Raw genomic sequence first — 288,358 nt, 5'->3', positions numbered from 1 at the left:
CAGACCAAGTAATAAAGGACAGACCCAAGTAATAAAGGACAGACCAAGTAATAAAGGACAGACTAAGTAATAAAGGACAGACTAGTAATAAAGGACAGACCAAGTAATAAAGGACAGACAACCAAGTAATAAAGGACAGACTAAGTAATAAAGGACAGACTACCAAGTAATAAAGGACAGACCAAGTAATAAAGGACAGACCAAGTAATAAAGGACAGACCAAGTAATAAAGGACAGAACTAAGTAATAAAGGACAGACTAAGTAATAAAGGACAGACAGACAAGTAATAAAGGACCGACCAAGTAATAAAGGACAGACTAAGTAATAAAGGACAGACCAAGTAATAAAGGACAGACTAAGTAATAAAGGACAGACCAAGTAATAAAGGACAGACAATAATAAAGGACAAGTAATAAAGGACAGACCAAGTAATAAAGGACAGACCAAGTAATAAAGGACATACCAAGTAATAAAGGACAGACCAAGTAATAAAGGACCGACCAAGTAATAAAGGACAGACTAAGTAATAAAGGACAGACCAAGTAATAAAGGACAGACCAAGTAATAAAGGACAGACTAAGTAATAAAGGACAGACTAAGTAATAAAGGACAGACTAAGTAATAAAGGACAGACCAAGTAATAAAGGACAGACTAAGTAATAAAGGACAGACCAAGTAATAAAGGACCTACCAAGTAAAGGACAGACCAAGTAATAAAGGACAGACTAAGTAATAAAGGACAGACCAAGTAATAAAGGACAGACCAAGTAATAAAGGACAGACCAAGTAATAAAGGACAGACCAAGTAATAAAGGACCGACCAAGTAATAAAGGACAGACCAAGTAATAAAGGACAGACCAAGTAATAAAGGACAGACTAAGTAATAAAGGACAGACTAAGTAATAAAGGACAGACCAAGTAATAAAGGACAGACCAAGTAATAAAGGACAGACCAAGTAATAAAGGACAGACTAAGTAATAAAGGACAGACTAAGTAATAAAGGACAGACCAAGTAATAAAGGACAGACCAAGTAATAAAGGACAGACCAAGTAATAAAGGACAGACCAAGTAATAAAGGACAGACCAAGTAATAAAGGACAGACTAAGTAATAAAGGACAGACCAAGTAATAAAGGACAGACTAAGTAATAAAGGACAGACCAAGTAATAAAGGACAGACCAAGTAATAAAGGACAGACTAAGTAATAAAGGACAGACCAAGTAATAAAGGACAGACCAAGTAATAAAGGACAGACCAAGTAATAAAGGACAGACCAAGTAATAAAGGACAGACCAAGTAATAAAGGACAGACCAAGTAATAAAGGACAGACCAAGTAATAAAGGACCGACCAAGTAATAAAGGACAGACCAAGTAATAAAGGACAGACCAAGTAATAAAGGACCTAGACCAAGTAATAAAGGACAGACTAAGTATTAAAGGACAGACCAAGTAATAAAGGACAGACAAGTACAAAGTAATAAAGGACAGACCAAGTAATAAAGGACAGACCAAGTAATAAAGGACAGACCAAGTAATAAAGGACAGACCAAGTAATAAAGGACAGACCAAGTAATAAAGGACACTAGACCAAGTAATAAAGGACCGACCAAGTAATAAAGGACATACCAAGTAATAAAGGACAGACCAAGTAATAAAGGACAGACCAAGTAATAAAGGACAGACTAAGTAATAAAAGGACAGACCAAGTAATAAAGGACAGACCAAGTAATAAAGGACAGACCAAGTAATAAAGGACAGACCAAGTAATAAAGGACAGACCAAGTAATAAAGGACAGACCAAGTAATAAAGGACAGAATAAGTAATAAAGGACAGACCAAGTAATAAAGGACAGACCAAGTAATAAAGGACAGACCAAGTAATAAAGGACAGACCAAGTAATAAAGGACAGACCAAGTAATAAAGGACAGACCAAGTAATAAAGGACAGACCAAGTAATAAAGGACAGACAAGTAATAAAGGACAGACCAAGTAATAAAGGACAGACCAAGTAATAAAGGACAGACCAAGTAATAAAGGACAGACCAAGTAATAAAGGACAGACCAAGTAATAAAGGACAGACCAAGTAATAAAGGACAGACCAAGTAATAAAGGACAGACCAAGTAATAAAGGACAGACCAAGTAATAAAGGACAGACCAAGTAATAAAGGACAGACTAAGTAATAAAGGACAGACCAAGTAATAAAGGACAGACTAATAAAGTAATAAAGGACAGACCAAGTAATAAAGGACAGACTAAGTAATAAAGGACAGACCAAGTAATAAAACAGACCAAGTAATAAAGGACAGACCAAGTAATAAAGGACAGACTAAGTAATAAAGGACAGACCAAGTAATAAAGGACAGACCAAGTAATAAAGGACAGACCAAGTAATAAAGGACAGACCAAGTAATAAAGGACATACCAAGTAATAAAGGACAGACCAAGTAATAAAGGACAGACCAAGTAATAAAGGACAGACCAAGTAATAAAGGACAGACAAGTAATAAAGGACAGACCAAGTAATAAAGGACAGACCAAGTAATAAAGGACAGACTAAGTAATAAAGGACAGACCAAGTAATAAAGGACAGACTAAGTAATAAAGGACACAGTACTAAGTAATAAAATAGGACAGACCAAGTAATAAAGGACAGACTAAGTAATAAAGGACAGACTAAGTAATAAAGGACAGACCAAGTAATAAAGGACAGACCAAGTAATAAAGGACAGACTAAGTAATAAAGGACAGACCAAGTAATAAAGGACAGACCAAGTAATAAAGGACAGACCAAGTAATAAAGGACAGACCAAGTAATAAAGGACAGACAAGTAATAAAGGACAGACTAAGTAATAAAGGACAGACCAAGTAATAAAGGACAGACTAAGTAATAAAGGACACAAGTAATAAAGGACAGACAAGTAATAAAGGACAGACCAAGTAATAAAGGACAGACCAAGTAATAAAGGACAGACCAAGTAATAAAGGACAGACCAAGTAATAAAGGACAGACTAAGTAATAAAGGACAGACCAAGTAATAAAGGACAGACCAAGTAATAAAGGACAGACCAAGTAATAAAGGACAGACTAATAAAGGACGACAAGTAATAAAGGACAGACCAAGTAATAAAGGACAGACTAAGTAATAAAGGACAGACCAAGTAATAAAGGACAGACTAAGTAATAAAGGACAGACCAAGTAATAAAGGACAGACTAAGTAATAAAGGACAGACCAAGTAATAAAGGACAGACTAAGTAATAAAGGACAGACCAAGTAATAAAGGACAGACCAAGTAATAAAGGACAGACCAAGTAATAAAGGACAGACCAAGTAATAAAGGACAGACCAAGTAATAAAGGACAGACCAAGTAATAAAGGACAGACCAAGTAATAAAGGACAGACCAAGTAATAAAGGACAGACTAAGTAATAAAGGACAGACTAAGTAATAAAGGACAGACAGACTAAGTAATAAAGGACAGACCAAGTAATAAAGGACAGACTAAGTAATAAAGGACATACCAAGTAATAAAGGACAGACCAAGTAATAAAGGACAGACCAAGTAATAAAGGACAGACTAAGTAATAAAGGACAGACTAAGTAATAAAGGACAGACTAAGTAATAAAGGACAGACCAAGTAATAAAGGACAGACCAAGTAATAAAGGACAGACTAAGTAATAAAGGACAGACCAAGTAATAAAGGACAGACTAAGTAATAAAGGACAGACCAAGTAATAAAGGACAGACCAAGTAATAAAGGACAGACCAAGTAATAAAGGACAGACCAAGTAATAAAGGACAGACTAAGTAATAAAGGACAAGTAATAAAGGACCAACCAAGTAATAAAGGACAGACCAAGTAATAAAGGACAGACCAAGTAATAAAGGACAGACTAAGTAATAAAGGACAGACCAAGTAATAAAGGACAGACTAAGTAATAAAGGACAGACAAGTAATAAAGGACAGACTAAGTAATAAAGGACAGACCAAGTAATAAAGGACAGACCAAGTAATAAAGGACAGACCAAGTAATAAAGGACAGACAAGTAATAAAGGACAGACCAAGTAATAAAGGACAGACAAGTAATAAAGGACAGACTAAGTAATAAAGGACAGACCAAGTAATAAAGGACCGACCAAGTAATAAAGGACAGACCAAGTAATAAAGGACAGACCAAGTAATAAAGGACAGACCAAGTAATAAAGGACAGACTAAGTAATAAAGGACAGACAAGTAATAAAGGACAGACAAATAAAGGACAGACAATAATAAAGGACAGACTAAGTAATAAAGGACAGACCAAGTAATAAAGGACAGACCAAGTAATAAAGGACAGACCAAGTAATAAAGGACAGACTAAGTAGTAAAGGACAGACCAAGTAATAAAGGACAGACCAAGTAATAAAGGACAGACCAAGTAATAAAGGACCGACCAAGTAATAAAGGACGACCAAGTAATAAGGACAGACCAAGTAATAAAGGACAGACCAAGTAATAAAGGACAGACTAAGTAATAAAGGACAGACTAAGTAATAAAGGACAGACTAAGTAATAAAGGACAGACCAAGTAATAAAGGACAGACCAAGTAATAAAGGACAGCGACCAAGTAATAAAGGACAGACTAAGTAATAAAGGACAGACCAAGTAATAAAGGACAGACTAAGTAATAAAGGACCGACCAAGTAATAAAGGACAGACCAAGTAATAAAGGACAGACCAAGTAATAAAGGACAGACCAAGTAATAAAGGACAGACCAAGTAATAAAGGACAGACCAAGTAATAAAGGACAGACCAAGTAATAAAGGACAGACCAAGTAATAAAGGACCGACCAAGTAATAAAGGACAGACCAAGTAATAAAGGACAGACCAAGTAATAAAGGACAGACTAAGTAATAAAGGACAGACCAAGTAATAAAGGACAGACCAAGTAATAAAGGACAGACCAAGTAATAAAGGACAGACCAAGTAATAAAGGACAGACTAAGTAATAAAGGACAGACCAAGTAATAAAGGACAGACAGTAAAAAGGACAGACCAAGTAATAAAGGACAGACCACAAGTAATAAAGGACAGACCAAGTAATAAAGGACAACAAGTAATAAAGGACAGACCAAGTAATAAAGGACAGACCAAGTAATAAAGGACAGACCAAGTAATAAAGGACAGACCAAGTAATAAAGGACAGACCAAGTAATAAAGGACATACCAAGTAATAAAGGACAGACCAAGTAATAAAGGACAGACCAAGTAATAAAGGACAGACCAAGTAATAAAGGACAGACCAAGTAATAAAGGACAGACCAAGTAATAAAGGACAGACCAAGTAATAAAGGACAGACCAAGTAATAAAGGACAGACCAAGTAATAAAGGACAGACCAAGTAATAAAGGACAGACCAAGTAATAAAGGACAGACCAAGTAATAAAGGACAGACCAAGTAATAAAGGACAGACTAAGTAATAAAGGACAGACCAAGTAATAAAGGACAGACTAAGTAATACAGGACAGACCAAGTAATAAAGGACAGACTAAGTAATACAGGACAGACCAAGTAATAAAGGACAGACTAAGTAATAAAGGACAGACCAAGTAATAAAGGACAGACAAGTAATAAAGGACAGACAAGTAATAAAGGACAACCAAGTAATAAAGGACAGACCAAGTAATAAAGGACAGACCAAGTAATAAAGGACAGACCAAGTAATAAAGGACAGACCAAGTAATAAAGGACAGACCAAGTAATAAAGGACACACCAAGTAATAAAGGACAGACAAGGACAACTAAGTAATAAAGGACAGACTAAGTAATAAAGGACAGACTAAGTAATAAAGGACAGACTAAGTAATAAAGGACAACCAAGTAATAAAGGACAGACTAAGTAATAAAGGACAGACTAAGTAATAAAGGACAGACTAAGTAATAAAGGACAGACTAAGTAATAAAGGACAGACAAGTAATAAAGGACAGACTAAGTAATAAAGGACAGACTAAGTAATAAAGGACAGACTAAGTAATAAAGGACAGACTAAGTAATAAAGGACATACCAAGTAATAAAGGACAGACTAAGTAATAAAGGACAGACCAACTAAGTAATAAAGGACATACCAAGTAATAAAGGACAGACCAAGTAATAAAGGACAGACTAAGTAATAAAGGACAGACCAAGTAATAAAGGACAGACTAAGTAATAAAGGACAGACCAAGTAATAAAGGACAGACCAAGTAATAAAGGACAGACCAAGTAATAAAGGACAGACCAAGTAATAAAGGACAGACCAAGTAATAAAGGACAGACCAAGTAATAAAGGACAGACTAAGTAATAAAGGACAGACCAAGTAATAAAGGACAGACCAAGTAATAAAGGACAGACTAAGTAATAAAGGACAGACCAAGTAATAAAGGACAGACCAAGTAATAAAGGACAGACCAAGTAATAAAGGACAGACTAAGTAATAAAGGACAGACCAAGTAATAAAGGACAGACTAAGTAATAAAGGACAGACCAAGTAATAAAGGACAGACTAAGTAATAAAGGACAGACCAAGTAATAAAGGACAGACTAAGTAATACAGGACAGACCAAGTAATAAAGGACAGACTAAGTAATACAGGACAGACCAAGTAATAAAGGACGGACTAAGTAATAAAGGACAGACCAAGTAATAAAGGACATACTAAGTAATAAAGGACAGACCAAGTAATAAAGGACAGACCAAGTAATAAAGGACAGACCAAGTAATAAAGGACAGACCAAGTAATAAAGGACAGACCAAGTAATAAAGGACAGACTAAGTAATAAAGGACAGACTAAGTAATAAAGGACAGACCAAGTAATAAAGGACAGACTAAGTAATAAAGGACAGACTAAGTAATAAAGGACAGACTAAGTAATAAAGGACAGACTAAGTAATAAAGGACAGACCAAGTAATAAAGGACAGACTAAGTAATAAAGGACAGACCAAGTAATAAAGGACAGACCAAGTAATAAAGGACAGACCAAGTAATAAAGGACAGACCAAGTAATAAAGGACATACTAAGTAATAAAGGACAGTTTAAGCGTAGAAGAATGTTTTATGAGTCGGCAGTATCATTTTAAATCGCTCTTACTGTTTTACTTTATGCATGTTGTTTTCACTGCGTGCCAAATGCGTGAACATAAACTTAGAAGTTCCTCGCTTTAATTTGAAAAAAATACAAACAGTAACAATGAATGATTTTGCAACAAACAAAATATGATTATCTACTGCTTTGTAGGTCATGAAAGAAAGTTATCCGAATTATTCTTAGTATTGTATGTCCACATATTCATTGTTTAGTTTAGATGATTATTGCCTGTTTCGTCATCATCGTCATTTGGTGTAATTCTGTGTGAGAGATTGACAGTTCGGAAATAGATAGCTAGTTTAGTGTTTCACGAAATTCCATTGCAATGCCGGAAATGTATGATTAACTATTGTCAGTGTGTGAATTATCCTACCTATTGTCCTCTGAAGTGAGTGCTTTGTGATCAATTGTTTTGCATCCCAAATTCGTTTTAGTAGTTCAGTTAAATTACTTCCTCGATTTCAGGGAAAGTCCAAACATTCACTAACCACCCAAGTGATTGAAAATTAGATTGAAATTCTGATACAGATTTTCCTATCGTTGTTTTTTGTGTAAGGCTTAGTATTGAAACTGTTTCACTATATTTCCCATTTTTATCAAAAATAATCGGACAACAAATGTATTCAAGTACATGTATACGAAAAGACATTGTATAATTTGTTTGCTCTCAACACTACGTATAACACGTTTCAATGTGAAAGTGAAATCTTAATTACATTAACTACAGCGGATTGTGATAGGCAGGAGAAGGTTTTTAAAATGCCATTAAGATCACGAAAAAATGGTTTGCCACAACCTAAGAAAATACCTTTGGTTGTTCGTGTGTTTCTAGGGTTTAAATCAGTACGGTAATTTGACATAAAATTGATATTAATTTGACATGACATTTACATGAACTCCACATGAAACTTTTCTTCCTGTGAGGTTCAGGTGACATGCATTAACGTGAAATATTTGACCTCAATTCATATCTTTCTTCATGTGAAAGTCACTTATTATGGTAGAATCCATTTTTGTTATTTGACTCTCTATATAAATGTATATAAAGTGTTTTTTACTGTTTCACAACAAATTGCTTGAAAATCGTTACAAACATACAAATCCTCAGAAACCATAGACCGGTCAATATAGCTAGACTGTTTACTAGCGACTACACCGGCTCGCTGTCGAAGCCAATTATTCTTCCAACGAACGTCTTTCTCATCAACAGAATCTGTAACGAGTTTAAGATTTGGGTACAATAGGATTTAATGAAATCTTGGACCGAGAGCTGTTTGATGTTGAAATGTCTATATAAACATGGAAGTGGCACGAATTCTCAAGGCACTTTAAAATGCAAATATATTGGGAAAGGTATGCAGGATCGATTTCTCAATCTGTACGATTGTATTTTCACATCAGTGTTTTGTTGACGTCAAGGCATATATTTATACAACGACGTCATGAATGATAACATCAAAACGTACAAAAACATTTTACTGCTTTAGTGTTCATTCACTATATTTCTTGAATATAATATCCAAGTGACGAAACAGTTGTTTTGTGTCACATCAGTCATCAGTCAAAATTATTTCCCGTCGGTGCTAGGGACGACTCTATAGACTGTTTCCCGGGTAGGTCCCACAACAACTTGTGGAAAGAGTTTTGGACGTTGCATGAAATAACTATAATATATGGACATTGGGAGAGTCTGTCGTTTACAAACATCAGACCTGACTATGATCGAATCGGCTGATCTTGCTCCACTACTCCTCAATCTTTTCATTTCCCATAGACATTGCACTGCTTGAGACTGTTTCATCTTAGAAAGTTGTTTTATAAAATGAACCTCCGGAAATTGACAACATTAAATGTTTCGTTAACCACTTGTCTGAATATCAAATCTAAGGAGAACGATACTGGTTCGTAATCTCAGTTATGTCAAATCAACAGATAATCAATATAGGATCGGTCTGGGGATAGATACGGCGGCCTCTAGCCAGATTCAAGGAAAGCCAGATCTTTTTAACTTAAATAATTGAAACATTACCTCGTAGATACCCGATTTTTGTTGTCGATTTTTTTCTCTCTCTCGAAAAAAGCTATTGTTATCGGACTTCAACTCGTGCGCGTATAGCCTCTTGGTAATTATTATGCAATACGACTAGACAGCTGGTTTGCAGGGTACTTCTAGTGCATAGCTAGTACACATGTACGGGGGTAGTCATCCTCGATACTCCAGGGGTTCCAATCACTTACGATGTGTAGAGATCGTAAGTGATCGGAACCCCTGGAATATCGAGGATGGGGGGTAGTAGTCATTTACAGTTCGGTCCCAATATATAATGTTGTAATTTTAAATAAAATGTGAAAGCGAAATAAAGTGAAATGGGTTAAATTATATTGATCAAAATCTTCGACATATTTTGTTTTAAAACATCAACCCGACAGAATTTACCGATAACTGCGGAGGTTTGGGCGTGTTGCCAGTAATCTATGTTATATACAGAGAATAGTTAAAACATTACACCTTGCGCTAAATACAGATCTTTTCAAACTTACATAGCGTGGGCAATTCGCCGAAAACGTCCTAAAATAACTTGACCGGTATTTCATAAATACATGTATAGGCATATAAAGGGAACAGAAATGCAATGTAATGTATGGTCAAAGATTTGGATTATCTTATTCCATGACTCGTTAACTGAAAATGTTCGTATACATCTTAACGCTAATGATTATTATATATTCTCTATTCACATAAACCATGCTCAGTTTTCATTTTAGATAGGTTAAATATAGCAACAGGACATACATAAATTCCCCGAATAAGGTATATCCTGATATCAGTTATTGTTGTAGTGTCTTTCCGGGAACTCGCATGCGACAATATAGAAGTCATTCGCGTCGCCATATAAACTCATTCCGTGGCTGTTCGGGGACCAAACAGTCCAGTGGACAGATCGAGAGTATTGTTCGTTCTTTTGGGGTCTCAAGACGGCATATCATTACAGCGTAATATGGAATGCCCCTTGAAACTCTATATCTAACGAACGAAGTAGCAACACGTAGTTATTAGACACGGACTGAAGCAATGGAACTATCTACTATGCGTATTATTAATATTTAGCATGGCATGTTTTGATTAATGCATGGATTAATTTAATTTTGGTGATGATGTTGGCTTTAGATTGACTGGGTAATGTTTTGAATTTTTACTTGTTCAGTGTGTTTCATAGGGGTTTAGTAATCAGACAATGGGTGTGCTAAGGTGACATGTCCAGATAGGTTTTTGGTGTGTTACTTAAGACTATGTAACAGGTTTGTATGTTACAACTTTGTTGTGTTTAGACATGCACCCGACAGTTCAATGTCGTCTGTCATTTTATACAGGTGGTGTGCTGGGAATAACACTTCCTCGTTTACCTACAAGATCTCACTTGTAGAGACAAATGGAGTAATTTGTGCTTTTGTTGAATTTGGATTTTATAAAAATTTGGGAACGATTTTTCTATTCCAAAACCGAAAGTGCAGGCATATTAATGACGAGAGGCTAACTTTTGCGCAAAAAGTTCCGATAAATATGACAATGATGTCAATATTTACATAAGTTTCATTTTTACATTATTGATGGAATATTCCCTTGGTATATAATTAACACCCATAGGTAACATGGATTGCCAAATGCAATGCATCAGTTTACAATATGCTGAAATTTCAAGCGATAGAATTTTTATTTTTATTTTTTTTTCGTGAAAAAGCTTCCTAACAAGTAACATAAAACTTCACTACTTCCATATTTTCAATGTCTGTTCTTACAAAAACGTGATAATGGATAACTTAAAGTTCATTGGATTCCAAAAATACGTAACCTACTTAGATGCTCAGTAACACTGGCAGCTTCGCCATTTCTATCTAAAAGAAACAATCATCTTAAAGTAATTTTTAGACCATTACGCGTTAGCAAATTGAATAATTTTAAAGTACTGTATTTATTATTATCAATTTTCCCCGTTTAAATTGAAATACGTCAATGATGAGAGAAGCATATGCTTGGACACCCATTTCTGAAAACACAGGGCTTTATGATACAGTATATACATAGAATTTATTAGCTTGGATTAGATATTATCTGTACCAAATATGCACTGTCACAACTTGTCGGCGCTTTATTTTTCCTCGTTTTCACTACGGAAAGAGGCAGTTGTGTCTTAAGTAGGGCTTATCCTGACGTCAACTCATTGTGTCATTTGTGTTTCCGTGCTGTGGTAGATTTATGGGCAAAGAACAAAACATTTCCGCCGAACAAATATTTCCTTCTTCACTTCCATGCTAAATTTGTAATATAGAAAGTAACTTCGTTACAAATGCTTAAATATATTTTAAAACGTTTTGTTATCATTGCAATGACTCTTGTTTTCTCGAATTCTAGGAACCGGTTTTTTTGTTGTTTTTTTAACTTTTGAATGACTATTTTTCTCATCTATATTTCTTTTTGTTGTCCACTTCATCTCTTGGCCAATTACAATATAGAAGGTATAGATATTTGCATTTTTAATATCGTCAGTTTCCTTTAAATCTGAACAATCGTTGGACTAGATTTTGACTACTGAACTTTGGTTATATAGAGATAAGTTCGACCTTCACAATGGTTTTAAATTGCTGTTTTTCAACACTTTGCCCGTGTTTTCTAGTGATTTTCAATCGGGCTAGCACTAACTTTTGATACTATAGAGCCTTTGGCGCATCCTCATACCCACCAGTGGACGATCTCATAGTAAAACTAAAGGCAACAGAAGTCACAGGTAATTTTATCCTTTGATGAACATCATTGACTGTGTTGCTTTGAAGTTGGGCGTCGCTTTCTCTGTAATCTACAAAGGAAGTCTCTGCAGGCATGTGATTGCTCAGTTTTACTATTAGATAGTCTTAGGGTGGAGTAACTGGTGATAGTAGAACCCTTTAGTATCAAAGATGCTTTTGGTGTTGACATGAATTGTTGGTTAATACAATTGGATTTACTTTCCAAGCTTGGGAAGCAGGTATCATTGTTTGTGTCGTAGGATAAAACAGAAATGATTACAATCATCTCGAAAATCTGCATAATATTCTACTAAATAATCTAAAATAACTTGTCATCTAAATAATTATTTTAATGTCTTCAATATTCAAACAGTAAAATAACATTTAAGTCATCATGGAAAATTTAATTTTTGGACACAATATTAAAATACGAAGAAATCGAGATTGAGTATACACAATAAGATAAAATATATGTACATATTATTTACAAACAATGCCCAACCACTCTATCTAAATGAAGGTTTATTCCTCTTCAGTTAGGTGTATATTTATTTTCTTATATACAGATATATCTATATAAATATCTTACTCTCAATCAGTTTTCACATCAGCTCTCCTCACAATTACACAGTGATTATTATAAACTGTCATACCAGCACTGCCAAACATAAGCATGCCATGCTGTCAATTATAAAGTTTGATAAGCGATCAATCTAATGTACAAATGGAACTCATACAAAGTAATCTGAACAACCTATTGGTCTAAACAAATGATCTGATGTTGACTGGCTGGATCAGCTGTGGATTGTCCTTACAGTCCAACGCTTATTTAGGTCATGGACCATTTACTCATTTGGAATACGTTCCAGGACACTGATGTTATATACGATGAATCTGTTGGTCACTGGTATATTTGTCTGTCTCACTCTTGCTACATCGGACATAATAATTCATTCTTTACTACTACCACAGAAACCTGAAGTGGAATTTTCCTGAGGTTTAGTTAAGTTGGTCAAGTACAAAACTTTAGGCATTTTACTATGTTTGATGCAAAATTATCTCCCTTACTCACTCACATTTGATAAATACCTTGTGTATAACAGTGATGAAAGGTTGGAAAACTAATAAATTAATTGTGGCTATGTGTTTTTTTTAAAAATATACCAGAAAGAGTACATCAGATGAAAGACTGTACTTTCCTTATGCATTACTTTGTCAAGAATATTCACTTCCAATTGCCAAATATATTTCTCCACATTATCCTTGTCAATGACATCAGAAACAATACATTTTTAAATTGTCTTGTCATTGTTTATATAAACAGTTCGAATATTTCTTTTTTTGTTTCACCACAACAGAAATCTTTCAATTTTTCCCTTGAAGAGTAAATACATCGATGCATGAAGTTTAATCCTTTTTTGAAGTGAGGTGGATAGTGTTTGGTTCACTAAAAGGTCCCACTCGAGTGTGTACATCTACTGCCCTGACAGCGAAGTGATAGCGGTTTCCTTCCTGGAACTGTGTCAGGGTACAGGCCATTGGAAGTGGCAGGGCTTTCACATCACCAACCTATTAAAACACCAACAATGACAAAAATTAATTTCAATGTGCATACACAACATATGAAAAATTATGTGGTGAGTAATGACTCATTCCCCATTGCATTTTCTGACTTTTAACATATATATAGAAATCTAGATTTTTTTCTTTTCTTTTTTTTAATCACATTAAAACTCTTTACTGTTAATTTCCTTAAATGTAGGTGGTCTATAATGCTGCCCTATGTGTTACCAAGCATTGAACCATGTGGTTGCCTTGGTAACATCCTAAAAGCTTTTTACTCGCCTTTTTCCATAGTGCTGTGGTAGGATGTGTGCTGCTTTCCTGATAAGCAAACAGTTGGTAGGAAGCCACATCAGCGTGAGGTGTCTGGTTCAAGGTCATGTTCCACGATAACACAATACCTTAAAGATACAGGATAGTATATAGATAGGGGGACTTACACAATACCTTAAAGATACAGGATAGTACAGATAGGGGGACTTACACAATACCTTAAATACAAAAGGATAGTACAGATAGGGGGAATTACACAATACCTTAAAGATACAGGATAGTATAGATAGGGGGACTTACACAATACCTTAAAGATACAGGATAGTATAGATAGGGGGACTTACACAATACCTTAAAGACAAAGGATAGTATAGATAGGGGGACTTACACAATACCTTAAAGATACAGGATAGTATAGATAGGGGGACTTACACAATACCTTAAAGATACAGGATAGTATAGATAGGGGGACTTACACAATACCTTAAAGATACAGGATAGTATAGATAGGGGGACTTACACAATACCTTAAAGACAAAGGATAGTATAGATAGGGGGACTTACACAATACCTTAAAGATACAGGATAGTATAGATAGGGGGACTTACACAATACCTTAAAGATACAGGATAGTACAGATAGGGGGACTTACACAATACCTTAAAGATACAGGATAGTATAGATAGGGGGACTTACACAATACCTTAAAGATACAGGATAGTACAGATAGGGGGACTTACACAATACCTTAAAGATACAGGATAGTATATATAGATAGGGGGACTTACACAATACCTTAAAGATACAGGATAGTATAGATAGGGGGACTTACACAATACCTTAAAGATACAGGATAGTATAGATAGGGGGACTTACACAATACCTTGAATACAAAGGATAGTATAGATAGAGGGACTTACACAATACCTTAAAGATACAGGATAGTACAGATAGGGGGACTTACACAATACCTTAAAGATACAGGATAGTACAGATAGGGGGACTTACACAATACCTTAAATACAAAGGATAGTATAGATAGAGGGACTTACACAATACCTTAAAGATACAGGATAGTACAGATAGGGGGACTTACACAATACCTTAAAGATACAGGATAGTACAGATAGGGGGACTTACACAATACCTTAAATACAAAGGATAGTATAGATAGAGGGACTTACACAATACCTTAAAGATACAGGATAGTACAGATAGGGGGACTTACACAATACCTTAAAGATACAGGATAGTATAGATAGGGGGACTTACACAATACCTTAAAGATACAGGATAGTACAGATAGGGGGACTTACACAATACCTTAAAGATACAGGATAGTATAGATAGGGGGACTTACACAATACCTTAAATACAAAGGATAGTACAGATAGGGGGACTTACACAATACCTTAAAGATACAGGATAGTATAGATAGGGGGACTTACACAATACCTTAAAGATACAGGATAGTATAGATAGGGGGACTTACACAATACCTTAAAGATACAGATAGTATAGATAGAAGGGGGGACTTACACAATACCTTAAAGATACAGGATAGTATAGATAGGGGGGACTTACACAATACCTTAAAGATACAGGATAGTATAGATAGGGGGGACTTACACAATACCTTAAAGATACAGGATAGTACAGATAGGGGGACTTACACAAATACCTTAAAGATACAGGATAGTACAGATAGGGGGGACTTACACAATACCTTAAAGACAAAGGATAGTATAGATAGGGGGACTTACACAATACCTTAAAGATACAGGATAGTACAGATAGGGGGGGGGGGGACTTACACAATACCTTAAATACAAAGGATAGTACAGATAGGGGGGACTTACACAATACCTTGAATACAAAGGATAGTATAGATAGGGGGACTTACACAATACCTTAAAGATACAGGATAGTACACATGGGGGGGGGGACTTACACAATACCTTAAATACAAAGGATAGTACAGATAGGGGGGACTTACACAATACCTTGAATACAAAGGATAGTATAGATAGGGGGACTTACACAATACCTTAAAGATACAGGATAGTATAGATAGGGGGACTTACACAATACCTTAAATACAAAGGATAGTACAGATAGGGGGACTTACACAATACCTTAAATACAAAGGATAGTACAGATAGGGGGACTTACACAATACCTTAAATACAAAGGATAGTACAGATAGGGGGACTTACACAATACCTTAAATACAAAGGATAGTACAGATAGGGGGACTTACACAATACCTTAAAGATACAGGATAGTACAGATAGGGGGGACTTACACAATACCTTAAAGATACAGGATAGTACAGATAGGGGGACTTACACAATACCTTAAAGACAAAGGATAGTATAGATAGGGGGACTTACACAATACCTTAAAGATACAGGATAGTACAGATAGGGGGACTTACACAATACCTTAAAGACAAAGGATAGTACAGATAGGGGGACTTACACAATACCTTAAAGATACAGGATAGTACAGATAGGGGGACTTACACAATACCTTAAATACAAAGGATAGTACAGATAGGGGGACTTACACAATACCTTAAAGATACAGGATAGTACAGATAGGGGGACTTACACAATACCTTAAATACAAAGGATAGTACAGATAGGGGGGACTTACACAATACCTTGAATACAAAGGATAGTATAGATAGGGGGACTTACACAATACCTTAAAGATACAGGATAGTACAGATAGGGGGACTTACACAATACCTTAAAGATACAGGATAGTACAGATAGGGGGACTTACACAATACCTTAAAGATACAGGATAGTATAGATAGTGGGACTTACACAATACCTTAAATACAAAGGATAGTACAGATAGGGGGACTTACACAATACCTTAAATACAAAGGATAGTACAGATAGGGGGACTTACACAATACCTTAAATACAAAGGATAGTACAGATAGGGGGACTTACACAATACCTTAAAGATACAGGATAGTACAGATAGGGGGGACTTACACAATACCTTAAAGATACAGGATAGTACAGATAGGGGGGACTTACACAATACCTTAAAGATACAGGATAGTACAGATAGGGGGGACTTACACAATACCTTAAAGATACAGGATAGTACAGATAGGGGGGACTTACACAATACCTTAAAGATACAGGATAGTATAGATAGGGGGACTTACACAATACCTTAAAGATACAGGATAGTATAGATAGGGGGACTTACACAATACCTTAAATACAAAGGATAGTATAGATAGGGGGACTTACACAATACCTTAAAGATACAGGATAGTACAGATAGGGGGGACTTACACAATACCTTAAAGATACAGGATAGTACAGATAGGGGGGACTTACACAATACCTTAAAGATACAGGATAGTACAGATAGGGGGGACTTACACAATACCTTAAAGACAAAGGATAGTACAGATAGGGGGGACTTACACAATACCTTAAAGATACAGGATAGTACAGATAGGGGGGACTTACACAATACCTTAAAGATACAGGATAGTACAGATAGGGGGGACTTACACAATACCTTAAAGATACAGGATAGTACAGATAGGGGGACTTACACAATACCTTAAATACAAAGGATAGTATAGATAGGGGGACTTACACAATACCTTAAAGATACAGGATAGTACAGATAGGGGGACTTACACAATACCTTAAAGATACAGGATAGTACAGATAGGGGGACTTACACAATACCTTAAAGATACAGGATAGTATAGATAGTGGGACTTACACAATACCTTAAATACAAAGGATAGTACAGATAGGGGGACTTACACAATACCTTAAATACAAAGGATAGTACAGATAGGGGGACTTACACAATACCGTAAAGATACAGGATAGTACAGATAGGGGGGACTTACACAATACCTTAAAGGTACAGGATAGTACAGATAGGGGGGACTTACACAATACCTTAAAGATACAGGATAGTACAGATAGGGGGGACTTACACAATAACTTAAAGATACAGGATGGTACAGATAGGGGGACTTACACAATACCTTAAAGATACAGGATAGTATAGATAGGGGGACTTACACAATACCTTAAAGATACAGGATAGTATAGATAGGGGGACTTACACAATACCTTAAAGATACAGGATAGTATAGATAGTGGGACTTACACAATACCTTAAAGATACAGGATAGTATAGATAGGGGGAATTACACAATACCTTAAATACAAAGGATAGTATAGATGGGGGACTTGCACAATACCTTAAATACAAAGGATAGTATAGATAGGGGGAATTACACAATACCTTAAATACAAAGGATAGTATAGATAGGGGGAATTACACAATACCTTAAAGATACAGGATAGTATAGATAAGGGGACTTTCACAATACCTTAAAGATACAGGATAGTATAGATAGGGGGAATTACACAATACCTTAAATACAAAGGATAGTATAGATAGGGGGACTTACACAATACCTTAAATACAAAGGATAGTATAGATAGGGGACTTACACAATACCTTAAATACAAAGGATAGTATAGATAGAGGGACTTACACAATACCTTAAAGATACAGGATAGTACAGATAGGGGGAATTACACAATACCTTAAAGATACAGGATAGTATAGATAGGGGGAATTACACAATACCTTAAATACAAAGGATAGTATAGATAGGGGGACTTACACAATACCTTAAAGATACAGGGTAGTATAGATAGGGGGACTTACACAATACCTTAAAGATACAGGATAGTACAGATAGGGGGACTTACACAATACCTTAAATACAAAGGATAGTATAGATAGGGGGACTTACACAATACCTTAAAGATACAGGATAGTACAGATAGGGGGAATTACACAATACCTTAAATACAAAGGATAGTATAGATAGGGGGAATTACACAATACCTTAAATACAAAGGATAGTATAGATAGGGGGAATTACACAATACCTTAAATACAAAGGATAGTATAGATAGAGGGACTTACACAATACCTTAAATACAAAGGATAGTACAGATAGGGGGAATTACACAATACCTTAAATACAAAGGATAGTATAGATAGGGGGAATTACACAATAACTTAAAGATACAGGATATTATAGATAGGGGGACTAATAGAATCTTCCATGTGTCTATCAAGTGGACCCGGAGATCTCTTAACCCGAGTGAAAGATATCTTTCAAAAGGGTTGTGATATCCCTGTCCACTTGATAGACTCACACTTGTTTCTTTTTCTCCCATACTTTCACGAAACATTATGAAAATGCAGTTTTAGAAACATTTCCAAGGCGCCACCATCATAGGAACGTCACAGTGCGTCAAAATTAATGACGTCGCTGACAATAGATTTTATTCTGACGCCGCATGTATTGATGACGCATGACGTAACGTCATTGTCTAGCACATGTGAGCTGTCTATTCCCTACCCTGGTAAAATACAGAGTTATCTTTTCCCTATCAAACACGGGATAACCCTGTCAAGTATGGGAGAATTACTGACTCTCCTATACTAGATATAAGACACTTGATTTTAGATTTTTATTTTAGATTTGCTCAATGGTTTGATAATGGATCAAAGCAAAAGTTCAATAATTCTATAAAGCTTACTTCAGGTTTAAAATATTTGTTGATTTCTTGATAAATAATGGTGAAAAATATAATTGCTTTAGTCAGAAGTGCTTGGGTCAATAACCCTTACAGGTTGAAGGAATTTTTTCACAAATGCACATTTCTATCAATAATGGAAGTCAAAATTATATAATTATAGGCACATCAGTTGTGAAACCTTACAAATGACTTTCAGGTTAAAGTATTTCAACTGAATTAAGTGGTATCGTATCTTGATACAATCTAGATTACCTACCTTGACTAACTCTTGATATCTTGAGTGTGGGTTTAGGGGGCAGTGGCTTTTGTCCGGGTTTGACTTGATCAGCAGGTGCAACAGGTAGCGGGGCAGGGTGGTGATGTTCAGGTGCTTTCTATAAAGTAGACAAATGCATATATACAACAATTTTTATCTTTTCTCACCCTTCCCCCTCCTACGATATCTGTAAAATGGGCAATGGCTATAACACAAACTGAAGATCTTCAAATAATTAAAACTGCATAACAAACATGTGAATAACAACAGGCCCATGGGCCTCAATGGTCACCTGATATTTGATACAAATTAGTTATGTAATTTGCTAGCCAACTGATGTCTTTTGTTCATGAAATAGTAATTATAACATTCATGTACATCTGATAGGTCTACATACAAGGTTTCATTAAGCTTGGTGCATAATTACTCACATTACTGTGTTCACAAGGTTCAATAATTGTAAATAAGTTACAGTCGAATCAAGCTTATTTTCAAACTTGTTAAAGATATTTCCAATGCTAGTCTATATGTTTCAATAAGTTCGGATCATATTTACTCAAGGTATCCTGTTCACAAGATTCAATAATTATAATTGCAAAGGGTAATAACTCCGTAAATGATCTAATCAGGTCGATTTTTTAAATTGTCAGAGATTTTTACAATTTTAGTCTAAATACTAAGTTTGATGAAGCTGATTGCATATTTATTGAAGTTGTCATGTTCACAAGATTCAATAATTATAATTGCAAAGGCAATAACTTCTTAAGTTACGATCTAAGCAGGTTTCTTATCGAACTTATCCCAAGATCTTTCCAATTTTAGTCTAAATACAAGGTTTCATCAAGCGGAGTGCATATTTATTCAAATTATTGTATTCACAAGGTCCAATAATAATTATTAGTACAAAGGGCAATAACTCCCTAAATTATAGTCGAATCAAGCTGATTTTCGAACTCATCCAAGTTATTTCTATTGTTAGCCTACATACAAAATTTCATTAAACTTGGTTTATATTTCTTCAAGTATCGTTATCGATGGACAAAGACGGACAAAAGGTCACCATGACCTAAAAAACACACTAATATTCAAATTTTTGTAGAGATTATGTTGAAGTTCTGATGCACCCAGAATGTCAGACTGTGGCTGCAGACTTACCGGTGGGGGTGCTGGTTTTACTGGTGGCACGACTTGTAGTGATGAAGGGGCAACTTGAAGAGGTGGTGGAGGACGAGTCATCATCTTGACATTTGAGGGTGTCACATTCTTGGGCGTTATATTGGTCCGCTGTATCGGTGGTTGTATTGTGGCAGCAGCACGGAGTTGAGGAGGCTGACCGGACGTTGTGGTCATCATTGGCCGAATTATCTGGTTATTTCCATTAGGGCCCTGCATCACTGTCAGCAGACTTCCAGGGCGAATTGCAGGTGATGTGGAGTTGAACACTAATTGAAACGTTTGCTGAGGGTTACGCATTATCTGTGTGCCTGCTGGAGTGCTGAGAAGGATACCTGAGTTATTAGCGACTCCTTGAGGCTGATTGGGGACAGTCGGCCGGAGAACCTGTTGTGGGACAAGTCCTCCGGTCTGGACGGTGGTTACTGGGTTACCCTGAGGAACACCCCCGGTTACTAGGCTGGTGGAGGCAGCAGGAGTTGAATATCGCTTCATACCTGTATCTTCCTCACCTGTTAGGTCGACCACGTCACCGGCCTTACTCTGACCGGGTGTAGATATGGCCAACGTATTGCTGGGCTTATTAAGTATGGGTGTGCGGGTCAGCATGTTAGCCTGCTGGCTGGTTGCCACTAAGACAGGTATCAAGCCAGACACTGGTGGACTGGCTCCCATCAGTTTCGTCGCTGGCATTACCATACGCTTGTTGTCCAAAAGAGTTTTAACAGTACGGTCATTAGGCAACGGCAGCACATTCTTTGTTAGAGTATTACTAGTAGCAGTTGTAGCAAGGCTTTGGACGAGGCAGGCAGAACCAGAAGTTACTGAACTCTGAGAAATCTGTTAACAGCAACATCAAAATATTGGTATAGAAAAGTTTATTTGTCTCAAGTCAGAATCACAGAACAACTACAGTAAAACAAACCCGAGGGCACCAATCAAACTGCTAGGTTAGAAACATTGTTTGTTATACACATATTACATCTTATAGGAACATCAATGGGGAATGAAAAGTGTAATGCTATATTTAAGCATGAATTCATTGTGCTATACCTAAATCATGAATTAATTTTATGAATGTTTTACTGTATTGCTTACAATGTATGACAGAAAATAGAGAGAATGACTTTTTACTCACTTTAGTGACAGTCATAGGTGTGAGTTTTGGAGGCACTGTGTTGTTGGAGAGCACGACACTGGTGTGGGGTGGGGCCAGATTGGGTGCGATTCCTCCCGAGTTTGGGCTCTTTACATGCATTGCCTGGAATCCGGTTGTCATCTTGGTAGGAGTTTTAGATGGTGTCTGGTTACCAGGCTTGGTGGGTGTGGTCTGTTGTCCCAATTGGTTCATGTGATTTGTCTAAAAAACAACAACAAATGTTTAAAACAAACAAGTCTTCTGCTGCCTTGAATGGCTTTGTATTAAGGATTTCTCTTTTTGTTTTCAACTTTGACCATAAAATTCTGCAATAATGACCAACATTATATTTGTTTCTGTTTTCCACCAGTCTAGATGAACCTTGAAATATACAGCTTGCTAAAGTAAAATAACATGTGCACTGTTTGTGTATGGTAATGTTATCAGTGAGATATTACACCTGTTGGTACTGTGGATATCTAGCTATAGATGTTAGACTGAACGCACGTGCCAATTCACATACTTTATATGGAAGTCGGTGAACATGTTGGAGTTAAGGTAGATAGAGAACTAAATGTCTGCATTTATGAAAATTGATGCTTCATTTTTTTCTTCTTATTTTCAATTCCATTTTTTTAAACTTGCATTGACAGCTTTAAATCTATAGAAACAAATGTTATGCATGTTTATCATATACGTTATGTTCCTTCGACTTGTAGTATTTGGCTCCGTACCACAGGTTGTCATACTCGAATGTAAAATGTGATGAATGAAATTAATTAAATAAAAGACTTTAAATCTTGATTTTATGACATGTAGAATACCTCTGAATTGTTTAGAGACCTAACATAATCAAAAGTTTATTGTGTAAACAGGCTTTTATTCAACCATTTAGAACTAGTTTGAACAATACTTTAAGCAAACATTACATTACAAAATTTCAAAACACAAGATAAAGCTATAGCTTGTGATATTTCTGTTTTTCTATTTCAAACATGCTGCTTTACCTTGTTTTCATCAACTTGTACAGCCACATTTTTAGTACTCAATTCCTGAAAAAAAAAGACAGAAAACACTTAGAAATTTATATGCAAAAAGGGAGATAATCGAATATTTCAAAGTGTGTTATCTCCCTTCATGAAAAGAAAATCTGTTGATGTGAAGTTATATACTATATATTGCTTGAAGTTTGCTGATAATATTCTATATTTTCTTTACTAACCCTAAGAGCTGCAGTCTTTGCTTTTCTCTTTTCGTGTTTCTGCTGTAAAATCGTGACATTCAGTACTTGACGTTCTAGTTCCCGATAGTTTGATTTCCAGAAATCCACATTCTGTGTCAGCTCATCAACTTTTTCCTGCAATTCTTTGTATCTTTCATCCCTTTCAACTTTCATGTACATCTTAACTTTGGTGCGTACAATCTGCTCCAACTCCTGAAATATAAATAAAACAAATTGTGTCATCTCAAAGGTTTTGAAGACAAATGAGAAATCTTGGATGGAAGACAAACAAGAAGAAAATACACTGAACTAAGAGCAAATGTGACTGTGTTCATTTTCCTTCTATCTAGGATTTGTTACTTACTGATTCTGTAAGGCGTATCCGGTGACGTTTAACTTTGGTCTTTTTTGTTGGGGAGTCTTGACTGTCGTCTTCATCTTCTGAGACTGAAGAACTGGTGTCCTCAGATTTAACAGATCCAGTTACTTCGCTCTCGTGGGACTCCTCAACATCCGACATTTCCTCATCAGGAACATCTTCCAGACTATCAGGCTGGATACCAATGGCAGAACCTAGTTTACCTATAACCATGTCAAGTCGAGAGCGCTTTGGCTGACCAGATACGGTCAAGCTGTCAGCTGGCCGTTTACGATCAGAAGACTCAGAAGGTGAAGCACACCTCTGTTCCGATTTGATTTCCGTTTCCATCTCTTTTTTGACTTTGACATCCCCTTGACTGCTCTTTGATGAAGTATTGGAATCACTACTTGAGGAACTAGACTGACTGTCCTCATCGACCTCCATCTTCACCTCCTTCTTCACTAAATCTTTGTCATCCTTCTCCAGTTTCACTGTTACATCACCTTCTTGCTTTACATCAGTATTTGATTCCTCTCCTTTAGCTATTTTTACAGATTCATCAATTTTCACTTGTAATGTCACATTTTTCTCCTCAGAGTCTACCCTATTGCCATTGTCCTCTATTTTTACCTCACAAGTATCATTGTTCATTTCTATCACAACAGAATCATCCTCTTTAGCCTTTCTATCAGTCTCCATCTTTTCTTCACTTTTTGTTGACTGCTGATCTTTATCCTCCCGGATGACTTCCTTAGTTTTGTCATCATCAGAGTCGGAAGCCAGAAGCCGCTCCTCCTCTTCGTTGGTACCCATTTCTTCCTCATCTTTCTTTACGTCTGACGAGGAATCCAGGTCTATCTTGAGTAGTTCTTCCTCTGCCCTTAATTCTTCCTCTGCCCTTAATGTGCTGCTGCTTTCAGACCCTTTCAGCGTGCTGCTGCTTTCAGACACCTCAGGTGCATCGCTCTTTAATGAATTGTCAATATCAATACAAATAGGAGACCTAGAAGATTCCGGAACACTTGATTGCACATTATTAGAATTATCACAGTCTTGTATAGTATTAGTTGCCTCAGTAAGGTCTGATTTTATCACTTCCTTTTCAGATGTTGTCATGGAAGATTCTACAGTTTTAGCTTGCAAGTCTACCTCTACATCGTCCAATAAAATCACTTCATGTTCCTTGGAATTATCATTACTAGATGTTGGTGGTTTTATACTTATTGCAGAGGAACCTTGTTCAACTGAAACAAAATGGGAAAATCATTGCTAGAATAGGCCTACCAATGACCACAATGAAGCTGTTCAATATGGCAATTTCGAGATCCCAATATTATGTGGGTAAAGTTACTATTTACCGTCAATTAGTCCCACCTTCTGGGGATTATGACGTGACAAAAACCATGTCAAATGATGTCATTTTGGGATCTCCAAACTGCCATATTGCAACTGATTTGTATTATTTTTACATTGAAATAAGTATAACCGCGAATGTGCTAGGGGAAAATTACATATTTCCTCTCTCTAGCTTTTTCAGCATATATATAATTATCATTATACAAAATAGGTAAAAATAGTTACAGTACTAGTTTTTTGCATGTATTAATATAAAGTTAGAGCACCCAGTTATAGATATGATATCTATCAGTTTTAGAGCAGTTTAGAGTACCTAGGTATAGATGATACCCACCAGGTTTAGATACAGGTTTCTCCTCATCACAGCTAGTATCACAGTTTAACACTTTCAAGTTCTCAAACACATTATCTCCACTGCCTTTACCCAGTGTAGCCTTTTCACCATTGTTTTTACCCATTGTTGTTATATCTCCATTCCCTTTACCCAAGGCCTTGGCAGCCTGTTGTTCACGCTCCAACCGTTCCCTTTCCTCTTTTCGTTCGCGAGTATCTAAGTCTTTAGTTTTAGCTAGAAGATTTTGAAGACTTGGAGTATTTTCTTGAATTTTTGACATAATATCTTTGAATGAACTTCGTACTCTGTCATTAATTTCAAATTTATTGGTTTTAGGTGGTTCATATACAGTGCTGGTTGGTTGTCGAATACTTTCTGCTAAGGAGATTGGTGGTTTGGGCAGCAGTGATGCTGGGAAGAGACTGGGCGTTGATGTAGTAGTTGGTTTAGGAGTTGTGTCAGATGACGGAGTGTGATCCAGAATCACTATATCTTCCTCTCTGTTTATGACTTTCTTTTCGTCGTTACCAAACTGTCCATTATTAAGAGCTTTAAGGTTGACCAGTGTCTGGGTGAAGTGGAGACCAATGTCCTTACTGACCCCATTTGTCCCCCCATTACAGTCTGTAGTGCTGGACGGCTTGGCACATTCCATGTCCTCAGACACTGGCATTGTGCTAGTCACACAGTTTCCTGAAACAAAGAAAACATAAATAAATTATCAATTTCTTTTGGTTTTTTTATTGGATTTTACAGCCCTTCATGCATTACATCCAGTTTGGAAACACATTATCCTGTATTTAGCTGAGACAAAATAAGTACCATAAGAACTAGAGGTGTCAAAACACCTTTACAGAGTACATGGAAATATAGGTCACAGGGACTTTTTGGGTATTTGACAACTGTTCGGTATACCTGACCTGTGTTGATATTACTTCCTTGACCCATATATATATTACTACAATGTCACTTTTTTATAGAGTTCTCCTGAAATTCTACTTAATATTTATGATCAAATATATCAAAACTAAACATCCAAATATTTTCAAATTACATGGGGAAATTACGTATACTACCAGAGTAATTAAGGCAAATTATCATTTTGTACTGTAGATATAGGTCGATCACGTCTTTGTCCTGTATCGATCTATACCTTCAGAATCACCTACATTTGTTTACTGTCTTCACAAAATATTTACCAAATTTTAAAAACAAACGTTGTTAATAAGGAACTAAACCAAAAAGTATTAGACATGCAAGTCAGATAAGACAACAAATATCACAATCCGTGTCGTTCTTTTATCATGCCCGAAATGGACCGTATGGAATGGTTGGACCTTATGGAATGGTATTCAAACGTCTGGGCATTTGCTCTTGAAAATGGGCTCGTGAAAAGATTCTTTTACACGATACTAAACAGTACTAAACATACTATTCACAGCGAGAGGCGGCGCGAGAATCGCGTGTGCGTACAGTGTACATTCCTTGCACATGCGTGCGTCAGTCAACAGACAAATCGATCGCCGCTAGTCTACCTATGCGTATTAATCAAGATATCGACTGCTGTCACAAACGCCCGAGCCCTTTGTCTGAATGAACGTCACCGAACGAAGCCAACGCCTTAGCTAACGTTCATAAATGTATATGGTCACGTGAACAGAACAAGTGGGAAGCGTCTATTGTTATTTGTACAGTTAGTGGTCAGTTGTAGTAAAATTTCGTCACGGTCCGATACATAGATGCAATTACATCTCAAACTGACCTTGACTCAAAAATTATGCCTATAAACAAGTGAACGGTGGTACACATGCATACCACATCTCGGCAGATAGCGGTCACGGCGAACACATTTACGCTAGGCCTACTACACGTGTGTATAGTTTACCTAGGACTCGACACCCTTTCTTTGTGTGTATTACGTAAATAATACCAAACGAATGAATGCAAACCTATATCTAAGGCTGTGACGAGATAGAGTAGAGCCGAGAACAAGGTACCTACATATTTGTGTAGGCTTATCATGTATCGACGTGTGTAAAGAGTTATGTATCGCACGTCTGCGCCAACACATACGACCTACCAGTTTCGTATGTAGGTAGTTCTACACTTCATCTGTACCACAAAAGCACGCTTACAAAATGGACGATACTCACCACCACTAGAACACCTCCACGCGATGCGACGCGATATTAAGTACACACCGGTCGTCGGTGCTGTGGGGTACACCCGCCACTCTGACGTCACATCTGACGTATACAAAGCATCGACGTCCCATCAAGCTCCGTCGTATATTGGGCGCACCGTCACACGAAGACGATCGCGAACATGCCGCACATGACAGGAGGACGCGGAGTGCTACGCGAATCGAGTTTGCAGCAATTGTATACGGGTTACGGTACACCCGGCACATTAGTATAATGCGGTCCACACAGTCTGTTGAAATTCATAATAAACATACACAAAAATTTACGTACCGACGTTAGAAGGATACGATATAGTCGGGCCACAAACTGCCTTTTCTGTAGCAGACATACCTCCAACCTCACCACGACCTACAAAGACAGAATCATAAAGAATTCACCAAAAGCTCGCGTCATGCGGGATAACAAAACTAATATCGCTCTGGTTTATCGCCGTCCAAACTAAGGGTTACTGTTGGTTATAGGTCGCCGTGCGTAAATTTTAAAGTATAGTCTTATAGGTAACATATCGAAAGTATTTCTATAAATCCTCATATCATATTCAGTACATGTACGTGCGTGGTGGTGTTGCAAAGCTCCATAATTATATAATGCAGACATTTCATACAGCGATAGAAAAAAAACATGAAACATTGCGGTAGTTTTGTGTCCAGTGTAGTACGACATGGGCGAGATGTCACCTTACACGCGGTATTCACGAGGTATTGTAATTAAAATACGGTTGTGTTTTTAAAATATCTTCGAATTGTTTATCCCTAACATGATAAAATGTTAATGGTATAGTACATACGATGTGGCTTACTTTAAGGACAATTTCTATCAAATAGCCATTGGTATTTACACGTACGTCTGTGTTGATCAGGTTTCAGAGATGGAAAAGTATGACAGTGGATAGCATTCCGTGGACACACACGAAACCTCTAGTTATTATATTACTGGGATATACCCCTAACTGAATTCTATTAAGAGATGTTCTAATCCTCTACGAATTCATATTGAAACTTAATTTAGTTAGTAAAGTCGGCCGTTGAAGTTTTCATAAAACGGTTTACTGCGTACAGGCGATGTAACAAAGAAATCGAAATTCATCGATCAAATACGAAACTATGGACAAATACAATGGGACAAGCACGTGGTAATGTGATGAGTCATATATTGACTCGCTAGCGGATTCGTTCGCTAGTAAACTAGGCCAACCGACTGAACTATAAATGCACGCAGCGGTACACTGTACACGTATACATGCTAAGCAAGTGTACCTGACGCCTTTATTTCCTTCAGCTAATATAATAATGTATCGAAGTTCATGGTTTCTACCGCACATAAACTTGCAAGTGAGATAGAGATCTAAATAGTAAAATAATTTTAGGTCACCGAATAGATTATATTGGGTCAACTGAATCAATTTTGCACCGGGCCGTCTTTAGGCCGTTTAATCGATAACATTAGGATTTACTTATTTCGTAGTCGAAAATTACAATTTGCTTTGATAACATAATTGGATAGTGTTACGCATGCGCTAAGTCATTTACAGAACTGCACGAATAACGCATGCGCAAGCTGAAACCAGTTCGCGCCCAGAATGTGCAGTCGGCTCAAACCGGTTTCGGCTGGTTATATCGCATACAGAGGGGTCATCTCAAAAGTGAAATTATCAAAGAAATATAATTATTTTCTGACATACTGGTTAAAAAACTGTTTCTTAGATATCCAGATTCATTTCGAATTACACGAGTTGTAACTGATAAGCAAAATGCTGTTTCTTATTTTCATATTTTAAGTGATTGCTTGATTCTCAAATGCAAGGCACTAAGGCCCACTTGTGAGTTTGTTTCAACACCAAATCACAACATCCTGTTCATGGATGTTTACCCATTACATTTGGCCTTTATTGGTAAATGAATGTATTGTTTCTGGAATCATTACACTGCATCATCTGCATAGAAGCAATATTGTTCAACTTTTCATTATATTCTTTTCTTATGAATGATGCTGATATATACATGACAAACTGAAGGAAACCATCTCTCTGTACTCTTGTAGACTCTGTGATATCATTCAACTCTCCCAGACTTGATGTTATGTTCAGTCTAAGCTTTAAAGTGATCTCATACAACTCTCCCAGACTTGATGTTTTGTTCAGTCTAAGCTTTATAGTGATATTATGTACAACTATCCCAGACTTGATAGACTTGATGTTTTGTTCAGTCTAAGCTTTATAGTGATATTATGTACAACTATCCCAGACTTGATGTTATGTTCAGTCGTAGCTTTATAGTGATATTATGTACAACTCTCCCAGACTTGATGTTATGTTCAGTCTAAGCTTTATAGTGATCTCATACAACTCTCCCAGACTTGATGTTATGTTCAGTCTAAGCTTTATAGTGATATTATGTACAACTCTCCCAGACTTGATGTTATGTTCAGTCAAAGCTTTATAGTGATATTATGTACAACTCTCCCAGACTTGATGTTTTGTTCAGTCTAAGCTTTATAGTGATATTATGTACAACTCTCCCAGACTTGATGTTATGTTCAGTCGTAGCTTTATAGTGATCTCATACAACTCTCCCAGACTTGATGTTATGTTCAGTCTAAGCTTTATAGTGATATCATACAACTCTCCCAGACTTGATGTTATGTTCAGTCTAAGCTTTATAGTGATATCATACAACTCTCCCAGACTTGATGTTATGTTCAGTCGTAGCTTTATAGTGATCTCGTTCAGTCTAAGCTTTATAGTGATATTATGTACAACTCTCCCAGACTTGATGTTATGTTCAGTCGTAGCTTTATAGTGATATCATACAACTCTCCCAGACTTGATGTTATGTTCAGTCGTAGCTTTATAGTGATCTCATACAACTCTCCCAGACTTGATGTTTTGTTCAGTCTAAGCTTTATAGTGATATTATGTACAACTCTCCCAGACTTGATGTTATGTTCAGTCAAAGCTTTATAGTGATATTATGTACAACTCTCCCAGACTTGATGTTTTGTTCAGTCTAAGCTTTATAGTGATATTATGTACAACTCTCCCAGACTCGATGTTATGTTCAGTCTACAGGGCTCGAATTTCAAGCTGTTTTACTTGCTTTTTGCAAGTAGATATACCAGAATAGCAAGTGAAAAAAATATGCACTGGCTTATTTTAGCAAGTGGTTTTTATCAGGGACAACTGAAAAAATGGCATAATGATTGTGAAAAATTGTTGTAATGGAAAATATGGGGACCCAGTTCTTACAATAATGTTGTTGATATACATTATGTACTTATACAACTCAAATCATCATGCAAAAATAAAGGATTTTATATATAACATAACTGTAATTTGAATACGGATATTAATTATAAGCAAAAAATATGTATATTTAGTTTCAGAATCTTGAAGCTCCTGGTTCTAGACAGCTTCCCTCTTTATAAAATAAACAGGTAATGCATTGCCCTGTTGATAAAAAATGACTGTACACATTGAATGATGCCACACCAAAAGTTTCCATCCAAACCCCTAATAGCACACTGACCAATTCATTAATAATGCTTACATACGAAATGGATTGATTGTTAAAAATAAAAACATGTGAAATTATTGGTTAGTTCATGTCAATGTGGTCTGATATTACCCATCCAAGTCATCCCCAATACTCCTGGGGTTGATTGTTCTACTGTCGTGTGAGGAAGCTCATGACTCCTGGGGTTGATTACTATTGTTCTACTGTCGTGTGAGGAAGCTCATGACTCCTGGGGTTGATTACTATTGTTCTACTGTCGTGCGAGGAAGCTCATGACTCCTGGGGTTGATTACTATTGTTCTACTGTCGTGTGAGGAAGCTCATGACTCCTGGGGTTGATTACTATTGTTCTACTGTCGTGTGAGGAAGCTCATGACTCCTGGGGTTGATTACTATTGTTCTACTGTCGTGTGAGGAAGCTCATGACTCCTGGGGTTGATTACTATTGTTCTACTGTCGTGTGAGGAAGCTCATGACTCCTGGGTTGATTACTATTGTTCTACGTCTGAGAACTCATGACTCCTGGGTGATTACTATTGTTCTACTGTCGTGTGAGGAAGCTCATGACTCCTGGGGTTGATTACTATTGTTCTACTGTCGTGTGAGGAAGCTCATGACTCCTGGGGTTGATTACTATTGTTCTACTGTCGTGTGAGGAAGCTCATGACTCCTGGGGTTGATTACTATTGTTCTACTGTCGTGCGAGGAAGCTCATGACTCCTGGGGTTGATTACTATTGTTCTACTGTCGTGTGGAGGAAGCTCATGACTCCTGGGGTTGATTACTATTGTTCTACTGTCGTGTGAGGAAGCTCATGACTCCTGGGGTTGATTACTATTGTTCTACTGTCGTGGAGGAAGCTCATGACTCCTGGGGTTGATTACTATTGTTCTACTGTCGTGTGAGGAAGCTCATGACTCCTGGGGTTGATTACTATTGTTCTACTGTCGTGTGAGGAAGCTCATGACTCCTGGGGTTGATTACTATTGTTCTACTGTCGTGTGAGGAAGCTCATGACTCCTGGGGTTGATTACTATTGTTCTCTGTCTGGAGGAAGCTCATGACTCCTGGGGTTGATTACTATTGTTCTACTGTCGTGTGAGGAAGCTCATGACTCCTGGGTTGATTACTATTGTTCTACTGTCGTGTGAGGAAGCTCATGACTCCTGGGGTTGATTACTATTGTTCTACTGTCGTGTGAGGAAGCTCATGACTCCTGGGGTTGATTACTATTGTTCTACTGTCGTGTGAGGAAGCTCATGACTCCTGGGGTTGATTACTATTGTTCTACTGTCGTGTGAGGAAGCTCATGACTCCTGGGGTTGATTACTATTGTTCTACTGTCGTGTGAGGAAGCTCATGACTCCTGGGGTTGATTACTATTGTTCTACTGTCGTGTGAGGAAGCTCATGACTCCTGGGGTTGATTACTATTGTTCTACTGTCGTGTGAGGAAGCTCATGACTCCTGGGGTTGATTACTATTGTTCTACTGTCGTGTGAGGAAGCTCATGACTCCTGGGGTTGATTACTATTGTTCTACTGTCGTGTGAGGAAGCTCATGACTCCTGGGGTTGATTACTATTGTTCTACTGTCGTGCGAGGAAGCTCATGACTCCTGGGGTTGATTACTATTGTTCTACTGTCGTGTGAGGAAGCTCATGACTCCTGGGGTTGATTACTATTGTTCTACTGTCGTGTGAGGAAGCTCATGACTCCTGGGGTTGATTACTATTGTTCTACTGTCGTGCGAGGAAGCTCATGACTCCTGGGGTTGATTACTATTGTTCTACTGTCGTGTGAGGAAGCTCATGACTCCTGGGGTTGATTACTATTGTTCTACTGTCGTGGAGGAAGCTCATGACTCCTGGGGTTGATTACTATTGTTCTACTGTCGTGTGAGGAAGCTCATGACTCCTGGGGTTGATTACTATTGTTCTACTGTCGTGTGAGGAAGCTCATGACTCCTGGGGTTGATTACTATTGTTCTACTGTCGTGTGAGGAAGCTCATGACTCCTGGGGTTGATTACTATTGTTCTACTGTCGTGTGAGGAAGCTCATGACTCCTGGGGTTGATTACTATTGTTCTACTGTCGTGTGAGGAAGCTCATGACTCCTGGGTTGATTACTATTGTTCTACTGTCGTGTGAGAAGCTCAGACTCCTGGGGTTGATTACTATTGTTCTACTGTCGTGTGAGGAAGCTCATGACTCCTGGGGTTGATTACTATTGTTCTACTGTCGTGTGAGGAAGCTCATGACTCCTGGGGTTGATTACTATTGTTCTACTGTCTGGAGGAAGCTCATGACTCCTGGGGTCGTTCTACTGTCGTGGAGGAAGCTCATGACTCCTGGGGTTGATTACTATTGTTCTACTGTCGTGTGAGGAAGCTCATGACTCCTGGGGTTGATTACTATTGTTCTACTGTCGTGTGAGGAAGCTCATGACTCCTGGGGTTGATTACTATTGTTCTACTGTCGTGCGAGGAAGCTCATGACTCCTGGGGTTGATTACTATTGTTCTACTGTCATGTGAGGAAGCTCATGACTGTACTTTATTGCATTAATCAAACAAATAAATCTCAATGTTTCCATACAATACCTTTATGCACAGATCTCTGTTACTTTATAATTATAATCACTTCACATTACAGATGGGACAGACTAATCGACAGTAAATAGTACTGAACCCAAAATGTTTCGTTATCTCGAAACTAAAGTATAAAATAGGGTGTTTAAAGTTAATAAAATCAATACTGTATATTGTTTTACATGTAATGACATAGGACATATGTAACAGAGTCTATAGCCTCTTAATCAGAATACATTTTTTGTTTTCTTAATTTTCTATAAAATGTGTAAAGCTTCTAAAGTATCTTATACTATTTAATGTATTTATAACATGAACCACACGGATACACCTTGAATGAATTCCCGTCTCCAAGAATGTGGGTTTTTTGACATTCACATGATAAAATCACCAATTACATCTTGTGTAATATTTGCCTGACAATATTACTCAAATTATATATACCAGTGATACCTTGTAGGAAAAAGGAAATAAAAGCAAAGTTCTCACCTGAAGGTGCTAAACATTGATTTGTTAAAAACTTGTTATAATTTAAATGTCTAACTACGTGAAATGTTCATAAAGTATGTAATTATCTATATTTGTTTTTATTTTATTTAAACATTTTTTTGTTGTTGTGTCAATTGATCTCAAAGCCAATTTTTATCCACATAACTTTAGTTCAAAGTGAGCGTCAACATAAAGAAGTAATAAATCTAGCAAACTCTTTCTGAAAATATTGAAATTGTTTTTTTTTTTTTAATTTGAGCTGTGAACAAATTTGGCACATACTTTGTCTCAGCAAAATTGTAACACAAAATGAAATTTAACACTACTAAAAGTTTAATTTCTCTTTCAGTTAGTTATGGGAAATACCAATCTGCAACTATTTGATTGTGCAGGATAGGAATATAGTTATTAACAGTAACAATCAAGTTACATATAATGGTCTATTCTGTCTCTATCTATAAATATTAATTTTATCAAATTTGTTTTATTTTCTAATCTAATTACATCTTGGTGATTTTCAACTAAAAACGTGAGTGGGGTGAATTTTACATTAAAACATTCACCAGTTTGACAATAAAACACAATTTTTAAATTAGAAAAAAAAAATTAATTTGAAAATAGAATAGATGATCCAGAAAAGGCATCACTGCCTCACGATCCACTAACTATATAAAACTTTCTTAAAAACAAAAATAAAATTAGAAAATTTATATTGATGGCCGAAGATGAGGTAACAATATCAAACAAATTATTTATTTTAATTAAATTGTTCAGACGGTGATGATAAGTGTAGTGTAATTAATGGTCAGCTATCAATTTCTTTGTACATTCCAATTTTATAAATCAAAGCTGTGTTTCTATTTAGATATGTACATTCAATAATCTGTGTATTAAACTTCAAATTAATGATTTTCAAGAAAGCAAAATAAATATGATACAAGAAAAAAATTGCATTATCAGAAATTTTATCTATGAGGTAAAATTAAGATCATTTGCAACCAAGGATCTCATATTACGTCCTTGTTTGCAACATATTTAATGATAATCATTTTTATTTCTAATAAATTCCATCGCTCTTGTAGAGCACAAGTTGCAACCAAGTGTTTCCAAAATATAACTTATACTTCCTTCACACGTTAATTTCATAGACTTATGATAAATGTTTATATTAATACCTGCTGTCTTGGTTAGTACGTTTTCATTATCAAGACCCAAGGGGAGATAATCCGGTGTTAAGAAATAATTTTGCTATGCATCGTACTTGGACAGTAAATTTGATATAAAACAGATTGATGATTACACTATCCCTGTGTTGCGGGTCGATTCGCTGGACGTATGACAGAAATTAACACGATATTTTAATCAACAAGACAAATGTCGACCGACGTGGTCCGACAGGGAAAATTTATCACCATCTACTAAATGATCCATATTTCTATAAATTATTTATTTCTTTAACTGTTCTCTCTCTTTTGAAATTTGTTAATTTAATTTTTCCGAAATACAGCACTCCAAATTATTGTTAATATGCGTTATATGATATAATCTTTGTTCATGTCAAAAACAAACACTAAATTACCCCTTGATAACCCCAGCCACAGCGAATAAAGTCACGTGGTATTGTACAAGGGGTTGGTTCAAAGGGTATTTTCTGCTAACAACAAACAAAGATGGAGGTAGAAGACGCTATCGATGCATCCCTTTGAACAAAGGACGAACGGTGAACATATCAGGATAATGTAGTTTATAGCATGCAGAGTTATTGCTAAAATACATGTGGTTCATATACAAGATGCTACACAGTCGAAATCACGTTCTCACTCTGAATACCGAGCACCGTCGACACCGATTGATCATAACAATGTTTTACGACTTCGTGTACGGAGTGTTGTGAATATTGATAGTTATTCGCATTCTTTTTAACTGTGAAGAGGACTATTTGTTGACAATTTATACTTACGATGAATCAAGGATTAGTCTTGTTACAGCATTTGTTGTGTCTGGTCTAGAGGATATTTTCATTTACGAAAATTCAAGATGGCTTCCCGCGCCATGTGTCAATGCGCATGTTTCTATTATAGCAGAAAATTAACATAGCTATCTGAACAACCAATCATATGGAGGTATGTAAGCGCCACCTATTGGCTTTTCAATTCGGAACCTTTTCTATCCGGACGACACGGGAAGATAATTTTGATATTTCAAAGCTTTAAAAAAATGTTCAAGCTTTATTTTTTTTAACTGGGTACCCCCTCCCCCCCCCGCCCCCCCGGGGGTGTGGTGTAGTGGAGGGTGACAGGTTATCCCCCGGGGTAGGGGATTGATGTAACTCTTAAGGGAAAAAAGAAATAAAATTAAATGGATTATCCTATCGTTTGACAATATTCTGCAAAAAAACAAGTTGTTTAACCTACTATATTGAAACGATCCAATATTCTTCAAAACAAGGACTTGGCTTCAATAACATGTCAGAAAAGGAAGACCAAGTTAAAGTCCTTAATTAGAAATATATTATAGTTTTGAATAAAGACGAAGAAACATCTTTGAATGGTTCTAAAATGTAACATGTTGACTTGTTTAGTTCAACAGTGTGTAATTTTTTTTTGTGGACTGGAATGTCGTTCTGCATTTCGAATAAAACATATCTAGAGGCTATATGGCTTGTTCTTCATTGAACTTTATGTGGTTTCGAAGTTTACGCTAGAGTCTGTGTTTCTTACAAAGCTTAGTACAGGTTGATAAGACGGTTAGACCATACTTCTATATTTGACATGTATTATCTACTCGCACATATGTGTGTGATGATGACGTCACGAATCATGTAGTTACACACATGCACAATAAAACGACCGTGTGTGTAACCACCACGGATGTAAATACTATTGAACAGTTCCTTCAGACAATCGCTGATATTCACATCGAGAAAATAAATACTATATACATAATTATAGTGAATGGTTTTTTTGGTAGTGTAAGAGTCCTGAGCAGGGAAGTAGTGTAACGTACTGTTCGATTGATAGCCAGAATTTATACACACATATTTGTAAATTGAGTATTAATTCATTTATCTATGTTTCTATTCATCCTATTATCTTTAGCTTTTGCAGTTACTGAGTATGTACACTGATAGATTTAGGCTGTTCAGTTATTCGCGTTTGGTCACGTGGGTGTCTAATATATCTTTCATTTGATTGGCTGATGATTTCTGAGTAACTGCTAGTCTGCTACCTGGTTTGACACGAAGTCCATACTTGCCTATATGTATAAGCGTGATATACTACATGTGCATGTATTAACTAATTTATGTAACTTTAAAAGACATATGTGACTCTGCAAAATATTTTTCCAGTTCAAAACAGTCCTGATTAAGCTGGCCACAATATCACGACAAAGATGAAACACGAGAATCTCCTGTTAGGAATACAGAGCTACATCTTGGTTATCGCCAAAACATCTTGCTTAGGTGGTTCAGCTGTACATATATATAAGTCCTTGATGTATGTTATGTTGTATTTTACAGCAATAAGTCACCAATCGTAAGCACACATGCAGATAATACATGTATAGACTTGACTAAATGTTGGCCGGATGCTGTCCGCCATATTGATATTTTGAGGGGTACAAATTGTCGCCTACAATATTTCAGTCTGGTTTGCAGAAAGTTTCGATTGAAAGAACAGATTTTGATTCAGTATTAACCATTAGTGTATTCCGACAATCCAATGCAAAACCAACAGCGATTAATTAAAAGGTTTGAAATGTTAAAGTTGGACTTCGTTATAAAGTGGCAATACTGCGAGATGCTTATTTATAAATGATAGGTCCTAGAGACTATTTGGAAAGTTTACAAATATAATTATATTTTCTATTTTCTCAAAAATCTGAGAATTACTACGAAAGCCCTGTGGACGATCTAAAGGGGTTCTACGACAGCCTAACACTATCACTTCATATTATTGTTGAAGAGAAAATTAGTAGTATTGAATTTGATATAGTTTCATTTCCATATTTCTAAAAAATAGTTGATATTAATTTCACGTTAATCTACAATCGACGCATTTTCATGAAATAGTTTGTAAAATTTCAACGAAGATATCTGGCAACTTCCAACCCAACACATTTAACAAAAACGGTTTTGAGAAGACCCCTGACGAGAAGCCTATCGATCCAAGTTGTGAGGGAGATGGGGCCACCGACAGGTATCGTAGCAATTTGGTATATATAGCGAAGTAAATGTAAAACTAGTACTGAAACAAAAAGTACTGGGTATACTGATTTAAATTAAGGGAATAAGCTGGGTATGCTGATTTAAATTAAGGGAAGAAGTTCAAAGCTGTATAGCTGTCGCTGTCTGTTTTTGCTGACGCTGTGAAGGTTATGACCTTGACCAACTTGAACACATGACAACCACTAGTACTGTGCATCCGCACACGTCGTTTCCATAGCTACGAGATTTAATTGGGGCCTACTTGGGATAAGACTAATAACGATTTAATATTCATTTTAGAACTAATAAATACGACATGCACAACATTGTAGTTTAAGCATCATATGTAATTTTTAATTCATAAAATTAAGTTAAAAAATGAATACGCTATAATAAAGTCATTTAATAGCATAGTATAGTCGAGTGGTCTAAGTATCTGTTAATGACGCCATGTATTTAGAAATTATGTAATAGGCCAATAATTTTTATTATCATATTTTTTTTGTTGTTAAAAAGGGTATCTGTCTATATACTTAAAGGGACAATTCAGTCTAAGAGAACATTAAAATTTGTACGTATATCGGAAAAAACCAGTTCTATTGGAAATAGATCAGTCGATTTTACTGTGATATGCATGAAAAGCCCACGGTGGCGACATGTGTGTGAAATGTTCAAACTCGCTCGCTGTCTGCCAATACACACTGTGGTCAAACTTCTTGTATGCCGAACCCTGTCCCTTGCTCGTAGAGTAATGCAACTTTTGTCTAGAACCGCTCAAATCGCTCTGACAGTGGTGTGTTTACCTAATTAGGTGCATTGTCTTACCTAAAATCATTCTATCATTTGTTTAATGTGCGTGACTTTGGCTCGGGTATGGGTAAAGCTTCCATTTTGTACCTGCTTAATCGTATAGATCAACGATTTGGTATTTCAAGAAATGTAGTACAATACATTTTTGCTATATTTTGCTTCTTGGTTATGTAAAATAAATCGCCTGAGTGAATTGTCTCTTTAAATTTTCGTTGACTTGTTTGGTAATTGTAAGTAGATATAAACACAGGATGAATAAAGTATGTTCTCGATTAAATTTGTAATGGTATAGAACTAAACCGATCTAATTTTCAATATAAGTAGTTTTGCTTTGAACAACGATGTATCATAATTAATTGAAAATAATCCAGTAGATTTGGACGAGTCCCTGATTGAGGTGACCTGCTTACCATGGTAGCACTAATACCTTCTTTATGTGGTCATCCCCAACTTTACTGCCAAGTTACACTGATATCTGCCGATATTTTTATTCAACAATAACAGCTATTTAAGAATAGTAAAGCTCGCCTCTGAGTGTTTGTCGATTTAATTCCGGTTTCTTGTAATTTTCCATTATTATAAAATATAAAACGATGTCACAATTACATAACGGAACTTTTCGGCCCATCGAAATGCCCAAAATTCAGCATTTTCCCCTTTTCAGTACTGCAAAATTGTTCATATCCATCAATCACTATCGTTTCATCATCATTTTGAATGAGTTTTCTTATGTATATTGAAATTCTCATTATCCAACATTTTCCTTCTTTAAATGTATGCCAAAATGATCGTAGAAATCCATATCAGTTCTGACAGAAAACAGTATTACAACACTCTCTCCGGCAGGCGATCTAGAAACCGGTGTTTAGTGACCTGGTTATCATACCAACCAAAATTTCTTCAAATGGAAAAATGCATGCACTCGTATACATGACCCAAAGCATTACTTATATAAGTTTTATAAAATTTCCAGTAGCCGGATTAACTTCGACATACGGCCGAGCTGATTCCAGTAACTCCCACACCAAATTTCGTTTAACTATAACGTGTCATATTTTTGTTGCAAAAACACGTACAGTTGGAATCTATCGAGGAGTCCTGAAAAGAATATAAGACATTTCAGTTATGAGCGGATCCATGTGTCAAACTTGCATGCATCTTGATATCTCTTACCATTTTCTATTACGTGTTTTAAAACGAAAATGAAAAAAATATTAAAGAAAAATTAAGAATTAAAAATGATAATCTCTTTAAGAGGATTCGACACGAGAGTCCATGGAAATCTTGGGGCCTCTCGTTTGTTTCAGTAAATTATGTATTTTATGTACATTAAGTCAACAGTAATACTTAAGTATATATTGCACTTATGGTCCAAAGTCAATAAAATGGAAATTGATTGTGAAGTTCGTATACAGCTGCCTGGCTACAAAATGATGATGTAGAACTACTTAGATCTCCCCTGTAATGTACAAATATATCATATTTTCTCTTCTTCCAAACCACGACTTTCTTCTTCATAAAGTTTCTTGACATCACCTGACTTTTGGTCTCGAGTTGAGCGCTCGCCCCTGTGAGATCATCGTCGATACTCCAAGGGTTCCGATCACTTACGACCTCTACACCCCTGGACAATATCATAGTAAAATTTGAGGCAACAGAACAGAACAGGTAATTTAGTCATTTGATGTACATCAAAAGAGCCGTATAACGGTACACTGTGGCTGTGCGGCTGTAATGTTGGACATCGCTCTCTCTCTATAGTCTCCAAAGGGAATATTTGCAGGCCTGTGATTGGTACAGCTGTTTTCCGCTGAGCTGTCTCCAGTTTTACATGTACTATGAGATAGTTCAGGGGTGTAGAGATCGTAAGTGATCTGAACCTCTGAAGTATCGAGGATTCTGTGAGATAGGCTCTAATATACTAGTCTTTAAAGGCCCACTACCTTTCCGGAGCAAAATTTAAAGGTTTCTTAAAAGCATTAATAACAAAAGAAAATATATATCGATGGCTTAAGATGAGGTTACAACACCAAACATATGCAAGATTTCCTGTCTAATGTACGATAACAGTGGAGATTCATTTCGCTGTTTTGCTGTCTGGCGCAGTGATAGTCAACTACCGCGCGGCATTTAGGACGACGGCGGGAAACATAAAACGACCCGCGTTATGAAAATTAACATTTTATTTATTCTAATTAAACAGTTCTGAAGGTGATGATAAGTGTGCTAGTAAACGTATAGTTAATAACTTCTGCGACTCTACAAAATTATTGATCTCGTTTTACATTCCTATTTTAAAAATTAAAAGCCGTTTCGGAAAGGTAGTGGCCCTTTAAAAGTGATAGTGTTTGTTCTCGCTTAGCGCTCAGTACTGTGAATGCAGTGGGACGACTGGTTTGTGCGTTCTCAGTATAATGTGATCGGATGGGATGTGCTGTTCAGTGTCTTCGGCGACATGCTTCAAAGACATAGCGCTATGTCTTTGGACACGAGTTTCACTATTAAGGGGAGACACAACACGGAAATTCTTTATACACGCAATTGCTTTTCAAACCGGAGACACAGTACTTAAATGACCTTAGCTGCTAACAGGACAAGCCTAATCAACTACGTATACTTGTGTTATTTTTACCACTCAAAGCATCTACCCCAAAACTGTAAAGTGAGTTTTCGTGAAGATTCGGTCCAAGCCATAGTCAAAGTTTTTAACAAATCCCAAAATATTTCCGCATTACTACCACACCAAGTTGGAGCGCCTTACCAATAGCTCATGATTTTACAGCCAATACAAAAATTGTTATTTAGCATCATAAAAAACTTTTTCCTTTATCTGCTGGTTTTATGACCACCTTAAGATTAGGAGATTTTTGTTAGCCTCTATTTAACAAGACGTATCTTTTAACTTGTGGTCGGTTGAGACTGTAATCCGACCAAAACAATTGATGGTATTTTGGCTTTCCTATAGCAGCGAGATAGCTGGAGCCAGCATGAGCACACACTATTGAAGGTATTCGATCAGTATACGAGAACAACAAGAGGCCCAAAGAGGGCCTGTATCGCTCACCTTGGTTTTTTTAGCTCACCTGGCCCGAAGGGCCGGTGAGCTTATGTCATGGCGCGGCGTCCGTCGTCCGTCCGTCCGTCAACATTTCCTTTAAATCGCTACTAGTCATAGAGTTCTGAATGAAATGTAACCAAATTTGGCCACAAACATCCTTGGGGGAGGGGGAACAGACCTTGTATAAATTTTGGCTCTGACCCCCCAGGGGCAGGAGGGGCGGGGCCCAATAGGGGAAATAGAGGTAAATCCTTTAAATCGCTACTAGTCATAGAGTTCTGAATGGAATGTAACCAAATTTGGCCACAAACATCCTTGGGGGAAGGGGAACAGAACTTGTATAAATTTTGGCTCTGGTCCCCCGGGGGCAGGAGGGGCGGGGCCCAATAGGGGTAATAGAGGTAAATCCTTTAAATCGGTACTAGTCATAGAGTTCTGAATGGAATGTAACCAAATTTGGCCACAAACATCCTTGGGGGAAGGGGAACAGAACTTGTATAAATTTTGGCTCTGATCCCCCCGGGGCAGGAGGGGCGGGGCCCAATAGGGGAAATAGAGGTAAATCCTTTAAATCGCTACTTGTCCTAGAGTTCTGAATGGAATGTAACCAAATTTGGCCACAAACATCCTTGGGGGAAGGGGAACAGAACTTGTATAAATTTTGGCTCTGGTCCCCCGGGGGCAGGAGGGGCGGGGCCCAATAGGGGAAATAGAGGTAAATCCTTTAAATCGCTACTAGTCATAGAGTTCTGCATGGATTGTAACCAAATTTGGCCACAAACATCCTTGGGGGAAGGGGAACAGAACTTGTTTAAATTTTGGCTCTGGTCCCCCGGGGACAGGAGGGGCGGGGCCCAATAGGGGTAGTAGAGGTAAATCCTTTAAATCGCTACTTGTCGTAGAGTTCTGAATGGAATGTAACTAAATTTGGCCACAAACATCCTTGGGGGAAGGGGAACAGAACTTGTATAAATTTTGGCTCTGATCCCCCGGGTCAGGAGGGGCGGGGCCCAATAGGGGAAATAGAGGTAAATCCTTTAAATCGCTACTTGTCGTAGAGTTCTGAATGGAATGTAACTAAATTTGGCCACAAACATCCTTGGGGGAAGGGGAACAGAACTTGTATAAATTTTGGCTCTGATCCCCCGGGGGCAGGAGGGGCGGGGCCCAATAGGGGAAATAGAGGTAAATCCTTTAAATCGCTACTTGTCGTAGAGTTCTGAATGGAATGTAACCAAATTTGGCCACAAACATCCTTGGGGGAAGGGGAACAGAACTTGTTTAAATTTTGGCTCTGGTCCCCCGGGGGCAGGAGGGGCGGGGCCCAATAGGGGTAATAGAGGTAAATCCTTTAAATCGCTACAAGTCATAGAGTTCTGAATGGAATGTAACCAAATTTGGCCACAAACATCCTTGGGGGAAGGGGAACAGAACTTGTTTAAATTTTGGCTCTGGTCCCCCGGGGGCAGGAGGGGCGGGGCCCAATAGGGGAAATAGAGGTAAATCCTTTAAATCGCTACTTGTCATAAGAGTTCTGAATGGAATGTAACCAAATTTGGCCACAAACATCCTTGGGGGAAGGGGAACAGAACTTGTATAAATTTTGGCTCTGATCCCCCGGGTCAGGAGGGGCGGGGCCCAATAGGGGAAATAGAGGTAAATCCTTTAAATCGCTACTTGTCGTAGAGTTCTGCATGGATTGTAACCAAAATTAGCAACAAACATCCTTGGGGGAAGGGGAACAGAACTTGTTTAAATTTTGGCTCTGGTCCCCCGGGGGCAGGAGGGGCGGGGCCCAATAGGGGTAATAGAGGTAAATCCTTTAAATCGCTACAAGTCATAGAGAGTTCTGAATGGAATGTAACCAAATTTGGCCACAAACATCCTTGGGGGAAGGGGAACAGAACTTGTATAAATTTTGGCTCTGATCCCCCGGGTCAGGAGGGGCGGGGCCCAATAGGGGAAATAGAGGTAAATCCTTTAAATCGCTACTTGTCGTAGAGTTCTGAATGGAATGTAACCAAATTTGGCCACAAACATCCTTGGGGGAAGGGGAACAGAACTTGTATAAATTTTGGCTCTGGTCCCCCGGGGGCAGGAGGGGCGGGGCCCAATAGGGGTAATAGAGGTAAATCCTTTAAATCGCTACTTGTCATAGAGTTCTGCATGGATTGTAACCAAATTTGGCCACAAACATCCTTTGGGGAAGGGGAACAGAACTTGTATAAATTTTGGCTCTGGTCCCCCGGGGGCAGGAGGGGCGGGGCCCAATAGGGGAAATAGAGGTAAATCCTTTAAATCGCTACTTGTCATAGAGTTCTGAATGAAATGTAACCAAATTTGGCCACAAACATCCTTGGGGGAAGGGGAACAGAACTTGTATAAATTTTGGCTCTGATCCCCCGGGGCAGGAGGGGCGGGGCCCAATAGGGGAAATAGAGGTAAATCCTTTAAATCGCTACTTGTCATAGAGTTCTGAATGGAATGTAACCAAATTTGGCCACAAACATCCTTGGGGGAAGGGGAACAGAACTTGTATAAATTTTGGCTCTGGTCCCCCAGGTGCAGGAGGGGCGGGGCCCAATAGGGGAAATAGAGGTAAATCCTTTAAATCGCTACTAGTCATAGAGTTCTGAATGGAATGTAACCAAATTTGGCCACAAACATCCTTGGGGGAAGGGGAACAGAACTTGTATAAATTTTGGCTCTGATCCCCCGGGGTTAGGAGGGGCGGGGCCCAATAGGGGAAATAGAGGTAAATCCTTTAAATCGCTACTTGTCGTAGAGTTCTGCATGGAATGTAACCAAATTTGGCCACAAACATCCTTGGGGGAAGGGGAACAGAACTTGTATAAATTTTGGCTCTGGTCCCCCGGGGGCAGGAGGGGCGGGGCCCAATAGGGGTAATAGAGGTAAATCCTTTAAATCGCTACAAGTCATAGAGTTCTGAATGGAATGTAACCAAATTTGGCCACAAACATCCTTTGGGGAAGGGGAACAGAACTTGTATAAATATTTTGGCTCTGGTCCCCCCGGGGCAGGAGGGGCGGGGCCCAATAGGGGAAATAGAGGTAAATCCTTTAAATCGCTACTTGTCATAGAGTTCTGAATGGAATGTAACCAAATTTGGCCACAAACATCCTTGGGGGAAGGGGAACAGAACTTGTATAAATTTTGGCTCTGGTCCCCCGGGGGCAGGAGGGGCGGGGCCCAATAGGGGAATAAAGGTAAATCCTTTAAATCGCTTCTCGTCATAGAGCTTCTGAATGGAATGTAACCAAATTTGGCCACAAACATACTTTGGGGAAGGGGAACAGAACTTGTTTAAATTTTGGCTCTGGTCCCCCGGGGCAGGATGGGCGGGGCCCAATAGGGGTAATAGAGGTAAATCCTTTATATCGCTACTTGTAATAGAGTTCTACATGAATTGTAACTCAAATTCGGCCACAAACATCCTTGGGGGAAGGGGAACAGAACTTGTATAAATTTTGACTCTGATCCCCCGGGGCAGGAGGGGCGGGCCCAATAGGGGAAATAGAGGTAAATCCTTTAAATCGCTACTAGTCATAGAGTTCTGAATGGAATGTAACCAAATTTGGCCACAAACATCCTTGGGGGAAGGGGAACAGAACTTGTATAAATTTTGGCTCTGACCCCCCGGGGCAGGAGGGGCGGGGCCCAATAGGGGAAATAGAGGTAAATCCTTTATATCGCTACTTGTAATAGAGTTCTACATGAATTGTAACCAAATTCGGCCACAAACATCCTTTGGGGAAGGGGAACAGAACTTGTATAAATTTTGACTCTGATCCCCCGGGGGCAGGAGGGGCGGGCCCAATAGGGGAAATAGAGGTAAATCCTTTAAATCGCTACTAGTCATAGAGTTCTGAATGGAATGTAACCAAATTTGGCCACAAACATCCTTGGGGGAAGGGGAACAGAACTTGTATAAATTTTGGCTCTGACCCCCCGGGGGCAGGAGGGGCGGGGCCCAATAGGGGAAATAGAGGTAAATCCTTTAAATCGCTACTAGTCATAGAGTTCTGAATGGAATGTAACCAAATTTGGCCACAAACATCCTTGGGGGAAGGGGAACAGAACTTGTATAAATTTTGGCTCTGACCCCCCGGGGGCAGGAGGGGCGGGGCCCAATAGGGGAAATAGAGGTATATCCTTTAAATCGCTACTAGTCATAGAGTTCTGCATGGATTGTAACCAAATTTGGCCACACACATCCTTGGGGGAAGGGGAACAGAACTTGAATAAATTTTGGCTCTGATCCCCCGGGGGGCAGGAGGGGCGGGGCCCAATAGGGGAAATATAGGTTAATCCTATAAATCACTTCTTGCCCTAGAGTTTTGCTTGGATTGTGACCAAATTTGGCCATAAACATCCTTGGGGGAAGGGGAACAGAAATTGTATAAATTTTGGCTCTGACCCCCTGGGGGCGGGAGGGGTGGGGCCCAATAGGGGATTTAGAGGTTAATATTAAAATTCCTTCAGAAAAGAAACAATGAACCTGTCTTCAGAACATTACTTGGCATTACAAACCAGGTGAGCGATACAGGCCCTCTGGGCCTCTTGTTTTAGTAATTATCGCACAATTATAAAAAAATAGCAAAATTGACTTTGATTTGTTTAATTTTGAATCCCAACCATATAATGATGCTATAGATACCATACGAATATGTTATTCAATACATACATGCAGTTTCAGAGATTAAGTAATTTATATGAAAATAGTAGCCTAATTGACTCTTTTGGCCCCGCGCCAAAGGTCCCGGGGGTCAGCTCCATCATTTGTACAATTTTGAATCCCCATTCTATAAGGATGCTACCATTGCATTATGGGTGCTATCTCATGCTTAGTTTCAGAGAAGAAGTCGTTTACAATGTATATGGAAATAGTAGCCTAATTGACTCTTTTGGCCCCGCGCCTAAGGCCCCCGGGGGTTAGCCCCATCATTTGTACAATTTTGAACTCCCACCCTATAATGACGCTACCATTGTATTATGGGTGCTATCCCATGCTTAGTTTCAGAGAAGAAGTCGTTTATATGCAAATTGTCCCCGCCCTCGGGCCCCTGGGGGGTCCGCTCCATCATTTGTACAATTTTCAGTCAGTAACCCATAAGGATGCTACCAGTCAAATTTTGTCGAATTCCGACCTGCGGTTATGGAGAAGAAGTCCATTGTTGACGGACGCCTGACGCCGGACGCCACGGTATCGCATAAGCTCACCTTGGTCCTTCGGAGCTAATAAAAGTGTTGAACATTTCCCAATATTGAAACAAACCGCATAATGATTTGATTTGATTTGATTGATTTAACATATTTTATTGCAAATATATACAAAAGGATTGGGTACAAGTTTTATGCAACTTATATTGCCACCCTTTCCAAAACACAGAACGAATACAAATAATTAATAAATAATAATTTGCGGCAACAGTTGGACTAATTATCTCGTTCTTTGCCTTCCCTCTGAAAGAATGTCCATCACACTCCTAAAATCTTTCTCCTAGCTGTTCAGGTCTTCCATCAAATCCATAAGCAATCGTCGCCTTAGTTCCAACTAGCCATAATATCTAAAATAACGCGATTTAAGTCGATTTCTAGATAACACAAAAATACACAAAAGAGATATCGAAAAGAACTGATAGGTGTATAACAATAAAGGTATTCGTCTAATATTAAAATCTTTTGCTAAATTTAATAAAGTTTTGAACATATAAAAATATTCCTGTGTTCGTTTCCAGAGACAGATCCTCATTTCCAAACAAGATTAAATTTAAATCAATAGGAACATTTAAATTCATATTATTTAGGCTTTCCAATAGCAAATTCCTTTCAACATTATAATTTTTACATTCGAAAAAAAAGTGATGTACACTCTCACAAATATGTCCACAGTTACAGCATGGAGTTTCCACAAGGTTTATCCTGAACAAATCGTAATTAAGGGAACTACATTGATGTCTAAGTTTTGTATGCAATATATTTAACTTCCGGTCACCAATGCCAAAGTAAGAAGGAGAAGATTCAAAAACCGGTTTTAGTGAATTTCTAAAAAGGCTCAATGATATTGCTGACTTAACAGAGTTTTCTAAGTTATTCCAAGAGCGAAGAGTAATGGGTAGAAAAGAAGTGTTTGTAGATGAAAGTCTGGAATACGGAATTCTATAGTCATCTCTATTTCTTAATGGATAGGCAGCTTGATCTTGAACGTAGAAGGAAGTAGAGAAGTAAGAAAATCAGGAGTTTGATTTGTGCGCATTTTGTAGAGAAGATGAAGTTTTTCTTTTCCTTCTAGAAGATAGAAATTCTAAACCAGTTTCAAAATATAGAGAATCGATACTTGCATAAGAGGGAAGACCGGTTATTATTCTAGCAGCTTCCTTTTGAACTTTTTCTAATTTTTCCGAGTCTGAGTTTGAAAAACCATCCCATAATTCACATGCGTATTCTAATACAGGTAAAATAAAAGCGCGATAAATTCTGAGCAAAGCGTCACGTTTTATTAAAAATTTCAATTTTCTCAGCACATTTAACTTTTTCATTACTGAAGAATATATTGCTTCCATGTGATCTCCCCATTTGGCACTAGAATTGAATACCACACCCAAATGCCTATGACGGTCGGTAAAGTCTAAAATATTACCATTAAATTCTAATTCTAATAATTCATTTATTTCATTACTGTTAGAAATAAAAAGAACATCGGTTTTATCTGGATTAAAAGACACTAGCCATGTTTTGCCCAGGTGTTTAATGATTCAAGGTCTTTGTTTGAAGTTGTTTGAATTTCGAGACAAGAAGAGGAAGAACATTGAAGATAGGTATCATCTGCTAAAAGACGCGACGCGGAGTCAAAAACACCTGCAATATCAAAAATAATAGAGGGCCTAGGATGGAACCTTGTGGAACCCCAGCATCAATATTTCCCAACCTTGAAAAGGTATCATTAACACATACCTTTTGCTTTCTTTGACTTAGGTAGTCCTTTAACCAAACTAGTAATTCGCCTCCAATTCCATAGGACTTTAACTTTACATATAACCCAGGATGCCACACCCTGTCAAAAGCCTTTGAAATGTCACAAAAAATAATACATGTATGTTTTCTTTCTTCGAGGGATAAACAAATGTTATGGTACATTTCAATTAATTGATAAACAGTGGGATGTCCTGGGAGGAAACCAGATTGGTATTTATAAAATATATGTTTAAAAATAACACGTTCAAAACTTTACCAACAGTGGACAAAAGAGATATTGGACGATGATTTGTTACGGAATGTCTATCACATTTTTCTAAATAAAGTTCCATTAGAGTTTAGTAAACGTTTGATTAACTTCCAATAAGCTTTTGGGTCAGAAGTAAAATATTTATCAATTATACCATGCACATTTTCATAAAAGTTTAAACGACAATACTTTTTCATATTGTTTACTTTGTTTCGTTGTCTTTTAAAATTGAGAATATCCTGAAAACGCTTAAGATTTTCTAGCTATTTTATGTAACCTGTCCCGGGTTCTTAGATTTGTTCTGAGCTCAGAAGTCATCCAGGGTTTATCGGACGGCCTAATTGTAACTTCTTTAGAGGGTATACACTCTTTAATGAAATTTAAAAATACATTAGTAAAAGTTTCACTCGCATTTTCTACAGACCCACTACCCAGCAAAGATTCACGCCAGTCGTATTGTGATTTAAGATTATTTAACTTGACATAATCGGCTCTTTTATAAAACCATTTTTTTTCTTTTATAAGCAGATTTAAAAGCGCATGGCAAAGTTACACTGACAATACAACCTTCATGATCGCTTATCGATCTATCAATATTTATTACAGAAGAATCAATACAAGATATAGACTGACTTAAAAGAATTGGATCAAGCAAACTTGATATAGTCTGACCTATCCGTGTAGGTTCATTGATTACATTTGTTAAACTGAAAGTACTCATAATATCCAAAAGAATATGGTTTGGTGCAACATTAAGCAAATCAACATTAACATCACCAGTAATAATAATGTTAGGTGAAATATCTAGAGCATTTTCTATAGAGGTTCATAAATTTCCCCAAAAAGCCGCAAATGAAAATTCAGATCTATAAATAGTACATAAAATAAATTTGGTATGTTGCAAGATAACTCGTATCCAAATAACTTCATCACCCGGGTGTTCAAGATGATCTAGACGGTCAACTTTCAATAGACTATTAACGTAAACAATAACTCCACCCCCGCCCTGTTTCTATCCAGTCTAAATGGTGCATGGAAACCCGATAAAAGAATATCATCGGTACAGACGTTTTCATCAAGATGGCTTTCAGTAAAGCACAAGATATCATATTCCCCAGCTACATCTTCAATATAATCTAATTTGTTTAGAATACTTTCGAATAACCGCATAACAGGTGTGCTGAACCTCCTAAAAGGTATATCAACAGCAAAGACACTCTAAAGGTATAAGGATCTGCTCTGGTGAGATTTCGGTCAATTTTCAACTTTAGTGAAAAAGATTTTGTGCTTTAAAAATTAAAATAACGGGTATCATTTAAATGTTTAAAGGGACAATTCATTCTAAGAGAACATTAAAATTTGTACATATATCGAAAAAAACCAAGTTCTAATGGAAATTAGATCAGTCGGTTTTACTGTGATATGCATGAAAAGCCCATAGTGGTGACATATGTGTGAAATGTTCAAACTCGCTCGCTGTCCGCCATTACACACTGTGGTCAAACTTCTTGTATGCCGAACCTTGTCCCTTGCTCGTAGAGTAATGCAACTTTTGTCTAAAACTGCTCAAATCGCTCTGACAATAGTGTGTTTACCTTATTAGGTGAATTATCTTGCCTAAAATCATTTTCAGTGGTTATGTAGTTCATTTGTTTAACGTGCGTTACTTTGGCTCGGGTATGGGTACAGCGTCCATATTGTACCTGGTTAATCGTATTGATCAACGATTTGAAATTTCAACGATATTAATTAAAATACTTAACAATGTCGAGGAATTTGTCAATGTTTTACGTTTTATGTTTTTATAAGAAATGTAGAACAATACATTTATGCTATATTTGGCTTCTTGGTTATGTAAAAGAATTAGCCTGCTTTAATGCTTTAATGTATAGAATTATCTGAGAGATAAGTCACCTGACGATGTTGGTCAAGCGTTATCTGGCGCGCCACGTGCAGACTCTCCATTTGCGCCCTGTTGGGAAACGACATAATATGCCAAACACTTTCTTTCGTATTGATATATTTGGTTCCTTATATAAATGGAAAGTTAGGTAGAGATAGAAGATAGATAGTGCGATCAAATATCCAACGATGGTCTTTATAAGGCTTACTTACGCATCAATGATGATTTATTGTGATTATAAAGATGCTTTGCAGACAGTAGTAAAATGTGTTTAGGTTAAATACGTTTTCTCCGAATCTTTCGGTAATCAAATTAGTTTTGGCTGGTTGTGAACAGGATTTCGATGTACATATGTATAAATATAAGCTAGTACTAGTTGCATTTAGAGACAAAATTCTGCATCGACCGTAACACTGCCACGATTTCTTGTGCATGCTGTCAATATTGACGCCAGCAGTGCCAGTAACTGTACAGGAGAAAGTGATTTAAATTTAACATTTGCCGACGGAACAACAACATGTGATATAATATGGAAAAGTTTAATTTAAATATATTATTTGTAAACTGTACATGTCTTTAACCCATGTCTGTATATGTAGCCTTGGGGACCTGTCGTCGTGTCACGTAACATTTTGTCCAGACATCAATGGAAGCTATTTAACCCAACAGTTACACATGACTGTGATTTATCATGTCTGCTAATGGTCAGCATTTTGATGTAACTTAGAATTTCTCTATGAATAACATTGATTTATAGATATTACTCAACACAAACATGTAGGGCTATTTAAAGGCCATCAAACCATGCATAGGGTGTCACTTCCCCCAGTATTCGGCTATGAGTACTGGGTCATACTTTGTCATGCGGAATAAAGTACTGAAACCACAACTCCGTGTTTGACTCTACATCAACCCAACTTACTCAATAGTACACGACACCAACTTTAAAGAACACACAGACTTAGAATTACTTCATTGGTGCCGTGACCAGGATCTTGAATCCCAAGTGGCACCGTACTCCCGAGGGAGCGGTGCAGACCTGAGACTCTCTAAGACTCTCTAAGACTCTTTCTGCCTATCTCTGTCAGGCCTTTTTATACCCTATATGAATATGTGCCTATGTGTAAATGTTTGTCAGAATAGATACGACACGGAGCATACTTGTCAATACAACATATTAAGGTTATAACATATTACATGTATATGTCACAACTGACCAGACACGAACATGTAATCGGACATGTAAAACTGACAAATCTGTCATGTTACGGCCTGGGGAAATATACACGACGTATCATATATATTTCTGAAATATGTGCCTGAAGAATATTCACACTGGTCAATCATATTATTAAGTTATATATATAGCTTACTTCAACTTAAATCTTTAGATTAAATTTCCATATCAAGGTATCGTTATACTACAAACATCGCAGAAAGGCATAACTTCACTACCATGAGTAACGTTATTGGGATGCTCTATATTTTCTCCTTTGGTTAGATGTGGCCTGCAACAGGTATAACCTATCCAACCTGCTGTCATAAAGACATACATTCATCATCTATCTAACGCATGTCTGTCATTTAGACATACATTCATCATCTATCTAACGCTTGTCTGTCATTTAGACATACATTCATCATCTATCTAACGCTTGTCTGTCATACAGACATACATTCATCATCTATCTAACGCTTGTCTGTCATATAGACATACATTCATCATCTATCTAACGCTTGTCTGTCATTTAGACATACATTCATCATCTATCTAACGCTTGTCTGTCATTTAGACATACATTCATCATCTATCTAACGCTTGTCTGTCATTTAGACATACATTCATCATCTATCTAACGCTTGTCTGTCATTTAGACATACATTCATCATCTATCTAACGCTTGTCTGTCATTTAGACATACATTCATCATCTATCTAACGCTTGTCTGTCATATACGCATACATTCATCATCTATCAAACTCTAGTCAGTCATTTAGACATACATCCATCATCTACCTAACGCTAGTCTGTTTCACTTTGTCGATGTGTTTTAAAATAGAACTGTATGGTATCGTGAATATGTATGAAGTCCTCAGAATTATGCTATACTCGTTCGATCATTCAGGCCTCCCCCCCCCCCCCCCCCACAAACTGATTTTGAATCTCACTAAAAATGTAATTTTTGTTGTGGTAAGTCCCGTCTTCTTCATTTTGGTCACAATGTCAGTCCAAGTTGACGGTTGTTGAAACTAATGGATGTGACTTACCTTCACTGTGGACACCATTGGCCAGGTCAGACAAGTCCTTCCTTATAACCACTACACCATCCTCACGTACAAATGTTTTGTCACATTGGTCCTTACCCAGATTGCCGTTTAAGGTTTTTTCATTTTCTGTTGTCTTATCCGTAATTTTCTACAACACAAATAATACTGCCAGTTGCTTTTCAAAAACGAGATTGTAGAACTGAAAATAGTTTGTATATTGAACGACATGTATATTAGGAAATTCTAAATTAATAATAAAATTCAATTTACCACTGATAAAGGTTGCACGCGGGCATTTTTCATCCATGGTGGCATTATTTTTTTCTTTGGCCTGCCTACTCCACGCTTTGGCTTCTCAGGCCTTTTCTTTGGCTGACCAGTAGACTGTTGTTCATTAGGCTGCGGGCAATTTGACAGCTGACCAGTAGACTGTTGTTTATTAGGCTGCGGACAATTGGACAGCTGACCAGTAGACTGGTGTTTATTAGGCTGCGGACAATTGGACAGCTGACCAGTAGACTGGTGTTTATTAGGCTGCGGACAATTGGACAGCTGACCAGTAGACTGTTGTTTATTAGGCTGCGGACAATTGGACAGCTGACCAGTAAATTGTTGTTTATTAGGCTGTTGAATAGGCTGTCGTTCATTAGGCTGTGGACAATTGAGCTGCTGACCAATAGGCTTCTGACCAATAGACTGTTGAGCTACATGTATAAACTGTCGACCTATAGACTGCTGATCATTTGGCTGTTGACCATTAGGCTGTTGACCAATACACTGTCGACCATTAGTCTGCTGATCTGTGGACTGCTGACCGATAGACTGCTGATCATATGGATGTTGACCTAATGGCTGCTGATGTTGACCACCAATAGCCCGTTCCGTCATCTTTACTCCAAATGCTGAAATGGTTAAAATATAACATGAATGTTTAGCTTTTAAAAAATGAGACGCAGTGGCTCTCACCAGCTAGATAATTTTGTAATGTGATTATTGTTCAAAACGTAATAAGCTTACCGTTAATTCTACACTTATCGTCATTTTCTGAACAATATATAAACAAATTAAAATAAATGCTAATTCAAATAACGCGGGTCATCTTTTTTCCAGGTGTCGGTCAAAACGCCGCGCAGTAAAACTGTAAATTGAATCTTCATTGTAAAGATGAGTCAACAGAAACATATTGACAATGCCATCATTTATATGATAAATAATATAATATATACTTTCGTTTTTTGATTGATTTAATGTTTTCAAAAATAATATCTCCTTGTGATAGTATGCTCCCCTGTAGGTATATCTGGGATTACGTGTGACGAGTCCGTGTATTTAGGATGCCTGATTACATCGTGTAATGTCTCCTTGTGATAGTATGCTCCCCTGTAGGTAAATGTGGGATTACGTGTGACGAGTCCTTGTATTTAGGATGCCTGATTACATCGTGTAATGTCTCCTTGTGATAGTATGCTCCCCTGTAGGTAAATCTGGGATTACGTGTGACGAGTCCGTGTATTTAGGATGCCTGATTACATCGTGTTATGTCTCCTTGTGATAGTATGCTCCCCTGTAGGTAAATGTGGGATTACGTGTGATGACGAGTCCGTGTATTAGGATGCCTGATTACATCGTGTTATGTCTCCTTGTGATAGTATGCTCCCCTGTAGGTAAATGTGGGATTACGTGTTGACGAGTCCGTGTATTTAGGATGTCCTGATTACATCGTGTTCGATGTCTCATCGTGTTGTTCCTTGTGATAGTATGCTCCCCTGTAGGTAAATGTGGGATTACGTGTGACGAGTCCGTGTATTTAGGATGCCTGATTACATCGTGTAATGTCTCCTTGTGATAGTATGCTCCCCTGTAGGTAAATGTGGGATTACGTGTGACGAGTCCGTGTATTTAGGATGTCTGATTACATCGTGAATGTCTCCTTGTGATAGTATGCTCCCCTGTAGGTAAATGTGGGATTACGTGTGACGAGTCCGGATTTAGGATGCCTGATTACATCGGTAATGTCTCCTTGTGATAGTATGCTCCCCTGTAGGTAAATGTGGGATTACGTGTGACGAGTCCGTGTATTTAGGATGCCTGATTACATCGGGTTATGTCTCCTTGTGATAGTATGCTCCCCTGTAGGTAAATGTGGGATTACGTGTGACGAGTCCGTGTATTTAGGATGCCTGATTACACCGTGTAATGTCTCCTTGTGATAGTATGCTCCCCTGTAGGTAAATGTGGGATTGCGTGTGACGAGTCCGTGTATTTAGGATGCCTGGTTACATCGTGTAATGTCTCCTTGTGATAGTATGCTCCCCTGTAGGTAAATGTGGGATTACGTGTGACGAGTCCGTGTATTTAGGATGCCTGGTTACATCGTGTAATGTCTCCTTGTGATAGTATGCTCCCCTGTAGGTAAATGTGGAATTACGTGTGACGAGTCCGTGTATTTAGGATGTCTGTTTACATCGGGTTAAGTCTCCTTGTGATAGTATGCTCCCCTGTAGGTAAATGTGGGATTACGTGTGACGAGTCCGTGTATTTAGGATGCCTGGTTACATCGGGGTATGTCTCCTTGTGATAGTATGCTCCCCTGTAGGTAAATGTGGGATTACGTTTGACGAGTCCGTGTATTTAGGATGCCTGATTACATCGGGTTATGTCTCCTTGTGATAGTATGCTCCCCTGTAGGTAAATGTGGGATTACGTGTGACGAGTCCGTGTATTTAGGATGCCTGATTACATCGTGTTATGTCTCCTTGTGATAGTATGCTCCCCTGTAGGTAAATGTGGGATTACGTGTGACGAGTCCGTGTATTTAGGATGCCTGATTACATCGTGTTATGTCTCCTTGTGATAGTATGCTCCCCTGTAGGTAAATGTGGGATTACGTGTGACGAGTCCGTGTATTTAGGATGCCTGGTTACATCGGGTAATGTCTCCTTGTGATAGTATGCTCCCCTGTAGGTAAATGTGGGATTACGTGTGACGAGTCCGTGTATTTAGGATGCCTGATTACATCGTGTTATGTCTCCTTGTGATAGTATGCTCCCCTGTAGGTAAATGTGGGATTACGTGTGACGAGTCCGTGTATTTAGGATGCCTGATTACATCGGGTTATGTCTCCTTGTGATAGTATGCTCCCCTGTAAGGTAAATGTGGGATTACGTGTGACGAGTCCGTGTATTTAGGATGCCTGATTACATCGTATTATGTCTCCTTGTGATAGTATGCTCCCCTGTAGGTAAATGTGGGATTACGTGTGACGAGTCCGTGTATTTAGGATGCCTGATTACATCGTGTTATGTCTCCTTGTGATAGTATGCTCCCCTGTAGGTAAATGTGGGATTACGTGTGACGAGTCCGTGTATTTAGGATGCCTGATTACATCGTGTTATGTCTCCTTGTGATAGTATGCTCCCCTGTAGGTAAATGTGGGATTACGTGTGACGAGTCCGTGTATTTAGGAGAGACAATTGGTCGGTTGGTCAAATTCCTATTAACTAAGGAAGGCGTTCGTGTATGCGATGTGTTGCGTGTGTGAAGTGCGTGCTTCAGAAAACTTAAATGATACATTGCGTCTCTTTGTAATATTGCCCTTTTGATAGTGCTATCTCACTTAGGCATGCCGCTAGAGACACAGTCTGACAATGGGGAAACCAGTCGTCCCATTCCATTTACACTGAGCGCTGTAGCGAAAAGGATCACTTTTAAGAATTCATGTATATAGCTTATCTCAGCCAGGGACAGAACCCGGAGACTTTCTCATAGGGGCCAGGACTCAACTCTTGGCCAAAAGTGAGGCGCTGTCTATGAAGACGTTAGGAAGTAAGGAAAAGATAAGATTACAAATTTAGTCACCTTTAACGATATCGCGTAATGGAGGTAGCATCCCCTAAATTGTCTCGATTTTTTGTGGGTTTTTTTTCATATGAACTTTGACCTCTTTTAATATATTCATTAATATCCAAAATACACGGCGGCACTACGGCGGCACAGAGGAGACATGAACAAAAATATATTAATGTAGGACTAAAAATATTTATTTTATGTAGTTTGATAATTTTTTTTCCTTTACTTGCTCACGTAAAACGTTTACTTGCTCGCGTAAAATTTATAACGTGAGCACGTAAGTTTTAAGTGCTCGCGTAAAATTTATAACGTGAGCACGTAAGTTTTAAGTGAGCACGTGATAAGTTTTAAGTTAGCATGCAACAGTTTTAAGATTTTTCACCCTTTATACATACAAAGAGTATTTCTAGTCTTACATAAAAAAAAATCACCCTACATAAAACTATTAAAACAATAGGTCCATGGGCCTTAATGGTCACCTGAGTTCAGATATAAAATTAAACAAAGACATATAAACACTATATATATACTGGCTCTTGACGTCGATCAGTGATTTTACTTTGAATTTTTAAAGTATGAAGAGTACATGTATTTGCTTCCATCAAACCTGTAAACTCAGATTTTTTTGAAATTTTAGTCATTTTGACCCTGTTTGGTCCCGCCCCTCTGGTCCCCCGTGGCGGTCAGCGAGGACTGATGTGGATGTTAAATTGCTATATCTCAGGCTAATAACTCTAATCAAGTTTAACTCATTTCTTATGAAATTGAGCAAATAATGTTCATAAATGCGTTTTTCCTATATAAACTAAAGAAAGCTTAACCCCCTCCCCAGGAGGTACGCGAGACTCTAGGGTTATATTATTCACAATCTTATAAAACAACTTAGACTTTTCTATCTATAAAAGTATTTGATCCTACCATTTCCAGAATTTCAGAAGATTTTTGAAGTTTAAGCCTATTTGACCCCTTTTGACCCCACCTCTACGGCTCTGGGGGTCAGTCACGGAAAATTTATTAAGAGGATTAAATGGCCATCTCATACTGATAATTCAGACATTTGACTAATTTCCTATTACAAATGACCAATTAAGGCTCAAAAATATGTTTTCCTATAAAAATTATAGTAAACTTAACCCCCTCCCCAGTCCCCAGGGGGAAACACGACACCGCAGGATCATATAATTCACAATTTTTGTAAAGGACCTTAACACCTTTCTATCTATGAAGAGTATTTGATTCTTCAACATCTGTGAGTAGAGAAGAAGATTTTTGAAATTTTAGTCAATTTTATCCCTTTTGGCCCCTCCCACAGCTCCCTGGGGGGTGGGGACCATATAACTCACAATTTTGATTGGCCTTATGCCTCAGAAGCTTTGCGCAAAATTTCATTGAAATTGTTTCAGCAGTTTGGGAGAAGAAGTCGAAAATGTAAATTGTTTATCGTCTCACGACGGACGGACGATGGACAACGGGCGAGGACGGACAAAAGGCGATTAGAATAGGTCACCATGAGACTTCGTCTCAGGTGCCCTAAAAATCTTTTCTTTCACAAATCGTTTTACGTTTAAAGTTTTACGTGAGCTCGTGATAAGTTTTACATGAATACGTAAACGCTTTACGTGAGCTCGTCTTAAGTTTTACATGAATACGAAAACGTTTTATGTGAGCTCGTGATAAGTTTTACATATATGAACTCGTGATAAGTTTTACGTGAGCACGTGTTAAGTTTTACGTGAGCTCGTGATACGTTTTACATGAACTCGTTATAAGTTATAAGTTTTTCGTGAACTCTCGTTTTACGTGAGCTCGAGATAACTTTTACATGAATACGAAAACGTTTTATGTGAGCTCGTGATAAGTTTTACATGAACTCGTGATAAGTTTTACGTGAGCACGTGTTAAGTTTTACGTGAGCTCGTGATACGTTTTACATGAACTCGTTATAAGTTATAGGCCTAAGTTTTACGTGAACTCTCGTTTTACGTGAGCTCGAGATAAGTTTTACATGAATACGTAAACGTTTTACGTGAGCTCGTGGTAAGTTTTACATGAGCACGTAATACGTGTCACGTGGGCACGTGATAAGTTTTGTGAGCACGAAATAAGTTTTACGTGAGCACGTAAAAGAAATAATATCACATTACGTAAAATAAATTATTTATCCTACATTGAAAATACTTTTTCCATGTCGCACCTCTGTGTCGCCGTAATAATATAATCAAATACTTTCAGTTTTATAAACATGATGCCATGGTACAATGTACCTAGGCAACATATCGAGTAACGATTTGTTCCAAACACAATTTTGCAAGATTTTATGTAGTGACTAAAATCTATTGTTTGCATCCTAAATAAATCATCTTATATATTTCCCGTGCTATATTTATCAAAATAATCGATCTCAATATTGTAGACATGAAATTTTATGGCACCATTTTACTTTAGAAGGCAAATAAGGAAATGGCGACGTCATCTAATCACGGTGGGGAATCACGTGGTCTGTAGTTGGTGTGTTACACGAATCAAAATGGCGGCCGCCAGCAGTTTTGGCAGTAAATGAGGTAATTCACTGAAAATACTCTTTGTATCGGCATTTCATAGTGACGAGCATATGCCATACAAAATTCTAGACAAACCGATACCTTACTTGTGTTGCAACGCTCTTTACTTTTCTGTAACATTCGGATCAAAGTTTTGAATCGGAGAGAAAAAATTGTACTCGCATCCAAAACAATTGCGTTCTCACGCATTTTGTTTTCATTTCTTTCCTCGGCAACCATTTTTATAGACTATGGTGTGTCTAGGCCAGAGGACAGAACCTAGACCCTAAGTAACATGTCAGGGGCGAGATTCTGATCCTGCTTAGCGGTTCGCCCGTTGTCCGGGTCTTCGGCAGCATTCTACACAAGAACACAAACATACCGCAGTCTCCCAAAACACGCGCGCACCACACACATCACATACACGAGAGGCCGTCATTTCATGACCCTGATCACTATCCTATAGGACCCTATAATTAAACAAACAATTCCCACAACTGAAATATATTAATACATGTAGCTTACTGTACCGGTATGTTATCGTGTGTGTTGAAAATCCGAAGGATTACGATGTTGAATCGACCGTTTAAAAACACTGGACCGATTATCATAAAAGTCCGGTTCAACATATATTGAATCGGCCTTACTGCAGTAGTTCTAGGCCAATATGAAAACATCGGATCGAATAGGCCTATCATAGGCTTTTTAGAAGGCCGGTTCAACCACAGGGCCATGTATGTATTTCTGGCTATTTTTTCATATGGAGACTATACATGGCCCTGTGGTTCAACATCAGAAACCTTCGAATTAGTCGACTTTAACATCTTCACATCAGAGCAAAACAAATATTTCTGATGACGTTTCGTTCATGAATTTGATAATGATCATTCAAACATCATGAAACATCAAGGTGATTATTGTTATCGATGCTACAAACAAACCTACATAACAGCCCATAGCTCAGCAGCAGCCGTTAAAGAACTCGTTGATGAAGATCAACTTCTCGTCAAAGTTATCACGGCGCTTGGGAAATCGTAAAGACAAGAATATACCAAAACTGACATGAACGAAATGCAGGAACTTTGGCTGAAATTTGCATCAAAAGGAAGCCTGTATTGGCTTCTATAGATGTCTCTTGATTGTCATGGCTCGTTTTAGATGCGGTTGTCCCTTAGTGGATAACTTCTCAAATACTTCTTCCGGTGTAACGTATATACATTAGATTACACAATATCGAAAGTTCTTCTCTTTAAAGGCCCACTACCTTTCCGGAGCAAAATTTAAAGATTTCTTAAAAGCATTAATAACAAAAGAAAATATATATCGATGGCTTAAGATGAGGTTACAACACCAAACATATGCAAGATTTCCTGTCTAATGTACGATAACAGTGGAGATTCATTTCGCTGTTTTGCTGTCTGGCGCAGTGATAGTCAACTACCGCGCGGCATTTAGGACGACGGCGGGAAACATAAAACGACCCGCGTTATGAAAATTAACATTTTATTTATTCTAATTAAACAGTTCTGAAGGTGATGATAAGTATGCTAGTAAACGTATAGTTAATAACTTCTGCGACTCTACAAAATTATTGATCTCGTTTTACATTCCTATTTTAAAAATTAAAAGCCGTTTCGGAAAGGTAGTGCCCCTTTAAAAAAAAAACCCAAAAACAACAAAAACCAGGATAAAATATATAGACACAATGCCTCACTTATAGTTAAAATATATTGATACTTACTTATAGAAACACTTGCTCGAACCAGTCCTTCCATAATATTAAATAACTATTTATTGGCCTCGTTTCTAGTTGAAAAGTTACACATCTAAACTGGTCCGTTTTCGTTTATTCGGAACAACCGGTTCGACCATTGGTTAAAGTCATTATTTCAAGTATAAATCCGGACGGATCTGCAGTTTTTGATACAGGCTTGTGAGGGCTTTGTCAAGGCTCGTCTGAAAACAATATAAAATCACCAGGTTCGTATTTAATTAATAAACGAACAACTAGGTCAACCAGTCAAACCGTATAATCGAAAACGGCCCTGATCAAGCAGAGAAGGGTATGAAATTTGCCGGACCCTTTTTCTAATCGCCTTTTGTCCGTCGTCGTGCGTCGTGCGTCCTACGCGTCCGTCGTCCGTCGCATGTCCGTAAACAATTTACATTTTCGACTTCCTCTCAAAAACCGCTGAAGCAAATTCAATGAAATTTTGCACAAATCTTCTAAAGCATAAGGCCAATCAAAATTGTGAATGATATGGTCCCCAACCCCCTGGGGGCTGTTGGAGGGGCCAAAAGGGGTAAAATTGTCTTTAATTTCAAAAATCTTCTTCTCCACTCACAGATGTGATCGAATCAAATACTCTTTATAGATATGTAGGTTTTATGTCTGAAAAAGTAATAATGGAAAGAGGAATCTTACAGGGTGGTTCTTTATCTGCAAAAATGTACCTCGTTATCATCAATGACTTGCTTAATGAAGTAGAATTCAGCGGGAAAGGTTCGGTAATTAATTCATCGCGGGTAAATATACCAACCCGAGCCGACGACATATGTGTTATTAGCAATGATGTAGCTAACCTTCAATACTTACTTTCTATCTGTGAGAACTACAGTAGAAAATGGAGGTTTACATTTTCCGCTTCTAAATCGAAGATTGTCATATTTACTTCCAAAAATAAGCCAAATGTTTCTTGTAATGTTACAGTTTATGAAAATAAACTACCAATTGTTGATAGTATTGTTCATGTTGGTATAACATTGAATGGTAAAAATAACAATGTTCAACGTACAGAACGTGCTTGTTCTAAATTAAAGTGTGGTGTAATGTCTCTTATTCGTTCTGGTGCTCACCAGTGTGCCCTGAATCCGTTGACCACTGCTAAGATTATTAAATGTAAAGTTTATCCATCTGCACTCTACGGATGTGAGTTGTGGCAATTAAAGAAAAATGAAGTATACATGCTAGAAAAAGCACAAAATTTCATTGTCAAATCTATACAAGGTTTTAATATAAGAACGAGGACAGATATGCCCACATCATTGATTGTTTGGTTTTCTATTGAAGTGTATATTAGTATTAAAAAATTGTTGTTCCTTGGTAGAATATGTTCCATGGATATAGGAGTTTTAACTCGCGAAATTTTCATAAAACGTCTTTGGAAACTTGCTTTACGTTTTCCACAGTATAGTTCATGCATTAAACGAATTGTTAAAATATGCGTAGAAATGCGCGATAATGAAAATTTATATTTGTGTCATTTTTGTGGTCTAAAGTATAATGATCTCATATTGCACAGTGTACTTGAATGTAGCCACACTGAGAACTTGCGAGACCAACTGTGGTGTATTCTCAGTACTGTTAAAGATGTAGATTTTGTTTTTTATCTCAATTCAATGTCAAAATATCATCTACTGCATGTTCTTCTTGGTGGACTATTTAACTACCATTTATCTCAAAATAAACTGGAAGACTTTAGACTAAATTCAATTATTATTGTTAACAAAATGTTCGTACAAAGTGGTATTCATAACTGACCTTTTTGTTAAGCAAATATTTGATCGTATTAACTTCAACTGAAGTTTTATGTATACTTAATCTTGTGATCTCCAGAGTCTTTGTATTATGTATGTTTTTGTGCTAGCCTCATATATAGACTTTTGATACGTATATATCTGTTATTACAAACTGCATGTATCATTTGTGATCATATGTTTGTAGCTAATTATTATAAGCATTCTCCGCTATTAGATAATGGCGAAATGTAGTCGAATATCTAATTGTATTTTCTTGTATTGATAGATATGTATATATGTGTGTAACGTGTGTATGTTAGAATGTTTCTTTCTTTATTTATATATTGTTTTCTGTAAACTCTTCAATATTGGAGGAAATAAAGGAAATGATAATGGCCCTGGGGTCTCACGTTTCCCCCTGCGGAGGGGGTCAAGTTTACTAAAGTTTTTATAGGAAAAACACATTTATGAATGTTATTTGCTTATTTTTCATCGGAAATTAGTCAAACTGGGTTAGAATTATTAGTCTGAGATAGCACTTTATCGTCATATCCATATTGGTCCTGGCCAACTCCCAGGGGCCTTAGGGGCGGGGCCAAAAAGGGTCAAATAGGCTAAAACTTCAAAAATCTTCTCCTGAATTCACAGGTTTGATGGAACCAAATAATCTCCATAGATTAAAAAGTGAAATTTATAAAATCACTGACACTGACTGACTTATATTTGGTTTTGTTGTTTAACGTTAGCAAAGCGAATTGGAATTTTAAGCATAAGGTTTGGTAACATAATACACTAACTATCAAAATGGAAAACAAAAAATAAAAATTCTAATACGAAAGTTCAACTTTAAAGTTTATTTCAATTCGTAAATTCGTCACTCAGGTGACCGTCAAGGCCTCTTGGGCCTCTTGTTTTTTAAAAACTGTGATTTTATTTTATTATTTACGGACTCTATACACCATTGACGCATAACTTACCTTAAGAGAAATACTTTATATTTCCAATGAGTGCTTGATGAACAAAATTAGCAAAGTATTGACCAAGTTATGGCTTGACGAATCGGTGAATTTACGAAAAATATGCTAGTTAGACATTTCCCTATCCGTTCGAAAATGTCGTCTCGCCTCTTATGGGTACCTCAAAAACCAAGCCAAATCACAAATCTACGCTTGTGGTGGTAAACGATATCCATAATAGGTCCATTTTTCTCGACCGCCTAGTTCATACCCTTGATACTAAGGCTATAATATATATTTATATGTATACTGTTGGTTTAAAATTGTGCCGGTCCCTGTGCTTCAACTTGTGTCCAATTCTTTTGTATCAATGAAATATGTCTTCACTAAACTGAACTGAAGCAAAAAGTTTATGCTTTAATAAAGTTAACGCTGTGTAAGGCACGAATGTGTTCCGCTGTACAACGGGGCCAATATGGTAGACGAAACGGATATTTCATGTGTATTACGAGCCAAGAAGGACAACTCTTGCAAATATTTTGAGTATACCTCCCACCGAGGAGAGACTGACCGTATATCGGTTTATGAAATCACCACTGTACTATCTTGAAATTTAAAAAACAGATAGCCTTCTGACTCCTATTTAATCAAATCGATCTCATCGTACGGTTCAACATAACCTTTAACAAGAATTAGCTTCCCAAAAAGCTAAGTGGTTAACCCTTTGGTTGGAAAGAATATGTATATGACGATATTGCTTAGCAATTTTAATTATTTTGTTGGAAGCCATTTAGAATTTGTGAGCTTGTGTTAGTGCAAGGTAGCTAGGTCTAGTACAGATGAACATTTTTAATTATACTTTTGTTACCAACAAAATAAAAATGGTTTCCTGTAGTATCTCGTTGGGGGCCGCATAGTACATATGTATCTCGTTACAGCTTGACACTTTTTTAGATTATTCAGACCCTTTCTGGTACAGGTAACATGCTCTAGACTATGCATATTATAACAGAAAAAATATTACATTTGCGCCAATTACATGTGCAATGTATCTTGTATACATCACAAATATATCTAAACATAAATGACTGTTTATAAAGATGTATATCAGTTGTTTGACATAAATGACTGTTTGTTACAGATGTATATCAGTTGTTTGACATAAATGACTGTTTGTTACAGATGTATATCAGTTGTTTGACATAAATATAGATCCCTATAATTCCACTAATATTGAAGAAGATTAGAAAATATTATTCAGAAATCTTCAAAACATAATCATAAATTTATCATACATAACATGCGCACAGTGTTATTCAGGTATTAATTTACAAACATAAGAGGAAAGCACTCTGACCTGGATAATTCATAAACTAGGGACAAATCTTAGCGGTCGCCTTCGTTCTGACCGTCGTGGTACATGTAAGTAGCATGTCCCATATAGACTATATATGTAATGGAGCTAGGCCGCGTGTGAATTACCAACACTGGGGTTTATCAAATAATCGATATCATACTCACTGACGATCTCATGAACTTTGATAATCTGAGATTTATTAAATTTTAAACTGTAACAATTTTGAGTATAGCTAAAACATACCTATTATTGAACACACATGGGACAATAAATATAGCTTTACACGAATTGTATGCCTGGTACTTCTATCCATGGCAACGGGAATTGATCCTTTTATTAATGGCAGCAGGAATTAGTTCTTCTACCCATGACAACAGGGACTGATCCTTCTATCCATGACAACAGGAACTGAAACTTCTATCTACGGTAACATCAACTAGTACAACGTCTCTATGGGAACAGAAACTGAAACTTCTGTCCATGGCAACGGAAATTGATCCTTTTATCATGGCAGCAGGAATTAGTTCTTCTACCCATGGCAACAGGAACTGATCCTTTTATCCATGGCAACAGGAACTGGTCCTTCTATCCATGGCAACAAGAACTACTACTTCTATGCATGGCTACTGGAATCGGTCCTTCTATTCATGACAACACAAACTGGTACTTCTATTCATGACAACAGGAACAGGAACTTCTATCCATGACAACAACTACTACTTCTATCCACGGTAATAGGAACTGGTATTGCTATCCATGGCAACAGGAACAGATATCTTTATCCATAGCAACAACTACTACTTCTATCCATGACAACATGAACTGCTACTTCTAGCCATGGCAACAGGAGCTGGTACCTCTATCTATGACAACTGGAACTGTTACTTCTATCCATAGCAACAGGAACTGGTATTTCTATCTATGACAACATAACATTGTTCTTCTATCTATGACAGCTGGAACTGGTACTTCTATTTATGACAACAGGAACCGGTGCTTCTAGCCATGGCAACTGGAACTGGTACTTCTATCTATGACAACAGGAACCGGTGCTTCTAGCCATGGCAACTGGAACTGGTACTTCTATCTATGACAACAGGAACCGGTGCTTCTAGCCATGGCAACTGGAACTGGTATTTCTATCTATGACAACATAACATTGTTCTTCTATCTATGGCAAAAGGAATGGATCCTTCTATCCATGGTAATTAGGCATATTTCTTGTATCTATGGCAACTGGAACTAGTCCGTTTATTTAGGCAACAGGAACTGGTACTTCTATCTATGGCAAAATGAGTTGGTACCTTTATCCATTTCAACGAGTTGGCCCTTCTATCCATGACAATAGGAATTGGTCCTTTTATCGATTGCAACATGAGTTAGTACTTTTATCCATGGAAACAGAAATTGTTCCTTCAATCTATGGCAACAGGAACTGGTGTTGCTATCAATGGCCACAGGAATGGGCATTTTATCTATGACATAAAGAACTGGTACTTCTTTCCATGGCAACAGGAACTGGTACTGCTATCCATGAAAACATGACCTGGTACTGCTATATACGGCAACAGGAATTTGCCTTTCTACCCATGACAACAACTGTTACTTCTATCATTGACAACAGGACCTAGTACTTCTACCCACGGCAGCACGAACTGGTTCTTCTATCTGTGGCACAGGAACTGGCATTTCTATCAATGGCAACAGGATTTGGCCTTTATGGAAATAACGGGTACCTCTATCTATGATAACAGGAACTAGTACTTCTCACCACGGAAATAGGAATTTGCCCTTCTATCCATAGCAACAGGAATTGTGCCCTCTATCTATGGCAACATGAACAGGTACTGCTATTCATGGCAACGAGAACTGATACTTTTATCTTTTACAATATGAGTTGGTATCTTTATCCATTGCAAAAACAGTCTGCCCTTCTATCCATGACAACCGGAATTGGTCCTTTTATCATTTGCAACATGATTTGGTACTTTTATCATTGGAAACAGAAATTGGTCCTTCCATCCATGGCAACAGGAACTGGTATTTCTAGCTATGACAACAGGAACTATTATTTCTATTCATGGCAACAGGAACTGGTACTCTTATCTATGACAACATGATCTGGTTCTTCTATCTATAGCAAAAGGAAAAGGATCCCTTCTATCCAGAGTTATCAACCTGGTTCTTGTATCTATGACAATAGAAACTAGATCTACCACGGCAAAAGGAACTGGTTCCTTCTATCTGTGGCAACAGGAACTGGTACTTCTATCTATGTCAACATGAGTTGGTACCTTCGATCATTGGACAACAGAAATTGTCTATTCATCCATTGCAACAGGAACTGGTACTTCTTCTATCCATTGCAACAGGAATTGGCACTGTTATCCATGGCAAAACAGACTGGTACTTCTATATATGGCAACAGGAATTTGCTACTTCTATCCATGTCAATAACTGGTACTTCTATCCATTGACAACAGGACCTGGTACTTCTACCATAGGCAATAAACTGGTACTTCTATCTGTGGCACATGATAAACTGGTACTTCTATCTATAGCAATGAACTGGTACTTCTATGTTGGCACAGGAGGAACAATGGACTTCGATCTATGACAACAGAAACTAGTACTTCTTATTCATTGAAATAGGACTTTGCCCTTCTATCCATATCAACTGGAATTGGCTCTTCTATCCATGGCAATAACTACTACTTCTATCTATGGCAATGAGAACTGGTACTTCTATCTATGGCAATGAGAACTGGTACTTCTATCCATGACAACATGAGTTGTCATCTTTATCCATTGCAAAAAGAGTCTGCCCTTCTATCCACGACAACAGGAATTGGACCTTTTATCAATTGCAACACGAGTTGGTACTTTTATCCATGGAAACAGAAATTGGTCTTTTTTTCCATGGCAACGAGAACCGGTACTTCTATCTATGACAACAGGAACTATTATTTCTATCCATGGCAACAGGAACTAGTGCTTCTATCTATGTCAACATGAGTTGGTACCATTATCCATTGTAACAAGTTGGTCCTTCTATCCATGACAATAGGAATTGGTCCTTTTATCAATTGAAACCAGAGTTGGTACTTTTATTCATGGAAACAGAAATTGGTCCTATTATCCATGGCAACAGGACCTGATGTTTCTCTCCGTGGCCACAGGAACTGGTGTTTCTATCCATGGCCACAGGAATGGGCCTTTTTATCCATTACAACGGGAACTGGTACTGCAATCCATGACAACATGACCTGGCACTTCTCTCCATGGCAACAGGAACTGGTACTGCTATCCATTGCAACAGGACCTGGTACTGCTATCCATTGCAACAGAACCTGGGTCTTCTATCAATGGCGACAGTAATTTTCTTTTCTATCCATGGCAATAACTGGTACTTCTATCTATGACAACAGGAACTACTTCTTCTATCCATGGAATTAGAAATTTGCCCTTCTATCCATAGCAACATGAATTGGCCTTTCTATCCATGGCAACAGGAACTGGTACTTCTATCAATGGCAATGGGAACTGGTACTTCTATCCATGGCAATGGGAACTGGTACTTCTATCTAAGACAACAGAAACTGGTACTTCTATCTAAGACAACATGAGTTGGTATCTTTATCCATTGCCCTTCTATTCGTGGCAACAGGAATTGGCCATTCTGTCTGTGAGAAAGGAGTAGGTATTTTTATCCATTTCATAAGGAATTGGTCTTTCTATTCATAGTAACAGGAATTCAGTACTTTTGCCAATGGCAATACGAGTTGATAATTCTATTCTAGGCAAAAGGATCTGGTTCAGCATAGATTGGTTCTTCTATCAATAGCAACATAAATGGGTTCTTCTATAAATTGCAACAAATTAAATTTGTACCCATATTTTTATGAATATTCTCCAACCAGTGACAGGCTGTGTATTTTCTAACTATTGATAACCAAACCATCCTATCACCTTCTACACAACCAAAACATCCAAGTTCACAGGGTAATCTTTGTCATCATCAAGCACCCAAACTAATTTTCTAGTCAAAACATATCTTTAATAGGAATAGTGTTGTTATTACAGGTTGATCACTAACACCATCATTTAACATTGTCTCTACTGATGCTGTTTAAGTCTATCCAAGGACATACAAGATGACCTTTCAGAAGACTGTTGACAAAAGATCCTAAACTTTCACTCCTGTCAGTCTTCTTATGGCAAAGCTGTCGACTCAGTTGAAGTAGCTTGAAGAAAGATGGTAGAGTAACCTGAAAGTTAAAATCAAGAAGTGAGATTTGTCTATATAGCAAGCATGTTTAATTTTTTAGAAAGCAAAATCTTCTGTAAATTTCACATTGACAATTCTACATAATTAAACTTGATTTGAAATAATATTGACACAAATTTTCCCAAGAGAATTACAGACTTACCTGCATGGAAAACACACAATCCCCATTTTCTTTGTCTGATGGCATGGCATTGAACACAATGTTATCTGAAACCATCAAGGCAGAAATAGAATAAAAACTAGAGACATGTCTGTTAGACATTAAGTGCTTGCTAAATACTTCCTAACCTTTATTTCCAGTATGAAATCATCCTCTGTAACAGGTGTACATAGCACTTTGGCTCATTTTCCTTGGGACTATTGCAAAGGAGACGGTTTACGCCCTTGGTTTATTGTAATAAATAATTTCCTTTACTTCATCAGAACTCTAAATGTGAAATTTCTTTGAACTTTGTTAAGTGATAGAAGTGTTTTTATTATCATATTGATATTGATATGATAAGACTTGTTTCGCTGTTCAAAATAGTCGTCCGCTAGAACACTGTCCAGTCTCTGTGCACTGGGTGACATACCTGTGCCATGCTTAAAATCCTTTCTGGAGTACATTAGATCTAGGAGCTAAGACACTCTGACTGATATTTTGTAATATTTTTTTCCGTTCTGTTTCTCTAAGGCAAGGTTGTGTAATTCATAAATATTTATTAGAACTGCAGCAAATGTGGTCTGTGTAATAGTTTAATATGTGACCAATACTAAAAGCTATCCATTTTGTCACTTTCTTTTATTGACTATATAAAACTGATTTGCATTTATTGTTCCAAAAGTTTCCAAAGTGGATCAAATGCTTAGAATATCATACGATACAAGAGTTTGTATGATACACCACTTGAAGTTTACACAAAACAAATGCGTGAAGCACTGTGTAATATCACTGTTGTTAATTTATAATAGATTATCGCTGATTAGCATATCTTAGTATGTTTTTGAAAGGTTGGTGTCACTAAATCATGGCGAAATCTATTAAACGGTTTAATACACTGACTTCCGGTATCTCGTGCGCAGTTGGAATCTACTCATAGCGGATGTACACAGACTCTACACCCAACAAGGAAAATAATAAAGCGAGTACGCTCGCACTAACAAGAGCTGTTAGCTCGCCTCTGGAATTTTGTGGATTTAATTCAGGTATCTTGTAATTTATCAGTAATATAATACTCGACCAAAACCTTAACCTGGGTATTTCGGTCCATTGGGCCTCTAGAAATTCTCCAAATCCAGCATTTCCCCCCTTTAAGTGATTGCCCACACCCATAGCAACAATTTAATCCAAAATGATTAAAGAAATCAATGTAAGTTACAACAGACAACAGTTTTACACTAAAACCTTAACCAGGGGTTCCAATGCCGACGCCTAAGTGATTTCATACGCCCCCCTCTCTTCGAAAGGCGAGCTAAAAAGTGATATGGAATGTTTCAACAAATACTTAAAACAAGAATAATTTCCCTTTAACGTTATCTGGCTTAAGTGATACTAAGTAAACTGAAGTATATGTACGGAATTAATAATTTTAGAATTAAACCAGACAATTACATCAAATGAAGGAAGGAAAATATGGCATGTACTGTAAGCTATTTGTTGTAAATACTTACCTGTCACACTCTTAGGACTTATGAGCCATAGACAGACGGTGTGGACTGGGAAATGATTGAGAAAATGGACAATATTGGTCAATAGGCCATGAACCAGGAGTGTCAGCAACCGCAGCTGAAAATATAACAAGAAAAACTTCACCAATCTGAACAAATTCAGGTTTTAAAACAACCCAAAAATGTAACTATTGAAAGATTAAGATTTATACTGCTAAAGAAGAGTCCAATATTTTAATAATCCGTAATAATTACAAGCAGAGAAAACATTTACTTCCTTAAATGTGTGATCTTCGAGGATTAACATCAATAAGTGACATACGTGACTCAGTATCCAACTTACCAGGGTGAACACAGTGTAATATAACAAGGTGGTAGGCAGCATAAACAGAAGGATGGTAAAAAGTAACGTTCCAACAAACAGCTGGTCTACATCAAAGGAGCTGGAGTCCGTCCTCTGTCGCAGGGTGTTCCACTTCTTACCACGGAACAACCGCCATAGGGCAGATAATGTGTACACCTGTAGTCTGTAAAGTCTGAAAACAAATATTGTATACACCTGTAGTTGGTTAAGTCTGAAAACAGATAATGTATACACCTGTAGTCTGTAAAGTCTGAAAACAGATATTGCATACACCTGTTGTTGGTAAAGTCTGAAAACAGATATTGTATACACCTGTAGTCTGTAAAGTCTGAAAACAGATAATGTATACACCTGTAGTCTGTAAAGTCTGAAAACAGATAATGTATACACCTGTAGTTGGTTAAGTCTGAAAACAGATAATGTATACACCTGTAGTCTGTAAAGTCTGAAAACAGATATTGCATACACCTTTAGTTGGTAAAGTCTGAAAACAGATAATGTATACACCTGTAGTCTGTAAAGTCTGAAAACAGATAATGTATACACCTGTAGTCTGTAAAGTCTGAAAACAGATAATGTATACACCTGTAGTCTGTAAAGTCTGAAAACAGATATTGTATACACCTGTAGTCTGTAGAGTCTGAAAACAGATAATGTATACACATGTAGTCTGTAAAGTCTGAAAACAGATAATGTAAACACCTGTAGTCTGTAAAGTCTAAAAACAGAAAATTTATACAGACTTTCTAAAGCCTTTCTCTTTTGTTGAGTAAATACACAGTATAAATTTTATTATTTATTGATTTTTATTGATTTAAGGATTTTATAATAGACTTGTTTGTAAATATGATTGTTTGAATTTCTAACATCTTCCACTTCACTTATCATCCTAACCTTGCTGCATAGACATAGAAGCAGTAGACATGGAGTGTCATCATTGATACGATATCCTGGAGCATACACAACTGGGCCGTCACACCAAATACACCCACACACAACATGTACCACAGCACCCCACCGAGGACAGGCTTCAACAGGTACAGGTAACCTTCAACATAAAACATAAATATCTACAGAGAGAGGATCATGTCACCCCACCGAGGACAGGCTTCAACAGGTACAGGTAACCTTCAACATAAAACATAAATATCTACATAGAGAGGATCATGTCACCCCACCGAGGACAGGCTTCAACAGGTACAGGTAACCTTCAACATAAAACATAAATATCTACAGAGAGAGGATCATGTCACCCCACCGAGGACAGGCTTCAACAGGTACAGGTAACCTTCAACATAAAACATAAATATCTACATAGAGAGGATCATGTCACCCCACCAAGGACAGGCTTCAACAGGTACAGGTAACCTTCAACATAAAACATAAATATCTACAGAGAGAGGATCATGTCACCCCACCGAGGACAGGCTTCAACAGGTACAGGTAACCTTCAACATAAAACATAAATATCTACAGAGAGAGGATCATGTCACCCCAACAAGGACAGACTTCAACAGGTACAGGTAACCCTCAACATAAAACATAAATATCTACAGAGAGAGGATCATGTCACCCCACCGAGGACAGGCTTCAACAGGTACAGGTAACCTTCAACATAAAACATAAATATCTGCAGAGAGAGGATCATGTCAGCCCACCGAGGACAGGCTTCAACAGGTACAGGTAACCTTCAACATAAAACATAAATATCTACAGAGAGAGGATCATGTCACCCCACCGAGGACAGGCTTCAGCAGGTACAGGTAACCCTCAACATAAGACATAAATATCTACAGAGAGAGGATCATGTCACTCCACCAAGGACAGGCTTCAACAGGTACAGGTAACCTTCAACATAAAACATAAATATCTACAGAGAGAGGATCATGTCAGCCCACCGAGGACAGGCTTCAACAGGTACAGGTAACCTTCAACATAAAACATAAATATCTACAGAGAGAGGATCATGTCACCCCACCAAGGACAGGCTTCAACAGATACAGGTAACCTTCAACATAAAACATAAATATCTACAGAGAGAGGATCATGTCATCCCACCGAGGACAGGCTTCAACAGGTACAGGTAACCTTCAACATAAAACATAAATATCTACAGAGAGAGGATCATGTCACCCAAACAAGGACAGGCTTCAACAGGTACAGGTAACCTTCAACATAAAACATAAATATCTACAGAGAGAGGATCATGTCATCCCACCGAGGACAGGCTTCAACAGGTACAGGTAACCTTCAACATAAAACATAAATATCTACAGAGAGAGGATCATGTCATCCCACCAAGGTTACCTCGATCATTGGATATGAATATACCACCAGTAGACATTAAGTAGATAAACAGGGTATTAAATTTACAATTAAGAGACTCACCTTTCCACAAGAAGATGTGATAGAGGAAGAAATGGCCTAGGTATTGTGTGAGTTGACTGTTTAACTTGAGCCCAGCAGGTACACCCATCAACCACTCCAGCAGTAAAGACAGATTGTCAGCGGTATGCTGTCAATGAAAATTGGAAACTTATCCTAGTTTCTGAACAAGAAGAATGAAATTTCATCTTCATGACAAATATGCACATTCGCAATAATATATAGCTATACTAATTACTTTTATGTAAAAGATATTATATTTTAGTGGTTTTTTTTCTTCTATACACTTCATTACACAGTCTGGTAAGTCCTTTAGTGACCACTGTATTGTTATCAGGACAAGGCCAGTCCTTTAGTGACCACTGTATTGTTATCAGGACAAGGCCAGTCCTTTAGTGACCACTGTATTGTTATTAGAACACGGCCAGTCCTTTAGTGACCACTGTATTGTTATCAGGACAAGGCCAGTCCTTTAGTGACCACAGTATTGTTATCAGGACAAGGCCAGTCCTTTAGTGACCACTGTATTGTTATCATGACATGGTGAGTCCTTTAGTGACCACTGTATTGTTATCAGGACAAGGCCAGTCCTTTAGTGACCACTGTATTGTTATCAGGACAAGGCCAGTCCTTTAGTGACCACTGTATTGTTATTAGAACACGGCCAGTCCTTTAGTGACCACTGTATTGTTATCAGGACAAGGCCAGTCCTTTAGTGACCATTGTATTGTTATCAGGACAAGGCCAGTCCTTTAGTGACCACTGTATTGTTATCATGACATGGTGAGTCCTTTAGTGACCACTGTATTGTTATCAGGACAAGGCCAGTCCTTTAGTGACCACAGTATTGTTATCATGACAAGGCCAGTCCTTTAGTGACCACAGTATTGTTATCAGGACAAGGCCAGTCCTTTAGTGACCACTGTATTGTTATCAAGACAAGGCCGGTCCTTTAGTGACCACAGTATTGTTATCAGAACACAGCCAGTCACTTAGTGACCACAGTATTGTTATCAGGACAAGGCCAGTCCTTTAGTGACCACAGTATTGTTATCAGGACAAGGCCAGTCATTTAGTGACCACTGTATTGTTATTAGAACACGGCCAGTCCTTTAGTGACCACTGTATTGTTATCAGGACAAGGCCAGTCCTTTAGTGACCACTGTATTGTTATCATGACAAGGCCAGTCCTTTAGTGACCACAGTATTGTTATCATGACAAGGCCAGTCCTTTAGTGACCACAGTATTGTTATCAGGACAAGGCCAGTCCTTTAGTGACCACTGTATTGTTATCAAGACAAGGCCGGTCCTTTAGTGACCACAGTATTGTTATTAGAACACAGCCAGTCACTTAGTGACCACAGTATTGTTATCAGGACAAGGCCAGTCCTTTAGTGACCACAGTATTGTTATCATGACAAGGCCAGTCCTTTAGTGACCACAGTATTGTTATCAGGACAAGGCCAGTCCTTTAGTGATCACAGTATTGTTATCAGGACAAGGCCAGTCCTTTAGTGACCACAGTATTGTTATCAGGACAAGGCCAGTCCTTTAGTGACCACAGTATTGTTATCATGACAAGGTCAGTCCTTTAGTGACCACAGTATTGTTATTAGAACACAGCCAGTCACTTAGTGACCACAGTATTGTTATCAGGACAAGGCCAGTCCTTTAGTGACCACAGTATTGTTATCATGACAAGGCCAGTCCTTTAGTGACCACAGTATTGTTATCAGGACAAGGCCAGTCCTTTAGTGACCACAGTATTGTTATCAGGACAAGGCCAGTCCTTTAGTGACCACAGTATTGTTATCAGGACATGGTGAGTCCTTTAGTGACCACTGTATGTTTATCAGGTGTTTATTGGGTCAAATATAGTACCAACAATATCAATACATACATCAGCCCATGCGGATACAGATGCTGCGACAGTGTCACTGAAGTTGTTCTTCATCAGGAAATACATAACAGCAACACCAAGCACAGTGTCGATGACCTGGCGAGTGAGGGCATCCATACATCTGTAGATAAATAGGAAATATAACAACACCCAGCACAGTGTCGATGACCTGGCCACTGAGGGCATCCATACATCTGTAAGATAAACAGGAAATATAACAACACCCAGTCGAGTGTCGATGACCTGGCCACTGAGGGCATCTATATATCTGTAAGATAATCAGAAAATATAACAACACCCAGCACAGTGTCGATGACCTGGCCACTGAGGGCATCCATACATCTGTAAGATAATCAGAAAATATAACAATACCCAGTCGAGTGTCGATGACCTGGCCACTGAGGGCATCTATATATCTGTAAGATAAACAGGAAATATAACAACACCCAGTCGAGTGTCAATGACCTGGCCACTGAGGGCATCTATATATCTGTAAGATAAACAGGAAATATAACAACACCCAGTCGAGTGTCAATGACCTGACCACTGATGGCATCCATAAATCTTTAAGATAAACAGGAAATATAGCAACACCCAGTCGAGTGTCGATGACCTGGCCACTGGTGGCATCCATACATCTGTAAGATAATCATGAAATATAACAACACCCAGTCGAGTGTTTATGACCTGGCCACTGGTGGCATCTATATATCTGTAAGATAATCATGAAATATAACAACACCCAGTCGAGTGTCGATGACCTGGCGAGTGAGGGCATTCATACATCTGTAAGATAAACAGGATATATAACAACACCCAGTCTAGTGTCGATGACCTGGCCACTGGTGGCATCTATATATCTGTAAGATAATCATGAAATATAACAACACCCAGTCGAGTGTCGATGACCTGGCCACTGAGGGCATCTATACATCTGTAAGATAATCATGAAATATAACAACACCCAGTCGAGTGTCGATGACCTGGCCACTGAGGGCATCTATACATCTGTAAGATAATCATGAAATATAACAACACCCAGTCGAGTGTCGATGACCTGGCGAGTGAGGGCATTCATACATCTGTAAGATAAACAGGATATATAACAACACCCAGTCTAGTGTCGATGACCTGGCGAGTGAGGGCATCCAAACATCTGTAAGATAAACAGGAAATATAACAACACCCAGTCGAGTGTCAATGACCTGGCCACTGAGGGCATCGATATATCTGTAAGATAAACAGGAAATATAACAACACCCAGTCAAGTGTCAATGACCTGGCGAATGAGGGCATCCATACATCTGTAAGATAAACAGGAAATATAACAACACCCAGTTGAGTGTCAATGACCTGGCCATTGAGGGCATCCATACATCTGTAAGATAAATAGGAAATATAACAACACCCAGTCGAGTGTCGATGACCTGGCCACTGAGGGCATCCATACATCTGTAAGATAAACAGGAAATATAACAACACCCAGTCGAGTGTCGATGACCTGGCCACTGAAGGCATCAATACATCTGTAAGATAAACAGGAAATATAACAACACCCAGTCAAGTGTCAATGACCTGGCCACTGAGGGCATCCATACTTCTGTAAGATAATCAGTATATATAACAACACCCAGTTGAGTGTCGATGAACTGGCGAGTGAGGGCATCCATACTTCTGTAAGATAATCAGTAAATATAACAACACCCAGTCGAGTGTCGATGACCTGGCGAGTGTGGGCATTCATACATCTGTACGACAAACAGGAAATATAACATCCAGTCCAGTGAGGTAAATAAACTATGTGTATCATTTCTAAACTCTACCATAAATATTGTTACACATGAATCATGATTTTAATTGTTAACGAACTAGATACCATATATATAGATATTATGTGTTGAGCTCATGTATATACATTAATTTACCTGAAGTGCTGCAATAGTGTTGGTTTGTCTTTTTTCATCTGCTCGTTCTGTTTACAGCGATTGGACAGCTGGTGGACAAAGGCTGGGGTATCCAAAATCTGTTGAAGGATGCCATAACGCTGGGTTATCCTCAAAGACAGAAAAGTACACAACATTTCAGCATTTTAAAAACTTCATAATCTCAAAAAGATAAATATTCAACAATTTGATTGAGTAAATAAAGATGATCACATACCTGTTAACAAAAGTTAACTTCACAAAGCGAAAAAGACCAAACATCCAAATCAGGCTTCGGACCAAAACACTAGTTTTAAAAATGGATGCTTCCCTTTGTTGAAATTCCTGTTCATACGTAATAAGTGTCTGTATGACGCCTGTGTTTGATGTCCTTCCCTCCGTGATCACATCTCTACAGGTTATAAAGTAGGATTTAACAAGATCATCCGCATTGTAGATTATACAGCTACTAACTGCTGAACATTTCCCGATCATGACTTCACATTCCAGCTGTCCAGTCCTTGACATGTTTAGATATACAGTACACATGCTGTTCTTGTCACGGTCATTCCGGAAGGTTTCTGCTGGTTCCCACAGACCAATTATATCAGTATTTTTAGATTTGAATCTATCCTGAATCCCCGATACATAAACAAGCTTTAATTGTTTATTCAGTTTTCCACACAGGCAGCCTTTGGGTGCTGTTAGGAGAGTGTAAGGAACAAAAACTTTCCAGAGATCTTTGGTGTCTGCCATCTTAAATTTTCCTTCAAAAAGAAATAGATATATTTCTGCATTCAAACGTATAGTGCATGTATATCTATTATCTAAATGATTGAGAGATGGATACTTGCCTGTATCTTTTACTGTATATCCAAAGAATTAATGGTGAACTGTTGTAGCATAAAAGATATTACCTTCTGACTGACTTTTAAGAAAATGATATCTTTTCCACTACAACAGTAGCCATTTACAAACATGTGTAACAGGAGAGGAAAAAATGCAGTGGCCAGAATAGGATTCAAACCCAGGACCTCCAACACTATAGCCGAATGCTCTAACCAACTGATTTACCTGCATGATCATCGATAATTGACCCATGCAGTCCAATCCACTGTACTCCAACAATGTTTGAGGTTAACACAACGAGATACTTTTTAACATTGCAATGTAATCTGGGTGGAATAAGACCTCATACATGTGTAGAAGTAAATCTACTCCAGCCACACTCCTCCCTCCCTACATATACTTCTGGCTCATTACTTGAGAGGCAATGTTACACTTATACACATCTAACTCTGCAGCTGTAGTTATGTACTAGTGTAGCGGGATAGGACTGGGATGATCATCGGTGACTAGATAGCTCAATCAGTAGAGCACTCGGCTGGTGTTGGGAGGGTCCGGGGTTCGAATCCAGGTCTGGTCGCTACATTTTCTCCTCTCCTGTTACCTGTCGTCGAGGTCTATTATCATATGCGGTCGATGCCTCGATCTCTGACCCATCACAGTATTTCTTACTTCTATACACTATAGTATTCAAACACAGGCCTGGGTCTAAGACGAATAATCATACCCTGCACAAACTCCGTTCTCTGACGACATTAACCATCTGTCAGAAACCATCCTTCCGTTGTTCATAGCTACTTCATGTCAGCTGGCCTGCGTTTTTGGAAAAGATACCAACCCCTGCTTCAGGTTTTGAAGATATAAACGCCAACCCCTGTGATTCAAATAAGTCAATGCATATTTTTCACGATGACCATCATCATATGCATTGACAATAAAAGTATAGGCCTAGATCAAAGATCTATGGGCAAATGAAGCGACAGGGTCAAAGATTCGGATTATCGCGCCTTCGGACTAAAGATAACCGGATTGCCGAATGACATCCCTATAGATCTAGAGGCATTTACACAGCACATAAAATATCAGAAGACTATCCTTAGTTTAGGCCTTGAAATGATTTTAAAAGTACAACAGTTTTTACTTACGCGCAGTTAGCCTAGTTAGGCTGTATAATGGCTTTCGAGAAAGCTAACGTCAGAGGTATTCCGAAAGCGAACACATTCGTGGTTCTAACAATGTTTTAATCCTAACATCGTATGCTCAAAGCGTTTTCAAGATCGGTAAATGTCTAATTACACTTCCACGTTTCCAGGTGAAAATAAGAAAGCATCGTAAAACAAGGATTACAGGTACGCTAGTGATTTTTTTTAAACAATATATTTTATTTTCAAAAACGAATTACAGTTATTTTTCTACTACTTTTGCTAGTGATTAACGTATACTTGTATTCTTTCCATAAAATATTATCATAGCTGCTTGGCTATATGTGACGAGATCCACACGGACACCCTAAAGAATTACGGTCAAGAATTACTAAGTAGAACGTAATGTTGCCCAGATTGGCATACATTTCTTAAAAAAATTTAACGTTACCTTTTTACGGCATATACGTATACTACTACAGAAGAGCCCAGACACATGTTGACAGCCAGACACACATGTTTATTTGTTGTTTTTGTCATTATTACCTAATAGTTACATGATAAAAAGGAGACCATTTACAACAGAGATTTAAGGTCGGCGCCCCAAACCTGAACAGGGCCGTCACCTATCCAAGAGTGGGCCACGCTTAGGCCAAAAAAATTTTGTATGTTTCAGGTACCTCTACCTACCCTAGTTTTTACCTCCGACCCTACCTATTTTATCACTCGTTTTCAAAACAAAAATGCAGTGTGCTAAGTTTTTAATTTGGATTTTCACGCTCGCTTTAAGTTTATCCAGTTAAAGTTCAATTATGGTAATGAGAAATAAAAGACCTCCAGCCAGCCTAAAGCCTGAAAGACAAATTAGTTTGTAATGTAGTAATAAAGCAACTCAACCCCTCCCCCACCTCTCCTAAAAAAATAGAATAAAAAAATAAAATAAATTCCCGACCGACCTACCCTATTTTTTTCATTCACGTAACCTGAAACATGCATATAATTTATTTTGGCCTTACCGTTGCTTACCTACAATACACAGTATTGACACTCCTTCGCACAGCCACAGAAGACTAATGGACTATGTGAATGAAATGCCCTTATCCATGTATCGTCAAATTACCCTCTCTCTCCCCCCCCTTTGTCAATAAGATTTGTCCTGAAACTTTCCTGGGTTCCATCTGGAACGAATACATGTACCCGGCCTACTAGACCTTTCAGCTGGCAATATCAGTCGAAATGTCTTTAGAGCTACAATATTGCAGCTAGGTTCCACCTGGCATCCTCAGCACACATTACTGAACCTGCTGTTGTTATAGTGGTGCCACCTCATGACTAGAACCCACTAGTCACCAACCAGTACTAGGACCGTTGTGCTTCCCTTTCTGTCCAAGAGCCCACTAAAAGATACCAGACCCATTCACTGCCACCAAATGTAATGTGCCAAAGCTCCAGGGGCTCGAACCAGCAGAGCATGCAGTCACCCATCCAAGAGTGGGCCACGCTCACCGTTGCTTAACTAAGATACACAGTACTGACACTCATCCACACAGCCACAAAAGCTACATATAGCTAATAGACTATGCTGCTGAAATGCCTCCATGTACATGTATTGTCACAATATACAATTGTATAATAACTTAGCAGTTAAAGAAGCTCCACCGCCAACAGAGCATAAATGATATTCATCATTTGAACAATATTTGGTGTTTAATCGTGTATATATATGTCTAATTAACACAAAAAATAATACCAAAAAATTTATTATGTATTTGGTGCATGCACAATTAGTACTTCATTCCATGGAGTAATAGTGCCAAATTTTTTGGTCCATCGTCCGTCATGCTTCGTCTGTCCGTAAACAATGCTTGTTATCACTATTTCTTAAAAACTATTGCAGGGATTTTGTTCAAACTTCACATGAAGCGTCCTCATGGTCCATAGTTGTGCCATACAGATTTTGTGGCTGATCGGAAAAACAAGATGGCCACCAGGCAGCCATAATTGGATTTTGGCAGATGAACTTGGTTATCGCTATTTCTTAAGAACTCCTAATGGGATTTTGTTCAAACTTCACATTGAGGGTACCCTTGGTCCCCTGTTGTGCCATACGGATTTTGAGGCTGATCAGAAAAACAAGATGGCCGCCATGCAGCCATCTTGGATTTTGGCAGTTGAAGTCTGTTATCACTATTTCTTAAGAACTACTGCAGGGATTTTGTTCAAACTTCACATGAAATGTCCTCTTGGTCCATATTTGTGCCATACAGATTTTGAGGCTGATCGGAAAAACAATATGGCTGCCAGGCAGCCATCTTGGATTTTGGCAGTTGAAAAATTTTATTTTGCACTTTCTTGACAAATGCTTCAAATATATTCCACACACATCAAATGAACAGTTATGACTTTGTCCATATTTTTATCTGTTTGAATGATAATGCAACTAGAATGAGGAAAGAAAGAAGAGAAAAAAAACCAAAAAAATCTATCATTCATTTGACTAAACATAGAACATACAATGGTGGGCGCCAAGATCCCTTTGGGATCTTTTGTTTCTGGATGCAATTAATTATTTTTCATAGTTTTAACTTAGAAACTCAAACTTTTCAACGGTGGTAATGGTACAAAGTAAATAACTTTTAAAACTGAAGAAAAATACTAAATAGTCTGCTCCTGTTTTTGATAGTGAAATAATACCATTGGTCAGTGGTGGAGCATCTTTAAGTATAAAGAGTCTAGCTCAGTCTGTCGGTGCTAGATGTTACATCTTCATGGCCATGTCACTAGACATTTTGACAGATAAAAAATTTACCATATTTAAGTCTGGTGTGAGGATCTAAGTACATTTGTAATTTTAGCAACCAGTTAGGTAGCTGACTATAGAAGGACAGCCTGGCCAGGTCCATATTCGCTGTTCTGGTTTGTTTTTTGTTCGGATACTAAAGTTACGGTTACGTATTACTGAAATTTTACAAGAGGTTTCTTTTTGATAAAATCTCTGCCTGATGCATTCTGACCCAAGGTTACCAGTTACAGCATTAACTGTACCATATTGATACAAATTTAATACAATTTTAATACAAATACACCTCATCCATTTATTCACTTTTCATGGAGTTTTCAGTAAAAATAAGTAGTACATATAGGTTATATAAAACCAAACTTCAAGGTTAGTTTGTATTAGATATCAAAAATTATTCAATATAATTTGTGTGACCTATTTCTGTATAAGACATGTAATTGGTAGAGACATGTCCTTGGGTGAGACAAACTAACCAATCCATCTTGTGTAAAAAGGAAAAGCCTGAGGGTCAATCTGTCCTAGTATTACTGAAGTAGGAAAAGCCTGAGGGTCAAACTATCCTAGTATTAGTTTCACTTGGACTGGCTGATGATAGCAGAATCAAACATGTTTATGAAGAAGAAGAATGATAGCAATACCGTTAACATCACTACCAGTGATAGGTATTATGATTAATTAGCTAAATATAATTAGCAGGTACAATACAGGTACATCACAACCTGTAATAGATATTCTGATTGAATTAGGTAAATAATTAGCAGGTACAATACAGGTACATCACAACCTGTAATAGATATTCTGATTAATTAGCTAAATAATTAGCAGGTACAATACAGGTACATCACTACCTGTAAAAGATATTCTGATTAATTAGCTAAATAATTAGCAGGTACAATACTGTGTAGGTACATGACTACCTGTAATAGATATTCTGATTGAAATAGCTAAATAATTAGCAGGTACAATACAAGTACATCACTACCTGTAATAGATATTCTGATTAATTACATAAATAATTAGCAGGTACAATACGGTGTAGGTACATAACTACCTGTAATAGATATTCTGATTGAAATAGCTAAATAATTAGCAGGTACAATACAGGTACATCACTACCTGTAATAGATATTCTGATTTATTAGGTAAATAATTAGTAGGTACAATATATATATAGATTCATTACAATATAGGTAATAACAAAATGTAATCTAGATCAACTATGGAGATGTCTGGGATGTATGGCATGTACATGTATAGAAGGATGTACATATGTTAATACATAACTTGTGATGTCATATACATGGCTTTTCCAAATCTGTGGTATCATGTCATTATTTATAAAACAGAATCAATTCATATATTGCAGAACAACAGTGCAAGTAGGGTTTGAATATTCAAATGTAGAATTTTTAAATATGTTTCGTTTTTGACATCTTTTTCATTTAGAAACATGTTGTCATTAGATATTTTGAAAAATATTCATCATGGATATGAAACATGTTGTTTACAGGTAAACTGCACAAAGTAAGTCCAATATAGCATAATTATGGCTGTATTATCTTAAGACTGTTGTACTGTACATCGAAATTAATATTTTGTTTTGTATTGCAGACACAAGGGAGCCACCATGATGTTGTGTCCTGGACTTCTGTCAGGCTACCAGTATCAATATTTTACCTCATCCTTTAAGGGTACAGCTGCTGCCTTCTTCTATGGCTCCTGTTCTGTTTCTATGGCCTTCATAAACAAGACATTGATGACAACATTTGAATTTGATTTCCCTGTCTTCATCATGATCATGCAGATGCTCTTCACAATCTTTGTCCTGGAGCTGCTTTGCTGTTTAAATCTAATACATTTGCCGAGATACACTTTACAACGAGGAAAGATGTTTTTCCTTCCTGCTTTGTTTTATGGCATAAATTCCATTTTGGGACTGAGTGCGCTAGGTCATATGAATGTGGCCATGTACGGAGTGTTGAAGCGTTGTGTACCTCTGGCAACTATGTTCCTGTCTGTGCTGATTCTAAAGAAAGGCTACCCCTCCAAGCTTACCATGACATCGGTAATTCTCATCACATGTGGATGTGTTATAGCAAGTAAGTTCATATTATACATGTCACTCTTATAATGGCTTCTCTTAACACTGAAGGATAAGTGATAGCTAGTACATATACATGTAACTCAAAATACTGGTTTCTCAAGCTAAAATTAGTATTGTTTCTAAATTCATCAAAGATGACTACATCACTGTGTCTGTCTTTAGGTCATCTGACTTGAAGGGTCAGGATGACGTATAGTCATCATATTTTGTCTGATTTGTACGATTTGGCTGAAACTTGCATGAAATGATCCTAACATGGTCCTCACAAAGCATTGTTATTTGGGGTCGGTCCGAAATCCAATATGGCCCCACAGCTGCCATCTTGAAAACACATTTTGAACTTCTCATATTCTACCAGTTCGATTTGGCTGAAACTTGCCTGAAATGATCTTGACATAGTCCTGTGCAAGTGTTGTTATTTTTTGGGTCGATCCAAAATTAAAGATGGCCGCCACAGCCATCATCTTGAAAACACATTTTGAACTTCTTCTCAAGTTCTACTGGTGCGATTTGGCCGAAACTTGCCAGAAATGATAGTGATATGGTCCCGACAGAGTGTTGTTACATCACTGGTTGATGCAAGTTGGCCACCATGAAACCATATCTAATTAATTTCCCATGCAACAATTGATATATATATATATATATAGGGTATTCAGATGACTGTTAAGGCCCTTGGGCCTCTTGTTTTGTTTCCACAGCTTTTCTTAAAAAAAAACCCCAATGGCCCATTGTTTTGACATATCACATGGTATTAAAAGACATACTAGACATATAATTATGTGTGCAAATGGGGTTTATATTTCTGAGAAATTCAAGATGGCCACCACAATTCCTAAAGGGTTCGAAATTTTAAACAAAAGTATAAACAATGTGAAATTGGTATACAATGTTTTTTGAGACACTTAATATTATGGTTATAGTCTTGAAGAGGTCAAGAAAGTGCCAATATGCTGCATGTAATGTAATTTATTGCAGCAGCTAATGGTCAATTTTACAAGAGACAGCCCTTTCTGAAGGACCTCAGTTTTCTAGTTACACCTCTTCTCTATAGTTTTTCTTTGAATGTGACATATCTGTCTGCCTACAGAATATGACTAATCACACTTTCATTCTGCAATTCAACAATATTACAGTAACTCTATAAATTGCAGTACAGCAACATCACCATGGCAACCCAATCACTTCACAGCAATAATACAATTACAGTAAAACCCCTCTAACTCGAACCTGGATTCCTCGAATACCCCATATTCATCAAACTGGTCGTACAGTCCCAACCGTGTCCCTATGTAATCTATGTAACAAAACCCTGGATAGCTCAAACAGCTATTCGTCGAATACCCCTAATTCTTCGAACAAAAATTTATCCCCATTTCATCAGATACATAGTATTAATCCATGTATTCGTCGAACAGGTGTTCGGCCATAAGAATTTTTTAACCTGTATTTGAACATTGCGGAAAATGCATTAAATAATTTTCTCTCGTAATAATCTTCGCTGTAAATACAAAAATACGGAAGTTGTTGATAATAGAAAATACGGAATGTGAAATGACAAAAGAGGTGGAAGAAATAGGCTTGTGTTCAATATTTTTTTAACTTTCTATTTTGTTTTCTTTCAACAGCCTAACACAATTTTATTTATTGGAAGATGTAAACGATACAAAATGGAAGTCAATGTATGTATATATATATACAATAATGATTATTAAAATCGTAACTTATGTAATACATTACACAAACAGATAGTGGGAGCCGCCAATATTAAAGATCAAAAGGATTATGTTAATCCGTTAATTATAGGGGTGCCGCGGTGCACCAATCTTATTAATTAGCGGCATAGTCCTTTGTATTGTAAAAACAGTGAAGGTTACTTAGCGTACCTTTGTTTAATTAGCATTAATTTGAGTACCTCAGTGTCAAAAAATTAAGGAGGTATATTCGGTATTTAATCTAGTACGGTGTTACAGCAAATCATTCACTCTCACAATGTCCTCTAACTTACATGGCAGTGCTGAGCAATCCAGTGATGAAGGGCCCAGTAATACTGGGAGGGCAGCTGGATCAGCATCTCCAAAGTTAGGTGTGAAGAGAAAGTTAACAGTAAAGACCATGTCCGAAAAAAACCAAGCGATATTATTAGGTGAGAAAGGCGAAAAGACCAAGGCACAGATAGCATTAGACTTCAACGTTCCACGCAACACTCTATCAACTTGGTTGAAATCCAGCGAGAAGATAAAAGAACCTCAATACCAGTAGGATGAGTCGAATACCCTGTATTCCTCCAACTATTGATCTGGTCCCCTGCAGTTCGAGTTATAGGCGTTTTACTGTACATCTAATCACAATACATTGATGTCACCATGACAACACAATGATATCCCAGAAATAATACAACCATGTCTTCTTGTGAAATTAAACTATTTACTATCTCACTGAAGCATGCTGCTGAAGAAACCATGAAACACATTCCACCTGGTCACATCATACTGACAATGGACAAATCACCCGTCCCACTGCCTTTCTTCTGAGCTCTAAGCAGGATCAGAAACCACCACTTTTTAGACTATACTGTACGTGTCTCAGCCAGGGGACAGAACCCAGAGCCTACCTCATTGAAGACACAACACAAATGCACCACAGCCTTCCAAAGCACGCATTACACACTTCCTACACACAACACAACACATACACCGTCCTTAAAATGCATTCATATCAAATCACAATTCTACTCCTATACATTTTACTGGTACAGAGTGCTCTCCCCTGATCACTTCTATTTTCATTTTTTGTAGGTTACGGTGACCTGAAGTTCAGTCTGTATGCCTATACATGTGGCGCCCTAAGTAACCTTACTCACTCCCTATACCTTCTGCTGGTACAGAAGGTCACAGAAAAAGATCTGACCACCGTGGAAACACTACAGCTGAACAGCTTCAACACTCTTCCCTTTCTCACCGCCTACTGCTTCCTCAGTGGGGAATTTGATAAAGTGGTGCAATACAAGCAAGCCACTAACACCTCATTCATTGTCCTGTTTTTGGTGACTATAAGTATAGGATGCTTGTTAAACTACTCGTTGTTTTTATGTACGAGTTTGACGTCAGCACTCACCACCAGTGTAGTGGGAGGTGTGAAGGCACTGATGCAGACTGTGTTTGGAATGTTTACATTTGGCGGTATTAGTCACAATATGGCAACCTACACAGGCATCTCCGTAAACATGTCGGGCAGCATCATGTATATATATGGAAAGTACAAGGAGGGCAAACAGCGAGCAAGTATGGGAGGGGTATTACATAAAGTCATTAGTTTGTCCACCGCTGATGATTTCAAAAATCTTGTCAACGGGAATGTTCATGGAAATGGAACAGTTAAATATTCAAAGGAACCTGAAATTCTGGAACGTCTACACCCTATCAAGGAAGTACACCCTGAACTGGAATCATCCACAGAATCTCCTACTTGTAAAATTTCCATTGAATCTAGTAGTTGATGTCTATCGAAATCGACACATCTAATGTCAGGGTGCTTACCTCAAGTTAATTTATTTCACAGCTGTGTTTTATATTGCAATACATTCCAGAATTTTATTTTCAAAATATGTTGATGAAAAATGTTTTTAGAGGTATATTATTGTTGATTTTTTGTCATTGTTAATGGTACATAACTGTGGGAGTTGTTAATATATAATTCATATATAGTCAAATTGGGATCATACTAAACTGTTAGCAAGGCCATTTCTAATTACTAATTAGTGTTGGCAATCATGAAGATTTCATCATCGATGATCGGATAAAATAGGTTGATGTCAACCGATCGATTTTAGATTATTAATCGGTTACTCATTTATTACGTAATTTCTTAGAAATGCTTGTTATCTTTAAAGATGGTATGAATTTTATTGATATCACTTATCTAAATTTCATCTTTTGACATATCCTCTTTTTCATCTAGTTTTTTAAAAACCTTTTCATGTTTTCAGTTGCTGGTGATGTTACCCAAAGAAAGAACTATTAACAAAATTCATGACAAAAAGCAAAAATACAATAATCTTCAAATTCAATTTGCAAACTTTGATCATGTTGACTTTTAAAATTCAATATGAGTAAATATAAATGTAGGCCTATACATGATATAAAAAGCTTTACGATATAGCTGGCCGCTATTAAAGCATTTTGTTTTCTCACTAGCTCTATTCTGCATAGTTTTGTATACTAATTTATTATCAAACTGACTCAAGTCTATGTAACAGTCTTTATTGATGAACCAGTTAGACCTATGTATGTATGTTTATTTTGTTATAATATTGTTTTAACAACAAGTTTGGTAAGATGTCATTGCTAAAGAGAAAAATGGCATAAACTCTGTTCTCTTTAAGAGAAAATGAAAGAAGAATTCCCACTTCCTGTTTTGATACCGATCATCGATGTTGATATATCGTAATCGATTAATCAAAATCGGTTGTCTTTTCGATTAGACATCGATTATAATGGATCATTGGGACAACACTATTAGTAATGATAACAATTTATTGATGTGCATCGTGTGATTTTTCACGAAATCATGTTAATAGAGATTTTCTGTCCTAACAGTAAAACATTGAATAGCTAGATTATAGAAAGCTTTCAGTGTGATTTATATATTCCAGATTTATCGTTTACATTCTCTAAAAATGTGTATAAATTTTATAATTCTATGGGGAAGATATCCTCACACATTACCACAAGCCCTCTACCTCTGGGTCATGGTAGCCAAATGGTTAAGATATCCTCACATATTTCCACAAGCCCTCCACCTCTAGCCCATGGTGGCCGAGTGGTTAAGATATCCTCATATATTACCACCAGCCCTTCACCTCTGGGCCATAGTGGCCGCATGGTTAAGATATCCTCACATATCACCACAAGCCCTCCATCTCTGGGTCACAGTGGTTGAGTGGTTAAGATATCCTCGCATATTACCACAAGCCCTCCACCTCTGGGTCATGGTGGCCAAGTGGTTAAGATATCCTCACATATTACCACAAGCCCTCCATCTCTGGCCCATGGTGGCCGAGTGGTTAAGATATCCTCGCATATTACCACAAGCCCTCCACCTCTGGGCCATGGTGGCTGAGTGGTAAAGATATCCTCACATATAACCACAAACCCTCCACCTCTGTGCAATGGTGGCCGAGTGGTTAAGATATCCTCACATATTACCACAAGCCCTCCACCTCTGGGCCAGTGGCCAGTGGTTAAGATATCCTCAATATACCACAAGGCCTCCACCTCTGGGCCATGGGGCCAAGTGTTAAGATATCCTCAATATAACCACAAGCCCTCCACCTCTGGGCCATGGTGGCCAAGTGGTTAAGATATCCTTGCATATCACCACAACCCTTCACCTCTAGGCCATGGTGGCTGAGTGGTTAAGATATCCTCACATATTACCACAAGCCCTCCACCTCTGGGCCCATTGGCCGAGTGGTTAAGATATCCTCACATATTACCAAAAGCCCTCCACCTCTGGTGGCCAAGTGGTTAAGATATTCTCAAATATCACCACAAGCCCTCCACCTCTGGGTCATAGTGGCTGAGTGGTTAAGATATCCTGGCAATCACCACAAGCCCTCCACCTCTGGGCCATGGTGGCCAAGTGGTTAAGATATCCTGCATATCACCACAACCCTTCACCTCTAGGCCATGGTGGCTGAGTGGTTAAGATATCCTCACATATTACCACAAGCCCTCCACCTCTGGGCCCATGTGGCCGAGTGGTTAAGATGTCCTCACATATAACCACAAGCCCTCCACCTCTGGGCCATGGTGGCCAAGTGGTTAAGATATCCTCACATATCACCACAAGCCCTCCACCTCTGGGCCCATTGGCCGAGTGGTTAAGATATCCTCACATATTACCAAAAGCCCTCCACCTCTGGGCCCAGTGGCCGAGTGGTTAAGATATCCTCACATATTACCACAAGCCCTCCACCTCTGGGCCATGGTGGCTGAGTGGTTAAGATATCCTCACATATTACCAAAGCAAGCTCACAAGCCCTCCTCCTCTGGACCATGGTGGCTGAGTGGTTAAGATATCCTCACATATTACCACAAGCCCTCCACCTCTGGCCCATGGTGGCCGAGTGGTTAAGATATCCTCACATATCACCACAAGCCCTCCACCTCTGGGCCATGGTGGCCGAGTGGTTAAGATATCCTCACATATTACCAGAAGCTCTCCACCTCTGGGCCCAGTGGCCGAGTGGTTAAGATATCCTCGCATATTACCACAAGCACTCCACCTCTGGGCCATGGTGGCTGAGTGGTTAAGATATCCCACATATTACCAAAAGCCCTCCACCTCTGGACCATGGTGGCTGAGTGGTTGAAATATCCTCGCATATTACCACAAGCCCTCCACCTCTGGGCCCAGTGGCCGAGTGGTTAAGATATCCTCACATATTACCACAAGCCCTCCACCTCTGGGCCATGGTGGCCGAGTGGTTAAGATATCCTCACATATTACCACAAGCCCTCCACCTCTGGGCCATGGTGGCTGAGTGGTTAAGATATCCTCACATATTACCACAAGCCCTCCACCTCTGGGCCATGGTGGCCGAGTGGTTAAGATATCCTCACATATTACCACAAGCCCTCCACCTCTGGGCCATGGTCTAACCCCCTCCACCTCTGGCCCATGTGGCCGAGCGGTTAAGATATCCTCACATATCACCAAAAGCCCTCCACCTCTGGGCCATGGTTGCCGAGTGGTTAAGATATCCTCACATATTACCAGAAGCTCTCCACCTCTGGGCCCAGTGGCCGAGTGGTTAAGATATCCTCGCATATTACCACAAGCACTCCACCTCTGGGCCATGGTGGCGAGTGGTTAAGATATCCCACATATTACCAAAAGCCCTCCACCTCTGGACCATGGTGGCTGAGTGGTTGAAATATCCTCGCATATTACCACAAGCCCTCCACCTCAGGGACATGGTGGCTGAGTGGTTAAGATATCCTCACATATTACCACAAGCCCTCGACCTCTGGGTCATGGTGGCAGAGTGGTTAAGATATCCTCACAAATTACCACAAGCCCTCCACCTCTGGGTCATGGTGACAGAGTGGTTAAGATATCCTCACGAATTACCACAAGCCCTCCACCTCTGGGTCATGGTGACAGAGTGGTTAAGATGTCCTCACATATTACCACAAGCCCTCCACCTCTGGGTCATGGTGACAGAGTGGTTAAGATATTCTCACAAATTACCACAAGCCCCCACCTCTGGGTCATGGTGACAGAGTGGTTAAGATATCCTCACATATTACCACAAGCCCTCCACCTCTAGGCCATGATGGCCGAGTGGTTAAGATATCCTCACATATTACCACAAGCCCTCCACCTCTGGCCCATGGTGGCCAAGTGGTTAAGATATTCTCACATATTACCACAAGCCCTCCACCTCTGGTTTGAAATCCATGTTTGGCAATTGTAAGGTACTGACCATAGGTTGATGGTTTTTCTCCAGGATCTTCAGTTTCCTCCACCTGCTAAACTTGGCACATCCTTCAATGACGCTGGCTGGTATCGGGATGTTAAATCATTCAACACAGAATCAAATTGTTAATTTACTAAAGACCTATAGTATATATTGTAACAATGGACACTTTGGATTCTGTAAAAAAATCAAATCACTGTTTCTTTTTGTTATTGGGGCTATAACTCCAAAAACGTTCAAAGCAGGTCCATAAAACTTTCTGTATATATCAGACAAGTGCCCTAGTTGTGCCTTTAGTTGCGGACCCTGAAATTTTTTCTGTTTCTGTTTTTCAGTTTTACAATACTCTCATACAGTTAGATTTATACTTGAATAATTATTGCTTTGACCTTGATGTATGTGGGTTTTGATACCAACTGCAGACGCGGGGGATATTGCCACGCTTTGTGACGCCTTGTTACAATTTTTTATTACCACAAATATTACTTATAAAACCTGATCACGTAAATCCTTTTGATAAGAATCCTCATAATTGATTTTTGACTGATTAGTTGAATGTTAAATCAAAGTTAAAGTTTTTAATTAAAGCTTTGGGCTTTCTTGACTGTTCAATAATTAAATTTTCAATGTTTTCATACTAAATCCTTCTTTCTGAATGGCCAATTTTTTTCATACCTCTATGAAGAAAAAAAATCTGATAATGTCACAAAAACCTAACGTCATTATGACGTCACATTAGACATTGTTGTTACATATTGATTTCGAAAAAGAATCCCTTGAAAAATCAATGGTTTTGTACATAAAAACATATGTTATTTTATCTACTTGTCTAGAAAATTAATTATAAGCATGAAAATAGTCACATCAATGCTTAAATAAAAGTATTGTTTGATACATGTACTATTTATGGACGGCTTTGGTGATGAAAATTCCTTAAATTCTCCTTGGTTAGATTGTTAATGTGTAATTTGTATTTAATGAATCTCAGACTAATAATTGTTGTGTTACTATTACTTGGTGTAAAATGAGTATTTGTTATTGTGTAAAATCAGGAACATATCTATCAAATGAGTGATTCCCGATCTTTGTATAGAGTGTTGAGGTATCTTTCAACTTTATATTGTTTTATACTATATGCAACTTATTTGTTTTGGGCCAAAATGAAAAATATATATGTATTTATACAGAGATTTCCATCGGTTTTCATGTGTTAAAATTTGTAGAAGATATTTTTGTATTTCTGTTAGTCCTATAAAATTGAGTAGTTCTTTAGACTTGTATTCCTATGACATATAAATATAATATGTATCCGTTATTTTTGAGATATTTATATAGTTGACTTAATTTGTTTACTCTGTCCTAGTAAGTTTGTATAGTCCCGTTCGGTGTTCCTAACCCTGCAGCCAGAGATACTCTAGATGAACTAGCTGGCTTGATACCAAACGGTGTTGGCAAGTTCCACCTTTTCATGTACTAGTGTGTACTGGCCCTACACCAGACATCCGTCTGTCATAATATCTTAGTCTTGTACCAGGGCCAGTGTATCTCGGGCTACTAACCCTACTATACATTACTGTTTTGTTTGTGTGTAATAGTGTACTACCAGATATTTACATGTATGTACATGCATTAAATCTATAGTACATTTGTACTACCAAGTGAATAATTTATGTAGCAGAAGCTGTGGGTTGCCTTACTGTGATAATCATATACATTAAATTCATAATATCCAATTCCATTGCATATACTCTTTTTTTATAAGATTCTGAAATAATGTTAGCAAACTCCATAGATTATTACAAGTAGCTGGTTAAGGGGAATAACTCTAATAACTTGGCCGTTTATTACAAAACGACAGTTTAGAATTATATATTGAAATACAAACATTTCAATAACATAAAATTGTATCCAGCATTCTTAGGTCCTAGGTGGGGATAAACCACTTGGCCGTTTATTACAAAACGACAGTTTAGAATTATATATTGAAATACAAACCTTTCAATAACATAAAATTGTATCCAGCATTCTTAGGTCCTAGGTGGGGATAAACCGCCCACCTAAAAAATGAATTTGAACAAACACAACAGGAGGAAGCAGGGGAGGGAGGCGGGTTCAAATAAAATCATGCAACAAACTGACCTTGACCAGTGTCCATATTGGTTACTGCAGAGGCTGGAATGACTCTGCGTACAGTGTAATTAGGTTATATAGGCAAATTAGTGCGTGTGACCTATCACCTCCTTCACCCTGCGCCCTCCTTTTGTTTACAAACAGTACAATATAAAGTACATAGCCTAGGGACTATATACTAACAAATGTAATCCCTTCAGCATGTATAAAATATATTAAAATTACATTTTAATTGTTAATTATACATGACCTCAGTGAACTTCAGACAGGGCAAGCTTGTTGGACCAAAGATCGGGAAAAACAACCCAACAAATAAAGTTTGAATTGAAATTGGCCGTTTATTACAAAACGACAGTTTAGAATTATATATTGAAATACAAACATTTCAATAACATAAAATTGTATCCAGCATTCTTAGGTCCTTCAATGGATCCACACATTGACTTTACGACATCATTAACACTATCTACGCTATGATTGTAATCCTGCACAGTAATATGTCGAGTTTTCCCGCGATAGAAAAGTTGCATAATCCCAACCTGTTGCACAGAGAATCCTTCGCGTAGCCACTGGGCTATGGAAATCAAGTCTCTCGCTAAGCGATCTCGAACATTTTCAAAGTCTCTCGAGTCAATATCGTTGCCTCCAATCTGGAGTAAGACTATCTTAGGCTTAATTGTCGATATGGCATCAGACATACATGAATAGATATCTCTCAATCGACCTCCACCTTTACCATAACAATGAACACTTATCGAGTCGTTGTCAAACCCCAAATTTGACCATTCACCCGTTAAATCATCACGTAACCGACGTATAAAACTGTGATCGATTATCATAACGTTCATTACATCACGGTCATCCATAATCACAAACGGGAAAGTCAAATAAAATCATGCAACAAACTGACCTTGACCAGTGTCCATATTGGTTACTGCAGAGGCTGGAATGACTCTGCGTACAGTGTAATTAGGTTATATAGGCAAATTAGTGCGCGTGACCTATCACCTCCTTCACCCTGCGCCCTCCTTTTGTTTACAAACAGTACAATATAAAGTACATAGCCTAGGGACTATATACTAACAAATGTAATCCCTTCAGCATGTATAAAATATATTAAAATTACATTTTAATTGTTAATTATTTATAAGTACTGTAATGTTTTTTTCCAGTTTCTTTCTTTAATATAGATTTATATTTTTTATAGTTTGTTTTGTTACACATGTACATGTATTAAAATTGCATTTAGTGATATCAGTCATATATGCATGGTCAATCATTCCAGTTTACAAACTGTATCCTATATGTATGTATAACAAATTGATTGTGTGGTTTTAATAAGATTATATGGATACTGATTTTTTTTATAATAGCAATATGCATAAAGTCAGAGATTTAAATATAATTGGGATAAGTAACTAGGGCTGTTCTTGCGATATCACGTACCCACCTATTGTTATCGTAAACGGATGAACGGTTACCGCAGACCAAGCCGTGCGTTTGCGCACTAATAGCTGGAGGCGAGTTATCATAGTGTTAGCCCATGGACTGTGTACAGCATATTTGACTATATACAAACCAATAAACATCGAAAAGTATCTCATAGCTTTTTTACTGTTGCATTAGAGACGCTCATCTCATGCATGTATATATATTTTTGTGTTGTTTTTATGAAAAATTGTAAAATTAAAACCTATGCATTGAAAATTCTGTTAGTAATTATCAACATCTTGGTAAATTTTGGTGATTAATGACATATTATAAAAGCTTTTCTTGATACGTTTGAATGAAAAATATGACACATATAAATTTAATGAGTTAAACCCTGGAAATTCAATTCGGCTTTAGTCAAAAAAATTGCTTGGTAAAGCAAGATATTTACCGTAAATAAATTATATTCAAATCGCTGGTAAAGCGGAATATTTACATTTCACTTAGAATTGACTTTTATTTCAATATGGTTCTATGCATTATAAATAAAGCTGTATGGGAAAATTAAGATTAGAAAAATATCTAATTTACAAACTTACTGTATAGCCTTCGAAACTTCGAGACACAGGTAAATGGACCCCCGTTGAGTTAAGTGAGGCGATGACCTGGGGCGGTGGCCAGGTGTTCTGGCCGACGGTTCACCTGATGACAGTATGACACCTGTGATTATAGCAGTTGCAAATCACTTTCCATTAATAAGATGTCTATCACAGCTCGATCGGCACTGTATCTCTTCGCCATGATGTATTGGGTACCTTCGATAATTTGTTAACACTTGTACTTGAGCTTTAAAAGTTTCCATATGTACAAACTCAATCAATAGAAAATTAATATTTGAAAGCTAAATGGAAATCAGTCAATTATTGAAATCAGAGTAAGTGGTTTTAATTGTGCTATCTTTCACGACCCTATCTGAACAGTATCGTCGCCATTATAAATTTAGGGTAACTTCTATGATTTGTGCACAAGGGGCCATCTCAATGAAAATGGATGTTGTCATACATTTTTTGTATTTGGTAATTTATGCAACAAACTGACCTTGGGGGAAGTGTCCATATTGTAGAACCTCTTGCGTACAGTGTAATTAGGTTATATAGGCAAATTAGTTGCGGTGACCCTATCACCTCCTTCACCCTGCGCCCTCCTTTTGTTTACAAACAGTAAATATAAAGTACATAGCCTAGGGCACTGGATACTAACAAATGTAATCCCTCTCAGCATGTAAAAATATATTAAAATTACATTTTAATTGTTAAATTATACATGACCCCCTCAGTGAAATTTTCCCGCGATAGAAAAGTTGCATAATCCCAACCTGTTGCACAGAGAATCCTTCGCGTAGCCACTGGGCTATGGAAATCAAGTCTCTCGCTAAGCGATCTCGAACATTTTCAAAGTCTCTCGAGTCAATATCGTTGCCTCCAATCTGGAGTAAGACTATCTTAGGCTTAATTGTCGATATGGCATCAGACATACATGAATAGATATCTCTCAATCGACCTCCACCTTTACCATAACAATGAACACTTATCGAGTCGTTGTCAAACCCCAAATTTGACCATTCACCCGTTAAATCATCACGTAACCGACGTATAAAACTGTGATCGATTATCATAACGTTCATTACATCACGGTCATCCATAATCACAAACGGGAAAGTCAAATAAAATCATGCAACAAACTGACCTTGACCAGTGTCCATATTGGTTACTGCAGAGGCTGGAATGACTCTGCGTACAGTGTAATTAGGTTATATAGGCAAATTAGTGCGCGTGACCTATCACCTCCTTCACCCTGCGCCCTCCTTTTGTTTTACAAACATGTACAATATAAAAATGGCATTAGCCCTAGGGACTATATATGCATATTGTAATCCATATTCACATGTATAAAATATATTTTATGATTACATTTTATTTGTAATTAATTTTTATGGCTACTGTAATTTTTTTTCCAGTTTCATCATATGCATATAGAGGTTTAATTTTTTTAAATATTTGTTGTTAGTTTTGTTAACTGCATGTAAATTTGTATTAAAATTGAAAGGATTGATATCAGTCATATTTTGTGCATGCATGGGTTTATAAATTATCCAAGATGTATCCCATGCATATGTATAAAATTTATTGTCCAAAATGAATGGTTTTTAAATTCGCTTTTTCAATATGGATACTGATGGATTTATTTAATTTAAATATGTTGTAAAGTCAGAGTATTTGTATAAATTGGGATAAGTAACTAATTGCTGTTCTCGCGATATCACGTACCCACCTATTGTTATCGTAAAACGGATGAACGGTTACCGCAGACCAAGCCGTGCGTTTGCGCACTAATAGCTGGAGGCGAGTTATCATAGTGTTAGCCCATGGACTGTGTACAGCATATTTGACTATATACAAACCAATAAACATCGAAAAGTGTCTCATAGCTTTTTTACTGTTGCATTAGAGAGACGCTCATCTCATGCATGTATATATATTTTTGTGTTGTTTTTATGAAAAATTGTAAAATTAAAACCTATGCATTGAAAATTCTGTTAGTAATTATCAACATCTTGGTAAATTTTGGTGATTAATGACATATTATAAAAGCTTTTCTTGGTACGTTTGAATGAAAAATATGACACATATAAATTTAATGAGTTAAACCCTGGAAATTCAATTCGGCTTTAGTCAAAAAAATTGCTTGGTAAAGCAAGATATTTACCGTAAATAAATTATATTCAAATCGCTGGTAAAGCGGAATATTTACATTTCACTTAGAATTGACTTTTATTTCAATATGGTTCTATGCATTATAAATAAAGCTGTATGGGAAAATTAAGATTAGAAAAATATCTAATTTACAAACTTACTGTATAGCCTTCGAAACTTCGAGACACAGGTAAATGGACCCCCGTTGAGTTAAGTGAGGCGATGACCTGGGGCGGTGGCCAGGTGTTCTGGCCGACGGTTCACCTGATGACAGTATGACACCTGTGATTATAGCAGTTGCAAATCACTTTCCATTAATAAGATGTCTATCACAGCTCGATCGGCACTGTATCTCTTCGCCATGATGTTTGGGTACCTTCGATAATTTGTTAACACTTGTACTTGAGCTTTAAAAGTTTCCATATGTACAAACTCAATCAATAGAAAATTAATATTTGAAAGCTAAATGGAAATCAGTCAATTATTGAAATCAGAGTAAGTGGTTTTAATTGTGCTATCTTTCACGACCCTATCTGAACAGTATCGTCGCCATTATAAATTTAGGGTAACTTCTATGATTTGTGCACAAGGGGCCATCTCAATGAAAATGGATGTTGTCATACATTTTTTGTATTTGGTGGATGGACTGATGAGTATATATGACCGTCATGTGATTTTTTTTTCGAAAAATACGAGATTTGAAAAATTATCTAAAAATCGGGATACATGTATTTACTTTAAATAAAATATCCAAATTTTTAAATAATTTTTCAAATCTCGTATTTTTCGAAAAAAAATCACATGACGGTCATATATACTTATCAGTCCATCCGCCAAATACAAAAAATGTATGACAACATCCATTTTCATTGAGTTGGGCCCCCTGTGGATTTGTGTACAGTTTTACCACAAAAAATTCAAAAGGTTCAATATGTTCAAATTCAATCAATTTAATAGTTCATCATGTAAAATTTACCAAGCAACAAATATTTGAAAACTTAATGGAAATCAGTCAATTATTGAATTCAGAGTATGTGGGTTTAATTGTGCTATCTTTCACAACCCTATCGGAACAGTATCGTCGCCATTATAGAGTTAGGGTAGCTTTGATGATTTGTGTACAGTTTTACCTCCGAAAATTCAAAAGGTTCAATTTGTTCAAATTAGATCAATTTAATATTTTATCATTTAAAATTTACCAAGCAACAAATATTTGAAAACTAAATGGAAATCGGTCAATTATTGAAATCAGAGTACGTGGGTTTTATTATATTAATATTTCACGGAGCGATCGATTGTATGATGGAGGAAGTAACTGTGCTGGGATTAGGAAATTCACAGTTAACATTTATATAACGTTTATTTATATGATTAGTTTAACACCTCTACAATAATGAAAATGTGATGGATTATTCTTTCAATAAAGAGCAAACTTTAAGATATTTTTTTTTCTGTTCATCTCCTGAATTATAGCCTAGATCGCTTCATCGGATGAAGCGTAGTTTCAATATGGCGTCGTCAGACTGTACTCAACTGTAATTTAGACACGCGATGCACTCTGGGATAGCTTCTGCTGCGGGCGTCGTTAAGTAAGGCTATGAGGTACCTTCTTATCCCTACTATTTAAATCTCTGATAAAGTGGAGTTCAAATTTACATTAAATACTCTGGTGGGCATTGTGCTTAATGATTGATTGTTAAATGTATTTTCTTTACACAATTATAATCTGTGATCTTATGACAATTTGATTTGTAATGGATAATATCCATGTGGCTTATTAAAGTTGGGTGAAATCATATGGCATTTATGTTGGTTTTTTTGTTTTAATTTTGATTGTCTGTATCCAAAATTCATCTTTCCTTTAAACACAGAAACCTGCATGAAAGGATTCTGACACGGTCCTGACCAAGTGTTTTGTTATTCATCGGGTTGATCCCAAATCCAAGATGTCTGCCACGGCCAAAACTGTTGCTCTGTTTGTCCAAAATTCAAGAATAGAAGATGGATGCGAAATTCACCATTTTGAAAAACGTATTTACAACCACTAAATTCAGTTTCCTATTTAACTGGTGCCAATGTTGTCAGATGACTGTTAAGGCCCTTGAGCCTCTTGTTTTTGTATAGTACCGGTTTGGATTATCACTTTGCTGTTCAAAGATTAACGTATATTCCGGAGTATTAGTCGCAACTTTTCCTTCCCTGAAAATTGGGAGTGCGACCTATATACATCAGTGAGACTATACGAGGATGAAAACCAAAACCAGACAATGATTTGAATGGAAAATAATGTGGGAAAAAAACGAGCATTAAAAACGAAACAAACCGACGATGAAATGACTGACGATATTTAAACCCATCCAATTCTCTTTCCGTACTCGTGAAGCATTAATCCGTCACACGAGACATGTCCCTGTATCCTTCATTACGCATTATTCCATCACTGGAACATGTTCTCGTATCTGTCATGATGCATAACGTCGTGAAAATCGTAAGTTTTACTAGCCGGTCCAGCAAAGTTATAAATGAGAATAATCTCGGTAAGGTGTTTAAAAGAAATAATATGTAATGGAAATATTATAAAGGTGAAAATAATTTTGACGAGGAAAGTATTCGCAGCTTACTACTCGGGTTACAATCTTTGCTGTTCAAAAATTACAGTTAAAATATTATTTATATTTAGCTGTAAATTGTTTCTTTGTGACCAGAAATTCGGAAGAAGCGATATTTTTTGTATTCATCACGACAGATAGTAACCCTTGGAATATCGATGGTGGTGATACAGACTTACCGTCTCCGGATCCCTTGACACTGCTTTACTTTTAGTCTTGAGTTGAGCACTCACCTCTGCGAGGTAGGCTCTGGAAATGTCTTTGTCCGAAATGAGTACTACAGTCTATAAAATTCTGTTTAACATTCAGTTAAAGGAGTGAGATGACTGGCTTGCATGTTGTCATTAAAATGTGACCAAACATACCGCGGTCCACAGTCCATACCGAGGTCCCGAACAACATATTTCATAGGGAAGAACACCCTTAAATGACCTTAGCTGTTACATGAAGCATTGCTCCAAATTCCATCCAGTTATGTCAATTTCACGATTAAGACACTACAAGACACTCCCTGTATACGTGTTAGCATTCTAGATAGAAATTGAACTCTTCGATTCATCATTTGTGCGAGATCATGTTCAAACGACTCGCTTTTCCACGTGTTTCGATGCAAAAAACGGCTACATTTCCAGCCAGAACAAATTGGAATTGTTGTCCTGAAGATATAGACATTAATCTAAGTCTCATACTTCACAAACTTACTTCAAGTAGAGGAATCTCCATATCTCAAGATGTAGGACAAACCATTATCACTGGGTCCACATTGACACAATAAGACAAAATCCCTTGCCTTGCGCAGTCTACTCTGAAGTTCCGTTGTTAGGACTATTGTCTCCAATACAAGACAGACCACTTCATCATTCAACATATTTTCTCAGAGTTGAAAGCAGAAACGACTGTCACTGGTTGGTGCGAGTCATGCACTCAAATGTTTATCTAACCGATATTTGATCCCAGTTCAAAGAAAGAACATTAGAGCAAGTTATACAATACATAAACTGTAACCACTGACAACAGCGAACACTAGGACAACGAGTAAATACCATTATCATTTCATACACCAATTTCTTTCTCGCAATATGATCTGTGAGGTTTCTGCAATTGGGTGCAGCCAGACTCAAAATACATATTTAGGCCTATAATTTCCTTTTGAGTTCTCTTCATTTGAACATCTAGGAAATATTTTCCTTAGATGTCAAGTGTTAATTCATCATAATATTGATTGGTATCGGGATAGCAGATCTTTTGAAAAAAAACAACATTGGAATTAATGGATCTCCACACTACAAAACGGATACAAAGTTACTGTCAGAAAGATTTTTTTATAAAAAAAACAGAAGAGAAATATTCACTGTACACTGGGAACTAACTTACATGAACTTACTAATCGACCAAGTCATCGTCATCATGGTATATTGGTTGTTTCGCTTTTGTCTTCAGTAAGTATTGTGTTATTGGTCGATTGTTAGGACGTCTTCCTCTAGTGGACTCTTTGTTCTTGTTCAAGATCTTACTATCCTTCACTCTAGTATCATGAAGCACGCTGCCAGTGACATCTAATGCGTCAGAAACTACATCTATCACCGTGGTCTTGTTGTCGTGTCCGTCAGGAATTTATAAGGCTTTGATTTAGACGATATTTTCTCAGAGAAATCAAAGTAAAAGATGTCTTATGTATAGGTTACACCGTTGACAGATTCTATTACTTTCTCACAGACAGTTTCAAGTATCTATTCATAAGGTAATGGGTTTTGATGAATATTTTCTTGTGATAGATTTTGGTATTTTAAGTTTAAGAGGAAAGCATGTTTTGTCTTTTCTCTATTTCTTCCGTCATACTCAATAATACTCTCTGGTCGAATTTCTTTCTCATTTTTGCGTGTTGTAGTGGTTTTTTGTGTATAAATGATACCCAATAATATTAACTATGAACATTTGGTGCGTGAGATGAGTATTGTTTGTGTCGAGGTTGACATTCCTTGGTTGTCGGGTACCGGACTGAAGTGGGTAGTCGCCACCCCCCACAATCGTGTAAACACAACCAATATTACCAATATAACTGATATTATAAGCTGCAACCGGATCAAAAATTAAGTTTTCCACTTCGCGCTGACATCAAGGGTAAGTAAGATATTTTACATTCAATATGAAAAAGGCGAAATCTTAATGATAAAGACTGGAATGTGTATTTCTCTTTGATGGTAATAACTAGCATTATTGTCATTTTTTATCTGAGCATGTGGTGCAGAAGCACATCTCGGTTCACAGTTTAGTTTTAATTGAAATGATGAGTTGGTTAGAAGGTGACTTAGGAAAGAAGAAGATCCCATTCAATATTGAAGTTTTAGTATCCGAAATAGCTATAAAATACAAATTCAAAGTCCATAGAAAGATATCAAGTCGTCATTTAATTACTGAACCGCCTTTCGTCAGTTTGTTTACTTGCATTCTTTATAATCATTTATTGGAACGTTGGACTAAAACATTACAGCATATAGTAAAGTAGAAAAACGTCAAGACATTTGGTGAAACTTGTGTGTCCGCATCGGCCAAGGTCAATAAATATGCTGTCTAAGAGAATGCAGACGTAGACGTGTGTGGTTCGATCATGTGTAAATATAGACTTAATCTGTAAACAGCTTTTGTCAAATAAACTCTCATCAAACCAAGCCTACAGGTGATCAAAGCAAATCCAGTCTGTGATGTTAAGAAGCATTGATGTCACTATTTTTTTTTTAAATTTCATTGGGGATATATAAAACAATGTTTGCAAACTGTGTGAATCCGTCGGATTCTCACAAAAGTTTTCAAACATTATTTTTCAATAAACTGATGAAATTAAAACATGAATGATCTTGTCTGAAAAAGGCGACTGGATACATGTCCATCGTACAAGCCATCGAAACGTCACCCATGAAATGTTTTCTTAGTATCATTAATTGATACATTAATTTCCAGTTGATAATGTGGGTTGTCTTAGACTAAAATGCGACAGACAACGACAGTTTGTTTCTCCGTAGGATTAGCATGGCAAGATATTTACCATAATCCTCGTGCTCGAAACTGTCTGTTCTGTGTTGAAATGCCGTCTGGGCATAATGTATAAGATGTTAACTGCCTATGTTTTGTATTGTAGTGACCACAATGGTAGACACATCCGTCCTCTTCTGGACAAACCTGGGTGTTATACTGGTGGTATTCTCATGTGTGGACTGTCAAACCACGACCACAGTCAGCACTCCCTCGGGCTCTGTAAGGGGGCTGGTCTGTCAAACCACGACCACAGTCAGCACTCCCTCGGGCTCTGTAAGGGGGCTGGTGAAGAATGTCCTTGGCCAAGACATCGCCCAGTTCCGGAATATTCCTTACGCCAAACCTCCGATAGGAAAGCTGAGGTTTAGGAAGCCTGTGCCCATTGACCCGTGGGAAGGTACACTTGACGGTACAGCGTTCGGACCTTCGTGCATGCAGGAGAAGGATCTTGGAGGCGAATATTTATGGAGCAGAATAGAAAACCAGGATATGTCAGAAGACTGTTTGCAGCTTAACATTTTTACAACTTATCCTATTTCTTCGGCAGACAAAAAACCAGTAATGTTCATGATCCACGGCGGCTCCTATATTATAGAGCAGGGAACTGCTTATGATTCGTCCTATTTCGCAATGAAAGGCGTTGTGGGCGTGAACATCAACTACCGCCTGGGTGTGTTTGGCTTCTTGAGCACAGGAGATAGGATTCTACCTGGTAATTACGGCCTCTGGGACATGATAGAAGCTCTGAAGTGGGTGAAATCGAACATTGCTGCTTTCGGGGGAGATCCCGACAACGTCACCATTTTTGGCGAATCGGCAGGTGGAATATCTGTGACACTACTAGCAAGTATCCCTAGCAACCGAGGTTTATTCCATCGAGTGGCAGCTCAGAGTGGATCTGCAACAAGCCTTATGTCGATCTCGGAGGATCCCATCCTAGTGGCGAGGCAAGTGATCAGAGACGCTGGATGTATACCGACTACAAACGCCACCGCCATTACCAGTAACGTGGTAACAAACTGTCTCCAGTATGTTTCTAAAGAGAGGCTAATGCAGGCTTCTCTAGACCCGACTACAAACGTTAATTACCATGGTTACTTTTCTATAGCTTCCCAAATGTACCCAGTCGTTGACGGAGAACTGTTCAGAAGAAAGCCTGTGGACAGTTTAGCCGACAGAAATTCTGCGGAATCTATGTTTTTCTCTTCTATTGACTTGATAGCGGGTACAATGAACAATGAAGGTGCTGTGGCCTTGTACATGTTTTACCCTTTCGAACAAAATCTGAACTTCACATCCAGCGAAGGCTATCCACCAGAACTACTGTGTGACGTCATGGCCCCTGCTGTTGCACGTGATATGTTCCAAGCTGGTTCAGATGTATCCAATATGATATGCCGAAGATACACTACAGACGACATAGCGCAGAGGAGCAGGAATATTGCGAACCTCTACGGAGACTCGTGCTTTGTGGCACCAACTGTACAAATACTCGACTTCCATAGCCAAGGGAAAGGATCGGGCAGTACCTACCAATATGTATTTTCTCAGGAGACCAACACCTCCTACATATATGATAAACCCTACTGGGTACTTGGTGCTGGTCACGGGGAGGAAACCGGCTACCAGTTCGGTCCTTATAACCAGGCGCCTGCCTTCAGGGCCACAGAACAAGCCTGGGGCATGACAGATACGTTCAATTCGTACTTCGTCAACTTTGCTAAAACAGGGTAAGTATTGGAGACGGATCAGGTAGCGTAATGTTTTATGTGTTGTAATTTTCATGTTGACAGTTCAAAACGAACTCTTTTGGTAGGATCAATGAAACGTATCAAGGAGTCATCTCATTGTCACTGACGTTATTCTGGACTATGTCAAAGTAAATCTGGTGGTATTTCATAGAGAGAAATAAACACATCAATCATATGTCTACAAAGTCCTCCTTTGAAGATTATGTAGAGAGCGACGCATAATTTCAAAGCAACACAGTCAGTCACATTGTACTGGTATACTTATTTAGATGTACACCAAAATATCGATTTCATCAGTTGTTGCTTACAAAGCCTTCGGTTTTGCTATGGCATAGTCCAATGGTGAATATAATCCCTGGAGTAACGAGGGTGTAGCATCTATTGTTGAGTTAGAATTGAAATCATAAATGACGGGAACTTCAATCACATCTCAAAAACAATTTCGCTCTTTTTCAGGAACCCAAATAGTGAGGATTTGGTGTCGTGGCCTGCTTACAACTTTGATGATCGTCAATATATAGACATTAAATACGAGCCGTCAGCAGGAAAAGACCTATTCAAAGCCCGCATGCAGTTCCTTCTGCAGGAGATACCAAACAGTTTAAAAAGTGGCGAAACCAATTCAGCGCCAAGTCGTTTCATGCACGCATACCTTCCGTTTTGGATTGTTTTAAGCATTTTGGTTTTATAAAAGATAATGTCATAGAGATTGGTAATTTATAGATACTTCAAGAATGACCAAAACTTATTTCTGGAGCCCTTGTTCCCGATATACCATGCACGCGTGTATTTGGCTTGTTGGTAAAACAATTATACTTACATGTAAATACGGAAGAAGATGCAACTACCAGTAGTGTATCAGACAATGAAAATCACCTCTGTCTATCAATGACTCTGTTGAATCACAGGCGTTTGGCTCTATAGACATTTTATCTCTATATATATGTCATACTGTGACACAGTATATATGACATACTTGGATTCGATATGGGCTGAGGAAGTGTGGATGCCCTATAACTTGGTGTAAACAAAGTATCCAGGTGCATTTTATTTCTTGTCTTAGTTTTGAGCGTTTCTATGAGTTTTGAGTGCCTTTTCAATGTCGATTTTAATTTAATTCTATATTATAGATAACTTTTTGTAATTAGTATGTCACCCATTAAACCGTATGTAGTAAATCAAATACAAATGAGAATTGCTTTACCTTTGTAAACATACATAATTCATAAATTCAACAATGTGCAGCTTTAATATTTTAGAGCTGATGTGTTGGAAATGTTGCTTTCATGCAAGCAGATAGTGCTAATTTCACATTGTTAATTCATTATTACCCAGTCCTAATTAGTTCAAAAACAATTTTAAAAGCAGAAACAGTGTATCAAAACTATTATTAATTTCTTTATTCATATACAGATTGATTTCTCTTGAAGTTAAAAGAACACGTTTGCAACTTGTAGAAAATACATTTTTATTCTATTCAATATACATATATAATATTAATTAATACATACAGTTGTAATTAATTAATATCTCATTTGAATGTACATGTGGATAGAGGAATATTTGGTGTAAAGTAAGGATACAACATTGAAATACAAGCATTCTACAGTGTTGTTACCCTGGAAATATGAATATTGACAGTTTCTATACAATATTTGTTTTTTTAAGTACTTCCCCATCCTCCTCATTACTCCAACGGTAGCCTGAGGTACTCTGGCCCTGACACCAGACTAACATATTACGACAGATAGATGACCTACATCAGACATATATCTGTCATAATGTCTAAGTCTGGTGTCAGGGCCTGAGTATCTCGGGCAACACATGGGGTTGAAATAATCCATGGGTGGATGGATAAACCGACAGTGATAGTAACCCCTGGAATATGGGGGATGGGGTACTTTCCATGTCACCTGAAAAGGTAGATAAGAACTTCAGAAAGCTTGGAGAGTATTACTGATAATTACTGTAGAAATAATACTCTGCGACAGCAACATATACAAAACAGCAGCACTTTTATTACAGATGGTGAGCTTTACAGAATGGCACAAGTTTATCCATTCACTGGAGGGAGATGTGGAAGATATATGTTATAGGGGATAGGAAACTTGTGTACATTATTATTCTAAAATCTCATAAAACTTTTAATTCACAATATTGATTTTGAAAAAAAACCGTTAAAAAATGTCAAATATTTATATAAACAAAAAATACTATGATATAATATATTATGTATTAACTTTAAATATTAAATCTGGAAATTCCAGAATAAGAATTGCATGTTCCAATGAAAGACATTGATGTGTACATAAGGAAGACTGAGATTTCTTTTCATTATTTGTAGAGATAAGTTTATCTGATTGTTTTATGTGGTATACAAAAAACTGCCACATCAGATAGTTAACAATAGAGAACATAGAATAAATACAAACAATGTATAAAACTATAATCTGAGATGTTTAACATCCAGTGTAATTCACATGTACAATATATAGACCAGACAGTACTAAGACAGTGTAACACACACATGTACAATATATAGACCAGACAGTACTAAGACAGTGTAACACACACATGTACAATATATAGACCAGACAGTACTAAGACAGTGTAACACACACATGTACAATATATAGACCAGACAGTACTAAGACAGTGTAACACACACATGTACAATATATAGACCAGTACAATATATAGACCAGACAGTACTAAGACAGTGTAACACACACACATGTACAATATATAGACCAGACAGTACTAAGACAGTGTAACACACACATGTACAATATATAGACCAGACAGTACTAAGACAGTGTAACACACACATGTACAATATATAGACCAGACAGTACTAAGACAGTGTAACACACACATGTACAATATATAGACCAGACAGTACTAAGACAGTGTAACACACACATGTACAATATATAGACCAGACAGTACTAAGACAGTGTAACACACACATGTACAATATATAGACCAGACAGTACTAAGACAGTGTAACACACACATGTACAATATATAGACCAGACAGTACTAAGACAGTGTAACACACACATGTACAATATATAGACCAGACAGTACTAAGACAGTGTAACACACACATGTACAATATATAGACCAGACAGTACTAAGACAGTGTAACACACACAGTACATAATAGACCGACAGTACTAAACCAGACAGTGACACATGTACAATATATAGACAGCAGTACTAAGACAGTGTAACACACACATGTACAATATATAGACCAGACAGTACTAAGACAGTGTAACACACACATGTACAATATATAGACCAGACAGTACTAAGACAGTGTAACACACACATGTACAATATATAGACCAGACAGTACTAAGACAGTGTAACACACACATGTACAATATATAGACCAGACAGTACTAAGACAGTGTAACACACACATGTACAATATATAGATCAGACAGTACTAAGACGTGATATGTTCCAAGCTGGTTCAGATGTATCCAATATGATATGCCGAAGATACACTACAGACGACATAGCGCAGAGGAGCAGGAATATTGCGAACCTCTACGGAGACTCGTGCTTTGTGGCACCAACTGTACAAATACTCGACTTCCATAGCCAAGGGAAAGGATCGGGCAGTACCTACCAATATGTATTTTCTCAGAAGACCAACACCTCCTACATATATGATAAACCCTACTGGGTACTTGGTGCTGGTCACGGGGAGGAAACCGGCTACCAGTTCGGTCCTTATAACCAGGCGCCTGCCTTCAGGGCCACAGAACAAGCCAGGGGCATGACAGATACGTTCAATTCGTACTTCGTCAACTTTGCTAAAACAGGGTAAGTATTGGAGACGGATCAGGTAGCGTAATGTTTTATGTGTTGTAATTTTCATGTTGACAGTTCAAAACGAACTCTTTTGGTAGGATCAATGAAACGTATCAAGGAGTCATCTCATTGTCACTGACGTTATTCTGGACTATGTCAAAGTAAATCTGGTGGTATTTCATAGAGAGAAATAAACACATCAATCATATGTCTACAAAGTCCTCCTTTGAAGATTATGTAGAGAGTGACGCATAATTTCAAAGCAACACAGTCAGTCACATTGTTCTGGTATACTTATTTAGATGTACACCAAAATATCGATTTCATCAGTTGTTGCTTACAAAGCCTTCGGTTTTGCTATGGCATAGTCCAATGGTGAATATAATCCCTGGAGTAACGAGAGTGTAGCATCTATTGTTGAGTTAGAATTGAAATCATAAATGACGGGAACTGCAATCACATCTCGAAAACAATTTCGCTCTTTTTCAGGAACCCAAATAGTGAGGATTTGGTGTCGTGGCCTGCTTACAACTTTGATGATCGTCAATATATAGACATTAAATACGAGCCGTCAGCAGGAAAAGACCTATTCAAAGCCCGCATGCAGTTCCTTCTGCAGGAGATACCAAACAGTTTAAAAAGTGACGAAACCAATTCAGCGCCAAGTCGTTTCATGCACGCATACCTTCCGTTTTGGATTGTTTTAAGCATTTTGGTTTTATAAAAGATAATGTCATAGAGATTGGTAATTTATAGATACTTCAAGAATGACCAAAACTTATTTCTGGAGCCCTTGTTCCCGATATACCATGCACGCGTGTATTTGGCTTGTTGGTAAAACAATTATACTTACATGTAAATACGGAAGAAGATGCAACTACCAGTAGTGTATCAGACAATGAAAATCACCTCTGTCTATCAATGACTCTGTTGAATCACAGGCGTTTGGCTCTATAGACATTTTATCTCTATATATATGTCATACTGTGACACAGTATATATGACATACTTGGATTCGATATGGGCTGAGGAAGTGTGGATGCCATATAACTTGGTGTAAACAAAGTATCCAGGTGCATTTTATTTCTTGTCTTAGTTCTTTTCAATGTCGATTTTAATTCTATATTATAGATAACTTTTTGTAATTAGTATGTCACCCATTAAACCGTATGTAGTAAATCAAATACAAATGAGAATTGCTTTACCTTTGTAAACATACATAATTCATAAATTCAACAATGTGCAGCTTTAACATTTTAGAGCTGATGTGTTGGAAATGTTGCTTTCATGCAAGCAGATAGTGCTAATTTCACATTGTTAATTCATTATTACCCAGTCCTAATTTGTTCAAAAACAATTTTAAAAGCAGAAACAGTGTATCAAAACTATTATTAATTTCTTTATTCATATACAGATTGATTTCTCTTGAAGTTAAAAGAACACATTTGCAACTTGTAGAAAAGACATTTTTATTCTATTCAATATACATATATAATATTAATTGATACATACAGTTGTAATTAATTAATATCTCATTTGAATGTACAAGTGGATAGAGGAATGTTTGGTGTAAAGTAAGGATACAACATCGAAATACAAGCATTCTACAGTGATGTTACCCTGGAAATATGAATATTGACAGTTTCTATACAATATTTGTTTTTTTAAGTACTTCCCCATCCTCCTCATTACTCCAACGGTAGCCTGAGGTACTCTGGCCCTGACACCAGACATATTACGACAGATAGATGACCTACATCAGACATATATCTGTCATAATGTCCAAGTCTGGTGTCAGGGCCTGAGTATCTCGGGCAACATCTGGGGTTGAAATAATCCATGGGTGGATGGATAAACCGACAGTGATAGTAACCCCTGGAATATGGGGGATGGGGTACTTCCCAGGTCACCTGAAAAGGTAGATAAGAACTTCAGAAAGCTTGGAGAGTATTACTGATAATTATTGTAGAAATAATACTCTGCGACAGCAACATTCACTGGAGGGAAATGTGGAAGATATATGTTATAGGGTATAGGAAACTTTTGTACATTATTATTCTAAAATCTCATAAAACTTTTAATTCACAATATTGATTTTGAAAAAAAAAACCCGTTAAAAATATGTCAAATATTTATATAAACAAAAAATACTATGATATAATGTATTATGTATTAACTTTAAATATTAAATCTGGAAATTCCAGAATAAGAATTGCATGTTCCAATGAAAGACATTGATGTGTACATAAGGAAGACTGAGATTTCTTTTCATTATTTGTAGAAATAAGTTTAAACTGCCACATCAGATAGTTAACATTAGAGAACATAGAATAAATACAAACAATGTATAAAACTATAATCTGAGATGTTTAACATCCAGTGTAATTCACATGTACAATATATAGACCAGACAGTACTAAGACAGTGTAACACACACATGTACAATATATAGACCAGACAGTACTAAGACAGTGTAACACACACATGTACAATATATAGACCAGACAGTACTAAGACAGTGTAACACACACATGTACAATATATAGACCAGACAGTACTAAGACAGTGTAACACACACATGTACAATATATAGACCAGACAGTACTAAGACAGTGTAACACACACATGTACAATATATAGACCAGACAGTACTAAGACAGTGTAACACACACATGTACAATATATAGACCAGACAGTACTAAGACAGTGTAACACACACGACAGTGTAACACACACATGTACAATATATAGACCAGACAGTACTAAGACAGTGTAACACACACATGTACAATATATAGACCAGACAGTACTAAGACAGTGTAACACACACATGTACAATATATAGACCAGACAGTACTAAGACAGTGTAACACACACGACAGTGTAACACACACATGTACAATATATAGTCCAGACAGTACTAAGACAGTGTAACACACACATGTACAATATATAGACCAGACAGTACTAAGACAGTGTAACACACACATGTACAATATATAGACCAGACAGTACTAAGACAGTGTAACACACGCATGTACAATATATAGACCAGACAGTACTAAGACAGTGTAACACACACATGTACAATATATAGACCAGACAGTACTAAGACAGTGTAACACACACATGTACAATATATAGACCAGACAGTACTAAGACAGTGTAACACACACATGTACAATATATAGTCCAGACAGTACTAAGACAGTGCAACACACACATGTACAATATATAGACCAGACAGTACTAAGACAGTGTAACACACACATTGTCTAATTTATATATTGAGAAATTGTGAAGCATGAAATATTCATTGTGTAGAAACTTTTCTCTCATTCCTACATGTGTAATGCTGGCTGGTCCAGGGCAATCCGCTATTGTCGCTTGAAGCTGTACATGTATTGCATGTCTACCCATGCAATAAAGCCCCCTGACATCACAGCGTCAACAAAATTACTATTTTAACATTCTTTTAAAAGATACAAACAACGGTATTTGCGTTGAAAATACACGCATATTTTTCATGTATGAAGAATTGACTTGCAGTCAAGTTTTTTTCTAATTTATTTCAAAATGGCGGAAAATAATAGTAGTAAAATTGCAATTAAAACGTCGAGATATGAGAGGAAAATACTCTTTGATATGTGGATATGAAGAATATTCTTCCCTCGACAAGGCTCTGGTTTTACTTTTGTGACCCTCGGGTAGAATATCCCTATCCTTCATATCTACATATGAAAGAGTCTTATATTTTTGCTTTTGTGGTTACTATAGAATCACAAATCTAAAAAATAAAGTTATTTTTATGTATATTATTGTTGTGAATGTTTTAATAACTATGTAAAATCATTTGAACTTTCAATACCACATGTCATATAGTAAATTGCACATTGAAATATTTTCATGAAATATCACAGTAATTGTAACAAAAGAGCACTGCATGTCCTTCATAAGTGAATCTACAAGCTATAACCACTTAAGTACATATATATGTGAAAAATACATTTTATGATGATGATATTCATAAGATTTTTGATAGATTCACAGCAAGATGACAAGCAGAAAAAACATCTGAAGAATGTTTTGAACTCTTCTGAATTTTGTTGATATACATGCATAGGCAAAAGGCGAACAGTCCCATATAACTACAGTAGAAATATCTGTTGAAACTTCCATTGATTGAATTAGAGAACCACTGCTGCAGTTTGAATACATGTTTTGATTTTAATGTACATCACATAAATTGATAAACTCTCATCAAACAACAATTATTCTGCTGTGTATTAAGGATTGCTATCATATTTTACAGACATGAATAATCTCTCATATCAAACACTGCCCTATAGCTACTCTATGGCATTAAGATCCAACATGTGACATGCACCTTTCTGAAGACTTCTGTACGAAGCCATACCTGAGTATATATTATGAGACTTTTGACCTTCAGCGTTAGGTGCCTGCTAATACATCTGTCTGTCGGAAGTCGAACACATCCTCAGCGTGGTCAGGTGACCTTGGCTCCAGCAGCTTGTACTCTTTGACTCGACCCAACAGGTAATTTTTATCTCTTCCTTCCTATCAGGATAAAAACAGATGCTTAATTAAATTATTTAGATAAACATGAACACTTTATGAAACAGATTATCCCAATTACTGCTTAATAGTACAACACATCTGACTAGCATCAGTTTGGACTGGAGTGACCAAACTGTGTGTCTGATGTTCTCCATCTCTGAGTGACAAAGCTGATCTGGAGTAGTTGCCAGTGGTACTAGTGGTGAGCTTATCATGGTACTATAGATTTTCTCCATTGTTAAATAATGTTATGTCCTTATGTCATCATAGATTTGATAATTTCATTCAATTCAACTTCACTCTAAACATGTTTTTTAAATACTTGGATTATAACACAGGTATATAAACGTAAAGGACAGATGCACCCTCTCATTTATAGTTAATCACCTGATCTAATACGTACCAGAACTAGTTGGTGTTGGAGAAGTTTCTCTGTCCTCTTGTAGCCAGACCCCAACAGCCAATAGTAGTACATTAAGAGGCTGAAATCAAAGTCATATCATTTGATAGTCAAAGTACTTTAGGCTGCAGTTGTTCATAGTATCATACTATGTCCATGACTCAAAGGTATGCATATATATATAGATTTAACATATATAACTTAAACATCAATGCACACAATAGATGACAACAATATAAGGCTGAGGAGAAAATACGATAAATATCAATATTTTGAATAATCATTTATCAGGCCAGCTAAATGATGACTACTTCAGTACATTTTGTTCATTTATTCACCATTACTGTATGAATCATAGTTATGTGGAGAATAGCATGTTGTACTTCAGTACATTTTGTACATTTATTCCCATTACTGTAAATCAGTTATGTGGAGAATAGCATGTTGTACTTCAGTACATTTTGTCATTTATTCGCATTACTTTAGCATGTTGTACTTCAGTACATTTTGTACATTTATTCGCCATTACTGTATGAATCATAGTTATGTGGAGAATAGCATGTTGTACTTCAGTACATTTTGTACATTTATTCGCCATTACTGTATGAATCATAGTTATGTGGAGAATAGCATGTTGTACTTCAGTACATTTTGTACATTTATTCGCCATTACTGTATGAATCATAGTTATGTGGAGAATAGCATGTTGTACTTCAGTACATTTTGTACATTTATTCGCCATTACTGTATGAATCATAGTTATGTGGAGAATAGCATGTTGTACTTCAGTACATTTTGTTCATTTATTCGCCATTACTGTATGAATCATAGTTATGTGGAGAATAGCATGTTGTACTTCAGTACATTTTGTTCATTTATTCGCCATTACTGTATGAATCATAGTTATGTGGAGAATAGCATGTTGTACTTCAGTACATTTTGTTCATTTATTCGCCATTACTGTATGAATCATAGTTATGTGGAGAATAGCATGTTGTACTTCAGTACATTTTGTACATTTATTCGCCATTACTGTATGAATCATAGTTATGTGGAGAATAGCATGTTGTACTTCAGTACATTTTGTACATTTATTCGCCATTACTGTATGAATCATAGTTATGTGGAGAATAGCATGTTGTACTTCAGTACATTTTGTACATTTATTCGCCATTACTGTATGAATCATAGTTATGTGGAGAATAGCATGTTGTACTTCAGTACATTTTGTACATTTATTCACCATTACTGTATGAATCATAGTTATGTGGAGAATAGCATGTTGTACTTCAGTACATTTTGTACATTTATTCGCCATTACTGTATGAATCATAGTTATGTGGAGAATAGCATGTTGTACTTCAGTACATTTTGTACATTTATTCGCCATTACTGTATGAATCATAGTTATGTGGAGAATAGCATGTTGTACTTCAGTACATTTTGTACATTTATTCGCCATTACTGTATGAATCATAGTTATGTGGAGAATAGCATGTTGTACTTCAGTACATTTTGTACATTTATTCGCCATTACTGTATGAATCATAGTTATGTGGAGAATAGCATGTTGTACTTCAGTACATTTTGTTCATTTATTCGCCATTACTGTATGAATCATAGTTATGTGGAGAATAGCATGTTGTACTTCAGTACATTTTGTACATTTATTCGCCATTACTGTATGAATCATAGTTATGTGGAGAATAGCATGTTGTACTTCAGTACATTTTGTACATTTATTCGCCATTACTGTATGAATCATAGTTATGTGGAGAATAGCATGTTGTACTTCAGTACATTTTGTACATTTATTCGCCATTACTGTATGAATCATAGTTATGTGGAGAATAGCATGTTGTACTTCAGTACATTTTGTACATTTATTCGCCATTACTGTATGAATCATAGTTATGTGGAGAATAGCATGTTGTACTTCAGTACATTTTGTACATTTATTCGCCATTACTGTATGAATCATAGTTATGTGGAGAATAGCATGTTGTACTTCAGTACATTTTGTACATTTATTCGCCATTACTGTATGAATCATAGTTATGTGGAGAATAGCATGTTGTACTTCAGTACATTTTGTACATTTATTCGCCATTACTGTATGAATCATAGTTATGTGGAGAATAGCATGTTGTTGTACTTCAGTACATTTTGTACATTTATTCGCCATTACTGTATGAATCATAGTTATGTGGAGAATAGCATGTTGTACTTCAGTACATTTTGTACATTTATTCACCATTACTGTATGAATCATAGTTATGTGGAGAATAGCATGTTGTACTTCAGTACATTTTGTACATTTATTCGCCATTACTGTATGAATCATAGTTATGTGGAGAATAGCATGTTGTACTTCAGTACATTTTGTACATTTATTCGCCATTACTGTATGAATCATAGTTATGTGGAGAATAGCATGTTGTACTTCAGTACATTTTGTACATTTATTCACCATTACTGTATGAATCATAGTTATGTGGAGAATAGCATGTTGTACTTCAGTACATTTTGTACATTTATTCGCCATTACTGTATGAATCATAGTTATGTGGAGAATAGCATGTTGTACTTCAGTACATTTTGTACATTTATTCGCCATTACTGTATGAATCATAGTTATGTGGAGAATAGCATGTTGTACTTCAGTACATTTTGTACATTTATTCACCATTACTGTATGAATCATAGTTATGTGGAGAATAGCATGTTGTACTTCAGTACATTTTGTACATTTATTCACCATTACTGTATGAATCATAGTTATGTGGAGAATAGCATGTTGTACTTCAGTACATTTTGTACATTTATTCGCCATTACTGTATGAATCATAGTTATGTGGAGAATAGCATGTTGTACTTCAGTACATTTTGTACATTTATTCACCATTACTGTATGAATCATAGTTATGTGGAGAATAGCATGTTGTACTTCAGTACATTTTGTACATTTATTCACCATTACTGTATGAATCATAGTTATGTGGAGAATAGCATGTTGTACTTCAGTACATTTTGTAGTACATTTATTCACCATTACTGTATGAATCATAGTTATGTGGAGAATAGCATGTTGTACTTACATTTTGTACATTTATTCGCCATTACTGTATGAATCATAGTTATGTGGAGAATAGCATGTTGTACTTCAGTACATTTTGTACATGTATTCACCATTACTGTATGAATCATAGTTATGTGGAGAATAGCATGTTGTACTTCAGTACATTTTGTACATTTATTCGCCATTACTGTATGAATCATAGTTATGTGGAGAATAGCATGTTGTATCCTCAACATAAACACACCAAATTCACTGTTGGATTTTTTTTACTGTCCTGAAAATTTCCTGTGGTCTGTAATTCTACCAATCAATCCACATATGAGTGAAAAGATCTTATTGATTACATAGATAAAATTAGTGTGAAATGTTAGTCCATCATTTATTTTATGGAACAATAAAAGAATATGTCATCAAAGGTTAACCAATCCACTCCGGTAGACACATTTAGACTTTTCTTGTTCCAATACTGAAGCCGAGTCCATTACACAACTTTTGACGTGATTAAGTTGATAAACATCTTTCAATTCCTTGTACAACTCACCACATGACGATGATGACGGGGACCAGAAATCTATCAATTCCTTGTACAACTCACCACATGACGATGATGAAGGGGACCAGAAATCTATCAATTCCTTGTACAACTCACCACATGACGATGATGAAGGGGACCAGAAATTTATCAATGCCTTGTACAACTCACCACATGACGATGATGACGGGGACCAGAAATCTATCAATTCCTTGTACAACTCACCACATGACAATGATGACGGGGACCAGAAATCCAGCAGTCCCCAGGAAGTAGAAGATTTCCCGTGCTACTGGCGGCCATTGTTGGACAGTGTTGGTAATGGTATCAAACATGACACTTTCAGTAGAGTTATACACTCGGAAAGGGCCACAACTCTGACTAGGAGCAATGCTGCAGAATGACAAACACAAGTATTCTGTAAATCAGGTTTCTACATAGGAGAAAAATTCTTTGGTTACATGTAAATGTTTTATATTCACAAACTATGGGTTTAAAAAGATGTCATTACTTAAGATGATTTCTGAGATAGGATAAAGTACACAGGATTGTTCATTGCTTCACTGGCAAATAGTTTCACATAAATTCAGTCATAATACAACATGTCGCTTATTATGTAAAAATTCAAAAGTTTCTTTGAGTCTCATATGTAATGAAAATCAAATGAATTTAAAAAGAGATCTTGCATATAAAACAATCTAATATTTTCTTTTTCTTAAATTTGTTTCACATTTTTACTAGGATAAGACTAGAATGAAGAGCCTCCTTACTTTCCGATCATATAGCCGATGGGAACTGCAGCTAAAATGAAGGAGAGAAGTAGCACGGTCATGAATAGGGAGTTGGAGCGTGAGGTCCTGAAGGGGCGGTCTTCCATGTGACTGTTTGACAGGGAAAACTGGAGCAGAAATAAAATCAGTCAAGTAAAGAATAGACATTTTACTAATGACATACTCAACATGAAACAATATCTATAGCACGTAAACTTATCACAAAACTTCTCACAGTATTAGAATATCTCTTTTCTTTCACATTTCCTAATTTTGTAATAAGTAGTGTATCCATATACATTAATTGTAGCCTTTGAGTTAATCATTTAAGCATTACATTTTAACATCTGCTGACAGTAATAATCTGAGAGGAATTTAGTCTGTTTGTTTCTTATAAACTTTTGCATTAATGATATCAGTCTTACCCTTCTAACATAGAAGAAAAGGAAGCACTTCACAAAAGTCATGAAGGGAATGATAGGACTAAAGAACAAGCCCAACCTACAACAATAAGTAACATTGTCAAGTAAATCACATCAACTACCTACAACAATATGCAACATTGTCACGTATATCACATCAGTTACCTACAACAGTATGTAACATTGTCAAATAATCACATCAATTACCTACAACAATATGTAACATTGTCAAGTACATCACATCAGTTACCTACAACAATATGTAACACTGTCAAATAGTCACATCAATTACCTACAACAATATGTAACACTGTCAAGTACATCACATCAGTTACCTACAACATTATGTAACATTGTCAAGTAAATCACATCAGTTACCTACAACAATATGTAACATTGTCAAGAACATCACATCAGTTACCTGCAACATTATGTAACATTGTCAAGTTTATCACATCAGTTACCTAAAACAATATGTAACATTGTCAGGAAAATCACATCACACTGCAACAATATGTAACATTGTCAAGTATATCCTGTTACACAACAATATGTAACATTGTCAAGTAAATCACATCAGTTACCTCAACAATATGTAACATTATATCATCATTACCTGAACATATGTAACTTTGTCACATATATAATATCAGTTACCTACAAAAATAACATTGTCAAGTAGATTACATCAATTACAATAAACAATATGTAACATTGTCATATATATCACATTAAGTACCTACAAAAATAACATTATCACATATATCCCATCAATTACCTACAAAAATAACATTGTCAAGTATGTCACATCAGCTACCTACAAAAATAACATTGTCACATATATCACGTCAGTTACCTACAAAAATATGTAACATGGTCATGTATATCACATCAGTTACCTACAAAAATAACATTGTCAAGTACATCACATCAATTACCTTCAACAATATATCATATAAGAGCTGTTTGTTCTGCAAGCAGCGATCCGTAACATTTTACAAAATAGTGGTTCGGGTCAAAGTGTAAAATCTCAACCAATCAAAAGACCGGAAGGTGTTATTCCACTAGTGGAATATCAATATATTTACCCAACACCATGCACATTTATAAAATGGCCTGAGAGTGGAATAACACGATGTATTGTGGTAGAAAACAACATACCACAAAAACACATTCGTTATGCATAACACTGACAAGGTTCCAATCTACAGTTCAATTTATGATATAAAACATAAAATTCTATGTGATCTTGGTAATAAAAGGATGACATGCATGGAGAAACTTCACGAATATCATTATTTGAACATATTTTGTACCCTAGCAACCATAGCCCACTTACCAACACAGAATCTGACTGTATATAATATCCACTACGTTAATGGGAACACTAAATTCCTGAGCTCCAATCAATTTAATCAGTTTACTTGTTGAACTGAATCGATTGAATATCAATCTGAAAAAGATGTGAAAGAGAAAATTAAAAGTGAAAAGGAAATAAGTGTCAGAAACTGAAACAACAATCACATGTCATGTTCATATCAGTGCACAGTCTTTGAAGTTCAAATCAATTCGATACATAGAATACAACAGAACATTATAACATTAACAGAATTTTGAAATTATATTCATATTTTCCCACCAATTTCCAACAAATCACAAGTACATCCTACTGAAATGTATCTCAAGGTGTTAGCATTGTTACCTGCGTGGTAGGTGTACAAACAGTACAATACCAGTCTCTACAATCAGGTCCAGCAGTACCAACTTATAGATCTGTTGTCCAACATACGTCTCCCAGCACTTAAAACAAACATTAACAACATCACATAATCTCCCTCACTGATTTCGCCTGTGTAATGTATGTCACTAGTGTAATATATAACATTGAGTGGTTTTTTTCATTGTCTGTAAATTTATTGTGACATTATGAATTGACGTAGTAAAGTAATGACTTGACGTTAGGATTCATGGATGTCGGGACAAAATGGCAGCCTCCTTTGAATTATTACAACACACTCTGATATTGAGATTATTCAAAAGTAGGTTTTTGTAGTTATGAGATTAAAAGTATCTTAAATTTGTGTTCATTTCATAGATACTCTGTGAAACTCATCTTAAAGTTTTAATTTTTGCTTGTAAAAGCTCGCAAATATAAAAACTTTTTAAGTCTCTTTTTGTCAAATTACCTATGAAATGAACACTCATTTCAGATCGTGTATATATACAGTACACATTACACTTATAGAGTTGAATTGTTTCTATGAATTTTAAGAATTTTGATATAGATCTTTGATACAATGCTGCTAGTTACAATTTACGAAGTCAGTGTACTACTCCACATTACTACCTTGACATTTCCTTTAACTGTGCCTCCGTCACTACTTTCCCAACGAGTATTACCACATCGTCCCAGATCTTCTTCCTCACCTTCCCCGATCAGCTGTCTATACAAGATAACAATTAAAACAATCGGGGACGCCAGTCGTAACATGATGGATCTGAAATGAAACAAATATGGAAACATTTTCAAACAATATTGTTTCACTAAGACTTAGCCTAAAGAAAAGTGAACATGCTCTTCTGAGCCCTCCAACTATCAAAATAATCTACACAGAATTGATGTACAGGTAATCAACTATCTTTACTTACCTGGTTAAGGTAATCTTGATCTCATTTTCATGGAAGTAACGTTCAAATTGAGCAAGCTTTTGGAAGACAAATGGAAGGATGAGGTTGAGGGCTGTGATGGTGATGTATGGTACATACTGTACGATGAGGGACAGGATATCTGATAGGTCATTCTTCAGTAACTGAAATACAGAGAAACATACAATGATAACCGGAGGACAGACTCACCTTACCATTTGTCACAGAAGTTAATTTCCATCTGTGATACTTATTTATCAGTTTATGTAAATGACAAGATCTACCAATAAGTCTTTCTAGGTAAGTAGCATATCAGATCATTCAGTTTGATGAATCGAATATATCATCAACACAAGTGCTAGATTCTGTTTATCCCATAACTGACATTAAAGAGAATATATTTCATTCTACAAAGAACAATATGTTAAAATGACACCAAGAAAATAATGATATTACCAAGACACCTGGTATCATTTGATTCATTTACACTGTTCACTTTACATAATTTTTTGTTTTGCTTTACTGAAGGGCTATTAGTCCTACAATAAGTATACAGTCTACAGTTTCTTATGTATTTGGAGTATTCTGATTTTTTTCTTAAAAAAAAAAAAAAAAAAAAAAAAGATTAAGTGTAAGTGTGATACTTACATCCAACATTTTCTCTGTGGTGAAGATTATGAGGTAACAGGCACCCCCTAGTAGAGCCAGCACGAGGATGTTGATAAAGATTCTCACTGTATAAAGCTGACACTTGTCTTTCACGGTCTGTTTTGACAGCTTCAGTTTGAGTCTCTGTTCCTGAAGGTCAGCCTGAAGGACAAATCATGTAACATTCTACCCATATCTACAGAACATGTGAACGGATGTATCAAGTTGAAGATGGAAACAAATAGACTGATTAGCATGAAAAAAACTTTAGCTTTATAATAACCATAGTCATACATCTGAATTGAACATAACAACACCTAACAGCACTATAGATACCTTGATGTCGGTTTTAATGTAGGCCCGTTTGGTGTTGGCACCTCGTTCCTGTTTGATACAGTAGTCCCAGCCAGCGAACACTTTATTACTGTAATTGGCCACTGTCTTCTCTATCCCCAAGGTCACCTTGACATTCTTAGCAGAACTGTAACACAAACACATGGTGATCTTTTTTAATGGGCTCGATCAGCAGTCATAATGATATAAAGTTGAGGAGGTGATATAGTAGATAGTGGCTACCATACTGAATATACACAGTGGTCTTACAGATTGATATAGGAATAAAGTTGCTCCCTGAGAGAAACAAAAGGACACCAAACGAAGCTAAGGCATCAGAGTGGTTAGACTAAGTTTCTCACTTAGAAGGAAGAAACATAATGACAAAAGAATGACTGTAATTTATATCATTATGTTAACAAAAGTTTCAATTCAATTCACTGATAAATTGAAGTAAAAGAAATTTGTCAAAGAAACATTTGTCAACCCCGAACTCACTTTTTGACGAGTAGTATGAAGCTGATAATGAAGCTAGCGCCCACAGCCAGGAGATAGGCAAGACTCATATTGTACACCTCCTTACCATCACCGGCCGTGTACGTCTTATTGAAGTATACTCCATAGAACAGCAGCTTTCTCTCCATCCAACCCTATACAGTAAAGCATCCCAATTAAAGCATAAATGTAGCGTCCTTTCTAAAATTAGTGATTCATCTCATTGTATATCATATAATCACTGTAAACCATCTTCTTTCTTTCACATGTGAAATTTCTCAATTGTCGCAATTAAGGCAACTTCACAAAAATTCATTTCAATTCAATTGTAAATCTGGGAAAACCTCTATGAAAATGCTTTGAAATCAAAATCGTGAAATTTTGTAGCCACAAAAGAAATTAGGCTTATAGTAATTTAAATGGTGAAAGTTGTATTAAGCATTTAATACAAATATTATGTAATACAGAGGCAAGCTAACCTGGACAAGCTTCAGTATGATCATTCAAATAGTAATACATTTCTCTTACAAAGTGTCTTTGTAAACGTTCCTGTTTTATTTCCAGTAAACATATGGACCAGTTACACTTATGCTGGACTGCTGGTTCTGAACTTGTATCAAGTCCCTATGCATGTAGTATTAAAGTACAGGTTAAAGACTTACTGTTCCCTGTAGAATATCGAGGACCTTCTCAAATGTAGATTCAGAGTTGGTGTAGTTGATATTATAGTCAATGTAGTCCAGGGTACAGTTAACAGACTCCAGGTATCCACCGACGTCGGGGGTTACAGACTCCTCAAACTTGTACGGCCCCAGTACCAGGTACGGCACAGTTATCACGCCAAACATTATTATCATGATGTAGAAGTTCAGAAACATCAACCATTTTATAAATCTAAAGTACGTCATAATGGCTGTTCCATACGAACCTGGAAATCAGAAAGATATTAAGTTGATGTTACTATATCTCAACATATATAAAAGATTCTGATGAATGTCAACAGAGAATTGCAATAAGAGAATAATGTATGCATATTTTCAAAAAACAAACAAAAAAAACCCCAAAAGATCCAATGATCTTGTATTTTAGGTCACAGATTGCTGATTTATACAAAAAGCCTAAGAGTTCTGAATTTCAACATTTCAAAAGTGTCTTATTACCTGTTTAATATATTTATAAATAGATTTCTCAGACATAGAGATAAATCTTGCCTTCAATTTCTTTGAACACACTCAGCCATATTGTGAAATATTGCATCATTTCCTTTGCTTGTCGTTTTATCTTGAACCATGTCTACAATAGAAGGTATCATGTGCTGTAGACATACAGGTTTATCACATTTTTTACACCAAAACCAATGATCTAAAATATATGTACAATGTTATATTTTCTGCATTTTATCATTATTGGATTTTTTCTTGACATTAACTTAAATGATACCTTTGTTAAAACTTTAATTATGTATCAAAACAGAATACAGACAACCAGTAGTTCCTTGTGATAAAATGTATAGTGAAACCTGCCTTATCAACCACCCCTGTATAAAGGATATGCTTATTATCACCAATTTCTTAGTAAATAACACAATTCGACCTTTATATGAAGACCGCATTTAGAAGTTGTCCATATTTCAATAGTCAAAAGCCTGTGTATGAAATGAAAAACTATACGAAATCAGTCTGGATATGCACTCAAGCATGACACAGGTGTATCAGCGACATCCTTGAAATATATAAACAAAGTGTACCATATTATACCCAAAGTCTGTTTTGAGACACAAAATTTTATTGCATCCGCCTGATTTTAGCGGAGCCAATCAAATGACCAGCATTTGGGTAATGAGTTATTCATGATACAACAGCAAATGCAGCCCATGGTCCCAGGGGTTAGTAAGCGATAGTGCGACGAACACCTGGGACCGAGGATGACCTATAGTAACTTTCCACATATTTTGAAAAGGGTAGTTCCCCCAAAACCTAGTTATTGCCATGGGTGGTCTTTATAGACAGGTCTGACTATATAAGGTTTTAAGGCTATTCCTACCTTAGATTCCTTGCTGCCTTTCAGTCGATTCATCCTATTCAGAGTGGAGTCTCTGTAAAGGGGAGATAACTCACTTTTTAATACTCCATTGCAGTTATTTCAATTAAACATTACAATATGTTTATCTGCCATATATTAGAATTATATTGCATAAACACTCAAAATGAAAAATTGTGTTGATTTTATGGTTACTTGTGTGCAAGTTACATTGATTCGACTCACTGTACTCGGTATAGAATACAACATATACAAAGTGAAACTTTTAATACATGTATAAATTATGTCAGTATTAGATCAGTCACCACAGGTTATACATATCACCAACAAACCCATTGTCATACCATTGATATATAGAATCAGAAATATGCAGTTGAGTGAGTTTTTATAGACAAACAAACATTCTCCATCTTGATAAAACTTACATGTCCTATGTACACTTGAAACTTTCATTCAAAATTTTAATTTCATTAGACAGTCAATTTGTGGACAAGCCAAGGTATAAGGAATATTGATTTTGTTGTAATTTGTGAGATTACAAGGCATTTCAATCTACCCTGTAGGTTTGTTTTTTTTTAAATTATGTAAGGTTTGATCTCCGAAAAAAATGGATTAAGCAGGCAAATGCTTCTTTAGACATAGCTCAATCAATCAAACATTTCATTATTATAATTAGTGTTATACAAAATTAATTTGATTATGAAGGGGAGATAACTGATATTCTTCTGTTGGTCATTCTGGCCTACAGTAAGATTGGCTTGGCTTCCTATGAATGAATACATGTATATGTTTAATTTTTTTGATGTCAGTATTAATTTAGATATAGATATATACAGTGATATTAAGCCAGAGGAACTGCAGTTAAATGAGTTTTTATTGACAAAAACTACTGTAAACCAATTTTCATTCATGTGCAGTTTACTTTCACGATTAAAGAAAATACCTGAAAGGTTAACTCCACAAATGTATATACACTTACTGATTGTGATTTAAATTTTTAATCTCCAAAAATTGATCTTCAGGAAATTGTTTCAATATTGGAAACGAGAAATGTAGTAGCTGTGAAAGAATGTTGGTTTACAGTAATAAGAAATACTCTGGTGGAATTCTATTACTAATTTCCAATACGAGGGTTTCAAATAACAACAAGAGGCCCATGGGCCTTAACGGTCACCTGAGTTAGAATATATAATGAAACAAATAATGAAACAAATTAAAGACATATAAACACTATATGCTGGGCCTTGAAGTTGGTCAGTGATTTATAAATTTGACCTTTTTAGACTATGAATAGTATTTGCTTCCATCAAACCTGTGAACTTGGAGGTATTTTTGGAATTTTAATCAATTTGACCCTGTTTGGTCCTGCCCCTCTGGTCCTCCAGGGGGTCATCGAGGACGGATATGGATGTTAAAATGCTATATCTTAGGCTAATAATTCTAATCAAGTTTGACTAATTTCCTACGAAAATTGGGCAAATAATGTTCACAAATATGTTTTTCCTATATAAACTAAAACTAAAGTAAACTTGACCCCTCCCCAGGGGGTAACGTGAGACCCCAAGGTCATATAATTCACAGTTTTTATAAAACACCTGAAGACCTTTCCATCTATAATTATTTGATTCTACTATATCCAGAATTTTAGAAGATTTTTGAAGTTTTAGCCTATTTGACCCTTATTTGGCCCCGCCCCTCTGCCCCCAGGGGGTCGGCCAGGACCAATGTGGATATGATATTAAAATGCTATCTCAGGCTAATAATTCTAACCAAGTTTGACTCATTTCCTATGAAAATTGAGCAAAAAATGTTCATTAATGTGTTTTTCCTATATAAACTATAGTAAACTTGACCCCCTCCCCAAGGGGAAACAGGAGATCCCAGGGTCATATAATTTACAATTTTTATAAACAAACTTGAAGACCTTTTCATCTATAAAGTGTATTTGATTATACCATTTCCAGAATTTTAAAGGAATATTTTTGAAGTTTTAGCGTATTTGACCTTTTTTGGCCCCGCCCCTCTGCCCCCAGGGGTCGGCCTGGACCAATATGGATATGATATTAAAATGCTATCTCAGGCTAATAATTCTAACCAAGTTTGACTCGTTTCCAATGAAAATTGAGCAAAAAATGCTCATAAATGTGTTTTCCCTATATAAACTATAGTAAACTTGACCCCCTCCCCAGGGGGAAATGTGAGACCCCAGGGTCATATAATTCACAATTTTTGTAAAGGACCTTAAGACCTTTCTATTTATGAAAAGTATTTGTTTCTACCATTTCCAGAATTTCAGAAGAAGATTTTTGAAGTTTTAGCCTATTTGACCCTTTTTTAGCCCCGCCCCTCTGCCCCCAGGGGGTCGGCCAGAACCAATGTGGATATGATATTAAAATGCTATCTCAGGCTAATAATTCTAACCAAGTTTGACTCGTTTCCAATGAAAATTGAGCAAAAAATGCTCATAAATGTGTTTTCCCTATATAAACTATAGTAAACTTGACCCCCTCCCCAGGGGGAAACGTGAGACCCCAGGGTCATATAATTCACAATTTTTGTAAAGGACCTTAAGACCTTTCTATTTATGAAAAGTATTTGATTCTACCATTTCCAGAATTTCAGAAGAAGATTTTTGAAGTTTTAGCCTATTTGACCCCTTTTGACCCCGCCCCTAAGGCCCCTGGGGGTCAGTCATAGAAAATTTGTTAATAGGATTATATGGACATCTCATACTGATAATTCTGACAACATTTGACTCATTTCCTATTACAAATGACCAAATAATGCGCAAAAATGTGTTTTCTCAATATAAAGTATAGTAAACTTAACCCCCTCCCCAGGGGGAAACTAGAGACCCCAGGGTCATATAATTCACAATTTTTGTAAAGGACCTTAAGACCTTTTTATCTATGAAGAGTATTTGATTCTACCACATCTGTGAGTAGAGAAGAAGAGTTTTGAAATTTTACTCAATTTTACCCCTTTTGGCCCCTCCCACAGTCCCCTGGGGGTAGGGGACCATATAATTCACAATTTTGATTGGCCTTATGCCTTAGAAGGTTTGCGCAAAATTTCATTGAAATTGCTTCAGCAGTTTTGGAGAAGAAGTTGAAAATGTAAATTGTTTACGGACATACGACGCACGACGGACGACGCACGACGCACGACGACGGACGGACAAAAGGCGATAAGAATAGGTCACTTGAGACTTCGTCTCAGGTGACCTAAAAACCATGTGGATAAAGTACAATTTATCGTTGATTAGCCTAATTTTTTAGCAATTGGTGACGCTAATAAAATCATGTTAAAATATATCATTATTATCAAAAGATGGGACATATCGACAGTAAATCATACCCTAATGTCTTTTTTGTATCTCGAAATCGACATACTCTAGGTCTTATAAAAAAGGTTAAATCATTTTCATTGAATTCCTATGGGAATTGAAAGACATCTTTTGAACTTTAAAATCATGCATCATTATACATCTAAGCATGCATACATTGTATCTAATGGGAAATATACAAATATATTTGTTTCTGTTTAAAAGGTCATTAAAGCAGGGGAGATAACTAATATACTTCTGTCTGGCAACCTGCCATGTAATAAGATTAACCCTGTAATAAGATTGGCCCTGTAAAATGTATACAATTCATGTATATATATGTAGTCACTAGCAAAGTCACCTGAAATAAATAAATCATTTATTTATACACATTAAAATCAACAGCCCCAATATTACAACAAGTGGCTGTAAGAATCCCTCGATATCCTGGATTGTAATGATCCAGAAATGCATTGAAGTGCACAGAGATAAGGGGAAGACAAACATATACACCATTATACTCTGGTACGTGCAAGTTTACCTCATCAAACCTATGTCTGTACCGCGGCGGGCCCTGAAGTTAAACATTAACTGTGTTAACATCTTTATTCTAGCTTACAACCAGGTTAAAATGCAAAAATTGTCTGGGGTATGATTATTATATAACTGTTTAAATATTTGCAGATGAATTTAATGTCACCTACAGCCCGTCATACAGCATGTTAGTATAATCCAGTCAGTGAGGGTTTAGGGGTAACTTATTCATCCTAAGGACTGTGATGTACGCCTTTTATGTAAATTTTGAACAAAATATCAAAAGGAATTATTTGAAAATTAATGGAAAAGAAATATAATTCTCACAATATATTTCTCGACAACAAAAATGTTAGTTAGAACAAATGTTAATCATCAATACCTTGTTTTAGAGATACCAAAACGAAGTGGGTAAAATACAATTTATCGTCAATTAGTCCTACCTTTCAGTGATTGTGATGTTATATTTTAACATAATTTCTGTGACATCACAGTCACTGGAAGGTAGGACTAAACAACGGTAAACCATGCATATATACTTAATGTTTTGGTAACTCAAAACTTCTGTATTGTTTTAATTAAAAAGAATTTTATATTTCATATTAACAAATCATGAAAGTGTGAAACACAAAACCACAAGTTGTTGAAACAATTATCAAAGTCATAGATTGATGTACAGAGACATTGTATTATGTATTAAATAGAGCCAGACAGAAGAGTGTTACCTGTTAACCACCTAAACATGGCCTAGCACATGGTTATGTTTCTATCTACACTGAAGGTAACCTTCTTATACTTCCTTTATTTACTTACGGGTGCTTACTGTCTCTGTGAGGAGAAAAACATAATCAAACCATCGGGTTAGTAATATCACACCATATCAATGTTACATCATTCTCATCAACACCTTTAGTTATAACACGACAGGCCGCATGCAAAACTGTTAGAAACTCAATCATTCAAAAACACGCAATTGTAAATCAATCTAGAATACTACATTTAGATGATTTTCATTACATTACCTAAATCAAAGGTGATATAAGACAGACATACCAAAATAAACAATGTAATGTATCGAATGTAATACTTATGTTTGAGTGTACATATGTAAAACAAAATTATCTTTAATCTTCCAAGTTTAAAGTGATACAGTTTTCTTTACTGCAAGTTTGAATTAAGTAAAGGGAGATAATAACCATATGATATATTTCTGATGCGGTAGTGAGAACAAAAGTAAAATGAAATCTTGAATCTATATAATCAGGGAATAGTGAGTGGTAGTTGCCAGGTGCAATGAGAGTGTATTACTAGCCAATTGACCCTGGGCATAACACGTAATCGTACAAGCTTAAAACAGTCCTCATGTCTGTTTACCGACAGATATATGGCATTTATTTCTGGTCAAAATGACAATATCAAACATCAACCTGACACAATGCCTTACCCCTGGTAACACATCCTTAGCCTGACCCTCTACTGCGTCACACTGACTGTTAATATATACTGCAAAACAGGATCTATTTGATAAACATACTCTTAACCAGGTGTACAATTACCATAAGTGCAAATATAACCTTAAAGAATAACTAGGTCAGAAAGACCTATTTTTGGCAAATGACTTGGGACATCTGACTTAGGTGGATCCTGCAAAGTTCATCAATCTTGTTAAGGAAGTTAGGTCGATTGTAAGATTGAACATTAAGCTCTAAAAAAACACTCCACATGAAATACACATCAGTAAATGAGGCAGATCACTATTTATCAAGCTATAGGCTCACTAACAACTGGTCAAAGCCATTTCAGCAGAAAGTTTATAGTTTAAGGGAGACAGCTAGATCACTATTGCTTTGGTCTGTTTAGTTTTACATCCTATTAACAGCCAGGGTCATTTAAGGACAAGCCAGGTTTGCTGGTGGAGGAAAACTGGAGTACCTGGAGAAAAGTCACTAACCAGCAGTAAGTATCTGGCAACTGCCACAAATGGGATTCAAACTCACGACTCAGGGATGGAAGGCTTGTGGTAAAGATATTTTATCTGCACAGCTACCATGGCCACAACACTAATGCACTAAAAGCCCACTACAAGCAAGTATAGACACTTTGTACAATAATTGTACCTCTTTAAGGAATAAAGATCACTAATAGAAATAAAGATCACTACAAATTACTCCAGTTGCTATAGAACTTGTACAAAAGTATACATAAGGAAATACATATTAAGCTTACTTCAAAGTAGTATATCCACTTCAGCATACAAAGCTCACCACATGAAAACAGACAGACTATTGTTCAGAAACTCACTACAAACCTATTCATCATCAAACAGATGAAATAATAAGTTATGTCACTATTCCTCTACATAAGTAAGCTTACCTCATCAAACTGGCCAAGTTGCCGGCGGTGACTTCCTCTCTCTCCTTCATCATAGCATATCGTTCCCGTAATGTCTGTGGTTTGTTATTTTGAAATTGCACATGTTCATCTTGAAGTTCCTTATGTCGCTGCTTCAGTGATTTTGTGCGAGACCGCTGTTGGAATCTTAAACTTGGCAACATTTCAGACTCATCTTCGTTCCAGTCCTCGTATTGACCATCTTCGTTACGAAGACGCGAGGACTTTCGTCTTTTTCGTACCAGAGTGGCTCCCCCATCACTGCTGGAGTTACGTGACTTTTGACGAGTCATGTTATCGTCGCCGTTATCAGACCTGAAATAAAAGTGCCATGAGGTCTAAAATGGCAGGGCACAAAACTATCTTCATCTACTGGTCATCTAAACTAATGAATATAGTCTTCATTATTCCATTTTAACGAACTCAAATGTTCCTGTCCCTATCTAGAAACCAGCTCCTTCATATTATTTTTCAAAGAAAAAGTAAATTTGGATTATTTAGCCCTCCGAACACTTTAATGTTATACAATTTAAAAGTGGTTTATTTAAAAGTTGTCTCCCTTGTTTCCTTGTCCAGAACTTGCCCTATGAACAGTCATTCTTTACACACCTGTATCTAAGTCATATGTAACACCTATAGTTACCTATATCTATGGTCGCCTTCAGGATTACCATCAACATGAAATACTGGCTCCATGTCCAATCTTGAAAAGTTTTCATCTCTGTCCATCTTTCCTTGCTTCTGGTTGTCAGATTCTACAAAATTCAAATGAAAGACATTTACATGTACAGAACTGATATAATGGTTTTAATATTAAGTTGAAAACAGATTGGTGTCCATCAATATTCTACAGAATAACTATGTTTTGTAGTTAAGTTGAGGTAGGTAATTATGATAAAGCAGGATACACCTGTGTAGGTGTGGTACTTATGTTGTGATTAGTTATTGTAAATAAGATTAGTATTGAAGTAGGGTAATTAATGATTTCCATGAAAGGTGATCTATGCAGGCAATTAAGGGTTCATGTGTGGTAAATGGTAATTAGGGATGATATGTGGTAATTAAGGTGACCACTGTAGGTATGGTAATTAAGGGTAACCATTACTGGTATGCTAAGTATGGGTGATCATTACAGGTGTGGTAATTAAGGGTGATCATTACAGGTGTGGTAATTAAGGGTGATCATTACAGGTGTGGTAATTAAGGGTAACCATTACTGGTATGCTAAGTATGGGTGACCATTGCAGGTGTGGTAATTAAGGGTGACCATTACTGGTATGCTAAGTATGGGTGATCATTACAGGTGTGGTAATTAAGGGTGACCATTACTGGTGTGGTAAGTATGGGTGATCATTACAGGTGTGGTAATTAAGGGTGACCATTACTGGTATGCTAAGTATGGGTGATCATTACAGGTATGGTAATTAAGGGTGACCATTACTGGTGTGGTAAGTATGGGTGATCATTACAGGTATGGTAATTAAGGGTAACCATTACTGGTATGCTAAGTATGGGTGACCATTACAGGTGTGGTAATTAAGGGTGACCATTACAGGTGTGGTAATTAAGGGTGACCATTACTGGTGTGGTAAGTATGGGTGATCATTACAGGTATGGTAATTAAGGGTAACCATTACTGGTATGCTAAGTATGGGTGACCATTGCAGGTGTGGTAATTAAGGGTGACCATTACAGGTATGCTAAGTATGGGTGATCATTACAGGTATGGTAATTAAGGGTAACCATTACTGGTATGCTAAGTATGGGTGACCATTGCAGGTGTGGTAATTAAGGGTGACCATTACTGGTATGCTAAGTATGGGTGACCATTGCAGGTGTGGTAATTAAGGGTGATCATTACAGGTGTGGTAATTAAGGGTGACCATTACAGGTGTGGTAATTAAGGGTGACCATTACAGGTGTGGTAATTAAGGGTGACCATTACTGGTATGCTAAGTATGGGTGACCATTACAGGTGTGGTAATTAAGGGTAACCATTACTGGAATGCTAAGTATGGGTGATCATTGCAGGTGTGGTAATTAAGGGTGACCATTACAGGTGTGGTAATTAAGGGTGACCATTACTGGTATGCTAAGTATGGGTGACCATTACAGGTGTGGTAATTAAGGGTGACCATTACTGGTATGCTAAGTATGGGTGATCATTACAGGTGTGGTAATTAAGGGTGACCATTACTGGTATGGTAATTAAGGGTAACCATTACTGGTATGCTAAGTATGGGTGACCATTACAGGTGTGGTAATTAAGGGTGACCATTACTGGTATGCTAAGTATGGGTGATCATTACAGGTGTGGTAAGTATGGGTGATCATTACAGGTATGGTAATTAAGGGTAACCATTACTGGTATGCTAAGTATGGGTGACCATTGCAGGTGTGGTAATTAAGGGTGACCATTACTGGTATGCTAAGTATGGGTGATCATTACAGGTGTGGTAATTAAGGGTGACCATTACTGGTATGCTAAGTATGGGTGACCATTGCAGGTGTGGTAATTAAGGGTGACCATTACTGGTATGCTAAGTATGGGTGACCATTGCAGGTGTGGTAATTAAGGGTGACCATTACTGTTATGCTAAGTATGGGTGATCATTACAGGTGTGGTAATTAAGGGTGACCATTACAGGTGTGGTAATTAAGGGTAACCATTACTGGTATGCTAAGTATGGGTGACCATTGCAGGTGTGGTAATTAAGGGTGACCATTACTGGTATGCTAAGTATGGGTGATCATTACAGGTGTGGTAATTAAGGGTGACCATTACAGGTGTGGTAATTAAGGGTGACCATTACAGGTGTGGTAATTAAGGGTGACCATTACTGGTATGGTAATTAAGGGTGACCATTACTGGTATGCTAAGTATGGGTGATCATTACAGGTATGGTAATTAAGGGTGACCATTACTGGTATGCTAAGTATGGGTGACCATTACAGGTGTGGTAATTAAGGGTAACCATTACTGGAATGCTAAGTATGGGTGATCATTACAGGTATGGTAATTAAGGGTGACCATTACTGGTATGCTAAGTATGGGTGACCATTACAGGTGTGGTAATTAAGGGTGACCATTACTGGTATGGTAATTAAGGGTGACCATTACAGGTGTGGTAATTAAGGGTGACCATTACTGGTGTGGTAAGTATGGGTGATCATTACAGGTGTGGTAATTAAGGGTGACCATTACTGGTGTGGTAAGTATGGGTGATCATTACAGGTGTGGTAATTAAGGGTGACCATTACTGGTATGCTAAGTATGGGTGACCATTGCAGGTGTGGTAATTAAGGGTGACCATTACTGGTGTGGTAAGTATGGGTGATCATTACAGGTGTGGTAATTAAGGGTGACCATTACTGGTGTGGTAAGTATGGGTGATCATTACAGGTGTGGTAATTAAGGGTGACCATTACTGGTATGCTAAGTATGGGTGATCATTACAGGTGTGGTAATTAAGGGTGACCATTACTGGTATGCTAAGTATGGGTGACCATTGCAGGTGTGGTAATTAAGGGTGACCATTACTGGTATGCTAAGTATGGGTGACCATTGCAGGTGTGGTAATTAAGGGTGATCATTACAGGTGTGGTAATTAAGGGTGACCATTACAGGTGTGGTAATTAAGGGTGACCATTACAGGTGTGGTAATTAAGGGTGACCATTACTGGTATGCTAAGTATGGGTGACCATTGCAGGTGTGGTAATTAAGGGTAACCATTACTGGTATGCTAAGTATGGGTGACCATTGCAGGTGTGGTAATTAAGGGTGACCATTACAGGTGTGGTAATTAAGGGTGACCATTACAGGTATGTAATTAGGGTGACCATTACAGGTGTGGTAATTAAGGGTGACCATTACTGGTATGCTAAGTATAATGGGTGGAATTAATGGTATGTAATGGTACATTGTGTAATTGGGTGACCATTACAGGTGTGGTAATTAAGGGTGACCATTACTGGTATGCTAAGTATGGGTGACCATTACAGGTGTGGTAATTAAGGGTGACCATTACAGGTATGGTAATTAAGGGTGACCATTACAGGTGTGGTAATTAAGGGTAACCATTACTGGTATGCTAAGTATGGGTGACCATTACAGGTGTGGTAATTAAGGGTAACCATTACTGGAATGCTAAGTATGGGTGACCATTGCAGGTGTGGTAATTAAGGGTGACCATTACTGGTATGCTAAGTATGGGTGACCATTGCAGGTGTGGTAATTAAGGGTGATCATTACAGGTGTGGTAATTAAGGGTGACCATTACAGGTGTGGTAATTAAGGGTGACCATTACAGGTGTGGTAATTAAGGGTGACCATTACTGGTATGCTAAGTATGGGTGACCATTACAGGTGTGGTAATTAAGGGTAACCATTACTGGAATGCTAAGTATGGGTGATCATTACAGGTATGGTAATTAAGGGTGACCATTACTGGTATGCTAAGTATGGGTGACCATTACAGGTGTGGTAATTAAGGGTGACCATTACAGGTATGGTAATTAAGGGTGACCATTACAGGTGTGGTAATTAAGGGTAACCATTACTGGTATGCTAAGTATGGGTGACCATTACAGGTGTGGTAATTAAGGGTAACCATTACTGGAATGCTAAGTATGGGTGATCATTACAGGTATGGTAATTAAGGGTGACCATTACTGGTATGCTAAGTATGGGTGATCATTACAGGTGTGGTAATTAAGGGTGACCATTACTGGTATGGTAATTAAGGGTAACCATTACTGGTATGCTAAGTATGGGTGACCATTACAGGTGTGGTAATTAAGGGTGACCATTACTGGTATGCTAAGTATGGGTGATCATTACAGGTGTGCTAAGTATGGGTGACCATTACAGGTGTGGTAATTAAGGGTGACCATTACTGGTGTGGTAAGTATGGGTGATCATTACAGGTATGGTAATTAAGGGTAACCATTACTGGTATGCTAAGTATGGGTGACCATTGCAGGTGTGGTAATTAAGGGTGACCATTACTGGTATGCTAAGTATGGGTGATCATTACAGGTGTGGTAATTAAGGGTGACCATTACTGGTATGCTAAGTATGGGTGACCATTGCAGGTGTGGTAATTAAGGGTGACCATTACTGGTATGCTAAGTATGGGTGACCATTGCAGGTGTGGTAATTAAGGGTGACCATTACTGGTATGCTAAGTATGGGTGATCATTACAGGTGTGGTAATTAAGGGTGACCATTACAGGTGTGGTAATTAAGGGTGACCATTACAGGTGTGGTAATTAAGGGTGACCATTACTGGTATGGTAATTAAGGGTGACCATTACTGGTATGCTAAGTATGGGTGATCATTACAGGTATGGTAATTAAGGGTAACCATTACTGGTATGCTAAGTATGGGTGACCATTGCAGGTGTGGTAATTAAGGGTGACCATTACTGGTATGCTAAGTATGGGTGATCATTACAGGTATGGTAATTAAGGGTAACCATTACTGGTATGCTAAGTATGGGTGACCATTGCAGGTGTGGTAATTAAGGGTGACCATTACTGGTGTGGTAAGTATGGGTGATCATTACAGGTGTGGTAATTAAGGGTGACCATTACTGGTATGCTAAGTATGGGTGACCATTGCAGGTGTGGTAATTAAGGGTGACCATTACTGGTGTGGTAAGTATGGGTGATCATTACAGGTATGGTAATTAAGGGTAACCATTACTGGTATGCTAAGTATGGGTGACCATTGCAGGTGTGGTAATTAAGGGTGACCATTACTGGTGTGGTAAGTATGGGTGATCATTACAGGTGTGGTAATTAAGGGTGACCATTACTGGTGTGGTAAGTATGGGTGATCATTACAGGTGTGGTAATTAAGGGTGACCATTACTGGTATGCTAAGTATGGGTGATCATTACAGGTATGGTAATTAAGGGTGACCATTACTGGTGTGGTAAGTATGGGTGATCATTACAGGTATGGTAATTAAGGGTAACCATTACTGGTATGCTAAGTATGGGTGACCATTGCAGGTGTGGTAATTAAGGGTGACCATTACTGGTATGCTAAGTATGGGTGATCATTACAGGTGTGGTAATTAAGGGTGACCATTACAGGTGTGGTAATTAAGGGTGACCATTACAGGTGTGGTAATTAAGGGTGACCATTACTGGTATGGTAATTAAGGGTGACCATTACTGGTATGCTAAGTATGGGTGATCATTACAGGTATGGTAATTAAGGGTAACCATTACTGGTATGCTAAGTATGGGTGACCATTGCAGGTGTGGTAATTAAGGGTGACCATTACTGGTGTGGTAAGTATGGGTGATCATTACAGGTGTGGTAATTAAGGGTGACCATTACTGGTATGCTAAGTATGGGTGATCATTACAGGTATGGTAATTAAGGGTGACCATTACTGGTGTGGTAAGTATGGGTGATCATTACAGGTATGGTAATTAAGGGTAACCATTACTGGTATGCTAAGTATGGGTGACCATTGCAGGTGTGGTAATTAAGGGTGACCATTACTGGTATGCTAAGTATGGGTGATCATTACAGGTGTTGTAATTAAGGGTGACCATTACAGGTGTGGTAATTAAGGGTGACCATTACTGGTGTGGTAATTAAGGGTGACCATTTCTGGTGTGGTAATTAAGGGTGACCATTACTGGTGTGGTAATTAAGGGTGACCATTACTGGTGTGGTAATTAAGGGTGACCATACAGGTGTTCTAATTTGGGGTGATCATTACAAGTGTGGTAATTAAGGGTGACCATTACTGGTGTGGTAATTAAGGGTGACCATACAGGTGTTCTAATTTGGGGTGATCATTACAAGTGTGGTAATTAAGGGTGACCATTACTGGTGTGGTAATTAAGGGTGACCATACAGGTGTTCTAATTTGGGGTGACCATTACTGGTGTGGTAATTAAGGGTGACCATTACTGGTGTGGTAATTAAGGGTGACCATTACAGGTGTGGTAATTAAGGGTGACCATTACTGGTGTGGTAATTAAGGGTGACCATTACTGGTGTGGTAATTAAGGGTGACCATTACTGGTGTGGTAATTAAGGGTGACCATTACTGGTGTGGTAATTAAGGGTGACCATTACTGGTGTGGTAATTAAGGGTGACCATTACAGGTGTGGTAATTAAGGGTGACCATTACAGGTGTGATAATTAAGGGTGACCATTACAGGTGTGGTAATTAAGGGTGACCATTACTGGTGTGGTAATTAAGGGTGACCATTACTGGTGTGGTAATCAAGGGTGACCATTACAGGTATGGTAATTAAGGGTGACCATTATAGGTGTGGTAATTAAGGGTGACCATCACTGGTGTGGTAATTAAGGGTGACCATTACAGGTGTGGTAATTAAGGGTGACCATTACAGGTGTGGTAATTAAGGGTGACCATCACTGGTGTGGTAATAAAGGGTGACCATTACAAGTGTAGTAATCAAGGGTGACCATTACTGGTATGCTAAGTATGGGTGACCATTACAGGTGTGGTAATTAAGGATGACCATTACAGGTGTGGTAATTAAGAGTGACCTTCACTGGTGTGGTAATTTGGGGTGATCATTACTGGTGTGGTAATTTGGGGTGATCATTACTGGTGTTGTAATCAAGGGTGACCATACAGGTGTGCTAATTTGGGGTGATCATTACAGGTGTGGTAATCCAGGGTGACCATCACTGGTTTGGTAATTTGGGGTGATCATTACTGGTGTGGTAATCAAGGTTGACCATTACTGGTGTGGTAATTAAGGGTGCACCATACAGGTGTGATAATGAAGGGTGACCATCACTGGTGTGGTAATTAAGGGTGACCATACAGGTGTAGAAGTTAAATATAGAAATGACATTTACAAGTGTGGAAAAGGGCCATGCATACATTATTTGATCAGTCATGCAGAACTGGAGGTATGGTCATAATCATCTGCTGAAAATCAAAGTCAATCAACAACACAGCCTAAACTTGGGTTAAAAAAGTGCAAACATATATAAATGTAAGTTTTTGATAGCAAACTTACACCATTAAAAATGAAGTTTGCTGCCCGAGCCGAATATAGCTAGGTATACAGCTATTACAGTAAGTTATAACCTACAGTACAGTGTTGAACTGTTGTTTGGCTAACTGGGATTCCATACTAAAGCTAACATTACCACATTAAAGTTTACAACCTTTAGCTCCATCAACCATCAATGGCCACTTCTCTCCCGGGTCCCATACTCCTCTGTCTGCCATTGTTTACGTTTGGCATGACCTCAATAAGTAATACACACAAGCTATAGCAGGACCTCAAGTGAACTAGATATATATACACAGCTACATCTATCCAGGTTTATCTACATATACACATACACAACATTTCACTTGTGCTCTGTAAACGGTAAAGAACAGAAGTCCAGCATATCTTTTATTTTTTGCAAAACCATTCTGTACAATAAATGTAAATGTTTATGTACTGAATTTATAATACATGTAGATTTTATTTATTGCAGTTTGATATCTGTAAACAAGTTAATTGTTTCTGTGTCTTTGGATATGTTAAAGGCACAGGTCACTCTAGGCTCATAGTTTACATTCTCTTTAGCGAGGTTTATTTTGCCCCTTTAGACAGATTATATGTGGCCTCTTTACACAGGTTGCATATGGCCCCTTTAGACAGGTTATATGCGGCCCCTTTAGACAGATTATATGGCCCCTTTAGACAGGTTGTATATGGCCCCTTTAGACAGCTAGGTTGATAGTGTTACAGCAGTACTGGATCAAATCAAAGGTTGATAGTGTTACAGGGGTACTAGATCAAGTCAAAGGTTGATAGTGTTTCAGCAGTACTGGATCAAGTCAAAGGTTGATAGTGTTACAGGGGTACTGGATCAAGTCAAAGGTTGATAGTGTTTCAGCAGTACTGGATCAAGTCAAAGGTTGATAGTGTTACAGCAGTACTGGATCAAGTCAAAGGTTGATAGTGTTTCAGCAGTACTGGATCAAGTCAAAGGTTGATAGTGTTACAGGGGTACTGGATCAAGTCAAAGGTTAATAGTGTTACAGCTGTACTGGATCAAGTCAAAGGTTGATAGTGTTACAGCAGTACTAGATCAAGTCAAAGGTTGATAGTGTTACAGCAGTACTAGATCAAATCAAAGGTTGATAGTGTTACAGCAGTACTAGATCAAGTCAAAGGTTGATAGTGTTACAGCAGTACTGGATCAAGTCAAAGGTTGATAGTGTTACAGCAGTACTGGATCAAGTCAAAGGTTGATAGTATTACAGCAGTACTGGATCAAGTCAAAGGTTGATAGTGTTACAGCAGTACTGGATCAAATCAAAGGTTGAGAGTGTTACAGCAGTACTAGATCAAGTCAAAGGTTGATAGTGTTACAGCAGTACTGGATCAAGTCAAAGGTTGATAGTGTTACAGGGGTACTGGATCAAGTCAAAGGTTAATAGTGTTACAGCTGTACTGGATCAAGTCAAAGGTTGATAGTGTTACAGCACTGGCAGTACTGGATCAAGTCAAAGGTTGATAGTGTTACAGCTGTACTGGATCAAGTCAAAGGTTGATAGTGTTACAGCAGTACTGGATCAAGTCAAAGGTTGATAGTGTTACAGCAGTACTGGATCAAGTCAAAGGTTGATAGTGTTACAGCAGTACTGGATCAAGTCAAAGGTTGATAGTGTTACAGCAGTACTGGATCAAGTCAAAGGTTGATAGTGTTACAGCAGTACTGGATCAAGTCAAAGGTTGATAGTGTTACAGCGGTACTGGATCAAGTCAAAGGTTGATAGTGTTACAGCAGTACTAGATCAAGTCAAAGGTTGATAGTGTTACAGCAGTACTAGATCAAGTCAAAGGTTGATAGTGTTACAGCAGTACTAGATCAAGTCAAAGGTTGATAGTGTTACAGCAGTACTGGATCAAGTCAAAGGTTGATAGTGTTACAGCAAGGTTGATAGTGTTACAGCAGTACTAGATCAAGTCAAAGGTTGATAGTGTTACAGCAGTACTAGATCAAGTCAAAGGTTGATAGTGTTACAGCGGTACTGGATCAAGTCAAAGGTTGATAGTGTTACAGCAGTACTGGATCAAGTCAAAGGTTGATAGTGTTACAGCGTTACTGGATCAAGTCAAAGGTTGATAGTGTTACAACGGTACTGGATCAAGTCAAAGGTTGATAGTGTTACAGTACAGCGGTTATGTACCGTACTGGATCAAGTCAAAGGTTGATAGTGTTACAGCAGTATGATCAAGTCAAAGGTTGATAGTGTTACAGCAGTACTAGATCAAGTCAAAGGTTGATAGTGTTACAGCAGTACTAGATCAATCAAAGGTTGATAGTGTTACAGCGTACTAGATCAAGTCAAAGGTTGATACTGTTACAGCAGTACTGGATCAAGTCAAAGGTTGATAGTGTTACAGCAGTACTGGATCAAGTCAAAGGTTGATAGTGTTACAGCAGTTCTAGATCAAGTCAAAGGTTGATAGTGTTACAGCAGTACTAGATCAAGTCAAAGGTTGATAGTGTTAAAGCGGTACTGGATCAAGTCAAAGGTTGATAGTGTTACAGAAGTACTGGATCAAGTCAAAGGTTGATAGTGTTTCAGCAGTACTAGATCAAGTCAAAGGTTGATAGTGTTACAGCGGTACTGGATCAAGTCAAAGGTTGATAGTGTTACAACGGTACTGGATCAAGTCAAAGGTTGATAGTGTTACAGCAGTACTGGATCAAGTCAAAGGTTGATAGTGTTTCAGCAGTACTAGATCAAGTCAAAGGTTGATAGTGTTACAGCGGTACTGGATCAAGTCAAAGGTTGATAGTGTTACAACGGTACTGGATCAAAGGTTGATGGTGTTACAGCAGTACTAGATCAAGTCAAAGGTTGATAGTGTTACAGCGGTACTGGATCAAGTCAAAGGTTGATAGTGTTACAGCAGTACTGGATCAAGTCAAAGGTTGATAGTGTTACAGCAGTACTGGATCAAGTCAAAGGTTGATAGTGTTACAGCAGTACTAGATCAAGTCAAAGGTTGATAGTGTTACAGCAGTACTGGATCAAGTCAAAGGTTGATAGTGTTACAGCAGTACTGGATCAAGTCAAAGGTTGATAGTGTTTCAGCAGTACTAGATCAAGTCAAAGGTTGAGAGTGTTACAGCAGTACTAGATCAAGTCAAAGGTTGATAGTGTTACAGCAGTACTAGATCAAGTCAAAGATTGATAGTGTTACAGCGGTACTGGATCAAGTCAAAGGTTGATAGTGTTACAGCGGTACTGGATCAAGTCAAAGGTTGATAGTGTTACAGCAGTACTTGATCAAGCCAAAGGTTGATAGTGTTACAGCAGTACTGGATCAAGTCAAAGGTTGACACATTGAACTCCTTTTGACTTATAGCATGAAATATCTAAGTCAACTTTATAAGCTTTCTATTGCATATTCACTCCTGCATCATTTTACATGTGTTTATTGAACACATACCACTTAATAATTAAGTATTAGTTTCTATTCTTTACTTCAAGTGGAAACAAAACAAGACAATTTGCTTCTATGAAAAATTCCTGACTGCCTCAATTTACTTGTTAATACATTGAGAGAAAGAACATTGACTTTGTTGATACAAAAAGTGATTTAAGGGCATTAGGGAAGGAGCTGAAAATGTTGGGATTTGAATAACACTATTTATATGTATTATATGATATGTGTAGGGGTGATTAAAATATGCAGCATCAGATGAAAGTATGTGGAAAATCAAAAATGTATTAGTTGCATTAGATGTTTAAAGTTAAAGAAATCTTGACTTTGTAACTTTCCAACATCTCATTCTATGACCTTGAGGCATGACCTTGAAACTAACGTCAGTAAGAATCCATCAAATGTTTGTTCATCCACTGAGTTTTGTAAGACAACATAAATTAACATATTATCATATTTTTCTCATCACCCTTCCCCTCGCTCTCGGACATAAATATATACCCTCACCTGTGTAAACCTAAGTGGCCAAAAAGAAGACGGGACAATATAGGCATTAAAACAAATAAATGTACATAGACTACTATATGCCTTTCTGATAAGTACTTGTACACAGTTGTAAGATGCCATGTACTCTGAAACATCAAATGCTCAAATTAAGCTGCATGGCTATCACCCTGGCAACCAATGTATGTTGTTTTTCTGAATTTATACACAAATATCGATTACATTCCTCCAGCTGTCACATTGCTTTTCTACCATGAAATAGTGGAAAAATCATATTCACATCAAATCTCAAATCACACATTATCATTAAGAATTATTTTTTAGACACAGCGTTTAGGCTTAAATCAACCTTTTTATGAATATAGACTAGGAAAAAATTGTATTCTGAAAAGAGGAATCCAACTGATTTTAAGATAATTAAAACCTGAACATGTCTATAACACAACCTGTCTCTAAACTATGATAAAAATTGTGTTTACATGACTACCTGTCTTTAAAGATTTCTTGTCATAAAAGACAACCTGTCTACAAAGACAAAATGTCTACAAAGACAACCTGTCTACAAAATAAACCTGTCAACAAAGACAGCCTGTCTACAAAGACTATCTGTCTACAAAGACTATCTGTCTACAAAGACAATCTGTCTACAAAGACAACCTGTCTACAAAGACAATCTGTCTACAAAGACTATCTGTCTACAAAGACAATCTGTCTACAAAGACTATCTGTCGACAAAGACTACCTGTCGAATAAGACTACCTGTCTACAAAGAAAACCTGTCTACAAAGAAAACCTGTCTACAAAGACAGCCTGTCTACAAAGACTACCTGTCTACAAAGACAATCTGTCAACAAAGACTACCTGTCTACAAAGACTACATGTCTACAAAGACAATCTGTCAACAAAGACTACCTGTCTACAAAGACTACCTGTCTACAAAGACAACCTGTCTATAAAGACAATCTGTCTACAAAGACTACCTGTCTACAAAGACTTCCTGTCTACAAAGACAACCTGTCTACAAAGACAACCTGTCTACAAAGACAACCTGTCTACAAAGACAACCTGTCGACAAAGACTACTTGTCGACAAAGACTACCTGTCAAATAAGACTACCTGTCTACAAAGAAAACCTGTCTACAAAGACAGCCTGTCTACAAGGACAACCTGTCTACAAAGACATCCTGTCTACAAAGACTACCTGCCTACAAAGACAACCTGTCTACAAAGAAAACCTGTCTACAAGACTACCTGTCTACAAAGACAACCTGTCTACAAAGACAGCCTGTCTACAAGGACAACCTGTCTACAAAGACATCCTGTCTACAAAGACTACCTGTCTACAAAGACAACCTGTCTACAAGGACAACCTGTCTACAAAGACATCCTGTCTACAAAGACATCCTGTCTACAAAGACTTCCTGTCTACAAAGACAACCTGTCTACAAAGAAAACCTGTCTACAAGACTACCTGTCTACAAAGACAACCTGTCTACAAAGACAACCTGTCAACAAAGACAATCTGTCTACAAAGACTATCTCCCTTGTGAAGATAATATTAATACATATCTTTATAGATAATCTGTCTATAAATACATTTGCCTACAAAGACAGTCTGTTAACAATGAATTTTCCTTCTAAGAAAACCTGTATTGACTGTTTTGCTAAGTGGCTTGGTACGTGTATATAGTCAGGTAAAACTTGCACTGTATCCAGTACAGGTGTAAACTACAGTTGTTTCACCAATCAATATTTAACTACAAATTCTGATATCATGCATGTGTAATTCACATCAGGTGTGCAGCATCTGTACAGGTGTCTTACCCCTAGTCTTAGTCATCAGCTAACTACGCTGGTCCTAGTCCAACCCAGTATAAAGAATTCCTGGGAATCTGATACAGCTATCCAAGTTTTAATCAAGCGGCTTCGTATGCATAATTTAATGGTTAGTCTCATCATTTGATAGTGCACACAGTTTACAGTAACTACCCCTATAGACACCAGGTAAATAGCTTTAAGTTATATACAGTGTACTAACCATTAGCTTGATGTTGTATAGTCATTCTATACACGCAGTCATGTGTCATCTACCTGCAACTTTGTATTAGGATGCACAATTATATAGGACTATAGAGCAATCCAATTACAACTGAACTTTACAAACGTATAAACAACAATTCCATTTCAGTAATACATTACCATAGTTTTGGTATACAAATAGGCTACCTACATGGGATATCAGATGATATAATGAATATACATATGAATTGGTCATCGATGAACACAGATCTGCATTTTCAGGCTATATCTTGGTTATTTCTGTTATTTAATCAGAGTTCTCAATGCTATCACTTGAGTGACTGTGTTATAAATTGTGTTCTATTCATGGATTTAATTAGCATTTAACTTATTGATACTATCAGAGCCTTTACATTTCTATATAAATTATATATATATATATATGTAATCATGTATCAATGTACCGTATAAAATTTATATTATTTTTCTATCAAACATCAATCTATAGGTTATCAACATTATCATCAACACACCTGGATAATAAAGTAAAGGTGATACTTACCCACAGGTGTGTTACACACCAGGTAAGAAATCAACAGGTAATTTACTCAACACGTGAAGAACAGCCAGTACATCCTGATCCACATAATTAATATCACATTATAATCGTTATGTATCACTGATGGTGGAAGTTTCCCCACATCTCCCGTCAATATATATATAGAAGGCCAGAGGCGGATATTGTACACTTAGTCAATAATATAGCCATATAAAACTTATACACTGTCCAGTATGCTGTACAGGAGTGTACACATGAGAGTAGTTTGAATTCAATACATTTGTCGGGTATATAACGTCGCAAGTGGGACTTCTCGGGAAACCTATACCCGCATCAGTACATAAATAATATTTATACCCGCTTTGACGTCCTGGACGAATGTTTATAAAGTCCTGTCCACATGTGCAGTGAGTATGGCTATACCTGGAAGAGGGTGTGTAACTGAGTAAAGGCCTGGCTGAGTCTATTGTCCTGCTACTGAACAAGTCAAAGGAAAACTGAGTACATGGGCTATATTTAGACACTTGGCATGACAAACTTCACAGGTACATTGGTACAATGCAAGCAGACTTCTAGCATTTCAGTTTATCGTAATTTGATACTCAATATGGTAGATTCTAGTCTGAATTCACAAAAGTATGAAATTTTACAAAGACTGTAAATTTAATTGCTTGAGATAAAGTCGTGATGGATATATATTATCTGATCGTTCTATTTATTCTTTGGTTTATAGGAAAATGGATTGTTAATTAAATTGCTAAAAAATCCATTAAAAAAAGAAAAAAAGATTGGAGTTGATTAGACAAAACTGCATGAGCTTGCAAGAAAAAAGTATATAAAATAATATTTATTCATTTACTTGATATTAAAATTATTAATATAAACCAAACACCACCATTCATTCCTATGGAACTCACATGAGAATACACATGGACTTACCTGATTCATCAAACTCCTTTTTAGCTCGCCTATTCGAAGAATAGGGGAGCTAATGTTGTCACCCCGGCGTCGGCGTCGGGGTCAGCGTTGGCGTCCCATTTCACGTTAAAGTTTTTGAGCAAGTGTCTGTTTCTTCAATTGTTTAAGCTTAAGTCATCATAAATGTTTATGATTTTATTTTCCTAATGTGTATGGATGCTGAATGTGATAATACAACCAATTTGGGGCCCTTTAGGTTTTTTTTTTGAGTCTGTTAATTTGTCATATTTCCATGTTAAAGTTTTTGAGCAAGTTTCTATTTTGTCTATTGTTTAAGCATAAGTCATCATAAATGTTTATGATTTTATTTTCCTAATGTGTATGGATGCTGAACGTGATAATACAACCAATTTGGGGCCCTTTAGTTTTTTTTTGAGTCTGTTAATTTGTCATATTTCCATGTTAAAGTTTTTGAGCAAGTTTCTATTTTGTCTATTGTTTAAGCATAAGTCATCATAAATGTTTATGATTTTATTTTCCTAATGTGTATGGATGCTGAACATGATAATACAACCAATTTGGGGCCCTTTAGGTTTTTTTGAGTCTGTTAATTTGTCATATTTCCATGTTAAAGTTTTTGAGTAAGTTTCTTTTGAGCTAAGTTTCTATTTTGTCTATTGTTTAAGCTTAAGTCATCATAGATGTTTATGATTTTTATTTTCCAAATGTGTATGGATGCTGAATGTGATAATACAACCAATTTGGGGCCCTTTAGGTTTTTTTTGAGTCTGTTAATTTGTCATATTTCCATGTTAAAGTTTTTGAGCAAGTTTCTATTTTGTCTATTGTTTAAGCTTAAGTCATCATAAATGTTTATGATTTTATTTTCCTAATGTGTATGGATGCTGAACGTGATAATACAACCAATTTGGGGCCCTTTAGGGGGTTTTTGAGTCTGTTAATTTGTCATATTTCCATGTTTAAATAATATAGACTGAGGGCACTGCTTGATATTTTTAAATAGTAAATACTTGAACATCAGCTTCTTCTGAATAGGCGAGCTTTGCTGTTCTCCAACAGCTCTTGTTAGATTAAGGGTTTGGTTTGAACCACACTATGGATGTTTAAAGTCAATGCAAGATAAAAAGGCAATTACTATATTTGACCCAATAAGTACCCCCATCCCTATTACCACCCCTCTCCCTATTACCACCCCTCTCCCTTTTTAGCTCGCCTATTCGAAGAATAGGGGAGCTAATGTTGTCACCCCGGTGTCGGCGTCAGCGTTGGCGTCCCATTTCACGTTAAAGTTTTTGAGCAAGTGTCTGTTTCGTCAATTGTCAAAAGCTTAAGTCATCATAAATGTTTATGATTTTATTTTCCTAATGTGTATGGATGCTGAACGTGATAATACAACCAATTTGGGGCCCTTTAGGGTTTTTTTTTTGAGTCTATTAATTTGTCATATTTCCACGTTAAAGTTTTTGAGCAAGTTTCTATTTTGTCTATTGTTTAAGCATAAGTCATCATAAATGTTTATAATTTTATTTTCCTAATGTGTATGGATGCTGAACGTGATAATACAACCAATTTGGGGCCCTTTAAGGGTTTTTTGAGTCTGTTAATTTGTCATATTTCCATGTTTAAATAGTAAATACTTGAACATCAACTTCTTCTGAATAGGCGAGCTTTGCTGTTCTCCAACAGCTCTTGTTAAATTTAGGCGTCAATCTTGCTTACTTTGAATTAACTGCAGATTCAAAATATGAAAACTTTGTTTGTTTTCTTACTGATATCTTTTGCAAATTGATTTATGGCTTACTTTTACGAATAGTTTTATGAAAGTCCAAATTTGTTTCTATATAAAGCGACTCCATATTGGCTTCAATTTTTAAGCACCCTGGGCCTTTACTGGGTTGAATACGTTAAGTCGCACTTGAATTTTATAAAATATACCTATACTTGGTACTTTGTACATGACCATGATTATATTTGACAGCATCCACGATACTCCAGGGGTTCCAATCTCTTACTATCTCTACATCCCTGGACTATCTCATAGTAAAACTGAAGGCAGATTAGGGGAACAAATTTAAACCAATAACAGGCCAGCAAAAACTTCCTTTGAAGACTACAGAGAGTGCAGCGCCCAACTTCAAAGCAACACGCAGTCAATCACAGTGAAGCGTTATACGGCTCTTTTGGTATGCATCAACGGACTAAATTACCTGTTCTGTTCTGTTGCCTTCAGTTATACAATGAGATAGACCAGGGGTGTAGAGATCGTAAGTGATCGGAGCCCCTGGAGTATCGAGGATGATTGGACAGATGACCTGGGTTAATATGGCAATCGAATAATTATATTGTTCATGAATATGGGAACATCTATAGTCAGTGACATAATCAATGATCAAAATGTAAGTGTTAGTAACATTGAAAACTTCATTTAATTGCATGTACATGGGTTAGTAAGAGTTATTGTAAAACCTTTTGTGAAGACATATATATAGAGCCCTATATACATATAATTGAAAATTATCATCTCGTGCCTTTTAGTAGGCATTTTATGCAGTGACATATCTAGAAGCTCTCTATTTGGTTTAATAACTTTTATGTCCTATGAATTCATTCATCCATGAAATTTGCTAATGAATTGGGAAAGGAAAGTTTCAATGTGTATTCAGAGGTAAATGAGTTATTATTTGGTTTGGTTTGATTAGCTTAACGTCCTATTAACAGCCAGGGTCATTTAAGGACGTGCCAGATTTGTTGGTGGAGGAAAGCCGGAGTACCCGGAGAAAAACCACCGACCAGCGGCCAGTACCTGGCAACTGCCCCACATGGGATTCGAACTCGCGACCCAGAGGTGGAGGGCATGTGGTAATATGTCGGTACATCTTAACCACTCGGCCACCGCGGCCCCAAATGAGTTATTAGCCAGGGTCGATATTATTTAAGAACTAGGAGAAAAACCACCAACCAACGGTCAGTAAATGGTAACTGTCCTACATGGGATTCAAAGTGGATAGCTTGTGGTAATATGTCAGATTTCTCAATCACTGGATCTCCACATATATTGGTGGGGAGATCATTGGTACTCATTCACTCAAACAAAGACTAGAACAGGATGGACCATCAACACTACAGTATCAAATGCAGTTCCATTGTTAGGCTAGGTGATATGGATAAAACAATGTCATTAAGAACTTTTTAAAACTAAGTTATCAATAAAATTAATACTTTTAGATGTCATTCTTTTTAAGAATAAAATTGATTAGGTGTTCCATTTTACCTTCATTTAAGGCACGGTACATGTTTAGTGGTACATCTTGTAACTTGATAATTATCTCCCCTTGGTTAACATTTTCTGCAGCCAAAGCAAGACTAAACTTAAAGTGAACAGTCGGGCAAGGATGGCTAAAGTCGGTAAAAATGGTGTGAACGTATCCAGTATAATTTCTTATGAAATGGAAAAATAAAATGTCTCGTCAAAATCTGTCTGCGTAGTGCATACGAAGAAATTAATTTAAAGTATGGAAATTCTAAAACGTCCTCCCAGCTCACAATGTCCGTGGTTACATTTCCACGCAGCCTCGCTTTCAATGCTTTCAGCTTTTTTTCACTTTAATGGTCAGAACCGGGAAACTAAGCAGAACTTGACCGTCGTATTAATATGTGAGAACTTTTGGAAGGCCAATGAACGCATTTAGACTGGTTTTCTTTGCCCGACTATTCACTTTAATATGGTTATATAAAATGCAAATGCCTTTTATCTAATTTATTTATAAGGATTTTGTAAATGGCTTTCAATTAATATGATATAAACTCTATATATATGTCACACATAAAAACAAAGAGACGATCAACATGAGAATCATTTAATACAAATACCTACCACAATTATTGAACATGATCAAATAATTGAAATAATTATTTCAGCAAACTTTTGTATATTCCTTTGCCTCCATCTCCAAAATTCCAATATTGAAGAATTGCATGATTATATTTGCTTCAACTTTTCAAAAAAACTTTATATAAATTTTTGACGATCGGATATCTTTTAATTATTTCTCTGTAATATACATGGGTCCAATTTCATTAACTATATCACAGAATGGATTTCAATGTTTTTATAAGATTTTATAAATGTCCTTCATCCAATGGCAGCACCACCAGTGTCCATGTGCTGTACGATTTCGTTGACCCGCGCCAACAGGAACTGCTTATCACGCCCCTCCTGTACAGATAATATAGGACTTAGGGAACAGTTGCTTGGATCTAGAATAGAACTTAGTTTCCTCCCTTTTTCTGATTTATGACGTGTAAGAATTAATGAGAATACCAGATTAGCTTGGTGTTTGTTACTATTAAATTGAAATTAATTAAAAGTGATACTTTTAATTGTTCATGCTTGTTAAAGGAGTAAATGAAAGCATTGGGAATATGCATGGTTAGTGATAATTAATACAAATACTATAAATACTCAAGATCTATTGAAACAAACAAGTGTTAAGGAGATCATAGTATAATGCTAATATTATAAAGACAAAATTTGGATCTCATTTCTGATCTAAAGTGTAACTTTGTGATAATAAACAGGACCTACCAACTTGAGTTGCTCCTGAAGCATTTTCTCCATCTTTGTAAGGCCTTCCTTTACTGCCCAGTAATAGTACATGATTAAACTGCAAGGAAATTAAGAAACACTTTATTTAAATTTCATACAAAAAGCAAAAGTTGGTAAAAACAACTGAAGTAAAACTTAATTAAACTAAAAATTATAACATATTACAACAGAAATGGTACAATTAAGACTTTCTGATTGACTTTTTACTTTTCTTTTACTGATGTATTTGTAACATCTTATTAAATACCTATAATTGAACAGACATATCTTCTACTGATGTATTTGTAACATCTTATTAAATACCTATAATTGAACAGGCATATCTTCTACTGATGTATTTGTAACATCTTATTAAATACCTATAATTGAACAGACATATCTTCTACTGATGTATTTGTAACATCTTATTAAATACCTATAATTGAACAGACATATCTTCTTCTGATGTATTTGTAACATCTTATTAAATACCTATAATTGAACAGACATATCTTCTCATATCTTCTACTGATGTATTTGTAACATCTTATTAAATACCTATAATTGAACAGACAGATCTTCTACTGATGTATTTGTAACATCTTATTAAATACCTATAATTGAACAGGCATATCTTCTTCTGATGTATTTGTAACATCTTATTAAATACCTATAATTGAACAGACATATCTTCTTCTGATGTATTTGTAACATCTTATTAAATACCTATAATTGAACAGACATATCTTCTACTGATGTATTTGTAACATCTTATTAAATACCTATAATTGAACAGGCATATCTTCTTCTGATGTATTTGTAACATCTTATTAAATACCTATAATTGAACAGACATATCTTTTACTGATGTATTTGTAACATCTTATTAAATACCTATAATTGAACAGACATATCTTCTACTGATGTATTTGTAACTAGTGGTGTGCGGTATTATCGGTATACCGATATATCCAGGTTCATTTTGAAAATGATACGTATCGCGGTACGATTTAGTCGTATCGGTTCACTCGGAATCATTCGGGGATTTCCCGTATATTTCAGTGAAAATTTCGTTTTTGACGGGAAATATTTTTAAAATGAGAATTTGTATAAAAATTAAAACTAAAACAACATTTCAGACAAATGTACAGGTTAAGATGGATTTTTGTGATGTTATCATACGTAGATTATGATTGATCTTGTGCTTAGTAACGTTTCAAAATGGCGGCCTTCATAGGCACGAATGATAACCTCGTAAAAAATCCGAAGCAAAGGCGGTTGTATGGCAGCATTTTGGCCTTACAGTACGTAAAGGGGAAAGAAATAACGAGGAAAGCATCGCTGGATGTCGATTGTGTACGGCAATCGTTAAATGTAGTGGCGGAACAAGGAACCTGACGACTCACTTGCGTCGCCATCACCCAGCTACTGAGTCCCGTCCAGTAGTAACGTTAAGTGTTTGCAAAACATCGAGCGGAAGTAACACAGACATTATCTCGCATTTTATAGATAAAAACAAGAATAAAAGTGATATATTGACAAAACATTTATTTCATACTCTTTTTAGGTGATTGACAGAAAAAAAACCATGCAATTCTAATTATACAAAAATAATACCAAAATATCATGATATGTATCATAATACACTTATGATGTATCGTGATATATCGCGATACAAAATTTTTCGCGATACCCATCCCTATTTGTAACATCTTATTAAATACATATAATTGAACAGGCATATCTTTTACTGATGTAGATATTGTTTAATACAACATTATTCTACACCATTTACATCACTTCTCTGAGAAAAGCTATTGCACTGTTTTGATTATCTCCCCTGTTTCCTTGCCTGGGATCAATATACGTACTGCTTGTCACCATCACTAGATCAAATGTACATTAATTTGTGACAAAAACATATATTTGTTTTTTTATAATTTTTTTTTTTTTTTTTTCAAACTCTTCCTGAATTCTTGGATATCAAAGGTGCTATGAATAAACTGACACAACAAGTATAGGATTTCTATTAACATATCAATAAAAGTTATATGGCCTGACATCCCTGATACTCCTGGAGTTTCTATCACTAACGTTATATCCATCCCTGGACTATCTCATACTAAAACTGGAAGTAACAGAAGATACAGGTAATTTGAACCTTTGATGTATATAAAAAGAATTGTATAATGGTATATTGTGGTTTCCTGTGTTGCTTTGAAGGTGGGCATTGCTCTATTCAAAGGAAGGCCGGTGATTGGTACTGTGATTGGTAAGTTTTTCTCTCCTGCACTGACTCGAGTTTTACAATGAGATTAGTCCAGGGGTGGATTTAAAGTTAGTGATAGTAACCACTGGAGTATCGAGGATGATGACCTAACATAACCACCTTTATTAATAGTACATATACTCACCACATCACTAAAATAGCTGGTATAAAGAAGTTAGTGTGTCCTAGGAAGAAGAACACGTCCTGGGCATCCTGCGGCCATTCCTCTATCAAATGTGTCACCGTGTCAAAAAATACCGTGTGGTTGGTGGTGTAGACTCGGAATGGTCCACAGCTTTGAGACGGGTTAAAACTGACGACAAGGAAACAACACATCACTACTCAACATCTTAATGTTTTTTTGGTATCATGAATTACTTTAAGTGTTTTCTTGATATGTTTACCATCCACAATAACACATGTGATACTTAAATCGATCTTGAATTCCTTAGAAATTGAAATGTCTTAAAAACATCCAAATCTTCATACTTGGGATAACAAATTATACAACTGTAAGCCAATTATGGCCAAACAGACAGAAGGACAGTAAGACAGACAAACATACAGAAGGATGGACCGACAAAAGAAAACAGTGATTAAATAAGGCTACTGCACCACATTGAGATACAGACGTGTATGAACAAGCTGCATACTGCAATATATATTATACCACAAGTCATCTGCTCTAACTTTCTATATGGAAACCATGTTACGATAACAAGATACCTACTCGCCAACCATGTAGGTGATAGGGATAGCCGCCATCAGAAATGATATGAAGAGCATGCCGATGAAGAGAGAATTGGATCGTGTTGTTCTGTATGGACGAGTTGGAGCCACATAGTTGTTCAATAGAGTGAACTGTAACATAATAAAATACAGCTGTAACAATTAAGAAAAGTGAATTTAAAATTGATCAGTAACAAAAATCTTCCAAGATATATCATTTTAATCAGTATTCAGTTGTTTTTTACTAAAGTATTTATAATGTTATATTAGAAAGAGAACACTTGAAAGTGTTATATGCTAGCTGTAACCGTTTTTACTAAATAATTACTGAAGCAGGGAAATAAGATGTTAAAAATCAAACTTTAAGGAAAAATTGAAGAAAGCAGCTGGCTTACCTTTTTAACATAAAACACGATGAAACATTTGAGGAAACACATGAATGGTATCAAGGGACTGAAAAATAAACCCATCCTGAAAATAGAACAGAAAATATGTCAAACTTTGAAAATAACATTAAGGAAATCAGTAATGTACCAATTTTGGTTTTTAAAATCAAGTGATATTCTTAGTTATATGAAGTTATGAAAACTACATGTAATAAAGTGAGTCCAAAACCAACATGGGGTAAATGTTTGATGGTCAGTGATTTTTTCCAGGTATTCTGACTTTCCATCATCTTCTAATTCTAAATCCTAAAATATCTCTAACTGTTTATGTAAAAATAAACATGTACAATTATAGACAGGTTTGACTATTTCCTATTCTATTTCTACTCACCAACACAGAGTTTGAGCATACACAATATCCAGAACGACCTTAGGGAGATCCACCTCAGGTAATCCTACCATGTTGATCAGTTTGAACCTTTTACCAAATGTATTATACACAAGCCTACAACATTCACAAAGTCATATAAACAGTGAATTTAAGGTGAATCCTGCACGAGTATCTAAAATAATCCATATCGTAAGCTTTTAATTCAGTAAGGATACACAGGGTCAAAAAATAATTTGTTGATAGGGGAAAATTAATGCAGCTTTGGTCCATGGGAAACAACTCTTGGTATAAAAGATATGAATTTTCTGAATTTGATTAAAAAGAAAGTTGTTAAGATAATCCCAAAAGTCATTAAAAAACTGAATAATTAAACAAGAAAGTGATTTTAAAAAAAACACAAACGAATTTGAAAATTTGAAGAGTTATAGGTGTAAAATATTTGTCGTACCTTCTTGGTAGCTCTACAAGGAATGTGACGATGATGAGCACAAGGAAGTCGAGAATCACCAGTTTATAGATCTGCTGTCCTACGTAGGTCTCCCAGCACTAAACAGTAATAAGAAGTAGATATATTGGGCAAGTTTGAGATACCTATTGATTTAAATGGTTGACAACAATAACTGTAAAGAGCGCAGATCTCTGCAAGTGAAGCTGATCGACTAACAATAACACATATGTGAGTATATAGATTCCAATACATTCCAGTACCCCTTGGATTTTGAAATTGTGTCCCGCGGGAAAAGTCTTGCCACTCCATGTAGGCAGCCATGTTTTAATTCTTGTTATCAGCACGACAAGATTTTGAAATTTTGTGTACTAGACGAAACCTGTCATTGGGATACACTTTAGGATTTACTGTAAGTAATTTTAACTTACACATATACAAAAACAAAGCAATAAATGTACTGGACAAATATATATGCTGTGTGTCCTCGAGTGCATGGCACAATCAGCAGTGACATCACAAAACCTGATGCCAAAGATGACGGCACAGATTCCCGCAATTTTTTTTAAACATGGCATATTGCCAAGTTTACTCAGCATCTGATAAAAACAAAATTGAGGTATATTGAACTATTCCATTTGAATTATTTCAGATTCTTGGCCATTATTGCAGAGAAAACAGCCAGGGTTGGTGTACTAACCTTAATGATACTACCGGGGGCATTGATGGTGGTATTTGTGTCGTTGGTGATGATTGACCATCGTTTGTTACCACACATATACTCAAACTTTGGGTCCTCTGTCTGTAATAGCTGGTAGATAGATATCATCAATACTCCAAGGGACGACAGTCGCAGTAGGATCGTTCTGTGTATTAAGTCATAAGTAACAAATTATTATAGGTATTGTCAATACATCAAGGGACGACAGTCGCAGTAGGATAGTTCTGTGTATTAAGTCATAAGTAACAAATTATTATAGATATCATCAATACATCAAGGGACGATAGTTGCAGTAGGATAGTTCTGTGTATTAAGTCATAAGTAACAAATTATTATAGATATCATCAATACTCCAAGGGACGAGAGTCGCAGTAAGATAGTTCTGTGTAAGTCATAAGTAAAAAATTATTATAGATATTGTCAATACATCAAGGGATGACAGTCGCAGTAGGATAGTTCTGTGTATTAAGTCATAAGTAACAAATTATTATCGATATTGTCAGTACTCCAAGGGACAACAGTCGCAGTAGGATAGTTCTGTGTATTTATTCATAAGTAACAAATTATTATCGATATTGTCAGTACTCCAAGGGACAACAGTCGCAGTAGGATAGTTCTGTGTATTAAGTCATAAGTAACAAATTATTATAGATATTGTCAATACATCAAGGAACGGCAGTCGCAGTAGGATAGTTCTGTGTATTAAGTCATAAGTAACTAATTATTATAGACATTGTCAATACTCCAAGGGATGACAGTCGCAGTAGGATCGTTCGGTGTATTAAGTCATAAGTAAGAAATTATTATAGACATTGTCAATACTCCAAGGGATGACAGTCGCAGTAGGATCGTTCGGTGTATTAAGTCATAAGTAAGAAATTATTATAGATATTGTCAATACTCCTAGGGACGACAGTCGCAGTAGGATAGTTCTGTGTATTAAGTCATAAGTAACAAATTATTATAGATATTGTCAATACTCCAAGGGACGACAGTCGCAGTAGGATAGTTCTGTGTATTAAGTCATAAGTAACAAATTATTATAGATATCATCATATTCCAAGGGATGACAGTCGCAGTAGGATAGTTCTGTGTATTAAGTCATAAGTAACAAATTATTATAGATATCATCATATTCCAAGGGACGACAGTCGCAGTAGGATAGTTCTGTGTATTAAGTCATAAGTAACAAATTATTATAGATATTGTCAATACTCCAAGGGACGACAGTCGCAGTAGGATAGTTCTGTGTATTAAGTCATAAGTAACAAATTATTATAGATATCATCATATTCCAAGGGATGACAGTCGCAGTAGGATAGTTCTGTGTATTAAGTCATAAGTAACTAATTATTATAGATATTGTCAATACTCCAAGGGACGACAGTCGCAGTAGGATAGTTCTGTGTATTAAGTCATAAGTAACAAATTATTATAGATATCATCATATTCCAAGGGACGACAGTCACAGTAGGATAGTTCTGTGTATTAAGTCATAAGTAACAAATTATTATAGATATCATCATATTCCAAGGGACAACAGTCGCAGTAGGATAGTTCTGTGTATTAAGTCATAAGTAACAAATTATTATAGATATTGTCAATACATCAAGGGACGACAGTCGCAGTAGGATAGTTCTGTGTATTAAGTCATAAGTAACAAATTATTATAGATATCATCATATTCCAAGGGACAACAGTCGCAGTAGGATAGTTCTGTGTATTAAGTCATAAGTAACAAATTATTATAGATATTGTCAATATCCAAGGGACGACAGTCGCAGTAGGATAGTTCTGTGTATTAAGTCATAAGTAACAAATTATTATAGACATTGTCAATATACCAAGGGACGACAGTCACAGTAGGATAGTTCTGTGTATTAAGTCATAAGTAACAAATTATTATAGATATCATCATATTCCAAGGGACGACAGTCGCAGTAGGATAGTTCTGTGTATTAAGTCATAAGTAACAAATTATTATAGACATTGTCAATACTCCTAGGGACGACAGTCGCAGTAGGATAGTTCTGTGTATTAAGTCATAAGTAACAAATTATTATAGACATTGTCAATACTCCTAGGGACGACAGTCGCAGTAGGATAGTTCTGTGTATTAAGTCATAAGTAACAAATTATTATAGATATTGTCAATACTCCAAGGGACGACAGTCGCAGTAGGATAGTTCTGGTATTAAGTTAAATCCAGGAGACAGTCGCAGTAGGATAGTTCTGTGTATTAGTCATAAGTAACAAATTATTATAGATATTGTCAATACTCCAAGGGACGACAGTCGCAGTAGGATAGTTCTGTGTATTAAGTCATAAGTAACAAATTATTATAGATATTGTCAATACTCCAAGGGACGACAGTCGCAGTAGGATAGTTCTGTGTATTAAGTCATAAGTAACAAATTATTATAGATATTGTCAATACTCCAAGGGACGACAGTCGCAGTAGGATAGTTCTGTGTATTAAGTCATAAGTCATAAGTAACAAATTATTATAGATATTGTCAATACACCAAGGGACGACAGTCGCAGTAGGATAGTTCTGTGTATTAAGTCATAAGTAACAAATTATTATAGATATTGTCAATACTCCAAGGGACGACAGTCGCAGTAGGATAGTTCTGTGTATTAAGTCATAAGTAACAAATTATTATAGATATTGTCAATATTCCAAGGGACAACAGTCGCAGTAGGATAGTTCTGTGTATTAAGTCATAAGTAACAAATTATTATAGATATTGTCAATACATCAAGGGACGACAGTCGCAGTAGGATAGTTCTGTGTATTAAGTCATAAGTAACAAATTATTATAGATATTGTCAATACATCAAGGGACGACAGTCGCAGTAGGATAGTTCTGTGTATTAAGTCATAAGTAACAAATTATTATAGTTATTGTCAATATTCCAAGGGATGACAGTCGCAGTAGGATCGTTCTGTGTATTAAGTCATAAGTAACAAATTATTATAGATATTGTCAATATACCAAGGGACGACAGTCGCAGTAGGATAGTTCTGTGTATTAAGTCATAAGTAACAAATTATTATAGATATTGTCAATATACCAAGGGACGACAGTCGCAGTAGGATAGTTCTGTGTATTAAGTCATAAGTAACAAATTATTATAGATATTGTCAATACTCCAAGGGACGACAGTCGCAGTAGGATAGTTCTGTGTATTAAGTCATAAGTAACAAATTATTATAGATATTGTCAATATACCAAGGGACGACAGTCGCAGTAGGATAGTTCTGTGTATTAAGTCATAAGTAACAAATTATTATAGATATTGTCAATACTCCAAGGGACGACAGTCGCAGTAGGATAGTTCTGTGTATTAAGTCATAAGTAACAAATTATTATAGATATCATCATATTCCAAGGGACGACAGTCGCAGTAGGATAGTTCTGTGTATTAAGTCATAAGTAACAAATTATTATAGATATTGTCAATACATCAAGGGATGACAGTCGCAGTAGGATAGTTCTGTGTATTAAGTCATAAGTAACAAATTATTATAGATATTGTCAATACATCAAGGGACGATAGTCGCAGTAGGATAGTTCTGTGTATTAAGTCATAAGTAACAAATTATTATAGATATTGTCAATATACCAAGGGACGACAGTCACAGTAGGATAGTTCTGTGTATTAAGTCATAAGTAACAAATTATTATAGATATTCAATATCCAAGGGACGACAGTCGCAGTAGGATAGTTCTGTGTATTAAGTCATAAGTAACAAATTATTATAGATATTGTCAATATACCAAGGGACGACAGTCGCAGTAGGATAGTTCTGTGTATTAAGTCATAAGTAACAAATTATTATAGATATTGTCAATACTCCAAGGGACGACAGTCGCAGTAGGATAGTTCTGTGTATTAAGTCATAAGTAAAAATTATTATAATATTGTCAATACTCCAAGGGACGACAGTCGCAGTAGGATAGTTCTGTGTATTAAGTCATAAGTAACAAATTATTATAGATATTGTCAATACTCCAAGGGACGACAGTCGCAGTAGGATAGTTCTGTGTATTAAGTCATAAGTAACAAATTATTATAGATATTGTCAATACTCCAAGGGACGACAGTCGCAGTAGGATAGTTCTGTGTATTAAGTCATAAGTAACAAATTATTATAGATATTGTCATATACCAAGGGACGACAGTCGCAGTAGGATAGTTCTGTGTATTAAGTCATAAGTAACAAATTATTATAGATATTGTCAATACCAAGGGACGACAGAAGTCGCAGTAGGATAGTTCTTCTGTGTATTAAGTCATAAGTAACAAATTATTATAGATATATTGTCAATACTCCAAGGGACGACAGTCGCAGTAGGATAGTTCTGTGTATTAAGTCATAAGTAACAAATTATTATAGATATTGTCAATACATCCAAGGGACGACAGTCGCAGTAGGATAGTTCTGTGTATTAAGTCATAAGTAACAAATTATTATAGATATGTCAATACATCCAAGGGATGACAGTCGCAGTAGGATAGTTCTGTGTATTAATAAGTCAAATAATAGTAACAATATCAAATTATTAGATAGTTCTGGTATTAAGTTGTCAATATATAAATATCATCAAGGGACGACAGTCGCAGTAGGATAGTTCTGTGTATTAAGTCATAAGTAACAAATTATTATAGATATTGTCAATACTCCAAGGGACGACAGTCGCAGTAGGATAGTTCTGTGTATTAAGTCATAAGTAACAAATTATTATAATATGTCAATACATCAGGACGACAGTCGCAGTAGGATAGTTCTGTGTATTAAGTCATAAGTAACAAATTATTATAGATATTGTCAATACATCAAGGGACGACAGTCGCAGTAGGATAGTTCTGTGTATTAAGTCATAAGTAACAAATTATTATAGATATTGTCAATACATCAAGGGACGACAGTCGCAGTAGGATAGTTCTGTGTTATTATAGTCATAAGTAAAAAATTATCATATAGATATTTCAATATCCAAGGGACGACAGTCGCAGTAGGATGTTCTGTGTATTAAGTCATAAGTAACAAATTATTATAGATATTGTCAATATCCAAGGGACGACAGTCGCAGTAGGATAGTTCTGTGTATTAAGTCATAAGTAACAAATTATTATAGATATTGTCAATACATCAAGGGACGACAGTCGCAGTAGGATAGTTCTGTGTATTAAGTCATAAGTAACAAATTATTATAGATATTGTCAATACATCAAGGGACGACAGTCGCAGTAGGATAGTTCTGTGTATTAAGTCATAAGTAACAAATTATTATAGATATTGTCAATATACCAAGGGACGACAGTCACAGTAGGATAGTTCTGTGTATTAAGTCATAAGTAACAAATTATTATAGATATCATCAATATTCCAAGGGACGACAGTCGCAGTAGGATAGTTCTGTGTATTAAGTCATAAGTAACAAATTATTATAGATATTGTCAATATACCAAGGGACGACAGTCGCAGTAGGATAGTTCTGTGTATTAAGTCATAAGTAACAAATTATTATAGATATCATCATATTCCAAGGGACAACAGTCGCAGTAGGATAGTTCTGTGTATTAAGTCATAAGTAACAAATTATTATAGATATTGTCAATACATCAAGGGACGATAGTCGCAGTAGGATAGTTCTGTGTATTAAGTCATAAGATAAGTAACAAATTATTATAGATATTGTCAATATACCAAGGGACGACAGTCGCAGTAGGATAGTTCTGTGTATTAAGTCATAAGTAACAAATTATTATAGATATTGTCAATATACCAAGGGACGACAGTAACAGTAGGATAGTTCTGTGTATTAAGTCATAAGTAACTAATTATTATAGACATTGTCAATACTCCTAGGGACGACAGTCGCAGTAGGATAGTTCTGTGCATTAAGTCATAAGTAACTAATTATTATACATATTGTCATTACTCCTAGGGACGACAGTCGCAGTAGGATAGTTCTGTGTATTTAGTCATAAGTAACAAATTATTATCGATATTGTCAGAACTCCAAGGGACGACAGTCGCAGTAGGATAGTTCTGTGTATTAAGTCATAAGTAACTAATTATTGTAGATATTGTCAATACTCCAAGGGACGACAGTCGCAGTAGGATAGTTCTGTGTATTAAGTCATAAGTAACAAATTATTATAGATATTGTCAATACATCAAGGGTTGATAGTTGCAGTAGGATAGTTCTGTTTATTAAGTCATAAGTAACAAATTATTATAGTTACTGTCAATTACGGAAGCCCTGGAGGGACATTTTAGTTATTAGTTATGGCTTATTTCTTAACACTTAATACTTATTTGTTATCACTTATTTGTTATCACTTAAATTATCTGTTACTTGACGGTTGTGTCAAAGCGCGACGTTTTCACTTGAAAAACAAAATGGCCAAGGCAATGGACAGTACATATACTAGTCCAAACGAAGAGGCAATGGACAGTCCAAACGAAGAAGAGGTAAGAATAATTGGAGTTTGTCATATTTTACCAGGGGCATCCTTTATTTTACAAACACGCCTATTCTCATCACAACTCTTATTCACATATCAAGCAGTACTGTTCAGTTAATATTACACGTATGGAATGAATAAAAATCTTGATATAAAGAGTTATATTTCAATGAATTGGCAACGTAACGTTAACTTGAGTTTAAACCAATACTAAAGTACTGTATACAGTATACAATTCGGATATTTTATAAGTTGTTAGAACTTGTCTTCTACCTTACCCTTTAAATATCAAAATATGTTTAATATCAATGGTTAAGCCTAATTGTTGACAAATGTGTCATAGTGATGTGTTTCATGATAATACAGCATATTGTAGTTGTATATTTCCATGTAATGTTGGAAATAATTGTAAAATACATGCACAATTACACGAGGAGTAACGGCCATGTATTGGCGTTATGGACTTACAGTGTCCTCCAAATACCCCGAACACTAATCAATATCACAAGTTGTCAATGGAATCAAGTGCTATCATATTTAGGCTCACTTCTTAGAATATTTCATTAAAATGAGATGTTATAACTTTATGTTGGTTTTAGGGTTATTTCATGTGATGTGACACTTTGTCAGTCACAATTTGTCACATCTTGTCTTAACTAACAGTAACAGACATAAAGTAGAATGTAGTTCTATATAGTCTGTATTGTAATTATGACATAACTAATTCGCAATTAGGCATACGACATAGTCTATTTTGTAACAACATAACTAAGTCGCAATTATAACACAACGATTTGGAAAATCCTACAAGGTTGATTTGTTGTCTGGCTTGAGATGATGTAGAGGAACCAGCTAGTAGAAATATCAGAGCAATTTCAAATACACTTTTGGCTTCAGTAGGAGGTGAACTACATGTATTTTAAACTCAGTTATTACTGTATTCCAAATTTACATATGAGAGGAAAATCTTTTCTAAATGCATATCATTCAATACATTTCAATTAGCCTGGTACCGCACGTGGTCGATCTGTCCTTAAGAAATTCTGTTTGTTAATTTTCTCAGAAAGTACAGAAAGCAGAATAAATATTAGCAAAACGTTTAGTTTTGGATATTACTTTATTTATTATAAGAAAGCAAAGGTATCACAAATGATTGTCTACCGGTTATGTTTGATTTTGACAAAAGAACAAGTTGATATTAATAAATCGTAAGGAATATTTAAAAGTAAGTACATTGTAATAATAAATAAGTAATAAATAATAACAAGTAGTAATAAATAAGTAATAAATAATAACAGGTAAGTTATAATAAATAAGTAATAAATAATAACAAGTAAGTAGTAATACATAAGTAATAAATAATAACAAGTAAGTAGTGATAAATAAGTAATAAATAATAACAAATAAGTCCTAATAAATAAGTAATAAATAATAACAAGTAAGTCCTAATAAATAAGTAATAAATAATAACAAGTAAGTAGTAATAAATAAGTAATAAATAATAACAAGTAAGTAGTAATACATAAGTAATAAATAATAACAAGTAAGTAGTGATAAATAAGTAATAAATAAAAATATATAATAATAATAAATAAGTCGTAATAAAATAAAAGTAATAAATAATAACAAGTAAGTCTAATAAATAAGTAATAAATAATAACAAGTAAGTAATAATAGTAATAAATAATAAAAGTAAGTAAATAAATAATAAATAAAAGTAAGTCCTAATAAATAAGTAATAAATAATAACAAGTAAGTAGTAATAAATAAGTAATAAATAATAACAAGTAAGTAGTTAATAAATAAGTAATAAATAATAACAAGTAAGTAGTAATAAATAAGTAATAAATAATAACAAGTAAGTAGTAATAAATAAGTAATAAATAATAACAAGTAAGTAGTAATAAATAAGTAATAAATAATAACAAGTAAGTAGTAATAAATAAGTAATAAATAATAACAAGTAAGTAGTAATAAATAAGTAATAAATAATAACAAGTAAGTAGTAATAAATAAGTAATAAATAATAACAAGTAAGTAGTAATAAATAAGTAATAAATAATAACAAGTAAGTAGTAATAAATAAGTAATAAATAATAACAAGTAAGTAGTAATAAATAAGTAATAAATAATAACAAGTAAGTCGTAATAAATAAGTAATAAATAATAACAAGTAAGTAGTAATAAATAAGTAATAAATAATAACAAGTAAGTCGTAATAAATAAGTAATAAATAATAACAAGTAAGTAGTAATAAATAAGTAATAAATAATAACAAGTAAGTCCTAATAAATAAGAAATAAATAATAACAGGTAAGTAGTAATAAATAGGTAATAAATAATAACAAGTAAGTCCTAATAAATAAGAAATAAATAATAACAGGTAAGTAGTAATAAATAAGTAATAAATAATAACAAGTAAGTCGTAATAAATAAAAAAGACTATTTAAAAAAAATTGAATCATGAGTAAAAACAAATAAGTAACAACAAAGTATGTTAACGTATTTGTTGAATGGGAAATAATTAATCCAATTACTTCATCTTTCAGAGAGAAGATCAAAGCCTGTGGTGCAAGGGGCAACAGAGTGTTTACATGTTATATAAAGGGTGGCAACACTTTTCCAGTGAGAAATATAGAGTGGTTACCATGAAAAAGCAGATGTAACAAGATTGATAAATCTTGACAAGAATATAAAGCAGATGAAGTCCAGACGGCGGAAAGTATCATCAGAAAAGGCGCAAAGTACTTCTTTCCGAAGTCAGTTTGGCGACTTGGAAAATATGGATTTATCATTGGCTAGTTTATCTGGCGGATGCATTCACAGAGTTAGAAGGTTGTGAAAATACATTACAGACATATCTCAAATCAATGTTTTCTTCCCTATAACATTTGTAACTGAGATCAAAAAGAAAAGCAGAAGCAAATAAATTACCAAAACATGAAACGCCCGATTCGCTAAAACGTTCAAAGGTACCAACCGATGTTAGTGGGAATGAAAATGAGGAGTATATCTATATATGAAAGAATCCTCCTGCCTTCCAGGAAATATGAAATTGTTTTCAGAATGACAAAACATTCCAAATATTCTAGTGATGAAAGTTCAATTTAGTGTGTATCAATGAAAACTTAATTGATCAGTGCATTAGGTTATCAGGGATAAAGGTGTTTCAATGTGAATATTAAGATTTGTTGAGGCACGAGAAAAAACAATTTAGTTTCATTCTGTTCATATGAATCTTTGAAATAAACAATAAAGATATTAATTCTTTTTTTTGTTATTGTTTTCAGAAAGCATTGTTCCAAAATAAAGATAAAGTTTTGGTTATCCAGTGTTATTCTGAACAACTGGCAAGGATCGATTTCTACATTGATATAGGATCATGATTGTTGTGATAGATATCATCAAACACTTTTAGGAAGAAGAAAAGGCTGCATTTTGAGAATTTCAAGATGCCTAAATGGGCCGAAATTACAAGGTTAAGGTTTTGGTGCAAGTGTTGAAATACTGACATTTCAACAGGCATTGGTTCCTATATTTATAAAGGATTATAAGTGTTGTAAAAGGATGATTCCGCCGTCCATGAAATATGTTATCATACTACTTCTTCTCAATAACCGAAAGACCCAGGATACTAACTGAAAGATTTTTGTCTACTATTGTATACTTCTACTTAATAGTAAGATAACCGTTTAGGCATTTGGGCCTCTTGTTCTGATTTGCTACAATGTCTACACATATAAGGATTAAACAATTCTAAACTGTAAAAACAAGAGGAAAAATAGAAAGTTTTTATATCCATTAGATGGAGACACGTAAAAAGGGGACTGCTGTACATGAACCATTTTAAAACGGTTATAACTAAAACTGATAACTAGAATTGCTGTACATGAACCCTTATATGAACGTTTATAACTAGAACTGTCGACAGAGTGCCCGACTAATACCCCCGCTGAACACATTTAGTAATAACTCCGTTAATAGGGGACATTGCAGAACCCTATATAATTTACTTAAGCCCCCTTTATGTCAGGGTTCTGTTTAACAAATTTTATCAAAATCTGTCAATCAGTTAAGGAGGAGGTCGCCAGACAAAGGTGTGTCTAAACAGACGGACAACCCAATTCCAGTATACCCCTCCTTAACTTCGTTGAGGGGGTATAACAACAGGTGAGCATATTCTGCTCCGCATGCGGAACCTACATGTACGACGAATTGTGTTTTTGCTGTTTTGGAATTTCAAAAACCTACCAGTCATGCAGCAAACACGATGCTTTGTGCGAGATGCTTACACTTTGACCATTTTTGTTCTTGCAAGTGGTACATAAAGAATATACAATGTTACATACATGGTCTCCTAATACTTGATATGGATCACAAAATTGTTTTCATGCTAAATGTATCCGTTATTAATTTATAAATTAATCCAGTAAATGCTGTTGTCCGATATAATATAACCTTAGTAAAGGAACATCTTTAATACAAAAGCGTGTTTATACATTATATTGTTAAACAAACAATTTTTAAACTTTGACTTATATCCATGTTGGTCCTGCCTTGTCATGGTAATACTATCAGTGACATGACTGTACTTGTGCTGCCACAATAGACTGGCCACCAGACCCTAAATTGTTAAACTTGATTATCTACCCCTACATGTAGTTTAAAACTTAGGGTCTGGTCAAATCTGGAAATCACTCCTCGGAATAATGGTGGTTACAGAAAGGTCAAACCCCTATTACATTACCATGACTGTGATGAGTTGATCTGGTGATAAGGACGGTGGTCAATGTGTAGCCCTGGAGCAGATTTTATGACACTTTAACACACAGCTGGGGTGGGAGGAGGTCATGACAAGGGGTTTCTCAACTGTTTCAGGCATGTAGTAGAGACAAAAATAATCAAGCCAAATGTTAGTGATTTTTTTTAATATTCTAGAGACTGGTGGCCAGTCTACTGCCACAACTATATAATCGATTTACAATCTACTAAAAGAAAATTTCAGCAGAATTTGAAATACATGCGTTGAATTAATTAAATTGATATGGGTTTATTATATTTGGGAAAAAAATTAACATATTTAATATTTAAAGGATTTCAGTAGAATGTTAATAATTTAACCTTAAATAACCAAGGCCTCTTCTGCAATCAATGAATTGGCTTCAAACTTGATGGAATATAACATTGTCAAAGGCATTACTTTTGAAACACTCTTCATTTTTATTATCTTGTTTAATTTAAAACTCAACGAACGCATCAAACATATCACACCCCTCTTTACATTTCATTGCTAAGTTTACCCCAACAAGCGAGTCATTTTTCCAGGAAACAAATATTGTTCTTTTACATTGCATGTACATATATTTCGGGCACTGGCCAAAAAGATCTACTTGGAATGCATATGGATACATTGCCATTTCATTGTTCTGAGTCACCGAAACACATCCTTTTATTTGACAACTTCTCAGCCATCCTCATCCCCTCATATTTTGTTTTTAGATTAAAACACAACAAGGGATTATCTCACAAAAAAACACATAAAATCAAACCCTTATCAGATCGATAAATAACACTGCTAAAATATCGACATACTAGTAATCTGTCTTTATTTTGAAAACAAACTAGACGCTTACATCTACACGTTATTCTTAAATTAATCCATAATAATAGAATATTGAAGTACTTCGAGTTTCATAAAAATCGCTTTGGCAGGCAATGAAAACTCCAATTCGGGACGGCCATGAAAAGGATATAACAATAAAAATATATTTGTAGCATTCTGAATCTGTCAACAGTCATTTTAATATCCTATCAGTTATTTTGGATATACTTTCAAAACAATGTTTCGTTCAACAAACAGTCGTAAATCTTCGTCAGGATGATTGGGGATGATGCTACGTTAACAAATCCTTAAAATGTTTTACTGAATATGTGGTTTCTTTTCATCGTATAGTTCAATGTAGTCGTTCAAATCTTCAGTATCCATATTAGTTTTAAAATCGTGTCCTTCGCTCAATTCACGCACAAAAAAACAAAACATACATATGTTTTTCCAGAGGGCAGTTCAGTATAGTTTGCTTGAGTCTTGTGTCCTTCGATGAAATGTTCTTAAATCAACTCTGCTAAGGATGTTTCAAGACACTGGTATACTTGTTTTTGTAAAGGAACAACAGTCAACATGACAGTTATGCTACGCAAAAACAAACTTAAAAACGTGCATATAGAATACTTCGTGATACATCCATCTTCTTCATCTGGTCATTCAAAATGGCCGCACAACACCTTGAAGCACGTCGTTTCATTTTTATAACTAATAAGAAATAAGTAATAAGTATTAACGAATAAGTAATTAGTATTAACGAATAAGTAATTAGTACTAACGAATAAGTATTAAGTATTAGGAATTAAGTCATAATTAACAACTAAAAAGTCCCTCCAGGGCTTCCGTAGTCAATACATCAAGGGACGACAGTCGCAGTAGGATAGTTCTGTGTATTAAGTCATAAGTAACAAATTATTATAGATATTGTCAATACTCCTAGGGACAATAGTCGCAGTAGGATAGTTCTGTGTATTAAGTCATAAGTAACAAATTATTATAGATATTGTCAATACTCCAAGGGACGACAGTCGCAGTAGGATAGTTCTGTGTATTAAGTCATAAGTAACAAATTATTATAGGTATTGTCAATACATCAAGGGACGATAGTCGCAGTAGGATAGTTCTGTGTATAAGTCATAAGTAAAAAATTATTATAGATATTTCAAACATCAAGGGACGACAGTCGCAGTAGGATAGTTCTGTGTAAGTCATAAGTAAAAAATTATTATAGATATTTTCAATACTCCAAGGGATGACAGTCGCAGTAGGATCGTTCGGTGTATTATGTCATAAGTAACAAATTATTATAGTTATTGTCAATACACCAAGGGACAATAGTCGCAGTAGGATAGCTCTGTGTAAGTCATAAGTAAAAAATTATTATAGATATTGTCAATACTCCAAGGGATGACAGTCGCAGTAGGATAGTTCTGTGTATTAAGTCATAAGTAACAAATTATTATAGTTTTTGTCAATACACCAAGGGACAATAGTTGCAGTAGGATAGTTCTGTGTAAGTCATAAGTAAAAAATTATTATAGATATTTTCAATACTCCAAGGGATGACAGTCGCAGTAGGATCGTTCGGTGTATTAAGTCATAAGTAACAAATTATTATAGTTATTGTCAATACACCAAGGGACAATAGTCGCAGTAGGATAGCTCTGTGTAAGTCATAAGTAAAAAATTATTATAGATATTGTCAATACTCCAAGGGATGACAGTCGTAGTAGGATAGTTCTGTGTATTAAGTCATAAGTAACAAATTATTATAGATATTGTCAATACTCCAAGGGACGACAGTCGCATTAGGATAGTTCTGTGTATTAAGTCATAATTGAAGTAACTAATTATTATAGATATTGTCAATACATCAATGGACTACAGTCGTAGTAGGATAGCTCTGTGTATTAAGTCATAAGTAACAAATTATTATAGATATTGTCAATTTATCAAGGGACGACAGTCGCAGTAGGATAGTTCTGTGTATTAAGTCATAAGTAACTAATTATTATAGATATCATCATATTCCAAGGGACAACAGTCGCAGTAGGATAGTTCTGTGTATTAAGTCATAAGTAACAAATTATTATACATAATGTCAATACATCAAGGGACGACAGTCACAGTAGGATAGTTCTGTGTATTAAGTCATAAGTAACAAATTATTATAGATATCATCATATTCCAAGGGACAACAGTCACAGTAGGATAGTTCTGTGTATTAAGTCATAAGTAACAAATTATTATAGATATCATCATATTCCAAGGGACAACAGTCACAGTAGGATAGTTCTGTGTATTAAGTCATAAGTAACAAATTATTATAGATATCATCATATTCCAAGGGACGACAGTCGCAGTAGGATAGTTCTGTGTATTAAGTCATAAGTAACTAATTATTATAGATATTGTCAATACATCAAGGAACGGCAGTCGCAGTAGGATAGTTCTGTGTATTAAGTCATAAGTAACAAATTATTATAGATATCATCAATACACCATATTATGAGATTGCTATCTGCATTTCTAGTGTCATTTCCACACCCACGTTGTGGAACTAACCTGAGAAGTGTCATGATCATCTCAAACGATGGTGTATAATCCTCCAGGAGGACAACTTTCTTGAAGATGATAGGGATGATGATGTTGAGCAGAGTGATAGTCACGGACGGTATATATTGGATGACAAACTGGAGCTCAGCTCCGAAGTTTTGAAACTCCTTCTGTAACTAAAACAAAAATTTCGAACAATCAAAGGAATGTTATTAAAGGGACAGGAACCTAAATAAACTATGTAAATTTGAGTAAAATACTTTATATTTAAGATGTGTCAGACACCTTACTAAGTAATATATATCAGTTATAGTGCAAATGTGTCAAATAAAATAATTACAATTAAAATTCCATCTTTCTGTATTTTGAGCAGGCCAGGTCGAATTTGGTAGCCTGAGTGTGATAAAAAAAGTAGTGTTGAACTTTAGTGACCTCCCATAATACACTGCACAAATTAAATGAATGTAAACAAAATGGCGGGTCAAAAACGTGGGTGAAGCGAACACAAACGAATTCCAATTGGGAAAGTAGGTAAATGCATGAGACGGTAGCAACTTCCCATTTTATACTTGCGTGATCTACATATGTGCAATGAAGTCAAGAACCTCCCATCGTGGTGCCCCGTCGAATGAAAAGTCTTGTTTGACTTTTGACTTATCATTCTTACGCTAAACACTATTTTTTTTATAACGAATATTAATAAATATGGCTTATACTTCATATGTCAACGATCGTAAATTAGAAAATAATCTTAAAATGTGGAAAACTAATATTCCTTTTCGTGTCGGCAAGTTTGTTTGGTCATTATAACTTTACTTTCGACCAGCTTTCGTTTTGTGCTCCAAAAATAGAATATTATGGTCTATTTTTATCATTTTTGCGGTAGGTTTTCCCCACGTTTTCCTGTCATTTTAGATAACCAGTCATGGTATTAAAATATTCAATAAACATATGAAAACCATATTATAACTTATTTAATGTTCATGTCCCTTTAATAGATTAAAACCAAAATCTTGTAACTGAATTGTCATCATTACAGAACCAAAAGTATCTATTATTGTCCAGGAGGCCAACTCATCCAACACATACACCACCCCTTGATTTAATTATTGATGGTCCTTAAATTGTTCCGTTTATAAGTGTTATAGCAGAGCCTAGTACATGACACCCAACCCCTAAACCTTCCCCCTGTTTTGCAACAAAGGGGCATACATATAGTAGCCAAATGATGTCTTTTGTTCACGAAAGAGGAACATAGATTTAATAGGTTTACATACAAAGTTTCATTAAGCTTTATGCATATTTAATCATGTTATCGTGCTCACTAGGTTCAATAATTATCATTGCAAAGGGCAATAACTCCTTTAGTAATATACAGTCGAATTCAACTAATTTTCACACTTGTCCGTGATCTTTCAAATGTTAGTTTACATAAAACGTTTGATCTAGCTTGGTTCATATTTACTCAAGTTATCGTGTTCACAATGTTCAATAATTATTATTGCAAAGGAAAATAACTTTAAAAAGTTACAATCGAATCAGGACATTTTTAAAGTTTTCCAAGATCTTTCCTATGTTAATCTCAATACAAAGTTTCATTAAGCTGAGTGCATATTTATTCAAATTATCATATTCACAAGGTCAAATAATAATTATTAGTGCAAAGGGCAATAATTCCGTAAATTACTGTCAAATCAAGCTGATTTTCAAATTCATCTGAGATCTTTCCAATGTTAGTCTACATACAAAGTTTTAATATGACTGAATACAAGGCCTTAAAGGGTGCAGCCAGATGTTTCAGAAACCATTAATTATGCAATGTAAATACGTTCAATTTATGGAAATAACTGAGCCGAATTTTCTGTTTATTCTTTATTTATATATTCACACCTCAAACCCTTATTTGAGAAGGAAATCCACATAAGAAAAGGAAGAAATTTTTAATTCTGTAACATGTATTCCGTTTTTGGCCTGCTGATTATATTGGAAGGTGGCCTATCACTTGAAGGCTTGCAAATAAAGAGCAATAGCACTGAGCTTCTGCCAGATGAAGATTATGTTTGTCGGATCATAAAAGCATTTGAACTGCTTGATTATATAATGAGCTGACTTCAAAGCACCACATTCACGCTGATGGAATATTTTACAGTGGGGAAAAATGGCGGCCGCAAACTGGAGCTGTCAGTGTGTAGGATTGACTTTGAAAGATTGTTTTGTTTTTTTCTTATATATTCATGTATGCGTTACCTAACGTCATGTAACCCAGATTGGCACACATTTTTCTTATTTTTAAGCATCTATTTTTCAGATTGCAATATAATTCCAATTTTTGTATCAATCTTACAAATAGAGCCTATCATCTGTCTGTTGGTTTATGTTTGGAATTCTTTCTGCACGTGTTTCCATAAATAGCATCCTTGGATACAGGTCTGGAACGCACCTGCTATCAACCAGGTGTGGGTACCCAGATTGGCACACCCAGGTAAAAACAGTGAGCATAGAAAAATATCGGGATATTTCAAATATGATTTGACTTATATTGAAACTACAATACAAAAATTAACAATTGATGCCATTGAACACTTTTCTCCATATGTATTATTTGGATGATTTACGTGAAAATCAATGTAGTCATTATGCAGGTAAAATTTCATCTTTATGGTTATCACTTACCTTTCTTACATATTTTTTACGACAATATTTAAGCATATTTTGCACTTTTAAGCTTTGTGTGTGTTTTACTGTTAATAAACATATAAATGGCATAAGGGAAGTAACTCTTGGATGTATAAGTGCTATTCGAGCGCACCTTTGTTTCATTTCGCATGCGCACATTATCGCAGATGAAAAATCTCCATACTAGAAAATCAACATTTACTGAGGATAAAACAGCTCTGAACTATGAAACTACCAAGTAACTGACAACTAAATTGATTAAATTTGTGTTCTAGACATAGTTTATACCATTTCCACACTTTTTAGAGCAGACTATTGAGCGAAAAGTGGAAAACTAGAGTCATCACACGGGGTAATATTTACCGTAACACTTGATTTTAGGTATTTTATCAAGTTTATAGCTGAACAAAATCCCTCCTAGCTATGGTCATGTGGAAATATCACCATTAAAGTATTTCATGATGATCAGGGAATAATTATAGCAACAGCTGAAAGAAAATTTCCAAAGAGAATTAAAACGGAAGCAATATTATCAAAAAGTGTGCCATTTTGGGTAGCGTGCCAATTTGGGTAACATGACGTTAGTAATATATACAATGGGCAAAGTGCAAAACCTCCAAAAATTATTGTCGAATCAAGCTGATTTTCGAACTCATCCGAGATCTTTCCAATGTTATTCTACATACAAAATTTCATTAAGCGCGGTACATATTTACTCTAGTTATCGCATTTAAAAGGAAATGTTAACTGACGTCGCACAACAGACAATGTACGGCGACAGACAAAAGACTATCGCAATAGGTCACCATGACCTAAAAAGTTGGCAATATCTTGTCCCGTTATAGATAGATTATGCACATCTACACTGTATCAGGATTCTTGCCCCCAATTTAGTTGAAATCCCTCTAGTAGTTTAGGAGTAGTCAGTACAAGTCAGTCAATCATGCATGGTGTCTATAGACAGACAGACAACCTGAATACAGTATACCACACACATTGTAACATTTAACTACAACATTCAGGTGATGGTGACTTACTGTGAGGAGCTGGGAGAAGGACAAATAGATCAGGTACAAGGATCCTCCGAGCAGAAAACACATCAGTATGTTGATGACCGTTCGTAAAAGATACAACTTGACTTTGTCCTTTGTTGTTCGACTTTCCTTTTTCCACATAAACCGCTGGATTTCCAAGTCTTTCTGTAAGAAAATAAACAACAACTGAAGATATACCAGAACAATTTACATTGTACCAGATTTAGGCTTTGAGAATTTTACCTTAATCACATTCCGATGCAACAATTTCTCTTTTGCTTTGAAAAATATCACTTTTGCTTTGAAAGATTGTTGCATTGCAAGATGATTACAATAAAGCTCCAAGAACTGATACAAATCCATTTGACAGATATGTTATGAACCCAGTCAGATATTATACTATTGTAGAAGGATCGGACTGGGTCTATCATCAGTGACCAAGCCCCAGGATAATGAAACAGTCTTAGACTTAAGGTTTAGCAGAGCCAATCAGATATGACTTAATGTTTTGTAAAGTCATTTGTGATTGGTTAAGTCTAAATTTAAAGTTGTTTTAGACTAAGTCTGTTTCGTGATCCTGGGGCCAAGTAGCTCAGTCGGTAGAGTAGCTACTGTTGTAGCGGAAAAGATATCACCTTGGAAAAGTCAGTCAGAAGGTGATACTTTTTCCGCTACAACAGTAGCTATCGGAGCTATCGGTAGAGCACTCGGCTAGTGTTCAGAGGGTCCTGGCTTTAAATCCCGGTCTGGCCGCTTCATTTTCTCCTTTCCAGTTACACTATTACCAGTATATAACTACATGTATAAATCATGAATGTTTATATAGACATTCATGATTTAACAGCTATAAGGTCAGGTGAATCTTCAGAAATGATTGAAAACATTATGACCAACTTCAATACTGTACATGTAGTTACCAATCAACCCCCAGTATCATATAGAATGTTATGGTACTATAAATACTGAGTCCAGAGTGCCATACCTTGAGTTCCCCACTGATGTTGCTGTGCTTGGTTTTAGCCGCCTTTGCCTGAGATATACAGAAATCCCAGCCTGTCAGTACCTTGTTGGAGTACATGGCCATGGTGGCTCCGTGGATCACTGCTGTGTCCTTCAGTCCCTTGGAGGAGCTAGTAAATAAAATCGCTTTAAGTAGTTTCTCTTCAGTAGAAATTTAAATTAAAGTATATGTGGCACAACAATGAAGTTAGATGTTTATTCAAATACTTGCCTGTTGTTCATGAATTATAAATTATGAATGATAAAAAAGAATGAGGTAAGTAAGCAACGTTTTTGAAATTCATGCTTATTCAATGTACAGCAATTATTACAGTGGAACTTTCCCAAACTGAACATAGTCGGTGCATAGAATTTTGTCCTGTTTAGAGTGGCTTCGATTTGGAGAAGTGAAACAAATATTGATTTATACGATCTGCATTTAATCGATCATAAGTCGTTTTCTACATTATACTGTAATGCCCGTATGCCTAGTGTTCGTTATAATTGTTAATGTGAATGTTATCACAAAGAGTGAATCATATGTTTAAAAGGAATGGATTACAACAATCTTGACTTTGTTACCGCTTATAAACATCGTTAGTTGCGTGAATGTTCTTGGGGATATTCTCGTTTGCACTTAATAACCTACATATGGCTGATCGCTTCTGTTACATCAAGAATCAAACTAAATATGGTCTAATTACACGATGATCAGTGGATGCGGTCATTACATGACATGGTCATTTTCTAAAACAATACATGGCTTTAGCTTCTTCATACAGATAATTTACGTTATCCGACAACTAAATAAATAACCCGTGTATAAAAAACATTCTCATTACTAGCTCTGCTTGTTTTCCTACAGTAAACAAATTGTATGCATGTGGTAGACTTTCATTAAATATCTAAACAATAGACATGATTAAACAATTACACCACCATCTCAGGTATAATTACCGTGTACATACACCTATAACCTACACAACCTTAGTACATGCCCCAGGACATGGCATGTGACAACTATGGATAACGGTACGTGTGTATTTCACGGTCGGTTGATCAGAACGCAATGCAAGCTATCGGTGTCACTCAGGTAAGGTTTTCAGAAGTGTTACATTTGACAATTCCTCGCTCAGGTAAGGTTTTCAGAAGTGTACATTTGACAATTCCAATCTCAAAATTGATTCGTATTCGGAATTGGGAGGGATCAATTTTGGGAAGTTTTATTTACTATTAATAAAGAGGAATTCATTCCGTACATGACATCCGTGTTCGGTTTCTAGAGGTGATCGGTTTTGAGAAGGTTCGGTTTCGGGAAGTTACACTGTACATCTTTTTGCTTCTTGTTATACCTATGAGTTCAGCACCATTCATTCTCAATCAATTGTCTGGCAAACTACGTAAATGCAGCTGGCTTCTTCCAAAATAAGAAATTTTGAAATCTTACTAATAACTTTAAGACACAATACGGCCATCAGCTTCAATATGAAGAATCTGATTAAGGCATATGTTAGTCCAGTTAGCCATGTTTGAGGATTAACTTACTTCTTGACGATGACAAAGAAACTGATAATGAAGGACACGCCAGTTGCCAGGAGATACGACAGCCCCATATGGTACGTCTCTTTGTTCCCTTTTATAGGACTCTGGTAAGTCTTGTTAAAGAATGCTCCATAGAATAACACTGTGTCCTCCATCCAACCCTGACAAAGAGATATCAGGCAATTTTTTATCAAAAATTATTGTAAAATCACCCTAAGGCTTATGAAGTGACAGATTTTTCCTTATTATTTCATTTTTCTCTTTATATATACAAAGTATGTAGTATATGAAGTTATCAAAGCTTCTATCTAGTATGACTCAAAGTATCTCCTTCAACTCCCTATGTCAACTTCCAAGACAATTTTCAGAAGTATTTTACAATTAGAATGAACCAATTTGACACCCTTTTCACCCTATATGATCCTTTAATTTAGGAAGAAAATTCATTTATTTAGATAGGGGTTTTTGGTTTTACACGTATTAGTTTAAAATCTTATTAACAGCCATGTTTACATAAGGATGTGCAGCTTTGTTTGTGGAGGGATGCCTGAGTACATGGAGAAAAACCAGTGACCAGCATTCAGAGCCTGGCAACTGCCCCAGATCGGATTCGAACCTATATATCAGAGGTGGAGGGCTTGTAGTAATATGTTGGGACATGTTAACCTTTCGACCACCATGGCCCCTTTATTTAGATAACAAAATAGTAGTTCTGTGGCTTTATTTAAACTACAAACCCTACCCGCACTACCAAACACTCACCGTTCCTTGTAGTGAGTGTAGGACGATTCCCAGAGGATCGTTAGCATCACGGGTGGCAGTAAGTTCCTCCTGGTAACTCTTGGTACAGTTGTCAGCCTCTACCTGTAAGACGGTCACGTTTTGTCCTAGCAATGAGTCCGAGAAAGACTTGGGGGAGTCGTAAAGGGCAAAGTAGGGCACCAGGGTCAGGCAAATGTTCACCAAGCAGATGTAAAGGTTCAGGAACATGAGCCAGCGGACAAACCGGAAATACCCCATGATGGCTGTGCCAAATTGTCCTGTAAGTCAACCAATATTGTACAATTATGTTTTCTACAGGGTTTGAAAAGTCTTACATAGAATATGTGACCTATAATTATAAGATTTTTTTTAAAATTCAAACTGAAAAGAAAACAAATCAATACTATAAATTTTCCTGCTTCATCTGTTAAAACTGCATGCACAATTTTTTTTTTATAAATTACTACAATAATGATTCAGATATTTAAAGTCGTATGGTCTGTCACTGTGATTTTCTGTATGTTTGGCATAGAAAAAGCATATAAAATGTTCTATATATTTGTCTCTGTTTTAAACTTTCCATATTTACAAACTTTTGTAAAGTTTGTATTTACATTGTTACGAAACAATTAAATTTAAATATTGATTTTTAACATGTATACATTTAAAAACAGCTCAGAAGTCTCCTAACTGTTCCAATCTGTACGCGCATTATCGATATTGGCCATGTGATACGACTCATACGTCTGTTACATGACGCAATTCCGTTTTCTGATATTACCCGAAAGCTTGAAACATAGCGTTGACTGCAGCGGTTATTTCAAAACGTGTGACATTTCATGCAACATTTACCACGATGTCGATAGTATATTGATGCTTTTATGGATCTGAACCATCATATATAAGCATCCATATTCACACATTGTATGTTTTATGATAGTTTGTGTTGGTGAAAAACTACAAGAAATATAACTTTAAAAGAAGGGAGACAACTCTGTTTAGTGACTCTCATACATGCCTTCTACTTCCTTCAGTGCTCCAGCCCAGGGCTCCAGTTGGTAGATCCAGCTCTTTGCCTGCAGCTTGAATCTTTGCCATGACTGACCACATAAAATGATAAAATGAGGTAAAGTAAAATCTGTCATCATTAAATTTGTTATAGTGTATACAGAACCATTAAAAGTTAAAATCACTGTGCTGTAACAGAATCTTTACCATTCAGAACTAACTTAAAAGTAGGATTATTACCTGCTTTTGTCTATGGTGCCAGGATTTTAACCCCTTGGTTTTTGCCACTGGTTCTCCGACTATCTGATCTCTGAATGGAAAATAATGTTCTTTAGAGTCATCTTTCAAGTAAAACAAATGAAAAAGTTAAAACCTATGTAAATTTGTCTCACATAAGTGAACCAAACAATTGAACCATACAGTATCTAGTGTTTTTCTTTGATATATGGTATAGGTCAAATGTAAGTCACCACGACTTACTTCTGCTATATGACTTACATTGGTTAACCTGTCACAAAGCTCCAGTGACTAATAGCGTAAGCGTTGTAAAAATTTAGACCAAAGATAAAACGATGCAGATAGGATTGACAGATGCATTATAAAGTTGTTTCTGCAATTGATGATTTTCAATAAACATGTTACATCAGCAAACACCAATATACCAATATGTGATTATGCAACATACTATAACTGCAAGGCAGTTAATTGCAGCCATATCATATTACATGTTGTATCAATTTACTTAAGTAAAAAATTCCCCAACCCCCTCAAATTAATTTCTACATTAACAGTATTATTAAGAGGTTATCAGGTGATTTGTCTTGACTAATCTGTAGAAGTTTATACCAGTTTTTAGTACAGTATAGATAAGGATATAGAGTACTCATTAATCATTTTCTTCAAAGAGGAAGTAAATTTTTTCAACAATGTGTTAAGTATTGATTATCGTAAATCATATCAGACAAATATTTCTGTATCCAAACAAGTTTACCACATCTGTAATAAATCAATATCTATCTCTAGTGCACTCTTTATAGCAACATTTAACATATTTGCCGTAATTACTGCCCAGGGTTCTTAATTTATTTTTACAAAGTGGGCCCTTATTAGTGAACCAAAATTAAGTGTTGGGAATCAGTTGTAAAATCACAATCGATGATCAGTTTAGGACATTCTATTTTTACTTATTGATTTTATAATCAGATACTATTTATAACATATTTATAGTGCATTATTTTGTTGTTTATTGCCGTTACAATGCTTGAACACATCTTTTGTTTTGATGTTAAATACATATATTTAATTAGATGCGTTTGTATTCATATGTCATTGCGATTACGCTAATTTGAAAGCAACTCCCCTCCCATTGACTTTATAGGGGCATATGTAAATATGTAAAAGACTTGCAAGTTCATGTAATATGGGACTTGTAAGTTCATGTAATATAGGATACGATGTTGATGTTAGAGGTAACATATGTTATAAAATATTGTTAAATTCATGGGATGGGGCATTTATGCAACCCTAATTCCTTCTCCAGAAAAGGGGAGGGGTGCTTATAGAGGGATGGTCGCTAATTACGGCGAATACAGTAACTATATCATTATATCTTGATAAACTAGATCTATACACATGCAAATATATGTCTTCAAGGTGGTCGTTGTGACCATCTTGGATTTCGGATCCACCAAAAAATAACAACACTTGGTAGGGACCATGATAGGATAATTTGCTTTTCTACATGGAATTATCAGCACAAATCTAAGAAATCTATCAGTACTCACTTGTAAACTGAGACAACACCATGCAATGTCTTCTGCTCTCGAAGCAATGTTAATTTGTCCCGGAGTGCTTGCTTTTCTAACTGCTGATTGCTTGGAAGGTAATCGTATACATTTGCTTCCTCTTCCTCTGTGTTTTCTTCATTACCATGCACTGATTCACGAATTCTTCTACTTCTTCTTCGAAATATCCTAGTTTTTGTTCCATCTGAGAAGTCTAAGTTACGAAAACTTCTTCTGTATCTTACATCCAAATTGTTTTGTTCAGTTTGAAGATCAGAATCATCAGAATTTACAAATCCTTTATTGTCTATTCCTTCATGGTTATCTTCTTGGTAGGCTTCTGGTGACCTTCCCCTTGGGTATCTGTCCTCTGGTGACCTTCCCCTTGGGTATCTGTCTTCTGGTGACCTTGCCCTTTGGTAATTGTTCCCTGGTGACCTTCCCCTTGAGTATCTGTCTTCTGGTGACCTTCCCCTTTGATATCTGTCTTCTGGTGACCTTCCCCTTTGGTAATTGTCCCCTGGTGACTTTCCCCTTCGGTGATTGTCCCCTGGTGACCTTCCCCTTGGGAATATGTCCTCTGGTGACCTTCCCCTTGAGTATCTGTCCTCTGGTGACCTTCTCCTTTGGTATCTGTCCTCTGGTGACCTTCCCCTTGGGGATCTGTCCTCTGGTGACCTTCCCCTTTGGTATCTGGCCTCTGGTGACCTTCCCCTTGGGTATCTGTCCTCTGGTGAATTTTCTTTGAAAGATCCATTGTCATCATCTGAATATGACTTGTTGTGTTTTCTATGATAATCTGGGGTATACATTTTGTTCATTGGAATTCCCTCATGGAATCTATCGCCTTGTGTCCTTTTCCAATGCCCCTCATTATAATGTCCTGAATAGGAGCTTTCAGATTGTTGTTCTAAACTGCTAGAGTGAAAGTCATGTTTTCGGTTTATGTCTGCATCATACCAACTGCTGTTGGAGTCACCTTGATGTTCAGGATACTTGTTTCCATGGTAAAATGCCATTTCTTCAGACTACTGTGACAATTATTTTGGCTATGAAATCCAACAAATCAATGAATCATTAGGAAAAGGAACATCATTCTATGGCGACCACTATTTTTTTCTTTTCTTGATTAAAGCAAAGACATATCCTTCCGTGTAAAGCAGTTGCACTGGTAGTTAAATGTTTACAGAAATTATCAGCACCTCTAACTTAATACAAATATTACCTCACAGTATCGACCAGCTGGAGATTTTTGAACAAGGTGATAACACATTCAGCCAATCATTGGTCTGACAGGTAAAAAGCAGATTTACGACAGCCTTATCCGAGACAGACACAATAAATAAATTCAACTGTACTAGATGTTTAGATAAAATATTTCATTTCCTAATCATCGAGATAACAATGCATAAAAAATCATGCTTCTCACAGATCTCAAATTTCAATTGATATTTTTTCAAATTGTTCTCCTGTCAAATTATCATATAAATTGAACTAACATGTTTGTTTCTCAGTCCAAGCTTTGCTAGTTGGGTTAAAGTACTTCCTGGATAAAAACTAGTCGATCTGAATTATGTACCTGGTGACTGTATACACCTGTACTATGATAAGAGGACATTATCTTTAACACAATGTGGCTATCATACATACAATGAGATCAGTATCACAACGACGATTTTCTATATATATAAAGATCACAGAAATAAAATCAAATTAAAATTAAAGCAGTAAAAAGTCACATCAACAAGTTTCAATCATAAAAGTTTTAGAACACAAACCATTTGTTTTGTGTCTCTAAAAATGTTGACCAGTGCTGCAAGTCAATTTCAATTGTTATTTTAACAATGAAATTTAAATTCAATCACTTGTTAAGTTCTTTCTGCTTTCGTCAAACATTTACTTATCTTGTCCTGTCCAAAGCCATATTCAAAACAAGAGGCCCAGAGGGTCTATATCTCTCACCTGGTTTGTAATGGTAAGTAATGTTCTGAATACAGGATCATTGTTTATTTCTGAAGTACGTTAAAGAGTTAACTCCAATTTCCTTATTGAGCCCCACTCTTTCTGCTTCAGGGGGTTTGAGCCAAAATTAATACAAACTCTGTTCCCCTTCCCCCAAGGATGTTTCTGGCTAAATTTGGTTAAAATGTATGTAGAACTCTATGACTAGTAGCGATTTAAAGGATTTACCTCTATTTCCCCTATTGGGCCCTGCCCCTCCTTCCCCAAGGATTTCAGAGACAAAATTTATACAAACTCTGTTCACCTTCCCTCAAGGATGCTTCTGGCCAAATTTGGTTAGAATCCACGCAGAACTCTTATGACTAATAGCGTTTTAAAGAAAATGTTGACGGATGGACAACAGACGCCACGCCATGACATAAGCTCACTGGCCCTTCGGGTCAAGTGAGCTAAAAAAACCCAGTTAGATTCAAGTTTTAAGATCGCTAGAATAAATATATAACAATATGTTTTGATACAGTAATGTCATTGTATTAATGATACAGTAATTAATTAATTCTTACAGTAATGTCAAACTTTTTGAGACAATGTATTAATGTCTTTATATCACATAAAAAAACAAGCGCTGATTGAAGCATGAGACCATTACAGAAATCCACTCAATGCACAACAGTTTCACAATTATATTGGGTATTTCTCAAAACCCATTTATACCAATTGCTTTATACCATCATCGGTTTTCAAAAATGAAAACACTGCTTGGGATCTCCCAAAACTCCTATATATGTACTAAAAACTTTCATCATAATAAATATTCAAATTTCAACAAATCCAAAGCTTCTGTCTCCTGCAGCTATCTATTCTTTGTTCTCGAGAAGAAGCAGACAAAACAAATGCCCAACAGAACGATACAGAATAAACAAATTAAACACACCATGCTTTGTTTTCAGAACTCTTAAACTACCTGACTGATGATAGACTCCATCAACATAAATCAATAATTTTAACTTACCGGACAAATTTCTTCACCTGTATCGAAGCTGCCATCGACTTGATGCTCTGTCTGCGTTGCCATTGCTCTTCCTCGTTTGTTATATCCTCCGTCAAACTCATTGACCTTGATTGTTTACGGGCAAAACTCAACTTTTCTTCTTCTGCTTCAAAAATATTTAGAGGATAAATAGAAGATCTCCTTCGTTGCATCAAGGAACTTTTACGACGTGGCAGGTCAGCTATCTGTCGACCAAGTACCATACCGGTCATTGAGGTGTAAGCCTGGGCACTGGGTAACTGTGCCATGATGGCTGCCCGACTCTCTCGCCTCCTCTGTAGGCTGATATTGGCATCACTAGCAGGAAGGGGTGATAATTCTGTTCATGAAAAAAAATCACTTCAAGGAAAGGTGTTTTGGGTTTTTGTTAGTTTAAACCTCCTACAAACAGCCAGGGTTATATGAGGATGTGCCAGGGTTAATGGTGGAGTAAAGACAGAGTACCTGGAGAAAAACCAACAACCAGTACTTGGCAACATACTGGCAACTGCCTTACATGGGATTTGAACTCGCAACCCAGAGGTGGAGGGCTCGTGGTAATATGTCGAGACATCTTAAATAACCACTCGGCTACCTCAGCCCCCCTGAAGGAAAGGTAAGGCAAAAGTAATAATTACTTTTTGCAGTAACAAAAGTATCACTACATTACAATGATAAACAGAAAACAACTATCATAGACAAAATAAATGATGCAGCTTTAACAACAAGAGCAGACAACTCTTAACTTATGAACTTATTAACTTAATGAAACATCTATATTAATTAACATCAGTAAAGGTATTTGACTTCAACTTTCACTGAAATATTAAAGCAGTAAGAGACATGAAGGAGCAAACAATTATGTATGAACAGGTAAGGTGTCAAGAAGTGGGAGACAACTTTACCTAAAGAGATACATTATTATCAATATTTGTAGTAGGGGTAGACAACTCTGTATGTATACTGTCAACACAAAAATCCAGACAACTCTATATGTAAACTGTCAAAACACAAACCAGACAACTCTATATGTGAACTGTCAAAACACAAACCACAGACAACGTTGTATGTAAACTGTCAAAACACAAACCACATACATGATACAACTTTGTATGTAAACTGTCAAAACACAAACCACAGACAAATCTGTATGTATCCTTTCAAAACACAAACCACATACAACTTAGTATATATACTGTCAAAACATAAAACCAGACAACTTTGTATGTATACTGTCAAAACACAAATCAGACAACTCTATATGTAAACTGTCAAAACACAAACCACATACAACTTTGTATGTAAACTGTCAAAACACAAACCACATACAACTATATATGTAAACTGTCAAAACACAAACCACAGACAACTTGGTATGTATACTGTCAAAACACAAAAATCCATACAACTCTACGTGTGAACTGTCAAAACAAACCACAGACAACTTTGTATGTAAACTGTCAAAACACAAACCACATAAACTTTGTATGTAAACTGTCAAAACACAAACCACATACAACTCTATATGTAAACTGTCAAAACACAAACCACAGACAACTTTGTATGTATACTGTCAAAACACAAAAATCCAGACAACTCTACGTGTGAACTGTCAAAACACAAACCTCAGACAACTTTGTATGTAAACTGTCAAAACACAAACCACATAAACTTTGTATGTAAACTGTCAAAACACAAACCACATACAACTCTATATGTAAACTGTCAAAACACAAACCACAGACAACTTAGTATATATACTGTCAAAACATAAAACCAGACAACTTTGTATGTATACTGTCAAAACACAAATCAGACAACTCTATATGTAAACTGTCAAAACACAAACCACATACAACTTTGTATGTAAACTGTCAAAACACAAACCACATACAACTATATATGTAAACTGTCAAAACACAAAAATCCAGACAAGTCTATATGTAAACTGTCAAAACATAAAACCAGACAACTTTGTATGTATACTGTCAAAACACAAATCAGACAACTTGGTATGTATACTGTCAAAACACAAACCACATACAACTTTGTATGTAAACTGTCAAAACACAAACCACAGACAACTTTGTATATATACTGTCAAAACACAAAAATCCAGACAACTCTACGTGTGAACTGTCAAAACACAAACCACAGACAACTTTGTATGTAAACTGTCAAAACACAAACCACAGACAACTCTATATGCAAACTGTCAAAACACAAACCACAGACAGCTCTGTATGTATACTGTCAAAACACAAACCACAGACAACTCTGTATGTATATTGTCAAAACACAAACCAGATAACTCTATAGATATGTAAACTGTTAAAACACAAACCACAGACAAAACACAAAAATCCAGACAACTCTGTATGTATACTGTCAAAACACAAACCACAGACAACTTTGTATGTATACTGTCAAAACACAAACCACAGACAACTTTGTATGTATACTGTCAAAACACAAAAATCCAGACAACTCTGTCGACATGTATACTGTCAAAACACAAAACATTAAATACAGTAAGGCAGTCAAAAATAAAGAAGAGGCCCATGGGCCTTAACAGTCACCTGAGTTCGGATATGGAATGAAACAAAGACACTATATACTGGCCTTGAAGTCAGTAAGTGATTTTATAAATTTGACTTTTTAATCTATGGAGAGTATTTGCTTCCATTTAACCTGTGAACTCAGAAGAAGATTTTTGAAATTCAAGTCATTTTGACCCTCTGGTCCCCCAGGGAATCAGCGAGGACTGATATTGATATTAAAATGCTATTTCGCCAGGGGGAAACCTGAGACCCCAGGGTCATATAATTAATACACGTACCTATGGGCGAACTTGCTAAAACTCACTTTGCATTATTGTACACAATACATCTAGAAAACATGGACAACCAAAAGAGAATACATGTACCATACAAAACTATATTTTTTATTCTCTATATATTAGTCTATAGTGGGACTTTGACTTATCAGCGTGCTAAATACCTATGGGTGCATTTGACTAAAAACGGGTAACTTACTATATATATCTGTTCTTTTTTGTTTGACAGAAAGTAAAAGTATTTATATCACAATGACATATATGCCACTGACAGAAACAGTGCCCCGGTTTTAATAAAACATATGATTGAACCCGGGCACCTGTGATAGTGCTAAAGTTTCAGTAACTAACCTGCCGCTGACATGTGACGATATATCGGAAGCGTTGAGAAACTATAGCTCCATCGTCTGTTACTTGGTAACGAATTTTCCATGTTGCATTGAGCGTCAACTAGATGTCGAAGACTGGATTCCAACTCGATCGTATCACAGACAAAGGCCTTTTTATTAGGTTATCTTCTCCATGCATAAATGATGAAGCTAGTTCTTATTAGTCGCCTCATTTAATGACGTCATCACTTTGAGTATATTCATTTGGCGCCATTTCTTCAAACAGGAAGCACTAAATAACACAGGGACTTGGCACGATTTTCCAACCAACACAAAAATTTGAAGAAATTTAAGTGAACACGATCACCGTGATCGTCATTCTTACATACTGATGTACAAATATTAAACATTGCTTGCGAACTTTCTTGGGAATATTCAATACACTTGTGTGCAAACGCAGACTTTCTGATATCGAAAATTCTATATCGGATATTCTAATTCTGATAGAACTACTGGAACGTTATCGCAAATTCTATTTCTCATATCGGAAATTAGAAAACAAATTTCAATATCAGAAAATGTATTTCCGATATCGGAAATTCAAGTTAGTCTACCATGCAAATAAAGAATGCTCCCTTATCTATGGCAAGCCAAGTTAGTTTTTATTCTATTAAAACCGATATCGGGATTAAAATTTCCGATATCGGGATTAAAATTTCCGATATCGGGATTAAAATTTCCGATATCGGAATTGAAATTTCCCCTATCGGAATTAAATATCTGATATTGGGAATTCCGTTAATATCGGAAGTTATAATTCCGTTATCGGAAATTCTATTTTTGATATCAGGAATTAGAAAACAATTTTCCATATCAGTAATTCTAATTCTGATATGGAAAATTCTATTTCCGATATCAGAATTAGAATTTTCGATATCAGGAACAGAATTTTCGATATCGGGAAATTGAATTCCCCATATCAGAATTAGAATTTCCGATATCGGAAATTCGGAATAAAAAGTAACTTGGCTTGCCATACTTATTCACCAATGAGAGAGAATTTCTGATATCGTGAATTGAATTTCTGATATCGGAAATTCAATTTCTGTTTTCAGGAATTACTAAGATTTTTTCGATATCCGGAATAGAATTCCCCATATTGGAAATAGAATTCCAGATATCGAAAATAGAATTTGCCGTATCAGAATTAGAATTTCTGATATGGAAAATTGTTTTCCAATTCCTGATATTAAAAATAGAATTTCCGATAACGGAATTAAAAATACCCGATAAATTCCTATATCAAAAATTTAATTCCGATATCGGAATTAATAGAATTAAGAGTAACTTGGCTTGCCATACGTAGCTACAGATTCATAGACTCCCGTACGCGTACTACCGTGCATCCACGTCATTTTCCTGCTCATTTTAGAGAAATAATACCAATACTGATTACGTTTATACGCAAATTATATATGAACCAATATATTCACATGTATCGCAAACTGTAATATTTAGAAATCGTAAAAGTTGTACACCGACTGTCAGAATGTATTCAACGAGTATCTAAAATCCCAAATAGATATAATTAGTGTTTGACTTCATTACATACATACAGTGTATATATACTATGGGAGTTCTTGCCCAAGGAACAAAGCCCCATCCTCGATACCCCAGGAGTTCACTAACGATCTTTACAATAATAATAATAATATAATAATTTATTTTACTAGAGTGTCACACATTTTTCAAACATACAATGAAATATATTTGAATTAAAATGTCCTGTTTAAAAGGCTAACGAGACACTGTTAAAAATATAAACAATCGATATAATACACGCTATAGCCTTGACAAAAAATTGAACGTCTTCTCTTTAAAAAAAACCTGAATATAGAACAGGCTAAATTCGACTGAATTTCACCGTTTGACATCAAGAAATAAAACTTTTCATCAGAACTAAACTGTAAAATGTCATTATTGATACTATTAGCTCTGTTAAAATGTCTTTGCAATTGCCGTTCTTCATTATAAAATGTACAGCCGTATAAAAAATGTGATTCAGTGTCTATTTCGTTAAAATTACAATATTTACACAGTCTTTCTTGTAAAGGAGTCACTGGGTTAGTGAAGCGGCCTGTCTTTATATGCAGTGGTAAACTGCCACATCTTAATTAGCTTAGCTAATTAGACACTACGGTGTGGTCGTGGTAACGAACAAGTTTCATACGGTTCCGGCTGTAGATCTTTTTTGAACTTCCTATAAGTTCTCAACTTGTTACCGTTCACAAGACCTCGGTCATTCCACAACTTATAAAACCATTTTTGTTCCTCACGTATGAATACTTTGTGTTCGATTTCGCCGAGTTTATTTCTTGATGCACTCGTAGCGCGATCGATCAATTCGTTGATTTAATAGTCTCGAGCTATCTTATGGGTTCTTTTGTACCATTATTTTCTTCTCCTAGACGGCCATTTTGTGACCTTATGTAATATTCTGTCATTTAAGAGATATTTCTTGTTACTCCCAGAAATATACGTGCTGCACGATTTTGAATGTTATTTATTGCTCGATGCTCGGTAATCCTCCATATCGCAGAGCAATTAAACAGAATAGGTTCTACTAGATTTTCATAAAGTTTTATAAACACAGCATAATACATTCCACAGGATGCAATAAATTTAGTAGAAAGTACACCTAAGGCTCTACCAGCTGACTTTGCGAGTTCCTTCACTGCAAGCTTTAGTCCATATATTGGTCAAGTCATAACCCGAGGTACTTGTAGGCACTTGGTATTTCCAAAAGCTCTGATCCACATATATAAAAACAAATTCAGTACGATTGCTTTTTGAAGGTCGAAAATGGACGACTTTAGTCTTAGAAAAGTTAACTGAGAGCCTCCAATCGGAACACCACTTTATTACAATATTTAGCATTTGCTGTAACGATTCCTCAGTTCATGCGATGAGAACTATATCATCCGCGTAAAACAGCGAGCACAATGTTATCATCGATATGAATCCTAATTCAGATTCATTTAATTTTTGTATAAGGTCGTTGATGTAGATTGAGATAATTGCGGGGGACATCAAACAGACTTGTTTTAGTCCGCGGTTAACGTTGATTTCGTCTGTTAAAACGTCGTTTACTCTGACGTAACACTTAACGTTACTATACAACGACATAATGACGTCGTAAATTTTGCCAGGTACACCACATGATGAGAGCTTGTACCACAAACATTCTCTATCCACCGTATCAAACATTCTCTATCCACCGTATCAAACAAACGCCTTCTGTATATCGATGAAACATGTAAACGTTGGAAGATTGGCGTTTTTTCTATTGGTAATAATTTATAAAGGATTTAGATACGTTCCCGACAACTCCTTTTTCTCCGAAATCCATTTTGCTCGTCTTTCATTATGTTTTCACAATCCAACCATGTTGTCTGACCTTTATTAAGTATGTTACAATATACTTTACAGGGAACAGACAGGAGCGTTGTCCCACGATAAATCAGCGGGATCCTTGGGCCAGTAGAGTTTGGTTTTATAATCGGGTTTACAATACCTTTCCTCCATTTGCCGGGCACCACGCCGATGAAAAATGCAAAACAAGATGAAAGTATACTATATAACATAGAATTGCATCCTGCGTTCTTCAAAGCTTCTGCTGGAATAGCATCAGTTCCTGTTGCTTTGCCCAGTTTCAAATCACTTACCGCTGATTGAACCTCTTCAATTAGAATTGGCCTATTAAGGATATTCTCCTCTGAGTTTGGCCTTTACATCTTCAAAGTGTTCCTCGTTAAATAATCCAGTATTGTCACTAGACGAATATAAAGCTTCATAGTCAATTTTCCAACGATTTATTACTTTCTTATTATCACTGATTATCTCCCCGGAATCATCTTTCACTTCCATGGGAATGCCTTAGAACGGTTTTGCGCGATACCTATTTTACCAATGTCTCTCCAAAAGTCTTGGGAACGAGATTGAGAAAGACGTTTTTTGTGTAGTTCAGATTCCTTTGTTTTTTTTGAATTCGCGTTTATATCTCCGATGCAACTTATCGAATGTTTTTTTTTAATGCAGCAAAAGTCATCTTAAAGGCGTCGACGTAAGGATGCAGATTCCTTGCACTTCAGCCATTTTTTTTCCTTCTCGTTCGTTACATCCCAAATTTTTTGTAGATCACTGTTCCAATATGGCTTATATAACGACTTTTGAGTAGAATGATCCTTGTGATATTGTCTGGAATCTACTTTAGCGTCATTTTTTCCCATTTCTACCCATTTATAATTGAAAATTGTTATAGGCGATGTTAACGTCGTTATCGTTTTTTATATTCACTTCAATTCTCTCAATTGCTTTATTGAGTTCTGACTGGGTTACATTATCACAGAGAAACCCAGGGGTTATTATTCTTTTCTTGAGTCGAATTTGACCTGACGATTTCCGACGTCTTTTATGTCGTTAGATGAAGACGTTGTCAGCGGAGCATTTGTAGGGCGTACTATTTCAATGCAACATTCCAGGTACGAGTGGTCGGGAACATGTAACAGTACTTAGCACTCACTCAGTTGAAACTCATAGAACTTCAACAAAAACGCGACAAATTACGAAATAAAAGAAACACCACTCTAATTAAAGCTAGAAGGTTGCAGATGGGTGCTTTCTATCAATCAAATCCCAGAAAGTTACATGTATATATAAAGCAGTTCTTGATAATCACCCAGCTCATTATTGAGTGGATGATAGTACAAGCTTAATAAGTCAAGTTCTCAAAGAGGCAAAGGGAGGCCGGAACCATACTATGGTGGCCCGTTAGTGCCATTTACTAATATCGCAAATCGCCCTGTCAATTTAAGGTCGACAACGCGAGATCGCGACAACTCGACGGCGACAACGCGACAACTCGACGGCGACGCTCGACAACTCGACGGCGACAGAGCGTTATTATCGCCGATATTATCGAGCGTCACCGTCGAGTTGTCGCGTTGTCGAGCGTCGCGTAAATTCTGGACATGCGTATTGACACACAAACGTTCAGCTGATCTAGTTTCAAACTTCAAATTGGATGAGTTTCTTTATAAAATACATAGAGTAGAGAAATATATTGTCTATCTTTTTTATTTATGTTTCACTGTCTCACTTTCTTTTGATTTGCTAAATTTCCTTGGATTCAGTATCCAGATTTAAAATATGACTTTTTCAAGTAGTTAATCGGAAAGCTTGAAACCTGTACCACATTATAATTTATTTATCCTAAAACCTCAAGTATAATCTATAAGCTTTTCCAATTCATGGCCTACATTGTAAGAGCCTTGGCTTCTGTGTTAATCCGGAATTTAATTAAGAACCAGGGATCTAAGAACCTTGGACTGTGTATTAATAGGGATCTAAGAACCTAGGACTCTGTATTGATATGGATCTAAGATCCTTGGGCCGTGTATTATTATTGATCTAAGATCCTAGGACTGTATTAATAGGGATCTAAGAACCTCGACTCTGTACTGATATGGATCTAAGATCCTTTGACTGTGTATTGAATGGGATCTAAGAACCTAGGACTCTGTTTTAATATGGATCTAAGAACCTAGGACTCTGTTTTAATATGGATCTAAGAACCTAGGACTCTGTATTAATATGGATCTAAGAACCTTGGACTGTGTATTAATATGGATCTAAGAACCTTGGACTCTGTATTAATATGGATCTAAGAACCTTGGACTGTGTATTAATAGGGATCTAAGAACCTTGGACTGTGTATTAATAGGGATCTAAGAACTTAGGACTCTGTATTAATATGGATCTAAGAACCTTGGACTGTGTATTAATAGGGATCTAAGAACCTTGGACTGTGTATTAATAGGGATCTAAGAACCTTGGACTCTGTATTAATATGGATCTAAGAACCTTGGACTGTGTATTAATAGGGATCTAAGAACCTTGGACTGTGTATTAATAGGGATCTAAGAACTTAGGACTCTGTATTAATATGGATCTAAGAACCTTGGACTCTGTATTAATATGGATCTAAGAACCTTGGACTGTGTATTAATAGGGATATAAGAATCTTGGACTCTGTATTAATAGGGATCTAAGAACCTTGGTCTCTGTATCAAAAAGGATCTAAGAACCTTGGGCTATGTTTTAATAGAGATCTAAGAACCTTGGACTCTGTATTAATATGGAACTAAGAACATTGGACTATGTATCAATGCAGAATTTAAGCACCTTGACCTTTCTAGTGCTTCAGGGTGTAGGTACCTTCTAAGAACCTGGTATTATATAACTAAGAACCTGGGCACCTTCATTAATTCGGTATCTAAGAACATTGACCACTGTAATCTGATAAACTTCAGGATACAGAAATCCAGCACCTTCAAGGGAGTGGGAAAAGTCAGACTAATGCAGACTCTCCAAAAAACTCAATAGTTCGCTGCAAGTGCTTTCCAGGCTTGGCTAAGAATAAAACATTTAACATTTAAGAACTTATTAATGACCTCGAGGATATCATCTGTGCCATCTATGGTTGCACGAGAGTCCACAAGGTTGATGAATGGTGTTTCATTCGAATGATGGAGCTATTTGCTAAGGATAACCATTTTCCACCATTCGGAAAATGTGGGTCTGGTGTAATTTCTATTATGCCGGAGGAGTCTGAAACAGCATTTACGATATGTTAGAAGCTGAAAGAGCTCCCACATCCCTGAACCTGTTGTTCCTCATATCAACTCTAGCCATGTATGGGTCATGAAACAAAAGATGACAGGCTAGAACAACATCGGTAATGTGCTGTCACGTAAATATAAGCTCCTCGACATCGAAGACGACGTTCTGGCTTTCGACGAATTTGATACTGATATCTCGATAACTCCGATTCGGACATGTACCAGCTACCAGACATGCCGAGTCACTTCAGTGGATAGAGCAGTGAGGGGAGAAAGCACGCACAATGATTATCATTGAGAACCAGTGAAAGAAATACATGATACTGTAGTAACCATCTGACATTTTTCTTTCCTGCTCATGTTCAAAGACACAAACATACTGGAAACTGTTAATGATATTAATGAAAACACAGGCTTAGCTTTGGCTATATTTGTTATGCTATCAGTAGGTGTTGTGCTGTAATAATTATTGTTGAGACGCTAGTGGATTATGTTAGGAAATTTTGAAGTTAGGAAACTATGACTTGTCTTACCTAGATATTCTGTCAACTTTACATTCATCTTTTTTCTACTTATCAATCGTCAATAATCAATGTTCTATTTAAGGAAATTATCATACTCCAGGAAACTAGTGTCAGCGGTTTGGAGTTCGAAAAATAACAATTAATCATATACCCATTGATAAGAGGTCAAATAACTGATTACGAAAAATTGTTTGTTGTTTGAAAACATTTTTGTTACGTCAAGCCAAATACATGTATGAAAAATTTACTAAAAAATACTATTTTTGAGAATGAACCTTTTGTTTTTTTGTTTTTTGTTTTTGTTTTTTGTTTTGTATCAAAACAATTGCCCCTTTTACTACATTACACCACACAATTTCCTTTACAACACTACCACATCCCCATGAAGACGCGATCCATAATAGAAAACTACCGGATGGGAATGCATTTCAGGAACTTTCAAGGAGGAGAAAGTCAGCAGGGTAGGGGTTCAAATGTGAACAGATAGGACATATCAGCTACTATGACTCTGAGTATAGACTCTATGAGGACTAGCTCAATAGAAAAGTATCAGATGGAGGATCCAGACTGCTAGTCGTACTGAGGGAACTGATGTAACAGGTGCTTAGGCACAAGAACGAATGAGAATGTACATCAGATTAAGCTAAGGACAACAGGCAAACAAAGAAACTTTATCCAAGTCTAATTTGTTCTGGAATCAACAACATAAAACATCAATAATTTATCAATCATATATTGGAATGTAGCCCGAGATACTCTGGCCCTCACACCAGACTTAGACATTATGACAGATAGATGTCTGGTGAGGGCCAGAGCGCAGTGCTATATCAAAAGGTGGAACTCGACGACACTGTTTGGTATCGGCCCAGGTCATTGTCAATATTCAGACTGACCTCCGAGAAGCCTCACTTACCTTGGTCTTTTCAACAAATGAATAATTTATCTACCTAAATATAGCAATCCGTCAAGATTAGAGGCGATTTGCATACTATGAGAAAATGGTGACGAGGAGGAGGAAGATTTAAAGATACGTAAAGGAAACTACTGTATTGACATAATATAACGTTTAACGTTATATTTTAAGAAATATTATATAACTAATTTAACGTTTAACGTTATATTTAAAAAGATGGCCAACAGGTAGACATCTTTGATTTTGATAAATGAAGTTTGTTACTGTCATATATCTCAGAAAATACTCAAAGGATCTTTTTCAAATATCATATGTAGTAATATGTAGTAAAAGTTTGAAAAGCAGAGAAAAGATCCCTCTTTCATTTGTCAGACATAGATCATTCTTTGGTGGGCGCCAAGATCCCTCTGGGATCTCTTGTTCTAATAAATATAACATAAAAGACTAAAGATAATGCCCACTTCAAGAGAAAATAATGTATAAACATTTTTCATGATGATCATGAAAATGAAAATTATTCAATGGTCAAGACATTAGATGAAAATGTTGTTTCAGACACACAAAATCTGAAGTCTTAAAAAATCTTCCACACTAGCAGATATAAAGCAAAGTTATTTGTTTGTTCAAGATAAACAGACTCTGATAAGAATTTATAATTTCTATGTTGCTTTAAAAAGTTAAAGAACTCATGTAAATCCTTCAACGAAATACAGGTTCCTCAATTCAACAAAATCATAGGGAGACATGTGGAAGTTGACTGATGATAATGTCAGGAGAAACAAAATTGACCCATTTTGTGACTTTTGTATTTTTTAAAAACTTAGAATTTCTGCTATATATAATGCAAAAAAACCCAAAAAACTATTCAATCAACAACATACCATTTCCTTGCATCCAAAATTATCATTTCACAATAAAAGTCATTTGATCAGCTGCCAGGTACCTAATATGATAGATTATCACTTACGTTTTGATCTTTTTAAATTATCTAGGAAGAACACCTCCATAATATTTCTAAACAAACCTCTGTGATAAGGTCTATGATCTATGGACATCCGATTAACACTTTGTTTGCTGTTATTGTTTCTGTTCTGTTTTTGTTTAGAGATTTTTTTATTAGAAATATTTTCTCTGTCACGGTGACAGTCCACAGCCGGTGTTTTGTAACGTTCGTTTGTAGTCTGATTGGTTAATATAAGGTACGTATGATAAAATGCGAATGATGCTATCATAGGGATGAGTACTATAAGGGCCATGACGAGGAACACTAGACGAGGGTACTGCAGGAACAGGTGCTGGAACAAAAGCAAATATCAAAGAGTTATTCCCCTTCAATATTTTTTTTCACAAAAGTTAAACATAGGTATCAAGACTTATATTTATGTAATGACTGTCAGATTAACAAACAATAACAAACATTGAAATTTTAAGTTCAATAGTGTGATATCATGAGTCATTCATAAACTTTTTTTACATAAATTCTAGAAAAGTAAATAAAATCAACATTTTTTTCCCACTTTTATACATGTAGATGCATGAGATTTGCCACAAAGTCAAATAGGAACATTATAAAATAAAATATTGATAAATTTTTCTGACTAATAACAGTAAAATTTAAGCAGATTAGTTAATAGTTTGTATTATGTACATATGTTCATTCATATTTGTAGAAGAAAACATGTACCAGTACATGCATTGTTAAATAACATGTATGTAACAGTATCCATATTTAAATCATTTATTTTTTTATAACAACATCTTTTTTTTTAATCTGGTCTACGTTGCTCTAACATTAACATTAAACTCACAATTCTTTAGCATCTGTCCTTACCTGAATCACAACAGATATACTAATAGGAACTGTTTCACCATCATCCAACAGGACACGGGCCTCCAAAAGTCTGGAGTTCTGTGTATATAACCAGAGACTCCACCCTCCCACAGCCACACCCTCTATCGCCATGCCGATTAGAGTCAGGAGAAACAACAGGAAGTAGCGGTGGTTAAGGCCCCCTACATCATTGTTGGTCCACACACAATGGTGGTCAAAACGGTGCACACAGCGATTACATATACCTATAAGTGAAGCAATGGTGGTCAAATATAACAATGGTGGTCAAAATGGTGCACACAGGGATTACATATACCTATAAGTGAAGCAATGGTGGTCAAATATAACAATGGTGGTCAAAACGGTGCACACAGGGATTACATACACCTATAAGTGAAACAATGGTGGTCAAATATAACAATGGTTGTCTAAATGGTGCACACATCAAATACTAATATATCATTAAAAAGAAATACTAGAAAGGATTTTAAACAAATATTTACTGGCATTTCTCTTGTCTTTCCTCTCTTTCCAAAACTTTTGAGGGGAGATAATCATGTGTCTGATGATGAGGATCAATCCAGAATGCATTGAATCCATTGATATGGATGTAAAAGATGATAGAGAAAGACTTGCAAGGTATGGCTGGAATACAGTCATCAGCCTTTAGATTTAACATTTTTGATAGAATATTTGCATCCACTCTATTGCACAGTGGGAAAAGTTCAAAATAAACGATGGTTTTTACTATGTAAACTTTTGCAGTTTATAACCATATACTTACTGCAGTGTTTTGACCTTGCTGGTTTTGGACGCTCACAAGTTGAACAGACCCTGTTAGGCATGTATAGCCTCATGTCAAATTTGTACACCTGAGAATACAAGTCCTGTTTAGCTGGAGTAATCTCCCCTGGATCAGAGGTGCAACTCTTGTGGAAGAAGAATAAGTTTGTGAAGACGACCAGCATGGGTATAAGAGTGTGATTGGCCTGTGGATCAGACAGGTACAGTAACGGCAGCATGTCCTTCACCCACACAGCATGGCCCAACAATACAATGGCCGCAAACACAAACTGCAGCACCTGGTTCCTATAACAGATCAAGATTAAACTAATTTACAGTGAAGATTCTTTTCGCTGTTTTACTGTCTGGTTCAGCGATAGTCAACTAACGCTCGGTAGTTAGGACGACGGCGGGAAATATAATACGACCCGCGTTATGAAAATTAACATTTAATTTACATTATTTTTAATGTGCAGAGGGTGATGACAGGCCTAGTATTAATAGTAAGCTAACTATTTTTGCGAATCTACACAATTATCAATCTCGTTTTGCATTCCAATTTTGAAAATTAAAAAACGTTTCGGAAAGGTAGTGGGCCTTTAAAAGCCTAGAATTTTTTATCAAATGTGTAATAATATAAGGGAAATGATACAGTCACATATTTAGATTATAATTAATTTATAAATACTGTAGCTGTTTGCACACATATTTCTAACAATAGTCTATACAATATTACCTAGTATGTAGAATAATGTAGAGCTTTTCATGAGCAACATCTATGAATCGCTGGGGCACAAGAAAAGTCACAACCTGAAAACAGACGAATCGTTATAACTGTATATATACAACTTGTGACAAGTATATGATTATTTGGTGATGCTTGGGACTAGAGTAAATATATTATTACTAGTAAATCAAATCATTCTAACTAAAATGGAACACCTGATTATGTATTCATTCCTCTGTTGTAAATACATTATCATTAACATCAACTAAATTTGTAAGCATATAATTGTAATTATATTAATTTTATTAATTCGAATATGAGACTTATAATCTTATCTATCACAAAGGTAATCTAAACTATTAGATATTTTATTGTTAAGTACCTTCACTAGAATACGTCGTAGGAATCCCACAGGACCATTAGCTAAAGCTGGGGAGTCGCCGTATGCATACAGGAGAGTACACAAACCAAAAACTGTCACATAGATAGCTGTTAACACTAGGAAATCCATCCAAATTAATTTTATTTCTGAAAAAAAATATTACCATAAACAAGAGGCCCAAGGGCCTTAACGATCATCTGACTGCCTTTGTAATAATCGTATAGGAAATTAATTAGATATAGTGTCATGGTAGCCATCTTCAATTTGGTATCAACCAGAGATGAAACAACACTTTCTCGGAACCATGTCAGGATCATTTCATGCAAGTTTCAGCCAAATCGCACCGATAGAACTTGTGAAGAAGTTTAAAATATGTTTTCAAGATGGCGGCTATGGCGGCCGTCTTGGATTTTTGATTGATCCAAAAAATAACAACTATTTGTCGGGATCATGTCAGGATCATTTCATGCAAGTTTCAGCTAAATCACACCATTAGAACTTGAGAAGAAGTTCAAAATGTGTTTTCAAGATGGCAGCTGTGGAGGCCATCTTGGATTTCAGATCGACAAGAAAAATAACAACAATTTGTTGGGACCATGTCAGGATCATTTCAGGCAAGTTTCAGCTAAATTGCACCAGGAGAACTGGAGAAGTTCAAAATGTGAAAAGTTTATGCACGGCGTTTGGGTCAGATGACCTAATAATAGTTACATTCAAAATATATGAAATCTTTAAATTCAGACCTGTATGCATGTTGTAAATTTCTTTCCAGGGTTTTCAAAGTTAAAACATATATCTTTCTATCTGAATTTAGTGTAATATAGTACCACTGTCATTTAAGTTGTTTGCTAGTAATGCCATAATCAAAGGATATACAGAATTCTGGTAACAGCCATGACACAAATAATATTTTGAACAATCAATGAAAATATGGTTTATGATCTCCATATCTGCATAGGATTGCTGAACCCTGATTTGCTCTGCTGAACAGTAGATTTTTCCATCAAGATTCATTGCCGAAGTTTGTGCAATTCCCATTGCCAAAGTCTATACTCCCCCCCCCCCACCCCCAATTCAACCCTTTAATTTCACAAAATAAAAATTACTTGAAAATCATCCAAAATTTTTGGATGGTTTCAGTTGATTAAGGCTTTAAATATTTGTGTATTTCCATCTGAAAACTATAAATAAACATTATGATCTATTTCATGTTTTATAATTTTCCCAAACCATGTTTTTTTGCACATTTTGCCAAATTCAAAGCCACAGAACTTATTCCCAAAGCAGTGAAAGCAATGAACTCGTTATACAGAGCAGTTTTAGTACCTTAAACTATTAAACCTTTCATTTTCAATTACAATGTTGTCAATATCAAACAGATGCGTACAGTTGGTAGTAGACTAAAGGTTACACCCTTGTGCACACGGAGTGCACGAGGTTTAGACTACAGGTAGACACGGAGTGCACGAAGTTTAGACTACAGGTAGACACGGAGTGCACGAGGTTTAGACTACAGGTAGACACGGAGTGCACAAGATTTAGACTACAGGTAGACACGGAGTGCACTACGTGTGAACACGGTGTCCACTACAGGTGGACATCGTGTCCAGGTACATTGAGACCTAGACAGACAAGGTGATGTGTTACAGTTAGGGATCGGGGAAGAATAAGTTCTTCAATTTGAAATAATATATAATCATAATTTTCAAGTGTTTATCTTTTTTCTAAATTACAACATCTACAATTTAATGTACAGTATATATAACTATATAAAACGATATTTTTTTAGTATACATGAATAAAACCTTTTCACTACAAAAGTAATAAAGATTATTTTATATTCATTAAGTATATGCCTATTTAATTTTATATCAGTAGTTTCCATTTCATATCATAAATTGTCTATATTACGTTTTCAAAAGTCAATGTTTTATGGGTAAATTGCATGAAATATATATATATATCATTTACATGAAATAGTAAATACAAGCATTTTCACAAGTCAAAAACAACTTTGAATTGCAGCAAAAATCAGTCCTATTGTGCGTTTGAGACACTTTTTCTTTTATAATAAGCTATCAGTAATACAATCATATACCGGGTAATACATAGCTTTTAAATAAAAAGATTTGGTGCCTATCAATCAGTTATCTAGCGATACCCTTGTAGATCATCTTTCATTAAAATATATACACTTTTATAACATTTTTCTTGCTATTTTTAAGTTCTAAAAGTATTGTACGTAAAAATAGCTTAATTACATATTCTTTATTAAAAACTGCACGTCTTTAAAAGATCATGCAGAATTAAATCCACTTCAAACTTTATGACGTTCTCCACTAATTGGTGGCTAGTCTACCTACAAGTACCCAATTCAGCTTGTTTTGATTCTTAATTACCGGTACACACAATATGTTTATGATCCCAACCCCGCAAGTTATCTTGACCGTATATTGCGTCATGGTCCAATAATTATAATTTGTCAAGCATACAGGTAAGCCACAGTATCCAGCTATACAGGTGCCTCAATGTAACCATCGATAGATGGCCAGAGGGCAGAATCGTTTCCTTCTGTGTTTGTGCGGCTTTATGAGAATGGGGGCAGAATCTTTATATAATATGTGATTTTAGAATTGTTTCTATGGAAGTTTGGTAAGACAAACAAATATACTTTACCGTTTAAAAATCATATAGGTTCATGAGTTTGAAACACATAAGTACCATTCTTATTAGATACATGTACATGCTTGTTGTAGAGCCTGGGTAAACATGTACACCGGGGGGGGGGGGGTGGCAATTATTGTCATGACAGGCAGCCGTGAAGTGGAGCTGACGGGAGCTGTACTATGCGTAAATCAAGCATGTCAGTCACAACCTTGAATTTACCAATAATACATGTATATATTATAATCAAAATTAATTTAGATTAGGTACTTATTCAACATTGTAATATGGTATTTTATATACATAGTCATGATAATCAGGTTTCTGATATATGTAAAAAGCCAGTTTGAAAAAAATTAAATTAATGAAAAGATATTGGATGAAATATGATATTCCAATAATCTTGAAATAAATGTTTTAGTTAATTATACACCTGGTATTTAGATTATTTTTAATTTTAATTTATAAAGCTTCATTATCAAATAAATTAAAATGCACTACCATTAAAACACATATCCCTACTGACTAGCATTGTTGTATAACTGTACGTATTTGTGTGATGAGTACAATGTATGTATGTAGAGAGGCTGCCACCTAGGTACAGCATGCTATAAATAGACCTCCTGGGGTTGGGATAAGGTACTACATGTATACAGGTGTTGTTAGTCTGGGATACACTTGACTGAACATATTGAAGGGTGCCCAAAGAAGGCCCCAGGCTCCTGGCCCCACTCTGACAAATGTTAGGTAATTTAGATTATCATGCCCGTGTGGTTGATGGAACAGTCTGAAGACCAAGTGACCATGGCAACTGCAGTCCTAGCCTAGGGGTCTGTCTTTCGAGCAGGCAAATATTAAGTGTACAATATACTACATGTATGGATCATACATTGTTATCACGTAACTCAAATTCAGAATCTAATCAACAACTATGAATCTACAGTTTAAATTGGTAGAAGTTGGATTTATTTTGATTCTGTCTGTTAGATTTGTTATCAGGCATGTGACCTACATTTTAGCGATCGGTCCTTTGAACAGTGTTGATGCTGACGAGCAGCCACATGCCCGATACTAAATTTTTGCTGTCTTAAGCCAGTGCTTACAGGTTCCTCAATCGGTTGACACAATAAAATGTAATTTCTAATGCCGATTTTTAACGTCTATGGACGATTTCTCATTTTTCCAATGCTTTGCAACGCGCCAGGTTCCATGTAGCAAATGTATACGTATTATACATTTGACAGTATTAAAACTATTTCGCGCACCTTGCCGTTTAGAAAACTATATTCCATACATACATAGTTAAACATTTTATGAATAATTTATTTGTTTATGTTTATATATCCTTGCTTTTATTATGCCCATCAATATATTCTTTTTAATCAAAATATTTTGCCGATCAAAATATCTCTTTGGCGACGATTTGCTTACACTGAAAATCTTACTCCACGCAAAGTTCATCACTTTATGCGTTCGAAAAAGAATTTCATCTTTAAACTACATACCACTAGCTAAGAAAAATAGTTTTTACTGGGAACTATCCATTGATGAGACATAACCAGAACGTGGTTTACCCTACGCAGTTAATTTGCAACACAGTTGATTTGCTTTTGTAACTGCTAATAAACGTTCTTATCTATAAATTAAATTGTATGATGATATATATTGATACATTTTACTTAATATGTATCTATTCAAATAAACATTACAGTACGAATGATTTCCCGTAATGAACGGTAATTTTTATAGTGCAATAAATATTATGTTTCTGATCGCAATAAATATTTCTATCTGTCAAAGTCCATATAGACTGCAGCATAAATACATATTTTCTCATATCTCTGTGGCACATCATCTAGTCTGTCTGTGGTCTGGATGTAGTAAACATTTCACCTGGACACGATGTCCACCTGTAGTGGACACCGTGTAGACACGTAGTGCACTCCGTGTCTACCTGTAGTCTAAATCTTGTGCACTCCGTGTCTACCTGTAGTCTAAACCTCGTGCACTCCGTGTCTACCTGTAGTCTAAACCTCGTGCACTCCGTGTCCACTCGTAGTTCACACAGTGTGCACAATGTGTAACCTTTAGTCTACTACCAACTGTATTTTTAGTTGATCCACGCTACCAGTTTTAAAAAGCGATAACTTTAATATACATAAATAGTATACATAAATGTATTAATCAACAATAGTATTAGGTGTGATTAATTTATAGGACGATTCAAGAGCAGTGTGAAGGTAATAATGTTTAAATAGGAGGGGGTTTGACAGGTAAGCTAATAATTATCTCCCTTCATGTAGCACTATGTACAAATGTAAGTTGTAAGTTGTATTATTAGAGACCCTACATCTATTAGAAAATCGTAGATATGCAAGGAATTGTATGTATTCTCAGCAATATTACATGTTTCAAAATAAAGATCGTGAATGGTTAATTTCATGCGTTGCATTAACTGACAGTCAGTGGCTAAGCTTAACGTTGGAAAACTTATGTTGGTTAGATCAGTTGTCACGGTTTCATAAGTCAAATGAGTTCAGTAACTGTAACTGTACATTATGTAAAAGCTTTCCCAATACATTAAACATGTTTAAATGAAAGACACAATAAGTTGTATATGTCTAGTAAAAGAGACTTGCTTATGCGAGGAACACAATTTCTGGTACATGTAGCTACTTACGACTCCACAAGAACGCGTACGTCTACTTTCTGTTTGCGATATTCACTTCCGGTTTCAAACATCTATGCGATTCAGAATAAGTTGAAGTTGCGCGGGGAAATGAATGTAATGTAAACGAGAGGATTGTTACGGGTTGACCAATAACCACAGGTGCTTTAAGAAAAGTCATAATTGGTACCTCATACAATGAGGTAATAATCTGGTGGTATTAATGTGGTATTAACAAGGATAAAGACAACAATCTATTATACTCCTACAATGTTGGAGGTACATGTATAACACAATGAGACACCTTTGAAACATTACGCCATGTCCACAGGGACCTGGCACGAAAAAATTTAACCAACAGTATACATATATATATATATATATATATATAATATGTATACTATTAGTTAAATATTTTCGTTCCATGTACCTGCGGTCATGTCTAATATTCAGCAAAATAAGGTCCAATAAAAAACAGCTGACCAGTCAAGTCATGTTATGGGAGTACTCATGGAGATATTCCTCAAATTAAATTATAAGAATTATTCTCAATATCTTTTTGTTTTATGAAAATATAAACATAAAACAGAAGGACATTCGGTCTTCAAACAGGGTCTGGCACAAATTTCTAACCAACAATATTATATTCCTTTAAAGATGATAGAGAGAGCAACGCCCGACTGAAAAGCAACACAGTCAACCACTATCTGTGTATCCTTATACAATTCCTCTGATGTATTGTCACTCATCTGACGGAGCACGCTTCTTTGGCTCAGTCGGTAGTGGTAGCGTCATATTTTTTCACACGACAGACCCTGGTTCGATTCGTGGTTGGGGCACTCAGTAGGAATCGTATGTGTGTTTTCCCCGTGTTCTCTACAGGCTACACTATGTATGTATAAATGGAGCGGGTCAGCATGGCATGGGCATGACAAATGTAGTGTTTAACACAGTACATGTATCTATCATTCAGCTGATGGAACATGCTTCCTTAGTTCAGTCAAGTTAGAGCTGTTTGTTTATACCCATGCACTGGTTCGATTCCTTCTTAGGAAATACAACAGGAATGTGAATTTTACCTGGTCTTCTACAGTGGCACTTAACTAAATAACTTGTGGGGGTCTTTGAGATTAGACATTTCTACTGATTTAATAAAGTTTACTATTCAATTTACCAATTTCTTAAATGAAGTCAAATGACTCCCCTTGTGGATCAACGGAGAACTCCCTTTGAGTACCAAACAGGTGTAATTGTGCAGATTTTGATTTAGACCACAGTAACCTGACTTCTCACCTGTTAATAAGCATAACAGTTTGGGCTGTCTATTGATCTCTGGGCCGGTAATAGACCCACACTACAGGACAGGTGGCTCTCTACTGAAGATATCACAGGTATAGCAGCCATTGATTATTGGCTGAGGTATCTGAATAATTGATAAAGTTACGGAAAGTCTTGGCTGAAAACTGGCCTGCAGACCACCATCTTATCATACTGCGAAGTTTGTCTTCTCTCATTTGACAGTGTATGGAGTTATATCTATGTATTTAGTCTGGTATTAACAAGGATAGAGACTACAATCTATTAAATGATGGTTGTAAGTATTTGATTTTAAGTATATAATATCTAAAGACTAGGTATTTTATCCTGGAATTCATGAAGGGTATTTCTTATAGTAATGATTACTTCTAACAACACCAATTCTTTTATCTATTCATTTTTTTCAATGCTTTTTGTTATAAATGAGGAAGATTTTAGTATTGTTCTGACAACTATGATTCCAAAACTAATTGGATAATCTTTGAATGAAAATGAAAGTTACTACAATTTTTTGTATTTGATATTGGTTATTATAAATGTTCTTGAGAGCAATGAAAAAAGATTTAGATATATCACTAACTAAGTCAATATCCTTACATGGCAAATCACTTTATTAATATACTTGTAACAGAAAATGTGATAAGGTAGATGCATCTTTGGATGAAAGTACATTTTATAGTAAAATGTCAAACATCAAGTAAAAACAATTCTGATGGGAAAATCAAACTATCAACATATCAACTACACATATATATATGATGCATTGTGTTAGGTAAAATGATGCATGATGTCAATAATTTTATATAAACTACTTTGTTTCCAGTGCCCTGAATAATCTGGATCCTACAAAGTTCCTGTTGATGGAAGAATGAGAATTCTCAACATGCCGTTGAGAACAGTACCAAAGTGGCCCAAACATTATGGATTTGATATAGTGGGTGATGGACCTTGTTATGTGGTTAATGTGGAGAAACGGAAGGTAGCCTACGGGGCGGGCTTGATGGCTGGCGATCAGATTCTGGAACTTGATGAACAAGATGTCACCAATCTATCATCAGAAGATTTAAAATCTTTGGCCAAGAACAGCAGATCACAGCCGCCGACACTCGGTGTTGTAGCTCGCCGTCAACAGGTGGAGCTAGTGTGCAGTCGGACTGGAGGCTGTGGGTTCGAGGTCTACGGGGAGAAACCAGTGAAAATCCAACATGTTGATCAGGCTTCTCCAGCTTTTGTCGCAGGACTTAGAGAAGGTAACTGATTTATGATGTCAACAACAATGAGTATCATATTGTTTGGTGACTTAAGCGGTAATTTACATTTGGTTGTGTCCTTTTTGGATTGAGGGGTTGTGCTCCAATTGTACTATTTGTTTGGCAAACCAGCTCCCCCTCCCCCCTTGTACCACTACATTGCTTTGTTATTGATATACAACATAATGCTATGGAAATATAACTCTGATTTGTCACTTTGGGGTATTGGGTCTGTGGGGTGTATATAATTTTACCTATAGTGATACAATGAAAGTAAACTTGATTTGCTTATTTGAATTTGTAAGGCAGCTTTGATTTAGATTCACATGATGTGTATTAAATACATGTATCAATGTACACAATGATTGTCATGGTACCCAGGTTAATCAACACTTTTCTTAGTGAAAACAGTAAAGGATAACTTAAAGCAGTCTGAGGAGCAATATTTAAGTTTAAGTCACTAAATATGATATTTGTTTCCTGTTTCAAGACATTAATTTTAAGACATTAGCTTTTTATAGTGAATATGTATACGTGGGTTTTGTCTGTATGTACCTGGTGATAAAGTCCTATAGTGAATATGTGTACCAGGTGATATAGTCCTATTGTGAAGATGTATACCTGGGTTTTGTCTGTGTGTACCAGGTGATATAGTCCTATAGTGAATATGTATACCTGGGTTTTGTCTGTATGTTCCAGGTGATATAGTCCTATAATGAATATGTATACCTGGGTTTTGTCTGTTTGTACCAGGTGATATAGTCCTATAGTGAATATGTATACCTGGGTTTTGTCTGTATGTACCAGGTGATATAGTCCTATAGTGAATATGTATACCTGGGTTTTGTCTGTGTGTACCAGGTGATATAGTCCTATAGTGAATATGTATACCTGGGTTTTGTCTGTTTGTACCAGGTGATATAGTCCTATTGTGAAGATGTATACCTGGGTTTTGTCTGTATGTACTAGGTGATATAGTCCTATAGTGAATATGTATACCTGAGTTTCGTCTGTGTGTACCAGGTGATATAGTCCTATTGTGAAGATGTATAACTGGGTTTTATCTGTGTGTACCAGGTGATATAGTCCTATAGTGAATATGTGTACCTGGGTTTTGTCTGTGTGTACCAGGTGATATAGTCCTATAGTGAATATGTATACCTGGGTTTTGTCTGTGTGTACCAGGTGATATAGTCCTATAGTGAATATGTGTACCTGGGTTTTGTCTGTATGTTCAATGTGATATAGTCCTATAGTGAATATGTATACCTGGGTTTTGTCTGTTTGTACCAGGTGATATAGTCCTATAGTGAATATGTATACCTGGGTTTTGTCTGTATGTTCAATGTGATATAGTCCTATAGTGAATATGTATACCTGGGTTTTATCTGTGTGTACCAGGTGATATATTCCTATAGTGAATATGTATACCTGGGTTTTGTCTGTTTGTACCAGGTGATATAGTCCTATAGTGAATATGTATACCTGGATTTTGTCTGTGCGTACCAGGTGATATAGTCCTATAGTGAATATGTATACCTGGGTTTTGTCTGTATGTACCAGGTGATATATTCCTATAGTGAATATGTATACCTGGGTTTTGTCTGTGTGTACCAGGTGATATAGTCCTATAGTGAGTATGTATACCTGGGTTTTGTCTGTGTGTACCACGTGATATAGTCCTATAGTGAATATGTATACCTGGATTTTGTCTGTGTGTACCAGGTGATATAGTCCTATTGTGAAGATGTATACCTGGGTTTTGTCTGTATGTACCAGGTGATATATTCCTATAGTGAATATGTATACCTGGGTTTTGTCTGTGTGTACCAGGTGATATAGTCCTATAGTGAATATGTATACCTGGGTTTTGTCTGTGTGCACCAGGTGATATAGTCCTATAGTGAATATGTATACCTGGATTTTGTCTGTGGGTACCAGGTGATATAGTCCTATAGTGAATATGTATACCTGGGTTTGTCTGTGTGTACCAGGTGATATAGTCCTATAGTGAATATGTATACCTGGGTTTTGTCTGTGTGTACCAGGTGATATAGTCTTGGAGGTCAATGGCGAGTGTGTAATGAGGACAGACGATATGACCGACGTCCTACAAGGAAATCTTCGCAGGATAACTATTGGGATCATTCCTGTCGGCAAACAGAAGGAGACTAGTGGTCCAATCCGGAAAGTTAAACATAAGTCACCAACAGGGGGAAGCAGGATACAACGAGCCCGTAACCTCCATGACAAAGTATGTGAACAAGTATTGATGTATCATTAGGGGAATATCAGAAGTACTAGTTGTTAAGTAATGTAGTCCTCTCAGTCTGGTTATCACGGTAAGCTAAAGACTGAAAAAATGTAATCCCACTTTTCAGCAATGTACTAAAGCAGTTATTCAACAGTCAAATGTGTTTCTTTATTGGGGAAAATATATAAAAGTATGCTTCTTTGTTGGCAAACTGTTATATTTAATAAAATTTTACAATTTGAAGATACTTGATAAAATGCCAAATTTGGGTTTTTGGCTCCGTGACTTGGTCTAAAATGGAAGTTGTGATACCCATATTTAAACATTGGTGACTGAAAAGTCACTTATTTGGTATTTTTGCTTCCTTGTCTTTAGATAAGACCACAGGAATACAGAAATATAAATTGTTTATGAGCAGGACTTTATTGCCATTATAGTAAGATCTAGATACCATTCATTACTTATTGTTTACAATAACCAGGTATAAAGAATAATAAGAGAGCATGACTTGTTAGGTTTGGTGTTGATTGATGTGTTAGTACTTCTGACAGCTCTCTTCCATATTAGCTTCTTATAGTGGGTGAATATTTAATCCATATACAAAGTCCACAGAGGCAAACTAAGGTGACTTGACTGTAAGCAACAGAGATTCTAGCTGTTGGCGGCATGGACTTTATGATACCATTTTATAGGTTTTAACTCCCCTAATCTGTACTTGCTAAAAGAATCCCTTTATATTTACACTAGAGGTAAGAGAGGTTGTTAGAGCCCTGGTTATCTTGTGTAATAAAAGCCTCACCTGTAGAGGTATGGGCCTATCAGGTGTACAGCCTTAATTATTAATGACCAATCAGACGAGTTGTACATACCTGGTAATTGATTGGACAGGTGTGCAATACTACATTTATGACTTAAGTTGGGACCAGCACTGCTGATATCAAGCTTCTTATATATATATCCAGTAGCTTGTCTCATAATCTATTGTCTATTAAATTACATGTGTAGCAGGATTTGGCTGGGTCAATCATTGGTGACCATGTGTAGTGGGATTGGACTGGGTCAATCATTGGTGACCATGTGTAGTGGGATTGGACTGGGTCAATCATTGGTGACCATGTGTAGTGGGATTGGACTGGGTCAATCATTGGTGACCATGTGTAGTGGGATTGGACTGGGTCAATCATTGGTGACCATGTGTAGTGGGATTGGACTGGGTCAATCATTGGTGACCATGTGTAGCAGGACTGGACTGGGTCAATCATTGGTGACCATGTGTAGCAGAGTGATATAAGGGTCTTGTATGTCTTTGAGGGCAAAGATTTTGAAAAAGGAGGGAGGAGTGTAAGCGGGATTGGACTGGGTCGACCATTGGTGACCAGGTAGCTCAGCGGTAAAGCATTTGGCTAGTGTTCGGAAGTCCCCGGTTCAAATCTCAGTCTGGCCACTACATTTGTTCCTCTCCTGTTACACATGTAAGACACTACAACCGAGTTAGTGAGCTGTGATTTATTAAGGAATATGTGCCTCTACATTTTACAATAAAATATATCCTACAATGAAGTCAGCCATACCTGTAGGGGCATCATCCTGTAATGTCATTTAGCGACTTTTATATCCCACCTCTTATAACACCTGTTGAGTATGTGTTGGTGTCTGTGGTGATTGTCCTCTGATAACCTAATTAGTCATCCTTTATAGTAGTGCCTCAGTAATTCAGACTGGTTAAAGGAAAGCACCTCACACACATAGTTAGTATAAGCTTATAAATAATTCACACTGTTTTGGAAGAGAACTCCACAGAGTGTTGAGGATTTGTGAGGTAGGCTCTGGGTTCTGTCCCCTGGCTGAGACACACCATAGTTTATAAACATTGATAAAAATAGTAGTGTCTGCTCCTTCCTAGTGCTCAGCACAAAGGAAATGGGACAACTGGTTTGCCTGTTATCAGTATAATGTAACCAATTTGATTGAAGATTGAAATTTTTGGTAGGTGTAACTTTTATGTTGAATAAAAAATATCCCCCAATTCCCCTGGGATGGGAGCGAGATTGGTTGGGTTAGAGAAACCTTGATGTCTTCAAAGTCACTTATTTATCTTCTATCAGTTTCAGACTACATGTGATTTGATTGAAGATTGACTTTTTTGATAGGGGGTGGGGGTTATTTTTCATGCAGAATAACCCAAACTTGTTGAAATTGCCAAGAAAAAGTTATTAAAATATTGCCTTGGGGGTGGTGATTTCTCTATTTTGGTCACAGACACTAAAAACTGCCACCCTCAATTTTGCTCTAACTAAATTCAACTATTTTGAGACAAAATATATTGTATTTAAGTAGGGGGGGGGTTACATTTTATGCAAGGGGGTATGTTTTGTTAGGGGTATGAAAAGTAGCTGGATGCTTTTTATGCAGTAGGTACATTTTATGCACGACACCGGTTGAGGTGTGCTCAATGTTCAGTATCTCTGATGGCATGCTGAGATTGCAGTATGCACTATAAAAAGAGCAAGAAGAATCTCCACTTTTATAAGAAGACACAACACGAACATACTGCAGTCCCACAAAAATATGCACATATTTCACACACGCAATTTAAAACATCATATAGTAGACGTATACATGGGGACAATTCTTAAATGACCCTAGATGTTAATAAGATATTAATCTAATCAACCTCAGTAATTAGTCCCCTGCTGGTGAAACCGGAGGGGACTACAGTGTTTGTTCCCGTCTGTTTGTCTGTCTGTCTGTCTTCACACAATGGTTAGCATATGAGAAGATACAGCTTGGGATTGAATTTGGGGTCAAAAGGTCAACTACAAAGGTCACTGTTACTGAAAATAGATAGTTTCACAAAATATTGTTTTTCAAATGATAACTTGAGAAAACATCAACAGATTTTAATCAAAATTTACACAATGGAAGCCTATGAGAATATACAGTTTGGGATTGAACTTGGGGTCAAAAGGTCAATTACAAAGGTCACTGTTACTGAAAATAGATAGTTTCACAAAATATTAGTTTCCAGACAATAACTTGAGAAATCATCAATGAATTTTGATCAAACTTCACACAATGGTAGCATATGAGAAAATACAGCTTGTGATCGAATTTGGGGTAAAAAGATCGACTACAAAGGTCACTGTTACTAAAAATAGATTGTTTTACAAAAAATTAGTTTCCAAATGATAACTTGAGAAAACATCAACAGATTTTAATCAAAATTTACACAATGGAAGCCTTTGAGGAAATACAGTTTGGGATTGAACATGGGGTCAAAAGGTCAACTACAAAGTTAACTGTTACTGAAAATAGATTGTTTAAATATTTTTTGTTTCCAGACGATAACTTATACAATATATGGAATATACCATATTCCTTACAGTAAGGGTAAAGTGTCATGTCCTGGAATGGAAGCTTGTCAACACAGACTTATACATTAGGTCTTTTAGAATATTAAAGTCTTCAATGTCTTTAGATGATTTGATTGGTCAGCAGAAGGCTTGACGAGTGCTAACATTCATAAATCTTTCATTGGCAACAGAACAAGAATATTCCTGTCTGCTTTAAAAGACATTGATGTATAAGCTCTTAAAAATATTTCCTCAATCAGAATAGCACAGAAAAGTCAAGTAACATGTCAAAATTGATGATATTATTGACAAAAATAAAGAGGGTTATATCTTTTCCCTGCCAAAAGGGAGTTTTACTTATGATGCATTGGATAAAAAAAGTTTTTGTTTCATCAAATATATTCAAAGAGAGAAAAAAAGGTCGGTAGAAAAATCTGTATTCCATGCATAAACTGAACAAAAAAGTTTAAATATCATGATAGTTAATACTGTTTGGTGGATCTTGAGGTGGGGTTAAATCAGCAATGACTGGTGTGTAATGTCTCTAATATAAACCTTCATTTCACAGATGAATGAAATTCTTGGGGATGATTATGAGAAAAAGATGGCAGTTGTTGGAGTAATGAAACAGTTTGCTGAGGACAGAGACATTGATATTCTAGCTAGAGCACTGGCCGTTATTCTTAAAACTCCCCACCAGCAGAGAATAGTTAGACAGATCAGGTATGTAGATGGTATGCCCTTATTAGGTCCACAGTAGTATAGCACACTTATTTAACATTTCTTAGTAAAACCAGCTCTTCATAGAATAGTTAATGCAGCCATTAACGAAACTAACATACTTGTTTTAGGGTAAAGTTACGCAAACATGAAAGGTGTTGAAAGTAAGAAGTCAAGCATTAACATTTGAATTGAAGATTTTAAAGTTTTGTTCACATTTGAAATTATTTGTATTAACAAAAATGGATGAGTTAGTTTATGATTTTTTTTTGATACAAACATTTTCAGACAATTTATCCCTCCCCGTAAACGAACTCGATTTGATGAGACACTTAGACAACAACAAAGCCTTTCAGCAAACGATAAGTTTCACTCCAGTAAAGGGGATTCAAGGGGTCTGAACAATCGCAAGCATGGCATCGTCAAGTAAGTATGAATATATAATTCACCCCCTAGAATAAGTTGGTATGGACAACGTTAATAAAGGATTCAGATATATGCTAACAGTACTGAAAATCAAAATTCTAGATCCATTTCCTCTCTATGAATGTTTGTTATTATACAGGGCTGTACAGGTCGTCAGAAATGGTGGAAACTTTGGTTTTGTGATCAAGGGCAATAACCCAGTGTTCATTGAGACAGTGGATCCAGGTGGTGCTGCGGAGAGGGCTGGTCTTCAGCCAGGCGACCTGATCATGAAGCTCAATGGCATCGACGTAAGGTATGTGACCATTAGTACTGTTAACAAAACATTGACTGTAGTTTATATAATAAAGCCGCATCAGGCTTTAACTTCATAGAAACAGGGTGAGACATAATGGCAGGAGCCAACAACTAACTACCCATCCAAGTGTATTTGTTTATTTCCATCTATTCCTTACATTTACAGTTTTTCACGCAAATAAATGTTATCTATTCTCGCGACAGTTGCATATTTTTTAATGAAATATCCATATTTTTTTCTCTCCCGTCATCGTCAACGAATTCAATTGAACAGCTGAATGGAATTGAGTCATTCATATGTTCCCACCAAAAGTGGGGTCATAACCCGACGTTGCTACGCCCGCAACTATTCCTGTAACAATAGAATCACCGCACATGTTGTACTATCATTATGCGCTGATAATGATAATACTAGTAAGCATGGTTATTGACTCCATGTCAGTGCAAACTGTAAATATAGAATCTGAATGATATACTGTGTTGTTTATACAATACTCTACTGTGTTGTTTTAGTGAATCACTCTTGTATTGCAGGCGATGTGGACATTCTCACTTGGTACAGTTGTTCCAGGATAGTGGCAGTGCTCCCCTCATAGAGGTGGTCCGACTAATGGATGATATTGACAGTGAGTGACTGTTATTGTGACTGCATTATCAGGAAACTGTATGATCCATAGATATCGCTAGATAATCCTACACTGAAGGGAAACCAGAACATCTTCACCTTTAAGATTTTCTTACCTTTTGAAAAGGTTGCATTTCGATAATTAATTATTAATTTTTGACTTTGACAAACCTGATATTCTGAATGAACATGTTAAAAACTGTAATTAGAATTTTCTGAATTTGCTCAAAATAGATGGTTTCCATGGAGGTGGGACAGGTTCAGTGATTTCCATGTCGACTGTGTCTAGTCATGCTTCCTCAGCCTGGATGACAGCAGAAGGCACACACAACACTGACATGGATGGCAACACTTTCAAACAAAAGGTTGGTATAGCAACACATTCAAACAAAATGCTGGCATGGCAACACATTCAAACAAAATGTTGGTATGGCAACACATTCAAACAAAATGCTGGCATGGCAACACATTCAAACAAAATGCTGGCATTGCATTACATTCAAACAAAAGGTTGGTATGGCAACACATTCAAACAAAATGCTGGTATGGCAACACATTCAAATAAAATGCTGGCATGGCAACACATTCTAACTAAATGTTGGTATAGCAACACATTCAAACAAACGGTTGGTATAGCAACACATTCAAACAAATGGTTGGTATGGCAACACATTCCAACAAAAGGTTGGTATGGCAACACATTCAAACAAAAGGTTGGTATAGCAACACATTCAAACAAAAGGTTGGTATAGCAACACATTCAAACAAAAGGTTGGTATGGCAACACATTCAAACAAAAGGTTGGTATGGCAACACATTCAAACAAAAGGATGACATGGCAACACATTCAAACAAAAGCTTGGTATGACAACACATTCAAACAAAAAGTTGGTATGGAAACATGTTTAAACAAAAGCTTGGTATATATGGCAACACATCCAAACAAAAGTTTGGTAACAAAAGGTTAATGGCATGACACAAAAGAGGGGGCCACAAGCCCTACACCTCTGGGTCCCATGTAGGGCAGTTGCCAGGTACTGACCCCTGGTTGGTGGTTTTTCTGAAGGTACTCTGGCTTTCCTCCACCAACAAACCTGCCACGTCCTTACATGACCCAGGGTGTTAATAGGACGTTAAACTAATAAACCCAAACCCGCATGACACAACGTTCAAGCAAAACCTTTGTATAACAACATGATTGGCATGGCTAACGGGGAGTCTGCATGTTATGAAAATAACTTCATATCAATTTGGTCACTTATAATTATTGCACTATAGGATATTGCAAGGGAAATATTTTGATAGCAACGAAATTAGTTGATTACAGCTGGATTTTAATTTCTTTTTAGGCTCATTACCTGCTGACTTCTAAAGAAAGATCAAAGATGAAGAAAGCCATGCTAGACTATGATATGTCAAGGTCAGTTGAATGATCGTTTGCCAATCTTCTTCCGATTGAATGAGGTGAAATTTCTATAGTTTACACATTGTGAAAAGGTGAAAGTCATATTAGTTGTAAATCAGGTTGAGTAAATATTAAAGCAGAATTGTTTGTTGCAGAAATATCGTGGAATTATTCAATAGCCTGTCGCAGGTAATGGACACACCTTCTAAGAAAGTTCTATGGAAGTTTATCTTGGCTAAACTACCTTCAGCTCACCAGGAGTTCTGTATAACGAGGATCAACCACCCACAGCACATCCTTATGGGTACGACATTGTAGTATATCTGTCAAGCTACTGAAATAGTTTTTGATAAAGCAGGGAAATAAAGAAGAAAAATTGGTTTAATGCAAGTTATGAGAGTGTTTTCTCCTTGCACTTGTCTTCTTTTTTGTAACCCTGGTCAATACTAGCCGCAATATACCGCTCGGCTTGAGCTTGACCTGTTGAACATCATCCAGAGGTCTGAAGTTTGATCTTTTGCGGAGACAATGATTAAATGAAATCCTGCACTCTGTTACAGTTTGTTAAGTAAAATATTTTTTTTTACTGTTACAGTTTGTTAAGTAAAATATTTTTTTTTAAAAGAGGAATATACTACATAGATTTATCTTTCAGATGTAGCGGACTCCTCAAACCCAGCTAATCAGTATGATAAAAACCTCGGCAAGGACGTACCCCCACCATGGGCCCTGAAAAGTAAGTGGTTTGTAGACTCGTGCAATATGGAAATACAATATTTAGTCCAAATTTTTAAAAAATGACACTCATCCTGTAACGACAGGCTTTGGTTGATACATGTGTAATAGGGCCATGCACATTTCAGTACAGTTTTGATCTGTGTATAAAGACCACCTGGCTATAAAGACTTTTTTTGCCATAATTTAGTGGTCATTATAGACAAGTTAAACTGTACATGGATTGTTCTGTCGTTCCTTCACTGTGAAACCTTTATATTACCTAACTTCAATATATGATATGGCGGCAGTGGGAAATTTATATCTTCGTGCACAGACATTTCTAGATTTTTCTGTTGCTTTAAGGTGCCATAATTGTCATTATGATTTCATGTACTTTTTCCCATTATGTTAAAATGATCACTTCTTCAAGCAAGAGTACTTTGCCATATTGACATTGATCATTTAAATAGCCGTGTTATTTGTTACGTAGATGGTACAGAAGCCTGGGGACAGACAGGACCGCACCTAGCATCATTCCAACAACAGGTGGAGTACCTGCTCACGTCTAGGGAACGCTCACAGCTGAAGAAAGCTCTCCAGATCTACGCTGAGAACAGGTCACATATTTCTGCTGAGTAAATAGGACAGATGTTGTGTTAAACATTTATTTAGGAGACTTTAATATATTGTTACCACCCATCAAATATCAAAGTTCATAAAGTCTTGGAATACATTGAAATTTAGGTTTATACTACACAAAGTAAAAATGTCTCCCATTATGAAATGATTATATGCATTTTTACACTAAATTACTCCATGATTATCTTCTTGTGACAATTGGTAGAGGATTTCCATCATCAGATTGACAGCTATGGAGATAATCAAGATCACTTACCGATACATATGTAATTGATTTCACCTTAGCCATGCCATGGCCCAGAGTCTAACAAATAGGAATATCCATGAACACTAAACAAAAATACCTATTTGGCGTTGATTACAGGAAAGTTGAGAACCTTATACAGGATTTAGAAGTGATTTTAGACACACCTTCTAAGCAGACTCTGTGGATTTACATCATTCCTCTACTGGTCGCTGAACATCAGGAGTATGCTCGACATCGGCTCAATATACACCACGACATTAAAGGTGTGTATGATATTGTAAACTGTATGTAATACACTCTATGGCATTCACGGGTATGACTCAATATACACCACAACATTAAAGGTGTGTATGATATTGTAAACTGTATGTAACACACTCTATGGCATTCACGGGTATGACTCAATATACACCACAACATTAAAGGTGTGTATGATATTGTAAACTGTATGTAATACACTCTATGGCATTCACGGGTATGACTCAATATACACCACAACATTAAAGGTGTGTATGATATTGTAAACTGTATGTAACACACTCTATGGCATTCACGGGTATGACTCAATATACACCACAACATTAAAGGTGTGTATGATATTGTAAACTGTATGTAACACACTCTATGGCATTCACGGGTATGACTCAATATACACCACAACATTAAAGGTGTGTATGATATTGTAAACTGTATGTAACACACTCTATGGCATTCATGGGTATGACTCAATATACACCACAACATTAAAGGTGTGTATGATATTGTAAACTGTATGTAACACACTCTATGGCATTCATGGGTATGACTCAATATACACCACAACATTAAAGGTGTGTATGATATTGTAAACTGTATGTAACACACTCTATGGCATTCACGGGTATGACTCACTATACACCACAACATTAAAGGTGTGTATGATATTGTAAACTGTATGTAACACACTCTATGGCATTCACGGGTATGACTCAATATACACCACAACATTAAAGGTGCGTATGATATTGTAAACTGTATGTAACACACTCTATGGCATTCATGGGTATGACTCAATATACACCACAACATTAAAGGTGTGTATGATATTGTAAACTGTATGTAACACACTCTATGGCATTCATGGGTATGACTCAATATACACCACAACATTAAAGGTGTGTATGATATTGTAAACTGTATGTAACACACTCTATGGCATTCACGGGTATGACTCACTATACACCACAACATTAAAGGTGTGTATGATATTGTAAACTGTATGTAACACACTCTATGGCATTCACGGGTATGACTCAATATACACCACAACATTAAAGGTGTGTATGATATTGTAAACTGTATGTAACACACTCTATGGCATTCATGGGTATGACTCAATATACACCACGACATTAAAGGTGTGTATGATATTGTCAACTGTATGTAACACACTCTATGGCATTCATGGGTATGACTCAATATACACCACAACATTAAAGGTGTGTATGATATTGTAAACTGTATGTAACACACTCTATGGCATTCATGGGTATGACTCAATATACACCACGACATTAAAGGTGTGTATGATATTGTAAACTGTATGTAATACACTCTATGGCATTCACGGGTATGACTCAATATACACCACAACATTAAAGGTGTGTATGATATTGTAAACTGTATGTAACACACTCTATGGCATTCATGGGTATGACTCAATATACACCACAACATTAAAGGTGTGTATGATATTGTAAACTGTATGTAACACACTCTATGGCATTCACGGGTATGACTCAATATACACCACAACATTAAAGGTGTGTATGATATTGTAAACTGTATGTAACACACTCTATGGCATTCATGGGTATGACTCAATATACACCACAACATTAAAGGTGTGTATGATATTGTAAACTGTATGTAACACACTCTACGGCATTCACGGGTACGTATACATTCTACAAAGTATAGAACATAAGTATAATGTATTTCTATTTGATATAAACCCATTACAGACCTATATTGGATACATAATTGATATGTTTTCTCTGTTACAGGCCTGCCTCCTGGTAAGTGTTTAGTCCCCCCTCAGGACGATCCAGTGGACACCCAGTATAACACTGATGATGAGTTCACAATAGGTATTGTCCTTCCTTACTCAATCATGTGACTACATGTGATCGACTCTTTCCTCTTATGTCAGACAGTCCAAAACTTCTGTACATGAGTCCGGTTACACTATTCCATTCATTCAAGTTCTATTTTAGCCGTATACTTCCATTTCTTTCGAAGGATTTCCCCTCCCAACTGTTCTTGTTCCTTGAGTTGCCACAGTCACACCTGCCTCTCTCTACCTGAATATTTCTTGTCCTATGTACATTTTCTTCCATAACCTCTTTGATTGATAAGTCTGACTCTCTCCCCATTTACCTTAGTGTTTGATTAGTTTAGCTCACTGTTAACATCCAGGGTCATTTAGGGACATACCAGGTTTAGTGGTACAGGAAAGCTGGAGTACCCCGGCAGAAAACCACTGACCAACAATCAATACTTTGCAAATTCCACACATGCCAATAAAACTTGCAACTCAGAGGTATAGGGCTTGTGGTTATATTTGTTGGGACATCTTAAGCAGTGGGCCACCGTGGCCCAGAGGTGTAGGGCTTGTGGTTATATATGTTGGGACATCTTAACCATTGGGCCAACATGGCCTAGAGGTGTAGGGCTTGTGGTTATATATGTCAGGACATCTTAACCATTGGGCCACCGTGGCCCAGAGGTGTAGGGCTTGTGGTTATATATGTTGGGACATCTTAACCATTGGGCCAACGTGGCCCAGAGGTGTAGGGCCTGTGGTTATATATGTCAGGACATCTTAACCATTGGTCCACCGTGGCCCAGAGGTGTAGGGATTGTGGTTATATATGTCAGGACATCTTAACCATTGGGCCACCATGGCTGCCCAGAGGTGTAGTGCTTGTGGTTATATATGTCAGGACATCTTAACCATTGGGCCAACGTGGCCCAGAGGTGTAGGGCCTGTGGTTATATATGTCAGGACATCTTAACCATTGGGCCACCGCGGCCCAGAGGTGTAGGGCTTGTGGTTATATATGTCAGGACATCTTAATCAGTGGGCCACCATAGCCCAGAGGTGTAGGGCTTGTGGTTATATATGTCAGGACATCTTAACCATTGGGCCACCACAGCCCAGAGGTGTAGGGCCTGTGGTTATATATGTCAGGACATCTTAACCAGTGGGCCACCATGGCAGCCCAGAGGTGTAGGGCCTGTGGTTATATATGTCAGGACATCTTAACCATTGGGCCACTGCGGCCCAGAGGTGTAGGGCTTGTGGTTATAAATGTCAGGACATCTTAACCAGTGGGCCACCACAGCCCAGAGGTGTATAGGGCTTGTGGTTATATATGTCAGGACATCTTAACCAGTGGGCCACCATGGCCCCTTGTTGTTATATGTGTCAGGACATTTTAACCAGTGGGCCACCTCGGCCCAGAGGTGTAGGGCTTGTGGTTATATATGCCAGGACATCTTAACCAGTGGGCCACTGCGGCCCCCTAACTTAATGTATTACTGACTCTGTTTCCTTTATCAAATGGTTCTTGTGAAACCTCCTCAAACTGACTCTCCATTCCAGTGTAAACTTAACTTTCACACACATTTCTGCTTGACCTCTAATGTAGTAACTAGAAATTGTACATTTTGATCAATAGCTTCAATGACAGGAACACTTCCATCCAAAATTGATTTCTTACGCTACATATCCTACCAACTTCTATGGTTTAGCTTGATTCTCATGGAATTATCTAGAATCTTAATTGAATATTTGATGTACAAACAAAAAAATAAATAAATATAAAATCACAGACACACCTTTAATTTCTCTTGTCTTTATTTTACCTGTTGTTATTAACACCTGTCATTATTTTACCTGTCGTTATTACCCCAGTATTTACACCTGGCTCTCTGTTCCACAGTTGGTGTTGCTGCTGCTGCCCTTCGGAGAGGAAGAGAGTACTTGGTATGTTTTAAGTTAATAACATTTTATGTTTACCTAGGGATTAGGAAAATATATCTAACTGCTGTACAGCATATTGGGTAATGGTATATCTAGTCAGAAGCAGAATTAGTTCTGAAAGAGATTTCAATGCTTTACTTCTCATTTAGAGTTCATACTCTTCCGACGATGATATGCCTGATCGAACACAAAAACCAGGAGTAAAGAGGGCTAGGGGACGCCTCTGGAAAAAGATGCATCCAGGTTATGAGCTAGGAGGACGGGATGGTAAATATGGTTTTAAATCGTTAATAAAATCTGTGTGCATGGATAATATTCTCATTAAACAAATGTGAACCATTGTCAGAACTTGAGTCTTTGAGTAAAGATGATGATAATGATGATGATGTAAGACTGTATTTCCATCTATTCTTACTTTAAAGTAGAAGGTTAGAAACACTTCAGTTTGATTTCCTGGTTATCAACAATATCTTTTTTATGCCCTACATAAGGAGACAAGTCTCTCTTATTACCCATGTGTGTCCTGTCCTATTCTACTCTGATATATGGAGGCAGGAACATTTATGCCTTAGAGACGTTTTCCAGGGACAAAGAACATGGATGCAGCTCTAATGAAGGAGTTAGAGGAGACACGGAGAGCTGTTGAGGAGGCAAAGAAAATCTTCCAGGCAGGACACAAAATGGACGGTGATTTAACAGGTTTGACTTTGATAGTTCTGTACATTTATACTTATCAGTATTATCTACATTTGTTTGTCCAAGGCCAAAAAAAAAAATGTCTGTTTAGGGTTACCTGACCTTAATTTTTTTCCCACTTTTCTATGAAAAAAAAATTAAAAAGTCGGGATTTTGATCTCAAACTCTGATTACGGCCATCATTTTAGAGTGAAAGCCAATAACCCTAAACAGACTTTTTTTTTTTTTTTGGCCCAATGTAAATTCTGTCATGTTAATCATGTGAGCCACAAATTAACTGGTTATCTGATTAGTCGTCACTTTTTTGGCCTGATTGACCCATTTTCCAAGGTTATTCCACTGCTTTTAAACACCTTTATTTTAAATGTGCTGTAAGTCCATTAAAAAAGAGTAATGATTTGCTATATTCAAGTTAAAGCAGATGTATTTATATAATGATACTCCATGTTCCAGACTCCGATGATGAAACTGGCATGAAATCTAAGAAGTATGTAACAGTAATTCCAATAAGTTATGCTGAATATGCAGGAAAAGTTTTGTCTGAAGAAAAATCCAAGGAAGTAAAGCACCACCATAGGAAACGAAACGGTGTATCCCCGGTACCTAGTGAAAACAGGAACAGGACACAATACCCTCCCGAGATCGTGTTCAGCTCCACTTGTTCAGATAGTGACAATGATGCAGATGCTGACATTGAAATTGATAAATCTAGATTTTCCATCAAATCTGGAGATTCATTTAATCGCCGTGCCATGACAGCATTAAAGGAGCTAGATGCTGCCATGGCCGCTGAAGTTTCTGACCTTGATGCCACCAGCACTGTTGGCCTAGATTTCCTGAAAGTCTCAGCTGGTAGTGGAGGTGGTTCATCTTCACCTTCACCATCTGGGAAATCTGGGTCCTCTGTCCCTCCCCCAGGTAAGTCTAGGTCCTCTGACTCCCCCAGGTAAGTCTGAGTCCTCTGTCCCGCCCCCAGGTAAGTCTAGGTCCTCTGTGTCTCCCCCAGGTAAGTCTAGGTCCTCTGTCCCTCCCCCAGGTAAATCTGGGACCTCTGTCCCTCCCCCAGGTAAGTCTAGATCCTCTGTCCCTCCCACCACGTAAGTCTAGGTCCTCTGTCCCTCCCCCAGGTAAGTCGGGGTCCTCTGTCCCTCCCCCAAGTAAGTCTAGATCCTCTGTCCCTCCCCCAGGTAAGTCTAAATCCTCTGTCCCTCCCCCAGGTAAGTCTGGGTCCTCTGTCCCTCCCCCAGGTAAGTCTGGGTCCTCTGTCCCGCCCCCAAGTAAGTCTAGATCCTCTGTCCCTCCCCCAGGTAAAATACTGACTAATTTATCATTAATCCATTTTTTATCATTTATAGACTATCCCTATCAAACCCGGCTCAGTTACCTTCAACATCCCACCCATCTCTTCTTTCTCTCATACTACGTAATCATATAAGGAAGGACAAAAAACTATACAAAACAGTCTAATTTCTGAGCATTCCAATTTATGAATATGCTTACATCTCTCTTTGTGTTCTTTAGAATTTATAATCTGGGAAATGTAACTGTCACACTATTTGACATCTTTTCAGAACTGATTTTCATCACTCTAGGGAACTGTCCTGAATTTTGAACAGTAGGCTATGAATCACTCATACACTTATCACAGTTTGGTAATGTGTATAGAACCAGAATCAGGCCAAGTAAACAATGAAAGCTTTAAGAAATGTTAATGAAGTATTGTTGATTTTCAGTTGCCCCGCCACCCCCGCCCCTGCCTCCCCCACCACCACCACCCCCTCCAGGGATGCCGAATGGGACCCCAAGTCATCAGCCAGTCAACGGGAAGATGAACGTCAAGAGGATTAACTGGGACAAACTAGACCAGACCAAAGTAGAGAACACAATCTGGGAACAGGTATGTCATCTATCCAATGTGTAGTAATAGGGGAACTTCTCCAGTCTTGTATACTGTATAAGGAACATTTCTACACATTATATACTTTAGAAGCTTGAAACCACGAAAAAAGTACCCATGAACATTTCATATTATAATGTATTCAATATATATGTCGATGGGAAACATCTTGTTGAGATAATTGCCTGTGTGAATGATAGATGATCTCCCAAATTTATTCAATGCTACTTCTTAAAATGCAGGGTTCAAAATTATCATTCGCCAACTGGCCAAATACGAGTTGACTTTTTAAATGGCAAGTTGAAAAATTTTGTGCTTGCAATTTTTGGCAAGCGGATACATCAGTTGTGAACCAGACATCCAAACACTGTACCATATGGACCTTGAAGCATACATTTCTATATATATGCTGTTCAGTATGTGAGCTTAGACAAAAGCAAGTGATACTTTAATAATATGTTACTAGCTTTCATTTGCACAAAGTGCCATATTCTGAAAATAGTTGTTGTTACACTACACTACAGTGACACTTAAAATGTACCGACATTTATTGTTACCTACAATAAATGAATATAATAAATGTCAATTAATTTGGTTTGCCTTTAATTTTACTTTAAAAGTGTCAAGCAAGTTTCTAATTTGGCGAGTTTTACCAATTTGCTGAAAATGGATAGATGCTTAAAAAATTAAATTCTACCCCTGAAATGTCCCTAAGGTATAGCTACAAAGTACAAAGCAACAAAGATTATATAGTAATTTGACTTCTGGATCATAGGTAGGTGCATTGAGTAGGATGTCATTCTGAAAGCATCTTTGTTCTTTTTATTTCTTATTTGTGAATATTCTCATGAAACACTTCCCATTATTTCTATTTCAGTTGGGAGAAAATGATCTAGAGGATGTTGTCAAATATCTGGAATTGGAGCAGCATTTCAGCACTGGAGCTACCAGACAAAGTGAGTTAATATATTTTTTGTAGATGTAGTAAGTTATAGAATAGAACATAGAATATAACATTCCTCGTTAGGTACTAATGATAAGAAAATGATGTATGGTTTATTTAATGTTGATATTTTGACAGAGATATCTGAGAAGAGACAGGAAGTGTTCATCCTGAATGCAAAGAAAGCCTACAATATCTGTAAGTTGTTTCTAGTTGTTGTATAATACTTTATTTACATAATAGCAAGGATACTAGTTATGATATATTGTGACTTTTTTATTCATCATTGAAGATTATCATGAAACTATAACTAAGGGAAAATTAACAAAACATTGTTATGTATAATTGTAAAAAGTTAATTTCTTGAAAAGTCTGACTTCAGTGTACCTTGCATGAAAGTAAGGAAAATCCTGATAATTTTCCCTCCCTGTAATTTCAGCTATTCTCCTTGGCCATGTGAAGATGAACGTGAACCAAATGAAGCAGGCTCTGTTCCAGATGGATGAGGAGATCCTGACTTACGAACTCCTCCGCCAACTCTTGGCCTTCGCTCCCAATCATCAGGAGGTTTGTCAAATCTCTGATTCTCTTAGATCTGAACACTGCACACTTGTAATTCTATAATTATGTATTTTACATAAGAAGCTTAATCAGAATTCTTTGCCTTAAATTGCAATTTAGAATTCATTTCATAACATGTGTATCAGCTATAATTCTCACATTTCAGATGGAGAGGTATGACTGTTTTGATGGGGACCTGGATGATTTAAGCAAGCCTGACAGATTTGCTTATGAAGTAAGGTTCTATAGATAGTTGTAAACAACAGAGTCTCTGATTCTGAGCATTTGCCATTTACTACTTTCACATATTTAGACCGATCTGGTTAATGAGAAACTCTCTCAGATTTTACATGATGTTGATATAACTGTTATAAAGAGAAAAGTTTGTTGTTTTCTTTATACTGACGAGATCAGTCGTTGAATCCCTAAAATTTAAGTAAATCTGTCTTGAATCTGTTCCATTTGATTATAATACAACTGCACTCTTGTAATAATGTTTATTATGAAACTGTAGATGAGCCGTGTGCCTGGGTATGAACAGAGACTTAAAGCCTTAATATTCAAAGGGAATTTCAATGAGAAGATTGCTGAAATGAAGGAGGTTAGTATAATAACAACAGTACTTGGGGTAGAAATTTCATCATTTCTTTAAAAAATAAGGTTCCATGGCCATGTATGCTTATAGTAGTGTATCTGATAAATATGTGTATTTATATAGATTATATTTTACAATGGATTTTCTCCATTGAAAGAATTTATCAAACCATTGTAATGTACATTGTAATTGTGGGTGATTTGTATAATTTACAGAATTTACAGAACATCAGAAAGGCGTCTGCTGAACTGCGACACAGTAAGAAACTGGCGAAGATATTAGAAGTATGTATGACCAGCTGGGGTATTGAGTTTTCAGTGTAAAAAGACTTGAATTTTACATTTTTATCTGGTTACTTTTCATATAATCTTGCTTGTATCCTTTCTCGGTATTTTCTATAAATCAAAAGATTTGTTGGTGGTATATAAGGTGAAGAAGGTTTTAGTCAATGTAATTAATTTAATATCAACCTAAGACATTGTTTCTGCACAGTTGATCTTGGCCATGGGTAACTACATGAACAAAGGAAACAATAGGGTTGGTGGAGCAGCAGGCTTCAGGATCTCATTCTTAGCCCAGGTAAGTTAGATAATCCTTCTTAGCCCAGGTAAGTTAGGTAATCCTTCTTAGCTCAGGTAAGTTAGGCAATCTTTCTTAGCTCAGGTAAGTAAGGTAACCCTTCTTAGCCCAGGTAAGTAAAGGTAACCCTTCTTAGCTCAGATAAGTAAAGGTAACCCTTCCTAGTCCAGGAAAGTTAGGCAATCGCTCTTAGCTCAGGTACATTGTATAAGTAAGGTAATTCTTCTTAGCCCAGTTAAGTTAGGTAATTCTTTTTAGCTCAGGTAATTAGTTAGAAACACGCAAATAATGTAGATTATTTCTCTTACCTTAGGTAAATTAGGTTAATTAGCTCATTACCTTCTTTAGTTTACCCAGGTAAGTTTTGACCTGAAGCATGTGGCATCCTACATGTACTTAGTTCAGTTTGACAGCATGCTGAAAGCTCAATTTGATTGATTATTTGGTCGAGTTATAATGCTATTTTTGCACCTATTTAATTCATTATTCTTTATGCTGCTATTCATTTTTGCCAGTTGGATGTAACCAAGACAAAAGACAACAAGATGACGTTTATACATGTGTTAGCTGAGGCTGTATACTCCCAGTTTCCTGAGGCTTTATCTGTAGGAGAGGACCTCACCACAGTCCCACTGGCCAGTAAAGGTATGGAACTATACTACTCAAAATTTGCTATGGATCACTTTGACTTTCTAGTATATCAAATTCATTTTACTGTAAAATATTCATAAAAATACTTTAATGATGTCTTTAAGATGTCTAAACACAGGTTCCAACAGAAAAACTATGAAATTTTCACGAGTGCTCGATGCATTACTTGCGAAACAGAGCTTCCCCCAAAAATGACAAAAACACGACAATGGAGCGAAAATAAAATACACGTTAGAAACAGTTTTCTCGTGTAAATTTCATTTCAGCATCTTGTGTGACGTCCCCTAGCTTAAATAACACTACAACATCTCCGGTGCGTGCTCAAAATTAAGTTCTGTTTCCGTTTTGCTGGATGGATAGCCATTCTTCTTGCAGGGCTGTTCCATGTTTTTGCAGTGACTTTGGCTGGTAATGCATCATGCACTCGTGAAAATTCCATAGTTTTTCTGTTGGAACCTGTGGTTAGACATCTTAAAGACACTGTTAAATTATTTTTATGAATAGTGTACAATAAAATGTTTTTGATAGTACTGCAAAATACAGGTGATCCTTAGCAACTTTTGAGTAGTATATTAGTAGGGTGGAATGCCAGTATATACTGCAATAAAAGGCTACCAAGTTTGTACCAATAAATGATATTTATCTTCAAATTAAGTCACAGAGGTCAAATATGCAATATCTAAGAAGCCACACCTGATAATGGGTCTGTACCTTATAATGGCTACCACGTTTGTTTTAATGAATTACCTTAAAATACATTCAAGGCACACGGTTTAAATATCTTAAATCATTTTTCAAAAACCAACTTTCTGTTCCCAAATTTTTGTCCACAATTTGTTTGAGATGACTTTAATTCTCAATATTAAAGACACCTAGAGACCTGATAATAAGCATGTAGACGCCTTGTTGACCTGTACCTCCATTTCTGGGTAAAATTTTGTTTAAAACAATGGTATTCCTGGGTTCTGAGTTTCCCAAGGTCAGCAATCCATACCCACTGAGCTTATTTTTATGACATATTGGTAATGAGCTGTGCTATTAATCAATTATCATTCAGTTTTACTGAAAGGATGGTAAATCATATATTTGCTTTTATTCTTCCAGTGTCTAATATTATGCTGAATCAAGAACTACAGGAACTTAGAAAAGTATTACAGGTATCTTCTGTTGTTACAGAACCTCACTATACTGTATATATGTGTTGGATTCATGACCAGTAACTCACGCTAAAACATCCCACATGTGCAGTGATGATTTCAGTAAAAACAAATTTAGTAAAACAATGGTGAAACTTTGGCTCTACTCAAAGCGAAAAAAGACACATTTTCAAAATGGTCATCAAATGGGCCATTTCTTAAAATCCTTGTATAGAAATATCTAACTAACAATAGAAATGTAATTATTTGGCAAATTTGCAACTGGCAACTTGCTATAGATATTGATAAATTGAATTTGAAAATATCATAAATTCGAAAAGAGACTTCAATGGAACTGAAACCTTAGAAGAATGCATCGTTAAATTATAGTTGTAAGGTCGTTTCTTTATACAGGATGTGTCCAACACACTAGAGAAGTTTGGATCACAGAAGACCAGCTTGGGGATCAACGACCGCTTTCAGGACGTCATGGGAGTATCCTTTATATGTACAACATCAACAAATAGTAAAACAAACCTATAGGGCCAGAGTAATCATAGATAGATGACATGGGTCAATTGAATATAGGACATGATTTATTTATATACACCTACAAGTAGGACAGAGCTAGTGATTGTTCAGATATACCACGACAGAATGTTCCAATCACAAGGAGACCTAGCTGACACGAAAATCTGGTATACCACACTCATATCATATAATTAGGTATGATGGCTTACTCACCAATGAAATGTGTAAATGTGTACGATACAAACCTCCATAACAACAAATTAATAATATACTTGTCTAAACTATTGGAGTGTTCTCATAAATGAGAAATTTTAGTAAAATATATGGACAAATAACAACAATGCGACATAAAAATATACTGCAGCCTCCCAAACATACAGCCATCCACACACCACAACACATTGCAGCATGGGAGGTCGTCCTTAGTTGACCCAGGCTGGACGTTTATCCAATAACTAGACTAAACCAATAACATCCTTATATGTAATAATGGGGGCCTTCTTTTGTAAGAGCATTGTCCTTGACGAGACAGCACTTTATATCCCAGGCCTCCGATGAAATCCAGGGACTTTTCCGACTCCAGGCGAACACCATGGAGGAGTTCCAGACCATGGTTCAGTTCTTCGGGGAGGACTCCAAGAAATCTACCACAGAAATATTTGGAATCTTCTCAGAATTTATCACAAAGTTTGAAGTAGGTTTTTGTTAAGATATTATAATACATAGTGTCAATCAAATGCATTGTATGTTTAGTTTCAAACTTTGAAGATTGTGTAACGACTTGTTTCGCTACGACCGGAGTCATTAGCGTAGAGTAAGAATGATACAATTAATTTGTTTTGCTCTGGGTTCGACTGCCGCGTTAGCTTGCAGATTCCTATGTCTCGCTACAATATTCAAAGGTACTAGTGAGTATGGACAATGGACGACATCAAATTCTTTTAACAGTTTATTAATATTTAACATGTGTAAAGGTGACAAGAAAATACCCGCGTGGCTCAGTGGGAAGTACTGTGAAATGGACAATTTTGCTGCTAATATTCTCACGTTTTCGCTACCAGAATTAACTCCTACCCATCAATGAAAGACCGAGCACGTGGCGCTACACACCGGGCCGATTATCAATAGTTTAACCTCCAATTTCACAAACACCGTTCTCCAGCGAAGATTCTCAAAATATCTCCTTAACGGTTAACCCCGAAACACAACACAGGAGGCTCCCACTCTTTTCCAGCCTACCAACGGCTCTCAACACAAGAGTGCAGACTTTTACTTACTATCGAAACCCGTCTAAAAGCGAGACATGCCAAGTCCGACATTGCACAATTTCACAAGTATTTCAACCTCAAAAATATAGCAAAAATATCGACTGACAGCGAAAAATACACACACAGTAATGTTGATGCATTTCCATACTATACGATAACAGCAAATTAGGGAAAGGATGAGCGACAAATATATAACAATTACATAGGATTCAAAAACACAACCCTCACCTCTCAAGGCCCGGTAGAAAACTGAAAGCCTCGGCGCAGTCCCGAGATCTCGTGCACAGCAAATTCCCGCCAAAGTCTCGGTTAATATAATTTCCGGAATATATAGCAACGAAGCGCACCGCAGCTTCGTTACAATTGTTATTTGGTCATTCAAATGAACTTCCATAACTTTTTAGTGTTCTAAAATATGTTGAACTATGCCAAGATTTACTGGTGCTTTTATATAAATCTAGATCAAGTAAATCCATACAAACCTGTCATGACTAAATATAATGTTATTGTTTAAATTTCTCTTTCAGAGAGGACATCGACATAACATGGTGTACAAACGACGTTAACATCAAAGACAACACTTAGTAAATCTATATTGTACAACAATGGCAGCTTTATCTTTAAATTATCTCCCCTTTTTTCTATTTATGTGTCATAATTATCTCCCTTTTCTTAACTTTTCACAGATAGACAGTTTTCTTACTTTGGTCTGTATTATCTCCCCTTATACATTTCTCTATTTAAGATATTGTCATGTCTGAGTTGTTGTAGCAGCACTATACATTTAAATTACAAAACACAACCAGCAATTGATTTATTTACATGTTTTATATTGGAGTCAATTCAGTGCCTTTAAAGCAAATAAGTGTATTTGAGTGAAAATATTCATTAGTTTTTAGACCTTAAGCCTTGCAAGGCTTAAGAATGTAGTCTCATGGTAAGGGAGATAGATCATGATTTTTTCATACAGACCCTTGAGTTATGACAGTGCCCCAAGCTTTTCAAGCATTTGAATGACCGCGATTTGATTAATACCCCTTTTTCTGAAGTTTGAATTTATGAATAAATTATTTTATTAGTATTAAAAATAACAACACAAATAATCCTATCAATTTTAAATATTAAACTACAGGAAAATTTTGGGGAATGTGAGACTAACCACCTTATGGGACTATTGGCAGCGCATTTGCCAGAAATGCACTGGAACTAGCTACAATTGGTGCCTATTACTGCTAATGGAGCAAAGAAATGTTTGTGCAAATCATTATTAAAACGTCTGTATGCATTTTATCTTACTTGTTTAATATCACTTACCCACTAGGCAATAAAACTGAACCGTATAAAATATCAAATTCATAGCAAGACATTATTTTTTTCACATATAAAATATGAAGGAAAATTATACAGCAAGTCTACAAATTTTGAATTTGACGTCGTATGAGTGGTAAAGTAGATATTAAGAATGATTGTTATGCTTCTTTTAGACAATAGTAATATATAAATGCATGTAAACTCTCAAAATAATTAGGAACCTACAACAAAGTATAGAAAACAGTGCCCAAGTGATTTTCAGAGGCAGTGCTCCACTACGACATATAGGGACCATTTTGTACCCGGCCAAAAGGTACAGTAGGCCGGGTACGTATATTTGTTCTAGGGTTAGATACTCCCTGCCGGCACCATTATTTTTTTTTTTTTTTTTTTTTTTTTTTTTTTGATATTTTGTTTTAAATATATCATGGAAACATGCATATTGTTTTGTTAATAAAATAACTGCAATTAATTTTTATTTTATTTTATTTTTTTATAAATTATACAACTCGTATGATATTTAAAAACTTATTTTTAACTTATATCATGTAATAAACAGATATGATTAGCAAATTCTGTGATACATTCATATGATTTTAGTCTTTACAAAGTTGATTTAATATATAATGTACATGCGATTGATAAAAAATTTCAAACTTTGGTATTTTTGGAGTCTGAGATCGAAATCCTGACTTTTATTATTTATTTATTTTTGTAGAAAAGTGGGGGGAAAATTAAGGTCGGGGGTTAAAAAATTAGGGTCGGCCAGATAACCCTTAACAGGCATATTATTTTTTTTGGCCTTATCTATGTCACTCCTAGTAAGTCAGCTTATCTCTGGATTTTATAACCTTTTGAAGCCTACTCTCCATGATATTTTGTACATATTTACAATTGGTGTCCGTGTTCTTTTTAAGTTTAATATATAATAGACCGTATTTGTTTGTAGTCATTATTGTTGATTTTTTAGAAGATCCCTGCTGTATTCAGCTGGTACAATGGGGTCTGATGAGTTATCTATTAGATGGTTGTCAGCACTATCACATGTCATATACTTAAAAAAAAAAAACTTTGTACAATATTTATAATCTATTTATGATTTTTTTATACTAATGTTTGCTAACTCACCTGGTGTGCCACTGAGCTGAAGACTTGGTGCGATATTGTTCATCATCTGTTATGTGTCTGTTTTCCTACAATTATGATACAAATGATACCGACTCTTTGGGCCTTTTGAGGCTTTGTGTATATATGCAGTGTATGATTCAAAGAGTTTTCTACCAAGGAAGTTCTGTATGTGGTATAAGTTATATCCTTGTGTTGTGGCTCTGTGTTATAGGGACATAGATAACCTACGTACCATTATACTGTATTATGTTATAGGGACATAGATAACCAACATACCATTATACTGTATTATGTTATAGGTATAGATAACCAACATACCATTATACTGTATTATGTTATAGGGACATAGATAACCAACATACCATTATACTGTATTATGTTATAGGTATAGATAACCAACATACCATTATACTGTATTATGTTATAGGTATAGATAACCCACATACCATTATACTGTATTATGTTATAGGGACATAGATAACCAACATACCATTATACTGTATTATGTTATGGGTATAGATAACCAACATACCATTATACTGTATTATGTTATAGGGACATAGATAACCAACATACCATTATACTGTATTTTATCCTGCAACTGTCCCACATACTGACCGATAACTACTGCCGGATAAACTTGTGCTTTATCCGTCAATACGAAATGCTTTATCCGTCAATACGATCACGTGAATTTGTTCCATATCTGACGGAACTTTTTCTAACTTGACCCAGAACTTGAACCTTCCGGTGAATTAAACGTCATTCAGTCCCGCTAAAACGTGACGTCACATTCATCGGAATGACGTCATTTTTACGGTATCCAAAATCTCGTATGGCGGTGTGGTTTTTTTCTTGGCTCATGGCAAAGGTATGTATTGCAAAGTAATTTTTAAACGGGTATATATTGTTTTTTGAGTATTTTCATATTGTTTCAGTGATATATTACACTGAATGGATTTACGGATGGTGTTTGTGAACGCGCTTATTTATTTCCCACGGCAGTAAAAAGGAGTACACTCTCATCCGGTTTAGTGAATGAATATTTACCTCCGCATTAAAGAAGCGTCACGCTTCGAGCGAAACCAAGTAAATAACTGTCAATTTGCTTTCGTTTTGAATGCCATAATAGTTGCAGGATAAACAGAATCTTAGTATCTTACAATACAACAGAATCTTAGTATCTTACAATACAAGATTTATTTTGGTTCTCGACACGGAAAGCCGAGATGACTCGGCAAAGCCTCGTCATCTCGGCTTTCCTAAGTCTCGCACCAAAATAAACCTTGTATTGTAAGATACTAACCATGTATTCTCTATATGTTATAGGTATAGATAACCAACATACCATTATACTGTATTATGTAATAGGTATAGATAACCAACATACCATTATACTGTATTATGTTATAGGTATAGATAACCCACATACCATTATACTGTATTATGTTATAGGTACAGATAACCAACATACCATTATACTGTATTATGTTATAGGGACATAGATAACCCACATACCATTATACTGTATTATGTTATAGGGACATAGATAACCCACATACCATTATACTGTATTATGTTATAGGGACATAGATAACCCACATACCATTATGTACTGTATTATGTTACCATTCGTATTATGTTAGGACATAGATAACCACATACCATTATACTGTATTATGTTATAGGGACATAGATAACCCACATACCATTATACTGTATTATGTTATAGGGACATAGATAACCACATACCATTATACTGTATTATGTTATAGGTACAGATAACCAACATACCATTATACTGTATTATGTTATAGGGACATAGATAACCCACATACCATTATACTGTATTATGTTATAGGGACATAGATAACCCACATACCATTATACTGTATTATGTTATAGGGACATAGATAACCCACATACCATTATACTGTATTATGTTATAGGGACATAGATAACCAACATACCATTATACTGTATTATGTTATAGGTATAGATAACCAACATACCATTATACTGTATTATGTTATAGGTATAGATAACCCACATATACCATTATACTGTATTATGTTATAGGTACATAGATAACCCACATACCATTATACTGTATTATGTTATAGGGACATAGATAACCCACAAACCATTATACTGTATTATGTTATATGTATAGATAACCAACATACCATTATACTGTATTATGTTATAGGGACATAGATAACCAACATACCATTATACTGTATTATGTTATAGGTATAGATAACCAACATACCATTATACTGTATTATGTTATAGGTATAGATAACCAACATACCATTATACTGTATTATGTTATAGGTATAGATAACCAACATACCATTATACTGTATTATGTTATAGGTATAGATAACCCACATACCATTATACTGTATTATGTTATAGGGACATAGATAACCAACATACCATTATACTGTATTATGTTATAGGGACATAGATAACCAACATACCATTATACTGTATTATGTTATAGGTATAGATAACCAACATACCATTATACTGTATTATGTTATAGGTATAGATAACCAACATACCATTATACTGTATTATGTTATAGGGACATAGATAACCAACATACCATTATACTGTATTATGTTATAGGTATAGATAACCCACATACCATTATACTGTATTATGTTATAGGTACATAGATAACCAACATACCATTATACTGTATTATGTTATAGGTATAGATAACCCACATACCATTATACTGTATTATGTTATAGGGACATAGATAACCCACATACCATTATACTGTATTATGTTATAGGGACATAGATAACCAACATACCATTATACTGTATTATGTTATAGGTATAGATAACCAACATACCATTATACTGTATTATGTTATAGGGACATAGATAACCAACATACCATTATACTGTATTATGTTATAGGGACATAGATAACCAACATACCATTATACTGTATTATGTTATAGGGACATAGATAACCAACATACCATTATACTGTATTATGTTATAGGTAACATACCATTATACTGTATTATGTTATAGGGACATAGATAACCAACATACCATTATACTGTATTATGTTATAGGGACATAGATAACCAACATACCATTATACTGTATTATGTTATAGGGACATAGATAACCCACATACCATTATACTGTATTATGTTATAGGGACATAGATAACCAACATACCATTATACTGTATTATGTTATAGGTATAGATAACCAACATACCATTATACTGTATTATGTTATAGGGACATAGATAACCCACATACCATTATACTGTATTATGTTATAGGTATAGATAACCAACATACCATTATACTGTATTATGTTATAGGGACATAGATAACCAACATACCATTATACTGTATTATGTTATAGGTATAGATAACCAACATACCATTATACTGTATTATGTTATAGGTATAGATAACCCACATACCATTATACTGTATTATGTTATAGGGACATAGATAACCAACATACCATTATACTGTATTATGTTATAGGGACATAGATAACCAACATACCATTATACTGTATTATGTTATAGGTATAGATAACCAACATACCATTATACTGTATTATGTTATAGGTATAGATAACCAACATACCATTATACTGTATTATGTTATAGGGACATAGATAACCAACATACCATTATACTGTATTATGTTATAGGGACATAGATAACCAACATACCATTATACTGTATTATGTTATAGGTATAGATAACCCACATACCATTATACTGTATTATGTTATAGGGACATAGATAACCCACATACCATTATACTGTATTATGTTATAGGGACATAGATAACCCACATACCATTATACTGTATTATGTTATAGGGACATAGATAACCCACATACCATTATACTGTATTATGTTATAGGTATAGATAACCAACATACCATTATACTGTATTATGTTATAGGGACATAGATAACCAACATACCATTATACTGTATTATGTTATAGGATAGATAACCACATACCATTATACTGTATTATGTTATAGGGACATAGATAACCACATACCATTATACTGTATTATGTTATAGGGACATAGATAACCAACATACCATTATACTGTATTATGTTATAGGTATAGATAACCAACATACCATTATACTGTATTATGTTATAGGGACATAGATAACCAACATACCATTATACTGTATTATGTTATAGGGACATAGATAACCAACATACCATTATACTGTATTATGTTATAGGGACATAGATAACCAACATACCATTATACTGTATTATGTTATAGGGACATAGATAACCAACATACCATTATACTGTATTATGTTATAGGTATAGATAACCAACATACCATTATACTGTATTATGTTATAGGGACATAGATAACCCACATACCATTATACTGTATTATGTTATAGGGACATAGATAACCCACATACCATTATACTGTATTATGTTATAGGTACATAGATAACCCACATACCATTATACTGTATTATGTTATAGGGACATAGATAACCCACATACCATTATACTGTATTATGTTATAGGGACATAGATAACCAACATACCATTATACTGTATTATGTTATAGGTATAGATAACCCACATACCATTATACTGTATTATGTTATAGGTATAGATAACCAACATACCATTATACTGTATTATGTTATAGGTATAGATAACCAACATACCATTATACTGTATTATGTTATAGGGACATAGATAACCAACATACCATTATACTGTATTATGTTATAGGGACATAGATAACCAACATACCATTATACTGTATTATGTTATAGGTATAGATAACCACATACCATTATACTGTATTATGTTATAGGACATAGATAACCAACATACCATTATACTGTATTATGTTATAGGATAGATAACCAACATACCATTATACTGTATTATGTTATAGGTATAGATAACCAACATACCATTATACTGTATTATGTTATAGGTATAGATAACCAACATACCATTATACTGTATTATGTTATAGGTATAGATAACCAACATACCATTATACTGTATTATGTTATAGGTATAGATAACCCACATACCATTATACTGTATTATGTTATAGGTATAGATAACCAACATACCATTATACTGTATTATGTTATAGGTATAGATAACCAACATACCATTATACTGTATTATGTTATAGGTATAGATAACCAACATACCATTATACTGTATTATGTTATAGGGACATAGATAACCCACATACCATTATACTGTATTATGTTATAGGTATAGATAACCAACATACCATTATACTGTATTATGTTATAGGTATAGATAACCCACATACCATTATACTGTATTATGTTATAGGGACATAGATAACCAACATACCATTATACTGTATTATGTTATAGGGACATAGATAACCTACATACCATTATACTGTATTATGTTATAGGGACATAGATAACCAACATACCATTATACTGTATTATGTTATAGGGACATAGATAACCAACATACCATTATACTGTATTATGTTATAGGGACATAGATAACCAACATACCATTATACTGTATTATGTTATAGGGACATAGATAACCCACATACCATTATACTGTATTATGTTATAGGTATAGATAACCCACATACCATTATACTGTATTATGTTATAGGTATAGATAACCAACATACCATTATACTGTATTATGTTATAGGGACATAGATAACCCACATACCATTATACTGTATTATGTTATAGGTATAGATAACCCACATACCATTATACTGTATTATGTTATAGGGACATAGATAACCAACATTCCATTATACTGTATTATGTTATAGGGACATAGATAACCTACATACCATTATACTGTATTATGTTATAGGGACATAGATAACCAACATACCATTATACTGTATTATGTTATAGGGACATAGATAACCCACATACCATTATACTGTATTATGTTATAGGGACATAGATAACCAACATACCATTATACTGTATTATGTTATAGGTATAGATAACCAACATACCATTATACTGTATTATGTTATAGGGACATAGATAACCAACATACCATTATACTGTATTATGTTATAGGTATAGATAACCCACATACCATTATACTGTATTATGTTATAGGGACATAGATAACCAACATACCATTATACTGTATTATGTTATAGGTATAGATAACCAACATACCATTATACTGTATTATGTTATATAGGGACATAGATAACCAACATACCATTATACTGTATTATGTTATAGGTATAGATAACCAACATACCATTATACTGTATTATGTTATAGGGACATAGATAACCAACATACCATTATACTGTATTATGTTATAGGTATAGATAACCAACATACCATTATACTGTATTATGTTATAGGTATAGATAACCAACATACCATTATACTGTATTATGTTATAGGTATAGATAACCCACATACCATTATACTGTATTATGTTATAGGGACATAGATAACCCACATACCATTATACTGTATTATGTTATAGGTATAGATAACCAACATACCATTATACTGTATTATGTTATAGGTATAGATAACCAACATACCATTATACTGTATTATGTTATAGGGACATAGATAACCAACATACCATTATACTGTATTATGTTATAGGTATAGATAACCACATACCATTATACTGTATTATGTTATAGGATAGATAACCCACATACCATTATACTGTATTATGTTATAGGGACATAGATAACCCACATACCATTATACTGTATTATGTTATAGGACATAGATAACCCACATACCATTATACTGTATTATGTTATAGGGACATAGATAACCAACATACCATTATACTGTATTATGTTATAGGGACATAGATAACCCACATACCATTATACTGTATTATGTTATAGGGACATAGATAACCCACATACCATTATACTGTATTATGTTATAGGGACATAGATAACCAACATACCATTATACTGTATTATGTTATAGGTATAGATAACCCACATACCATTATACTGTATTATGTTATAGGGACATAGATAACCCACATACCATTATACTGTATTATGTTATAGGGACATAGATAACCAACATACCATTATACTGTATTATGTTATAGGTATAGATAACCCACATACCATTATACTGTATTATGTTATAGGGACATAGATAACCAACATACCATTATACTGTATTATGTTATAGGTATAGATAACCCACATACCATTATACTGTATTATGTTATAGGGACATAGATAACCAACATACCATTATACTGTATTATGTTATAGGGACATAGATAACCCACGTACCATTATACTGTATTATGTTATAGGTATAGATAACCAACATACCATTATACTGTATTATGTTATAGGGACATAGATAACCACATACCATTATACTGTATTATGTTATAGGATAGATAACCACATACCATTATACTGTATTATGTTATAGGGACATAGATAACCCACATACCATTATACTGTATTATGTTATAGGGACATAGATAACCAACATACCATTATACTGTATTATGTTATAGGTATAGATAACCAACATACCATTATACTGTATTATGTTATAGGTATAGATAACCCATACATTATACTGTATTATTTATAGGATAGATACCAACATACCATTATACTGTATTATGTTATAGGTACATAGATAACCAACATACCATTATACTGTATTATGTTATAGGTATAGATAACCAACATACCATTATACTGTATTATGTTATAGGGACATAGATAACCAACATACCATTATACTGTATTATGTTATAGGTATAGATAACCAACATACCATTATACTGTATTATGTTATAGGGACATAGATAACCCACATACCATTATACTGTATTATGTTATAGGTATAGATAACCCACATACCATTATACTGTATTATGTTATAGGGACATAGATAACCAACATACCATTATACTGTATTATGTTATAGGGACATAGATAACCAACATACCATTATACTGTATTATGTTATAGGTATAGATAACCAACATACCATTATACTGTATTATGTTATAGGGACATAGATAACCAACATACCATTATACTGTATTATGTTATAGGGACATAGATAACCCACATACCATTATACTGTATTATGTTATAGGTATAGATAACCAACATACCATTATACTGTATTATGTTATAGGGACATAGATAACCCACATACCATTATACTGTATTATGTTATAGGTATAGATAACCAACATACCATTATACTGTATTATGTTATAGGGACATAGATAACCCACATACCATTATACTGTATTATGTTATAGGTATAGATAACCCACATACCATTATACTGTATTATGTTATAGGGACATAGATAACCCACATACCATTATACTGTATTATGTTATAGGTATAGATAACCAACATACCATTATACTGTATTATGTTATAGGGACATAGATAACCAACATACCATTATACTGTATTATGTTATAGGGACATAGATAACCAACATACCATTATACTGTATTATGTTATAGGGACATAGATAACCCACATACCATTATACTGTATTATGTTATAGGGACATAGATAACCTACATACCATTATACTGTATTATGTTATAGGTATAGATAACCCACATACCATTATACTGTATTATGTTATTGGTAATAGATAACCCACATACCATTATACTGTATTATGTTATAGGGACATAGATAACCCACATACCATTATACTGTATTATGTTATAGGTATAGATAACCCACATACCATTATACTGTATTATGTTATAGGGACATAGATAACCAACATACCATTATACTGTATTATGTTATAGGTATAGATAACCAACATACCATTATACTATATTATGTTATAGGTACAGATAACCAGCTTGTGTTGCCAGCTTGTTCAGTGTTGGGACGTGTGTTGCCAGCTTGTTAAGTGTTGGGACGTGTGTTACCAGCTTGTTCAGTGTTTGGACGTGTGTGCCAGCTTGTTCAGTGTTGGGACGTGTGTTGCCAGCTTGTTCGGTGTTAGGACGTGTGTTGCCAGCTTGTTCAGTGTTGGGACGTGTGTTGCCAGCTTGTTCAGTGTTGGGACGTGTGTTGCCATCTTGTTCAGTGTTGGGACGTGTGTTGGCAGCTTGTTCAGTGTTGGGACGTGTGTTGGCAGCTTGTTCAGTGTTGGGACGTGTGTTGCCAGCTTGTTCAGATTAGTGTACTCCCTGTGTGTTTCACTTAATGATATAACTGTCTGTTCTGTACATAGACAGAGGAAATAAAACTATGGTAAATTCATTTTCAATTTTGTTATTTTATTTTAGATATACGCTTAAAGTGAACAGTCGGGCAAGGATGGCTAAAGTCGGTAAAAATGGTGTGAATGTATCCAGTATAATTTCTTATGAAATGGAAAAATAAAATGTCTCGTCAAAATCTGTCTGCGTACGAAGAAATTAATTTAAAGTATGGAAATTCTAAAACGTCCTCCCGGCTCACAATGTCCGTGGTTACATTTCCACGCAGCCTCGCTTTCAATGCTTTCAGCTTTTCTTTACTAACTTGACCGTCGTATTAATATGTGAGAACTTTTGGAAGGCCAATGAACGCATTTAGACTGGTTTTCTTTGCCCGACTATTCACTTTAAAGGCCCACTACTTTTCTAACATTTTATCAAACATTTGCTTATGTATTTAATTCACAAGAAATAAGGAGAATCATTTTCATACAAGATATTGAATGGGTTGACAACCTGAAATACACCAACAACCAAGGATTTGTTTTTATACACTATGTTTTCTTGTAATCTACATACCGTTAATCTACTTCTTATACTCGCACTCAAATTAGATATTGAGGAGTCCAATAACTAAAATTGTCTCTGATTCTTGTACTCATTTATAAAAAGAAAAGCATATCTACATGTATCTTTGCGATTCCTGTATACAACTATCAGGCAATAATGATGATCGTGTTTACATGCATCTGTCCTCCCATGTCTGCGAGTCTAAACTCTTCACTTCATAACGAAGTTTTTTTTAGAACAGAAGAAAGACGACTTGCTATTTGCTTGTACAGTGTATTGAAGTAAGTCTGTTATATTTTCATATTACTACTAGGTAAATGTCCTCTTAGACATGTCGATGCCCTGTGACATATAGGGTTTGGTGTGAGGCACCAAATGTCTATGACCTATCAGATATCTGTTGTGGCTTGACATAAGACAAGGACTGGATCACGCTAACCAGAGATCGACCTACTATCCTAAACGTCAAATCCTGCTAAATGAGATACAATGTCAGTAGTACGATTTCTGACTTGTGACGTATTCCATCATGTGATATATTTATTTACACTAGTAAGTATACACACATGCACACAAATTATTTACACTGGTAATTATACACACATGCACACAAATTATTTACACTGGTAATTATGCACACAAATTATTTACACTAGTAATTATACACGCATGCACGCAAATTATTTACACTAGTAATTATATAAGGATTAACTTGAATATATTTTTTATGTTATGGAGATATAACACAAAAATCTGAGTGTACTCTAAATAAACCGCGAAGCGGTTTATGATGAGAGTACACTCAGATTTTTGTGTTATATCTCCATAACATAAAAAATATATTCAAATTAATCCTTATAATTCAATTTACTAAAGATAATCTCTTCAATATTCAAAATTCATTTTGGGACTCTTTTGTCTATGAAATCATTACGCCGTCATCTCAGCCAATCAGAAGCAACGTTATAAACGGCGACGCCATTTTTTCCTTTATGGGCTGATAAAGTAAATTTTTAAGCCAATGAAAATGCTCGTAACAAGCAAAATTGAATTATACACACATGCACACAAATTATTTACACTAGTAATTATACACACATGCACACAAATTATTTACACTAGTAATTATACACACATGTACACAAATTATTTACACTAGTAATTATACACACATGCACACAAATTATTTACACTGGTAATTGTTGTTTTATTTGTTGGTTTTTCTTTGGGCCAAAGCACACTTGAGGAATCTTCATGTACTGGTATCCTAAATGCCTAATGGTGGAATATTCCGTTTGTTCCATTTTGCCAGAGGTCACCTTTTTAGGCCACAGTTGAAAATCGAATATAAAACAAGCCTTTTAGATAAGTAACGTTGTACGTGAAGTCCGTCACATAGGTCGGTAACAATGTTCTCATCAGTACTGATTGTGGTAGCTCTCTGCTGCGACTCCCTGGCAGCACCATTGGAGCCAGAGAGGGATGGCAGGCAGACGATTATTAATTCGTTACACACTATGGCTGGAAACGGGATGAACATGATGATGAATAGCGGAGTGAATATGATGAATGGTGGAATGAATATGATGAATGGTGGAATGAATATGATGAATGGTGGAATGAATGTGATGACCAGCTTCGCCAACGGGATGGGTAACGTCATGACGAATATGTTTGGTAATTTCTTTATCGTCGAAGTTCAACTTTCTATTACAAAGCGTGTTTTGAAGAAAACGGCCAATGTATTTTTATCAGAATTTTCTGTCTTTGTCCATTTAGGATATAGTCATTAGATTTGTTCCAGGTTACGTAAAGTAAAGGTATATTTTAATTTCACAAAGAGGTCAATAAGTTACACCCTCTTTGTAAAACGGTACCCTGAACAATCGACATTTTTGGACGTCAGACATAACTATTGCCAGCATTTTTTTTTTTTTTTTTTTGCCAAAACCCGATGTACCAATATTTTAGCATATGATAAGACCATCCTCCATTGTATACACACATCTGGACAGCGCCTTGGATATTTAGAACGGTAACGTAATATATCTCTCCGCTAAGATTCGTTTTCCGGTTGATGAGCATTTTTTTTCTTGTTTTTCATGAGCAATATTTTTCCTAGTAAAACTTGAATACCAAGTATTGTTCTTCTCCAAGATAAATTAGACCACATTTTTGATGAAACCGTTTATATCATTTTTATGCATGTTTATTATTGCTTTTAAGGTTTTCCGCCTAACGTGAACGGACCCCCAAATACCAACAGCAGTAAGTGGTTAGCAGACTAAGCCCACCGACATATATACACCTCAACAATAACCTTTCTAAAACCCTTCACATCTAGTGGACACACGGGCCTACATCTGCTCTACAATCTAAAGTTAGAGGTTTTCATTTTGGAACAAGGTGAACTGGCATGAATTACATCTGGTGTAGTTAGGCTTTGATCTTAGCGTTCGGTTCCACTTTACAGTTACAAGTTTACCTATGACAGGTATTATGCTATTGAACGGACGATTTTGATGCTCGGAAATAGGGTTCCCGTATTACACTGTAAAATATCAATTTTGCATCTGAGAAATATTCTTAAAATGCTGACTTAAAAATGTTACATGCCTTGGTACTCCTTGTTTGGTCCATCGTACAATCTCCTGCCAAACAACTTTTTTTTTTGCATTTGTTGGTATAGTATTGTAGGATTTGTGCAGTCAAAAATGATAATTTCAGTTTATGCCGGAAATGGCTTTATTAGCACGTATAGAAACCTCTCCGTGTCCCACGCGACCGGAATAACCTGTTAGCCGTCGATATCGAGGTCCAAAATTCTGACCGCCCGATTATGCATATTTTCTAGCTCTAAACCGTGTGACGTCATAATAGTCCGTGGCTTATAGCTGTACTATAACTGATGTGCTATCACTTACATCGACGGTCACAGGAAAAGCCGGTCAACTATTTTTTATGATTACTTTTGAGTGAAGTTAATCGTACAATAACTTTGGCTCGAATGTAAATAACTAAAAGAGTGAAATTCGATGTTTCAAATACTCTAATTTATGCTCTAATCAGTGGCGTAGCGCCCGTGCATGCTTGCATGCTCAAGCATGCAATAAATAATCTGACTTACATTTTTGTACAGTCAGAACAAACACAACATATAAATTACGTATAAATACATATGATACATGTATGTCCAACTGTATGCCTAACATAACTTTGTGCACATTTGACAGACTTGAAGATTGGCCATTCTGGAAAATTATTAGAATAGTCTATATATTTCCGGTTACCACGTGCATTAAGTTGTTAAATTTGATTGTTTGAATCTTGTCGACGACAATATTAGACTTCTTCACCAAATTCCCTCAAGCAAATGTGGATTTTGAATCGGGAAACACTTACGAATACCAAAATAAACAACATTGCATGAAAAGTGAGAAATATTCTAAAAACATATAACTATATTTAAATGATAGCAAATCAACTGAAATAGCAATTGCAATATGTTCTTGGCCAAAGTGAATTTTTCAACTTTAGTTCACTTCCCGCCCCGTTAAAACGCGTGTTAATCCATGATTTTCGGTGTCTACTCACGAAATAGTTGACTTTTATTTTTGTAGAACATGAACAGATTGTTGATTAAGAAAAAAAATTGTTATTGTAATTGTTAGAAATAGCACAGACTATGTAGAAAAATAGGTCATAAATACTATGTTTAATTTTTTTATTGAGGTGGTCGAGGACTGGTCCCTTCTTACGCAATTACGTAAACTTAATATCAATTTTGTTTAAAATATTCGCTATAAGTTTTTCATCAGTTGAAATAACACAAAATTCTCCCATTGCTTACTATTTTAATTTTTACAGACAAAAATCCGTTGTTTTTTTGTTCGAGCATTTGTCAGGGGAGTCTAGTATAGTACTATTTATATGTATATAAAAAAAATCACCACAGTTCTGATTTTGTGTATAGTTTTGAATGGTTATCAACTAAATATCGTTACCTCCATTTAACCATTGGTATATACGTTAATAGTTACCAAAGAAGTAAAATGGTTACTACGTTGTAACAATTTCCCGTCAGCTTTTGGGGGGCTTCGCCCCCCATACCCCCTACCGGGGCTTCGCCCCTGGACCCAGAGCAGGGGGCTGTCGCACCCTGCACCCCCAGGCATGCAGACCTATCCAGACCTAGCTACGCCACTGCTAATAGCAGGTATCTTCGTGTAATTATGAAAGAAAATCCACACAGAAATAAAAGTTTCGGATTTTTTTTTGTCGAGGAGTTCAGCAACGAAAAAGCTTTAATAAGATAATATTTCCCTGTAGTCTGTATCTTTGATACATTGTGAATTACAAAGTTTGTGACTGTAAAATGAAATCTTACGTAACAAGTAAAGAAATCCTTGATTAAAGCATCGAGGATATGATGCTTGACGTACGTACACACTGATGATTGATCATTACAAACATTGAGTTGTGTGTTTCTAACCGAATAAATTGAGATACATTTATTACAATACCGTAAAACGTTTTAACATATGATAGAAAGAATTTATTTTTGATATTGTAAAAGATCTAAATATTGAGATATTAAGCAAAACAAACTATTTTTTTTTCAGACCGTGCGGTCGCTTTCAATTTTTAATCGATATACGAGTAGATACTTCGATATAGATATATAATTAGCCATGCCTTTGGTTTGATGGTTATGTAATACCTGGACCAGGATGTTGTTTACCTGTATACAACGCCATTCATCGAACTCTCCTGTAACTACTTGGCCACGGGCAATTTGCTATTCGGTGGACTATATCCGGTATTTGCTATTGTCTTACTGTCAATCAGGTTATGACATCCGTTAATTGGATTGTGTTTGAATTATGGAAACCTCGTACATCTATGCTCTAGATTTTTTTATTGTCACCTACATTTTTAAAATGAAGATGTAAAAGCAAATGGAAATAAAATATCCCTGATCATACCTATATATATTACATATTATATATATATGTTGTACACAGTTAAAACAATAATGGAAGTTGACTTATTCAGAAACAAAAATGGTTCTAAGAACTATTTCAACTAAAGATTTAACCTTAATTACGGAATTGTGGCATATAGCAATCTCCCGTAAAAATTGTGAAAATTCTAAGCATGTATTTTCACCGTTTCGAATCTACATGTATAGGCATACAAGAAGGGTTACAGCATTGCCACACTAAATATACCTGTTTAAATATCACTATAAGTATATTTTTGAAAAGGTACAAGATATTATATCTATTTATAATTCCCGTATACAAGTAATTTTTCATTTGAACACTATATGTATACTTTTTGGATTATACGATAAATGTTCATCTCGGTATGATATACAAAAGGATCGACAATGACTATACTATTTTAAGGATTTTGAAATAATGAATTTAAATCTACACTTATACTGTAATTTAGAAACATATATCAGAAATATCATTGATGTATTTCTGCTTTTTAGTAAACGTTATGGATAAAGTTTCAAAGGCAACAATATAGATATACATAGTATTTTCGGTATAAGTTCGGTACTGTTACTCCAATATCACATAACTGATAACCGTCCACATTTTATTTTTACTCAAAAATTGTGCCGTGTTTGCATCGTTATGGCAGAAGTTTGAAATAAAAACACGGATTCTAGATATATTCATGCTAAATTTTGGAATTTTACTCGTAAAAAGATAGTGTTACATTATACTGTTCTTTTATTACACAGAAATTTACATAATATGCTATCTAAATCTCAGTCCATACTGATCCGAACATCACTTTGATATCGCTATCAAATTGGACTGATTATCAAATATAAAATTAGATATATGCTTGTTTGAATGTTTGAAATGGAATGTTTTGAAACTGAAAATATCTACATCATAAAGCTAGAACAACCGTTTATTCGAAAAACTCAAATTGTTTATCTAACGTACATATACGTGTATGTGTTGTATAGATGTATAGTAATAGCTGGGCTAATTACCTTGTGTAGCCGCGGACTACTGTGACATGACAAGACCACGTGACCGCCTAGCTCATTATCTCTGAACCGTAGTCGACACTACACGTAAATCACGACCAAAACCAACCGATAGCGCTAAAAGCTAGGCGATTCGTTGGGTGGGACTTAATTTTTCGTTCATCCAAAGCAATATCCTGACGTATTAAAAAAAATTTGGCTGCACAAATCCTTTAAAGGGCCACTACCTTTCCGAAACGGCTTTTAATTTTTGAAATAGGAATGTAAAACGAGATCAATAATTTTGTAGAGTCGCAGGATTTATTAACTATACGTTTACTAGCACACTTATCATCACCTTCAGAACTGTTTAATTAGAATAAATAAAATGTTAATTTTCATAACGCGGGTCGTTTTATGTTTCCCGCCGTCGTCTTAAATGCCGCGCGGTAGTTAACTATCACTGCGCTAGACGGCAAAACAGCGAAATGAATCTCCACTGTTATCGTACATTAGACAGGAAATCTTGCATATGTTTGGTGTTGTAACCTCATTTTAAGCCATCGATATATATTTTCTTTTGTTATTAATGTTTTTAAGAAACCTTTAAATTTTGCTCCGGAAAGGTAGTGGGCCTTTAAGAGTTCACGTTGTAGTTCACGTGAATGGTTGCCAGGCACTGGTCGTTGGTATTTCTTACGGTACTACTACGGAATCATTTCTTTTAGTGAACTAAGATCTTATACTGTTCTTTTATTACACAGAAATTTACATAATATGCTATCTAAATCTCAGTCCATACTGATCCGAACATCACTTTGATATCGCTATCAAATTGGACTGATTATCAAATATAAAATTAGATATATGCTTGTTTGAATGTTTGAAATGGAATGTTTTGAAACTGAAAATATCTACATCATAAAGCTAGAACAACCGTTTATTCGAAAAACTCAAATTGTTTATCTAACGTACATATACGTGTATGTGTTGTATAGATGTATAGTAATAGCTGGGCTAATTACCTTGTGTAGCCGCGGACTACTGTGACATGACAAGACCACGTGTGACCGCCTAGCTCATTATCTCTGAACCGTAGTCGACACTACACGTAAATCACGACCAAAACCAACCGATAGCGCTAAAAGCTAGGCGATTCGTTGGGTGGGACTTAATTTTTCGTTCATCCAAAGCAATATCCTGACGTATTAAAAAAAAATTTGGCTGCACAAATCCTTTAAAGGGCCACTACCTTTCCGAAACGGCTTTTAATTTTTGAAATAGGAATGTAAAACGAGATCAATAATTTTGTAGAGTCGCAGGATTTATTAACTATACGTTTACTAGCACACTTATCATCACCTTCAGAACTGTTTAATTAGAATAAATAAAATGTTAATTTTCATAACGCGGGTCGTTTTATGTTTCCCGCCGTCGTCTTAAATGCCGCGCGGTAGTTAACTATCACTGCGCTAGACGGCAAAACAGCGAAATGAATCTCCACTGTTATCGTACATTAGACAGGAAATCTTGCATATGTTTGGTGTTGTAACCTCATTTTAAGCCATCGATATATATTTTCTTTTGTTATTAATGTTTTTAAGAAACCTTTAAATTTTGCTCCGGAAAGGTAGTGGGCCTTTAAGAGTTCACGTTGTAGTTCACGTGAATGGTTGCCAGGCACTGGTCGTTGGTATTTCTTACGGTACTACGGAATCATTTCTTTTAGTGAAGGTCGACTCCCTATGATAATAGTTCAGGAGGCTATACCTTCTTTTGAGGGAAAACAATACAACGACTACTATTACAATTTACGGTGCGATCACAGCTACAATCAGAGTCGAATTACACCATGTAATTCATGCTATTCCACCATGTGAAAGGGGTCAGAGAATTAGTTACAAATAAATGAGCATAGTCTACAAACACGAAGTTCTACTGGTATTGTCGTTTATGGCAACTCACCAAGATTCAATAATATGTGAAGCTTAATGATGGGATATTACGATCGTAGTAGCCATACATAATATAGTGCATTACACTTAAAGAAATTAGTTCCGCAATTTCGAAACTTAAATCTAGCAAATCTACTGGTCTTGACAAGATATCAAATGAGATGTTGAAGTATGGCCAAGGTCAGTTGCTACCTTTAACGCTTGTCTTTCAACGGGTTTTTTATCCACGATCTTGGTGTGAGGGCTACATAACGCCCATTTATAAATCAAACGATACCACCGACCCCAATAGTTATAGAGGGATCAACAGGGACCTGGCACGAACATTTTTAACCAATGATATACATATATATATAATATCTATAATATATATATATATATATATATATATATATAATGTTAGTTTTAAAAAATCGTGCCAGGTACCTGTGGAGGGATCACCATTACTAGTTCCCTAGGAAAATGATTCAATAGCATTCTAAACAACAGAATCGACAACTTTCTACAAGAAAACAACGCTATTAATCCCTGCCTAATAGGGTTCACAAAAAAGGCTAGGACAACTGACCATATGTTCATACTTAAGACCATTATCGATAAATACATGTACTGTAAAGTCAGCAAGCAATACAATGTTTTGTTGATTTTCGCAAATCATTTGACAGCGTTATACATAGTGGACTTAAATTAAAGCTACTGAACCTCGGTCTCAGTAACAACTTCTACACTCTAATTAAAAAGATGTAGTTGGCAACATTTTAACCGACTCCTTCTCTTAAAAACTAGGTGTCCGACAGGGAGATAATTTGAGTCCCAACCTGTTCAAAATATTTCTAAATGATCTAAAGCCCGGAAAGCATACTTCAAACTCCGTAAAGACTTCTTATCATTTAATCCTTCAGTAAAAACAAGTCTGAATGTGTTCGACCATACAATCAATCCGATTTTGCTATACGGTTCTGAAATTTGGGGCTGTTTTGATACGAATGCACCAAAATTTAAAAGAAAATCGCCCACTCTAGATGATGTCTACAACAATTGGGAAAGCGAGCTTCTGCATTTAAAACTTTGCAAATTTATCCTTGGTGTACACAAAAAGAAGTACGAACTTCGCTGTACGATCGGAACTTGAACGCTTTCCGATCCATTTTAAATAATCAAGAGGATATGCATGTACTGGTATCATCTTGAACATACAACGCACCGATTTCCCCTGCTGCACGAGGCGGTATTATGCTCTAAATTATGATGTGAAAACGGTAAACTTTCATGGCTCAGTTGTATCAATTCTATCTTTTCAATGACTAACACAAAAAAGAGCATAATCAATAAATCTGAATATCAATTCAAACTCATTTTTATTAAAAGTCTTCGTGAACATTATATTAAAATGTGCCACACAACACGCGGTACGTTGAAGGATGGCAAGCTCTCAACTTATTGTCATTTAAAAAGTAACTTTGGTACAGAACAGTATTTCTCATCTCTATCCAATTTCAATTCGAGATGATCTCTCATTTCGCATTTCCGCACAAAGGTCCACAATATTTCGTAATCCCCCCCCCCCCTTCGCGCGCCACAGGAGATACTTGATTTTTTCATATATCATTACATATAATCCTTGTACACATCAGTTGTATATATAGAAAGTGGCATCGCTAACAGGAAATTAATGAATACGCAAATTAGCCTGGGATTTTGGGGGGTCCGCGGTATCCCCTGGAAAAATATTACGATTTAGAATTTTGATGATTTTGCATGCGCCGAAGGCGCGAGATTTTGGTTTTTTTTTTGAGGGGGGGGGGGTGCGGAGGTCTACCCCCGGGAATAAAATGTACGATTTTGAATGGGAGAGATGAGTTTTACGATGCATTTTGTTGAATTTGCGAGGGCCGCAGGCACGTGATTTTGGTGTTTTTTTGGGGGGGGGGGGGGGGGGGGGGGGTCCGGGGGTCTCCCCCGGAAAAAAATTACGATTTAGAATTTGACGATGTATTTTGATGAATTTGCGAGCGTTTAAGGCGCAATTTTTTGTTGTATGGTGGTCCGTGGATCTCCCCCGAGAAAAATATATTACGATTTTGAATGGCCGAGATTAGTTTTATAATGTATTTTGATGATTTTAAAGCGTTCTTAACACAGTAAATTTTCCATTTAAAGTTACCTGCATTTAGAAATGATAATTGTGAGTGTTCTCATACCATTATGCAACTGAACATACCGGATTCACACCATCGGCACATCGTTGTGTAACTCAAAATAATAACGAATTGATTGTCTTGCTAAGACATATAAACAAATTAATATTTTAAGAAGCATTTTTTGAAATAGTATAATCCCTTGATGGACATTTTTAGTCTAGTTCGTGTGTATTAATTTTTCATTATCAAAGTATGAATATTACGTGCTTGAACGTTTAAGGAAACGCGCCGCGCAGCGGAAAATTTTCTAAAATGAAGTACAAAAATGAAAAGGAGGACCCTTTTTACATTCAAATGTGCATTTTTAGAACATTTCACTGGGCGAAAATGGGGGGGGGGGGGGGGGGGGGGGGGGGGGGGACATGTTTGCCCCCCCCCCCCGCCCCCCCGCTTCCTGCGCCCCTGCTTAACCAATTTATATGGCTCTTGAGCACCGAAAACATGAGGATCCTCGTGCCTCTGATTTTATTTCACAGAACCTTCCTCGGTAATTATATAACTCAATTTCCCACTGAAACAACACAGCCACTTCTCGTTGTCGCTGACAGTTAGGAATCTTACTATCAAATTGTATACATTTTAACTACATGTATCTATCTACTGTTGGTTGTATATCTACTATTATATAACCTTTAATCTAGTTATGAATCTCTAGTCATAAGTGCGATGTCTACTTTATGTAATCATAAATGTTTTGTATGTAAATGTCCCGTGCGGGACCTTGATTGGTTTAATAAACATTGTCTATTGTCTAGTTTATCCGTACATCATAGCATTCATTTTTATGTAGGCCAAAAAATATATGTCTGTTTAGATTTACTCGGTCGACGCTAATTTTTGACCCCCGACCCTATTTTTTCCACATTCTTACGAAAAAAAATAATAAAAGTTGGGATTTTGATCTCAGACTCCGGTTCCGACCATTATTTTAGAGCGAAAGACACTTAAAAAAATCCCGACCTTCCGAACTATTTTTTTGCAAATGTAACCCTAAACAGACATACATCTTTTTTTTTTTGCCTTACCATAAAAAGTGTAAATTACTCCTGTGGTTCAACTCGGAACCTATGTCAAAATTTACTTATACTTTTATGCTTTTCTTTGTGAAACAGACACGAACTGGGCGAATGTATTCATTGGTGGTCACCAACAAATGACTGCCAAACCCACTCAGGCACCATCGACTGTCGCACCGACTACCGTCACCATGGCAACCAAACACTGGATAGCTTTTGGCAAAAAGTAACTCAGCTTCAACAACCAGAAAATGGGATTCGTGTTGACTCATTCGGTCTGGAGTAAAATAGTGCTGCAATTGATTTATTGTGCTTGTTTTTTTCAAATACATGTGCATGCCAATATTCCACTCACACGAAAAGACATGCGTTGCCCCTCTAAAAAAATGCATCTTTGTCACGAAGCTGATTGCACGATTGAAGAGTGATCGAAAATAAATTCAGTGAATATGAAAATAATAAGAATTGTACCGGTAAGGTTTTAACCCTTGTCGTATTCCTCTGAAATGTATTGTTGTCCGAGGTCCACAAATGATCTTAGAGTAATAGGTTTAGTTCTCCCTTTTCGATCAGTCGGAAAATATTCCAAGCTATTAATATTTTCGCGACTATTTTTGTAGTCCCTAACAGTGCCATCCCTGTGACAAGATGTGTAGTCCCTGACAGTGATGTGAGGTGGTTTTTCAAATGTGAGGTATTAAATTTCGAGAATTTTGGTAAATCCTCAATTTCGGTAAATCATCAATTTTCGCGAAAACTCCGCGAATATTAGCGCAGTATATAGTAAGTTGTCCACAAGGTTCGAGAATCAGAAGGTATATTGTTTTTCTGTCAATAGTTCATAATCATTGATGGTTCATTTTCGTCAGTCAGGTGGTTCATTGTACTGTCAATCAGGTGGTTCATTGTACTGTCAATCAGGTGGTTCATTGTTCTGTCAATCAGGAAGTTCATTGTACTGTCAATCAGGTGGTACATTGTACTGTCAATCAGGTGGTTCATTGTACTGTCAATCAGGTGGTTCATTGTACTGTCAATCATGTGGTACATTGTTCTGTCAATCACGTGGTTCATTGTACTGTCAGACAGATGGTTCATAGTTGTGTCAATCAGGTGGTTCATTGTACTGTCAATCAGGTGGTTCATTGTACTGTCAATCAGGTGGTTCATTGTACTGTCAGACAGATGGTTCATTGTACTGTCAGACAGATGGTTCATAGTTGTGTCAATCAGGTGGTTCATTGTACTGTCAATCAGGTGGTTCATTGTTCTGTCAATCAAGTGGTTCATTGTTCTAACAATCAGGTGGTTCATTGTTCTGTCAATCACGTGGTTCATTGTACTGTCAATCAGGTGGTACATTGTTCTGTCAATCAGGTGGTTCATTGTACTGTCAATCAAGTGGTTCATTGTTCTGTCAATCAGGTGGTTCATAGTTCTGTCAATCAGGTGGTTCATTGTACTGTCAAACATGTGGTTCATTGTTCTAACAATCAGGTGGTTCATTGTTTTTACAATCAAATGGTTCATTGTTTAAACAATCAGGTGGTCCATTGTTCTGTCAATCAGGTGGTTTATTGTACTGTCAATCATGTGGTTCATTGTTCTAACAATCAGGTGGTTCATTGTACTGTCAATCATGTGGTTCATTGTACTGTCAATCATGTGGTTCATTTTTCTAACAATCAGGTGGTTGATTGTTCTTACAATCAGGTGGTTCATTGTTTTTACAATCAGGTGGTTCATTGTTTTTACAATCAGGTGGTTCATAGTTGTGTCAATCAGGTGGTTCATAGTTGTGTCAATCAGGTGGTTGATTGTTCTGCCAATCAGGGTAATAGGTTTAGTTCTCCCTTTTCGATCAGTCGGAAAATATTCCAAGCTATTAATATTTTCGCGACTATTTTTGTAGTCCCTAACAGTGCCATCCCTGTGACAAGATGTGTAGTCCCTGACAGTGATGTGAGGTGGTTTTTCAAATGTGAGGTATTAAATTTCGAGAATTTTGGTAAATCCTCAATTTCGGTAAATCATCAATTTTCGCGAAAACTCTGCGAATATTAGCGCAGTATATAGTAAGTTGTCCACAAGGTTCGAGAATCAGAAGGTATATTGTTTTTCTGTCAATAGTTCATAATCATTGATGGTTCATTTTCGTCAGTCAGGTGGTTCATTGTACTGTCAATCAGGTGGTTCATTGTACTGTCAATCAGGTGGTTCATTGTTCTGTCAATCAGGAAGTTCATTGTACTGTCAATCAGGTGGTACATTGTACTGTCAATCAGGTGGTTCATTGTACTGTCAATCAGGTGGTTCATTGTACTGTCAATCATGTGGTACATTGTTCTGTCAATCACGTGGTTCATTGTACTGTCAGACAGATGGTTCATAGTTGTGTCAATCAGGTGGTTCATTGTACTGTCAATCAGGTGGTTCATTGTACTGTCAATCAGGTGGTTCATTGTACTGTCAGACAGATGGTTCATTGTACTGTCAGACAGATGGTTCATAGTTGTGTCAATCAGGTGGTTCATTGTACTGTCAATCAGGTGGTTCATTGTTCTGTCAATCAAGTGGTTCATTGTTCTAACAATCAGGTGGTTCATTGTTCTGTCAATCACGTGGTTCATTGTACTGTCAATCAGGTGGTACATTGTTCTGTCAATCAGGTGGTTCATTGTACTGTCAATCAAGTGGTTCATTGTTCTGTCAATCAGGTGGTTCATAGTTCTGTCAATCAGGTGGTTCATTGTACTGTCAAACATGTGGTTCATTGTTCTAACAATCAGGTGGTTCATTGTTTTTACAATCAAATGGTTCATTGTTTAAACAATCAGGTGGTCCATTGTTCTGTCAATCAGGTGGTTTATTGTACTGTCAATCATGTGGTTCATTGTTCTAACAATCAGGTGGTTCATTGTACTGTCAATCATGTGGTTCATTGTACTGTCAATCATGTGGTTCATTTTTCTAACAATCAGGTGGTTGATTGTTCTTACAATCAGGTGGTTCATTGTTTTTACAATCAGGTGGTTCATTGTTTTTACAATCAGGTGGTTCATTGTTTTTACAATCAGGTGGTTCATAGTTGTGTCAATCAGGTGGTTCATAGTTGTGTCAATCAGGTGGTTGATTGTTCTGCCAATCAGGTGGTTCATTGTTCTAACAATCATCTAGTTCATTATTCTGCCAGTCAGGTGATCCTGTGTTCTTACAATCATCTAGTTTATTATCCAAACCATCAGGTGGTTCATTGTTCTTTCAATCAGGTTTTTCATTGTTCTGTCAATCAAATGGTTCATAGTATTGTCAATCAGGTGGTACATTGTTCTGCCGATCAAATGGTTCATAGTATTGTCAATCAGGTGGTACATTGTTCTGCCGATCAAATGGTTCATAGTATTGTCAATCACTTGGTTCATTGTTATTACAGTCATGTGGTTTATTGTTCTGCTAATCAGGAATAACCAACACAAAACTGAGTTTTCAACAATTTTAATGTAATTAGATCATTTTACATTAATTCTTTTTCAGGTTTTACTGAACATTCCATACCAATGTTTGCATGGAATGTTAATAATTATACTGAAAAAAAAAATGCATTAAAATGTATTGTAGATGCCTAATTGCTCTGATTTTGTCAATCTTGCTTATCTTGATATCCACAAATATTTGCATCAATGCACACTTGTGAAGTCCAATACTTCGCAGGACAGACAGCTAACAGCTAAAAGTTCCTTCAAAGCACTTATGTATAAATACTATGTGTTAAGATGGTGGAGTGATCGACTGGAGTAGCACTATGTTATGAGAATGAGTCTGTTAATGAAGCTTGTGTACCATCTCTTCTTTAGTTATGAGATGGTTGGTCTTATTGACAAGCTGCATCAGTGTCGTGATGTTATGAGACCAGTCATTGAGAATGTCACTTGGGTCCTTTTGGTGGGTAAAATTCACTATACCTTCCAGACGATCCATCTTAGCCTGTATTGTCTTGTTCACAACAAGACTTGACAAAAACTCTTCAGATTCCTAGAAATAAATACAACAATGAAAGTGAATTGAAGTTGGATTTAATGATCAAATGGTAAAGAAATAGATATAGATTTATAATCTGATTACAACGAAGAATCTTGTTCTTTCTCCACTAAATAGACAATTTGTCATCAGTCCAGTAGTGATATTTTGTTCACAGAAGGTCATTCCATCATATAACATAGATAGCCTGCCTAATTGGAAAGAATTACCTGTATACATTTACTTATAACAAAAAGATCCCAAAGCGATCTTGGCGATCATTGGAAAGAGGGATCTTTTTTCAGGTTTTCAAATTTTGACTATCAAAATCCAAGATGGGTGCCTGTCGGCCATCTTGAGGATCGATCAGTTCAATATGCACAAGAAGGGCCCAAGCAGAACCTACGTATGAAATATGAGACAGATCCTTTCAGCACTTTTTGGGAAATAACCATTAACAAACTTCAAATATCAAATCCAAGACTTGAGAAAGATCCCTTTAGTACTTTCTGAGGAATAGCTGTAACAGTCTTTTAACTATCAAAATATAAGATGGCTGCTTGTAGGTCATCTTGATAATCGATCGGTCCCAAAATTCAATATGCACAACTAGGGTTCTAGAAGAACCTACATATGAAATTTGAGACAGATCCATTCAATACTTTATGAGAATGAGTGGTAACAAACTTCAACTATCAAAATTCAAGATGGCGGTTGGTCGGCCATCTTTTTGACCAAACAGTCCCAAAATGCAATATACACAACCAGGGCCCTAGGGAATACCGGTACATGTGAAAGTTGAGAAAGATCCCTTCAGTACTTTCTGAGCGGTAACAAGAATTGTTAACGGACGGAAGGACGGACCAAGGACGATGGACGAAAGGCAATTTAATAGCCTACCATCATCGGAATGATGATGGTGGGCTTAAAACTTGAATCTGCACACCTAACAGTCACTATCCATATCCTGATTGGCCAATTCCAAGTTCACCAGAACAAGACCCCTTATAGTTTTTGTACTAATCCAAACAAACACAATTACATAAGGTACATTTTTTTATCAAGTTTTAAAAGACAAAAAGACTCTTCTCCTGATTTATGAAATTATATTTAGATATATTAGCTATCACTGAACCTAACCTTATATAAAATGTACATCAAAGTTTTCCTAACACTTCCCAAAAACCACAGATGCCTTAGGTAACTAAATAAGATACACTGTTTTCATCCTTGTTTATATTTTTCAGTGTGCAAATGACTCTAATCGAAATGAAAACCCCATTTTATAGTAACAAATTAAGGTTGTAGAGAATTAAAGGTACAAGAAGTCATATCTTACAGCTTCAGTTTGGTCGAGAAGTTCCGCGATTCTCTTGGTCCTTACACGAGTGTAGTATTTGGCCATCACTCGGATATTCTAAAAAACAAAACATATGTATGTAACTGAGTGATGGAAATCAATCTAGAAATACTTAATAAACTTTCACATCAACATCTATATGGCAAAGTTCAATTAGCAAGCCAAAAAAGCTGATAACTGACAGCATTAATTTCTTTAATTTTGTGATATAACTAGGGTTGTCAACGATTAAAGGGTTGTCAATGGTTAACCGATTAACCAATTACTTGGTCGGAAGTCTGCTAACCGGTTACGAAATTCTGTAACCGAATAATCGGACTAGTACATGTATGTATATTGAATAATCAGACTAGTACATGTATAAATATTGACTGTTTGTGTAATTATTGACCAATGGGAAACTCCATGTTAATCTATAGAGTAGTTTGACATATAACGTATCTATAGAGTAGTTTGACATATAACGTATTTTCACTAATGAGGGCGCCGGGCGCGGGTAAATGGCCAAGAGGGGCGCTGTTATTTGAGACCATTTTTAGATGTTTTTTTCTGAAACAGACTTTAGTCATCTTGCTTTCAGTTTCGTGTTTTTCTGAAACTTACTATAACCAACTTACGTTTTGAAGTCAAGTAAGTATTGAAATAACATAATTATGAAGAAATGTATACACCAGAAGTATTAAACATTGGTTAAATATGTCTGTTTCACGGAATTTTGGCATTTCATGCTAGCCTGTTTGTTTACCATGTGTACACAAAATGGCGGACGGTGCTTTCGATCGCTACTTTCGTTTTGTGGCAGATGGGACTTACCGACAAGAGCAAATAATGAAATGCTTAGAAATGATAAAATTTCTGTTATTTAGGAACCTTTATCATAGATATACAGTAAGTATTCATAAAACCTGTATAGACATCACTAAAATGTTGTTGCCAGTTAGCCTTCATCCATACACGTGTGTGGGGCATTCAAGTGACACGTTTTATTTTGAACATGGCATTCTCGCTGTTTCTATGTGTAAACACTTGGCAAAGATGTCCTAAGTTTTCAAATGCAATAAATTTAAAGCTTATACAAGCTGGTCGGATATCTGTTAAGCATCAGATTGATGTGAAACAGTGTTTTTTTAGCGTCTTCAAAGACAAATCATCACAATCTGGCACAAAAATTGTATAAAATTAGTTGATTTTTTTCAGCAAAAAACGTGGGGGCGCCCTTACTAGAGGAGTACATATACATGTCTCTGTACAGTATATCTCAAATAAACTTACCGCTATATATTGTAAACGTGTTTGCTAATTTGTTTTATAAATATAACTGTACATTTACATTTTATTTTTGTACTCATATGACTGGCACATTCAACATGAAGTTTAAAATCAGAAAAAGTACTTCTGTATGGTGAACTACAATGTCGTAAAATGCTGAATAATTGGGAAAGTTGGTCCTTATGCAAACCATTTTATACGCTGATAAAGAAAGCTAGTATGTTTATTGTATAAATTTATATAAGATGGCTAGTATGTGTTTCAACAGTATTCGATTGGCAGAATTCTATTTTTTCATTACATTCGCTGTAGTCTGATTAGCAAACAAAAGATAGACAATGACACTTTTCAGCCTTGCTAGATAATTTGATAGTTTGTGTGTTTTGTGTACAAAGCAATCATGTGCACCAATATCGGTAAACAAATGATTAAAAACCAGACATGCGTCTAGGCCTGTAGTATTGTGTTTAAGGTTTAAAATTGATTATATAACAAGAATTCTTAACAATAGGCTTATCTTGATAAGTAGTAAACAGGATTGGGGTTTTATTATTTTAACTTCCTATTAACAGCCAAGGTCATGTATGGATGTGCCAGATTTTGTTTATGGAGGAAAGCCAGAGTACTCAGAGAAAAACCATTAAACCAGTACCTGGCAACTGCCCTACATGGGATTTGAACTAGCGACCCAGAGGTGGAGGACTTGTGGTTATATGTCAAGACATCTGAACTTTGGTAGTACATTGGTAGAATTTGCTGTGGTCAAATTTGCTGTGGTAAGCTGTTCATGGCTCGATGACCAGGTTAATTAGTTTATGACAGGATTCAGGTTGTAACCATGCGAGAGGAAATAATCAATCATAAATGTCAAAAGTGGTTATTATATGGAATGTACATGGTATGTAGACATATATTTAGAAATACATACATCGGAGTTGAAATATGACTGTAATTTAGCGAAATGGTCTTAGGTGTTATTGAACTTGCTACTTTCGTTATGTATAACAGCTTCTTTGTTGCTGCTGTTCATTTCAATTTTAAGTTTACAGATTAACCGGTTACTTGGTTGAAAGAATTTCCGAGTAACTGGTTAACAAATTCCGATCGGTTTGACAAGCCTAGATTTAACGGGCATGTTTAAGGTGATCACTTACATGTTCTACTACTCTGTTTTTTAAGTCGGCCCAGCGTTTAGCTCCGCCCTCCAGCTTTGTGTTAAACACATGGGTAGCTGGACTACTTGTGGAGCCAAACTTGAGCTCACTTTCGTATGTCAGGCACAGTTGCTTCCATGTGATCAGCTCTGATGTTGTGAAACAGTTCAGTAGATCTCTGTCGAAGAAAAATAAGTGATTTAAAATGGATGTACAATACGAGACTTAGAAATGATAAAATATATTTAAATGAGTGCAATGAATTTGTTATATATTTCCATATTCATGACAAAATATCAGACTTACATTTACACCTGTGAATTTCAATATTAATATAAAAACACACAATACTTACTGGTATTTGGGGATCTCCTTGAGATTTCTGTCTTCCTTGACTTTGTGTATAACTGTCGTGACTGCCTAACCATTGACGAATAATGTGTAGTAGTTATCCCACAGCTGCAGTAGTTGTTCGGTGTGTACTGGGGCTATATTTAGAATTTCTATAGCGATTAATGAGGTAGGCGTGGGTTGTTATACACTGTAGTAATCTCACGATAATTCAGGATACACAAGACTTTGTCAATAACCATGTGGCAGCGCCCTATGCTAACAAACTCGGTCGTATGTTTTCGAATGGTATATCCACTGAAGAGAGCGTTCGGGATACGATACTGCATTTCATCAAATATTAGTGGTAAATTCCAATGCAAACATAACACATGTATAATTCTATTCAAATACGCCGCCATGTTTGATTTACCAGTAACCGTGAGGAAATTAAACACTCACCAGGTAAAATATGTTTTAAAGTTAAAAAAAGCCAACAAACTAAGAATAAACATAGTGAAACTGAACAAATGTCTAAGATTTTTTTTAAAGTTCATGTTCAAAACTTTTGACATCAGACTTTATTTCTTTCGTAGTGAAAATTTGTAGGTCATTCTATATATAGTACTAGTTGCCATATTTGGAGAGCAAGACTTTCTAACAAGAACCATACATGGCGGCCAAGTGGGACGGAATCGTAGCTCTGACGACGAGTCGACAATCTTTCAGAAATCTTCCGTCTGTTGTTCAGAGCTACTTCATCGCAGCTACGTCTGCCATGATGTTTCCTTTTGGTTTCGTCGCGGAAAGGAAGATACCAAAATGTTACCTATGAACCCGCTGTCACCGGTGCCCGCATAGCCACGCCTACTCGCTGTCAGATTTACCTAGTTCTAAATATAGTCCGAGTACACACCGAACAACTACTGCAGCAGTGTGATACTTACTACACAATATTCGTCAACGGTTAGGCAGTCATGACAGTAATATAAAAACACACAATACTTACTGGTATTTGGGGATCTCCTCGAGATTTCTGTCTTCCTTGACTCTGTGTATGAAGTCTGACTGCTCATTATCGTAGGGTGCCAGTATCACATACAGTACAACATATCGCAAGGCCTGAAGGTCAAGGTTCACACGTGTTTATTTATAGCTACAAGTTTACTCCTCGTTAATACTTAATCAAATAGTTGGAAATTTATTTGAAAGTCTAGTTTATATTGTAGTGGATATCGCAGTATTCAATTCAACAAATTAATGATATCTTGTAATTTCTTTCAACACTTGACAAAACATTAAAGTCTTCATCTCTCTCAACCACTATCATAGTATAGTATGTTGCTCATTGAAACAATAATAAATGTACACTGCATGGTATCCTAATATTAACTCCAGACAATATTTGTCATTATCCTTGTTTACTCAGTAAATACTAACCTCCCTCATTTTGTCTTTGTTTTCCTTGATCTCTGGTGTGTCATAAACAGCTTTATAATGTTTACAGATAGCCAGGTAGGATCCCTCATGTTCATCCAGCTCTATCATCAACTGGTAATACTTCAACTTCAGTTCCTGTAAAATACAACCCAACATATATAATTCATAACTATAATTCAGCAGATGTTACAGTTACATCTATATAACCAACCCCTGGCTTTTGTTTTAGGGGTACTTTCCACTTAATGCACTTCATAAATTACAAAGAAGCAATGGGACGAGTCTTGGGGATAAGTTTATATTTGAAAAAGAATTCTAATATTTCAAGGAAGTCTTAAAACTTATTTCATTATGATATTAAAATATTGATGAGCCAATCAGCATTGGAATTACAAATTTGTTACGAAAATCTGTACATGCCAAATTATGGCAAAGAACAATTAGTCAAACCTGCCTTGATGGCCACCTGCGTTAGTGGTCAGTTTATGGTGCTCCCGATGAATAACATTATAAATATATATTGAACTCTGATTAAGGGGTCACCTGTCTCACATGACCAGCAACCAATGAAATTGTGTCCTAATAACAAGTGTTTTCTAAAAACAACAGCCTGTGGATCACCTTGATAAGTGTTTAAGACAATTTATTATCTTAAATGATTCCTACTTTAATTAGATAAATAATTCCTACTTTAATTAGACTAATGATTCCTACTTTGATATTAGACTAATGATTCCCACTTTAATTAGACTTTAATGATTCCTACTTTGATATTAGACTAATGATTCCCACTTTAATTAGACTAATGATTCCTACTTTAATTAGACTAATGATTCCTACTTTAATTAGACTAATGATTCCTACTTTGATATTAGACTATTGATTCCTACTTTAATTAGACTTTAATGATTCCTACTTTGATATTAGACTATTGATTCCTACTTTAATTAGACTAATGATTCCTACTTTGATATTAGACTTTATTGATTCCTACTTTAATTAGACTTTAATGATTCCTACTTTGATATTAGACTATTGATTCCTACTTTAATTAGACTAATGATTCCTACTTTGATATTAGACTATTGATTCCTACTTTAATTAGACTAATGATTCCTACTTTAATTAGACTAATGATTCCTACTTTGATATTAGACTATTGATTCCTACTTTAATTAGACTAATGATTCCTACTTTGATATTAGACTATTGATTCCTACTTTAATTAGACTTTAATGATTCCTACTTTGATATTAGACTATTGATTCCTACTTTAATTAGACTTTAATGATTCCTACTTTGATATTAGACTTTTGATTCCTACTTTAATTAGACTTTAATGATTCCTACTTTAATTAGACTTTAATGATTCCTACTTTGATATTAGACTTTTGATTCCTACTTTAATTAGACTTTAATGATTCCTACTTTAATTAGACTAATGATTCCTACTTTAATTAGACAAATGATTCCTACTTTGATATTAGACTATTGATTCCTACTTTAATTAGACTAATGATTCCTACTTTAATTAGACTAATGATTCCTACTTTGATATTAGACTATTGATTCCTACTTTAATTAGACTTTAATGATTCCTACTTTAATTAGACTTAAATGATTCCTACTTTGATATTAGACTATTGATTCCTACTTTAATTAGACTAATGATTCCTACTTTAATTAGACTTTAATGATTCCTACTTTAATTAGACAAATGATTCCTACTTTGATATTAGACTATTGATTCCTACTTTAATTAGACTTTAATGATTCCTACTTTAATTAGACTTTAATGATTCCTACTTTAATTAGACTAATGATTCCTACTTTGATATTAGACTATTGATTCCTACTTTAATTAGACTAATGATTCCTACTTTGATATTAGACTATTGATTCCTACTTTAATTAGACTAATGATTCCTACTTTAATTAGACTTTAATGATTCCTACTTTAATTAGACTAATGATTCCTACTTTGATATTAGACTATTGATTCCTACTTTAATTAGACTTTAATGATTCCCACTTTAATTAGACTAATGATTCCTACTTTAATTAGACTTTAATGATTCCTACTTTAATTAGACTAATGATTCCTACTTTGATATTAGACTATTGATTCCTACTTTAATTAGACTAATGATTCCTACTTTAATTAGACTATTGATTCCTACTTTAATTAGACAAATAATTCCTACTTTAATTAGACTTTAATGATTCCTACTTTAATTAGACTATTGATTCCTACTTTAATTAGACTGATGATTCCTACTTTGATATTAGACTATTGATTCCTACTTTAATTAGACTTAAATGATTCCTACTTTAATTAGACTAATGATTCCTACTTTGATATTAGACTATTGATTCCTACTTTAATTAGACTAATGATTCCTACTTTAATTATACTTTAATGATTCCTACTTTGATATTAGACTATTGATTCCTACTTTAATTAGACTAATGATTCCTACTTTAATTATACTTTAATGATTCCTACTTTGATATTAGACTATTGATTCCTACTTTAATTAGACTAATGATTCCTACTTTGATATTAGACTATTGATTCCTACTTTAATTAGACTAATGATTCCTACTTTGATATTAGACTTTTGATTCCTACTTTAATTAGACTTTAATGATTCCTACTTTAATTAGACTAATGATTCCTACTTTGATATTAGACTATTGATTCCTACTTTAATTAGACTAATGATTCCTACTCTAATTAGACTTAAATGATTCCTACTTTGATATTAGACTATTGATTCCTACTTTAATTATACTTTAATGATTCCTACTTTGATATTAGACTATTGATTCCTACTTTAATTAGACTAATGATTCCTACTTTAATTATACTTTAATGATTCCTACTTTGATATTAGACTATTGATTCCTACTTTAATTAGACTTTAATGATTCCTACTTTGATATTAGACTATTGATTCCTACTTTAATTAGACTTTAATGATTCCTACTTTAATTAGACTTAAATGATTCCTACTTTAATTAGACTTTAATGATTCCTACTTTAATTAGACTAATGATTCCTACTTTGATATTAGACTATTGATTCCTACTTTAATTAGACTATTGATTCCTACTTTAATTAGACTGATGATTCCTACTTTGTTATTAGACTATTGATTCCTACTTTAATTAGACTAATGATTCCTACTTTAATTAGACTAATGATTCCTACTTTAATTAGACAAATAATTCCTACTTTAATTAGACTAATGATTCCTACTTTGATATTAGACTATTGATTCCTACTTTAATTAGACTAATGATTCCTACTTTAATTAGACAAATAATTCCTACTTTAATTAGACTATTGATTCCTACTTTAATTAGACTAATGATTACTACTCTAATTAGACTATTGATTCCTACTCTAATTAGACTAATGATTCCTACTCTAATTAGACTATTGATTCCTACTTTAATTAGACTATTGATTCCTACTTTAATTAGACTAATGATTCCTACTCTAATTAGACTATTCATTCCTACTTTAATTAGACTATTGATTCCTACTCTAATTGAATTATTGATTCCTACTTTAATCAGACTAAGTGTTTAAGGCAATTCCTTATCTTTAATGATTCCTACTTTAATTAGACTGAATGTTGATAATTTATGATATAATATGACTGTTATATATGTTTCAATTTAATGAAGACCTACCGTTGTTCCAGCTTCCTCAAAGAATTTTGAGCTGATTTTTTTGCTGATGATTTGTGTCCTAATATAATCCTTCTTGGCTAAACAAAGCCTCATCTGTTCCAGGATAAACTCCACTTTTTCCTTCTTCTCCATCGACCCAAACGTCTCGACCTAAAGGAACATTACAATGTATAGTTCTTGATGTCAAAAGTATTCAGAGTTCTCCCTATACTACAAAAATTGTATCTTACACTATTCTTAGTTTATGCAGTCAATGGTAGTAGTTTCTTCATAAAATTTTATCAACCTTGTAAATTAAGATGATAATTTCAGAGTAAGGGAGACAACTCATTTGTTCCCATGCAGATGCTTGAATAAATAGGTATACAGATGCCTCAAGATCTTCAACCATTTAAATGACCATGACTCAAGTAACTACATTAATTTGATCAGTATGTGTCCTTTGAAGTTATTAATAAATTACCATGATTACGGGAATGAATAAATATAAGACAAGAGTTTAGAAAGTATTGTCAGGTTTCTGTAGACATCTGTTACAGTAGCACCATCACCAGTCTCTCTATTTTCAGTCAGTGTGTTGAAGTCGATCTGTACCCACCTGTAGTTCCTGAAGTATATCCGCAGCCTCTGTGACCTTGCCACTGTCCTCCTTTATCTTTGCCAAAGTTCTGGTGAGTCTTGCTCGCTCAATCTCTACATAAATCTGAACATAACGATTAAGTTAACACAATCTTAGCAAAATGGTTATTCTATATAAATGGTTTCAAAAACAAAGCATGTTCTCTAAAATTAAAAAGAATTTGGAATATAATATTATAATCTTTATCCTGATAGGCACTGACATAGAAAAGTACTAAACAAAAAATAAAAGAGCTAACTGTCTTTTACATTAATATATTGCAAGCACCTATCAGTATTTAGCTACGCTCTGTAGAGACTTGGTTTAAGTGCTAGCTCAAGTTTTTCTTCAGATGTAAAATGTTTGTGGTAAAATCTTTAGTAGACATCAATAACACTCAGACACAGTATAATGTTGTTGGTGAAATCTTTTGTAGACATCAATAACCCTCAGACACAGTATAATGTGACACTACTCAAATTGGTACACTTTCTGAAGATAATTGTGAAAATTTCCTTACGTGTGTTTGAATCCAGATTTTTCTTTTAACATATAGCACAAATAGATGCCTTCAGTTTTAATTTCATGATTTGTTTACTTATCAGCAGTGCATATATTTATAAATAGAGAGCTTTGAATCATGTCCGGACCAGCCCTGTGTTTCAACAGGATCAAGTACCCAAAATGGTACACCTCATAAATTTGACATGATAAAAAATGTTTTTCATTTAAAAAGGAAGTTCAAACATTTTAAAGTTTATTTGAGCCACAAATCTGTCAAAAATATCCCATTCAGCAATTGTTTTCCTTGATTTAAAATATATAGTGTTTTAAGGGGTGTCGCACGACGTCATTTCCCAGATTTTTTTCGCAATTTCATTATTTCCATGTTTGAATAGAGATAAAAGAAACAGGAAAGAATATGACATGAAAAAATGTCACAGTTTCTAATAAGCACCTTAATTTTTGTTCAGGACAGTTATTGTTGGTTTTGATAATTAACTGAAAATTCTGCTTCCTTTATTTTAAACTGTACCAATTTGGGTAGACACCTTAGACATCAATAATACACTCGGACACGTACCTTTCCTGCTGTGACTGTTCTCAGTGTGTCGATTAGTTTCAGTTTGACGTCCATGTTACCTGGGGGAGTCTTTTCTACGTATGTATAGGCTTCCTGGATCATCTTTGTCACAGACTGAAAAATATAGGAAATAAGGTATATATGTATATATATAGGCTTCCTGGATCATCTTTGTCACAGACTGAAAATTATAGGAAATAAGGTATATATGGGCTTCCTGGATCATCTTTGTCACTGACTGAAAATTATAGGAAATAAGGTATATATATGTATGTATATAGGCTTCCTGGATCATCTTTGTCACAGACTGAAAATTATAGGAAATAAGGTATATATGGGCTTCCTGGATCATCTTTGTCACAGACTGTAAAGTATAGGAAATAAGGTATATATGTATGTATGTATAGGCTTCCTGGATCATCTTTGTCACAGACTGAAAATTATAGGAAATAAGGTATATATGTATGTATATGGCTTCCTGGATCATCTTTGTCACAGACTGAAAATTATAGGAAACAAGGAGCCGCAAAGCTTGGCATTATCCCCCGCGCCCAGTTGTGTATGAAAGCTCAAACATAAAATAAATGAAGCTCATTGTAACTAAGAGTTTAAAATGAAAGATTCCCATTAGCAAAAGGCACAACTAGAGCACTAGCCTAACATGTACAGAAAGTTTCGTGTAGCCAAGTTGAACGGTTTTTGAGTTATAGCCTGAAATAGAAAGGAAACTTTAATAATATGGTATTTTTGAATAAGTTTCCATAGTAACAGAAAAAGTATCGAAAATGAAAGGTTCCCATTAGCAAAAGGCACAACTAGAGCACTAGCCTAACATGTACAGAAAGTTTCGTGTAGCCAATTTGAATGGTTTTCGATTATAGCCCGGAATAGAAAGGAAACTTTAATAATATGGTATTTTTTATAATAAATTTCCATGGTAACAGAAAAAGTATTGAAAATGGAAGGTTCCCATTAGAAAAAGGCACAACTAGAGCACTAGCCTAACATGTACAGAAAGTTTCGTGTAGCCAAATTGAACGGTTTTCGAGTTATAGCCCGGAATAGAAAGGAAACTTTAATAATATGGTATTTTTTTAATAAGTTTCCATGGTAACAGAAAAAGTATCGAAAATGAAAGGTTCCCATTAGCAAAAGGCACAACTAGAGCACTAGCCTAACATGTACAGAAAGTTTCGTGTAGCCAAGTTGAACGGTTTTCGAGTTATAGCCCGGAATAGAAAGGAAACTTTAATAATATGGTATTTTTTTAATAAGTTTCCATGGTAACAGAAAAAGTATTGAAAATGGAAGGTTCCCATTAGAAAAAGGCACAACTAGAGCACTAGCCTAACATGTACAGAAAGTTTCGTGTAGCCAAGTTGAACGGTTTTCGAGTTATAGCCCGGAATAGAAAGGAAACTTTAATAATATGGTATTTTTTAATAAGTTTCCATGGTAACAGAAAAAGTATCGAAAATGAAAGGTTCCCATTAGCAAAAGGCACAACTAGAGCACTAGCCTAACATGTACAGAAAGTTTCGTGTAGCCAAGTTGAACGGTTTAGGAGTTATAGCCCGGAAACGATACTCGGACGGACGGACGGACGCACGGACGGACGGACAGAGCCCAAATCAATATCCCCCGCAAACGCGTTTCGCGGGGGATAATAAGGTATGGGCTTCCTGGATCATCTTTGTCACTGACTGAAAATTGTAGGAAATAAGGTATGGGCTTCCTGGATCATCTTTGTCACAGACTGAAAATTGTAGGAAATAAGGTATATATGTATGTATATAGGCTTCCTGGATCATCTTTGTCACAGACTGTAAAGTATAGGAAATAAGGTATATATGTATGTATATAGGCTTCCTGGATCATCTTTGTCACAGACTGAAAATTATAGGAAATAAGGTATATATGTATGTATATAGGCTTCCTGGATCATCTTTGTCACAGACTGTAAAGTATAGGAAATAAGGTATATATGTATGTATATAGGCTTCCTGGATCATCTTTGTCACAGACTGAAAATTATAGGAAATAAGGTATATATGTATGTATATAGGCTTCCTGGATCATCTTTGTCACAGACTGAAAATTATAGGAAATAAGGTATATATGTATGTATAGGCTTCCTGGATCATCTTTGTCACAGACTGAAAATTATAGGAAATAAGGTATATATGTATGTATATAGGCTTCCTGGATCATCTTTGTCACAGACTGAAAATTATAGGAAATAAGGTATATATGTATGTATAGGCTTCCTGGATCATCTTTGTCACAGACTGAAAATTATAGGAAATAAGGTATATATGTATGTATATAGGCTTCCTGATATGGGCTTCCTGGATCATCTTTGTCACAGACTGAAAATTATAGGAAATAAGGTATATATGTATGTATATAGGCTTCCTGGATCATCTTTGTCACAGACGGAAAATTATAGGAAATAAGGTATATATGTATGTATAGGCTTCCTGGATCATCTTTGTCACAGACGGAAAATTATAGGAAATAAGGTATATATGTATGTATAGGCTTCCTGGATCATCCTTGTCACAGACGGAAAATTATAGGAAATAAGGTATATATGTATGTATAGGCTTCCTGGATCATCTTTGTCACAGACTGAAAATTATAGGAAATAAGGTATATATGTATGTGTAGGCTTCCTGGATCATCTTTGTCACAGACGGAAAATTATAGGAAATAAGGTATATATATGTATGTATAGGCTTCCTGGATCATCTTTGTCACAGACTGTAAAGTATAGGAAATAAGGTATATATGTATGTATAGGCTTCCTGGATCATCTTTGTCACAGACTGAAAATTATAGGAAATAAGGTATATATGTATGTATATAGGCTTCCTGGATCATCTTTGTCACAGACTGAAAATTATAGGAAATAAGGTATATATGTATGTATAGGCTTCCTGGATCATCTTTGTCACAGACTGTAAAGTATAGGAAATAAGGTATATATATGTATGTATAGGCTTCCTGGATCATCTTTGTCAAAACTATTAAGGACATTCAGTAGCTTGGCTGTTTCAGATAATAAGACATGCATCTAATAAGTGTATGATATTAATCTTTAAATAGTGGTATATGGTTATATAAGATCAATGTTTCAATGCCTACCTGTTTTATCTGCCCTCGTTTCTTTGTGAGTACAACAATATTTTCATTCAAAGCATCCCAGTTTTTTTGTTCAAAACAGAGGCGTACCACTGTCACCAGAACACGACTTGTAGAATGAGTATCAGCTCCCTATTAAATACAAAGTAGATAAATTAATATTAGTAAAACATTTCTCTTATACAAATTAGATAAAGTTAATGTAGTAAAACACTTCTATTATACCAAGTAGATAAGTTAATGTTAGACTAGTAAAATTAATATTAGTAAAACATTTCTCTTATACAAATTAGATAAAGTTAATGTAGTAAAACACTTCTATTATACCAAGTAGATAAAGTTTATGTTAGACTAGTAAAATTAATATTAGTAAAACATTTCTCTTATACAAATTAGATAAAGTTAATGTAGTAAAACACTTCTATTATACCAAGTAGATAACGTTAATGTTAGACTAGTAAAATTAATATTAGTAAAACATTTCTCTCCTGCACATTTTTTAAACAAGAGGCCCAGAGGGCCTGTATCGCTCACCTGGTTTGTAATGCCTAGTAAGGTTCATTCTTTCTTTTCTGAAGGAATTTGAATATTTACCTCTAATTCCCCTATTTGGCCCCACTCTTTCTGCTCAAGGGGGTCAGAGCCAAAAATTATAGGAATTCTGTTAACCCAAGGATGTTTCTGGGCCAAATTTGGTTAAAATCCAAGCAGAACTCTAGGACTAGTAGCGATTTATAGGATTTACCTAAATTTCCCTATTGGACCCCGCCCCCCCTCCTGCCCCCAGGGGGTCAGAGCCAAAATTTATACAAGTTCTATTCCCCTTCCCCAAAGATGTTTCTGGCCAAATTTGGTTTCAATCCATGCAGAACTCTAGGACAAGTAGCGATTTATTATAGGATTTACCTCCATTTCCCCTATTGGGCCCGCCCCTCCTGCCCCCGGGGGGTCAGAGCCAAAATTTATATAAGTTCTGTTCCTATTCCCCTAAGAATGTTTCTGGCCAAATTTGGTTACAATCCATGCAGAACACTAGGACAAGTAGCGATTTATAGGATTTACCTCAATTTCCCCTATTGGGCCCCGCCCCTCCTGTCCCCAGGGGGTCAGAGCAAAAATTTATACAAGTTCTGTTCCCCTTCCCCGAAGGATGTTCATGCAGAACTCTAGGACAAGTAGCGATTTATAGGATTTACCTTAATTTCCCCTATTGGGCCCCGTCCCTCCTGTCCTCGGGGGGTCAGAGCAAAAATTTATACAAGTTCTGTTCCCCCCCCCCCCCCCCCCCCCCCAGGATGTTTCTGGCCAAATTTGGTTAAAATCCATGCAGAACTCTATGACTAGTAGCGATTTAAAGGAAATGTTGACGGACAGACGGACGGCGGACGACGGCCGCCGCGCCATGACATAAGCTCACCGGCCCTTCGGGCCAGGTGAGCTAAAAATTATCCCAGCAATAATAACTACAGTAAAACCCCTCTAACTCGAACCCGGATTCCTCGAATACCCCCTATTCGTCGAACTGGTCGTACGGTCCCGACCGTGTCCCTATATAATCTATGTAACAAAACCCTGGATAGCTCGAACAGCTATTCGTCGAATACCCCTTATTCCTCGAACAGAAATATATCCCCGTTTGAGCAAATACATAGTATGTTCGGCCCTTGATAATTGTTTACCTGTGTCACACCTGACTGCACCGACCGTCACGGATAACAGTTCACGGCCTGTGTTTATACAGGTGTCGTATCAAGCCTTTCGGTAATTAAGGGATTAACAGTGTCAGAATTACCTACCTTCACGATCGACAGTCGTTGTTTCATGCAAACTTTATTTGAATATTTCAGAAAAGGCATTAAATCATTGATGTCTCTCTCGTAATAATCTTCGCTTAAATACGAAAATACGGAAAATGTTGATTCGTGTTAATAGAAAGTACGCATTGTGAAATGACAAAAGAGTCGGAAGAAATCGCTGACGTTCGACTTCCTGTATAAGTTCAATATATTTTTTTTTAATTTCTGCGGTTTTTTTTTCAAAAGATATACACGATACCAACATTTGATAGTGCTATGTACAAATCACATTGACCAATGTTCGTTTTTATCAGTGCGTTCCGTATCTTTTCCCGCATATTGTATTTTCGTAACTTTCCTCGTGTGAACACGTGTAACCTAACACTTTTACAAGGTAGACATAGGTATCGTTGTTTGTTCGTAACTATGCTGGTTAATAACTTTATAGTGTGTATTTATTTTGTAAATGTGTTAAATGATTTTTGTTAATTAAATTGTCGAAATTGTACACATTGTCTGTTTTAACCAATATGGTATTTTGTACCACGTTTGACGATCGATTACATTTGATTTACTCTGTCGTCAGTATTTTCAAATCCTCATTTTATGTAATACATCTTTTTTTCAACTTGATATTGCTATCAAAAAACACTTTCATAAAAAATCCAAAATGCTGAAATTACGGTAATTAAAATGTCATTGCAATGTATTGTTTGTCATAGGGAGACCGGACATTTTGACTGTCAACGGTCGATCGTGACCAACCTCGGATGAGTCGAATACCCTGTATTCCTCGAATTATTGATCGGGTCCCCTGCTGTTCGAGTTATAGGGGTTTTACTGTACATATAAAACCCCTGTTAAAGTCAGTGATTATGGAATTTAAATTAATAATAATATATCATTATCATATTCATTATTGAGTATTAAGTTTTATAAACATTAATACTTAAGAATGCCATTTAAGTGGAGAAATATCCTAACAATTTGCCTGAAGGCCAAAGTAGGCCTCAAATGCCCCAACCTGAGAGATAATATATAACACAAGATTGTCAAGTATTTTAACAACCTACATTATTAGCCCCCACCTCCCTGCCAGTGCCCACATACACATTTTAATAATCTGATTACATCACAATTCTTTCCTGGTGCTTGTGCATGTAAAAGTCTCCCTTAATACATGCATATTCATTTTTAAATTTTAGCTATAATTAGTACTTTTGAAAGGTTGCCAGTGTAATACATAGACACTGCTATGTACCAAGAGCACCTAACTACTTTAGAAACTTTAGTCTAATACATTCATGGATTTTTTATGATATTATAAGCTTTTTCCTTACTGTTCTCGTTTGCTTTTCTAAAGACATCAATATATCCAGTGCTTCTGTCAATTTCCCTTGCTGAAATAAAAAGAGAATATTATTAATGAGAATGCTTGATTATTACTGTAAACATGGAGATTTCCACGGGTGGTTAATTTCATGATTTCCTTCAGTAAACTATACACGTTTCTTCTTCTGGGATCTTCCTCTCTGAACTTTCAAAGAACTTTCCTAATCAAATACCACAACCAATACTTTTTCAGACTTAGCCCTTAAGCTGGCTCACATAGCCCTATATATGAGATACTCATACAGTTTAATACATTTACTATATAAAATTTATGAACTATACATATTTAATTTATTTCTACTCATATGTCCTCATCAAACTAATTCATTATTTCTATTGTATCATTCATCTTTAAAATTTCATGATCCTGCTGATGACCAGAAGATGAACCACAACACACATGAACTTATAGCTGGACGTTGGTTCTTAAGAATTTCTCCTTCTGGAGTTTTTTCTTTTTGTTCACCTATACGCGTAAGGGTTATCTTTGCGATCTAATTACATTCGCGTAAATTATGAAAATCTGTTAGTTGCCTTTCTTAATTCCTGTTCGACCTTACGGACGGCATACTGTATGAATGTAAAATGTAAAAGTGTAGATTACAAAAACGATTTGATAAATTGAAATACACGCCAAATGGGTAAATTCATTCTTTCAAAGTCAAAATTTGTTCCTACCTGTCACTAATTAAATGCTTGATTACGAAATAAAATAAATCGGAATGTGTTACTTCTCTGCCTTCATGATGTAATCTAATCGTAAAGTTTACAAAATTAATATTACGTGTGAGGGAATTTTCGAGATCTAGCGAACTCTGTTTCCTCAACATAAAGTTAATCCCCCTTGTGTAAATATTACGTGTGTGGGAATTTTTGAGATCTAGCGAACTCTGCATGTTTACTCAACATAAAGTTTAAATCCCCCTCGTGTAAATATTACGTGTGGGGGAAATTTTTGAGATCTAGCGAACTCTGTTTACTTAACATAAAGTTAATCCTCCTCGTGTAAATATTACGTGTGGGGGAATTTTTGAGATCTAGCGAACTCTGTTTCCTCAACACAAGAGGCCCAGAGGGCCTGTATCGCTCACCTGGTTTTTTGTTAGTAATTATCACAAGACTCTGACAATTAGAAAAATAAGCAAAATTGACAACCAAAGTTTAATTTTGAATCACAACCATACAATGATGCTATTGATACCATACAAATATGCTATCCAATACATAGGTTCAGAGACAAAGTCATTTATATGGAAATAGCCAAAATGCCCCCTTTTGACCCCGCCCCTCAGGCCCCCGGGGGGTCAGCCCTATCATTTGCACAATTTTGAATCCCCACACTATAAGGATGCTACCATTGCATTATGGGTGCTATACCATGCTTAGTTTCAGAGAAGAAGTCGTTTATATGGAAATAGCCAAATTGACCCCTTTTGACCCCGCCCCTCAGGCCCCCGGGGGGTCAGCCCTATCATTTGCACAATTTTGAATCCCCACCCTATAAGGATGCTACCATTGCATAATGGGTGCTATACCATGCTTAGTTGCAGAGAAGTCATTTCGTTTATATGGAAATAGCCAAATTGACCCCCTTTGACCCCGCCCCTCAGGCCCCCCGGAGGTCAGCCCCATCATTTGTACCATTTTGAATCCCCACCCTATAACGATACTACAATTGCATTATGAGTGCTATCTCATGCTTAGTTTCAGAGAAGAAGTTGTTTATATGGAAATAGCCAAATTGACCCCATTTGACCCCGCCCCTCAGGCCCCCGGGGGGTCAGCCCCATCATTTGTACAATTTTGAATCCCCACCCTATAAGGATGCTACCATTGCATTATGGGTGCTATCCCATGCTTAGTTTCAGAGAAGAAGTCGTTTATATGGAAATAGCCAAATTGACCCCATTTGACCCCGCCCCTCAGGCCCCCGGGGGGTCAGCCCCATCATTTGTACAATTTTCAGTTAGTAGCCCATAAGGATGCTACCAGTCAAATTTTGTTGAAATCCGACCAGCGGTTATGGAGAAGAAGTCGATTGTTGACGGACGCCGGACGCCAGACGCCGGACGCCGGACGACGGACGACAGACGACAGACGACAGACGACGGACGCTGCGGTATCCCATAACTAATAAAGTTAATCCCCCTTGTGTAAATATTACGTGTGGGGGAATTTTTGAGATCTAGCGAACTCTGTTTCCTCAACATAAAGTTAATCCCCTTGTGTAAATATTACGTGTGGGGGAATTTTTGAGATCTAGCGAACTCTGCATGTGTACTAAACATAAAGTTTAAATCCCCCTCGTGTAAATATTACGTGTGGGGGAAATTTTTGAGATCTAGCGAACTCTGTTTACTCAACATAAAGTTAATCCCCCTTGTGTAAATATTACGTGTGGGGGAATTTTTGAGATCTAGTGAACTCTGTTTACTCAACATAAAGTTTAAATCCCCCTTGTGTAAATATTACGTGTGGGGGAAATATATGAGATCTAGCGAACTCTGTTTACTCAACATAAAGTTAATCCCCCTCGTGTAAATATTACGTGTGGGGAAATTTTTGAGATCTAGTGAACTCTGTTTACTCAACATAAAGTTAATCCCCCTCGTGTAAATTTCCACATTTACAGTAATTGCTCAATGAAACTCACCACAATACTGCCAATATAGCTGTTTAAAATAATTTCATCACGTCATTATTTTCAAATTGGAATGTTGTCACATGAAGTAGCCAGAACTTCTAATTATTTGATTGCAAGTGGGTTCTTATGTTTTCAATGTAAAAAATTTGGTCTACTGTTGTGGCAATACCCGGGTAAATGCATTACAATCACTATGTACAAAAGTCGGTCGTGAATTTTTTTTTAATTTTTAGGAGTGGTGGGGGAGGAGTTGAGTTGCTTTATTACTACATTACGAAGTAATATCGTCTTTCAGGCTTTAGGCTGGCTAGAAGCCTTTTATTTCTTATTACCATAATTGAACTTTATCTGGATAAACTTAAAGCAAACGTAAAAATCTAAGTTGAAAACTTCACACACTACATTTTAGTTTTGAAAAAGTGTGATAAAATAGCTAAGGTCGGAAGTAAAAACTATCCTACAGTTTTAACACATTAAAATTGTATTGAAAAAACATAATTTGAAAATGACAAATGATTTCCATTTGTTTGTATAAATTATTAGAGAGTCTTCAGGTATTTCTGGTCGTCTGCTATTTTTGGCCCCTAAATATAACAAGAGCTGTTGGAGAACAGCAAAGCTCGCCTATTGAGAAGAAGTTGATGTTCAAGTATTTACTATTTAAAAATATCAAGCAGTGCCCTCAATCTATATTAAACAGACTCAAAAACCCCCTAAAGGACCCCAAATTGGTTGTATTATCACGTTCAGCATCCATACACATTAGGAAAATAAAATCATAAACATTTATGATGACTTAAGCTTAAACAATAGACAAAATAGAAACTTGCTCAAAAACTTTAACATGGAAATATGACAAATTAACAGACTCAAAAAAAAACCCTAAAGGGCCCCAAATTGGTTGTATTATCACATTCAGCATCCATACACATTAGGAAAATAAAATCATAAACATTTATGATGACTTAAGCTTAAAGTGAATAGCCGGGCAAAGAAAACCAGTCTAAATGCGTTCATTGGCCTTCCAAAAGTTCTCACATATTAATACGACGGTCAAGTTCTGCTTAGTTTCCCAGTTCTGACCATAAAAGTAAAGAAACCCTGAAAGCATTGAAAGCGATGCTGTGTGGAAATGTAACCACGGACATAGTGAGCAGGGAGGACGTTTTAAAAATTTCCATACTTTAAATTAATTTCTTCGTACGCAGACGGATTTTGACGAGAGATTTTATTTTTCCATTTCATAGAAATTACACTGGATACATTCACACCATTTTACCGACTTTAGCCATCCTTGCCCGACTGTTCACTTTAAACAATAGACAAAATAGAAACTTGCTCAAAAACTTTAACATGGAAATATGACAAATTAACAGACTCAAAAAAAACCTAAAGGGCCCCAAATTGGTTAAATTGTAACGTTCAGCATCCATACACATTAGGAAAATAAAATCATAAACATTTATGATGACTTAAGCTTAAACAATTGACGAAACAGAAACTTGCTCAAAAACTTTAACGCGAAATGGGACGCCAATGCTGACGCCGACGCCAGGGTGACAACATTAGCTCCCCCTATTCTTCGAATAGGTGAGCTAAAAATGAACTTTTTTGATCCAATAATTGGGTGTCAATAAATAATTGATGGTAAGATTTACCAACAGATCTCATGTTATCATTTTATCTGACCAATGGTAGTGAATTTAAACTTCTAATTTACTACACACTAAAATAAATTATTTCTTTTACCTGGTCAGATTTAGCAATTATTATGCAATACACAATATTTGATGAGGTTGTCCACAAAGTTATATGTTTCTCATATCAATGAAAATTGCTAAAATAAGTGTTTTTCGGCGATGCTTGGTGGAAAACCTCTGAATGAAAATGTTTCCAGGTGGCAACAATTTAGCTGCAAATGGGACAATGAGGGGCGAATTTTATCGACAACTTTGTTAATTTTTTGGCCTCCTGATAAGTATTTTCCTGTATTTTTGACAATAAAAGCCTAAATCAGGTACTTGTTTTTTTTCTTCGAGATAGTTCACATAGTTTGGGGAATTTCCAATCAAAATGGTAATTTTCAAAAATCAGTGTCACCAACTTTATACAGAAGAATATATATAAATATACATATACCAGTTACGATGACCAGCAAAATTACAATATATATACTGTATGATAACTGATTTTGCAAAATGTAGGATGTCTTATATTCTAACGCCTGATAAAACACAAAAAATAAAAAGGTGTTGTTTTTCCTTCGTTGTTAGCAATCAATAATTATACTTGTAAACATTATTTCATTAGCTGTTACTATTTACACCAGTACTTATATTGATATTTCGTTTCATATTTGATTTACGTATAGTACAAGTATATGATACTGGTACACTGGTGTCTGTTCCAGATTATTGTCACATTTATTCAATATATAAGTATAATTCTTTAATGAATAATCCCTTGTTAATTTTTTTCCATTTCATTATTGGCAACATATATTCCCCACTTCCCCCCACTTCTTAACCTCCAACCCATCCCTTTCCTATCTCCTTTTCCCCTCCCACCCATTCCGTTTCTGACTGTTCTTTCCTTTCCTAACTTCTCTCCTGTAAATGTAACATCTTGTCTCCCCCCTGAATAAAAGTGTGTGTGGAAGGAATGAAAATAAAAACAAAAAGACAAATATTATATGTAATAATATAAAGTATGTATGTATCAGGGTATGTGAGTTGTATGTGTGTATGTGTGAGTGTGTGTGTGTTTGTGTGTATAGTGTGATGTGTGGGTGTTGTTTCGTTGTTAATGTTATATACATGTACAAAATTTGAAAAATAAAACAAGAGGCCCAGAGGGCCTGTATCGCTCACCTGGTTTGTAATGTCAAGTCATGTTCTGAATACAGGTTCATTGTTTCTTTTCTGAAGGAATTTGAATATTTACCTCTTATTTCCCTATTGGGCCCCGCCCCTCCTGCCCCCGGGGGGTCAGAGCCAAAATTTATACAAGTTCTGTTCCCCTTCCCCAAGGATATTTGTGGCCAAATTTGGTTACAATCCATGCAGAACTCTAGGACAAGTAGCGTTTTATAGGATTTACCTCTATTTCTCCTATTGGGCCCCGCCCCTCCTGCCCACGGGGGGTCAGAGCCAAAATTTATACAAGTTCTGTTCCCCTTCCCCCAAGGATGTTTGTGGCCAAATTTGGTTACAATCCATGCAGAACTCTAGGACAAGTAGCGTTTTATAGGATTTACCTTTATTTTCCCTATTGGGCCCCGCCCCTCCTGCCCCTGGGGGGTCAGAGCAAAAATTTATACAAGTTCTGTTCCCCTTCCCCCAAAGATGTTTGTGGCCAAATTTGGTTACAATCCATGCAGAACTCTATGACTAGTAGCGATTTAAAGGAAATGTTGACGGACGGACGACGGACGACGGACGCCGCGCCATGACATAAGCTCACCGGCCCTTCGGGCCAGGTGAGCTAAAAATTATAAAAAAAAAAAATAAAAATGGACTGATATGAAAAAAAAAAAAAAGGTGTTGTTTACAAATATAAAATATTTCCGTTAATGTGCCTAAATGAGATAAGATGATTTTTTCACTAGCAATAATTTGAAATATTTTTCCAAATATTGAAGTTGGCCGAAAACTTCAGACTTCATGGCAATAAATTCCAGAAGGGGGCCGAATTCAGCAGACAGCATCACTTGATAAAAGTTTGAAATCATCTACAGCATGAGTGGCCTTGACCTTCAGTTTCTTTGTAAACAAACGCACTTGAGCGTATCAATATTCTGTTTTCACATGGTTTCTTGAATTGGGATAAAAAAAGTCTGAGAAAACGATATTTCTGTAATGAAGAGGGCAAATATACCCAAAGGCGTTCTAACATTCTGAAACAAAATAAAATATTTAAGATATTTGAATGGTACAAATTCAGTCTGCGACTTTCTAGTCTGATGCCCATGACTATAATTTTAAAGCCAGACTACTCACTAGTGCCAATTATAATTAAATAGTCAAATTCCCACACAATTAAAATCTGTAAATACTATATTTACAAATGTAGTGGCCAATTGCATTTTGCAACACATTTTGAGTGCATAATAATGTATGCAATTATTTCAGTCCAGATACATCACGTTGTGAGAATTTGCATTTGTAATGTAATGGAGTCAAAAATCGTAAACTGATCATGACAGGAGTGCTGAAGCAAAATGACTGTATGTTTAATTTGGACTACTGGTTGGCGACATATTATCGTGATTTTGATTGGTGTGGTACACTGAATGCGATTTTTAAATGGTTTGTGTTTAGAAAGATGACACCTACCAAAATTACCAACAATATTTTCAAATTTAGAAGAAAATTTAATTTTTAACATAAAAATACCAAATTTCAGTAAATCTTACCTCACAAGTACAACATTAGCCAGGGGGAAGGCATGATATCGGCTTTATTCTAAGATGATAGTCCCGATTTATATATCGTCTGCTTCCTCTGATGACAGACAACAGCGTTCAAAAAACGAAAGTTGTAAGGGAGGTAATTCAATCTTAAAAACGAACTCTGATCGGGGCCACTCAAGCGTTTTTGACCAGACGACAAAATACAAGGCTAGTAAACAATGCCGATTTGATTTGTTATTTTATAGTTTACAGAATTAATCACCGCCAGAAATAATTCAAATATCTTTAATATTTATTCAAAATACTAATAATTTATACAGACATGTGATAAATATTTGTCATTTTGCCAGAAATAGATCGGTAAATGGCAACCTTTTCATTTCCCCTGTCAGCGTAATCTAACGATTTGACATGTCATAAACAATACACATTTTCTTTCTTTTGCAACGCAGTTATTACATCAATTTTTTTTTTTTACAAATAGTTAAAATGTTTATCTTTATGTTGATACCAAATTTAATTTATTCCATCACACGTAACTATTTTTAAGAAAAAAATCACCATAATATGTTCAGTAAAATGACACGAAAACCTATTTGACCGACTTTATTCAAAGGGCTGTGTTTATTGTAAAATATCATAAAAATATACTTAAAGCTTATTTATTTAAAGACCCACTACCTTTCCGAAACGGCTTTTAATTTTTAAAATGGGAATGTAAAACAAGATCGATAATTTTGTAGAGTCCTAAAAATTATTAACTTACCGTTAAAACTACATTTATCATCACCTTCTGAACGATTTGATTAAAATAAATAAAATGTTTATTTTCAAAACGCGGGTCGTATTATTTTTCCCGTCGTCGTCCTAAATACCGAGCGGTAGTTGACTATCACTGTGCCAGACGGCAAAACAGGGAATTGACTCTCTACGGTTTTCATATATTACGCAGGCAATCTTGCATATGTTTGGTGTCGTAACCTTATTTTAGATCATCGGTATGCATTTTCTGGTGTTATTAATGTTTTTTAAGAAACCTTTACATTTTGCTCCGGAAAGGTAATGGGCCTTTAAATGTTGTGGACTAAAGCTTATTTACAACTCTAAAAATCTAAATTTAAATACAACGTTTAGAAAAAATCGATAAAAATCGCTATTTTTTCACGATAACATGTCGCCAGCCAGTAGTGATTAAATAGTCAGACTACATGCCTAGGGCAGATTCAGTAGTCAAATCACAATTTCTCAGAATTAGGAAGAGTCAAAACAAGAAAACATATGACAAATATACACATGCTTTAAAATCAAGAGTCAAATATGATTTTTGGGAGTCAAGAACATACTCTCAATGGTCTATTGGATGTCCTGGGACTAGAAGAATTTTGGGGTTTACAAGCCAAATGACTATCAGCGAAAAAAAATTAACGTCACTGTGTGCAAATTATGGCCATCCCGTACCCATTCATATAAAGATTGCATATTATTTCATTTCATTTGATACCCAATGAACTGATCCGTCAGAGATTTAGAAATATATATCTCGCAAGTCCTGTAATACAACATATATACCCCCCCCTCTCCCCGGCGTGTGACAAAGCAAATTTTGAAGTTATAATTAAGGAGTAAGAATAAATACATGAAATTTACTTCAGCATATCAATTAAAGATTACTTATGTATTTACCTTTGCTAATTTTTCACATTTCGGAAGTTTTTCATCTACAGTTGAACTGTAGTCAACTTCCATTTTCTGAGGAGCTGTTTCTGTGTCAGCCATGGTTGCTTCTTGTCGTCTTTCTGGGCGCGTTCGACTGGAATGAAAGACAACATCTGCGCATGAAAGAATGTTTACAAATGATACTGTATATATTCAACCAAGAAACACACACATAAATGTGTTATTTATTAAAAACAATATAATGAAATTCCAAAAATATATTTATCTTTTTTATAAAAGAAAGAAACACGGTAGTTACAGTTTAGATCAATTCCGGGAAACGCTATACCGATTTGACTTTGAATTTATAAATTCGGAATGCCGATTAAAGATAACGTCCGAAAAGATCCGAAAAGAACATTAGTTGTGTTTTTTTTTTCTGTTTTGCGTCCGCGTGTTGGTAAGTTTTAGGTCTCTTGAGTGAAAAAAAAAACCACAAACATTTTTTTCCGAACTGGGCAATAAAAGAGGTGTTTAACAGGATTAGTAATGTTTCCTACAATTTCTGTAAATGTACAATATATAAAAAGAAAACACTTTTCTAAATTTGATCAGTTGAAATGGATTAACTTATTTTTGTAGAAAAATGTACAAAATCAGTATCAATTTGAACCCCATAAAACTTGAATTCTATAGCAAAATATCGTGTTTATTTTCTTGTTTTTTTTTCTTCCCCGCCTTGCTGGCTGGTAGGTTTAAGAAAATCTAAATTACGCAAAACAGAAAAAAACCACAACTATGGACTAGTAGTCAAGAGTTCTGCATGGAATGTAACTAAATTGGCCTGAAACATCCTTGGGGGAAGAGAACAGAGTTTGTATAAGTTTTCGCTCACCCCCCCCCCCCCCGGGGTAGGAGGGGCGGGCCCAATTAATAGCGGAAATAGAGGTAAATCCTTTAAATCGTTACTAGTCATAGAGTTCTGCATGGAATGTAACCAAATTAGTCCAAAAACATTATTGGGGGAAGGGAAAAGGAGTTTGTATAACTTTTGGCTCTGACCCCCGGAGGCAGGAGGAACGGGGCCCAATAAGGGAAATAAAGTTATTAAATCCTTTAAATCGCTAATAGTCATAGAGTTCTGCATGGAATGTTACCAAATTTGACCAGAAACATCCTTGGGGGAAGGGGAACGGAGTTTGTATCAATTTTGGCTCTGACCCCCCGGGGACAGGAGGGATGGGGCACAAATATCGCTAGTAGTCTGCATACCCTTCTAACAAGTCCGTTGTTCAAATGACCTTATACCACATGTACTTTAAATCAAATGCATTTCTGTAACTTGATACATAGATTCCAAACGCTATTTCGTCCCATTATACATTCAACGCACAGTTAGCTTTGTTAAGATCTTTGGGCGAGATGACTACTCGTACATACACGAAAAAACAATTATGACAGCTTTTCCAAACAGTTTCGTCTCCAGTCAAGATTCTGGCAGCAGCAATGCATTGGGCCATTTCCAAAGGTCACCTGGATGTGACCCCTAACGGGCTGTTGTCAGATCCTATTACAAAACGTTGTGATGATAAAGGATCTGCATTTTAATCGGATTGATTAGTATATATATCACAGTTTGATTTCTTTGGGTTCCAGAACAGTTCTTGAATTGAATTCTGGAGTTAATTCTTTCCCCAAACTTTTGAGTGATTTGCGTCACACGATTCTATTGTATTGCCTAGACAAAACTTTTTCATCTACATTGTATATGTTGATGTGAAGAGGGAGAGAACTATTATTTGCAAAATGCAATTTGCAGTTTGGTGAAAGGATTACAAAGACTTTGACTCAGTCCTATTGGCATACATGAAATAAAACTGAATTGAAAATATACAGCCAATTTGCCCTTTAATGCGACAAATGGTTTAGCAGTAAATGCTGGATAAATCAATCATTAATATGGCAATTTTAGCGGCATCTTGTAAAATAGTAGTCAATGCCTTCATATTAAATATCCCTGAAGTACTTTTGTCAAAATAATTATTTGAAATGTATTCAATTACTCGTTAAATGTTAAAACATCATTTGAGAAAGAAATAAGTTCGATAGACTTCAAAGAAAAAATGGAAAACGGTCAGTACTTTGGGCGGCCATCTTAGGAAAAGGCAGCAATGACGTCATATAGCATTCCCTAGTACATGTGCTGATATTACAAACATCAATTTTTTTCAGTAAATGTCATCAGCGGCCATCTTGGAAATTGACGCCCAATGACGACAATTTATAAAATATTTCTTTAATTATTTTTTCATTTTTTTAAAAATTAGTATCGGAAATATTTCATTTTCACTGATACATCAATGTGGATTGAAGAAAAAAAAAAGTAAAAAAAAAAAATCAAAAACATTGCTTACTAATGAGCTTTAATGAAGTTTTTGTAAAAAAATGTGGCGGCCATCTTGGAAAAGGACGCCCAATTACGCCACATTGATATAAAATTTCTCTAAATTCTATCAATTCTAAAAAAAATGGTGTCGCAAATGTTTTATATTTCATACATGAAATTGGAATTAAAGATGCTCCACCGCTGACAAATGGTGTTTTTTCACTATCTAAAACAGGAGCAGACGATTTAGTAATTTTCTTCGGTTACAAAAAATACTTACTTTACACCATTATCACCATTGAAAAGGTCGAGCTTCTAATTTTACTTCAAGTTAAACATATGAAAAATAATTATTTGCATCCCGAAAAAAATCTGTGGCACTATATCCTATATGGAACGAAGTACTGATTGCGCATGCACCAAAGGCAAAATAAATTATTTTATATTATTTTCTGTGTTAATTAGACATATATACACAAGATTAAACACCAATTATTGTTCAAATGATGAATATCATTTATGCTCTGTCGGCGGTGGAGCATCTTTAATAAAATGAAAATATCAGAAAAATTGCTTAGCATTGATCTATAATGAGGTTTTTGAAAAAAATGGCGGCCATCTTGGAAAATGGCGCCGAATGACGTCAAATTGATATATAATTTCTTTCTATCAATTTTAAAAATTAATGTCGCAAATGTTTTATTTTTCATTCATACATCAATTATATATAAACATTGCTTATTGTGATCTATGAGTTTTATTGGATAATTCGGCCGCCCATTGACTGCGGCCATTTTCCAAGAGGCCAAAAAGTTTTCTTTTGGCCAAAACTTCATTTGTACCAAGTTTCATGCTTTTATCATAATGTGTACAATTTGGCCATATTTCTGCATTTATCTGCAAATCGTCACGATTTGAAAATAGTCACTATTTACTTACAAATGATCCGCAAAAGAATCCAATATTGTTTGGTATCATGTCAGAACTGACAGTCGTTTACATGAAAATGATACGAAAGAAAACTTACAATATGTATTAAAGAATTTATTATGCGTCCGATATACATTTTTCATTAGTAAGGGCTTCGGGCACGAAGTGCGAAGCACTTCTAAAGTAACACATACATGAACATATAAGAAAAAAATCAATCTTCAAAATTCAATCCTTCACACTGACAGCTAGCCCGAGATACTCTGGCCCTGACACCAGACTTATTATTACATTATGACAGATACATTTTTTAGATGTCTGG

General features: G+C 36.0%; 13 protein-coding genes across 22 annotated transcripts; 5 read left to right on the top strand and 8 right to left on the bottom strand.

The window, feature by feature from the left end:
* Positions 1–12,242: 12,242 nt before the first annotated feature.
* LOC138322711 (activating transcription factor 7-interacting protein 1-like) lies at positions 12,243–60,869 on the bottom strand. 3 transcript variants are annotated; one of them, XM_069266760.1, is made up of 13 exons: positions 60,827–60,869; positions 53,763–54,394; positions 53,493–53,640; positions 27,682–27,759; positions 25,208–25,900; positions 23,521–24,761; positions 23,157–23,369; positions 22,942–22,986; positions 21,935–22,156; positions 20,779–21,636; positions 19,624–19,741; positions 13,753–13,871; positions 12,243–13,476 (listed from the first exon to the last, which is right to left on the bottom strand). In XM_069266760.1, the coding sequence occupies exons 2-13, from the start codon at positions 54,378–54,380 to the stop codon at positions 13,315–13,317; spliced, it is 4,515 nt and encodes a 1,504-aa protein (XP_069122861.1). In that variant the 5' UTR covers positions 54,381–54,394; positions 60,827–60,869; the 3' UTR covers positions 12,243–13,314. The 3 variants fall into 3 exon arrangements, with proteins under 3 accessions (XP_069122861.1, XP_069122860.1, XP_069122862.1); XM_069266759.1 differs by having other exon boundaries at positions 60,823–60,854; XM_069266761.1 differs by lacking the exons at positions 53,493–53,640; positions 53,763–54,394; positions 60,827–60,869 and adding an exon at positions 35,961–36,161.
* An 8,879-nt stretch (positions 60,870–69,748) lies between these two features.
* LOC138322708 (phosphatidylinositol N-acetylglucosaminyltransferase subunit Q-like) lies at positions 69,749–80,345 on the bottom strand. 2 transcript variants are annotated; one of them, XM_069266754.1, is made up of 10 exons: positions 80,212–80,345; positions 78,459–78,987; positions 78,224–78,352; positions 76,299–76,419; positions 74,401–74,527; positions 72,907–73,060; positions 71,992–72,184; positions 71,652–71,766; positions 70,144–70,208; positions 69,749–69,981 (listed from the first exon to the last, which is right to left on the bottom strand). In XM_069266754.1, the coding sequence occupies exons 2-10, from the start codon at positions 78,974–78,976 to the stop codon at positions 69,814–69,816; spliced, it is 1,590 nt and encodes a 529-aa protein (XP_069122855.1). In that variant the 5' UTR covers positions 78,977–78,987; positions 80,212–80,345; the 3' UTR covers positions 69,749–69,813. The 2 variants fall into 2 exon arrangements, with proteins under 2 accessions (XP_069122855.1, XP_069122856.1); XM_069266755.1 differs by lacking the exon at positions 80,212–80,345 and adding an exon at positions 79,794–80,187.
* Positions 80,334–90,337, top strand: LOC138322709 (uncharacterized). The gene is made up of 3 exons (XM_069266756.1): positions 80,334–80,415; positions 84,620–85,107; positions 87,911–90,337. Exons 2-3 carry the CDS (start codon positions 84,636–84,638, stop codon positions 88,609–88,611), a joined length of 1,173 nt encoding a protein of 390 aa, XP_069122857.1. The 5' UTR covers positions 80,334–80,415; positions 84,620–84,635; the 3' UTR covers positions 88,612–90,337.
* A 14,442-nt stretch (positions 90,338–104,779) lies between these two features.
* Positions 104,780–108,018, top strand: LOC138324223 (fatty acyl-CoA hydrolase precursor, medium chain-like; the record flags this gene model as incomplete). Its single annotated transcript, XM_069269303.1, has 2 exons — positions 104,780–106,284; positions 106,762–108,018. Coding segments are annotated over 2 exons (1,740 nt in total), but the record flags the coding sequence as incomplete, so codon positions are not given.
* Positions 108,019–109,773: 1,755 nt separating this feature from the next.
* LOC138322710 (pyrethroid hydrolase Ces2a-like) lies at positions 109,774–111,287 on the top strand. The gene is made up of 2 exons (XM_069266757.1): positions 109,774–110,145; positions 110,623–111,287. The coding sequence occupies exons 1-2, from the start codon at positions 109,775–109,777 to the stop codon at positions 110,855–110,857; spliced, it is 606 nt and encodes a 201-aa protein (XP_069122858.1). The 5' UTR covers position 109,774; the 3' UTR covers positions 110,858–111,287.
* A 1,940-nt stretch (positions 111,288–113,227) lies between these two features.
* Positions 113,228–147,555, bottom strand: LOC138322707 (transmembrane channel-like protein 7). Of its 5 annotated transcripts, XM_069266750.1 has the most exons (20): positions 146,886–147,555; positions 146,343–146,401; positions 132,970–133,081; positions 132,309–132,641; positions 130,749–130,763; positions 126,080–126,131; positions 125,248–125,329; positions 124,699–124,964; positions 124,040–124,191; positions 123,545–123,689; positions 123,209–123,370; positions 122,564–122,724; positions 122,262–122,412; positions 121,617–121,714; positions 121,254–121,367; positions 119,918–119,993; positions 119,493–119,620; positions 118,948–119,115; positions 115,115–115,193; positions 113,229–114,711 (listed from the first exon to the last, which is right to left on the bottom strand). In XM_069266750.1, the coding sequence occupies exons 2-20, from the start codon at positions 146,389–146,391 to the stop codon at positions 114,586–114,588; spliced, it is 2,469 nt and encodes an 822-aa protein (XP_069122851.1). In that variant the 5' UTR covers positions 146,392–146,401; positions 146,886–147,555; the 3' UTR covers positions 113,229–114,585. The 5 variants fall into 5 exon arrangements, with proteins under 5 accessions (XP_069122850.1, XP_069122852.1, XP_069122851.1 ...); XM_069266749.1 differs by lacking the exons at positions 146,343–146,401; positions 146,886–147,555 and adding an exon at positions 140,508–140,645 and having other exon boundaries at positions 113,228–114,711; XM_069266752.1 differs by lacking the exons at positions 146,343–146,401; positions 146,886–147,555 and adding an exon at positions 146,129–146,159.
* Positions 147,556–151,664: 4,109 nt separating this feature from the next.
* LOC138322704 (transmembrane channel-like protein 7) lies at positions 151,665–188,207 on the bottom strand. 3 transcript variants are annotated; one of them, XM_069266745.1, is made up of 17 exons: positions 187,973–188,207; positions 184,768–185,125; positions 180,250–180,319; positions 180,020–180,101; positions 179,002–179,279; positions 178,243–178,400; positions 176,681–176,828; positions 175,702–175,863; positions 171,998–172,164; positions 157,327–157,492; positions 156,630–156,727; positions 156,182–156,295; positions 155,800–155,875; positions 155,406–155,536; positions 154,821–154,988; positions 152,407–152,485; positions 151,665–152,037 (listed from the first exon to the last, which is right to left on the bottom strand). In XM_069266745.1, exons 1-17 carry the CDS (start codon positions 188,052–188,054, stop codon positions 151,954–151,956), a joined length of 2,421 nt encoding a protein of 806 aa, XP_069122846.1. In that variant the 5' UTR covers positions 188,055–188,207; the 3' UTR covers positions 151,665–151,953. The 3 variants fall into 3 exon arrangements, with proteins under 3 accessions (XP_069122846.1, XP_069122845.1, XP_069122847.1); XM_069266744.1 differs by lacking the exons at positions 184,768–185,125; positions 187,973–188,207 and adding an exon at positions 181,794–183,142; XM_069266746.1 differs by lacking the exons at positions 151,665–152,037; positions 152,407–152,485; positions 154,821–154,988; ... (5 more) ...; positions 184,768–185,125; positions 187,973–188,207 and adding exons at positions 166,135–170,140; positions 181,794–183,154.
* Positions 188,208–195,871: 7,664 nt separating this feature from the next.
* Positions 195,872–205,179, bottom strand: LOC138322706 (palmitoyltransferase ZDHHC4-like). Its single transcript, XM_069266747.1, has 6 exons — positions 205,135–205,179; positions 199,791–199,936; positions 199,418–199,491; positions 198,683–198,987; positions 197,899–198,143; positions 195,872–197,362 (listed from the first exon to the last, which is right to left on the bottom strand). The coding sequence occupies exons 2-6, from the start codon at positions 199,917–199,919 to the stop codon at positions 197,027–197,029; spliced, it is 1,089 nt and encodes a 362-aa protein (XP_069122848.1). The 5' UTR covers positions 199,920–199,936; positions 205,135–205,179; the 3' UTR covers positions 195,872–197,026.
* A 2,112-nt stretch (positions 205,180–207,291) lies between these two features.
* On the top strand, positions 207,292–233,596 carry LOC138324222 (delphilin-like). The gene is made up of 30 exons (XM_069269302.1): positions 207,292–207,689; positions 209,738–209,943; positions 213,865–214,019; positions 214,305–214,442; positions 214,582–214,737; positions 215,274–215,365; positions 215,599–215,729; positions 216,714–216,784; positions 216,925–217,073; positions 217,425–217,505; positions 217,977–218,103; positions 218,490–218,635; positions 220,418–220,501; positions 222,359–222,402; positions 222,549–222,666; positions 222,985–223,098; positions 223,549–224,013; positions 224,829–224,992; positions 225,870–225,948; positions 226,074–226,133; positions 226,375–226,502; positions 226,663–226,731; positions 227,011–227,097; positions 227,307–227,375; positions 227,584–227,670; positions 228,186–228,315; positions 229,426–229,478; positions 229,872–229,952; positions 230,521–230,682; positions 231,784–233,596. The coding sequence occupies exons 1-30, from the start codon at positions 207,308–207,310 to the stop codon at positions 231,820–231,822; spliced, it is 3,867 nt and encodes a 1,288-aa protein (XP_069125403.1). The 5' UTR covers positions 207,292–207,307; the 3' UTR covers positions 231,823–233,596.
* An 11,314-nt stretch (positions 233,597–244,910) lies between these two features.
* Positions 244,911–255,005, top strand: LOC138322703 (uncharacterized). Its single transcript, XM_069266743.1, has 3 exons — positions 244,911–245,212; positions 245,762–245,803; positions 254,799–255,005. Exons 1-3 carry the CDS (start codon positions 244,945–244,947, stop codon positions 254,930–254,932), a joined length of 444 nt encoding a protein of 147 aa, XP_069122844.1. The 5' UTR covers positions 244,911–244,944; the 3' UTR covers positions 254,933–255,005.
* Positions 255,006–255,533: 528 nt separating this feature from the next.
* Positions 255,534–256,184, bottom strand: LOC138324221 (uncharacterized). Its single transcript, XM_069269301.1, has one exon. It carries the CDS (start codon positions 256,182–256,184, stop codon positions 255,534–255,536), a length of 651 nt encoding a protein of 216 aa, XP_069125402.1.
* A 641-nt stretch (positions 256,185–256,825) lies between these two features.
* LOC138324220 (uncharacterized) lies at positions 256,826–257,476 on the bottom strand. Its single transcript, XM_069269300.1, has one exon. It carries the CDS (start codon positions 257,474–257,476, stop codon positions 256,826–256,828), a length of 651 nt encoding a protein of 216 aa, XP_069125401.1.
* Positions 257,477–258,181: 705 nt separating this feature from the next.
* Positions 258,182–284,874, bottom strand: LOC138322702 (26S proteasome non-ATPase regulatory subunit 12-like). The gene is made up of 11 exons (XM_069266742.1): positions 284,748–284,874; positions 275,958–276,017; positions 272,825–272,953; positions 269,678–269,791; positions 268,573–268,677; positions 267,975–268,124; positions 264,273–264,407; positions 263,842–263,954; positions 262,503–262,680; positions 260,059–260,136; positions 258,182–258,734 (listed from the first exon to the last, which is right to left on the bottom strand). Exons 1-11 carry the CDS (start codon positions 284,838–284,840, stop codon positions 258,525–258,527), a joined length of 1,365 nt encoding a protein of 454 aa, XP_069122843.1. The 5' UTR covers positions 284,841–284,874; the 3' UTR covers positions 258,182–258,524.
* Positions 284,875–288,358: the final 3,484 nt, after the last annotated feature.

This window comes from Argopecten irradians, chromosome 5 (genome assembly GCF_041381155.1).
Source record: "Argopecten irradians isolate NY chromosome 5, Ai_NY, whole genome shotgun sequence".
NCBI classification, from domain to species: domain Eukaryota; kingdom Metazoa; phylum Mollusca; class Bivalvia; order Pectinida; family Pectinidae; genus Argopecten; species Argopecten irradians.
This window is presented reverse-complemented; position numbering and strand designations above follow the sequence as displayed.

Bases quoted from the DNA above. Each gene is read 5' to 3' on its own strand.
- LOC138322711 (XM_069266759.1), bottom strand. The intron at 22,157-22,941 runs GTAAAGCAGCAT...GTTGTTTTTTAG, and splicing joins TACAAGTTGATGAAAACAAG to ACAAATCACATGAACCAATT. The intron at 19,742-20,778 runs GTAAGTCTGCAG...TCTACTTTATAG, and splicing joins TAAAACCAGCACCCCCACCG to AAAGCACCTGAACATCACCA.
- LOC138322708 (XM_069266754.1), bottom strand. From the start codon at position 78,976: ATGGCAGACACCAAAGATCTCTGGAAAGTTTTTGTTCCTTACACTCTC. The intron at 71,767-71,991 runs GTAAGTTGGATA...TTATATTTTCAG, and splicing joins ATTACACTGTGTTCACCCTG to CTGCGGTTGCTGACACTCCT. The intron at 70,209-71,651 runs GTAAGTATTTAC...TGATGGTTTCAG, and splicing joins AAGTCCTAAGAGTGTGACAG to ATAACATTGTGTTCAATGCC.
- LOC138322709 (XM_069266756.1), top strand. From the start codon at position 84,636: ATGATGTTGTGTCCTGGACTTCTGTCAGGCTACCAGTATCAATATTTT. The intron at 85,108-87,910 runs GTAAGTTCATAT...CATTTTTTGTAG, and splicing joins ATGTGGATGTGTTATAGCAA to GTTACGGTGACCTGAAGTTC.
- LOC138322710 (XM_069266757.1), top strand. From the start codon at position 109,775: ATGTTCCAAGCTGGTTCAGATGTATCCAATATGATATGCCGAAGATAC. The intron at 110,146-110,622 runs GTAAGTATTGGA...GCTCTTTTTCAG, and splicing joins GTCAACTTTGCTAAAACAGG to GAACCCAAATAGTGAGGATT.
- LOC138322707 (XM_069266749.1), bottom strand. From the start codon at position 140,571: ATGGCAGACAGAGGAGTATGGGACCCGGGAGAGAAGTGGCCATTGATG. The intron at 122,725-123,208 runs GTAAGTATCACA...TCTGTATTTCAG, and splicing joins CCACAGAGAAAATGTTGGAT to TTACTGAAGAATGACCTATC. The intron at 121,715-122,261 runs GTAGTAATGTGG...GTTTGTTTTAAG, and splicing joins CAGTTAAAGGAAATGTCAAG to TGCTGGGAGACGTATGTTGG.
- LOC138322704 (XM_069266744.1), bottom strand. From the start codon at position 182,812: ATGGCATTTTACCATGGAAACAAGTATCCTGAACATCAAGGTGACTCC. The intron at 157,493-171,997 runs GTTAGTTCCACA...CTTAATACACAG, and splicing joins ATGATCATGACACTTCTCAG to AACGATCCTACTGCGACTGT. The intron at 152,486-154,820 runs GTGAGTATATGT...ATTTCCTTGCAG, and splicing joins CCAGCTATTTTAGTGATGTG to TTTAATCATGTACTATTACT.
- LOC138322706 (XM_069266747.1), bottom strand. From the start codon at position 199,919: ATGGATTTCCTAGTGTTAACAGCTATCTATGTGACAGTTTTTGGTTTG. The intron at 198,988-199,417 runs GTAATATTGTAT...GATCTGTTATAG, and splicing joins TACATTATTCTACATACTAG to GAACCAGGTGCTGCAGTTTG. The intron at 197,363-197,898 runs GTAAGGACAGAT...CTTTTGTTCCAG, and splicing joins GTATATCTGTTGTGATTCAG to CACCTGTTCCTGCAGTACCC.
- LOC138324222 (XM_069269302.1), top strand. From the start codon at position 207,308: ATGAGAATTCTCAACATGCCGTTGAGAACAGTACCAAAGTGGCCCAAA. The intron at 209,944-213,864 runs GTATGTGAACAA...TTCATTTCACAG, and splicing joins CCCGTAACCTCCATGACAAA to ATGAATGAAATTCTTGGGGA. The intron at 218,636-220,417 runs GTGTGTATGATA...TCTCTGTTACAG, and splicing joins TATACACCACGACATTAAAG to GCCTGCCTCCTGGTAAGTGT.
- LOC138322703 (XM_069266743.1), top strand. From the start codon at position 244,945: ATGTTCTCATCAGTACTGATTGTGGTAGCTCTCTGCTGCGACTCCCTG. The intron at 245,213-245,761 runs GTAATTTCTTTA...ATTGCTTTTAAG, and splicing joins CGTCATGACGAATATGTTTG to GTTTTCCGCCTAACGTGAAC. The intron at 245,804-254,798 runs GTAAGTGGTTAG...TTTGTGAAACAG, and splicing joins ACCCCCAAATACCAACAGCA to ACACGAACTGGGCGAATGTA.
- LOC138324221 (XM_069269301.1), bottom strand. From the start codon at position 256,184: ATGAACCACATGTTTGACAGTACAATGAACCACCTGATTGACAGAACT.
- LOC138324220 (XM_069269300.1), bottom strand. From the start codon at position 257,476: ATGAACCACATGTTTGACAGTACAATGAACCACCTGATTGACAGAACT.
- LOC138322702 (XM_069266742.1), bottom strand. From the start codon at position 284,840: ATGGCTGACACAGAAACAGCTCCTCAGAAAATGGAAGTTGACTACAGT. The intron at 269,792-272,824 runs GTAGGCATTGAA...TATATTTTTCAG, and splicing joins AACGAGGGCAGATAAAACAG to TCTGTGACAAAGATGATCCA. The intron at 268,678-269,677 runs GTACGTGTCCGA...CGTTATGTTCAG, and splicing joins GAACAGTCACAGCAGGAAAG to ATTTATGTAGAGATTGAGCG.